Source organism: Pelobates fuscus, chromosome 7 (genome assembly GCF_036172605.1).
Source record: "Pelobates fuscus isolate aPelFus1 chromosome 7, aPelFus1.pri, whole genome shotgun sequence".
Taxonomy (NCBI): domain Eukaryota; kingdom Metazoa; phylum Chordata; class Amphibia; order Anura; family Pelobatidae; genus Pelobates; species Pelobates fuscus.
In genome coordinates, this window is record NC_086323.1 from 191919892 (window position 1) to 192208249 (window position 288358).

Genomic DNA, 288358 nt, shown 5'->3' on the forward strand with positions numbered 1-288358 from the left:
AAAATCTGATTTTAAAGAAGAACAAATCCAATACATTTTAGAAGGTATTTTACTTATTTTAACCCACAATTACTTTTGGTTTGAGAACACTTTTTATCTGCAAATCTGTGGAACGGCGATGGGCACCAAATTCGCCCCAAGCTATGCCAACCTCTTCATGTCATTCTGGGAAGAGGCATTTGTACTTCAAGGGCATCCATGGGGGGCGAGTTTGGTGTCCTACTGCCGTTTCATAGATGATATCTTTTTTATATGGACCGGCACTACAGAGACCTTAATAGAATTTATTGCATACCTCAATACTAACGACTATGGCATTAATTTAACTAGCACCTATAGTACCCACCACATTAATTTTTTAGATCTCGACATCAGAATTCAAGACGCCATGATAATCACCAATAATTATTTTAAACCAGTGGACGCTAATAGTTATATCGACACCAGTAGTTGCCACCATAACCCTTGGCTACAGAATGCCCCTAGGAGCCAATTTTTAAGAATTCGCCGCAATTGCAAACTAGATAGCGATTATTTAGAACAGGTCCTCTACATTAAACAGCAGTTCATGGAGAAGGGATATAACGAAACCACCTTGAATCAAGATTTAGAAGATGTAGGTAAATTAAAACGGAATCAACTTATACAATATAAACCAAAGAGAACGAGAACTGATACTAATGAAGTTCCCTTTATTTGCAATTATAATGGACACAACAAGCGTATACATAAGACTATAAATAAATATTGGCACCTACTAAAAGACGACCCTATTTTACACAAAATTTTACCATCAAAACCTAGGATTACATATAGAGGAGCCAGAAATTTTAAAAATATATTAGTCAAAAGTCACCTAAACCCTACAAAACCCAAACATTTTATTCAGGATCTTTAAGGATTTTATGGCTGCGGCACATGCCTCCCATGCAGAATAACGAAACAGACAAGGAGACACCTTGAAGATTTAGAAGGCATCATTCAGAAACCATATATTGTCAAAGACCACCTCACGTGTCACTCCAAAGGTATTATATATATTTTTAAATGCCCTTGTAATCTGCTGTATGTGGGGAGAACCATCAGACCTTTAAAAACTAGAATTGCCGAACACATCCGTAACATTAAAAATGGCCTGGAAACACACAGCGTATCGCAACATTTTAAGGATACTCATAACCAAAATCCGGAGAACCTGTTCTTCTGTGCAATTAAAGAAGTAAAAAGGGATTGGAGAGGGGGCAATTACATTAAAGCATTAGGGAAAGAAGAAATGAAATTAATATATACCTTTAAAACCCTCATCCCCCATGGTCAGATTAATTCAGATTTTGAGGTTTGCCATTTTTAAATATTGGGTAATTTTTACACGATCAACATTTTTTCTAAAAAAGTCTCCCATTTCTTAGCCAACCCATTTTTTAATATACAGAGTATCTTTTAAATATTCAGTGTCACTATTACGTTTGAACCATCTATTTTTTAATAGTTTTAAAATACTTTTTACCTATTTAGGGGCTGTTTTATTTTATTTTATTTCATTTTATCTTAAAAGATTTATATAGAAATCCTTTGATGTCTTGCATTTCTATAGGAATAATACCTTTCTCTATTTTGCATTTGATTGTATATCAATAGGCATCTGCTCTGTTCTTAATCATGCTTTCCTTTTTAACATTTACTTCATTGTCCATCAATAATTATCCTCCATGGACTGATATTGGAGAATGAGACCGAACAGGACACAGAACTATGCCTGTATACATGAAAACCGGAACCGGAATGCATGCGTTCCACTGTTGGAACGCATATGCCGAAACCGGAAATGACCGTATCTATGCGTTCCACTCGTGGAACGCGGAAGTAAAAACGCTACGATTGAATAATTGAGCCGGGAAAACGGCGCGAAATTTGAACTATAAAGGAGGAACACCCACAGCACGAATCTACAGCAACTGAGGAAGCCTCATCAAGAGGAGAAACGCGTTTTGCTACTAGAGACTATCTCTATAAGACTGCCTACAACTGTAAGGTCTTATTTTTTTTATATTTTTCTTGTGCACTTTATTAATAAAGCACTTTATATTATTTGTACCAACCAGTGAGAGGACATCATTCTATTTATTACTTCCTGCACTGATCTGCACTACCACCTCCTGTACTAATCTGTGAGAGGACACCATATTACCCATCACCTTCAGGCAGCACAAAGAAGGGAGTGGGAACCTTAATCCCACAACGCTGGAAAACTGAGCCTTATTCCATAGGCTCTCGCTTTGTGAGTTTATCTCCATAGATTTCACCGATATTTATAAAACATTCAGACAATATTGCACTATGATGTGTCCTTCTGTGTTTTATCTCTAGGGTATCTATTTTTAATAAGAAGAAATCCCATTTTAATTGTGACTTATTGTAAACAAGAAGAAACTCCACCTTACATTGTATGTATATTTCGTTTATTGTGAGGGCGAAGGGTACTCACTAAGGTGTAGGAGGATCTCTTGGTTTATTTCTATATTTGTGTATCCCACTGGTTTTACTGCATTTCTTTATATAAATGTAGGAAATTAGCTGATCCTGAGATGTTTGTCACATCAGAGGTCCTATAATTGAATTTGTGGGGATATGTTGTATTTTGGGGTACTTTTTGGGGTTTGTAAAAATGTATGTTTTTTTCTGCTCAGAGTTAATTGAGTTAGTCCATTGTCTTCGTTAATTATATCACAGGCAGAGGGGAGGGATTGTGTACACTGTATGGGAGTGACTGAATGTAAAACCTTTTGATGTAAACACAACCTTTGCTTGAAGTATGTATTAACATGGGGGTTGGGGAAAGTAGCCTTTTTATAAGAATTTCCAAGGTTATTGTGTTCTGGTATAAGAATAAAGGACCTCAGAGGATAATTAGCTAATTTACATTGCTCAGTCAGAGCTCTGGTCTCCTATCCCAGATCATATTCTTATTGGTATGAAAAATGTCAATACAGCAAGCCACGAAGCGGAGAAGTCGCATGAAGCTGCAGCTCCCGCGAAAAAAGCAAATCTTTAGCTAATACAGCCCTCTATTTCATCCCCAAAATACCACAAGTGGCAGAAAAAGACGGCGAAACTGATATGGGGCGTAAAACGAAAAAAGCAAAACCCGACCAGCCGAGACAGAGCCAAGACATTGGGGCCCTGTGGAGACAGGCTCGTGAGGCAGCAAGGCCCAAAATGGCCGACCACGCGGACACATACTCCGATTACTCGGACGACTTCTACCAGGAAGAAGACATGCCGACTACTACACACCTACCTAAACCAGGGACAAAGCCTCCAGACCCGGACAACGCTCCGGTGACTACCTCAGTGCTTAAAACCCTGCTAGCAGGCCTCCAGACCACCCTACAGGCGGACATGGCTACCCTACGCGCTGAACTACAGGGCATAACTGGAAGGCTGGGAACCCTGGAGGACGCCTCTGCGGCGCGAGATGCACACATCACCGCAATGCAAGCGGAGATCACCATCCTACAGCGCAAAAATGAGGACTATGACCGACGGTTCGCCGCTGCCGAAGAGGAGCGCAGAGCCACTAATATAAAGGTACGGGGGCTGCCGGAAGATATACCGGCAGAGGAACTGCCGCATTTTGCCCGCAGACTCCTGACAGAAATACTCACGCCGAAACAATCCAAGGCTATCCCCATCGAATCTGTATTCAGGGTCCCGAAACCGGCTAGAGCCCCGACCACTGCAACCCGGGACCTTATAGTCCGCTTCCACCACCGCAAAGATAAGGCCATACTCCAAGCAGCGCTTAAAAATAGAACCCAGGTCACTTTCGAGGGTCACTCTTTAACTTTCTTTGCCGACTTAACGGGTGGCACACTAGCATGGCGGGGATCGCTGAAACCCTTCACTGCCCTTCTCAGGCAAAGGGACATTAAATACAGATGGCGCCTTGATCGCTCGCTTATAGTCCTGAAGGGAGAAGACAAATTTGTGGTCCACTCGCTTCAAAACGCAAGAGACCTGCACCACGTCCTGGGAATACCCCAAGAGGCCAAGCCTGGACCGGCACCCCAGGAGAACCCAAGCCAGCCACACAGATGGGACCCAGAGCGCACCAAGACATTTGTACCACGACGACCTAGACAGGCCCTCGCTGAGGTTACAGGCACTTGAGAAGGCTCGGGTGACCCTCCAACCGTGGTCCACACCGACCTGGACAGTACGACACTCAGCTATGGCTGCGTGGCACCTTGATGTACTAAACGTCACTCCTGCCTCCCAGATGACTTTAATATTGGTTTACAGAGGACTTTATTATTGTTTTACTGTTGATTTCATTGCCGTTTTTACTGCTTTCTCTAATTGTCCGACCACTACAGCTCATTAATGTGAGCGCACATACCGGCACCTCTTACGCCTTACTACATGCTCATATACATCTTGAACCCCGCAGGGCTCCTTCCCCCCCTCCCCACCCCGGCCCTGGGTAGCCGCGGGGGAGTGAGCGAAGAAGCAGCGATCAGGTACAACATACCCTACCACTGCAGTAGGTTACGCATCCAAATACACCAGGATAAGCTCTGCAAATTATACGCTCAGGACATATATTGCCCTACCGCATAATCACATATATTCTCTTTTGCTGCACCCGCTAGCTATTACACAAAATATCTTGCCACATCTTGGCACATTTAGGTGACACATACGTTACGGTTACAGACAAGTTTGCACCGCAGCAAAGACTAGCCTACTACATAGGATGTTCACACGTTTAACCACGCTATTGCCTTAACGCTGCTTATGATCGCTTTATAACAACAAAAATGTGCATGTGTTCTTACCATGCCCTATTGTAATGATTGTATACTACTCTAGCGAATGGAATGCCTTTGGGGCACCGCTCGCATAACTGTTACGCATAAAGGCACGAAAAAATAAAGAATTTAAAAAAAAAAAAAAAATGTCAATACAGTTCATTTGTGTGTGTTGTGGTTTTTTAATAAAAGCTGGAGCTCAGAAATAGTGATCCTACAAGTTGCCAGCAAGAAGTATATAATAAGTCCCAAATAAGTCAATGGGACCTGATGGAATACACCCAAAGCTATTAAAAGAGCTTAGTGGTGTACTAGCAAAACCATTAACAGATTTATTTAACCAATCATTGATAACAGGAGTAGTCCCAGAAGATTGGAAGTTAGCGAATGTTGTGCCCATTCACAAGAAAGGTAATAGGGAGGAGTCGGGCAACTATAGGCCAGTAAGCCTTACTTCAGTAGTGGGGAAAGTGATGGAAACCATGTTAAAGGATAGGATTGTTGAACATCTAAAAACACATGGATTTCAAGATCAGAGGCAACATGGGTTTACTTCAGGGAGATCATGCCAAACTAATCTTATTCATTTTTTTGATTGGGTAACTAAAATTATAGATCAGGGTGGTGCAGTAGACATTGCTTACCTAGATTGCAGTAAGGCTTTTGACACTGTTGCACATAGAAGGCTTATCAATAAACTACAATCTTTGAGTTTGGATTCCAATATTGTTGAATGGGTAAGGCAGTGGCTGAGCGACAGGCAACAGAGGGTTGTAGTCAATGGAGTATATTCGAAGCTTGGGCTTGTCACCAGTGGGGTACCTCAGGGATCTGTACTTGGACCCATTCTCTTTAATATTTTTATTAGTGATATTGCAGAAGGTCTTGATGGTAAGGTGTGTCTTTTTGCGGATGATACTAAGATATGTAACAGGGTTAATGTTCCAGGAGGGATAAGCCAAATGGAAAATGATTTAGGTAAACTAGAAAAATGGTCAGAGTTGTGGCAACTGACATTTAATGTGGATAAGTGCAAGATAATGCATCTTGGACGTAAAAACCCAAGGGCAGAGTACAGAATATTTGATAGAGTCCTAACCTCAACATCTGAGGAAAGGGATTTAGGGGTGATTATTTCTGATGACTTAAAGGTAGGCAGACAATGTAATAGAGCAGCAGGAAATGCTAGCAGAATGCTTGTTGTATAGGTAGAGGTATTAGCAGTAGAAAGAGGGAAGTGCTCATTCCATTGTACAGAACACTGGTGAGACCTCACTTGGAGTACTGTACACAGTACTGGAGACCCTATCTTCAGAAGGATATTGATACCTTAGAGAGAGTTCAAAGAAGGGCTACTAAACTGGTTCATGGATTGCAGGATAAAACTTACCAGGAAAGGTTAAAGGATCTTAACATGTATAGCTTGGAGGAAAGACGAGACAGGGGGGATATGATAGAAACATTTAAATACATAAAGGGAATCAACACAGTAAAGGAGGAGACTATATTTAAAAGAAGAAAAACTACCACAACAAGAGGACATAGTCTTAAATTAGAGGGACAAAGGTTTAAAAATAATATCAGGAAGTATTACTTTACTGAGAGGGTAGTGGATGCATGGAATAGCCTTCCAGCTGAAGTGGTAGAGATTAACACAGTAAAGGATTTTAAGCATGCGTGGGATAGGCATAAGGCTATCCTAACTATAAGATAAGGCCAGGGACTAATGAAAGTATTTAGAAAACTGGGCAGACAAGATGGGCCGAATGGTTCTTATCTGCCGTCACATTCTATGTTTCTATGTTTCTAAGAAGTGAGTGTCTTGTCTCTTTTCCACATTCAGAACAAGAGAATGGTTTCTCTCCTGTGTGAGTTCTCTGATGACAGACAAGATTTGCTTTCTTAGAAAAACCTTTTCAACATTCAGAACAAGATAATGGTTTCTCTCCTGTGTGAGTTCTCTGATGACTGACAAGTTCTGCGTTTCTAAAAAATCTTTTTCCACATTCAGAACATGAGAATGGTTTCTCTCCTGTGTGAGTTCTCTGATGACTGACAAGTTTTGAATTTCGCCCAAAGCCTTTTCACATTCAGAATGTGGCGAAACCAACTTCGCCACTGTGAACTGGAGAAGCCTGGTTGCCCGCCTGCTGCCTTTGGACTATGGACCAGACTTTATGGGAATGTGATACCCCAGATAGCTATACCATGGAGCCTATTCATATAACGAAAGACTATGGGAAAGACTTTAGCTCCATGGCAATTGTACTGTGTGAATAGGATCTGCGCACTATTCGGCAGTTTTGTGCGCTCAGATCCCAGCTATCTGGGGATATGTGAAATGTCTGTGTGTTATGGATAAAAAGTAACTTTCTGTATTTTAAAGTGTTTTATGTCTTTCTGTAACCATGTGGTTAATGGAGTCTGTCTCTGTGCTGGAGATAATTGGATTACTTCTCCAGCACAGAGAAGGCTCTGTAAAAAACAGTCTGAGCTGGAAAGCTAGGGGTTTTAAAAGATACTTTACTAACTTTTGAACCCCTGGTCTGATCCATGCCATTTTTTAATATGTTGTTCCCCTGAATGGATTGATTGTGGATATGTATTTTTATGTGAATGTGATGTATGGTTTTAGAGTTAGGAAAATTGTGTAAAAGTATATTGTAAACTGTATGCATAATGGGATTATGTGTCACACTAAGGGGAGAGGATGTGTGGGAGGTAACATCTATGTCATTGGTTCTTTTATGCCTCCCCCTGGGTGTGGCCTGTATGTGTGAGTTGGAAATAAAAGCCAGGCTGGATGAGCCAGTCCTCAGTTCCTGTTTAACCCTCAAAATGAAGTGTTGTCTCGTTCTTGGGGGGAATTGGATTGTAAGCTGACTGCCAGGAGTGTAAGCGGATTGTATGCTTTTCTTGTTCAGCTGTTCCAGTTCGGAGTGTTATCTTGTATCCAGTTCGGGAGTTTGGTTTCTGCAGTAGCTGTGCCTGTCTCTCAAAAAGGGGATTACCGCCTAAACGGATTTTATTCCCTTTTATGCTGAAACGGTCCGTTACACAGAACAAGAGAATGGTTTCTCTCCTGTGTGAGTTCTCTGATGACAGACAAGATTTGCTTTCTTACAAAAACCTTTTCAACATTCAGAACAAGATAATGGTTTCTCTCCTGTGTGAGTTCCCTGATGACTGACAAGTTTTGAATTTCGCCCAAAACCTTTTCCACATTCAGAACAAGAGAATGGTTTCTCTCCTGTGTGAGTTCTATGATGACGGACAAGTTCTGCGTTGCTGAAAAATCTTTTTCAACATTCAGAACAAGATAATGGTTTCTCTCCTGTGTGAGTTCTCTGATGACTGACAAGATTTGCTTTATTGGCAAAACATTTTCCACATTCAGAACATGAGAATGGTTTCTCTCCTGTGTGAGTTCTCTGATGACTGACAAGATTTGCTTTCTTACAAAAACCTTTTCAACATTCAGAACAAGATAATGGTTTCTCTCCTGTGTGAGTTCCCTGATGACTGACAAGTTTTGAATTTCGCCCAAAACCTTTTCCACATTCAGAACAAGAGAATGGTTTCTCTCCTGTGTGAGTTCTATGATGACGGACAAGTTCTGCGTTGCTGAAAAATCTTTTTCAACATTCAGAACAAGAGAATGGTTTCTCTCCTGTGTGAATTCTCTGATGACTGACCATATCTCCTTTATTGACAAAACATTTTCCACATTCAGAACATGAGAATGGTTTCTCTCCTGTGTGAGTTCTCTGATGAATGACAAGAGTTGATTGCTGCCCAAAACATTTTCCACATTCAGAACATGAGAATGGTTTCTCTCCTGTGTGAGTTCTCTGATGACTGACAAGTTTTGAATTTTGCCCAAAACCTTTTCCACATTCAGAACAAGAGAATGGTTTCTCTCCTGTGTGAGTTCTCTGATGAATGACAAGATCTCCTTTATTGGCAAAACATTTTCCACATTCAGAACATGAGAATGGTTTCTCTCCTGTGTGAGTTCTCTGATGACTGACAAGTTTTGAATTTCTCCCAAAACCTTTTCCACATTCAGAACAAGAGAATGGTTTCTCTCCTGTGTGAATTCTCTGATGAATGACAAGAGTTGATTGCTGCGCAAAACCTTTTCCACATTCAGAACATGAGAATGGTTTCTCTCCTGTGTGAGTTCTCTGATGACTGACAAGATTTGCTTTATTGGCAAAACATTTTCAACATTCAGAACATGAGAATGGTTGCTCTCCTGTGTGAGTTCTCTGATGACGGACAAGTTCTGCGTTGCTAAAAAATCTTTTTCCACATTCAGAACAAGAGAATGGTTTCTCTCCTGTGTGAATTCTCTGATGACTGACCATATCTCCTTTATTGACAAAACATTTTCCACATTCAGAACATGAGAATGGTTTCTCTCCTGTGTGAGTTCTCTGATGACTGACAAGTTTTGAATTTCTCCCAAAACCTTTTCCACATTCAGAACAAGAGAATGGTTTCTCTCCTGTGTGAATTCTCTGATGAATGACAAGAGTTGATTGCTGCGCAAAACCTTTTCCACATTCAGAACATGAGAATGGTTTCTCTCCTGTGTGAGTTCTCTGATGACTGACCATATCTCCTTTATTGACAAAACATTTTCCACATTCAGAACATGAGAATGGTTTCTCTCCTGTGTGAGTTCTCTGATGACTGACAAGAGTTGATTGCTGCGCAAAACCTTTTCCACATTCAGAACATGAGAATGGTTTCTCTCCTGTGTGAGTTCTCTGATGACTGACCATATCTCCTTTATTGACAAAACATTTTCCACATTCAGAACATGAGAAAGGTTTGGGGTTCATGTTCACCGTCTCCTTTGAGAACATATAGAGAGATCTGAGAAAATTCTTGATTTTTCAGAGTTAGACTCCTTGGTTCTGTTATTAAAAGTTTTCTTCATAGCCTTGCTTCTAGTATTTCTGTTCTTATCACCTCTCCTGACAAATACACCTGAAAGAAACATACTGGGAGTTAAAGAAAATTGCAATGTTCTCTCAAAAAACAAAAACAAAAATAGAATAAACACAATAGTGCAACTCTATTAAACCAGATTTGTAAACTATGTGCAGATGTACAATTTCAAACTCGCATGTGTAGAGCCGTAAAGTTGGCTCCAAACACGACTTTATACTCTTATGGCAGTGTACAACCCTTCTACTAACCCTTCTCATTAATATTCACAATATAGTATTTTTTTAAATAAACCTCAAAAAAGCAAAAACACGTGGGGTATATTAAAACATAGAATTAAAAAAAAAAGCTAATTTCAATAAGATTAGGGCAGCTCTACAACATATCAACTGGCATAAACTCCTTAGTGAAAAAAACACTGAGGATAAATGGAAACTGTAACAGACCGTTTCAGCAGACAAGGGGTTAAAATCCGTTAAGGCGATAATCCCCTTTTCACAGACAGGCACAGCTACTCTAAAATCACCAAAACTCCCGAACTGCATACAAGGGAATAAGGTAGCACTCCAAACTCCCGAACTGGAACCTCACGAATAGCTGCTAGCAGACGAACAGGAAAAGCTCCCAAGCGGCTTACACTCCTGGCAGTCAGTCCCTATCAGCATACAGTGAATCCCCCCCCAAGAACGAGACAAGGCTCCGTGTTGAGGGTCAAGCAGTGGTCTGTTTATTGAGGGCTACCTGCCCCTGTATTTATGCAGGTCTCCCACCTGGTGGACACTCCCCTAGGGCACCAAATGGAAGACTGTAACACAGACAGACATGTATCACATTACAGACTCTCAGAAGCAAAACATCCCCACAATGCATCCTGGTTTCCTCCCTTCTGCCTTGGAGATAATTGGAGAAGTAATTCAATTATCTCCCAGGACAAAGGCAAAACTCCATTACACACGTGGGGACCCAAATACAGTATTATGCTTTAAAATATATAAAGTTACTTTTTATACATTAAACATAGACATGTTACACATCCCCAGATAGCTCAGGTCTGAGTGCACATTATATGGTGAATGGCACTCAGACCCCACGGATACAGTTTAATCTCCATGGAGCCAAAGTCTTTAATCACACGAATAGGCTCCATGGCAGAGCTATCTGGGTTACCACAAATTCACATGAAACAAAATACCGAATGAACGGCTGTTCGGCTACATCCCCACGAATAGGAACCAGGAGACGGACGGCTCAGCGGTGTTCGTGTAAATAAGTGTCCGTTTATAGTTCCATAGTTTAAGTGCCGAACACAGCTGGCCATACGGGACTTGTAAAATGGCCGCCGCCACGTGTTCGGTCGACGAACAAAGACCACCCTGCCTTCGTCAATTAAGCTGTGGTTAACCGCAGCTTCAGGGTGGTCAATTGGCGGCACACTCCAGCTCCCAGGTGGTCGTGCAATCGTTAGTTTGTTCGGTAGATAAAATCTACCGAACACCCCGGCAGAAAAGGCACGAATAAGCCTTTCTGCAGGGCAAATAAGTCTTTTAAAGTCTGGTCCATAGTCCAAAGGCAGCAGGTGGGCAACCAGGCTCCTCCAATGCAATGTGGCGAGATTGGTCTCGTCACCGAAACTATTCAAACTAATATTAGAAAGGTACATTTCTCAGTATGTACCATTGGGTAATAAATATAAAAGAAACAATTGTGGTTTAGTAGAAAAGTAAAACAAGAGATTAAAAATAAGAAAAGGGCATTTAAAATTGGACAAATCAGAGGCATCCTACATAAGATATAAGGAAGCCAATAATGCTTGCAAAAAGGCAATTAAAGTGGCTAAACTAGAAAATTAGAAATTGATAGCCAAAGAATGCAAAACCAACCCTAAAAAGTTTTTCAAGTACATCAACCAAAAAAAAATAAAAAAATTTAAGTGTAGGTACCCAGATGGGTCTGTTCGTTAATGAAGACCAGGATATAATTAGTCCTCTCTAGGCACAAGTGGCAAAGGGCACTTCGTCACAGCTGGCAATTAAGCTTCTCCATAACCAAGGGAACCAGGGCAATTTGTCACTTAAAGAAACAGTAACAAAAGGTATTTTGTAACAGTTACTAAGAAAGGTTCAAAAATTTAAATCTCTTTAGTTTGGAAAAAACGGCGCCTGAGAGGGGATATGATAAATTATACAAATATATCCGGGCCAGTACAAACCATTATCTGGAAATCTATTCATAAACAGGGCTAAATATAGGACACAAAGTCATGCATTTAGGCTGGAAGAAAGGAGATTTCATTTAAGGCAAAGAAAAGTTTTTTGTTTTTTTTTACAGTAAGAGTAATAAGGATGTGGAATTCTCTGCCTGAAGAGGTGGTTTTATCAGAGTCCACACAGATGTTTAACTGAAAATTGATAAATACTTGCAAAAACATAACATACAAAGATATAATTTCTAATTAGTGGGGTAATAGCTGCTTGATCCAAGGAGACATCTGACTGCTATTTGGGGGTCAAGAAGGATTTTTTTCCTAATTTGTTGCAAAATTGGAAGTGCTACAGACTAGGTTTTTGCTTTCTTTTGGGTCAACAGCAAAAACATATGTGAGGAAGGCTGAACTTGATGGACACAAGTCTCTTTTCAGCTATGTAACTATGTAACAGATGCTGTCAGGACATCCAAACAAGAGACAATGAATATAGTGCTTTACCTTAAGTTATAAGTACAAAACATGCAACAAAACTGTTCACCTTATCAGGAGCCTATGGGACCGGCTCCAGGTCTGCAGTGCACTGTGGTGGGAAGTACATTGCCCCTTATACATCTCCAGGTCAATGAAGGAAAAGATTGGCAAAGTCAAATGTACTCAAAGCAAGTCCACCTTTATTAAACACCATAAAATAATATTAACATCCATATTAAAAGCATCCAAGATGTGTTTCACCACAAATCTGGCTTCATCAGTTGGTATGTGGCACATTGCATTGAGGTTCCTTACTAACTGTTGCTATGGGCATTTTCAAATATTATAGGATTTTAGTATAAAAATTTAATAAACGGTGTACAAGTTATTAGGAATGGAAGATATTGTTTTTCATACAATGTTCCTTTTTTTATCAAATGGGCATCTTACCCAGATACATAAAAGAGATAGTTCGATTTAGACGCCATTTTGTCCTAGGTCAATGTGAAACCAAGTCAGGGCCTTGTATGCGTTATAACCTTAAGTTTTAGTCCAAACATAGGTCTCGCCTCCTTTCCAAGTTAGGTTTGTTTTTATGTTGGCGGAAATTCCCTAACATGACCTAATTGAAAATCTAGGATATAAATATGTGTACTTATCAATATTAGGGAGACTGAGTGGAGAATTCTGATTAAAGAGACGCTACTGCATTTCACAGCACTGGGAGGTTGTTCATGGGTATGTTATTCAATATTACTGATAATGTGATTTTTGAGGACTACTTGCCAGCCTTTTACCTTGTGACTATGGCCCCTGTGACTTATTTGGTTCTAAGGCACTATTTCTGCCTCTGGACCTCAAATCGGACATGCAACGGCACGAACTCCGCTAAATAGTTACCTTCCCGGGAACTTTGAAGGGAGTCAAACGGTGTTCGACAATTCAAACGGCACTTCAACAGGTTAAATAGACCGGCCGCACAGCCTAATTCTCTGGAACTGTTTTGGGCATGAAACCATGCATGTGGTTGTTCATAGAGACTCCCAGGAATTTCCTGAACCCCTGCTCTGATCTGGGTGATTTTTGGATATGTTGTTCACCCAGATCAGGGGTATCAGGGGATGTGACATGGGGATATGTTGTATTTTGGTGTACTTATTGAACTTTGTATAAATTTGTGTTTTTTCGGCCTTTGGATAATTAAGTTAACGCATTATCTGCCTTAATTATATCACAGACAGAGGGGAGGAATTGTTTACTGTATTTGGGAGTGTCAGACATTGTTACCCATCAGGTTCAGTGGGTTTGCCTCTGGCCTGGAAAGTTGTGTAAAAATCCAGCATGTACCAATAAACCTTCAGACATCTTACACTCAACTCGCAGCCTCGCCTCGCGTTGTAGGGAACAGCTATAATCACTACAGGGATTGCCATAGTCATTATACTCCCTTGGATTCTACTAGCTCTTGTAAAAGCCCTACAGGTGATCCTCCTATACTCTCTTGGAGGAGAGGGTTGCCCACTGGAACCTGAAGCCTTGTCGTAGGTTCAAGGTCAGCAGAAGACAGAGACCCCAACCAAGCTGTGGCAGTTGTGAGGTCTGCAGTGCTTATGGTGTCTGTTGCAGTGCTGATGGTCCTTGATGAGCACTAGGAGCATCTGTCGGCGGAGTTACCCAGTCAGGGTACAGGAAGCTCCGTCACATTTGGTGGCAGCGGTGTCATGGCTTCCTAGTGAAAGGAAGAGCATCCTGGAGACACCGGAATCATATACAGATTTATCAGTATCAGAAGCGCCATGTTGGACAAAACCCTGGAGGGTGTATAGCGTTGGCGAGGTGAAAGTCTTTCCATCAGGGAGCAACGACTACAGGAACAAGTGGCAATGAGGATGCCTCTTCTGGGAAGTGGGTGAAGGAACTAGTGAAGGAACTAGTGCTGCTACTGTGGAGTAAACTATGGCTCAACGACACCGCAAGAGAGCCAGATGGCTGGTCTGGACCTCAGCAAAGGGTACTGGGAAGCCCCCCAGTTGGTAGGTGGAGATGGGACCGTGGTCTCTCCACCGGCCCTACAGGGATGCTGGGCAACCAGTCCAGATCCCCAACTACAGCCAGAGTTACTGGGAGCAGGGACAGTCAGTCCTACTCCCCAGCGGCAGCCTATCTTACCGGGAGAGGAAACAGTCCGTCTCCCTCCCCAGCAGCCGAATATGTTATTGGGAGAAGGAAGGGACAACTGATCTTCCTCCCCAAGAACAACCGGAGGTACCTGAGGTAGGGGACCTCATGGACTGGTCCTGAAGGACCCCCAAATGGCAGGTGGCGATGGGACCAAGGACTCTCTACGAGTCTTACAGGGATGTTGGGCAGCTGGCTCAGATCCCCAGCTGCAGCTGGAGTTACAGAGAGAGGAGACAACCAGTTTCACTCCCCAGCGGCAGTGCATCCTACAGGGAGAGGAGACAACCGGTCTCTCTCCCCAGTGGCCGTGTACCTTGCAGAGAGAGGAGGCAACTGATCTCTCTCTCCAGCCGCAGCCGGTGATATCAAGAGAGGAGACAGCTGGTTCCTTTCCCCAAGAACCGGGGGCAGCAACCCTGACCCCAATAGTGCAGATGGGACCAATGTTTCTGTACTGGAGCTACAGGGATGCTGGACGGCCGGTCCAGATACCCAACTAAGCATGTCTGAGTACCAGGAGGAGGGGGTAAGCGATTTCTCCCCTTTACAGAAAACTCCCAACCAGGTACTGGGGTCCCTGATGACTGACAAGTTTTGAATTTCACCCAAAACCTTTTCCACATTCAGAACATGAGAATGGTTTCTCTCCTGTGTGAGTTCTCTGATGAATGACAAGAGTTGATTGCTGCCCAAAACATTTTCCACATTCAGAAAATGAGAATGGTTTCTCTCCTGTGTGAGTTCTCTGATGACGGACAAGATCTCCTTTATTGGCAAAACATTTTCCACATTCAGAACATGAGAATGGATTCTCTCCTGTGTGAGTTCTCTGATGACAGACAAGATTTGCTTTCTTAGAAAAACCTTTTCAACATTCAGAACAAGATAATGGTTTCTCTCCTGTGTGAGTTCTCTGATGACTGACAAGTTTTGAATTTTGCCCAAAACCTTTTCCACATTCAGAACAAGAGAATGGTTTCTCTCCTGTGTGAGTTCTCTGATGAATGACAAGAGTTGATTGCTGCGCAAAACCTTTTCCACATTCAGAACATGAGAATGGTTTCTCTCCTGTGTGAGTTCTCTGATGAATGACAAGAGTTGATTGCTGCCCAAAACATTTTCCACATTCAGAACATGAGAATGGTTTCTCTCCTGTGTGAGTTCTCTGATGACTGAAAAGTGCTGCGTTGCTAAAAAATCTTTTTCCACATTCAGAACATGAGAATGGTTTCTCGCCTGTGTGAGTTCTCTGATGACTGACAAGATCTACTTTATTGGCAAAACATTTTCCACATTCAGAACATGAGAATGGTTTCTCTCCTGTGTGAGTTCTCTGATGACTGAGAAGTTTTGAATTTCTCCGAAAACCTTTTCCACATTCAGAACAAGAGAATGGTTTCTCTCCTGTGTGAATTCTCTGATGAATGACAAGAGTTGATTGCTGCGCAAAACCTTTTCCACATTCAGAACATGAGAATGGTTTCTCTCCTGTGTGAGTTCTCTGATGACTGACAAGATTTGCTTTATTGGCAAAACATTTTCCACATTCAGAACATGAGAATGGTTTCTCTCCTGTGTGAGTTCTCTGATGACGGACAAGTTCTGCGTTGCTAAAAAATCTTTTTCCACATTCAGAACATGAGAATGGTTTCTCTCCTGTGTGAGTTCTCTGATGACTGACAAGATTTGCTTTATTGGCAAAACATTTTCCACATTCAGAACATGAGAATGGTTTCTCTCCTGTGTGAGTTCTCTGATGACGGACAAGTTCTGCGTTGCTAAAAAATCTTTTTCCACATTCAGAACATGAGAATGGTTTCTCTCCTGTGTGAGTTCTCTGATGACTGACAAGAGTTGATTGCTGCCAAAAACATTTTCCACATTCAGAACATGACAATGGTTTCTCTCCTGTGTGAGTTCTCTGATGACGGACAAGATCTCTTTTATTGGCAATACATTTTCCACATTCAGAACATGAGAATGGTTTCTCTCCTGTGTGAGTTCTCTGATGAATGACAAGAGTTGATTGCTGCCCAAAACATTTTCCACATTGAGAACATGACAATGGTTTCTCTCCTGTGTGAGTTCTCTGATGACGGACAAGATCTCTTTTATTGGAAATACATTTTCCACATTCAGAACATGAGAATGGTTTCTCTCCTGTGTGAGTTCTCTGATGACTGACAAGTTCTCCTTTATTGGCAAAACATTTTCCACATTCAGAACATGAGAATGGTTTCTCTCCTGTGTGAGTTCTCTGATGACGGACAAGATTTGCTTTATTGGCAAAACATTTTCCACATTCAGAACATGAGAATGGTTTCTCTCCTGTGTGAGTTCTCTGATGACTGACAAGATTTGCTTTATTGGCAAAACATTTTCCACATTCAGAACATGAGAATGGTTTATCTCCTGTGTGAGTTCTCTGATGAATGACAATATCTCCTTTATTGGCAAAACATTTTCCACATTCAGAACATGAGAATGGTTTCTCTCCTGTGTGAGTTCTCTGATGAATGACAAGAGTTGATTGCTGCCCAAAACATTTTCCACATTCAGAACATGACAATGGTTTCTCTCCTGTGTGAGTTCTCTGATGACTGACAAGATTTGCTTTATTGGCAAAACATTTTCCACATTCAGAACATGAGAATGGTTTCTCTCCTGTGTGAGTTCTCTGATGAATGACAAGAGTTGATTGCTGCCCAAAACATTTTCCACATTCAGAACATGACAATGGTTTCTCTCCTGTGTGAGTTCTCTGATGACGGACAAGATTTGCTTTATTGACAAAACATTTCCCACATTCAGAACATGAGAAAGGTTTGGGGTTCATGTTCACCGTCTCCTTTGAGAACATATAGAGAGATCTGAGAAAATTCTTGATTTTTCAGAGTTAGACTCCTTGGTTCTGTTATTAAAAGTTTTCTTCATAGCCTTGCTTCTAGTATTTCTGTTCTTATCACCTGACAAATACACCTGAAAGAAACATACTGGGAGTTAAAGAAAATTGCAATGTTCTCTCAAAAAACAAAAACAAAAATAGAATAAACACAATAGTGCAACTCTATTAAACCAGATTTGTAAACTATGTGCAGATGTACAATTTCAAACTCGCATGTGTAGAGCCCTAAAGTTGGCTCCAAACACGACTTTATACTCTTATGGCAGTGTACAACCCTTCTACTAACCCTTCTCATTAATATTCACAATATAGTATTTTTTTTAAATAAACCTCAAAAAAGCAAAAACACGTGGGGTATATTAAAACATAGAATTTAAAAAAAAAGCTAATTTCAATAAGATTAGGGCAGCTCTACAACATATCAACTGGCATAAACTCCTTAGTGAAAAAAACACTGAGGATAAATGGAAACTGTAACAGACCGTTTCAGCAGACAAGGGGTTAAAATCCGTTAAGGCGATAATCCCCTTTTCACAGACAGGCACAGCTACTCTAAAATCACCAAAACTCCTGAACTGCATACAAGAGAATAAGGTAGCACTCCAAACTCCCGAACTGGAACCTCACGAATAGCTGCTAGCAGACGAACAGGAAAAGCTCCCAAGCGGCTTACACTCCTGGCAGTCAGTCCCTATCAGCATACAGTGAATCCCCCCCCAAGAACGAGACAAGGCTCCGTGCTGAGGGTCAAGCAGTGGTCTGTTTATTGAGGGCTACCTGCCCCTGTATTTATGCAGGTCTCCCACCTGGTGGACACTCCCCTAGGGGACCAAATGGAAGACTGTAACACAGACAGACATGTATCACATTACAGACTCTCAGAAGCAAAACATCCCCACAATGCATCCTGGTTTCCTCCCTTCTGCCTTGGAGATAATTGGAGAAGTAATTCAATTATCTCCCAGGACAAAGGCAAAACTCCATTACACACGTGGGGACCCAAATACAGTATTATGCTTTAAAATATATAAAGTTACTTTTTATACATTAAACATAGACATGTTACACATCCCCAGATAGCTCAGGTCTGAGTGCACATTATTAGGTGAATGGCACTCAGACCCCACGGATACAGTTTAATCGCCATGGAGCCAAAGTCTTTAATCACACGAATAGGCTCCATGGCAGAGCTATCTGGGTTACCACAAATTCACATGAAACAAAATACCGAATGAACGGCTGTTCGGCTACATCCCCACGAATAGGAACCAGGAGACGGACGGCTCAGCGGTGTTCGTGTAAATAAGTGTCCGTTTATAGTTCCATAGTTTAAGTGCCGAACACAGCTGGCCATACAGGACTTGTAAAATGGCCGCCGCCACGTGTTCGGTCGACGAACAAAGACCACCCTGCCTTCGTCAATTAAGCTGTGGTTAACCGCAGCTTCAGGGTGGTCAATTGGCGGCACACTCCAGCTCCCAGGTGGTCGTGCAATCGTTAGTTTGTTCGGTAGATAAAATCTACCGAACACCCCGGCAGAAAAGGCACGAATAAGCCTTTCTGCAGGGCAAATAAGTCTTTTAAAGTCTGGTCCATAGTCCAAAGGCAGCAGGCGGGCAACCAGGCTCCTCCAATGCAATGTGGCGAGATTGGTCTCGTCACCGAAACTATTCAAACTAATATTAGAAAGGTACATTTCTCAGTATGTACCATTGGGTAATAAATATAAAAGAAACAAATTGAAACTAATGTGGTTTAGTAGAAAAGTAAAACAAGAGATTAAAAATAAGAAAAGGGCATTTAAAATTGGACAAATCAGAGGCATCCTACATAAGATATAAGGAAGCCAATAATGCTTGCAAAAAGGCAATTAAAGTGGCTAAACTAGAAAATTAGAAATTGATAGCCAAAGAATGCAAAACCAACCCTAAAAAGTTTTTCAAGTACTTCAACAAAAAAAAAAATAAAAAAATTGAAGTGTAGGTACCCAGATGGGTCTGTTCGTTAATGAAGACCAGGATATAATTAGTCCTCTCTAGGCACAAGTGGCAAAGGGCACTTCGTCACAGCTGGCAATTAAGCTTCTCCATAACCCAGGGAACCAGGGCAATTTGTCACTTAAAGAAACAGTAACAAAAGGTATTTTGTAACAGTTACTAAGAAAGGTTCAAAAATTTAAATCTCTTTAGTTTGGAAAAAACGGCGCCTGAGAGGGGATATAAATTATACAAATATATTCGGGCCAGTACAAACCATTATCTGGAAATCTATTCATAAACAGGGCTAAATATAGGACACAAAGTCATGCATTTAGGCTGGAAGAAAGGAGATTTCATTTAAGGTAAAGAAAAGTTTTTTGTTTTTTTTACAGTAAGAGTAATAAGGATGTGGAATTCTCTGCCTGAAGAGGTGGTTTTATCAGAGTCCACACAGATGTTTAACTGAAAATTTATAAATACTTGCAAAAACATAACATACAAAGATATAATTTCTAATTAGTGGGGTAATAGCTGCTTGATCCAAGGAGACATCTGACTGCTATTTGGGGGTCAAGAAGGATTTTTTTCCTAATTTGTTGCAAAATTGGAAGTGCTACAGACTAAGTTTTTGCTTTCTTTTGGGTCAACAGCAAAAACATATGTGAGGAAGGCTGAACTTGATGGACACAAGTCTCTTTTCAGCTATGTAACTATGTAACAGATGCTGTCAGGACATCCAAACAAGAGACAATGAATATAGTGCTTTACCTTAAGTTATAAGTACAAAACATGCAACAAAACTGTTCACCTTATCAGGAGCCTATGGGACCGGCTCCAGGTCTGCAGTGCACTGTGGTGGGAAGTACATTGCCCCTTATACATCTCCAGGTCAATGAAGGAAAAGATTGGCAAAGTCAAATGTACTCAAAGCAAGTCCACCTTTATTAAACACCATAAAATAATATAAACATCCATATTAAAAGCATCCAAAATGTGTTTCACCACAAATCTGGCTTCATCAGTTGGTATGTGGCACATTGCATTGAGGTTCCTTACTAACTGTTGCTATGGGCATTTTCAAATATTATAGGATTTTAGTATAAAAATTTAATAAACGGTGTACAAGTTATTAAGAATGGAAGATATTGTTTTTCATACAATGTTCCTTTTTTTATCAAATGGACGTCTTACCCAGATACATAAAAAAGATAGTTCGATTTAGATTCCATTTTGTCCTAGGTCAATGTGAAACCAAGTCAGGGCCTTGTATGCGTTATAACCTTAAGTTTTAGTCCAAACATACCGTATATACTCGTGTATAAGTCGATCTCATGTATAAGTCGAGGGCAGTTTTGTGACCAACAATTGTGAAATATGCTATGCCTCGTGGATAAGTCGAGGGTAAAACTTGGGGCTATGAAATTCTGTGATTTTTAGAATTATATACACACTCATACAAACACACTCTGCATTATACACACACACACTCATACAAACAATCTGCATTCTACACACACACTTATACAAACACACACACTCTGCATTATATACGCACACACTGTGTGTATATAATGCAGTGTGTGTGTGTGTTTGTATGAGTGTGTGTAGAATGCAGATTGTTTGTATGAGTGTGTGTGTATATAATGCAGAGTGTGTGTTTGTATGAGTGTGTGTGTATATAATGCAGTGTGTGTGTGTTTGTATGAGTGTGTGTAGAATGCAGATTGTTTGTATGAGTGTGTGTGTATATAATGCAGAGTGTGTGTTTGTATGAGTGTGTGTAGAATGCAGATTGTTTGTATGAGTGTGTGTGTATATAATGCAGAGTGTGTGTTTGTATGAGTGTGTGTAGAATGCAGATTGTTTGTATGAGTGTGTGTGTATATAATGCAGAGTGTGTGTTTGTATGAGTGTGTGTAGAATGCAGATATTGTGTGTGTGTGTGTGTGTGTGTGAGAACTGGGTGGGAGGAGGGCATTTTTATTATACATTTTTTATTTTAATATTTTAAGTTTTTTATTTTAATATATATTTATTTTTTTTATTGTATTTTTTTTAATGTTTGATTTAATTTTCGTCCCCCCTCCCTGCTTGTTAGCTTGCCAGGGAGGGGGGCTCTCACTCCCTGGTGGTCCAGTGTATGGGCTGTGTAGGAGGGGGGGCTGGCAGAGAGCATTAACTTACCTTCCTGCAGCTCCTGTCAGCTCCCTTCTCCTCCGTGCAGCTCCTCTGTCAGCTCCCACTGTAAGTCTTGCTTGTAATGAGCCCGGCGGTCCTTGTCTGTATTATGGCAATGTAAGTTGCCATAATACAGATATTAACTCGAGTATAAGTCGAGTGAGGGTTTTTCAGCACAAAAAATGTGCTGAAAAACTCGACTTATACTCGAGTATATACGGTAGGTCTCGCCTCCTTTCCAAATTAGGTTTGTTTTTCTGTTGGCGGAAATTCCCTAACATGACCTAATTGAAAATCTAGGATATAAATATGTGTACTTATCAATATTAGGGAGACTGAGTGGAGAATTCTGATTAAAGAGACGCTACTGCATTTCACAGCACTGGGAGGTTGTTCATGTGTATGTTATTCAATATTACTGATAATGTGATTTTTGAGGACTACTTGCCAGCCTTTTACCTTGTGACTATGGCCCCTGTGACTTATTTGGTTCTAAGGCACTATTTCTGCCTCTGGAACTCTAATCGGACATGCAACGGCACGAACTCCGCTAAATAGTTACCTTCCCGGGAACTTTGAAGGGAGTCAAACGGTGTTCGACAATTCAAACGGCACTTCAACAGGTTAAATAGACCGGCCGCACAGCCTAATTCTCTGGAACTGTTTTGGGCATGAAACCATGCATGTGGTTGTTCATAGAGACTTCCAGGAATTTCCTGAACCCCTGCTCTGATCTGGGTGATTTTTGGATATGTTGTTCACCCAGATCAGGGGTATCAGGGGATGTGACATGGGGATATGTTGTATTTTGGTGTACTTATTGAACTTTGTATAAATTTGTGTTTTTTCGGCCTTTGGATAATTAAGTTAACGCATTATCTGCTTTAATTATATCAGACAGAGGGGAGGAATTGTTTACTGTATTTGGGAGTGTCAGACATTGTTACCCATCAGGTTCAGTGGGTTTGCCTCTGGCCTGGAAAGTTGTGTAAAAATCCAGCATGTACCAATAAACCTTCAGACATCTTACACTCAACTCGCAGCCTCGCCTCGCGTTGTAGGGAACAGCTATAATCACTACAGGGATTGCCATAGTCATAATACTGCCTTGGATTCTACTAGCTCTTGTAAAAGCCCTACAGGTGATCCTCCTATACTCTCTTGGAGGAGAGGGTTGCCCACTGAAACCTGAAGCCTTGTCGTAGGTTCAAGGTCAGCAGAAGACAGAGACCCCAACCAAGCTGTGGCAGTTGTGAGGTCTGCAGTGCTTATGGTGTCTGTTGCAGTGCTGATGGTCCTTGATGAGCACTAGGAGCATCTGTCGGCGGAGGTACCCAGTCAGGGTACAGGAAGCTCCGTCACATTTGGTGGCAGCGGTGTCATGGCTTCCTAGTGAAAGGAAGAGCATCCTGGAGACACCGGAATCATATACGGATTTATCAGTATCAGAAGCGCCATGTTGGACAAAACCCTGGAGGGTGTATAGCGTTGGCGAGGTGAAAGTCTTTCCATCAGGGAGCAACGACTACAGGAACAAGTGGCAATGAGGATGCCTCTTCTGGGAAGTGGGTGAAGGAACTAGTGAAGGAACTAGTGCTGCTACTGTGGAGTAAACTATGGCTCAACGACACCGCAAGAGAGCCAGATGGCTGGTCTGGACCTCAGCAAAGGGTACTGGGAAGCCCCCCAGTTGGTAGGTGGAGATGGCGATTTCTCCCCTTTACAGAAAACTCCCAACCAGGTACTGGGGTCAGTAAATGAGAGTGTAAAACCCATTGCCCCCTCCCCCCGCAGCAGAAGAGCTGGCATCAGGGCAGAGCGCTGCTGGCCGCTGCCCTAACTTTCCCCTTCTTACATGGCAGGACTATGTAGCCGTTCCCCCAGCAGAAGCGCTGGCACCAGGACAGAGCGCCGTTCGCCTCTGTCCTCCCCTGGTCCTTGAACTAAGAACTAGCAACTCACTCCACTACCCAGCTGTACCACTGGCTACGCTGGTCTCTACCCACCGGGTGACTCCAACTTCAAGCCAGAGAGCAACCAAGGAACAGGGAATACCAGCAATTCACGTAACCCTTGGGGTCGTACAGAACCGAGACAGGCTACAGGAGTCACCAGATCCAGTACTTGCTTGTTGTGGGTGGGTTGCTCGACTAATTCAGGCACCGACTGACAGAAGGTCAGGTACCTGGTTAGTCTCCCCCTGGAATGCAAGGTGTGTGACGAAAGCCACTTCACCAATGGGTTTTCGAGAGGACTACTTGCCAGCCTTTTACCGTGTGTCTATGTCCCCTGTGACTTATTTGATTCTAAGGCACTATTTCTGCCTCTAGGACCTCTATTGGAACAGATTTACACTTTCGAAGGGGCACTTCGGCTACAGTTGAATTAGTCGAAGTGGCACTTCGGATAAAGTCGAATTGGCCGCCTTTCGACATTTGAACACCTGGCGGCAGCCATCTGGTTTAGTTGAACGGGTTCAGCTGTGTTTTGTCGTTGAGTGTTTTGTCGTTGGAACTCAAATAGGACACGCAACGGCGCGAACACTGCTGAAAAGTTACCTTCCAGGGAACTTCGACTCTTTGACGGAAGTTGAACTGCGTTCCACAAACCGAATGGCACTTCGACAGTTTAAAATAGATCAGCCACACAGCCTAATTCTCTGGAACAGTTTTGGGCATGAAACCATGCATGCGGTCGGTAAAAAAGAGACTTCCAGGATTTTCCAGAACCCCTGTTCGGATCTGGGTGATTTTTTTGGGGGGAGGGATTTTTATTTTGTATAAATTCTTTTATTCAGTTTTTTTTCCCCACATATATGTACACGAAGAACAAAGAAAAACACAAAATAACAATCCAAAGCACTTATATCAGTATATCACAATTATTACATTAATAAGGGTGTTTAGTTCTTCATCAATTATAGTTTCATTACATATATCCAATACAAACCAACAAAATTTCTGCGGAGCCGAGAGGGGGGTGGGGGATATAAAGATGCTCAAGGGTATGTTTTATATCTACTATACACTCAGCCTTGTATATTTATTAACCAATCTTGCCACAAAGCATGCCTTTTTGGAGCATTCAAAAACGGGATGCTTAATTCTCTTTCCATCCTTATCTGTATAAGCAATTGAGCTTTAATTAGCTCCCATGACAATGCTTGTGCTTTTTCCCAATTACGTGCGAGTATAATCTTATATGCAATAAAACATATTGGTGAGATACCTGGCCAGTGCATATGCAGCAAAGCGACTTCGGGCTTCCTGTCAAAGCGTATCTTTGTCTTATCCCAAATATATTTGAAGAGTAGATCTAATGCTTTCTGAATATGTGGACAACTGCACCATACATGTAGGTATGTACCTTCTTTAAGGCAGCAGCACCAGCACAAAGCTGGAGCATTTTGATACATCCGTACTATTCTATTTGAAACCAGGTACCATCTGTTTATAACTTTGTAGTGGGTTTCTACTAAATGCAAGCATTGTGCTTGTTTATGAGTGATATTGATAGCGTTACACCATTCTTGATGATCTAGGGAACAGTTCAATTCTTTTTCTCATACTTTCTTTTGGGGGAGACTGAGTGATTTATAGTTCTTATAAATTCTACCGCTTTTGCTAAAACCACAGTTATTACCTCATTTGTAAAGATGTATTTTAATAACTTTGAGGCATTTTTAGTAGCTAGAATTAGATTTTGTAAAAAATATTTGACTAAGATATGAAAAGATGTTAGAATTGGGTAATTGGAATTGTTGAACTAAAGACTCAAATGGTAACAGATTATCTTGATATAATATTTGGAACACCTTATGAATACCCCGCTCTCTCCATCTGGAAAGTGATATATCATTAATATTTTACAACTAGCTTTAGAGAGTCTAAAATTGCATTTTTGATCCCTATTTTTCTTTTAATCTCTTCCCATACCCAGAGCTCTTGATCCCATATTTTGTTATTTTTAATACCGACTCCCATTGTTTCCATTTTTTTAGTATTCCAAATAAGGGTTCTTCAATCCTAGATCCTCCATTTCAATTTTATACCAACCCCCTTTCTGCAACGCTTTGTAACTGGGTTCTATAAATATGTGATATTATATTTGCCCAATACATATATCTTATGTTTGGAAAATGTACGCCTCCATCTGTTGGTTTTAGAGATAAAATTGTTCTATTTATTAAATTTATTTTCCATTACTAATAAAGGTTTCAATATTATTTTGAATTATCGTTAACCAACTATCTGGTCTTTTCAGAGGTATCATTTGGAATAGATAGTTCCATTTGAGTATAATATAGGAGTTGAGAACATTAACACGTCCCCACCATGTAATATCTATAAATCTCCAAGCCTTAAGTAATTGATTTGTTATTTTCAAAAGAGTTAGAAAATGGTCTTCCATCAATCTATCTGTATTTTTGGTAATCCAAATTCCCAAATAACGGAACCTTCTTCCCGCCCATATGAAACCGTATTTACTACTAATCTCCTCTCTTGTATGTTTATCTAGCCCAATGGTCATCAAGGCTGTTTTATCGTTATTTAACTTATAGTTTGCTACTTGACTATCATCCTTAAACTCTCCCATCAAATAGTCTAAAGAATTTATTTATTTATTTATTTTTTTTTTTAATTCTTTATTTTAGTTGTGCAGATGATCACAAGATATAAACATATGCCACAATAGCGTGTTGCAAGCATTACGGATAATAGACAGTGGCATAGAAGTTCGCACATTTTTTTTAAGTTAAGTAAAATAGCAGGGTCACATGCTTATCCAACATATGCAAAATATGTGTAACGTGTCTGCATCGCTTAACAATGATGATTTCGCTTAACGAGGTGAAGTAACAGGCTTATAGAATAAAATTTAAATGTTAGGCTAGGTAGACTTATGTGCTTGTCAGTAATGCCTAAAGTTATGAGAGGTCATGCGATAGTACAGTTTCGAGAAGAGTATACAGTATACTCATTTAGCAGGTTGCATTTGTCACGTTCTCGTAGACCTAAAATAGAAGTGATTATGTCAACAGAACATTAACAGAAGTCAGGCTGTGGAATTCACATACAACAGGAATAGCGATTTTAACAGAATTAGGAGTGTTTGGGACTAGCATGTAAGTGTGAGAGCGGTTAGGTTTAGCCAAGTGTGGTATAAGTGCATGTAAGTAAGTAGCAGAGTTCACATGGTTTAATTGTGGGCTATGGCTGGAGGCCATATGATGAGACAGTCCCCATGGATCTAGCCAATGCCCGTTCTGGAGGTCGTGGATGCGGATCCGAAGCGGGGTGCTAGGGAGTTGCTGGTCCGTTGTGGCATCTTCGTTCCTTGCAGTGGTAAGAGGTGGTTGCTGGCTAGGTGCGTGGTTGGTGACTGAGCGCCTCTTCCCTGCGGGTCTGTTTCAGCGGTGATGGTTGTGCGGCCGGCGGGTGATGCCGGCGATACTTGTTGTGCCGCTCCTGTGTCAGGTAGCCGCATGGTGGTCAGCTGGACGGAGGTGCGCTCGGGGCTTTTGGGTGATACGGCTTGCACCTTACCGCTTACGTGTAAGTAGGTTGGGGTGCCCAAGTTGGTGTGAACTGTCTCTGTTTTAGTCGCTTGTCTGTGCTTGTGTGGGCGAACGCCCGCTTGGAGTGCTTGTAGTGGGGCACCATAATAGCGTCGGCGGGTCAGCGGTCGAATCCACATGGCCACTGCCCGTGCCGCTTGAAGACTGGGCATGCCCCTGTTGCATTGTAGCTTGTAGAAGGCCGAGCAGAGCCTGTCGAGGGCCTCTAGGGAGGAGGGCTGCGCACCTTCGCTTGTGGCTCCCCTCTGTGAATCATGGCGGGCGGCCATCTTGGACACGCTCCGCCTGACTCCTGCTTGCTTCTCCCGGTTGTGTGTGCTCGAGTCTGGGCAGCCTGTCTGGTCCGTCCAGCTAGTAGGACCGGGATATCCCCCACCAGTCCAAGGGGGGGGGGGGGGCAGGAACCCTGCTTCGCCGTTGAAGGGATCCGGTGTCGGAGAGACACCCCCCAGCTCCGGTCACCCCCCAGCTCCGGTCTCTGTAGGCCGCGTTTGCCGTCCCGGTTTTCCGGCTCCTACGAGCCCAGAAAGGGTCTCGGTGTGCCCAGAGGTGCACCCCCGACTTGGCTGTCGCACCCTGGTGGGTCCTTGGGCTATTCAGCCCTCGATTATGCCGGTTTTCCTGCCCGGGAAGCAGGAGCTCGAGTCCCCTGCGTCTGCTTAGGTCGACGGCCAGGCTCCGCCCCCCTAAAGAATTTTTTGGTTCGGTTATTGTAAGCAGAATATCATCTGCGTACATGCAGATTTTTAATTCGCTATCTCTCACCATAAAACCTTTTATTCTCTGGTTATTTCTAATAATTTCTGCTAATGGCTCTATAGATAATACATATAATAATGGCGACAGTGGGGTGCCTTATCTGATGCCATTTTTTATTGAAACCTAATCTGAGCAAATATTTGGCCCAACCATTCTAGCGGAGGGATTTTTATATAATCCGGGTACAGGTGACAAGAACTTCCACAACTTCGGCAGGAACAGAAAAAAAAATGAGAAACCAGCGCATTCCCTATCTACTAAACAGCTACTTTGGTGCCGATTTTGAAAGTTTTATTAAAAACACCTTCTAGGCAAAAAACAATGGGGATATAGTTACATTATATGATCATACATTGCATAAGCCTGCCACAACGTCAATGTACACCATATTCCGCAGGTCCTACTCTAACTGCCTAATGCCTGCTAAATGAGCTACTCACTTGGGAAAATCTTCTTGAGTTCTCTGCAGTACAAGGCCAAATAGGATCCTGGGATGAGGCACCTGTGACAGCAAGGGATGCAGAACCAGGGACACTACCAGATCGCAAGCTATACCCAGACACCCGGCCCTGACAAACCAACTAATGCATCCACCAGCCCTCACATATTATCCTGCTATTGTTGCCGGGTGTGCGGGTCCCAGCGACATAGCCTTCGCAGACGCCAGCTACAAGATTTCAGCCTGCTTAAATTCCCTTAGGGAACAGCAGCTCCACATGTGTCTAAACACTCAACACTTCAGTAACCTAACCACACTAGCCTGCAATAACCAACATACTGATTTGTTGACCGACCGCCCTGTCACAAACGCTACCTCAGTAATGCTTTAGTAATGCTAATGATGTACAGTAGTTATGGGCAAACCGTCACTCTTCCTAATATTAGTATATATATCTCTTGTGAAAAGCTTAAACTAACCATGCGTAACCCACTCTTATATAAAAGCTAGACCTAGTCTGTATTACTCAGTTTGAATGTTACTCTATGATGATCAAAAATGTCTAACTAACCTGCTAACATACCGTTGTCTACAATATTATAGAATACAAATAGACCAGGGATCCAGCTTGTATTACTAAAATATAAACATAAAATACAACATAGTGTAATTCTATAATATTGTTATAGCCTTAAAAACTCACTTAGCGCTTCAAGGCTGCACTCACAAATTGATGGTATGTGTAAAGTGTGTAAGGCCTTCAGGGTACCTCCCCTAAGGTCAGGGGGGTTTATCCTGTTGTTGGTAATCACGCCAATTCCGAAGTCAGGAAGTCCACACACTCCCAATGGTTGGATGTAAAAATGAATTTATTGGCATAACATTTAATTAATAATAAAAACGGTCCTACGCGTTTCGTTCCCCTTGGGAAACTTCCTGAGGGACCAAAAACTCAAATATGTGCAATAAAATATATGCAATCAAATACACTGCCAACAAATCTGAACAAGTGTACAAATAAGCTTAGGCTTTATACATACCATCAATTTGTGAGTGCAACTTTGAAGCGTTAAGCGAGATTTTAAGGCTATAACAATATTACACTATGTTGTATTTTATGTTTATATTTTAGTGATACAAGCTGGATCCCTGGTCTATTTGACTTCTATAATATCTTGTATATGGTTACCAACTTGGGAGGTAACTTAAGAGAAGCAAGTATCCAAAAGTGAAGTTAAATTTAATTTTATTTTCCACTGGTGACTAGGTGGAAGTTGTATATTGTTCTCTACTATATAACTGACCTAACATGATTATAATATAAAAATGTGCATGTTACTTTTATGTCCCGCATGTTAAGCGAGAAGAAACGCCTGTGGACTGCTTTTGAGGCACCTCAAGTCTGTTTGTACCATGTCTTTGCACTGCAAAAAAAAAAAAAATAGTTTACAAAAAAAATGATGTATATAAATGTCATTTTATTCTCACTGTATTTTGATATATATATATATATATATATTTAAATCAAAATACACTTAGAATTAAATTATATATATTTATCTATGTATAATTTCCCCTTAACGACCGAGGACAAACTAGGTACGTCCAACAAATAACGGTCATTAAGGACGTCCGCCACAGGCACCCTGGACCGACGATCTGCGTCGATCACGGTCGGAGAGGACTGCCAGAGACCCCAGCAGTCCTCCTACAGCAGCTCCAACCACCCAGGCCCTCCATGGTCATGTGATCACCAGGATCACATCACCGCAATAGGACTCTAGGAGCTGCCAACAGGGGGACTGTCTGAGCTCTCAGGCAGTCCCCCAGGCTGCTAACAAAATAAGAAAATAAATATATTCTACATATACAGGTGGTCCTCATTTAGCGACCTACCTGTTTTACCATGGCTCGCACTTACGACCAGGCATTAGTGCAAGTCGTCATGGGGATTCCCTGCTCTGGTGTCTATGTATATGTTCGGGAAAACTTCCCCGAACATAGACGAGTGCACCAGAGCAGGGAATCCCTCAAATCTAGGTTGGGGAAATTTCCCCGAACATAGACGAACGCACGAGAGCACAAACACCTGCCGTATTAGACATTTTCCCGAACATAGACCTGCTCTGGTGTGTACTCTATGTTTGTGGAAGTTTACCCGAACATAGACAAATGCACCAGAGCAGGGAATCCCTTAACTCCTCACTTACCGATCGATTTGTTCTACGACCAGGTCATAGGAAGGGAGTAGCCCTGTAATAAAAGAGGGCAAAAGAGGATTCGAAGAAAACACACTTTATGCAAGTTTATACTGTGTGGATACAGAAAGCTTGAATGGAGCTCTCTCTTTGGTTGAGGTATGTACGTAACTGAAATGAGGATTACCAGTGACCCTGTCACTTAGCGTTGTAGACTGGGGTGTAAGAGCTTGAAGCTGCTGATGCAGCGCTTATGTGAAAAAGAGTGACCAGAGAAGAAAGCCATGTTGTAGCTGAACCTAAATGGTAGGGTTTGTCATGAAAATAATGAATTAATACCAATAGTGAGTGGGTGCCCTTGGAGACGTAATAGTGGAGTGTCAAGGTAGGATGTTTAAGAAAGGTGCGTGTTTAGGGCAGGTTGTGAGGACCTGGTAAAGTACTCTGGTAAAGGTAAAGATTTCTGGAATCGTGAAACTTTAAGGTGTAGGTTAGAGGAAAAGGCAAAAATTATCATACTGCAAAGACTTGTTTCAAGCAAAACTCTGCTTGTGAAATAGTTACAATATACAATGCCCTGGCATGAGTGATAGAGTAGTTGGGTGAAACTGTGTGGAGCGCGAGTACCTGTGCGTGGTATAATTGTGTGCTTAGTCCAAGATTAGCTCTAGGAATGGTGGTATCCTGGATGGTAGGTAGTGGGCCGTAGGGAGTGCCTGGAAGAAGACCTTAACTTGAGAGCGTGAAAGAGCGTCAGCGGCTGTGTTGTGGAAAAAGGGAATGTAAATGCAGACTAGAAAGAACTGAGAGGTTGCTGCCAGCCAAGTCAGCCTGTGAATCAGCCTCATAATGGTTAGCGAGGATGACGCCCTTTGTTAATGATGTCGCAGGCTGCGGAGTCGTCAGAGCCGCATTTAACTGCCTTGCCGGTAAAGATCAAAGATGACCCTGTATGTGAGTGGCCGCCACGTTGTGGTAAATCTCAAACAAAGTAGAAGTCCCTCTGTTACAAATCGCTATTTGTAACTGGCACTTTAAATGGAAAATTGCCCTGCTTTCCTGGATTGTGGAGAAGCCTATTTGCCAGCCTCCTTCCTCATGACAATGGCCCCTGGAAGATTGTGCCCCTGAAAACTTATGAACTTTTATTGGGTGTGTATGGCCCTTTAAGAACCGTCTGGGGACATATTGTGACTTTGCTGAACAATACCCCTTTAAGACTATGTCCCCAGACCTGTAAAATAACTTGCCCCTGGCTTTCCCCCACTTGGTTCAGTAAATAGGGCTTACTGAACCAAGTACCACACAGGCGGACCACCCAGAAGTTAAAGTGTGCAGGCAATTTACCTCCCAGGCTGTGAGGTTACTGCAGGTTAATTGCACGTGGCGGCGGCCATCTTTGTTCAGTCGAACGCGGTCAGCGGTGTATGCTAAAGATTCTGTGGAACTGAAATCGGCTACACATTTTACCGAACACCGCTGACCCTTACCTTCTCCTACACTTCGTTTTTCAGCTCCAGAGACTAAGTCCCGTTCGAAATGGGACTTAGTCGTTTTTCGGCATGAAATTGACCGACCGCACAGCCCAAATCTATGGAACTGTTTTGGGCAGGAAATTGTGCTTGCGGTCGGTCATAAAGGGACCTCCAGCTAACTTTTGATCCACTGGAGGGATTTGGCTGATTCTTGGAAGTGTTTATGTTTGATGTATGCCGAGTTCAAATATACAAATATATATTTTCGTGGAGATTGAATGTATAGTTTTAAAGTTACAGTGTATGTGTGAAAACTGTATTTTTACTGTATGCTTTAATTATGTTATATGTTTATCTGAGGGGAGGAGACGTGGGGGTGGTACCATGTATGTGATTGGTTAATTTCAACCTCCCCCTGGGAGTGTCCTGTATGTACCTTTTTGTAATAAAAAGCAGGCTGGGTGTACCAGTCCTGAGTTCTTCTGGACCCTTCAAAACGTAGCCTTGTCTCGTTATTGGAGGGAATTGCTGTATCACACTGGGGATTGCTATGCTCTGCATATTCCCCTGAGCTTTAATCACTTAGCTCTTTTAAGAGCTTGTTCCGGATACGCTCTCCTGGAGGAGAGGTCTTCCCCACACGGTCCTGGAGGACAGAAGCCGATCCAGGGTGGAAGGAAGACGGCGCGGCTCCAGTTAAGCTACGGCGGTTGTGGAGTCTGCGGTGGTTGTGGTGTCGTCTGCAGTGCTTGGAGTCCTCTGTAAGCGCTAGGAGCATCCATCAACGGAGGGTACTCGGTCGGAGTACACGGAGCTCCGTTACCCTCTGTCTGAGTGGGCCAGACATGCCTAAACCAGTGGTTGCCGAAAATGGCTGTGAACCCTGTGTGTCTGTGTGAATTGAAGGAGAGTGCTCTGAAAGTGTGGGAATGAATGAAGAGATCCCATTCAGCCAAAAATCTACTCCACATGTGTAAATCTGCCCTGGCTGGATCGCCAGAATGAATGGGCAGGAGTCGGGCACCATGTGGAACAAATTAAGTAGCCTAGAGACAAAAGACCTACCCTGTTGAATGATACACATTGCAAAGTTGAGGGACCCAAAGAAGGACTGAAGTCCCCTCCTAGTGCACACAACTCTCCGCAGGAACAGGACAATTTCGTTTCTAATGTGGGACAGTTCGTCTGGTGGTAGGCTGGCTTGGAAGGTGGTGGTGTCCAAAACTATGCCCGAGAAAACAAACGAGCCTGGTAGAGGGACCAAGAGTTTGTCTGGTGACAGAGGGATCCCGAGTGTCGTGAAAAAGGGTTTGTGGTGGTGTGCACACTGTTAGGTGTTTGCGAACCTGGTTCAACCGATAAAGAATCATCCAGATAGTGGATGACTGATGGACACCTGATTATATTTAGGAGTAGCCAGAAGAGGGTATCTGCAAAGATGTCAAATAACTTATTGCTGCTTCTAGAGCCAAACGTTAGCCGGGTAGCGAAAAAATACTTATTCCTCTATTTAACACCGTGCAAATGCCATAGTGAAGGGTGAAAAGGTAGCAGTTTAAAGGCGTTGGATATGTTTGTCTTGCTCAACCAAGCCTTACTACCTGCTCAAATAATAGCTTGCATGGCAGTGCAGTGAAAACTCAGCGGGAATAAGGGAGTTGATGCTGGGAATGGAGGAAGAGTGTGGTGCGGAAGAGGTCTATGATCAAGCTTTTTTTTTTTTTTGGAGTATTTGTGAATGGCTACCCTGATGGGATTAGTACACCAAGACGAGAAAGGTGAAGACAGGAAAGGGCCGATCGTGAAACCAGCGTGTGATTGCTGTGGACAGAAGGTGGTCCACCATAAGTGGGTCAATGGATGCATCCTAACTATAAGATAAGGCCAGGGACTAATGAAAGTATTTAGAAAATTGGGAAGACTAGATGGGCCAAATGGTTCTTATCTGCCGTCACATTCTATGTTTCAGATAATAGGTTAGGGCGTACAAGTGTACCTGTGGGATAGCTATAAGGCCCGTGTAAAACCCCTGTGAGAAACCAGTCACCAGAAAATCTATCAGATTCCTAGCTGGGTGTGAATGCAGATAGTATTCCAGGATGTCAATGTTAACCTAGATCTTCTTCTCTTTCTCCACCTCTCACTAAAATTCTCTCTCCTCTGGTATATTTCAATCGCCCTTCAAACATGCAACTGTAACCCCAATTCTAAAGAACACAAGAATAAAAAGGTATAAACAATATACCAGCGAGTGGAGCGCTATAATGAATATTAATATAAATAATGAGGGGGTATACTCACCCCTCCAACATAGTGATACAATGTGTCCAAATGTACATACAAAGTAAAACAACAAAAAGAGAGAATATAGTGCAGATGGTTTACAAAAATAAAAAAATGAATAATAGTAGCAATTGGTTGAAACCACTCACGTGGGTTGGAGCCTATAAGCTATTGGTTCCGTAAGTGACTCCTTTTTGCTCTTGAGGCAGCAACACACTGCTTTATCCCAAACGATGTTCTCCCGAAGATATGGAACAAGCAGAGAGAGAGAACCTCATAGATGGTATTGTACAGATAGTGTATACAAAATAGTGAGATAGTAATGATTATGCTCACCTTAGACAGAGCCTTGAATTCCTGGCTCTGAGGTTTGCTGGCAATGTGCTAATTTATTGGGATAGCATTCCCCACATAGTGTTCCTGGAGGCTAGAAAGGACTATATGGACTAATATAAAAAAATAACGATTTATTGTAGAGATAAAAAATAATAATAAAAACAATATTTAGACTTCTCAAAAGCATATAAGCTAAATGATAGAAAGTCCAAGTATAAAAGTCCAAACTCCAGCTAAACGCATTTCACTCTTGTATGAGCTTCCTCAGTAGCTGTGAAGTAGCCTCAGGAATCTTCCACTTTATAAGTGTTCTAAAGTTAATTTGGATCCTCCCTTTGGGGTCACAGGATGTGTTATTATCCAATCATAAGGTCAGAGTCTCTTTCAAATTTCTTATTGTTTATGTTGAACTCTTCATTTTCTTTAGTACTTTTGAATTTCCCTATATGTCTTTTTTTGCTTCCAGTGTTCCTGCACGCCAAACATATTCCACAACCAAAGAAACCTTTCCTAGTAGCCACATGAACGCAGAAGTACACTAACAGAGAGGGTGCACGAACGGGTAAGTACAATAAAGAGAGCCTATCCTCGCGTTTTTAGGCCTGAACATGGGAAATAGCCGAACACTATTTCCCATGCTAAGCTTACGTGGACGTGCTGGTCTCGTGACTGGAAGCCGGGTAGCAGGTAGAGATGTCGGATAGGAGCCGGTGAGCAGGCATGGAGGTCGGAGGCAGGAGAGCTGCTGGCGACAGACTGCTTGCTGGAGACTAGATATATTGGCGGGAACAACGGAATGGAAGTGCTGGTTGCTATGGAGAAGCAAACAGCTTGCACCACAAAGGTACGTAGGGGGGTAAGGAGTTTAATAGGGTCATAACTCCTCCCACAAATTCCCGAAGGGAAAATTTGCTCTGACACTGTTACGGTTACCTCCAGGCTGGCTGGAAGTTGGACCGTAGAAAGGATGCTCCTAGCGCTCACCAAAGGACCATCAGCACTGTAGACACTATAAGCACTGCAGACACTACGGACTGCCGCTGCTGGGCTGGGATCTCGCCGTCTGCTATCCAACCTGGACAAGGCTCCAGGTTCCAGTAGGTGAACCTCTTCCTTCTGTAGAGCGAAGCAGGATCAGGAACAAGAGCTCTTACAAGAGCTCAGTAGTTAAGGGAGTATGAAGAGCATAGCAATTCCTGAAGTGATTATAGCTGTCCCCTACAAACACAAGTCAAGACTGCGAGTTAGAGGGTCAAGTAGTTCTCCTTTAATCAGCACCAAAGGGCTTTCTTTTATGCAGGTTTTACACATACAGTGCCGCCCACAGAGTTTTGTGGAACAGCCAATAAACAAGTAATATACAGTACATACACTCCCATTCACTCTCAAAAATCATACAAATCCCTCCAGTAATTAAAAAGTTAGTCAGAAGTCCTTTGTGACCGACCGCAAGCACATTTTCATGCCCAAAACAGTTCCATAAATTTGAGCAGAAAAATAATTACTGTATAATGTGTCCCCTGTTCTATAGTTTAAAACTACTGCGCAATGTCTTTGTGCACCAAATACCAGCGAGATGGCACCGTGTAGAAAAGTCACAACAGTGTCTGTGAGTTAAAATGGCCGCCATCCATTGTTCTCACCATGTGCCTCTGATACATGAAATGATGGCCACCCAGTAACTCCACAGTATGTCCCTAGATGGTTCTTAAAGGGCCAGTAGCAGCATAATACAATACAACATGCCCAAATCAGTTCCTAGAAGGGCAATACATACCAGGGCCATAGTCGCAGGGCAAGAGGCTGGCAAGCAGACCTCTCCAGGCACAAGTGGTGGGGCTGGTTCCGCCACAGATACCATCTAATTCCCCATAGAAGCCGAAAAACCAACCGATCCTGACCCACGGGGTACCCTGAAACTAAACATGCACCAATAATATAGCCAAACGTGTAACATTAATAGATTAATACTATCGACCCAAATTATATCACAGGACATCTCTTTTCTGATTAGATGTTTTTTGCAACCCAGGGTTGCAGGGCAGGGATTCCTCTTGCTTGGGTGGGAATTTTACAAGGGACATTCTTTATGTTCATAAATTATGTATATTTCAGGTTGTTTAAATTATATGGGCACGTTAGTTTAACAGAAAACAAAGACTTTGTGAACAAGAGTGACATGAACAAAACAGAGTACAGAGTATTGGTTTTGATGGGGCGGAGGGTTAATATCAGCAAGAAATGCAAGGAGTTATGGGAAAGTGTTGTACTGTTAATTACACTACTGTATGCTAATAAACCTCTTCTGGTATAAATACCTCTACACAGCTGCAATAAAGTCCGTTCTGCTTAACTGCTACATGTAGTCTAGACTCAACCTGGGAAGATTTCTGCGCTTTGCAACAGTTGCTGAATCAATTAAGGTACAAGTAAGGCCTAATAATAGGGGGTGGACTTTGCTAATTATTTTGTACCGAGATTAGGCCGTATTAGTCATTTTTGCCCTTATTTTTCAGGCCTACCTACTCGTCTGTTTCAGCACACCACTTCCGACTAGCTATTGCTGGTATAGATCAAGTCTTATTGAATAACTTTGGTCTTTTGTCACCGACCACTAATATGTATCTATACACCAAGACAATCATACACACATATGAAAGAGTGCTTTGCACAGACACAAATATAATAAAAGTTATTCAGCTTACCGAATAGAGTTTGACAGCTTCTTCTCAAAGTCTGCTTTAGGGAAACGATTTTCTAACACAATTTCTAAAAAATAAAAAATAAAATTGTAATGTTTTTTTTTTCAATATAATTGTATTAATATTTTAGCAGATCTTGTAGAGGGGTACAGAGAGGAAAAAGGGGCATACATTTTGAAGTAAAATATATCAAATGCATTACATATTGTGCACATAGAGTGGGTATAACAGTGTCAAAGTTGCATTGGAAGATATATACTTGGGTATTTGCATTGTTCAATGGTGATGGTGATAGGCGCAGGTAAGTGAGAAAAACACACTTGTAAACACATTCCAGCAAAAACTTTTTGCAAGGAGAAACTCCATAGGTATAGCAAGAAATGTCATAAGATAGACTTTGCAAGTTGTTTCGTGGCTGCTATTCTCAAAGAAAAGGTAAAAAGAAAAGAAAACCAAAAACACTAATTGCATAAATTCATATGCAATTAAAGGAGATGACGTCGGCTCTAATCAGGGAAATTCTTTAGCTCATGCAGTATGCTAGAGGCCAAGATCAGCCAACCCCAAGTAATGAAAATCTCAGGGCAAACATAGGAAAGTCCTTTGGAGAAGGTGTGTAGCAGGGCCAGTAGCAAATAGCTGATCCACACCATAACCAGTGGCGTCTCTAGGATTCATTTTTAGGGGGGGCACATGGTGGGCCAGGGACAAAAGTAGAGGGGCACATTTAATCCCGCCCTCGCCGCAGTTTGACCCCGCCCCTGCCGCATGTTAAGCCCCGCCCCCGACACAATGTTTTTTTTTTTTTTTTTTTTTAATAATCCCTGGTGGAGGATTCATTATTTTCCACCAGGGATTATTAAAAAAAACAAACATTTCCCTTGATATAGTGCCATTGTTGCCAACATTTGAGAAATTGGGACATTCAGCGCTCCCTGTACAGTGCTGCTTTCTGTATAATACATGGCTGTGTGTATAATATCCTGGGACAGTCAGTGCTCCCTGTATAGTGTTGCTCTCTGTATAATACATGGCTGTGTGTATAATATCCTGGGACAGTCAGTGCTCCCTGTATAGTGCTGCTCTCTGTAAATACAGATCTGTTTGTGTATAATATCCCAAGACAGAAAGCAGCACTATACAGGGAACACTGATTGTCCCAGGATATTATACAGACACAGACCTGTATTATACAGAGAACAGCACTATAGTATTATACAGATAGCTGAGCATATACCCCATGTCCCAATCTCTAGACTACAAGTACCTGTCAACAGCAGCTCCCAGATGCGTGTAACAGGGCTAAAGTGTGCGGCAGCTCACACAGATGATTCAGCGGTAAAGCCCAAAGCCAAACTGGAAAGCAGCCCTGGAAAAAAAATGTATGGTGAGCACACAAGCTCACTGACATGCACAAATAGGCTCACTGACAGACAAAAAACTCTCTGACTCGCACACAGGCTTAATACAGACAAACTCACTTGTATAAACACAAGGCTCACTACAAAGAAGTTCAGGGACACACACATGCTCAATAAATAGAAGCTCACTGACACACACAAGCAGCACCATCTTAACAGTGTTAAGGGCCCCCGGGCAAAGCAGTGCACTGGGGCTCTTCCTACACAACAACTCACAGGAATAAAAATGTTAATTATTGATAGACTGCTGAGTACATACACACAGTACACAAATACGAACACCGAGAAACTTCTGAATACACACACACGTTGCTGAATGCACACAGACGTTGCTGAATGCACACAGGCTGATTTTTACACTTACACACAGACTGCTGAATCCAACACACACACACACACACACACTGCTGAGTCCATACACACACAGACTGCTGAGTCCATATACACACAGACAGACACACAGACTGCTGAGTCCATACACACACACACACACACAGACTGCTGAGTCCATACACACACACACTGCTGAGTCCATACACACACACACAGACTGCTGAGTCCATACACACACACACAGACTGCTGAGTCCATACACACACACACACACACACACACACACACAGACTGCTGAGTCCATACACACACACACACACACACACACACACACAGACTGCTGAGTCCATACACACACACACACACACACACACACAGAGTGCTGAGTCCTAGATACGGAGGGGGGGTGAGGCGGAGGGGGGGTGAGGCGGAGGGGGGGTGAGGCGGAGGGGGGGTGAGGCGGAGGGGGGGTGAGGCGGAGGGGGGGTGAGGCGGAGGGGGGGTGAGGCGGAGGGGGGGTGAGGCGGAGGGGGGGTGAGGCGGAGGGGGGGTGAGGCGGAGGGGGGGTGAGGCGGAGGGGGGGTGAGGCGGAGGGGGGGTGAGGCGGAGGGGGGGTGAGGCGGAGGGGGGGTGAGGCGGAGGGGGGGTGAGGCGGAGGGGGGGTGAGGCGGAGGGGGGGTGAGGCGGAGGGGGGGTGAGGCGGAGGGGGGGTGAGGCGGAGGGGGGGTGAGGCGGAGGGGGGGTGAGGCGGAGGGGGGGTGAGGCGGAGGGGGGGTGAGGCGGAGGGGGGGTGAGGCGGAGGGGGGGTGAGGCGGAGGGGGGGTGAGGCGGAGGGGGGGTGAGGCGGAGGGGGGGTGAGGCGGAGGGGGGGTGAGGCGGAGGGGGGGTGATGCCAAGGATGGTGAGGGGGTGATGCGGGTGGTTGGGGTGGGTGATGCTGAGGATGGTGAGGCTGAGGGTGGTGAGGCTGAGGGTGGTGAGGCTGAGGGTGGTGAGGCTGAGGGTGGTGAGGCTGAGGGTGGTGAGGCTGAGGGTGGTGAGGCTGAGGGTGGTGGGGCTGAGGGTGGTGGGGCTGAGGGTGGTGGGGCTGAGGGTGGTGGGGCTGAGGGTGGTGGGGCTGAGGGTGGTGGGGCTGAGGGTGGTGGGGCTGAGGGTGGTGGGGCTGAGGGTGGTGGGGCTGAGGGTGGTGGGGCTGAGGGTGGTGGGGCTGAGGGTGGTGGGGCTGAGGGTGGTGGGGCTGAGGGTGGTGGGGCTGAGGGTGGTGGGGCTGAGGGTGGTGGGGCTGAGGGTGGTGGGGCTGAGGGTGGTGGGAAGGGTGGTGGGGCTGAGGGTATTGGGGAGGGTGGGGAGGCTGAGGGTGGTGGGGGTGCTGAGGCTGAGGGTGGTGGGGGTGCTGAGTCTGAGGGTGGTGGGGGGTGCTGAGGCTGGTGGGGAGGCTGAGGTTATTGGGGAGGTTGGGGAGGCTGAGGGTGGTGGGGGGTGGGGAGGCTGAGGATGGTGGGGAGGGTTGTGGGGCTGAGGGTATTGGGGAGGGTGGGGAGGCTGAGGTTATTGGGGAGGGTGGGGAGGCTGAGGGTGGTGGGGAGGGTGGTGGGGCTGAGGTTATTGGGGAGGATGGGGAGGCTGAGGGTGGTGGGGCTGAGGTTATTGGGGAGGGTGGGAGGCTGAGGTTATTGGGGAGGGTGGGGAGGCTGAGGGTGGTTGGGGTGCTGAGGCTGGTGGGGAGGGTGGTGAGGCTGAGGGTGGTGGGGAGGGTGGTAGGGAGGCTGAGTACAGACACTCACACTCACTAAGCCTACCTGTCACTGGAGGTCAGGCAGCCATCTTCTGAATACACACACACGTTGCTGAATGCACACAGACGTTGCTGAATGCACACAGGCTGATTTTTACACTTACACACAGACTGCTGAATCCAACACACACACACACACACACACACACAGACATACAGACTGCTGAGTCCATACACACACAGACTGCTGAGTCCATATACACACAGACAGACACACAGACTGCTGAGTCCATACACACACACACACACACACAGACTGCTGAGTCCATACACACACACACACACACACACACACACACAGACTGCTGAGTCCATACACACACACACACACACACACAGAGTGCTGAGTCCTAGATACAGACACACATGATGGTGAGAAGGAGGGGGGGTGATGGTGAGAAGGAGGGGGGGGTGATGGTGAGAAGGAGGGGGGGGTGATGGTGAGAAGGAGGGGGGGGTGATGGTGAGAAGGAGGGGGGGGTGATGGTGAGAAGGAGGGGGGGGGTGATGGTGAGAAGGAGGGGGGGGTGATGGTGAGAAGGAGGGGGGGGTGATGGTGAGAAGGAGGGGGGGTGATGGTGAGAAGGAGGGGGGGTGATGGTGAGAAGGACGGGGGGTGATGGTGAGAAGGAGGGGGGGTGATGGTGAGAAGGAGGGGGGGTGATGGTGAGAAGGAGGGGGGGTGATGGTGAGAAGGAGGGGGGGGTGATGGTGAGAAGGAGGGGGGGTGATGGTGAGAAGGAGGGGGGGTGATGGTGAGAAGGAGGGGGGTGATGGTGAGGAGGGGGGGGGTGATGGTGAGGAGGGGGGGTGATGGTGAGAAGGAGGGGGGGTGATGGTGAGAAGGAGGGGGGGTGATGGTGAGAAGGAGGGGGGGTGATGGTGAGAAGGAGGGGGGGTGATGGTGAGAAGGAGGGGGGGTGATGGTGAGAAGGAGGGGGGTGATGGTGAGGGGGGGTGATGGTGAGGGGGGTGAGGCTGAGGGGGGGTGAGGCGGAGGGGGGGTGAGGCGGAGGGGGGGTGAGGCGGAGGGGGGGTGAGGCGGAGGGGGGGTGAGGCGGAGGGGGGGTGAGGCGGAGGGGGGGTGAGGCGGAGGGGGGGTGAGGCGGAGGGGGGGTGAGGCGGAGGGGGGGTGAGGCGGAGGGGGGGTGAGGCGGAGGGGGGGTGAGGCGGAGGGGGGGTGAGGCGGAGGGGGGGTGAGGCGGAGGGGGGGTGAGGTGGAGGGGGTGAGAGGGTGGGGGGTGATGCCGAGGATGGTGAGGGGGTGATGCGGGTGGTTGGGGTGGGTGATGCTGAGGATGGTGAGGTGGTGATGCTGAGGGTGGTGAGGTGGTGAGGCTGAGGGTGCTGAGGCTTAGGGTGGTGGGGTGGTGAGGCTGAGGGTGGTGGGGCTGAGGGTATTGGGGAGGGTGGGGAGGCTGAGGGTGGTGGGGGTGCTGAGGCTGAGGGTGGTGTGGGGTGCTGAGGCTGAGGGTGGTGGGGAGGGTGGTGGGGCTGAGGGTGGTGGGGAGGGTGGTGGGGCTGAGGGTATTGGGGAGGGTGGGGAGGCTGAAGGTGGTGGAGGGTGGGGAGGCTGAGGGTGGTGGGGAGGGTGGTGGGGCTGAGGGTATTGGGAAGGGTGGGGAGGCTGAGGTTATTGGGGAGGGTGGGGAGTGTTGAGGCTGAGGGTGGTGGGGAGGGTGGTGGGGCTGAGAGTATTGGGGAGGGTGGGGAGGCTGCACAGCATAATGTGGGGGCGCCATGGCCCCCTCTGGCCCCCCCCTAGTGACGCCACTGACCATAAAAAGACTCTTTCACTCCCAGGCCTGTGTGTGTGCCCGCATCAGGAGTCCACCGACTCTGGCCCTCTTGTGGACTTCATTCCCTATCTGGTTGTGACGAAGTGCCCTTCGCCACTTGTTCTTGGAGAGGACTAATGGCTAGCCTTTTGCCCTGTGATTATGGCCCCTGTGACTTAGTGTTTTAAAGCACTTGGGAAAGACATTTATGGCCCTGGATTTCATATTTCTACTGATTGGCTTGGATTTTATACTTTCCCTGATGAATTTGTGGATTTGTTCGGCCAAATACACTTCTATTACCAAAAGGATAATTGTAGCGGAGGCCTTGTATTTCACAGGTTAACTCCACTAAAGATCCCAGTGAGGCTCAGGAACAAGTAGTAAAAACACCATTAAGCAATAATTCCAGCAAACAAGTAATCCACGCATATCCCCATACAGATCCCAATGACTGAACGACACAGAGCATCAGGAGCAGAACTGAACGTTTATTCCCACAGTCTCCTTATAAAACATTCTCCCATGCAAGGGAGGGATTCACAGTAATTAATACAGTATCCAATAGTACAACCGTTACCTCCCACACATCTCCTCCCCTCAGTATGACACTTAATCCCATTATCCATACTGTAGTTTTCCCCGAGTTCTGAATGTACCCCAAAATAAGCAGTTACTCTAATACTGGGGGTACCCCGTGGTAGTCCTGATCTGGGTGACTAACATATCCAAAATTCACCCAGATCGGACCAGGGGTTCGGGAGTTAGGTGGATGGTGTAATTTGACCGACCGCACACGAGGTGGTATCCGAAAAGAGTTCCATGGGTTTTGGCCCTGCGGTCGGTCTTCGTTCGGGAGGTAAGATACATATCAAATACTGCTATCCACGATTAACATTACATTCGTATGGATCCCCCTGTTCGGCATTCTGTATCTACCGAACAGGGGGCTGATTAACCTTCCCGAGAGTTACGGAGCCATGGAGGTCTCAGCGGTGTTCGGGTAATCGAGTGTCCGATTTGAGTTCCAGACACTCGACGACCAAACACCGCTGAGATTTTCATGCGTAAGATGGCCGCCGTCACGTGTTTGTATACCGAACGGCGGCCACCCAGATACATCACTACAGTACTGATTAACCTGCGGTTAGAGAAGTGTGAACACTTAACAAGGTGCACACTACTCTCTGGGGTGGTCTATTGATTCGTACTTTACATGCGTATACGGATGGAAACTACCGAACAAGCATACAAATTCTACATACATTTTACTCATAGAAACAGAAACAACACACGAATTGCCATATTATTACAGTCTTTTAGAACAGCCCTGGTACCATCTGCTACAATAATATTGTGCAAACAGACGAACAAACTGCCGAACGACCGACCACCCTGCATGTGGAGTGTGCGCTTGTTAACCACCCAGAAGCTGTGGTTAACCGCAGCTTAATTGGCACATGGCTGTGTGGTCGGCGTTCGTATGATTCAGTCTAACGCGTTCAGCAGTGTTTGGTTGTCGAGTTCATGGAACTTAAATCGGATACGCGACGGCACGAACACCGCTGAACTTTAACCTTCCCTGGAACTTTGACGCTTCGACAGTAGTTGAACAGTGTTCGACAATACGAACGCCACCTTAACATTGCCTATTTGCATGAACGGCCACCGTTCGTGCATTTGAACAGTATTTGAACTATGGTGTATAGACGGGCCGCAAATCCCAAATCTGTGGAACTGTTTTGGGCATGAAAATATGCGTGCGGTCGGTCAAAGAGACTTCCAGCTATCTCCCGAACCACTGGACCAATTCACATGATTTTGGATATATTTGTTCCTTAATTATGCTGGTTTGGAAAATGTAAGTCCACTTCCACACGATCATCCTGCCGCTTTTTATCTGGATCCTGACCCAGAAATATCAGAAATGCTCGTCCAGGCAGTGTAGGATGTTTGCGGTTGAGCTGTGGGGAGGCTCAGGTTTTGGGTTTAGGCCTCATTCAGCAGTTAGAGGGTGGATCGCCATCTTATGTGCTGATTCCTGCGGTATGCAGTAGAGTAAGTGCAGGGTAGCGGGATCTGCACAGCTCAGTGGGCACTGTGATATACCCTGTCGGTACAAAGGTGGGGTAGGAGTGCTGCTCCATTAGGGTGAATGACAGGAGCTCAAAGAGATCGGCCGCCTCTCCCCGGTTCCGTTTTTGGTAGGCCGCAGCAGGATGTCTCAAGACTCCGAAAGAGTGCAGATTCAAGTGAGGTATCAAAATGTGCAGGAGCGAAGCCCCAACCCGAGGGGGATTAGAGAAGAGGTGTTGCTGCTAGTTTACTTGGGTTAAAGCCCCAGAATCAGCAAATAATTTGGAAGCCCCTGCACCACACATCTGCTCTGCAGGTAGGCTCAGTCTTCCTTAAATTTCATTTTTAAATGTGGATGTATGTAGTATTGGTGTTTGAAAGAAGGGGTGTGTTTGTAAGTAGTGCTGGTGTTTGGTTGCAGGAATGTATGCACATACACATACATACATATTTACACTGTTATTCATACACACTAACACGGATACATATAAATACATTGACACATACAAACAAATTCATATAGACACCAACACACATAAATGCACACCCTGACACAGGCACCCTGACACAGGCACCCAATATGATTCACAGATACATACACTGACAAACACACACTTGCACACCCTGACACACATACTGGCACATGCACACACTGACACACAAATAAACACATGATATAAGTTTTCTTTTGGCAGCCACCCTTCTGTTAACATGCCTTAAGTGGTCAGTAAGGTAGCTTGCTTGGGGCCCTGCTGCTGGATGAAGTTTATGGGAGTATGGGGTCTGGAAAAGAGCTCTGGTTGCTCCTCTCCCCACTGCTACACATTGTGCTGCCACATCCTCCCTCTCTCCCTCCCACTCGGCGATCTCAGTAAGGAGATGGAAGTAAGTGATAGGTTGACAGTTCCTCCCAGCCAGTCGACACTACAGGGGCCAGGTCACAGTTTTAAAGTGCCGCTGCACCCACCTGTTAAACAATAAATAAATAATACCCATCTGGTATTATTGTTTACGCTTTGTTTTGATCACAACGTGTACATTTAGCTCAGTCCTTAACCCCTTCGCGACCGCACATGGTACGTCCGACAAAAAAGTCCCTTAACTGGTACGTCTGCGGCTATTTTGTGCGCTGGAAGCGATCGTGATCACTGCTTCCAGCCGCTCTGATGGTATTCCGAGATGCCTCGATACCGAGCCATCGTGGAATACCCCCCTACACTGCCGGGGACCCGAGTGATCGCCCCCCCTACATCTCCAGGAACGATCACTTCCGGGTTTGCCGCACTTGGTGCCCGGCAGTGTAGGAAGAGCATCTGAAGCCATATGCAGGCTTCAGACGCTCTCACCCTTACGGAGTGCCTCGAGGGGTCGAGGCACTCAGTAATAGTTGTAAAATTGTCAATATTGAAAAATAAATAAATAACCCTTCCCCACCCCCATGTACTTACCGATTGTCGCGTTCCCCCGCCGGCGATCCGTCTTCTTCTTTGGGGGTGTTATGGGCAACTGCAAATATTATAAGTTTTAGAATGAAATGTTGCATTTCTTAAACTGTGTACTTTGTCTTTAAGAGATATTGCAAACAAACAAGGTGTTAGAAATGGAACATAATGTTTTTCATAACTGTTTCTTTTAGCAATAACCTCAGTGCATAATATATTTGCACCATTTTGTCCCAGACGAATTACAATAACAATAATGCATAAACAAGCTTCAAGGCTATCCTATGACTCTTTCAGTACACAATATACTGTGGTAACCTTAGTAGATAAGGATGTTCAGACTTTAAGATGCCATCTCGTAGGAAAAAATTTCCATGACGTATACCCCCTTTAGTTATGGTCTTGTATTTTTGCCAAATTAAGGGAAGTCCTAAATTGAAAAAAGTAAAAAAGTTACTTTTTCATATATGAACTACGGTAACCCTAAAATCGAGACACCTAAGGTATAAATAGGTGTACTTTTAAATGTTGGAGAGACTTGGAGACAGACGCTGCTCCATCTTAAAATGACAGATTGGCTGACATGATGACATGTTCAGAAGGGTATGTTAACCTATTGATATTTGCAAGCATTTAGTTTAATCTTATAAACTCTGCTATAATGGATTTTATATGTCTATATTTATATTTTTATATAATAAATATCTAAAAGACAAAACTATTGCTTCCGAGACAATCCTTATTTTATATTGCATTCTCAATTATTTATATATGTTAAATAGAGGATCTCTTACACTATATAAAATTATGGCTAAGATATCTGTATGGTTACCCCTACTAAGTTCTATGCTTTAAGACATTATAGGGGTAAATAAGGGAACCAGCCGCGGTTACAGGGGACTCTCTGGACTGAGCCCAGAGAGTCCCCCCTTTCCAATTTAGGACCCCCAGGGGCCATGTGACCGATCTAAAAGAGCGGTTACATGGCCCCCATAGTCCTGTCCACAGTACTGCCAGCAGCCCCCCTGCTGGTGGAAAAGTAAAAATAAAGTAAAAAAAAAAATTAAAATATAGTTAATAAAAGTTAACATTTATATATATATATATATATATATATATATATATATATATATATATATATATATATATATATATATATATATATCTTATATATAACGTCATAACGTTCTATATAATATCTATACACTACTCAAAAATAAAAGGAACGGTGGTCTAACCTGCGGCGAGAACAGTTAAAAATTTTAACTAACATCAATAAATCCTTAGAAGACCTCAGGAAGGACATGCAAGATCTGGGCGACCGCACAGCCAGAATGGAGAACAGAATTTGGAGAATACGCGGAGGCCCACAACGACATGGCGGAGCATGTGCAGAGACTAGAGCACCAACAAGACCAGCTACAGCTAAAAATAATGGACTTAGAAGACAGGTCGAGACGCCAAAACATAAGATTTCGCGGCATTTCCCGAAGACGTGAAAAACCCAGACCTAAGAGTTTGACAGGCATGTTTAAAGCGCTGGCACCGACTTACCCGCAGACATGCTGCTCATATATAGAGCGCATAGAGTGGCCAAGCCGAAATTTTTACCAGCGGAAGCACCAAGAGACGTGTTAGCAAAACTACACTACTATCATATAAAAGACACCATTATGCAAGCATCGAGAACACGAGGAGACCTACCATAATGTTATGGACTCATACAACTATATTCGGATCTCTCGGCACTTACCCTCTAAAAACGCAGAGAATTCAAAGAAATCACGGAGGCTCTCAGGACCCAGGCTACCATACCGCTGGGGCCATCCAGTTCACCTAATTATCCATAGAAAGGGAAGTCTTACCACCATATTGACACCGGAGGATGGCAAACGGGCTCTGAAATCCTGGGGTATCGCCATGCAGCAACCCAAAGAGAAAATGCAGCCCTCACAAAGACTATCCTCGGACTGGAAAAAAGACCGAAGATAAAGGGGCCTCCAGGGACCAGAAATGGCGGCTAATGGTTTGAATACAATGTAGTAATTAATAGAGATGTCCCGAACAGTTCGCCGGGAACCGTTTGCCGGCGAACATGCAATGTTCGCGTTCGCTGCGAACATGCGCAATGTGTTGGTCCGCCCCCTATTACATCATCATTGAGTAAACTTTGACCCGGTACCTCACAGTCAGCAGACACATTCCAGCCAATCAGCAGCAGACCCTCCCTACCAGAATGTGTTCGGGACATCTCTAGTAATGAGGTTCTGTTGCATTGTATTTAGCTAGATAGCCTCAGCCCGGTATGCGGATGGAGCTGCACTATGCTGAATTGAGCCAGGGAATAGACAGAATGTTCAAAATAAAAGTAGCATGTTAAGTATGCACATGTTTAGCTGTTAAGAGATGTTATAGTTTACGTGTTTAGTTGTATCTAACATAATGTGATATGCCATGTTCAAGAATGTGTTCACTGAACGGTTAAATACTAAATACCACCTACCACGGACAGTAGGGAGGACAAAGGTCGCAAAAGCTAACCTACATACCCCACCAGGACCCTCTTACAATACTTAATGATACAGAGTAACACCACCCAGGGAGGGGGACAGACGCTACAGCAATTACACAGCTCCCTCAACCGCCACACAGAAAGGGCGACTATCACTAAAACAAAGTATAATGAGCACCGCCAGAGTTATTGAGAGCTCCAACAAACTCAATTAAGACGGGACCACAATCACTATATTGAAAGGGAAAACCCTGTAACACACCGAAAGGGGTCGGACACACCTACTGTACTGCAAGTTTAAACCCCCACCACGTTCCCACACAATGCAGGCAACCTGCAATCAAGCCCAACTTAGGGTATTAGTAGTAGGCATGACTACTTTGTTCTCCCCCGACCCTCCCCAGTTGCCCCAATATTCCACCTCTCCAAACCGCAAAATCAAGGCAGCACAACGAAAAGTAAGTAAAAGTGCTGCAAACCAGAATAGACTGTTCAAAAACGATATAACCGAATACAGTGAGTTATAAGACACCCACAGTAATCACACATAGAGCAACAAAAGCAACCGCACACTAAAACATAGAAAAGAAATAATCAGCGTATACGTAATACAACCACAATGTGAAAGTATACTCCCATAACGTGAAAGGGTTAAACACCCCCTACAAAAGACATTGTTTGTTCCGGGACCTGAAACAAGAACAGGCTATTGCATGCCTTCAGGAGACTCACTTTAAAACAAGCCCCCTGCTCAGACTAGATCTTTACCCTCACCAGTATCATTCAGTCACGGGGCACAAATCCAAAGGAGTGTCAATCCTCATCAAAAACACAGTAGCATTCGCACACCATGATTCACACAGATTCCATGGGAGGATATATTATTCTACTATGCACTATAAATAACATAGAATATACCATAGTTTCGATCTATGCCCCAAACATTGACCAACGAAATTTCCTTCACACGCTACTAACTAAAATAACACAAGTTCAAAGAGGCATGTTTATTCTCTGCGGAGACTTCAACCACATTGTAGATCCCTCATGGGATACAACCACACACTTGAACTCTAAACAAAGGGCAAAACTCAACTCCACATGCACCGCATATAAGAAACTACTGGACGACCACCAGCTATGTGACACATGGAGGGTATTACACCCACACCAAAGGGATTATACCTACTACTCGGCTCCCCACAAGACCTACACAAGAATCAAGATTCCACATCCACAGGCAACACCTAGACCAACTAGCAGACAGCAATATACATACAATCAGCTGGTCAGATCACGCAGCAGTGACATTGACAATCAAAGATCAATAGGAGTACAAAAACAAAAGCCCATGGAAACTAAATGAATCCCTACTAAACGATAAGTCATTCAGACTCCCTATCAGTAGAAATCACACAATATTTTGAAATCAACCACTCCCAACAAATGCCAATGAGCACGATCTGGCAGGCACACAAACCAGTTATTAGAGGACTACTACTAAAAAGAGCAGCGCAGCAAAAGCATAGCACACAAGCACAGTGGTCAAGCTGGAACAAACAATTGCAAGAGGCAACCACACAACATAAAACACAACCAACTGAAGCATTACAAACCATAATTAAAGACCTACAGGACAAACTTAGGGAGCACACACTACAAAGAGTGAACTTTAATTTACGAAAACTCAACATGCAACAGTACACACAAGGCAACAAAGCCAGTAAAATATTGGCATCTAGGCTCAAACGCAGAGAAGTAAAAAAACAGAATAGAGTACGTAATAGACCACAACAAAACAAAAGCCATATCACCAGTAGACATAAGTAAAGCCTTTGCCTCATACTACCAAGCGCTGTATAACTTGAAACAAGTGGAAGGCATAGACGAACAGAATAGCACGGACATCCGCACGTATCTGGAGGACATCCAATTGCCATCATTATCAGACACCCAAATAACTGACTTAATAGCACCTATTACTGCGGAAGAAATAGAAGATACAATCAAATCACTACCGAAAAATAAAGCTCCAGGCCCTAATGGCTTTTCCAACTTATACTATCAAACATTCCACAAAATCCTAGCACAACTATTTAACCAGGCCACACAATTAGGAACCTTACCCCAGGGCTGTGAAGTCGGGGTCGAGGAGTTGGAGGAAATTTTCAGTACCTGTAGTCAGAGCATTGTTTGCCGACTCCGACTCATACTCATACTAAATTTAGATTGGAATTAAAAAAAGCAAGTTTAAATGTCCCAATTCACAAAAAGTTATAATTAATGACTTCTCTACTGTAAGAATAAAGACCAATGCATGCAGTGTCTCACGTAACCGCAAAACGAACACGTTAAGTGACCGTGAAGAAGCATGCTTTTCATGTGCTTCACTATATGGCATGCAACGCACAATTAGGAGCGGCAATACTTATACTTTCCATAGTGTGGTGTTCTGCTGTTACAGGGAACGCAGCGCCCATGGGTAACCTAGCCTCTCGCTGATAAGGGATTAAGTAAATATGTTTTTTGCAGGACTAGAGACACTTGTATAAGTGAAGGGAATGGAGGATCAATAGTTCAAGACTGAAGCTGTAAACCATTTGAAAAACTGCTGTCATTCAGCTAAGGCTATAAAAACTTGTAAACTCTGATTGTTAGCTTAAACTTTAAACTTGACTATAGGATTCTACTAGGGAAATCATGTTTTATAATAAATGCCCCTTCCTGGATCCTCCCACTGCCCTATATTCAGCAGCAGATCAGCAATTCAGCACACAAAAAGGAGAAGGCAGCAGCTTCTGGCCCACTACCTCTCTCTGCTAGAAGAGCTTAGAAGAACTTGGTGGAACAGCTTCTACATTTGCATATTAATACAGAGGAGTCGGAAAGTCCGAGTCGGAGTCGGAAGTACAAAAAGCTGAGGAGTCGGAGTATATATCTACCGACTCCACAGCACTGCCTTACCCCAAGAACTACTAATGGCACATATCATCACACTCCCCAAACCGGGCAAAACACCAACACACTGACCCAATTTCCGTCCAATATCGCTTTTGAATACGGATGCCAAATTGTACGCCAAAGTGCACGCACAAAGATTAAGCAAGATACTGCCATCCTTGATCCATAATGACCAAGTGGGCTTTGTGGCGGGAAGACAAGGATCAGATAACACACGTAAGGTCTTAGACCTAGTGTATAGCATACGTAGGATGGGAAAAGAAAGCCTTTTAGTATCACTGGACGCAGAGAAGGCCTTTGACCGTCTCAGCTGGTCATTTCTCCAAGAAGTTAAATTTCCCTGAACAATTTCTCAGAACAATTCAAACCCTGTATAGCCACCCCACAGCCAAGGTCGTAACTGCAGGTTTCTGCTCGGACACCTTTGAAATAACAAATGGAACAAGACAAGGCTGCCCACTTTCACCTCTGTTGTATGTTCTAGCGCTGGAACCGTTGGCCAGCAAAATAAGAAACTAAATCTCAATTAAAGGTGTCAATTAAAGGTGTTCAAAGCCAACCACAGACAGACTCATCTATCAAATCAACACTACAAGAATGGGAGGGGAAATTCGTATCGTGGATAGGTCGTATAGCAGCCCTAAAGATGTCACTCTTGCTCAAGCTGCAGTACCTCTTCAGAACCTTACAGATCCCGCTACCTAAAAGCTTCCTCATTGAAGTCCAAAATCTGTTCCTGAAGTTTGCATGGCACAACAAAAAGAATCCGAGTAGCCACCAGAATCCTGAAGAAGAACACCACGGAAGGTGGACTGGGATTCCCAGATATTCAAGCCTACTATAAGGCAGCTATTCTCAACACTGTCTCACAAATAACGTCACCGAGTAACCAACCCCAATGGACGTCGATAGAAGCCCATTGGGCAGCCCCAATGGAGCTGCAAACCTGTTTATGGACTCCGATAATCACAAACGCTCCACTTACTGCCCACGACCCAATTCTTACTAGACATCTGGGATTTGCTCAAACACGAAATGACAAACTACCAACCAATCCCGTTATCTACTCCCCTAGAAGCACTAGCGAAAATAATCCCCGCATTAGAATCATTAAAATCGATGGCTAACACATGGCGTGAAATATATCGTACAAATGTACGAAGAGAGGGAACTGTTAACGTTCCCGAAGTTGCAAAATAAATACCAACTACCGAGCCGAATGCTATTCCCTTACCTACCGATCAAATAATGCATGGTTAGCTCGAAACCAACCACCCGCAACGACAACCCACCAAACATGTTATCCCATTTTGAGAAAATATGCATGGACAAAGCACCACCGCGGAAAGTGATCTCAATATGCTACCGAAGGCTGAAGCAAACAAACAGACAAAACCAATTATAAACAAGCATGGCACAGAGAACTAAACCGCACCATTGAAGAAAAACAATGGTTGGAAGCGTACAAATCTCACAAAGGCGTCATCTCATGCACGAACCATTTGGAACTACAAAGGAAATTACTATATCGTTGGTACCTAGTCCCAGATAAAATACACAGAATATGGCCAAATACCTGCACGAACACATGCTGGAGATGCAACACACAGGTGGGAACAATGCTTCACACCTAGTGGACATGCCCCATATTACAGCCCTTCTGGAAGAAAGTCCAGGACATCATAGCACAAGTTTTGAAAACTGAAACAAAGCTCAACGTAGACACGTGCATACTGTTCATACCCCCGGAACACATGAATAAAGTACAATGGGCAACAACATACCATGTACTCATATCAGCGGCAATGGTGATAGCTAGGCTTTGGAAGAAGACAACCCAACCACAAGTCAACAGCCTCATCAACCAAATTAACACCAACTGGCAATACGAAACTATGTACATGAACCAGTACGGAGAAAAGAAAATCATTACCAAAGAAAACCTGATGTGGAAGGAATACTGGACCAAAGTACAGAAGAATCAAACCAAATTACAAGAATGAAACAAACAACACTTCACAACAACACTTCAAACCAAAAAAATTACAAACACCACAGACACGGAATAAGAAACAATAAAATCAAAATATACATCCGTCAAACAGACACCACACAAAATTTCTACACTCACATACACACAGCGGCTAAAGACGAGGACACAAAAGACGAGGAAGTAACAACACACCAATAACTCCTAGTTACTAGGAGTAAAAGGAGCGGCACTAAAAAGTCGCATACTCTAGCAGTAGCAACTACCTAGTAACATAAATTAAGCAAGTTACCCCAAACTAAAAAAAAGAAACACACTAGCGGACCACGACGTAGGGTAAGTCCTCATAATCCTGGACAGAAGAACCACCTATTTTAACGACCCAAGGACAGAGCCTACACACCAGCCCCAAATCTATGCCACAATTAGTATCTATTCCGCAATTAATGCTTATGACAAATGTTATATATGTGCAACTTACTTGAACAATGTAATAAAACAAAACACTTGATTTTGCTCCCCCCCCACCCCTTTTCCTTTCTGTATCCCCCATACAATTATTACCGATAATAAAAATTGTCAAAAAAAATAAATAAAAGGAACACTTAAACAACACAATGTAACTCCAAGTCAATCACACTTCTGTGAAATCAAACTGTCCACTTAGGAAGCAACACTGAGTGACAATCAATTTCACATGCTGTTGTGCAAATGGGATAGACAACAGGTGGAAATTATAAGCAATTAGCAAGACACCCCAACCAAGGAGTGGTTGTGCAGGTGGTGACCACAGACCACTTATATGCTTTCTGGCTGATGTTTTGGTCACTTTTGAATCCTGGTGGTGCTTTCACTCTAGTGATAGCATGAGACGGAATCTACAACCCACACAAGTGGCTCAGGTAGTGCAGCTCATCCAGGATGGCACATCAATGCGAGCTGTGGCAAGAAGGTTTACGTGTCTGTCAGCGTAGTGTCCAGAGCATGGACACGCTACCAGGAGACAGGCCAGTACATCAGGAGACGTGTAGGAGGCCGTAGGAAGGAAACAACCCAGCAGCAGGACCGCTACCTCCGCCTTTGTGCAAGGAGGAACAGGAGGAGCCCTGCAAAATGACCTCCAGCAGGCCACAAATGTGCATGTGTCTGCTAAAACAGTCAGAAACAGACTCCATGAGGGTGGTGGTATGAGGGCACGATTTTAACGGAGCTCCGTGTACTCCGACCGAGTACCCTCCGTTGATGGACGCTTCCTAGCTTGCGCCGAGGACCACAAGCACCACACCAGACACCACAGCCACCGCAGACTCCACAACCGCCGTAGCTTAACTGGAGCCTCGCCGTCTTCCTTCCACCCTGGATCGGGCTTCTGTCCTCCAGGACCGTGTGGGGAAGACCTCTCCTCCAGGAGAGCGTATCCGGAACCAGCTCTTAAAAGAGCTAAGTGATTAAAGCTCCGGGGAATATGCAGAGCATAGCAATCCCCAGTGTGATATAGCAGTTCCCTCCAATAACGAGACAAGGCTACGTATTGAGGGTCAGAAGAGGTCTGAGGACTGGAATACCCAGCCTGCTTTTTATTACAGTCAGGTACAAATAGAACACACCCAGGGGGAGGTTGAAAATAACCAATTACATACAAGGTTCAACCCACACATCCCCTCCCCTCAGATAACTAGTTAACACAATTATAACGTACACATTTTTACCCAAGTTCTGGATGTACCCCAAAAACAGGGGGTACACCTTTAAATCACCGTTTGATAGCTCTTATTCAGGGGGACAACATATCCAAAAATCAGTTCATTCGGATAAACGGTTCGGGAGTTATAGGGTTCCAAAGATTTGACCGACCGCACAGACCAACTAGCCGAAAACAGTTCCATACGTTTTGGCCTTGCGGTCGGTCCCCGTTTGTACGGTGAAAGGTTATGAAATTCGTGCCATCCAGTCGAATCTCGGTGGTCGCTAGCATCCCCATAGTCTATTAAGTCTAATTACTGAACGGCCGGTTGTTCGGTAGTTCTAGCACGAAATTATGGGTGTATGGAGGTCACAGCGGTGTTCGCCTATTTGCGTATCCGTTTTTAGTTCCATGCGTTCACAGGCAAACACCGCTGTTCGTGCGCAAGATGGCCGCGAACACGTGTAAGTCCCGAAATGGCGGCCACCCAGACACTGAGACAAAGGGAATGTAAAAAAGACACGAACGGTTTTTAATACCGAATCCCAGCAAAGCAGTTACACATTTTCCAGATGTCCATAGTCTCTGTACAGCCCAGTTAAAGAGCCAGAGACAGCATAATGAAAATCCATTAAGCCCAGAAATAGTTTTTAACGTGCAATATGTCCCGGGGCCATAGTCGTAGGGCAGGAGGTTAGCCATAAGTTTTCTACAATGCCCAGTGGCAAATGGCAGTTTGTCACAACGATGTCCACAGGTGGGGGTTGTGCTTACAGCCCAACACCGTGCAGGATGTTTGGCATTTGCCAGAGAACACCAAGATGGGCAAACTCGCCCACTGGCACCCTGTGCACGTCACAGATGAAAGCAGGTTCACACTGAACACATGGGACAGATGTGACAGTCTGGAGACGCAGTGGAGAACGTTCTGCTGCCTGCAACATCCTCCAGCATGACCAGTTTGGCAGTGGGTCAGTAATGGTGTGGGGTGGCATTTCTTTGGGGGGCCGCAGGGCCTAACTGCCATTAGGTACCGAGATGAGATCCTCAGACCCCTTGTGAGACCATATGCTGGTGCGGTTGGCACTGGGTTCCTCCTAATGAAGATAATGCTAGACCTCATGTGGCTGGAGTGTGTCAGCTCAGCAGTTCCGCTGCTTGCAACATCCTCCAGCATGACCAGTTTGGCAGTGGGTCAGTAATGGTGTGGGGTGGCATTTCTTTGGGGGGCCGCACAGCCCTCCATTTGCTCGCCAGAGGTAGCCTAACTGCCATTAGGTACCGAGATGAGATCCTCAGACCCCTTGTGAGACCATATGCTGGTGCGGTTGGCACTGGGTTCCTCCTAATGAAGATAATGCTAGACCTCATGTGGCTGGAGTGTGTCAGCTCAGCAGTTCCTGCAAGACGAAAGCATTGATGCTATGGACTGGCCCGCCCATTCCCCAAACCTGAATCCAATTGAGCACATCTGGGACATCATGTCTCGCTCCATCCACCGTCACGTTGCACCACAGACTGTCCAGGAGATGGCAGATGCTTTAGTCCAGGTCTGGGAGGAGATCCCTCAAGAGACCATCCGCCACCTCATCAGGAGCATGCACAGGCGTTGTAGGGAGGTCATACAGGCACGTGGCCACACACACTACTAAGCCTCATTTTGACTTGTTTTAAGGACATTACATCAAAGTTGGATCTGCTGGTAGTGTGTTTTTCAACTTTAATTTTGAGTGTGACTCCAAATCAAGACCTCCATGGGTTGAAATATTAATTTCCATTTTTTAATTTGTGTGTGATTTTGTTGTCAGCACATTCAACTATGTAAAGAACAAAGTATTTCATAAGAATATTTAATTCGTTCAGATCTAGGATGTGTTTTTTTTAGTGTTCCCTTTATTTTTTTGAGCAGTGTACAATAACCTTATTGTCCACAGGCAGAAAAACACACTTTTTTTATAAAGTCCCATAAGTACCCCAAAACATAACATATCCCAATACATCCCCTTATAGCCCTGATCTGGGTGAACAACATATCCAAAAATTACCCAGATCAGATTAGGAGTTCAGAAATTTTATGGACGTCATATATTTGCCCAGGCGAACACAGGATTTCATACCCAAAACAGTTCCATATAATCACAGCTAAGTGCCGCTGGAGGACTGACCGGGAAGCGCAAGGTTTTCATGCCAAAAATAGTTCCAGGGCATTCGCGGCTAAGACCCCCGAAATCTATTCGCAGTTTTAGCCCATGCGAACAAGATGGCTGCCACCACAGGCGACCACTTCGAAGGGTCAATGTTTAAAGTGCCAATAGGCACAATTAGGGTCTCTCAGACAAAATAAATTGAAACGGCAATAGTCACAGGGTAAAAGGCTGGCAAGTAGTCCTCTCCAAAGACCAGTGGCGAAGTGGCTTTCATCACACCCAATAAGTACCACAATAGAATGGCAGAGGTTCAGTACCTAGAACAGAGTAGGGTGTGAACCGGCAAAACTTACGGCAGTAGCCAACTGGCCCCTTGCCTGCACCGAGACCCAGGTAATCACCTTTCTACGGATCATCTGTTACTACCGGAAATTTGTCCCAAATTATAGCACCCTAGTGAAGCCCCTCACTGACATAACCCGAATAAAATTGCACCACCAAGTAAACTGGAGCCTGGAGTGCGAGCAAGCTTTTCAAGGAACTTAAGAAAGTCCTGCCTGGTAAATGCACCCATCCTGGCCGCTTCGAATCCATATAAATGTTTTCTTATCCGCACAGACGCCTCCATGTTTGGATTAGCAGTACTGAGCCAGGTCAGGGATCAATTCTGAAGAACGGATCTGAGTGATATTTGGCCAAGTTAGACACTAAGACCAAAACTATCATGGGATGTAACATTTGTGGAGTTCCTGGTTATATTGGGGGTACTTTTGGGGAATTGCATATTTTGTGTATATATGTTCACCCTCATCTTCTCTCTCTCTCTCCCCCCCCCCACGTTCCTCCCTTTCTTCCCCCCTCTCCTCTCTCTCCATGTTCCCCCCCTCTCCTTCTCTCTCTCTCTCCATGTTCCCCCCTCTCCTTCTCTCTCTCTCTCCATGTCCCCCCCCTCTCCTTCTCTCTCTCTCTCCATGTCCCCCCCCTCTCCTTCTCTCTCTCCATGTCCCCCCCTCTCCTTCTCTCTCCATGTCCCCCCTCTCCTTCTCTCTCTCCATGTCCTCCCCTCTCCTTCTCTCTCTCTCTCCATGTCCCCCCCTCTCCTTCTCTCTCTCCATGTCCCCCCTCTAATTCTCTCTCTCTCTCCATGTCCCCCCCTCTCCTTCTCTCTCTCTCTCCATGTCCCCCCCTCTCCTTCTCTCTCTCCATGTCCCCCCCTCTCCTTCTCTCTCTCTCCATGTCCCCCCTCTCCTTCTCTCTCTCTCCATGTCCCCCCTCTCCTTCTCTCTCTCTCCATGTCCCCCCCTCTCCTTCTCTCTCTCTCCATGTCCCCCCCTCTCCTTCTCTCTCTCTCCATGTCCCCCCTCTCCTTCTCTCTCTCTCCATGTCCCCCCCTCTCCTTCTCTCTCTCTCCATGTCCCCCCCCTCTCCTTCTCTCTCTCTCCATGTCCCCCCCTCTCCTTCTCTCTCTCTCTCTCCATGTCCCCCCCTCTCCTTCTCTCTCTCTCTCTCCATGTCCCCCCTCTCCTTCTCTCTCTCTCTCCATGTCCCCCCTCTCCTTCTCTCTCTCCATGTTCCCCCCTCTCCTTCTCTCTCTCTCTCTCTCTCCATGTTCCCCCCTCTCCTTCTCTCTCCATGTTCCCCCCTCTCCTTCTCTCTCTCTCTCTCTCCATGTTCCCCCCTCTCCTTCTCTCTCTCTCTCTCTCCATGTTCCCCCCTCTCCTTCTCTCTCTCTCTCCATGTTCCCCCCTCTCCTTCTCTCTCTCTCTCCATGTTCCCCCCTCTCCTCTCTCTCTCTCCATGTTCCCCCCTCTCCTTCTCTTTCTCTCTCCATGTTCCCCCCTCTCTTCTCTCTCTCTCCATGTTCCCCCCTCTCCTTCTCTCTCTCTCTCTTCATGTTCCCCCTCTCCTTCTCTCTCTCTCTCCATGTTCCCCCCTCTCCCCATGTTAGTGTAATTGACTGATTAGTGATATTATTGCTCTGGATCCAGGAATAACCCAATAAACACAATGAACCCTGGACTCACTCTCCGCTCACTCAGCCAGCTCTGCACGGCCGCATGGAAAGACGTCACAGCGGAAATGCCGATTCCAGGAGGCGGAGTCTATGAGTTTACTGAGACGCTGAGAAAGGAAGTGACGTCACGGAGATCGATCCGCCCGGCGCCATGATGGATGAGGGCAAAGGTCTTATTACTCTGTAGGAGCAGTATGGGCAATAGGCAGAAAGTATAACATTAGTTAGACAGGATGGGGAAGGGCTACATGTAGAAGGCTAGAATCGGATGAATGAATGTGGGCGGGGCTATACATCAATATGGGAGGGGTTATATATCAATGTGGGAGGAGTTATATATCAATGTGGGGGGGTTATTTATCAATGTGGGCGGGGTTTAATATCAATGTGGGAGGGGCTATACATATCAATGTGGGAGGGGCTATATATCAATGTGGGAGGGGCTATATATCAATGTTGGAGGGGTTATATATAAAAGTAGGAGGGACTATATATCAATGTGGGAGGAGTTATATATCAATGTGGGAGGGGCTATATATATATATCAATGTGGGCGGCGTTATATATCAATGTGGGAGGGGCTATATATCAATGTGGGAGGAGTTATACATCAATGTGGGAGGGGCTATATATATATCAATGTGGCGGGGTTATATATCAATGTGGGAGGGGTTATATATAAATGTGGGCGGGGTTATACATCAATGCGGGAGGGGGTATATATCAATGTGGGAGGAGTTTTATGTCAATGTGGGAGGGGCTATATATATATATATATATATAGCAATGTGGGAGGGGCTATGTTCAATGTGGGAGGGACTATATATCAATGTGGGAGGGGTTATGTATGAATGTGGGAGGGGTTTGTATGAATGTGGGAGGGGTTATGTATGAATGTGGGAGGGGTTATATATCAATGTGGGAGGAGTTATATATTAATGTGGGAGGGGTTATGTATGAATGTGGGAGGAGGTATGTATCAATGTGGGAGAGGCTATAATCAATGTGGGAGGAGTTAGATTGCAATGTGGGAGGGGCTATATATCAATGTGGGAGGGTTTATATATCAATGTGGGCGTGGTTAGATGTCAATATGGGCGTGGTTAGAAAGCAATGTGGGAGGGGTTAGATAGCAATGTGGGAGGGGTTAGATATAAATGTGGGAGGGGTTAGATATCAATGTGGGCGGGGTTAGATATCAATGTGGGAGGGGCTATGTATCAATGTGGGAGGGGTTATATATCAATGTGGGAGGAGTTATATATCATTCAGCCAGCTCTGCACGGCTCGCCCTGTTAAAGCTGAAGTGACGTCAGGCAGTCCGGCGCCATGATGGATGAGGGCAAGGATCCTGTTTAATCCCGTGGAGTATTATGGGTAATGGACACTGACATTAAGGATTTAAATTCTAATACAGCACAATGTGCCTGAACTGTTCAAATTGGGGTTATGATTAGGGACTTGTTCATATTTAGTGATATTTCACAAAAGGGGAATATCTCTAAATAGGGATTTCTCACACTTTATTTTAACCCTTACCCCAAGGGTTATGGTAAGAATAGAGTGTGAGAGAGGTTAGAATCACTTACCTTTTTTTTATTATTATTTTTTTTATTTATTTCCCCCCCCCCCTCTCTCTTCCTAGGAAATAAAAGTTAAAAAAGAAAGAGAGAGAAAGGAAGAGAAAAATTTGTAAGATGACCTACAGATCTATAAGATGAACAGTACAAAGAGAAGTTAAACATGGATTTCTCTAAAATATGGAAGTGAAGGAGGGAGAGAGAGGGTGAAAGAGAAGGGAGATAAAGAGATTAAAGGTTTTTTTTTGTTTTTTCCTCACTATATCACGACAATAAAGATAGAGAGAGGGTGGGGGAAGAAAGGATAGAGGAAAAGAATGGGAAAGAAGTAAATAATAATTTGAATATATAGAATAGTAATGGGGAAGTAAGAATTCAATTGTAGTAATAATACGTATAATAATTTGATAGGTCATATATACACAGAGGGAAAATGTACAAAGTATTAAATAATTTATGATCATTTATTTTCTGATAAATGGTACTTCATGAACACTTATAAAGAAAATATACACTGGATTTAGGATGAAGTGCAATACTTTTAGATTATATAAGGTTTTGGGTTTTTTTTGGTTTTTTTTTTCTTCTCTTCCTCTTCCCCTTTTTGTTCTTTTTTTGGAAGAGAAGGGTGATTACATAAATAAGGATCATGATCTTCGGTCACTCTTGATGCTATATTGTCCCACCAAGTGTCATTTTTTTGACACAAATACCGAGATATGGTAATCAAAGATACCATATTACGAGGACATAGATGGTTCTTGGGGGGTGAGTTGAGAGACAACCTCCCAGGAGTCAGGCTGTGTTGGGCCAGACAGGGATTATTTCCCATAAGGCCGTTTTTGCTCTATGTGATATGGACTATTTGTGTTTTATGTAAATGCATTGCAACTCACTTGGGGACAGTGGTATTATTGTTTTTCGATTTGAAATGGTTAAGATGATCTCGGTTAATTACAAGGGTCTAAACTCTCCAAATAAAAAATCTCTAATATATAATTATATGGTAACAAATAAAGTGGAAGTAGGTTTCTTTCAAGAAACACATTGGATAGATATGGATAACCATGGTTGGGGTGGACCAAAATTCCCCACAGTGATTCACGCTTCATTAAGTAAAAATAAAAAGAGGAATAGCAATAGTTTTTTCCCACACATTAAAAGTGGATATAATACATCAAGTTACAGATAAGGAAGGTAGATATGTTATAGTTTGCTGTAAATTGAATGAGATACCCTATACGTTGATAAATATATATCTCCCTAATGATTTTCCTGCCCCAACTCTAAAAATTTTTTAGTCTGGAATCCATCAAAACAGGCATATGTCTGGTAGCTGGGGACTTTAACCTCCCTGGCAGTATTCCCGAGCGTGACTCGGGGTTAATTTTCGCTGCCAGAAGCGGTAACCCCGAGTCACGCTCGGGGTAGATAACAGAGCTGGCAGCTTCCAGCCCCCGGAGGTAAGATGTACTTACCTCCGCCGCGATCCGCTTCGGGAGGACTGCCTCACAGCCCAGGCAGCCCTCCCACGGCAAATCAGGCCCCCGGGGGCCATGTGATCGCTCTCAAAGAGCGATCACATGGCCCTCTATAGCTGGCTGTGGATCTGCCAGCAGGGGGACTGTTTGAAATATCAGACAGTCCCCCTGCTGGTGAGAAGTATAAAAATAAAATAAAAGACAAGTGTAAAAATAAATTAAATATATTTTTATATATATATAATATGTATATATATTATATATATAATATATACATATTATATATATGTAACGTCATACAGAGTGTATTTTAATATTAATATAAGTATATATATTAATATTAAAATACACTTAGAATGACGTTACATATATATAATATGTATATATATTATATATATAATAGATGTACATATATATTATATATAAATATGTATAATTAAAATAATAAATAAATAAAATAATAAAATAAATAAATAAAATATTGAAACAAAATTTAATATAAATTATATATGCATATGTAATTTCATTCTAACTGTATTTTGTTATTAATATATATATATCGGTAACAAAATACACTTAGAATGACATTCTATATATATCTATATATATATAAAATACAAATAACCGCAAATATATATATATATATAGATAAATACATATAATTACATAAAAGATTACATTAGTATACACGTAGAATTTAAATACCTATCAATGCATATATATTAAAATTCTACATGTATATTTAAATTATCTTTTAACGTAATTATGTGATTTGATTAATTAAAATTTGATTGACATGCCTGACAACACAGGGAGAAAGTGCAGAGAATTTAATTCGCAAGCACTATATTTGACCCTGTAACTCTCCAAGACACCATAAAACCTGTACATAGGGGGTACTGTTTTACTCGGGAGACTTCGCTGAACTCAAATATTCATGTTTCAAACTGGTAAATTGTATTACAACGATGATATTTTAAGTAAAAGTGACGTTTTTTGCATTTTTTACAAGCGAACTGCACTTTTATGGTCTATATTATTGTTGTAATATGTTTTACTGTTTTAAAACACTAATATTTGTGTTTAGTGAAGTCTCCCGAGAATAACAGTACCCCCCATGTACAGGTTTTATGGTGTTTTGGAAAGTTAGAGAGTCACATATAAGGCTTGCATTTCATTTTTTTCACATTGAAATTTGCCAGATTGGTTATGTTGCCTTTGAGAGCGTATGGTAGCCCAGGAATGAGAATTACCCCCATGATGGCATACCATTTGCAAAAGTAGACAACCCGAGGTATTGCAAGTGGGGTATGTCCAGTCTTTCTTAGTAGCCACTTAGTCACAAACACTGGCCAAATATTAGTTTTTTGCTTTTTTCACACAAAAACAAATATGAACGCTAAATTTGGCCAGTGTTTGTGACTAAGTGGCTACTAAAAAAGACTAAACATACCCCACTTTCAATACCTTGGCTTGTCTACTTTTTCAAATGGTATGCCATTATGGGGGTAATTCTCATTCCTGGGCTACCACACCGTCTCAAAGGTAACATTACCCATCTGGCAAATTTCAATTTGAAAATGGAATGTTCTATATTTGACCCTGTAACTTTTCAAAACAACATAAAACCTGTTAATGGGGGGTACTGTTGTACTCGTGAGACATCACTGATTACAAATATGTGCATTTTTTTGCAGTAAAACCTAACAGTATTATGACATTCACAGTTAAAATGTCAGACGGAAATGCAAATTTAAAAAAAATCTTATTTTCTCACATTTTTTTTTACTTTTATTCATAATAATTGATGTTCCATATATGAATAGTTAATGATAGATTAAAGCCCTGTTTCTCCTGAACAAAATGATATATAATAAGTGTGGGTGCATATAATTTGAAAGAGGGGAACTACGGGTGAACAGACATATAGCGCAAATTCCAGTTTTTGTTTACGTTTTGTTTTGATCAGAACGTGCACTATTGACTCCGTCCTGAAGGGGTTAACTTCTCCTTGCGATCCAGCGATGTCCCCGCGCTGTGATTGCCGGTGAGAGCCCCGGCGGATGCCTCCATCTGACTTCCTGGTTCCGTCTCTGTGAGCCGCAGAGGCTCATGGGGGCGGAACTGGGCGGGTAATTCAAATGCAAAAAAATGGTACCGCTTTTGGTACAAAATTCCTGACATAATCATACCGCCAGGGAGGTTAATAGCGTATTGGATCCGACACTAGACAAAAAGACAACCTCAATATTATTACATCATAAAAGAACAGATAAGCTAGCGAAATCTATTAAGAGAAATATGATTAATTTTGACTATTTTGATTTATGGAGAACGATCAATCCTGATTCACTGGAATATAAGTTTTTTTTGCGTGTACATCTGTCTTACTCCCGTATAGATATGGTTTGAGGTAATTCAATAGCATTAACAAATACCAAATATTTTAGGATCCTTGATAATACCTGGTCAGATCATAGTATTAATATGTGGGAGATGAAAAACCAATGGACCAGGATTAATCGTGATACTTGGCGTATAGATGATAATCTGTTAAAATCTAAGATTAATCTCGATACATTGGATAAACAAATTGAAACTTTTTTTTCGTGAGAACGATCCGAATGATACTGTCAGGGTACCTGGTGCCTCTACCTCAGAGGAGGTGAGAGAAGTAGACAGCCATCCTTCCAGAAGGGTTGAGGCACTTGTCCCTCGCGGCCCTCTCGGACGTTTGCACGCCGGCCGCGAGGGATCCGTTTCCTTTTATGACGCGGCGCTCAGCACCCGACGTCATGACGACAGACTTTCTCGACCTGTCAGTCAAGTCCCGAACACCAATCAGGACTCAGCGGGGGTGTGACCTATCTAGAACCAGGGTATAAAAGAGGGCTTCGTACTGTTGTTCATTGCCCTGTCGTGGTTCTAGCTTGTCTAGTCACTCAGCGCTTTGGTTATCGATTGTCTTTTGGTTCTGACCCGGCTTGTTTACTCTACTCTGCTTACCTCTGTTATCCTTTTGACTCGGCTTGTCTCTCGCTTACCTGCTCTCTCGTTCCCTCGACCTCGGCTTGTCTCTGACCATTCTCTACTCTGTACTTACGTTAGTCCGGCCATTCTAAGGTCCGGTATACGTACCTATCACCTGTTTGTACTCTGCGTGTTGGATCCCTGTCCCGATCCTGACATTACGACAGGGCCATGGATCCTGCAGGTACAAACACTCAGGTTGGTTCTTCCGACTCTAGATTTGAGGCCATGGATCATAGAATGGACCAGATAGCCCTAGCATTACAGGCCTTAATATCTCGCTCTAGCAATCAGCCAGAGGAGATGCGCCCTACTTCCATCTCTCCTGTAAGTTCAGGTTTAGAGGTAGCCACTGTAGGTGCCTCTTCCCGGATTACACCTCCTGTACGCTATGGTGGTTCTCCGGATATGTGTCGTGGTTTCTTAAACCAGATAGGTATACATTTCGAACTACAACCCCGCTCCTATCCTACAGATAGAGCGAAGGTTGGGTTTATTGTCACCCTACTCATTGACAAAGCTCTGAGATGGGCTAATCCTTTGTGGGAGAATGATAACCCGTTAGTCTATAATTACAATGCCTTTGTCGCTGCTTTCAGAAGAACTTTTGACCCACCTGGTAGGAAGGTCAATGCAGCCAGATTACTGTTGCGCCTTAGGCAGAATAACAGAACCCTCGTGGATTATGCACTAGAGTTCAGGTCCTTGGCGGCAGAAGTTAAATGGAATGAACAGGCTTATATAGACGTATTTTTAAACGGACTATCAGACGAAATTCTAGACGAGGTTGCCACAAGAGAGCTCCCTATAAATTTGGAGGATTTAATTTCCTTTATTTCTCGCATTGATGAACGTTTAAGAGAGAGGCAGAACACTCGAGATAGAACTCGTAGACCTTCCTTTAAAATAGCTCCCTCATTTCAAAGTCCTGAATCTACAATCTCAGCCTTCCCAGAACCTATGCAGATAGGCAATACTCGCCTCTCAGAGGAAGAGAGACATTACAGGAGAAGGGAGGGGTTGTGTATGTATTGTGGAGTAAGGGGACACCTACGCCTAAATTGTCCTAATCGCTCGGGAAACGCTCGCACCTAAGTTTCTCTAGAGGACAGGCCTTGGGTGTTTCTATTTTGTCCTCTGTACACAACTATAAAGATCACAGGCTTCTACTACCCGTTTCTTTAGCATGGGAGAAGGGAGTACTAAAAACTATGGCGTTGATAGACTCTGGAGCTGCTGAGAGTTTTATTGATCAGGTTTTTTCTACTAAACACTCTATCCCGTCCCAGCTAAAGGATACACCCTTGGCCGTTGAGGCCATAGATGGTAGACCGTTATCTGAACCTGTTATTTCTCGTGAGACCATACCCGTTAACTTAACTGTTGGTATCTTACACGAGGAGGGTATATCCCTTATGCTTATTTCGTCTCCGTCTGTTCCTATAGTCCTGGGGTACCCCTGGTTAAAGAAACATAACCCTATTATTGATTGGGAACTAGGGGAGATAGTCTCGTGGGGTCAGAGTTGCCAGAGCAGTTGTTTACAGAAAGTCTTGCCAGTTTGCGTAGTTGACACACCGGTTAATTCTACCCAATCTACAGACGTACAAATACCACCTCTGTACCTGGATTTAAAGGCAGTCTTTGACAAGAAAAATGCTGACACTTTACCCTCACACAGGTCTTTTGACTGCAAAATCAGACTCCTGCCTGGTACCATGCCTCCGAGAGGTACGGTATATCCGTTATCCACTAAGGAGAACTTAGTGTTAGAAGAGTACATTCGTGAGAACCTAGACAAGGGATTCATTAGGAGATCCTCCTCTCCTGCCGGGGCCGGTTTTTTTTTTGTAAATAAAAAAGATGGTACGCTAAGGCCTTGCATTGATTATCGAGGTTTGAATAAAATAACTATTAGAAATGCCTATCCGATTCCCTTGATTACTGAGCTCTTTGATCGTTTAAAGGGTTCTAAGATTTTCACCAAGTTAGATCTCAGAGGGGCGTATAACTTGGTGAGAATTCAGCAGGGAGACGAGTGGAAAACAGCTTTCAATACTCGATATGGGCATTATGAGTACACGGTAATGCCTTTTGGCCTCTGTAATGCACCGGCGGTATTTCAGGATTTGATAAATGAAGTTCTTAGGGAATTTCAACATGATTGTGTTATTGTATATTTGGATGATATACTGATACACTCTAGAGAAATTGAGACTCACCACAGACAAGTCAGAAGGGTATTGCGCAAACTTCTACAACATGGCTTATACTGCAAGTTAGAGAAATGTAGTTTTGACCAATCTCAGATTAACTTCCTTGGTTACGTTATTTCTGGAGACGGGTTTAGGATGGACCCAGATAAACTTCAATCTATTTTAGATTGGCCGTTGCCTAAGGGTCTCAAGGCCATTCAGAGGTTTATTGGATTTTCCAATTACTATAGACGCTTCATTAAAGGATACTCTTCTATTATTGCTCCTATCACCAATATGACTAGACAGGGGGCTGACACTAAAAATTGGCATACTGAAGCTCTCGTTGCCTTCAAGACACTCAAGGAACTCTTTGCTTCTGCACCAATTTTAGTTCACCCTGACACGACCTTGCCTTTTCTACTCGAGGTTGACGCCTCAGAGATGGGTGTAGGCGCTATCTTGTCTCAAAGGTTAGGTGTGGATAAACCATTACATCCTTGTGGTTTTTTTTCCAAGAAATTATCTGGGCCTGAGAGCAGATATGACATTGGTGACAGGGAACTACTAGCGGTTATCATGGCCTTAAAGGAGTGGAGACATTTATTGGAGGGCACCTTGCATCCTGTTACCATTCTGACGGATCACAAGAACTTGTCCTATATTGGGGAAGCCAAGCGCTTGTCCGCCAGGCAAGCGCGTTGGTCCTTGTTTCTCACTCATTTCACGTGCTTACTTACAGACCGGGATCTAAGAACTCGAAAGCCGATGCCTTGTCTCGCCAACATGAACCATCTAATGTATCTGAGGTGGCTTTGTCTTCTATAGTTCCTAAGTGCAATATTATCGCCAACACAAGTCTCAGGATTCAGTCTCCGTTGCTTGCCAAGATCAAGGAGTTACAGCATCTGGCGCCCAGGCAGGTCCCTGGGGCACGGTATTTTGTTCCTCCTGAACTACAACCGGAACTATTACAATACTTTCACAATAGTAAGGTGGCTGGGCATCCTGGTATTCGCAAGACATGTTTCTTGATTTCTAAGGATTTCTGGTGGCCTGCTTTACGTAAAGATATTAGGGATTTCGTCGGAGCATGTGAGGTCTGTATGAGGACTAAACAACCTCATACGCTTCCCTGTGGGTTGTTACATCCCTTGGAGATTCCCGAGAGACCATGGTCCTGCTTGGCTATGGACTTCATTGTTGATTTACCTGTTTCTAAAAGACAGACTGTTATTCTCACGGTGGTCGACAGGTTTACTAAGATGGCTCATTTCGTACCCTTACCTAAGCTCCCATCTTCTCCCGAATTGGCTGAGATATTCGCGAGAGAGATTTTCCGGTTACATGGGATACCCTCCGAAATTGTTTCTGATAGGGGTTCCCAATTTATTTCCCGGTTTTGGAGATCCTTCTGTTCTCAACTGGGCATCAAATTGAATTTCTCTTCTGCCTATCATCCTCAGTCTAACGGAGCTGCAGAACGTACCAATCAAAAGATTGAACAATATTTACGTTGCTTTGTTTCCGAACATCAGGACGATTGGGTCGGTCTAATTCCTTGGGCGGAGTTTGCACACAACAATCTGGTTTGTGATTCTACTCATTCTAGCCCCTTCTTCATGAATTATGGTTTTCATCCTGCTATTCTTCCCTCGGTCTCTCCTTCCCAGGGGGTTCCGTCGGTTGATATTCATGTTGCCAATTTGAGGAAGTTGTGGGATCAGACTCGACAAATTCTCCTTCATAATTCCACGTTGTTCAAACATCACGCTGACAAGCGTAGAAGGGCGGCTCCGGTTTTTGTCCCAGGTGATAGGGTATGGTTGAGTACCAGGAACATTCGCTTAAAGGTTCCTTCTATGAAATTCGCTCCTCGTTACATTGGTCCTTACAGGGTGGTGACTCGTATTAACCCAGTTGCGTACCGCTTGGCCCTTCCATCTGCCTTACCCATTCCTAATTCCTTTCATGTTTCCTTGTTGAAACCCCTTGTCTGTAACAAGTTTTCCTCTACTGTATCGGCTCCTCGCCCTGTTCAGGTTGAGGGTCAGGAGGAGTATGAGATCAACTCCATCCTCGATTCTCGAATCTCTCGGGGGAGGTTACAGTACCTCGTTAACTGGAAGGGATATGGTCCTGAGGAAAGGTCTTGGGTACCTCAGGAGGATGTGCACGCTCCGCGCATCCGCAGGGCTTTTCACTCTCGTTTTCCATCCCGCCCTGGTTCCTTCCGCCCGGTGGGCGTTTCTGAGAGGGGGGGTACTGTCAGGGTACCTGTTGCCTCTACCTCAGAGGAGGTGAGAGAAGTAGACAGCCATCCTTCCAGAAGGGTTGAGGCACTTGTCCCTCGCGGCCCTCTCGGACGTTTGCACGCCGGCCGCGAGGGATCCGTTTCCTTTTATGACGCGGCGCTCAGCACCCGACGTCATGATGACAGACCTTCTCGTCCTGTCAGTCAAGTCCCGAACACCAATCAGGACTCAGCGGGGGTGTGACCTCCTATCTAGAACCAGGGTATAAAAGAGGGCTTCGTACTGTTGTTCATTGCCCTGTCGTGGTTCTAGCTTGTCTAGTAACTCAGCGCTTTGGTTATCGATTGTCTTTTGGTTCTGACCCGGCTTGTTTACTCTATTCTGCTTACCTCTGTTATCCTTTTGACTCGGCTTGTCTCTCGCTTACCTGCTCTCTCGTTCCCTCGACCTCTGCTTGTCTCTGACCATTCTCTACTCTGTACTTACGTTAGTCCGGCCATTCTAAGGTCCGGTATACGTACCTATCACCTGTTTGTACTCTGCGTGTTGGATACCTGTCCCGATCCTGACAGATACCTCATATATAAATAATCGGTGTGCATTTAAATCTACCATGAGAGGTAACATAATAAGTATACAAACAAGATACAAAGTAGGAAATTCCTAAACTCCTTCTGACGCTCCAAGAAGAATTAAACAAGGCCTCAAATAAGAATAAGCACTCTCCCTCTAAGGAAAATGCAGATGCTCTGAAAATTATTCAGAATAAAATCAATTATTTTCTTATAGAAAAGAACGCAACGGTTCTGAATAAACTTAAAGCGAATTATTATTATAAGGGGAATCGAGCAGATAGAATTATGACAAAAAAGCTAAGAGATAAAATTGGATCCAGTAAAATAGTAAAGATATCGGATGTTGAAGGTGAATACTTGGACCCCCAAAAAATAGGAGAGAGATTTAATAAATATTATGAGGCCTTGTATAATTTAACTCCTTCGATAACAAACGAGGAGGACTAAAATGAATACACCTAATATCACGGTAGAACAAAGAAATAAGCTAAATGCTCTTATCACAGTTCAATAAGTGGAGGAAGCAATAAACAATTTAAAACCAGATAAGACTCCAGGTCCAGATGGTTTTGCAAATTTATTTTATAAATCCTTCAAAAATCATATAGCTATGCATTTAACTAATATGTTTAATTAAATAATGTCAGTAGGTAAATTTCCCACCGAAATGTTGAGAGCAAATATTCTCCCAATTCTTAAACTAAATAAAGATCCTTCAAAGGTGGAAAATTATAGACCTATTTCGTTAATCAATACAGACGTTAAGATCTTTTCATCAGTTCTGGCCCATAGATTAAAGGGATTCTTGGTTAACATCATAAAAAACGATCAAATTGGTTTTGTACAGGGGAGAGACCCAGTAGATAATTCTAGAAGACTCTTGGATTTAATAGATGCAGCTCGAAGAAATAAAAAATCTCTATTCCTATTGGCAGTAGACGCCGAGAAAGCTTTTAGACAGGGTCGGTTGGGTCTTTTTAAAGAAAACTTTGGAAAAATTTGTCATACAGGGATGGATGCTTAATGCAATCCTTGCGCTATATGAAGGTCCAACGGCAAGAACAGTGGCCCCAAACATATGTGCAGATTGGTTTACATTAAACAATGGAACGAGGCAGGGTTGTCCCTTATCGCCCATTTTATATATTATGACAATGGAGAACCGGGCGAACCGCCATAGACTTCAATGGGCAGGCGAATTTTAAAACCCACAGGGACTCTTTCTGGCCACAATAGTGATGGAAAAGTTGTTTCAAGGGAACTAACACCTGGACTGCGGCATGCCGGAGGGGGATCCATGGCAAAACTCCCATGGAAAATTACACAGTTAAAGGAACACTATAGTCACCTAAATTACTTTAGCTAAATAAAGCAGTTTTAGTGTATAGATCATTCCCCTGCAATTTCACTGCTCAATTCACTGTCATTTAGGAGTTAAATCACTTTGTTTCTGTTTATGCAGCCCTAGCCACACCTCCCCTGGCTATGATTGACAGAGCCTGCATGGAAAACAAAAACTGGTTTCACTTTCAAACAGATGTAATTTACCTTAAATAATTGTATCTCAATCTCTAAATTGAACTTTAATCACACACAGGAGGCTCGTGCAGAGTCTAGCAAGCTATTAACATAGCAGGGGCTAAGAAAATCTTAATAAAACAGAACTTGCAATAAAGAAAGCCTAAATAGGGCTCTCTTTACAGGAAGTGTTTACGGAAGGCTGTGCAAATCACATGCAGGGAGGTGTGACTAGGGTTCATAAACAAAGGGATTTAACTCCTAAATGGCAGAGGATTGAGCAGTGGGGCTGCAGGGGCATGCTCTATACACCAAAACTGCTTCATTAAGCTAAAGTTGTTCAGGTGACTATAGTGTCCCTTTAATGCAGAGTCTGGTTTTAAGGGCATAAATCACCTAACATTCCTAAATTGTTTGGAATAACGTGCTTTAAAACATCAGGTATGGGGGGGCGGAGCCTGACCGCTGAACAGATCAGACGTGTCCTGTCTGAGCTCTGGCACCTGGGCCAGAAATTCGGAGCTAACTCCGTGCCATTAGTAGCCACAGTCCCAAACTGACACTAAATCGACTCGCAAGATGAGTGTGCACGCAATGATACTGCTTCTGACCCGATACGGCACTGGAGTGACCCGACCGAGACCTGGGGCCTACCCGAGCTTGAGCCGGGGAGAGACGGCCGCTCCCCCGGTTCTCCGAACGGCGTCTCGCTGTCTTCCCCTTTGGACCGGCGGGGGTTATCCCGGTCCCCACGAGCGACCAACACCAACAACTGCCTGGCCCAAGTACAAATTAAGCCGCAGAAAAAAACCCAGATGGCATACTCCAAAATGGCGGATGTCCCGCTGCCACATGGGAAGGCAGAGAGCGAACCACCAAAGAGCGCAAGCACACCCAAACGGCAGAACCGACTTGCGAACCCCGCATGCCCCAGGGAAAAGCCAGTTACCCACCTCAAGCGCCTACAAGTTCCAGCGATGAAACGCAAGTGGAGTGACAAAGGGCGGGAAACGAGGGTGTGGCGAAATCAACCTCGCCACGTGTCCTTGGAGGGGGCTGCTTGCCCGCCTCTTGCCTTTGGACTATGGACCAGACTTTATGTGAATGTGTTAACCCAGATAGCTATGCCATGGAGCCCATTCGTGTAGTTAAAGACTTCGGCTCCGTGGTGAGTGAACTGTGTGAGTAGGATCTGCGCGCTATTCGGTAGTTTTGTGCGCGCAGATCCCAGCTATCTGGGGATAGGTGAAATGTCTGTGTGTTATGTGTAAAAGGTGAATTTATGTATTTTAAAGTGTTTTACTGTCTTTGTGTCCCCATGTGCTCAATGGAGTCTGTCTCTATGCTGGGAGATAATTGGATTACTTCTCCAGCACAGAGAAGGCTCTGTAAAACCGGGCTGAGCTGGAAAGCTAGGGGTTTTAAAAGATACTTTACTAACTTTTGAACCCCTGGTCTGATCCATGCCATTTTTTAATATGTTGTTCCCCTGAATGGATTGATTGTGGATATAATGGATAATTTTGTGTGAATGTGATGTATGGTTTTGAAGTTATAAATATTGTGTGAAAAGTATATTTTAAACTGTATGAATAATGGGATTATGTGTCACACTAAGGGGAGGGGATGTGTGGGAGGAAACATCTATGTCATTGGTTATTTTATGCCTCCCCCTGGGTGTGGACTGTATGTGTACTCTTGTAATAAAAGCCAGGCTGGATTTGCTAGTCCAGAGTTCCTGCTTAAGCCTCAAAAGTGAAGTGTCGTCTCAGTCTTGGGGGGAATTTGACTGTATGCCGACTGCCAGGCGTGTAAGCTGTTCGTATTGCTTTTCCTGTTCGGCTGCTTCCAGGGTTCGTGTGTCTGCTGTTCGAGAGTTGGTGAATCCGTGCAGTTTGGGAGTTCGGGAAATTGGTGCTTACAGTAGCTGCTGGTCTATCTAATGGGGATTATCGCCTAAACTGGGTTTTATCCTCTTGTAAGTGAAACGGTCCGTTACAGAGGGGATCCCCCATAGGCACTCCCAATGCACAGAACACAAAACCTTACCAGATGAGCCCACTCAGGCGGAAAACAACCAGGGGTTCACCCCCGGAACAGCAGCCACAGGCGTGGAGGACCCGATGCCACAGAAGGAGACTCCACACCAGGACCTTCAACAGCCCCTGCACAGGGAAGAACGCGGCCCTCTCCAGGAGTAACCAAACTCGCGGTCCACAAATGCAGGTCCCCGGGACAGTCCAGGACCCTGAGGAGGGCTTACCAGAACTAAGCCATCAGACCGCCTGCAGCCCCCTCCGATCACCACCTAGCATTGGCTAACTCTGGACTCTGTGCCAGGCACTTAGAAACATGTCCCATCCCTGCAAGCGCAGAAACCACACACTGTACCCGCAGCCCCACATACCCCTTGACTTACCTGACAACCATGCAGCACCACCAGTACCCAGAGCACACCTCACGCACGACACCGCATTTGACGGACACACAATGCCGCAGTTAATCCTATTATTTGCAGGCCCTGACAACAACCCCCACAACTACCCATGTAGGGGAGCATTGGGCAGGCCAGACGTACAAAATTCTATATATAATGCCACCAACATACACGTTGGTACCCGTGGCAGACCAAGCCAGAATACAACGACACAAACGACACAATAGCGACCAGACACTCACACGATTATAGCTTGTAAACACTTTACACTATGTTGTACAAACTACAGAAAAGCTACTTATAACTCCAACCATGCTTGTCATTTAATGCTCCTATTGCTAGATCTGACAACACACTCAGTGAATAATATTGGAGCTCCACATACTTAAACGTTATAATAATATAAAATTGTGCAGATCCTCTTTATGCTATGTTTGACCATGTATGATGTTCTTATGCTCGTGACTGCTATTGTGGCAACACGGCCAGCTTGTAAAACCTTGCACACAAAAATAAAGAATAAAAAAAAAAAACATCAGGTATGATGTTGTATCGATCAGGTAGTGTAAGGGTTACGCCCGCTTCACAGTGACAGACCAAACTCCCCGTTTAATGCACCGCAAACTCCCCATTTGCACAAGGTTGGATACCAAGCTAGCCATGTCCCGTTCCTTGTCCTCACTGATGTCATTGAAGGTCTCGTCCTCCACCCAGCCACGTACAACCCCAAGGGTCCCCGAAAGGTGACAACAAGCCCCCTGGGACGCCTGCTGTGTTTGGTCTTCCACCTCCTCAAAGCCACCTTCCTCCTCTGACTCCTCTTCTTCAGACTCCTCTCTCTGCATTGCCTCTCTCTGCGTTATTATAAGGTGTGTTAAGTAGTACTATTCCTATCAGTTTAATCCCTGTTTCGTCCCCTATCAGGGGACATGTATATGGCATCGATTTTAGGAACCGGGAGATGGAAAAAGATGCTTGGTCGGTCCTCCTACTTCAAATTTGGGGCACTGCGCGTGCAGTCTAATGTGCCACCAGATAGGAGTGTTTTTTTAAGTAGTACTATTCCTATCAGTTTAATCCCTGTTATGTGCCTTATTTTTTGGTTTGGTTTTTGAAGCCACAGTGCAGCACCAGAGGCCAGAAAAATTAGGCATGTACACATGCCTGAAAAATTAGGTATTGTTGCAGCCGCTGCTGTAGCAGTGGCCAGAAAAATTGATGTTTGTTTCCGAGGCAGAAAGTGCCCTAAAACATTGCGGCTTGAACCCTAGTTGGTGGCGGATAAGTCACGCAAGTCAACCGGCATTCAGAGCTAAAATACAGCAGCGTGTGGACCATTTTTAGCCCAAGGCAGCTCATCTCATCAGGCCTTTTTTAGTCGAATGTATCGCCCACTGTCAGTCCCTTCGGGATCCATCCCTCATTCATCTTAATAAAGGTGAGGTAATCTAGACTTTTTTGACCTAGGCGACTTCTCTGCTCAGTGACAATACCTCCTGCTGCACTGAAGGTCCTTTCTGACAGGACACTATTCCTCTATATAACAATGTTTGGCATTTAGTGAATATTCCCCTATATAACAATGTTTAGAATTTAGTGAATATTCCCCTATATAACAATGTTTGGTATTTAGTGAATATTCCCCTGTATAACAATGTTTGCCATTTAGTGAATTTTCCCCTATATAACAATGTTTGGTATTTAGTGAATATTCCCCTATATAACAATGTTTGGTATTTAGTGAATATTCCCCTATATAAGAATGTTTGGTATTTAGTGAATATTCCCCTATATAACAATGTTTTGCATTTAGAATAAAAAAAATATATATAATAAAAAAAATAAATTAAAACTAAAATAAAATGAATGCAGCTTCCGAATGAATCTAAAATGGATGCTGTCCAGGAGGTGGGAGGGTCTGGGAGGGAGGGTCTGCTGCTGATTGGCTGAAATGTGTCTGCTGACTGTGAGGTACAGGGTCAAAGTTTACTCAATGATGACGAATAGGGGGCGGACCGAACATCGCATAAGTTCACCCGCCGTGGCGAACGCGAACAAGCTATGTTCACGGAACTATTCGCCAGCGAACAGTTCGGGACATCTCTAATCCTGTGCACTAAAACCAATAAACAATATCCGGTCCGTGATTTTATAAACTGTAGCACCAACAGAATTGTCTACATTATTACATGTAGTTGTAATATACAGTACATAGGAACAACTTACCAACAATTCCAGAGACGTATTTTGCAACATGTTAACTCGGTTACCAACAGCAATATTACTACACCAGTATCCAACCATGTCCGCTCCCAACATCAAGAGGGCCCTTCCAATCTACATTTTCAAGCTATTGAACGACTATCTACAAATACAAGGAAGGGAGACTTTAATTTAAGACTACTTAAAAGGGAGTCCAAATGGATCCATGAATTTAGAACCCACACACCCTCAGGTCTTAACGAGGAGTTTAATTTTACCCCTTTCATACACTAAGAGAATCTGACTTACATTCATCCTAATCCCAAATAGGGGAAAGAGATTTAGCCACTACCCTACCCCCATATTAATAACATCAAAACATCGATACAGAATACAGCTTAAGTCAGTAATGCCTTTCCAACGACATTAAGCACACCATTACTCTGTAAAATAACACAATGTAAATAGTCTCTTTGAGAATTAAGTTTCACATATTTATGTATTTATTTATTTATTTTCTTCAGTCAAATGACCATAAAACTGTATATACTATACAATTGATTATTGTGTACAGCACTCTTACCAGTATATCATTTTCAGTTCATTTTTCACTTTTTGCATTTGTTTTATTTATCCATGTAAATACTATCTTGCTTTTTCATTCTCTTATATTTGGATAATGCTAGATATTTGTAAATACAGTGTCTTTGGTCCCCAAAGGCAAAGGTTGGATTTTAAGAATTGCTAAACGGCACAGAAAGGGTTAAGTATTCTCTACCTCTGAAATCTCATCTCCCATTGGCCCACAAATTTTTAAATGGACCAGTGAGATTCAACCTTACCTCCTACTTATACCGGACCTAAACAGAAGCACAGTTCCCCTCTGAAGAGCCAGAGTGGCAAAACGCTCGTCAGGGTCTCTTACCTGGCGGCGTTATCCTTTATTCACTGAACCATTATTCATGTCTCCGTACCCCGGTTGTAATAAGAATAGGGCTGCAATTACGGCAGAACTGGCTCATTGCTCTGATCGTGAGCCAGCATGACAATTTCTTTAGGTGATTCACAGTTTACCTTACTAACCGGGTGGGAGGCAATACCAGACTTCGGTACCAAGTATCAGGAGGGGATTAGGCTTTGTATTAAGGGGTGCCCTCGAAGGCACGAGAGGCTAGGGCTGTAAGTGACAGGCAAACAACTCCCCCTGCCTTACTTGATCTATACTCTGACTGTATCCCTCTCTCTCCCCCTGCCTTACTTGATCTATACTCTGACTGTATCCCTCTCTCTCCCCCTGCCTTACTTGATCTATACTCTGACTGTATCCCTCTCTCTCCCCCCTTTACTATAGATCGGACCGAGTGTCTGTTTAATCACTGGCCACTTAGGTATCATCACTGATAAAGTGATTACAGTTATAGGCAGGACTATATTCCTCTACTAAAGCTTGTCAGTGATAATTTATCCTTCCAGTTATTTACCCTCCCAATAAACTGACTCTGTCATTCAGCTGCAGTAACGCCATTCAGGTTTTAAGAATTTTCTCCTTACGTTCTTACAAACAGACAAATAGATCGCAGTCTGCAAGGTTGAACCAACTAACCTCTGGGGATTTGTATAAATCGCAAGAGCTCAATTAGACACTTTATTGCTACCATATATTTTACAAACAGTACAATACAGTACAAACACTACTATAGATAGTAACCGTAGTGGAATGTATACAGATACTTAACTTAAAAGTTACAATGCAGCCTCCCAAGATTGTTACCCAAAGAAGATGACCTTTTCATATATAGACAACCACAAACAACACAAAACTTCGGGATACGGCTGAGAATGAGTCTAAAAGGAACATGAAAATATATACAAAATAGTGAAGTACAATTAACACACTTTTATGCGCTGTACGTAGATGCACTCACAGAATTGTGTAGAATATATCGCTCATAGGGTGCCTCCCCGGATGGAAGTGGGGGGCTAGAAGTCCCTTGGCTCCTTGTGAGGTTCCTTAATAAGAAAAAAAGGAAGCACCGAAGTGCTGAAGTTCCCAACTAGTGGGAACAGGAGTGTGTCTGCAGAACTGATAGGGGATAACCCTTGTGTTTGTACATAGACTAGAAAATGGTGATAGCGTGATCCGTAGGCTTGGATGGCATTGGGAGCGCTAAGGGGTAGTTCTGCAGATGTTGTTCTGCCTTAAATACCAATCTTAAAAAATAATAATAACTTTATTGCGGGCATCATAAACTTAATGATCCCTGAAAATGAAAATAAAACTTAATGCACCATCACCACTAAGGATAAAATACTGGGGATGGAGAGGACGATATAATCTGTGGAAATATCCCAGATCGAAAGGTAGTAATGCTAATGGAGTCTGAAGGGAAATAAGCCTGCATAAAAAATAGCTGTATGAGTATCTCAAACTGTGGAGGCTCAATGTCACAGCCGCAGGGTAAACCCAAGGCTCCAAAAAAAGAAATGAGAATCTTTAAATAGCAACTAAATGTGATTCAGTAAACAGTATCCATGGGATAACAGCTGTATCCCTGCCACTTCATACAGTGAGCTAGTGCACAGTGTAATGGATCTATCTGTGGAGACCCTACTATATATGCAGAGCTCATATGATGGCTGTGGAACAAAGCAGATACTATTCTAAAGGCACACTGCTGGCTGGTTCTAAAACTTGATAAAGTTTGCAAGTGTATCATACACTGGATAAAGTTGTAGAGAACCTGCTGTGTATGCAGAGCTTTGTAAAGATATCACCTCTCAATGTTGCTGTAAAAGAAAAAAGATTCTACTCTGAAAGCATTCTCCTGACTAGTTCTAACTGAACAGTTAGATACCAAAAGTGCCCATACCCCCTAAACCTAAGGTTCACATCAAACGTGCATAAGCTAAAAAAACAAGTGGACCTAACGTACGTTTCGGCGCTGCCAAAGCGCCTTTGTCAAAGGTAAAAAGTTTTAGAACCAGCCAGTGCCTTTAGAATAGTATCTGCTTTGTTCCACAGCCATCATATGAGCTCTGCATATATAGTAGGGTCTCCACAGATAGATCCATTACACTGTGCACTAGCTCACTGTATGAAGTGGCAGGGATACAGCTGTTATCCCATGGATACTGTTTACTGAATCACATTTAGTTGCTATTTAAAGATTCTCATTTCTTTTTTTGGAGCCTTGGGTTTACCCTGCGGCTGTGACATTGAGCCTCCACAGTTTGAGATACTCATACAGCTATTTTTTACGCAGGCTTATTTCCCTTCAGACTCCATTAGCATTACTACCTTTCGATCTGGGATATTTCCACAGATTATATCGTCCTCTCCACCCCCAGTATTTTATCCTTAGTGGTGATGGTGCATTAAGTTTTATTTTCATTTTCAGGGATCATTAAGTTTGTGATGCCCGCAATAAAGTTATTATTATTTTTTAAGATTGGTATTTAAGGCAGAACAACATCTGCAGAACTACCCCTTAGCGCTCCCAAGGCCATCCAAGCCTACGGATCATGCTATCACCATTTTCTAGGTTCCTTAATAATGCTCAGGACTCCAAGTGGGCAATGGTAGGAAAAAAAATGTTTTTATTGATAAAAGGTGAATAATCACCATCAATATAAAATATAATTTAAAAGGAAAAATGGTATGGTCCTACGCGTTTCGTTCTGCGGAGAACTTCATCAGGGAACGTATATATGAAAATAAAATCAATATACGATTATGACATGTAAAAAAACACATCCTATTCCCCCATCCCCGAGTCCCCTTTAAATAGGGTTAATCCCTATGTCCATTGGTGGTTCCGTGGGTGGTACCCGGCATCCGCCACTTGATTGGTCCTGTAGGGGGGAATTTGAACTTGGAATCTGGGAATTTGATTGTATTTGGGTGTATAGATTTTCTATATTCTGTAAACGTATGGATCTTCTAGATATCCCAAATTAATGTTAACTCTATATGTATCTATTAATAAAAATAATAGGTCAAAATATGTTCATATTATTATATATATCAGGACATTAGATATATGTGTAACTCCATTTAATATTGGAGATTGTCTATAGCAGTGATGGCGAACCTATGGCACGCGTGCCACAGGTGGCACGCCGAGCCCTCTCTGTGGGCACGCGGCCACAGGTCCGCCATCACTGCAGAATAGGCGCCTGCCTGCCCGAAACGGCAGGCGCCTATTCTGCTTCCGGGTCGGATGGCAGGGGGAGGGATCTGTGTAGCAGCTCCCCTGTCCTCCCGCGCGATGCTGTGTGGAGCGTTGCCGAGTGTTACCATGGCAACGCTCCACACAGCATCGCGTGGGAGGACAGGGGGAGCTGTTACACAGATCCCTCCCCCTGCAGTACTTACCACCACCGGACCACCAGGGATGGCTGTGTCCCCCCCCCCCCAACACTTCATTGAAGGTAAGAAGGAGGGGGGTGGGATACTAACACACCACCCATACCCCCCCAGAAGTACCCTTACCCCCCCCAGCAGAACCCCACCCCCCCAGCACCACCCCTACCCACGACAGCACCCTACCCCCCACAGCACCACCCCTACCCCCACAGCACCACCCCTACCCCCACAGCACCACCCCACCCCCCCAGCAGCACCCTACCCCCCCAGCACCACCCCTACCCACCACAGCACCCTACCCACCACAGCACCACCCCACCCCCCAGCAGCACCCTACCCCCCCAGCACCACCCCTGCCCACCACAGCACCACCCCTACCCACCACAGCACCCTACCCCCCCAGCACCACCCCACCCACCCACCACAGCACCACCCCTACCCACCACAGCACCCTACCCCCCCAGCACCACCCCTACCCACCACAGCACCACCCCTACCCACCACCACCCCACCCACCCACCACAGCACCACCCCTACCCACCACCACCCCACCCCCCAGCAGCACCCTACCCCCCCAGCACCACCCCTACCCACCACAGCACCACCCCTACCCACCACAGCACCACCCCTACACAGCACCACCCCACCCCCCCAGCAGCACCCTACCCCCCCAGCAGCACCTCTACCCCCCAGAAGCACCCCTACCCCCCCAGCAGTACCCCTACCCCCCCACACACAGTACCCCTACCCCCCCACACACAGCACCCCTACCCCCCACACACAGCACCCCTACCCCCCACACACAATACCCCTACCCACACACAGCATCCCTACCCCCCACACACAGCACCCCTACCCCCACACACAGTACCCCTACCCCCCACAGCACCCCTACCCCCCAAAGCACCCCTACCCCCCAAAGCACCCCTACCCCCACACACAGTATCCCTACCCCCCACACAGTACCCCCCACAGCACAGCACCCCTCTCACACACAGCACAGCACCCGTCCCCCCCACACACACACACACACAGCACCCCTCTCTCACACACACAGCACCCCCCCAAACACACATACAGCACCCCCCCAAACACACATACAGCACCCCCCACACACCCAGCACCCCCCCCCCCCACACACACCCAGCACCCCCCACACACACACCCAGCACCCCCCCACACACACCCAGCACCCCCCACACACACCCAGCACCCCCCCCCCACACACACAGCACCCCCCACACACGCACAGCACCCCCCCACACACACACACACACACAGCACCCCCCACACACGCACAGCACCCCCCCCCCCACACACACACAGCACCCCCCCACACACACACTGCACCCCCCCACACACACACTGCACCCCCCCACACACACACACAGCTACCCCCCACACACACAGCACCCCCCCCACACACACAGCACCCCCCCCACACACAGCACCCCCCCCCACACACACAGCAGCCCCCCCCACACTCACATACAGCACCCCTCATACACACACACAGCACCCCTCATTTACACATACAACACGCACCCCCCCACACGCACACACCCCCACACACACGCACACCCCCCCCACACACAAGCACCCCCCCACACACACGCACCCCCCCACACACACGCACCCCCCCCCCACACACACACGCACGCACCCCACACACACACACACGCGCCCCCCCCACACACACGCAATTGCCGTGTTGGCACTTTAAGGAAAAAAAAGTTGGCATGTATTGCGGTTTGGGCACTCGGGCTCAAAAAGGTTCGCCATCACTGGTCTATAGGAACATCACAAGATTTATTTATTTATTATTTTATGTTAGCGTTTGGCACCAATCACATATTAATAACTGATGAGTAGTGATGTACCGAACTTTTCGCCAGCGAATAGTTCCCGGCGAACATAGCGCGGTTCGATCCGCCCCCTATTCGTCATCATTGAGCAAACTTTGACCCTGTGCCTCACGGTCAGCAGACACATTCCAGCAAATTAGCAGCAGACCCTCCCTTCCAGACCCTCCCACCTCCCTCCCAGCATCCATTTTAGATTCATTCTGAAGCTGCATTCTTAGAGAGAGGAGGGAAAGTGTAGCTGCTGCTCATTAGATAGGGAAATTGATAGCTAGGCTAGGGTATTCAGTGTCCACTACAGTTCTGAAGGACTCATCTGATCTCTGCTGTAAGGACAGCACCCCAAAACGCCCTTTCTAGGGCTAGAACATCAGTCCACTTTGCCACTCATATCTGGTGTGAAAATAGCGTGCCTTTAAAAAGAAAAAAGTTTTTCACTGTAAGCTAATAGCAGTCAGTGTCCTTCAAGCGGGTGTGTCAGGCCTTCAGCGTGTACTCTGCCAAACTCAGCCAGTCCACTTTGCCACTCATATCTGGTGTCTCTATAGCGTGCTTTTACAAAGAAAAAAAGTTTTTCACTGTAAGCTAATAGCAGTTAGTTGTCTGCAAGCGTCTGGGTGTCAGGCCTTCAGCGTGTACTCTGCCAAACTCAGCCAGTCCACTTTGCCACTCATATCTGGTGTCTCTATAGCGTGCTTTTACAAAGAAAAAAAGTTTTCACTGTAAGCTAAGAGCAGTCAGTGTCCTTCAAGCGGGCGACAGGCCTTCAGCGTGTACTCTGCCAAACTCAGCCAGTCCACTTTGCCACTCATATCTGGTGTCTCTATAGCGTGCTTTTACAAAGAAAAAAAGTTTTTCACTGTAAGCTAATAGCAGTTAGTTGTCTGCAAGCGTCTGGGTGTCAGGCCTTCAGCGTGTACTCTGCTAAACTCAGCCAGTCCACTTTGCCACTCATATCTGGTGTCTCTATAGCGTGCCTTTACAAAGAAAAAAAGTTTTCACTGTAAGCTAAGAGCAGTCAGTGTCCTTCAAGCGGGCGACAGGCCTTCAGCGTGTACTCTGCCAAACTCAGCCAGTCCACTTTGCCACTCTTATCTGGTGTGACAATAGCGTGCCTTAAGAAGAAAAAAACGTTTTTCACTGTAAGCTAATAGCAGTTAGTTGTCTGCAAGCGTCTGGGTGTCAGGCCTTCAGCGTGTACTCTGCTAAACTCAGCCAGTCCACTTTGCCACTCATATCTGGTGTGACAATAGCGTGCCTTTAAAAAGAAAAAAAGTTTTTCACTGTAAGCTAATAGCAGTCAGTGTCCTTCAAGCGGGTGTGTCAGGCCTTCAGCGTGTACTCTGCCAAACTCAGCCAGTCCACTTTGCCACTCTTATCTGGTGTCTCTATAGCGTGCCTTTACAAAGAAAAAAAGTTTTTCACTATAAGCTAATAGCAGTTAGTTGTCTGCAAGCGTTTGGGTGTCAGGCCTTCAGCGTGTACTCTGCCAAACTCAGCCAGTCCACTTTGCCACTCATATCTGGTGTCTCTATAGCGTGCCTTTACAAAGAAAAAAAGATGAGATGAGCTGCCTTGGGCTAAAAATGGTCCACACGCTGCTGTATTTTAGCTCTGAATGCTGGTTGACTTGCGTGACTTATCCGCCACCAACTAGGGTTCAAGCCGCAATGTTTTAGGGCACTTTCTGCCTGGGAAACAAACATACATTTTTATGGCCGCTGCTACAGCAGCGGCTGCAACAATACCTAATTTCTCAGGCATGTGTACATGCCTAATTTTTCAGCACTCTGGTGCTGCACTGTGGCTTCAAAAACCAAACCAAAAAAAAGGCACATAGTGACTCTATGTAGGGGCAACAGTCTCTATTCTGCTCTGTGTCAGTGTGTATCATGGTCTCTGAGGACAGGTGTCAATCCATATCTGCCAAGTGACCCTATGTAGGGGGAACAGTCTCTATTCTGCTCTGTGTCAGTGTGTATCAGGGATCATTAGGATAGGTGTCAATCCATATCTGCCAAGTGACCCATGTAGGGGGAACAGTCTCTATTCTGCTCTGTGTCAGTGTGTATCAGGGATCATTAGGATAGATGTCAATCCATATCTGCCAAGTGACCCTATGTAGGGGGAACAGTCTCTATTCTGCTCTGTGTCAGTGTGTATCAGGGATCATTAGGATAGATGTCAATCCATATCTGCCAAGTGACCCTATGTAGGGGGAACAGTCTCTATTCTGCTCTGTGTCAGTGTGTATCATGGTCTCTGAGGACAGGTGTCAATCCATATCTGCCAAGTGACCCTATGTAGGGGCAACAGTCTCTATTCTGCTCTGTGTCAGTGTGTATCAGGGATCATTAGGATAGATGTCAATCCATATCTGCCAAGTTACCCTATGTAGGGGGAACAGTCTCTATCCTGCTCTGTGTCAGTGTGTATCATGGTCTCTGAGGACAGGTGTCAATCCATATCTGCCAAGTGACCCTATGTAGGGGGAACAGTCCCTATTCTGCTCTGTGTCAGTGTGTATCAGAGGCTTTGAGGACAGGTGTCAATCCATATCTGCCAAGTGACCCTATGTAGGGGGAACAGTCTCTATTCTGCTCTGTGTCAGTGTGTATCAGGGATCATTAGGATAGGTGTCAATCCATATCTGCCAAGTGACCCTATGTAGGGGGAACAGTCTCTTTTCTGCTCTGTGTCAGTGTGTATCAGGGATCATTAGGATAGATGTCAATCCATATCTGCCAAGTGACCCTATGTAGGGGGAACAGTCTCTATTCTACTCTGTGTCAGTGTGTATCATGGTTTCTGAGGACAGGTGTCAATCCATATCTGCCAAGTGACCCTATGTAAGGGCAACAGTCTCTATTCTGCTCTGTGTCAGTGTGTATCAGGGATCATTAGGATATGGGTCAATACATATCTGCCAAGTTACCCTATGTAGGGGGAACAGTCTCTATTCTGCTCTGTGTCAGTGTGTATCATGGTCTCTGAGGACTGGTGTCAATCCATATCTGCCAAGTAACCCTATGTAGGGGGAACAGTCTCTATTCTGCTCTGTGTCAGTGTGTATCAGGGATCATTAGGATAGGTGTCAATCCATATCTGCCAAGTGACCCTATGTAGGGGGAACAGTCTCTATTCTGCTCTGTGTCAGTGTGTATCATGGTCTCTGAGGACAGGTGTCAATCCATATCTGCCAAGTGACCCTATGTAAGGGCAACAGTCTCTATTCTGCTCTGTGTCAGTGTGTATCAGGGATCATTAGGATAGATGTCAATCCATATCTGCCAAGTTACCCTATGTAGGGGGAACAGTCTCTATTCTGCTCTGTGTCAGTGTGTATCATGGTCTCTGAGGACAGGTGTCAATCCATATCTGCCAAGTGACCCTATGTAGGGGGAACAGTCTCTATTCTGCTCTGTGTCAGTGTGTTTCAGGGATCATTAGGATAGGTGTCAATCCATATCTGCCAAGTGACCCTATGTAGGGGCAACAGTCTCTATTCTGCTCTGCGTCAGTGTGTATCAGGGATCATTAGGATAGGTGTCAATCCATATCTGCCAAGTGACCCTATGTAGGGGCAACAGTCTCTATTCTGCTCTGCGTCAGTGTGTATCAGGGATCATTAGGATAGGTGTCAATCCATATCTGCCAAGTGACCCTATGTAGGGGCAACAGTCTCTATTCTGCTCTGCGTCAGTGTGTATCAGGGATCATTAGGATAGGTGTCAATCCATATCTGCCAAGTGACCCTATGTAGGGGCAACAGTCTCTATTCGGCTCTGTGTCAGTGTGTATCAGGGATCATTAGGATAGGTGTCAATCCATATCTGCCAAGTGACCCTATGTAGGGGGAACAGTCTCTATTCTGCTCTGTGTCAGTGTGTATCATGGTTTCTGAGGACAGGTGTCAATCCATATCTGCCAAGTGACCCTATGTAGGGGGGACAGTCTCTATTCTGCTCTGTGTCAGTGTGTATCAGGGATCATTAGGATAGGTGTCAATACATATCTGCCAAGTAACCCTATGTAGGGGGAACAGTCTCTTTTCTGCTCTGTGTCAGTGTGTATCATGGTCTCTGAGGACAGGTGTCAATCCATATCTGCCAAGTGACCCTATGTAGGGGGAACAGTCTCTATTCTGCTCTGTGTCAGTGTGTATCAGGGATCATTAGGATAGGTGTCAATCCGTATCTGCCAAGTGACCCTATGTAGGGGCAACAGTCTCTATTCTGCTCTGTGTCAGTGTGTGTCAGGGATCATTAGGATAGGTGTCAATCCATATCTGCCAAGTGACCCTATGTAGGGGGAACAGTCTCTATTCTGCTCTGTGTCAGTGTGTATCATGGTCTCTGAGGACAGGTGTCAATCCATATCTGCCAAGTGACCCTATGTAGGGGGGACAGTCTCTATTCTGCTCTGTTTCAGTGTGTATCAGGGATCATTAGGGTAGGTGTCAATCCATATCTGCCAAGTGACCCTATGTAGGGGGAACAGTCTCTATTCTGCTCTGTGTCAGTGTGTATCATGGTCTCTGAGGACGGGGAACAGTCTCTATTCTGCTCTGTGTCAGTGTGTATCATGGTCTCTGAGGACGGGGAACAGTCTCTATTCTGCTCTGTGTCAGTGTGCATCAGGGGCTCTGAGGACAGGTGTCAATCCATATGTCAAGGTGTCAATATGTTATATGTCAGGTGTCAATCCATATTCATTGCGATTTAGGAATGTTAGGTGATTTCTGCCCTTTATGGATTAAAACCATCAACTGTGTAATTTTCCATGGGAGTTTTGCCATGGATCCCCCTCCGGCATGCCACAGTCCAGGTGTTAGTCCCCTTGAAACAACTTTTCCATCACTTTTGTGGCCAGAAACAGTCCCTGTGGGTTTTAAAATTCGCCTGCCCATTGAAGTCAATGGCGGTTCGCCCGGTTCGCCGGTTCGCAAACGTTTGCCGAAGTTCCCGTTCGCTGTTCGCGAACCGAAAATTTTGTGTTCGCGACATCACTAGTCTTCATGTATTTTTCTGCCCAATACAGACGTTTCTGCTTGTGAGCATTGGTTAGTGGTGGCCGAATAGAAGGTTTATGCACAGTTGCAAAACTCTGCAGGACTCTATACCTTGATGTCCGTGGGACTCTAGAGGCACCAGCAGCTTCACATATCTGTTTGCTGCTACAGGGAGTGCAGAATTATTAGGCAAGTTGTATTTTTGAGGATTAATTTTATTATTGAACAACAACCATGTTCTCAATGAACCCAAAAAACTAATATCAAAGCTGTATATTTTTGGAAGTCGTTTTTAGTTTGTTTTAGTTATAGCTATTTTAGGGGGATATCTGTGTGTGCAGGTGACTATTACTGTGCATAATTATTAGGCAACTTAACAAAAAACAAATATATACCCATTTCAATTATTTATTTTTACTAGTGAAACCAATATAACATCTCAACATTCACAAATATACATTTCTAACATTCAAAAACATAACAAAAACAAACCAGTGACCAATATAGCCACCTTTCTTTGCAAGGACACTCAAAAGCCTGCCATCCATGGATTCTGTCAGTGTTTTGATCTGTTCACAATCAACATTGCGTGCAGCAGCAACCACAGCCTCCCAGACACTGTTCAGAGAGGTGTACTATTTTCCCTCCTTGTAAATCTCACATTAGATGATGGACCACAGGTTCTCAATGGGGTTCAGATCAGGTGAACAAGGAGGCCATGTCATTAGATTTTCTTCTTTTATACCCTTTCTTGCCAGCCACGCTGTGGAGTACTTGGACGCGTGTGATGGAGCATTGTCCTGCATGAAAATCATGTTTTTCTTGAAGGATGCAGACTTCTTCCTGTACCACTGCTTGAAGAAGGTGTCTTCCAGAAACTGGCAGTAGGACTGGCAGTTGAGCTTGACTCCATCCTCAACCCGAAAAGGCCCCACAAGCTCATCTTTGATGATACCAGCCCAAACCAGTACTCCACCTCCACCTTGCTGGCGTCTGAGTCGGACTGGAGCTCTCTGCCCTTTACCAATCCATCCATCTGGCCCATCAAGACTCACTCTCATTTCATCAGTCCATAAAACCTTAGAAAAATCAGTCTTGAGATATTTCTTGGCCCAGTCTTGACGTTTCAGCTTGTGTGTCTTGTTCAGTGGTGGTCGTCTTTCAGCCTTTCTTACCTTGGCCATGTCTCTGAGTATTGCACACCTTGTGCTTTTGGGCACTCCAGTGATGTTGCAGCTCTGAAATATGGCCAAACTGGTGGCAAGTGGCATCTTGGCAGCTGCACGCTTGACTTTTCTCAGTTAATGGGCAGTTATTTTGCGCCTTGGTTTTTCCACACGCTTCTTGCGACCCTGTTGACTATTTTGAATGAAACGCTTGATTATTCGATGATCACGCTTCAGAAGCTTTGCAATTTTAAGAGTGCTGCATCCCTCTGCAAGATATCTCACTATTTTTGACTTTTCTGAGCCTGTCAAGTCCTTCTTTTGACCCATTTTGCCAAAGGAAAGGAAGTTGCCTAATAATTATGCACACCTGATATAGGGTGTTGATGTCATTAGACCACACCCCTTCTCATTACAGAGATGCACATCACCTAATATGCTTAATTGGTAGTAGGCTTTCGAGCCTATACAGCTTGGAGTAAGACAAAATGCATAAAGAGGATGATGTGGTCAAAATACTAATTTGCCTAATAATTCTGCACTCCCTGTATATCTGTTTGCTGTTTGCTGCTGTAATTGTATTTTAGCAGCTGCTCTCTTGATCTGATGCATGGTTCTGGCAGAAATCTTCCTCAATGTGCCTTTATCTGCACGAACCCGTCTGTGTGTATAGGTGATGTAGTGTTTGTAGGGAGCAACCCGGAAGTGATCACTCCATGTGCTCGGCAGAAGTTAACAGTATTGCATGATGTGAATATAAATATGTGAATGGTGCAGAGTAAGGCAGAGTAAGGCCCTTCATGCATGGTATTGCAGCCACCCCTGGCTCTGGCACAGATTGACACACAATTTGCCCTCCCTCACATGGTACCACAGACACTCCTGTTTCTGGTGCAGACTGATATGCACACGCACTCTGCCCTCCCAGCGATCACAGTTTACAATGTCAAACATATTAAATTAGAGAAAATGATTAAGAGTATGAAAATAAATAAACTAGTTGCAGGTTGTATGGATTTGACTAATGGAGACCTATTTTACCTGTGATAAAAAGAATGGCAACAAAAAGAAAAAAATTATATTAGTTGAGAGGAATGGACTGAATCACTGAAAATGGTCATTAAAAATATGAATTGCTGGGGGGCGGAGCCTAGCAGCCATGCTGGACGGTCGCATATCAGACAAGCTCCGTAGTAATTTGCCCAAAACAAGTCAATATTGGGGCAAAAGCCTTAAACCTCGACAGTTCTGCAACCTAGAAAAGAGAGTTTGATACGGCGGCAACAAGCGACAAGTCTCTCGACCACAACCAGCGGCTTCTACCCGGGGACAGACCTGAGGCCTACTCGGATGGTGAAAGGGAGGCGGCCGCTTCCTGCACTGACTGCAGCCCACCCACCTGGAGGTTTCCCCGGTACACTCCCCCCCCCCCTGCCGGTGAGGGATATCCGGGCGACCACAGCCTGTGACCGAACAACAAAAGCAACAGTGCCTGACCTGCACTACCAGACCAGCCCTGAAAAACATGGCGGATGCCACGTGTAACCACCTAAACAGCCCCCCGCTACCCTCACTCGAGATACGGCTTGACCGCCTATTCGCTGCCTTCTGGGCAAAAATTTATCACCAACGGGGCACTCACGAGAAGGCTACACCAGCAATGCTCCCAGATGATGTTGCGCAACAACCCACAGCTCCAGAACGGAGTGATGGCGCGGCACGAATGGCGGGGAGGAGGTGGTGGGCGACCCGACAAAAGCCTCTGTGCCGCAGACCGAGACCAACGGTGAGCCGCCCTACCCCCGAGCAGGGACTACTCAATCGCAGCTTTGCCACACTCTGGAGGAGTAGCAATCCACACGTGGGGAAACTGCTGCACAGAAAGAGGCCGACGGGCCCCAAAGTGGAAACCCGCTGTAAACCCACAGCTTTCCTGGGAACCTCTACCCAAGGGACAGACCCACCTCACATGACCACGTTGCCTACCAGAGGCTCCAAACAGCACCGACTACAACCCACGAGGCTGCACCTTGCTTTACCTCAGCAGGACTCTCCAACACCCTTTAAAGCGCTGGGTATCAGCTGACAGAGAACTCACTGACCGGGACACATAAAGGTACACGCCCAAAGCCTCTAATACAATAGACACTGTCTTAACCACACTGAAACCTCTTGAACAGAGATTTTCCGACTACATAGAACTTTAACGAAATATCCACTGTTTATCCTTGTTAATTGTTTAGCAATCTCACAATATCCATCTCACACTTGCATAGTGCCTTACTGCACGCATCAGCCATGCTCCCAAATAGCTTGTCACCTTTTAACATAACGATGACATACCTGCCTGCCTGGCAATTCTCATGTTTAATTCTCATGTTTATTTCTTCTATTTATTTTGTTATAACCATCCACATGTCACAGTTTATCATATAGGATACCGCCTCATATACTCCTGACATGTTCCGATAAGTCTGTTCTATTATTACGTAAGACAGGTTGAATAAGCCTGTGACTACACAAGCTAACCTAAAAATTAATGCAGTAATTACCTAATGAGCCCTCTCTATAAGTTACAAGCGAACCATATATCGGCATGTTCTCTCTTGTTCAAAAAAAAATGTGTGTGACTATCTCATACCATGACGCTGTATATTTCTGTACGATAATGCACTGCTTGATAGCGCTGTCGTGGTGCTGCAAGCATATTGTTCTCCTCTTCACACAACAAAAATAAAGAATAAAAAAAAAAATATGAATTGCTTAAATCTGTCTGAAATCCACTATACACTTTTAAACAGATGGTACCTGGTCCAAAGTAGTCTGTCTAGGATTTATCCCAATGCCTCAGACAGATGTTGGAGATGCCTAGCTCACAGAGAAGATTTCCTGTATATATGGTGGGAATATCAACCTATCCAACTATTTTGGAAAATGATACACATAAAAATTTAAACCTTACTTTCAAAATCTATTGATTTCCACCACAGACTTCTATTATTGCAATTAAACATTCAAAACATTTTAGGTCCTGTGATGGACCAACTGGCACCCCGGCTGAGTACCTCAGCCAATCGATGCTTCCTAGCTGACGCTGATGACCATAAGCACTGCACTGGACAACATAAGTACTGTAGAACCCACGACCCGCCGCTGCTTGGTTGGGGTCTCGCCGTCCCTTCCCGTCCTGGACCAAACTCCTGGATCCAGGGACTCAGTGGGAATGCCTCTCCTCCAAGAGAGTATAGCTGTGAAGCTCTTATAAGAGCTAGTGATATAGCTGTATAGCAGGTTCCCTACAATCACAAGACCAGGCTACGTGTTGAGAGTTAACCCCTTAAGGACACATGACATGTGTGATATGTCATGATTCCCTTTTATTGCAGAAGTTTGGTCCTTAAGGGGTTAAGCAGGAACTCCATTTTAATGGTGCCACACTGGCCTTTTATGACAATCCCCATGCAAGGGGTACGCCCACATGGACCTTGTTGGGGACAGTGACACAAACTTTAAAATCGAAGGCACTCCCATACATGGCATACAATCCCTCCCCTCTGCTTGGGAGCTAATTGAGTTAATTACTGTATCAACTCAATTATCTCAAAGTGAAAAATAATATATATTTTAGAAAACCCCCAAACTACCCCAAAACACACAATATCCCCACAATTCTTACATCCCATAGTCCTGATCTGGGTCACCAACATATCCAAAAATCACTCAGATCAGATCAGGGGTTCAGAAATATTATGGAAGTCATAGTTTTTACCGACCACAGGAATAGTCCCATAGCCGAAAAAAGTTCCATAGAATCGCGGCTAAGTGCTGCTGGAGGACCGACTGGGAACCGCGAGGTTTTCATGCCGAAAATAGTTCCAGGACATTCGCGACTAAGTCCCCCTGAAGTCTATTCACGGTTTTGGTGATTGCACTTCAAATGGCTTCGGGAGTTTGAAGTGTTGCTTCGAAAGTTCAAATTGTGGCCGTACAAGTACAAAAGGGCAAACACAGTGGTTGTAACCAGGATTTAACACAGGGGCCATAGTCACAGGGCAAGAGGCTGGCAAGTATGCCTCTTGACGAGAACCCATGACGAGATCCAGTTCGTCACAGGTCCCGCTTCAACTATTGCGATATGTCAGAGATACTGTGTAGGAAAAACGTATATATTGTGTAATAAAATTAATACATGCATAATAGCAAAAACGCAATTTAGCTAATATGCCATGAGATGTTAAATTGAAGAAACTAAATGTTTTTCTCAAAAGTTGGTCCTGTCAGCCAGACAGTGAGTAAATACATCTGTGTCAATAAAGATAAGAACACAGATAAGATCAGAAAGTTTCCCACAATACCTTAGGTCAGGCTTCCCCAAACTTCAGCCCTCCAGATGTTGCTGAACTACAACTCTGTCAGGGTCTTACCCGAGTTGGGAGTCTGTAGCGCAGATATGTTGCTCACCCTTGCAAATAGCCACAGGCCAAGGTGGTCAGGTAAGAATTCACCTGGCTTGTGGATCTGTGCACGTGGACTGTGCAGGATGAAGTTCCAAAACGCAGCACAGGCAAGGACTCAAACAGCAGGATAGTCAAGGGATAGCCAAGGTCAAAGGATGCCAGAGGACAGGTAGAACGAGGAATAGCCGAAGTCAAGGGATGTCAGAGTAAACAATGCCAGGAGCCGGGGTCAATATGAAGCAGAGAATCAATAAATAGGAACTTTGGTATGGAACACACACAACAGGATACAAGACTTTATCCAGATCACAAGGCGAGGCTGAGTTTATATACCCTGCTGATATTTGATCAGGATCAGGTGAAGCATGGCTATCGACAAGGGCCATCCCCCAGTGCTGCAGACAAGCCAGGATCAATAGAACTGAAATAGCTGATAAGAAACAAAGCTACTGTGGCTCAGAGGTAGGAAGCAGGACCAGAACCACAAAGTACGCAGGTTTGAATCCTGAGATTCAGCAACATCTGGAGGGCTGGAGTTTGGGGACACACATGCAAGGGGCACAACAGGGCACCCCCCCCCCCTCAATTCCTCTGTATTCCCCACATTAGGGTGAATGATGCTCCAGAATCTCTCAGTACAGTGGTCACTTGGTCACCCACAGTAACACTCTGCAGGTTATCCTCTTGTTTCCCCAAAGACCCACCCAAAACTGATGATGCCCCTAGCAAGTCCTGCTCAGGTGACCAATCTGGTTGCATTGAAAACAACAGCGAGCATGTGACTCACTCTACATAGCCTCTGCTACGTTGAATTTCTCATTGCAGATCTTGCAGGTGATGATTGAACTGTAGCCCCTCTCCATGTCGAAGTAGCAGCCCACATAATTCCATGCCTGGATATGGATGTCAGTGTAGTCATCAGCAAGCTCTGCGGCATCCCTAGCACTTTTGGCTTTCTTTCCACTCTTGTACATTAGGGCTCCATGTCTGTTCCAGGACCATTAAATCATTAACAGATTCATAGGTAGTAGCTTGTACTCCGGTAACCCATTGCCGGTACATGGTTTTTAATTGTTCAACATATAGAATGCAGCTGGATGATGGGAATTGCTGCATACTCCTACACTTTTTTCTGTAAGACTCAGGAGTAAGGCACACTCTGAGGTGATTACTCACCTTGCGGCCGGCGGCCCCATCTCCTGTGCTGACAGCTGTCAGTGAGTGTGCCGGGCAGCCGCCTAAGCGATCCAGCATCACACTCACTGATACTGACAGGAGGACTGAGGGAGGGGGCGGAGCTAACTACCATGCTCCCTTGCGGTTCCCATAATTCCCAGCATCTACACATCATAGAGTAGGGATTACTCTATGATGTGTAGATGCTGGGAATTATGGGAACTGCAAGGGAGCATGGTAGTTAGCTCCACCCCCTCCCTCAGTCCTCCTGTGACAAGGTCAGAAGGGACACAGAAGGGGAAGGGGGGGAGACAAAGAGAAGGGAAGGGGGGAGACAAAAAGAGGGTAAGGGGGGAGACAAAAAGAGGGAAAGGGGGGACAAATAGAGGGAAAGCGGGAGACAAAAAGAGGGAAAGGGGGGACAAATAGAAGGGAAGGGGGGAGACAAAAAGAGGGGAAGGGGGAGACACAAAGAGGGAAAGGGGGACAAATAGAGGGGAAGGGGGGACAAATAGAGGGGAAGGGGTGAGACAAATAGAGGGGAATGGGGGGGGACAAATAGATGGGAAGGGGGGACAAATAGAGGGGTAATAGAAACACAGGGGAAGGGGGGACACAGAGATTGAGGGGTAATAGAAAGACACCAGGTTGGGGGGGGGGGGGGAACACAAAGAGACAGAGGGGTAATAGAGAGACATACAGTAGGGAAGGGGAACAAAGTGGCACAAGATTTGTGGGAGGCAAGGCTGAGCTGGGGAAAAATAGACAGAGAGTGACTGGGAGAAGAGAAAGAGGCACACAGAGTTTGGAGTTAGAAAGAGACACACAGATGAGATTTGGAAGGGGAGAAAGAGACAAAGTGGCTGGAGCTAAGAACAACACAAAAGGGGCTGGGGGAAAGAGAAATACAGAGGCTGGAGAAGGGTAAAAAGAAACACACATGGACTGGGATGAAGTAAAAGATGCACAAAGGTCGCTGTAAGAGAAAAAAAGGAGACAATTGGAGACAAGATACACTAAACAAGGTAAAGGTAATAGACGTAAATTGATGCGATCCTGACAGTAATATATATATATATATATGCATGTTTATTGATGTGTGTATAAGTAACATATAATTATGCCTATAATATTTACACATATAGTAATATACATTTATATATGCATAATACACACATAAATGTCATTAATATATATATATATATATATATATATATATATATATATATATATGCTAGTTGCATACTCATGCACAATAACATATTCAAAGTGAAGAGCGCACCCATAGAACTTCAAAATTAACCAGATCACTTCATTTTTTTAGTTGTGCAGACATTCAGCATTTCAGTACCATTACTAAAATGTCCTTAATAGGCCAAAGTAGTTGTACTGAAACATTGATTACATGCAAATGTACGTCTGCTTAACCCCTTAAGTCCGGAGGGCGTACTATTACGTCCTTTTAAAAGCGGCTCTAAACGCCGCCGGACGTAATAGTACGCCCTCCGGTTTTTAGTAACTTACCCGGTCGCCGGCTGTCCCACGCCGGCGATCGCGGTTGGGGGGACTCCCAGGGAGACCCCCGCGGCACATCTTCCTCCTCCGGAACCGACGTAGAGGGTAGGCCTGAAAAAGAGGGCCCCCCTGAATGAATTGTATAAGAGGGAGAGGTGGGTGGGGTGAACAGCGTGCATACGGCAAGGTAGGAAGGGGGGAGTAGCGTTATATAGGAACGCTAACTCCTCCCACAAATACAGGCCTTACGGCCTTAAACTTGTGGTCGGTTAATATCGTATAGTGAAGTACCTTGTTATTGGAATTAAGTCGGTGTGGTGTGCCGGAACCGACGTAGAGGGTAGGCCTGAAAAAGAGGGCAAAAGGAAATGCCAGAAAAACACACTTATAGCACTATATGAAATCCGTTGTCTTGCTACTCCTGCGTTGGGAATGTTCCTGTATAATATATAGACGATTCCTAGTGCCTCTAATTGTTTGTTCCGGCGTACTGCTACTGGATGTCGTTCTTATAGAATGGATGCGAAAATAGAAGCCAGTGGTCCTACTTACTCTAATGACAGGAGTGTGAATGTAGAATCGTATTTAGAAGTAGTTAGGGAATGATTAGTAGGTCAAGTGTCTCGATTGTCTGGTTCGAACGTTGACGTGACGCGGTGTAGTGTTTGTACCTTCTTAAACTTTCCTTGGTGAGACATGACTTACCTGTCTGATTAGTTATGATCGTGGAGTTGTAGGGTTCCCAAACCCTAGTATGGTTGCAGGCACATAGATTTAAGACCTGGTTGTGTGGCGTGAATGCTGTTTTTTGGGAGTCTGATACTGCCCGGTATTCCCATCTGTGTACGTACGTTACTGTGAAGCGATAAACCAATTATCTCTGATATCTTGTGTAAAAAATGGGGTATGGTTTGCAAGGCTTGTCAGAAACGTGTATGTCAGTTCGGAATAGTGCGATCATGTACATATGAAGGTTTGAATAAAAGGTGGCAAAAATGTAGAAAAGACTACAGGGTGATCAGTATGCCAGTGGAAGTCATGCCCCACTGATTCTTGGAAGAATGTCATGATTCTGTCATATGTATCTTAGAGCAAACGAATAATGTTCTAGATGAAAACTTGTGTCGAGCCCCAACAGCCGAGTGACCGGAAGGGGATGCCAAAATGCGGATTATGCCTGAGAGATGTGAGTTGGGTGAGGTACGAGACTGAGCGACTCATGGATAGTCGGCCCTAATAGACACGAAAATGCTGCAATCCCTCGTCTGACGTTGCGTTTGTAGGACATCCTGAAAAAAAAACATGACAACAACAATGAACTCAAACAACAACAATACGGTTAAGGTAAAATAGAACTGGCTGGCTAACTAGTGCCGAAGCGAAAAGCTCACTACCCCGTGACAAGTGAGGCCCTGCTAGTAGCCAAGCGGCTGGTGAGAGGCTCTACCTATGAATTGGGCGTGGGGCTCGAGCCACTAGCGTGGTGGCGGGGTGGTGGCCTCTCGGTGACAGTAAAGATCCAAAAACGTGTGGCCGTGTCAGGTGAGGCCCTAACTATAAACCCGATAGGTGGGTGAATGCGAGGCACTAACTATGATTTGGGCCGAGGGGCGAAAATCTCCGTGTTGAGATTGGGGAGTTGGCCTCGCGGGACCAGCAACGTTGTACAGCTAAGGCCAGCTCCTAACCCTAGATAGCCAGTTCTCTGACCCTAGACGGGGGCTTGATAAGGGGGTAACGTAATGTGCTTGGAAACCCAAGTTGTAGTAAAAGATAGGTACCCAGATATTCCCAGATAGAGACAGAGGAAAAGAAGGTTGAGAAAGGAGGAAGAAAGAAGAAGGAACCGAAGTCGAGGGAAGGAAAATAATGTGCAGTATAGTGAAGTACTATGGAGATATAGCTGATAGTGCAGTATCGATAGACCCTGAGGGTGCTGAAGATTCCCGTGATGGTTACTACAGAAGCCTGACAGGAGATGAAAGAAGGCGTTGTGCCAAGAAAACGTCGTAGCAGCTGACGGAGAGAGGAGGGTGAAATTAGCAAGGTAGTGAGTAACAAAACGATTGTTACGGGTAGTGAGTACGAATGAAGAGTTGTGGAGTGGAGCCGTGGCCTGACGAGGCAAGGCAGGAATCAAGCCCCCGTACCCCAAACATGTAACAACGTGGCCTAGTAGAGGCAGTTGTTTGGAAACACAATGAAACCAAACCTGATAGAAACAGGTGAAAATCGTTTAACAAAGGCCAATTGTGTAACAATTGTAGGAAATGTGAACGAAAACACATTTATACCAGATAGAAACAGGCGGCAATAGTGAACCAGTAATTGTCTACTGCTAGCAGATGACAAAATGAAACAAATAGTAATTGTGTTTTGATGGTTCGATACCCCATCGTGTAACAACGTGGCCCTGTCGAGGCAGTTGTTTGAAATGTGGATGAAACTTAATGGTACCTGATAGAAATAGGCGACAATAGCGATCTAGTAATTGTCTAATGATAACAAATGACAGTAAGCAACATTAATCGTATATATCGGGGTATGACCAATGGCGGTAACGCCTGAACCTGAGGTAATTCGATACATGTATAACAGGAGTAGCACAAATGCAGTGTAATCTGGTAGATAAAATAAACCAACACAGACAGCGTTTCATTAGTTAGATTAACTTGACCCAAATAAACAGTACATGCATGGATTACGTTGATTGCCAGACAGTTGTCTCAACCAGATGCTGCTATTAGTTAGAAGCTTGATTTTTTTTTTTTTTTTTTATTTTTTTTTAGCATAATAACAGCTCTGCATGAATGCTACATTTATGATGGAGTAACTACTGTGCGCAAACTTGCAACTCTGAAAGTAGCTTAGAAATGCAGGGATTTGTAAACAGCTGCTGCAAATATAGGCCAGCTCACCAGAACGTCCAGACAGCCATAATGCTGAGCCCCAGCATACCCATTTTGTCCATATTGTGCTTGCACTGTGCTCAGACTGCATGCACATCTTGGAACGAGCTTTCACATCACTGCTGTCTGAACCAGACTGTGTAAAATTCACAGCTGCTACTGAGAGCTGCTTAAGAGTAATTACACTCCTTCTGTGTGACAAGTATAACTGTTGCTAAGGGATAAATTACTAGCCCCATAAATACCTGAGGATAGAGGTTTGTGGGATCAAAAGCAGACCCTATGGACCACAATGAAAGACTTCTGACTCCTAATGAGGGAGATGTCTACTTGCTACTGACACTTGACACTTGTGGGTGTAATGAGAAGAACGTAAAATTGAAAGCGTTGAACGGCGGGAACAGCCTGAAAGTGGCTATTCTCGCCGATTACCTGGTGTTGATTTGTTAGACGGTACATGTGACAGTACGAACGGAAGGTGCTGACTGTGGGAAAGCAAAGAGGTTGACAGGAGCGGAGGAGCGCTGACTGGAACCGGGAGTCCGGCTGCCAAGGGAAGGTGAGGATATCCGGAGGTGAACGGAGTGCGGCGGAGGAGAGACCCGGATGTTCGGCAGGACGTTCACTGTTCAGTGTTCCGGCGCTGGCAGTGCTTCGGCTGAGTTTCCCCAAACGGAGGGGGAAGCTCTGAACTGGCGTGACGTGCGGCCGTAAACCGGAAGTGCGAGGTCATTGAGGAGGACCGGTGAACAGCGTGCGTACGGCAAGGTAGGAAGGGGGGAGTAGCGTTATATAGGAACGCCAACTCCTCCCACAAATACAGGCCTTACGGCCTTAAACATATATGATCTAAGTATATATATACACATATACATACACACACATACACCGTCTAGGTGTATTTTAATATTAATATATATATAATTATATATATATATTAATATCAAATTACACGTAGACTGATACTGATTAAATATATATATAATTATTGTTATATATATATTTATAAATAATATAAAAAAATAAATATGTAAATACGTAAAAAAATAAAATAAAATAAATAATTAAAAATAAAATATTAAAAAATATATAGATGTGTTTTATTTCGTTCTAACTGTATTGTGATATTAATATATATATATTTATATCAAAATACACATAGAACGAAATAATATATATATCTATATACATAAATATATACGTATATATCACTATATATATACCTATATATAAATAAAAATATTAAAAAAAATATATATATATACGTATATATACACATATGTATATATATACATATATTAATTCTACACATATATTTATGTAATAATTTTACATAATTAGGTATCCTAATTAATTACAATTAGCGGGACCTGCCTGACCACCCATGCCGAAAGTATAGGGAATTTAATTTGCTAGCACTATATTTAACCCTATAACTTTCAAAGACACCATAAAACCTGTACATGGGGGGTACTGTTTTACTCGGGAGACTTCGCTGAACACAAATATTAGTGTTTCAAAACAGTAAAATGTATTACAACCATGATATCGCCAGTAAATGTGACGTTTTCTGCATTTTTCACGCACAAACAGCACTTACACGGACGATATTATTGCTGCAATACTTTTTACTGTTTTGAAATACAAATATTTGTGTTGAGCGAAGTCTCCCGAGTACAACAGTACCCCACATGTACAGGTTTTATGGTGTTTTCAAAAGTTACAGCGTCAAATATAAGGCTTGTGTTTAATTTTTTTCACATTAAAATTCGCCAGATTGCTTACGTTGCCTTTGTGACCCTATGGTAGCCCAAGAATGAAAATTACCCCTATGATGGCATACCATTTGCAATAGTAGACAACCCAAGGTATTGCAAATGGGGTTTGTCCAGACTTTTTTAGTAGCCACTTAGTCACAAACACTGGCCAAAATTGGCGTTTTTTGCATTTTTCACACACAAACAAATACGAACGCTAACTTTGGCCAGTGTTTGTGACCAAATGGCTACTAAAAAAGACTGGACATCGCTTATTTGCAATACCTTGGGTCGTCTACTATTGCAAATGGTATGCCATTATGGGTGTAAATTTATTTCCTGGGCTACTATACAGTCTCAAAGGCAACGTAACCAATCTGGCGAATTTCAATTTCAAATGTAACACGCTATATTTGACCCTGTAACTTCCCAAAACACCATAAAACCTGTACATAGGGGGTACTGTTTTACACGTGAGACTTTGCTGAATACAAATATGTGTATTTTATTGCAGTAAAAGCAAACAGTATTATGACATTGACAGTTAAAATGTCATGTAGAATGAAAAAAATAAAAAAAAATCTTATTTTGTCCCATTTTTTTCATATTAAATTATGTTTCATAGCTAAATATTTGATATTAAATGAAAGCCCTGTTTCCCCTGAATAAAATGATATATAATAAGGGGGGGTGCATTTAATATGAAAGAGGTGAATTACGGTTGGACAGACATATAGCGCAAATGCCAGGTTTTGTTTACGTTTTGTTTCGTTCACAACTTGTACATTTGGCTGCGGTGTTAAGGGGTTAAAATAAAGGCGCTCTTTTGTTTATTTTGAAGCCCTATATGCAGGGGCGTTTTAGCCGCAAGGCAAACAAGGCATTTGCCTTGGGCGGCATTTTCCAGGGGGCGGCAAAAAAAGCCGCCCCCAAATGCCCAGGGCAAATGCCTTGTTAGCCTTGCGGCTAACAAGGCTGCCGGTCGGGCTGATGGGCTGGGCGGGCGGCTGGCGGGCGGCTGGCGAGGGAGCTCTTCCTCTAAGCTCTCTGCTCAGCTCCCTCGCGCGCAGCAGAGTGAGGCTGGAAGCCGGAATATGACGTCATCTTCCGGCTCCCAGCCTCACTCTGCGGCGCGCGAGGGAGCTGAGCAGAGAGCTCAGAGGAAGAGCTTCCTCGCCAGCCGCCTACCCGCCAGCGCACAGCAGCCTGCAGTCCCCTCTTCGAGGGAGGGAGAATCACCCTTGCGGAACCTATGTGTGCTGGAATCTGATGCTTTGCTGTTCAGTGAGGACTGAAGAGTAAACTGCAGTTTGGCAATTTCCAGCTCATGTCTCCTTTTTGCCTCCCTTTCTGCAGATTCTCTTTCTGCAGCCTGCTGTAGGATTATCATGTGCAGGGTCTCCTGAGGATGTGCAGGCTGAGCTCCCGGGTTCTCTCTCTGCCCCGGCTGCCATTAAAGGGCCTGCGGACCGGGGAGGGAGATCTCTGATCTCCCCTTTCGGTCCATGAAGGCACATTGCAGGGATGGATCCACCAGTGGTACAACCACTAGGCATTTCAGTAAGCAGTGCTCCTGCAGTAGTAGGGAGCTCAGTAACCCTTTCAGTGTCAGTCTCTGGCTGGGATACATGACTGTCAGCCTCCACAAGGTCAGCAATAAGTTTTGCCTTGTTTTGCCAAACGTTGGTAAATCCCTTTCTTGGCACAACAATTCCAAGGCCTCTTTGGATTGTTTGCGATAGGCCTTGATATTCACAAATGGGATATAGAAAGAAAAACAAGAAATGGGGAGGGAAGAACTGTTTTGCACTTTGTATGTCTTTTAAATCAGCACTGAGCTCTGTCTTTGGAAATTGAACATAAAACAAGTATGCAATTTCTTTAAAATCTAATACCTCCTTTATAGGTAAAATCCAGCAAGCACTAAAAATCTCTAAATATATCCCACCAGCTGCCGCCAGTTTGTTACAAACGTGGGCTATTGGCCGAGACAGTGGGGAGAGTAAAGTGTAGAAGTGAAAGGGTTAATGACACCAGATCCCTGGTTACCTGTTGCTAGTCCCAGCAACTACTAAATTAACCCCTGCAATCCCTTCTACACTAACACCCTAGTACACACTCTACTGCCACCACCAAGACTTTATATCCGGGCGTCATAGGTTACCCCATACACAGTAGAATTATAGGATCACAACCTTACTGTACTGACATTTATAATTAACCCTTTTGGTAGTGTGTTTACCTGAGCTTTCCTCAGAAGAGTGAGCTCATCGAGAACAAAGGCACAAGTTGCTTAAGTAAACATTTAAACCCTTAAGGACCAAACTTCTGGAATAAAAGGGAATCATGACATGGCATGTGTCCTTCAGGCAGTGGCGTACATACCAGGGTCGCAGGGGTCGCGGTATGTAGGTCACTGGGCCAGCCTCTTCTGCTGGGGGGCCCAGGAGCCGGCCACCTCCGGGCCCCCCGAGGCTGGCCCTGCTGTCACCCGGCTGGCTGGCTGGCGGGCGCGCGAGGGAGCACTGTCCCCTGGGTGCTCCCTCTTCAGCTCCCTCGCACGCCGCGCACTGAAACCGGAGCCGGAAGATGACGTCATCTTCCGGCTCCGGCATCAGTACGCGGCGCGTGAGGGAGCTGAAGAGGGAGCACTCAGGGGACAGTGCTTCCTCGCGCGCCCGCCAGCCAGCCAGGTGACAGCCTGGCCAGCAACACCACTGGACCCCAGGGAATCCCCCCAGCTCTCCCAGAGGTAAGGAGGCTGGGGGGATTAAAAAAAAAAACAAAAAACGTTTGAGTGTGTTAGTGTTAGTGAGTGTGTGTGTTAGTGAGTGTGTGTGTTAGTGAGTGTGTGTGTTAGTGAGTGTGTGTGTTAGTGACTGTGTGTGTTAGTGAGTGTGTGTGTTAGTGACTGTGTGTGTTAGTGAGTGTGTTAGTGTTAGTTAGTGAGTGTGTGTGTTAGTGTTAGTGAGTGTGTGTGTGTTAGTGAGTGTGTGTTAGTGTGTGTGTTAGTGAGTGTGTTAGTGTTAGTGAGTGTGTTAGTGTTAGTGAGTGTGTTAGTGTTAGTGAGTGTGTGTGTTAGTGTTAGTGAATGTGTGTGTTAGTGAGTGTGTTAGTGATGTAGAATTATTAAAAAATCTTTATTGTACTTGTATTGAATTATTGCACTAACTCCATTTTAACCTGATGCTGTGACAAATCCTCCATTTTGTCCTCATAACCTGACTTCTCCATATGAAAACTACATTACATGACAGAATTGCTCAGCACATCTAACACAATAGACAAAGACTGTATTTTTCCATAAAGATATGACTAACCCAGGAACTGCTGAATTTCCCCTAACTCGCAACATAGTATAAATTGAAGGCCATGAGAACACTGTAGTAATGAAATGTTCTATTCATAAGAGACCTTGCACCTGACCACGAGATCTGACATCACCGACCGTGTAAAATGACGCTCAAGACCCCCTTGTCCCCACCCGTGTCCAAAATAATACCACCTCTTGGTGGGTGGACACGAAGTTAGTCACATAATGTTTAATCCAATTAATGATGTTTATTTGTTATTATCTGATAACCAATGATGATGTCATTTTGCTTTTAAAAAGATCTGCACAACTGTTTTCCAACCAGATTGCATTAAATTTTCTGAAGTGCTTTTAACCTGAACTCCATGTGTCAGTGTGAGCTTACTTCTGCGTATACGCAATTTAATCATCTCAGATTTGGACAGGAACAGATAGACATTTAAACATATTTGTTTATTTCTAAATTAATCCACATCAATTTGGCGCCCAACGTGGGGCATCGGGCTATGACCTCTGGCCGGTGAGCCGTCCTAAGGAAGACAAGGTTGGACGGGGGAATCCTGGGGGTAGGAAAGGAGATTGATCACCTCCAGGTACACGGTAGAGACTTCTGCAGAGCCACCGGTATGTTCCGGCCCCTTTGATTGACCCGTCCACGTGTCTGTGACTGCTTCCCGGGAGGACATCAAAGACAGGTAATATCTTGCCCGGTGTCTCGTTACTCACTTGTTTACCTGCATTTTAGTCTATCTGTTGCCTGGGTGTGTTTGAATTGTTTGCCTGTTTCCCCATTTTGAGATAAAGGGGGGGTGGACCTGCAGGGGATTTGCCTGGGGTTCTGTCTTGCTTGTTTTTCCCTTTTTGGGATAAAGGGGGGTGGACCTGAGGGGACTTGCCTGGGTCTTCAGTTTGTCTGTTTATCTGTTTGTATTTTACCCCTTTTGGGATAAAGGGGGGTGGACCTGTGGATGCGTTCCTGGGGGTCTTCTGTTACCTGTTTTACTCCTTTTAGGAACCACGGTGCTGTGGTTGTAGGGAAAAAGGGGGGTTGACCTGTGGATGCGTTCCTGGGGGTCTTCTTTGCCTGTTTACCTCTTTTAGGAGCCTCGTGGCTGTGGCTGTAAGGAAAAAGAGGATTGTTGGAACTGTGGATTTTGTGTAGACTCATAATTTCCTGTGATCCTTCTTGTGACACTTTGAGAGCCCAGCTAGCCTCATTGTGCACGTGGTAACCCACAGTTTCGAGTACTGGGGCTAGTGGAATTCCAAGTTTGGTAACCACTGCCCCGAGTGTTGAGGCTGGGGGGATTCCAGTTTTGGTAAACCTCAGCTTCGGCTGGGGGGATTCCAGTTTTGGTAAACCTCAACTTCGGCTGGGGGGATTCCAGTTTTCTTTTGGTAACCACAACCCTGAGCGCTGGGGCTGGTGGAATTCCAGTTTTCTGTTTATTTGTGGTAGGGGACTTAGTCTTGTGGCAGGGGACTCTGTTTCCTGGGGGGATTCAAGTAGGCATTGCTTGTTTTCCGCATCACGTGGTAGTGAGACTTATAAGTGGGTTTTATAGGGGCACTACGGGAGTGAGGATAGAGGTGGCCACATTCTTGTGGACTGCTGTGCAGAGGGAGGCTGACGGAACTCGGACCGGTGTCAGTTGTTTTCCGTGGCCGCTGGTAGTGAGACTTACGAAAGTCGTTCTCCGAGCGGGGACACTACGAGGTTGAGGGAGGTGACTTTGGAGTAAGCACACGAGTAAAGGAAAGGAATTACTGTTGATTTCATTTGAACTGTGATGCATGCACTGTATTTCAATTGTACTGTTGTTTTGTTTGTGTAATTAGGAGTTATTTAAACTCCTGTGTCTGTCCCTAAGGATTTTTCCTTACTCTTTACCTTTTCTATACTTCCTATATTATTATTCTATCCTCTCCTATTTCTATTGTGAGAGAAGTGATTGGTCACACACTTCTCACCTCCAATTAGTGACTAGTCTACGTTTTGGGAAGACGCACTGGGGGGGACCCACCCCTCTCGAGTGTCAGTCCACCATTGTAGACACTGTTTAAAACCTTTTCCCCCTATATCTGGGACGCCTGTATAGGAGGGGAATGGAACAGGGTTAGAAAAGCCCAATAAGGGCTGGCTAGCGCGTGTGATCTAGTTGAAGATAGAGATTGCTAAAGTGTGTAAAATTGCTGTGCCTTCATGTGGTAGATTACTGACAGAGAAGAAAGCAAGCTTACTGGTACAGAGTAGCAATGCTATTCAGCAGGAAGGTAGGGTTGAGGAAGAACTAGATCACAAAGGGTTAAGAATGTATGTATATTATAATAATTGTTTTTGTATTTTGTGTTAGCCATTACCCTGGTAGAGGGTGGGGGTTTTGTATTGAGTTTCACTGAAGAGTATTATTAAATGTTGTGTTTTTGTGTCTCTTTGCCTTTGCAATAATTGTAACGTAACTGTCTTTCCAGCACTGACATGGTTAAAATGTCATGCTTGCAGCCCCCCCACCTCTTGTTTCTCTCCCTCTCTCCCCCCCCCTCCTCCCTCCCTCTCTTGCTTCTGGTCTCTGTGTGCGGAGGTTCGGGGGGGAGGAGGGAGGGGGGTGGCATGCTTGCGATTCAGGTCTGTCTCTTCAGTGTTACGTAGAGTTGTTCAGAAGCTACTGACTCTAGAAAAATACTCTAGAAAAATATTCTAATTGTGTATTTTGCTACTTACATAGGAGTGAGGTTTCTAGGGTTTGTGTGTTGTTGCTGCTGCCATTTGTGCGACGCCAGCAGGTTCCGTGGCGTTGTATATGTATTTGGACGTGTTGAGTGATTAATAGCTGGTGAATGATGGGGGAGGTTGGTTGCATCCCGTGAGTTTATTTATTTTTTTTTTTTTTTTGCACCATGTTATTTCAAAGCTTCACGGGCTGTTAAATGTATAATGCTTTCATTTGTCAGCTGAAATGCCCTAAAAGAAAATGGCCCCTAGAACAAAAGAAGGTTGTCCTTAGTACCCACGCCTCCTCCTGCCCTCACTCTGCCCTTACCATATCAGTGAGGTCATATCCGCCCGTGTATTGTGTCATGCTCATCCTATCTTAAAGACATGCTGTCTTCCTTAATTCCCATATATTATGAACAAAAAAGTTACAATTACTAAAATTATCCTACTATTAGTTTCCCTATATCAGGAAAGTGTCTGTGACAAGTAATGGTTAATATGTAGATAGAATATATATGTCTATCGTTTCACGTATAAGTAACAAGTGTGTTTTAGCTTTGTGTACAAAGATTGATAACATGCTGAAAGAAGGGTTATCTTAAAGAACATTTACTAAAAGAAAGTTCTAATAAACCAAGATTTCTTGAACAAATGAATAAGCCAAGTTTAAAGACTATTATATCATTACAGGTGCAATGATATGGGTGAACCCAGGAGCTAATTCCACTTAGAAAGGCTTGAGTCACCAGTATGGATATGTAGTGTGAATACCAGGCAACTACTATGTATATAGTGTGTGTACCTTTAAATCTGTCAAAAGACAGGATAGGGTTATGACACACCAATTGCTTATATTAAAACATATAACTAGTGTGTATCCCTTTAAATCTGTATAGGACGGAAACAGTATGCTCATCAAGATAAAACTTCAAAATATATGGATGACTGTATTCTATATGGAAAATTAATTACCGGAATCCAATCGGTTAAAATTAATATAAAATTTATTAGAGAAAAAATAATAACAATAGTTGTAACTATGTCAAACCATAAATGCAGTATAGAATGACAACGAGAAATTTAAAATATATATGGATATCGAAAAATATAAAAATATATAAAAATATCAGTTGGGGATAATTTGCAAGAATATTACCAGCAAGTCTGTGTTGGTATTTCGGAAAAAATTCTTAGGACCGATCAGGATGGCTGTGGATACACTGTTGTAAAAAATGTATCAATTGTTGCCGGCTGCTTGTGAGGTTGGCGTGCGTCCCAGACCTCACTCTGGGTGATGCACGCTGCAAGCCGGTCGGTCGGTCCTCAGATCTCGGAGTGCTCTGTGCTCGATGGAAGGGAGCACAGTAGCCAGCTGTGTGTATTCTGCGTCCCGCTCGATTTCTGCCAGAATACACACAGCTGGCTACTGTGCTCCCTTCCATCGAGCACAGAGCACTCCGAGATCTGAGGACCGACCGACCGGCTTGCAGCGTGCATCACCCAGAGTGAGGTCTGGGACGCACGCCAACCTCACAAGCAGCCGGCAACAATTGATACATTTTTTACAACAGTGTATCCACAGCCATCCTGATCGGTCCTAAGAATTTTTTCCGAAATACCAACACAGACTTGCTGGTAATATTCTTGCAAATTATCCCCAACTGATATTTTTATATATTTTTATATTTTTCGATATCCATATATATTTTAAATTTCTCGTTGTCATTCTATACTGCATTTATGGTTTGACATAGTTACAACTATTGTTATTATTTTTTCTCTAATAAATTTTATATTAATTTTAACCGATTGGATTCCGGTAATTAATTTTCCATATAGAATACAGTCATCCATATATTTTGAAGTTTTATCTTGATGAGCATACTGTTTCCGTCCTATACAGATTTAAAGGGATACACACTAGTTATATGTTTTAATATAAGCAATTGGTGTGTCATAACCCTATCCTGTCTTTTGACAGATTTAAAGGTACACACACTATATACATAGTAGTTGCCTGGTATTCACACTACATATCCATACTGGTGACTCAAGCCTTTCTAAGTGGAATTAGCTCCTGGGTTCACCCATATCATTGCACCTGTAATGATATAATTGTATTTCTACATTTTGGGGCAGTTTTTTGGTGAAATTTCTGCCTATACCCAGTTTTTGAGCACTCCATTCCAAGTCAGACTCCCTCATCCCTGAGTGTTGCTTTAGGCATACCAGACCAACCAAGTTTAAAGACTGACTAACATAATTTTTGTTGTAAGCCCAGATATTTTATTATTGCATATGCATAGGAATTGAGACTTCGGGCATTATAGTATATTAATTCTAGATCTGTTACTAGCAGCAAGTGCTTAGCCTTATGCCTATCCCACGCATGCCTAAACACTTCTACTGAGTTAACCTCTACCACTACAGTTGGAAGGCTATTCCATGTATCCACTACCCTCTCAGTAATGTAATGCTTCCTGATATCATTTTTAAACCTTTGTCCCTCTATTTTTGAGACTATGTCCTCTTGTTATGGTAGTTTTCCTTCTTTTAAATATAGTCTCCACTTTTACTGTGTTGTTTCCCTTTATGTATTTAAAATGCTTTTATCATCTTTTCACCAAGCTATACCTGTCAAGATCCTTTCACCTTTCCTGGTGAATTTTACCCTGCAATCCATGAACCAGTTTAATAGCCCTTCTTTGAACTCTCTCTAAGGTATCCATATCCTTCTGAAGATATGGTCTCCAGTACTGTATCCAGTACTCTGCACTTCCCTCTTCCTACTGCTAATACCTCTCCCTATGCAACCAAGCATTCTGCTAGCATTCCCTGCTGCTCTATTACATTGTACATTGTCATTAACAGCCAGAAACTGGAGAACAAGAAATGTGAATTAATGTATAGCCATTTATAAGCTTAACAAAATCTCCATTATCTTTTCCATTTATTTTCCAGAAGACAATGTTATTTGTCTATTTCGTATGTTTTAAAGATACATTATCAGTGAAAGTAGAATAAATTTTATCCCATTTGCGAGACATAAAAATTGTGATAATGTATATTTGTGATATAAGTAGGAATTACATTTTGAGATGTTAGATATAAATTATTAAATTAAGAACAAGAGTCAGGGATAGCGTCTGTCTCCGCGGGCACAAGACCCCGTGTGGAGAAGTGGTGGGCAAGCCATCATGGGCCACCCATGGGAGTGAAACGTTCGAGGCTTGTGGAGACGAGATGAGCATGTTAGCCTTTTATTATTTTTCTCTAGGGAAAGCTTAGGGCCAGTTAATAGTTGTTGTACATGGGCTATTTGCAGCCTCCATTGCATTTCTACCTAGTCTTGATTTCTGATGTCTCCTCCATTGCTACATCACCTGTCTGCTCCCTTACCTGCCCACCCCCGCTTATTCCTCCCACCGATCCCTCCCCTTCATCTGCAGTCCCCCACTTTCCCCTACTGCCCCCCCCTCTACTCCACCTTCTCCTCCTCCTACTCCTTCTTCCTGCTCTTACTCCTCCCTCCTCTTCCTACTCCTCCCTCTACTCCACTTTCTCCTCCTACTCCTTCCTCTACTCCACCTTCTCCTCTCTCCTCCTACTTCTCCTCTTCTCCTCCTCCTACTCCTCCCTCTACTCCACCTTCTCCTCTCTCCTCCTACTTCTCCTCTACTCCTCCTCCTACTCCTCCCTCTACTCCACCTTCTCCTCTCTCCTCCTACTTCTCCTCTACTCCTCCTCCTACTCCTCCCTCTACTCCTCCTACTCCTTCTTCCTGCTCTTACTCCTCCTTCTTCTTCCTACTCCTCCCTCTACTCCACTTTCTCCTCCTACTCCTCCCTCTACTCCACCTTCTCCTCTCTCCTCCTACTTCTCCTCTATTCCTCCTCCTCCTCCTCCTACTCCTTCCTCTACTCCACCTTCTCCTTCTCCTACTCCACCTTCTTCCCTCTCACTCTATCCACTACTCATTCTTCCATCTCCCCACCACCATATCTATATCCCTTATATGCTTCCTCCCTTCTTATTCCTTACCAATTTCCTCCACCCATAGACAACTCTGCCTCTACCTGACGACATTATATTTTTGAAGGAAAGTTGCTCTGGCCACTCTTCCGCCACTTCCCAGGGGGGAATCCCACACTAACGAAAAATTATTCAGACATGAAAGAACTGTTTTGGGCACTCTCAAGGAAATAGTGCGGTCCTGACCCAGATTCCCATGGAAGTAAGACACCTGTAAGGGAGGTGGCTGTCCCTCATGTTTTTTCTTCACTAAGCCCCCAGAAATCTCATGAAAGGAACACATGAAACACTAACAATCAATTTGCAACTCTCTACAGAGGGGGGTCAGCAAGAGAACTGTAAATAGAAAGACAAATACCCCCCAATCTCACACAGAAATAGGTGAGGAAACCTCTCCTACTGCTCCTCATGGTTGCTTTGAACAGATGAAAGAAGAAACAAGACACCTTTCAACAGAGCATGCAGTAGCTTTACCAGATCCTGACTCCACTCTGTTTGCGGATAATGAGGAAAGGTACCATACTGGATTTGCTGTTGCTACAGAAGATCAGGTACGTCAAGCATCTTCACTTTCCTCACTCACATCTGCTCAAGACGCTGAATTGACAGCCTTCTCAGTGGCATACAAAATGCCTGAAGGAAGACATGCCAATACCTACACTGACTCAAGATATGCCCTGGGTGCAGCACATTATTTTGGATCAATCTGGAAGATAAGAAGCACCACTCAGCTGACTAAAAGCTGCCAACCAAGCCACAAGTGCACCAAGGGAAGTGGACAGAATGGTGTCCGCTAAAGAAACTTCTATACTCACCATGTAGATCCTACCTACAGATCTCAAGCTTCTGAAAGAATGACAAGCAGCTACTGACCCTGAAGAAATACAAAGCTGGAAAAACAGAAAGGGGCAACCCTTGAAGACGGGCTGTACTCCAACGCTCTCAAGCTCTGTTTACCCAAAAACATGTACTGGGCAGTGAGCCCATGGAACTTTATACCTATCCAAGACCCTCATGAACTCTTTGATCTCTAAATACTCCTAAGCACCTAGCTAACTCTCAATATCCCTTTCAAGAATCCAGGTGACAAAGAGCTACTGGGTCAAATATGCACTAGTTATAATAGACATTTTGTCAGGATGGCCAGAAGCCTAGCCGGTCATCAATGTGACAACCAAGACCATATACCCAATAGTGCATTGTGAAAGTTGCAGAGATCACTCAATGGATTCATTGTTCCAGATTCAAGACTCTCTCTCTCTCTGCAACATGAGAAGTAACATTTGTTGATTTTGACACACTTTTGACTCTAAAGAAAAAAAGATACCAACAAGTAGGTGTTTGATGGCCATAATAATGCCTGACCACTTGCCATCGATGGAAAGCCGAGGACCCCAAAAGGAGACCTCGTGAAGCTAAAGAGATCCAAACGCCAAGCTCCCTCAGGATTATTTGCCCATCCTGAGTTTGTGGTGATATTAATATTGACTAAATGATCCGAGTCCACCTACGCTGGTGTAGCGTGAGACAGGTTTAATACTACAATGCATAAGCAAATGCGCCCTAGCCAAGGTTATTATGTCCATACACATAATACATGACAAGGTACTCTTGACACACCACATTCATGCTTCAGAACATAAAGAGGAGCACCCCTCTAAAGGGAAAGTTTGACACACATATATATATATATATATATATATGGATGCCATAGGTGTGCCAAGGGGGGTACCAGATGATTTTGCAGTAAAAGGAAAGTTTGAGTCCATTTTCCCAATCGTCACTGCTAATAATTATAATAATATTTTGATTTGCATTTATTATATCTATTGCAACCAACAACGTTTACCTGTCACCATGACTTGTTGTGCCTATATTCCAGATAACACAGGTCCATATGGTAATGTAAGCTCGTCTATTTATGATGTCCCTCTGAAGAACTAAGAAGACTTTAAGAACCGTTACTTCATAGGGTTTTGTGCCTTTGGGCTAACCTGTCTTCTGAAACTAACTAATAAAGTTTATCTCTTAGAATATTTACATTTCATAGGGGGGACTGATGTAGAATTATTAAAAAATCTTTATTGTACTTGTATTGAATTATTGCACTAACTCCATTTTAACCTGATGCTGTGACAAATCCTCCATTTTGTCCTCATAACCTGACTTCTCCATATGAAAACTACATTACATGACAGAATTGCTCAGCACATCTAACACAATAGACAAAGACTGTATTTTTCCATAAAGATATGACTAACCCAGGAACTGCTGAATTTCCCCTAACTCGCAACATAGTATAAATTGAAGGCCATGAGAACACTGTAGTAATGAAATGTTCTATTCATAAGAGACCTTGCACCTGACCACGAGATCTGACATCACCGACCGTGTAAAATGACGCTCAAGACCCCCTTGTCCCCACCCGTGTCCAAAATAATACCACCTCTTGGTGGGTGGACACGAAGTTAGTCACATAATGTTTAATCCAATTAATGATGTTTATTTGTTATTATCTGATAACCAATGATGATGTCATTTTGCTTTTAAAAAGATCTGCACAACTGTTTTCCAACCAGATTGCATTAAATTTTCTGAAGTGCTTTTAACCTGAACTCCATGTGTCAGTGTGAGCTTACTTCTGCGTATACGCAATTTAATCATCTCAGATTTGGACAGGAACAGATAGACATTTAAACATATTTGTTTATTTCTAAATTAATCCACATCATTAGTGTTAGTGAGTGAGTGTGTGTGTGTGTGTTAGTGAGTGTGTTAGTATTAGTTAGTGAGTGTGTGTTAGTGTTAGTGAGTGTGTGTGTTAGTGAGTGTGTGTGTTAGTGAGTGTGTGTGTTAGTGAGTATGTGTGTTAGTGTTAGTGAGTGTGTGTGTTAGTGAGTGTGTGTGTGTGTTAGTGAGTGTGTGTGTGTGTTAGTGAGTGTGTGTGTGTGTTAGTGAGTGTGTGTGTGTGTTAGTGAGTGTGTGTGTGTGTTAGTGAGTGTGTGTGTGTGTTAGTGAGTGTGTGTGTGTGTTAGTGAGTGTGTGTGTTAGTGAGTGTGTTAGTGTTAGTGAGTGTGTTAGTGTTAGTGAGTGTGTGTGTTAGTGAGTGTGTGTGTTAGTGAGTGTGTTAGTGTTAGTGAGTGTGTTAGTGTTAGTGAGTGTGTGTGTGTTAGTGAGTGTGTGTGTGTTAGTGAGTGTGTGTGTTAGTGAGTGTGTTAGTGTTAGTTAGTGAGTGTGTGTGTTAGTGTTAGTGAGTGTGTGTGTTAGTGTTAGTGAGTGTGTGTGTGTTCATGAGAGTGTGTGTGTGTGTGTCTTAAGCACTTACCTTTCTCCAGCGCCGGACTCCCTTAACGCTGGGGATCTCTCCGTCCCCATCCGCCTCTCAGCTCCGAATGCACATGCGTGGCAAGAGCCACGCGCGCATTCAAACCGCCCATAGGAAAGCATTACTCAATGCTTTCCTATGGACGTTCAGCATCTTCTCACTGTGATTTTCACAGTGAGAATCGCAGAAAATCCTCTAGCGGCTGTCAATGAGACAGCCACTAGAGGCTGGATTAACCCTCAGTGAAACATAGCAGTTTCTCTGAAACTGCTATGTTTTCAGCTGCAGGGTTAAAACTAGAGAGACCTGGCACCCAGACCACTTAATTGAGCTGATGTGATCTGGGTGTCTGTAGTGGTCCTTTAAGTGTATGTGTTTATGCATGCACTGGCATACATACCGCGGTCGCACGGGTCGCAGCCCTGCGACCAGGTGCCCTGCCGCCATGTGTTGCGGCCCCTGCCTGCGCAGAGTAAGCGCTCGCGCGGGGGTTAGGGGGCGGCCCGGATCAGTTTTCGCACCGGGGCCCCATGGGTTGTGTGTACGCCACTGCCTTCAGGGGTTAATCTGACAAAGGATTCACAGTGCTGGGTACAAAAATACAGAAATAAATGACATACAGAAACACAGATAACAAATTGCAAAACACTCCATAAAATAAAATAGGAGAAAACACAAGAAATCCTTACATATATTTACCCGTTATATATAATTCTTGTGGGAGATTCAGATGTTCCAGGTCTCCAAGTGGTTGTTGAGAAAAGAATTCTCCCTGGATAGCCCAACATCCTCATTATATATCTCAAAACTAGTTGTTGCTAAGTGGGCAGACCCCTGAGGGGTTTGACCTGGCAATTTATTGCCCACTCCATTTTTTCTTAAATGATATTGTCTGTTACAAATACCCTCTGTCTGCCACTTTGTTGCAACATATTTGTGTCTTATCTCGAACTAGCCCACAAAAACAATACCCTATGGCATTCGTATGAATGAATGACTGACCCCCCAGCATATGGAGTGTGCCGCATATTGACCGCCCAGAAGCTGCGGTTTGCCTTGTTGAACTTTTTCACCTCCCAATCGTCGATTAAACTGCTGAACGACCGACCACCCTGCAGGAGGAGTGTGCCCCTTATTAGCCACCCAGAAGCTGCGGTTTGTGGTTAACCGCAGCTTAGTTGACGAACGGCTGGGTGGTCATCGTTCGAATGAACGAACACGTGGCAGCGGCCATCTTTAACTGCCGAACGCCCAGCGGGGTTTTGTCGTCAATCTCATGGTACTGTTTTCGGTCACTATTCTTCACGAACCCCGCTGGGACCTCCAGACTTTCCTCCATTTGTGGATAATCATACGAACACAGTGCCGTTCGGTACTTTTATACTCCCAAAGCTAGACCGACCTTATGCCTTTGAACTATGGGACTAATCCTGGGTTGACTTCTGCCGGATGGCCGTTGAGACAAACTTTAACCCCATGGTGATCCCACTGTATTCGTGAGATCTGAGCGCTGTTTGGACATATTGAGAGCTCAGATCCAAGCTATCTGAGGATGTGTTGAACTTAGGGGTTGAATATTGTATAATACGAGTTATGTATTTTTATGTGGTTTTTGTTACAGTTTCAGCTTAAGAATATTTCCTGTACCTGGAGATAATTAAGTTACTATGGTCACTTAAGTCAATTATCTCCTAGATAGAGGGGAGGGTTCAGAAAGATGCACTTTATTCTGATTGGTTTATGTTCCTTGTATCACTGTGTTCCATCAGGTCCAGAGGGGTGTGCCCCTGGCCTGAAAATGTGTATATAAGCAATGCTTTTGTGCTCAATAAACCAGACTTCTTAACCTCAACTCGCAGCCTCGACTCGTGTTGTAGGGAAATGCCAATCACTAGCTCTGCTCAGATCTCCAGGAATACTCAACACTTCCAGGAATATCGATAGGTGCTGAAGTGGAACTTTTCACTGCTCTGCAAGCCCAGGCACAAAGACATCCCCGCGGTCCAACCCTCAGCTAGCCTGGGGCAACCGTAACATTGTCCTTTGAATAACCCTATGTCAGAGCATACGCACCAATACCTTTTTCAATGCCCTATGTCCAGCTCTAGTGATGGCTATTTAGTTGTTACATTTTATAACTTAGGCCTGGTGCTAGATCAAAGCCCACAATAAATGTTATCTCAACATTTACAAAAACAACTTGTAACACATCAAATGCCAACTCATGCTTTAGAATGACATTTGGGGACTCCAACATTCCAATAAAGCCACCTTTGATCTCAGAAACCTGAAAACTTATTTCACTAACTTCCTCCCTCCGTCTATCCCAGTGGGCCTCTTCACCCACACATGTAGATGTCAACACAAACTACCTCATTTTTTCCAGATGCATGCACAGTCTCTAATCTCTGTAATACTCAATTGTCTCTCAAAGATTACCACCTCTCATCTTTTGTTCTCGAGAGATACCTCACCTATCATCCTCAATCTCACCTTCCTCAATTCAGGAGAAACCTTAATTCTCTTGACCTTTAGCAACTGTCAGCTGATGTAATTTCTCAACTATCGTCCATCTCTAATTTCTCTTGTCCCTCAAGGAGGACAATAAACCTCAATGAAGATGTGATGCACTCATTATTACTCATCTATTGGGAGGAGGTCCCCCTATTTAGTTTTCAAAGTTTCTCAAAGTGCTTTTACCTGGTTCGGTATTCGCAACCTACCGAACACCGACCACCCTTCTGGCTCGTTAACTAGAAAGTAACCAAAGACCTAAGTGCTCTTTCTGGGTGGCCGCCATTCATATAACCAAAACCACGTGCTACAGAAAATAGTGGACATCTTGTCTGCCGAACACAGGCAGCAGTACTTTGACGTTGAGTGTATGGAACTCTGGTCTGGCTACCTGACCTCGTGATCCCCGGGAAAGATAGTACCACTGCCTACGCAGTTCCCAGACAAGCCAGAAGAGTGCTTTTCACTGAACAGACACTTCCGAACAAAGAGATAATTCGCTCCCTATGAGCCAGGGAAAACCTTCCTTTGTTTTCGTATGGGAACTCTCGAAAGTTGACCGGCAAAAGCACCAAACGCCCTGGAACTAATTTGGGCATGGGACCACGTGTGCGGTCAGTCAAAACTTTACTCCAGTGGCGATTCTTTTCTCAAGCCATATTGTTATGGAAGGCTCTCAGCCAATCAGTAGTGCCCCTTTGAAATATCTCAGAGAAGACAAGTGGCAGAGGCAGAGATAAACATTGCTGAACCATTTGTGAACAGTTTAATTCTTAAAGGTACATTTATTACAGTGAAGTGGTTATGGTGCCTGGAGGTTCCCTTTAATGGATTGAAATGTAAGTTATTGTTTTTATGGGTCTATTTTAAAACAATCTACATTTCTTTAACAAGAAAGGGAGACTGAAAAAAAACATTCCAGTCTGAAGTGTGCTTTCCAGTATCCTCCCAAACTCACCCTGTAAATAAACAATGTTTTTTTTGTTATTTTAACCCCTTAACACCGCAGCCAAATGTACAAGTTGTGAACGAAACAAAACGTAAACAAAACCTGGCATTTGCGCTATATGTCTGTCCAACCGTAATTCACCTCTTTCGTATTAAATGCACCCCCCCTTATTATATATCATTTTATTCAGGGGAAACAGGGCTTTCATTTAATATCAAATATTTAGCTATGAAACATAATTTAATATGAAAAAAATGGGAGAAAATAAGATTTTTTTGATTTTTTTCGTTCTACATGACATTTTAACTGTCAATGTCATAATACTGTTTGCTTTTACTGCAATAAAATACACATATTTGTATTCAGCAAAGTCTCACGTGTAAAACAGTACCCCCTATGTACAGGTTTTATGGTGTTTTGGGAAGTTACAGGGTCAAATATAGCGTGTTACATTTGAAATTGAAATTCGCCAGATTGGTTACGTTGCCTTTGAGACTGTATAGTAGCCCAGGAAATAAATTTACACCCATAATGGCATGCCATTTGCAATAGTAGACGACCCAAGGTATTGCAAATAAGCGATGTCCAGTCTTTTTTAGTAGCCATTTGGTCACAAACACTGGCCAAATTTAGCGTTCGTATTTGTTTGTGTGTGAAAAATGCAAAAAACGCCAATTTTGGCCAGTGTTTGTGACTAAGTGGCTACTAAAAAAGACTGGACATACCCCATTTGCAATACCTTTGGTTGTCTACTATTGCAAATGGTATGCCATCATAGGGGTAATTTTCATTCTTGGGCTACCATAGGGTCATAAAGGCAACGTAAGCAATCTGGTGAATTTTAATGTGAAAAAAATTAAACACAAGCCTTATATTTGACGCTGTAATTTTTGAAAACACCATAAAACCTGTACATGAGGGGTACTGTTGTACTCAGGAGACTTCGCTGAACACAAATATTTGTGTTTCAAAACAGTAAAAAGTATTGCAGCAATAATATTGTCCCTGTAAGTGCTGTTTGTGCGTGAAAAATGCAAAAAACTTCACTTTTACTGGCGATATCATGGTTGTAATACATTTTACTGTTTTGAAACACTAATATTTGTGTTCAGCGAAGTCTCCTGAGTAAAACAGTACCCCTCATGTACAGGTTTTATGGTGTTTTCAAAAATTACAGCGTCAAATATAAGGCTTGTGTTTCGGCATGGGTGGTCAGGCAGGTCCCGCTAATTGTAATTAATTAGGATACCTAATTATGTAAAATTATTACATAAATATATGTGTAGAATTAATATATGTATATATATATACATATGTGTATATATACGTATATATATATTTTTCTTTTACTATTTTTATTTATATATAGGTATATATATAGTGATATATACGTATATATTTATGTATATAGATATATATATATTATTTCGTTCTACGTGTATTTTGATATAAATATATATATATTAATATCACAATACAGTTAGAACGAAATAAAACACATCTATATATTTTTTAATATTTAATTTTTAATTTATTTTTTTTACGTATTTACATTTTTTTTTAATATTATTTATAAATATATATATAACAATAATTATATATATATTTAATCAGTATCAGTCTACGTGTAATTTGATATTAATATATATATAATTATATATATATATTAATATTAAAATACACCTAGACGGTGTGTGTGTGTATGTATATGTGTATATATATACTTAGATCATATATATATAATATATATATATATGATCTAAGTATAATTTTTTTTTTTTACACTTATTTAACATTTATTTTATTTGATTTCAGCCAGCAGGGGGACCAACTGTACCGGCCATGTGATTGTGAGGTCCTCGCAAGGACCTCACTCTCACATGACCGGGAGGGACCGGAGGAGGAAGATGTGCCGCGGGGGGGGCTCCCTGGGAGTCCCCCCAACCGCGATCGCCGGCGTGGGACCGCCGGCGACCGGGTAAGTTACTAAAAACCGGAGGGCGTACTATTACGCCCTGCGGCATTTAGAGACGCTTTTAAAAGGACGTAATAGTACGCCCTCCGGTCTTAAGGGGTTAAAATAATATCCATTCCTGAACACATTTTTCTGAAAGAGGCCACTACCATCAGGGAACACCATTTCCATGAAGGGGTGTACATGGTCTGCAACAGAGGCATAACTAGAAACCACAGGGCCCCGGTGTGAAAATTGCCCTGCCCCCCCCCTCCATAGATCTTCCCTCCGCCCCATTGCTCCATTTGTGTAATATAACACATACAGATACATACACAGACACATATGCTAATAGACAGACACATAATGACACTACTACAGATACAAACATTGACACGCAGATACACAGACTGACACACATATAATGGAATTATAATGATAGGTACCTTGATCCCAGGCTCAAGCTACTAAGATGATCAGATGTCCAGTCTGTTTTTACTTTCATGTTATGCTTTGTAACTTTTAGTCTTGTTTCGACTGTCTGACAAATAAGCACAAGTAAGTATAAAATCATGACCTGTGACATTCTGTGGTTTCTGAGGAGACGATTGCAGCTTTACCCTCAACCCCCTCCCCCCTCCCCCTGATGTCCTAATGTTTTTATATATATATATAACCATTAAAATATGCTTAGTTCTATAATTTCCCTTCTATGGTACAGTGTGACTACACCCATCTGGTTTTTGGAGCGCAAGTCACAAAGCTGTCTTTACAAAGTAGTATATAATTTGTAAGCTTACACAATAAAAGAGGGAAGTAATCTTTGAATCAAAAACTGCCTGGTCTGATTACTTTCTCTGAGCAGATCGTAATTAACGTGTCAATTTGGTTTCCACCTGAACATATCTCCGGGTAAATTAATATCTGTAACACACACATGCTGATACACACACACATATAGACATGCATGCAGACACACTTAAAGGATCACTATAGTTTCAGGAAAACAAACCCGTTTTCCTGACACTGTCATCCTTGGGGACCCTCACCCTCAGGGTCCCCCTCCCATGGCGCTGAAGGGGTTAAAACGCCTTTAGCAGCTTGCCTTAATTCAGCGCTGGGCTCCCTCCCCCTGCCGATGTCAGCTCCCGAATGGAGCAGAATGCGCATGCACGGCAAGAGCTATCCTATGGACGTTCAGGAAGACAGCCACTAGAGGTTGGATTAACCCTACTATGTAAACATGTTTACATCTGAAGGGTTAAAACCTGAGAAACCTGGCACCCAGACCACTTCATTGAGCTGAAGTGGTCTGGGTGACTATAGTGTCCCTTTAATGAAAAACATTTAGATACACATAATGATGCGCATACAGATATAAACAGTGACACACACACAGACAAACAGATACACATACAGACACAAATATACTTACAGACAAATATGCAGAAATCATATACACATAAAGAGCACACAGACACACATGTGGATACACAGACACACATACAGACAGATACACATATAGATATGCATTCAGATCAACAGGCACACTTAATGACAAACATTCAGATACACAGAATGATACACATACAGATACATAGGGGCACACACTGACACACGTGCAAACAGATAAACATACAGACACACAGATACCCATACAGACAAACAGATACACATACAGACTCAAATGCAGACTGTAGCAAACTCACCCCTTTAATCCCTTAAGGACCAAACTTCTGGAATAAAAGGGAATCATGACATGTCACACATGTCATGTGTCCTTAAGGGGTTAAGCGAGTTTGCCATGAGTTTTTTGAGGGGGCTGCTTGCCCGCCTCCTGCCTTGTGACTATGGTCCCTGGGAGACTTTGCCAGTTAAAAACACTATCTGGACTTATTGGTGTTTTAAAATACTGTTCTGGCCCTTAAAATGGTACTGGCACAATTCTGCAACCTTAAATTGGCATTTCGGATGCAGCCGAAGTAGTCGAAGTGGCCACCATTCGCCAACCGAACACGTGGTGGCGGCCATTTTTATTTAGTCAAACGCGGTCAGCGGTGTGTGCCTCAAATTCTTGGGAATAAAATCGGCTACAAAACAGCATGAGCACAGCTGAAGTTATTGAATACCTCCAGGGGTGTGAGGCCATCCAATTCTCTTTAGTAGTGATGTACCGAACGGTTCGCTGGCGAATAGTTCCCGGCGAACATAGCGTGTTCGCGTTCGCCGCGGCAGGCGAACACATGCGCGGTTCGATTCGCCCCCTATTCGTCATCATTGATTAAACTTTGACCCTGTGCCTCACGGTCAGCAGACACATTCCAGCCAATCAGCAGCACACCCTCCCTAGCAGACCCTCCCACCTCGTGGACAGCATCCATTTTAGATTCATTTGGAAGCTGCATACATTTTTTTTTATTTTATTTTTATTTATTTATTTTTATTTATTTTTTTTATTCTTTATTTTTGTAGTGCATGGAGGTATAACAAATGAGCATGTGGTACCCCAACAGCATTCCTCATGCTTTTCAAGTAACAATTGTAACAATAGGGTATATGTTAATACCCTAGTCTGCGCGGAGCCCTCCATGGGTGAAGATGGATTAATTTTTTTTTTGCGCTCAGGTTTTTTATTTTATTTTTAAGTTCGACGGGTATGATGGCTTTTTATTTGGCCTTTTTTGGGGCTGAAAAATGAAGATTTTAGAAAAAAGAAGACGTTGAATAGTAAGTTGAATTTTACTTTACAGGGTAGTAATTTTATTCCCCCTCACTATTTTTTAGGGTGAGGGGGGTAGGTAGGGGCTTTTTTATTTGGGTGTGTGACTAGGGGCTTGGGGACCCCTAGTCACCTTTGATGGGGGAGGGGGGGGATTTTCATTTAGGGCCCCCACACACTGCACATACTATACACACACTGCACACACACTGAATACACTATGTACACTCTACACACACTGCACACACACTGCACACACTGCATACACTATACACACACTGCACTAACTATACACACACTGCACACACTATACACACACCCTATACACACACTGCATACACACTATATACACACTATACACACTGCACACACACTATACACACACTATACACACAATACACACACACACTGTACACACTATACACACTATGCACACACTGCATACACTATGCACACACTACACACACTGCACACAATATACACACACTACACACACTATACACACACTGCACACACTACATGCACTACACACACTGCATACACACTATACACACACTATACACACACTGCATACACTATACACACACTGCATACACACTATATACACACTATACACACTGCACACACTATACACACTGCATACACACTATACACACTATACACACACTACACACTATGCACACACTGCATACACTATGCACACACTACACACACTGCACACAATATACACACACTACACACACTGCATACACACTGCACACACTATACACACTGCACACACTATACACGCACTACACACACTGCATACACACTATACACACACTATACACACACTGCATACTCTATGCACACACTATACACACACTGCATACTCTATGCACACACTGCACACTCTATACACACACTGCACACACTATACACACACTGCATACACTATACACACACTGCATACACCCTATACACACACTATACACACTCTGCATACACACTATACACACTATACACACACTACACACACTATACACACTGTGACGAGAGCAATCTCGCCACATTGCATTGGAGAAGCCTGGTTGCCCGCCTGCTGCCTTTGGACTATGGCCCTGGGAGATTGGGCCCTTTAAAAACCGTATTCGGCCCTAACAGAGTGCATGTCACTCATTCTGGCCCTTTAAATACAGTTGGGTCATTCGGTACTTGCCCTGTGTGAGCGGTGATACCCCAGATAGCTATGCCATGGAGCCCATTCATATAATGAAAGACTATGGGAAAGACTTTAGCTCCATGGCAATTGAACTGTATGTGTGTGGTCTGAGCGCCATTCAATAATATGCGCTCAGACCTAAGCTATTTGGGGATATGTTGCATGTCTTTATTTTATGTAGTAAATGTAACCTTGTGTATTTTATTGTATTTTATGTCTTTTTGCAACCATGTGCTCAATGGAGTCTGCCTCTATCCCTGGATATAACTGGATTATTTTCCCCATTGTCTCCAGGAAAGAGGGCTCTGTAAAACCGGTCGGAGCCAGATAGCCATGTGCTAGCCAGGGCCCACAAGATATTTTACATACTTTTGAACCCCTGGTCTCATTCATGCCATTTTTTAATATGTTGTTCCCCTGAATGGATTGATTGTGAATATGTCATTTTTATGTGAATGTGATGTATGGTTTTAGAGTTATGAAAGTTGGGTAGAAAGTATGTTTAACTGTATGTATAATTGAGTTTCCTCTCAGGATAAGGGGAGGGAATATGTGGGATGTAACTGTGATGTGATTGGTTGTTTTATCCCTCCCTGTGGGCAGTCCTGTATTTGCAACAACTGTAATAAAAACCAGGCTGGGTGTGCCAGCACCTCAGACCACTGCTTGACCCTCAACATGGAGCCTTGTCTCGTTCTTGGGGAGATCCACTGTATGCTGATAGGGACTGACTGCCAGGAGTGTAAGACGCTTGGGAACTTTTCCTGTTCGTCTGCTAGCAGCTATTTGTGAGGTTCCAGTTTGGAGTGCTATTTTGTATCCAGTTCAGGAGTTTGGTGTTCTGCAGTAGCTGTGCCTGTCTCTCAGAAAGGGGCATATCGCCTAAACGGATTTTAACCCCTTGTCTGCTGAAACGGTCCGTTACAATTGGTGGCAAGCGGCGGGATCGTTCCTACAGCCAGAAGGACAGCTACAGGAGACACCATTTCTGTGGATTTTACAATTTAAGGGCAACGCATGTCCCAGTACAGCGACCCCAAAAGCAACAGGATGGAACCAGCAGTGTTATACGAGGAGGAGGACCTGGATGGCCAGGATGCATTAAGGAAAGGCATCTGGATAATGTACAATACCAGCGGGGTGAGAGTCTCCCCAGTGAAGAGCAGCAGTTGCAGAAGCAAGTGGCCCTGCGGATGCCCTTCCTGGGAAAGCAGCCCCTGGAGGAATGGGTGAAGGAACTAGAGCACCGGGTATGGCAGGAGCTATGGCTGGAGGATGCCTACCAGGCGCTCTGGTGGTATATGGCACAGTATATACCCTGGACAGCCGAACATGACAAGCCAGAGGGAGAGGAGTTTGATGGTGCTGGCTTGTTATGGGAGTCCTTTGAAGAGCCTGGCTTCGAGAGCCCTGCGCAAACCAGACTTCAGGACATTTTCTATGAGAGGGAGGCTAGGCATGAGTGGGATGACCCCCATGAGATAGAGCAAGACCTGGCTCACCTAGCAACCCTAGAGTGGGAACTGGAGCAGGACTACCGAGATCTCTTCCACTCCATTGGGAAGGCTCAGCAGGACAGTAAGGGGACAGATCCAGATCCAGACCCATTCAGCTGGGCAGATATTGTAGAGTGTTACTGGGAAGGACCCCAGGTGGCCGGTAGAGATGGGACCGAGGTCTCTCCACCGGTCCTGCAGGGAATTGGGAGCCCAGTCTCCATTCCCCAGCGGCAGGCTGAGTTACAGGGGCAGAGGTAGTTGTTCCTGCCCCCCCAGCAGCAGAGTGATACGCCGGGAAGGCAATGTGACGTGCAGGGAGAGGAGAGCAGCGTCCTCCCTCCCCAGCGGCAGGCTGAGTTACAGGGGGCAGAGGTAGTTGTTCCTGCCCCTGTGGCGAAACTGACCTCGCCACGTGTCCTTGCCCGCCTCTTGCCTTTGGACTATGGCCCTGGGAGATTGGGCCCTTTTACAAAATGTATTCGGCCCTAACAGAGTGCATGCCACTCATTCTGGCCCTTTAAACACAGTGGGGCCATTCGGTACTTGCCCTGTGTGAGCAGTGATACCCCCAGATAGCTATGCCATGGAGCCTATTCATATAATGAAAGACTATGGGACAGACTTTGGCTCCATGGCAATTAAACTGTATTTGTGTGGTCTGCGTGCCATTCACCTAATAATGTGCACGCAGACCTGAGCTATCTGGGGATATGTAACATGTCTGTGTTTGGTGTAATAAAAGTGACTTTATATATTTTAAAACATAATCCTGTATTTAGGTCCCCACATGTGTAATGGAGTTTTGTCTTTGACCTGGGAGATAATTGGATTACTTCTCCAATTATCTCCAGGGCAGAAGGGAGGAAGCCAGTATGCATTGTGGGGATGTTTTACTTTTACTGTTTGAGCCAGATTAAAATACTGCCAGCCAGGGGGAACAAAAGATAATTTTACTAACTTTTGAACCCCTGGTCTGATTCATGCCATTTTTTTATATGTTGTTCCCCTGAAAGGATTGATTGTGGATATGTATTTTTATGTGAATGTGATGTATGGTTTTAAAGTTACAGAGTATGTGTGGAAACTGTATTTTACTGTATGTAATAATTATGTTAATTGCTTATCTGAGGGGAGGGGATGTGTGGGTTGTATTGTTACTTGATTGGTTGTTTTATGCCTCCCCCTGGGTGTGTCCTGTATGTGCACAACTGTAATAAAAAGCAGTCTGGGTGTTCCAGACCTCTGATTCTGCTTGACCCTCAAACCGATGTGTCGTCTCGTTTTTAGGGGGAATTGGATTGTATGCTGACTGCCAGGAGTGTAAGCGTATTGTATGCTTTTCCTGTTCGGCTGATTCCAGGGTTCGTGTGTTTCCAGTTCGGGAGCTTCCAGAATTCGTACAAGTTGCAGTTCAGGAGATTGGTGATTGCTGTAGCTGCTGGTCTATGGAAAAGGGAGATATCGCCTAAACTGGGTTTTATCCTCTTGTAAGTGAAACGGTCCGTTACAATTGGTGGCAGCGGTGGGATCGTTCCTACAGCCAGAAGGACAGCTACAGACAACACCAATTCCTTGGAGTTACAAATTGAGGGCAATGTTAGCACTCGTGCAGCGCCCCTGGCAGCAGAGGTATCCAGCGACTTGGAGCAGACAAGTATGGAAGGCTCTGACGCTGAAGATTATGGGCTGGCCGAGGTGAGGCAGTGAGTGGCCCAGTATGGGGGTTATGTATCCATGGAGATATTCCAGGGGATCTGGAACCAGGTCATGGCTAAGCGAAAATCAAGGATGGATGGAGAGTATACTCAGCGGAAAGAGTGTTACAGCAGCAGAGTAGAGGCTGCATCCGAGGAGGTTAGCCGTCTTCCTTTGAGGCGGCAGTGTGTAACCCAGGGACCTAAAGGTGCCGTCCTTCCTCCCCAGCGGCAGAGTAAGTCCCAGGGAGCTAAAGGTGGCGTCCTTCCTCCCCAGCGGCAGATTGTATCACAGGGAGCTAAAGGTTCAGTCCTTCCTCCCCAGCGGCAGATTGTATCACAGGGAGCTGAAGGTGCCGTCCTTCCTCCCCAGCGGCAGTGTGTGTCCCAGGGAGCTGAAGGTGCAATCCTTCCTCCCCAGCGGCAGTGTGTATCCCAGGGAGCTGAAGGTGTCGTCCTTCCTCCCCAGCGGCAGTGTGTACCCCAGGGAGCTGAAGGTGTCGTCCTCCCTCCCCAGCGGCAGTGTGTACCCCAGGGAGCTGAAGGTGTCGACCTTCCTCCCCAGCGGCAGTGTGTATCCCAGGGAGCTGAAGGTGCCGTCCTTCCTCCCCAGCGGCAGTGTGTACCCCAGGGAGCTGAAGGTGTCGTCCTTCCTCCCCAGCGGCAGTGTGTGTCCCAGGGACCCCAGGTGGCCGGTAGAGATGGGACCGAGGTCTCTCCACCAGTCCTGCAGGGAATTGGGAGCCCAGTCTCCATTCCCCAGGGGCAGTGTGAATTGCAGGGAATTGGGAGCCCAGTCTCCATTCCCCAGCGGCAGGCTGAGTTACAGGGGCAGAGGTAGTTGTTCCTGCCCCCCCAGCAGCAGAGTGATACGCCGGGAAGGCAATGTGACGTGCAGGGAGAGGAGAGCAGCATCCTCCCTCCCCAGCGGCAGGCTGAGTTACAGGGGGCAGAGGTAGTTGTTCCTGCCCCTGTGGCGAAACCGACCTCGCCACGTGTCCTTGCCCGCCTCTTGCCTTTGGACTATGGCCCTGGGAGATTGGGCCCTTTTACAAAATGTATTCGGCCCTAACAGAGTGCATGCCACTCATTCTGGCCCTTTAAACACAGTGGGGCCATTCGGTACTTGCCCTGTGTGAGCAGTGATACCCCCAGATAGCTATGCCATGGAGCCTATTCATATAATGAAAGACTATGGGACAGACTTTGGCTCCATGGCAATTAAACTGTATTTGTGTGGTCTGCGTGCCATTCACCCAATAATGTGCACGCAGACCTGAGCTATCTGGGGATATGTAACATGTCTGTGTTTGGTGTAATAAAAGTGACTTTATATATTTTAAAACATAATCCTGTATTTAGGTCCCCACATGTGTAATGGAGTTTTGTCTTTGACCTGGGAGATAATTGGATTACTTCTCCAATTATCTACAGGGCAGAAGGGAGGAAGCCAGTATGCATTGTGGGGATGTTTTACTTTTACTGTTTGAGCCAGATTAAAATACTGCCAGCCAGGAGGAACAAAAGATACTTTTACTAACTTTTGAACCCCTGGTCTGATTCATGCCATTTTTTATATGTTGTTCCCCTGAAAGGATTGATTGTGGATATGTATTTTTATGTGAATGTGATGTATGGTTTTAAAGTTACAGAGTATGTGTGGAAACTGTATTTTACTGTATGTAATAATTATGTTAATTGCTTATCTGAGGGGAGGGGATGTGTGGGTTGTATTGTTACTTGATTGGTTGTTTTATGCCTCCCCCTGGGTGTGTCCTGTATGTGCACAACTGTAATAAAAAGCAGTCTGGGTGTTCCAGACCTCTGATTCTGCTTGACCCTCAAACCGATGTGTCGTCTCGTTTTTAGGGGGAATTGGATTGTATGCTGACTGCCAGGAGTGTAAGCGGATTGTATGCTTTTCCTGTTCGGCTGATTCCAGGGTTCGTGTGTTTCCAGTTCGGGAGCTTCCAGAATTCGTACAAGTTGCAGTTCAGGAGATTGGTGATTGCTGTAGCTGCTGGTCTATGGAAAAGGGGGATATCGCCTAAACTGGGTTTTATCCTCTTGTAAGTGAAACGGTCCGTTACAATTGGTGGCAGAGGTGGGATCGTTCCTACAGCCAGAAGGACAGCTACAGACAACACCAATTCCTTGGAGTTACAAATTGAGGGCAATGTTAGCACTCGTGCAGCGCCCCTGGCAGCAGAGGTATCCAGCGACTTGGAGCAGACAAGTATGGAAGGCTCTGACGCTGAAGATTATGGGCTGGCCGAGGTGAGGCAGTGAGTGGCCCAGTATGGGGGTTATGTATACATGGAGATATTCCAGGGGATCTGGAACCAGGTCATGGATAAGCGAAAATCAAGGATGGATGGAGAGTATACTCAGCGGAAAGAGTGTTACAGCAGCAGAGTAGAGGCTGCATCCGAGGAGGTTAGCCGTCTTCCTTTGAGGCGGCAGTGTGTAACCCAGGGAGCTAAAGGTGCCGTCCTTCCTCCCCAGCGGCAGAGTAAGTCCCAGGGAGCTAAAGGTGGCGTCCTTCCTCCCCAGCGGCAGATTGTATCACAGGGAGCTAAAGGTTCAGTCCTTCCTCCCCAGCGGCAGATTGTATCACAGGGAGCTGAAGGTGTCGTCCTTCCTCCCCAGCGGCAGTGTGTATCCCAGGGAGCTGAAGGTGCCGTCCTTCCTCCCCAGCGGCAGTGTGTACCCCAGGGAGCTGAAGGTGTCGTCCTTCCTCCCCAGCGGCAGTGTGTGTCCCAGGGACCCCAGGTGGCCGGTAGAGATGGGACCGAGGTCTCTCCACCAGTCCTGCAGGGAATTGGGAGCCCAGTCTCCATTCCCCAGGGGCAGTGTGAATTGCAGGGAATTGGGAGCCCAGTCTCCATTCCCCAGCGGCAGGCTGAGTTACAGGGGCAGAGGTAGTTGTTCCTGCCCCCCCAGCAGCAGAGTGATACGCCGGGAAGGCAATGTGACGTGCAGGGAGAGGAGAGCAGCATCCTCCCTCCCCAGCGGCAGGCTGAGTTACAGGGGGCAGAGGTAGTTGTTCCTGCCCCTGTGGCGAAACCGACCTCGCCACGTGTCCTTGCCCGCCTCTTGCCTTTGGACTATGGCCCTGGGAGATTGGGCCCTTTTACAAAATGTATTCGGCCCTAACAGAGTGCATGCCACTCATTCTGGCCCTTTAAACACAGTGGGGCCATTCGGTACTTGCCCTGTGTGAGCAGTGATACCCCCAGATAGCTATGCCATGGAGCCTATTCATATAATGAAAGACTATGGGACAGACTTTGGCTCCATGGCAATTAAACTGTATTTGTGTGGTCTGCGTGCCATTCACCCAATAATGTGCACGCAGACCTGAGCTATCTGGGGATATGTAACATGTCTGTGTTTGGTGTAATAAAAGTGACTTTATATATTTTAAAACATAATCCTGTATTTAGGTCCCCACATGTGTAATGGAGTTTTGTCTTTGACCTGGGAGATAATTGGATTACTTCTCCAATTATCTACAGGGCAGAAGGGAGGAAGCCAGTATGCATTGTGGGGATGTTTTACTTTTACTGTTTGAGCCAGATTAAAATACTGCCAGCCAGGAGGAACAAAAGATACTTTTACTAACTTTTGAACCCCTGGTCTGATTCATGCCATTTTTTATATGTTGTTCCCCTGAAAGGATTGATTGTGGATATGTATTTTTATGTGAATGTGATGTATGGTTTTAAAGTTACAGAGTATGTGTGGAAACTGTATTTTACTGTATGTAATAATTATGTTAATTGCTTATCTGAGGGGAGGGGATGTGTGGGTTGTATTGTTACTTGATTGGTTGTTTTATGCCTCCCCCTGGGTGTGTCCTGTATGTGCACAACTGTAATAAAAAGCAGTCTGGGTGTTCCAGACCTCTGATTCTGCTTGACCCTCAAACCGATGTGTCGTCTCGTTTTTAGGGGGAATTGGATTGTATGCTGACTGCCAGGAGTGTAAGCGGATTGTATGCTTTTCCTGTTCGGCTGATTCCAGGGTTCGTGTGTTTCCAGTTCGGGAGCTTCCAGAATTCGTACAAGTTGCAGTTCAGGAGATTGGTGATTGCTGTAGCTGCTGGTCTATGGAAAAGGGGGATATCGCCTAAACTGGGTTTTATCCTCTTGTAAGTGAAACGGTCCGTTACAATTGGTGGCAGCGGTGGGATCGTTCCTACAGCCAGAAGGACAGCTACAGACAACACCAATTCCTTGGAGTTACAAATTGAGGGCAATGTTAGCACTCGTGCAGCGCCCCTGGCAGCAGAGGTATCCAGCGACTTGGAGCAGACAAGTATGGAAGGCTCTGACGCTGAAGATTATGGGCTGGCCGAGGTGAGGCAGTGAGTGGCCCAGTATGGGGGTTATGTATACATGGAGATATTCCAGGGGATCTGGAACCAGGTCATGGATAAGCGAAAATCAAGGATGGATGGAGAGTATACTCAGCGGAAAGAGTGTTACAGCAGCAGAGTAGAGGCTGCATCCGAGGAGGTTAGCCGTCTTCCTTTGAGGCGGCAGTGTGTAACCCAGGGAGCTAAAAGTGCCGTCCTTCCTCCCCAGCGGCAGAGTAAGTCCCAGGGAGCTAAAGGTGGCGTCCTTCCTCCCCAGCGGCAGATTGTATCACAGGGAGCTAAAGGTTCAGTCCTTCCTCCCCAGCGGCAGATTGTATCACAGGGAGCTGAAGGTGTCGTCCTTCCTACCCAGCGGCAGATTGTATCTCAGGGAGCTGAAGGTGCCGTCCTTCCTCCCCAGCGGCAGTGTGTGTCCCAGGGAGCTGAAGGTGCAATCCTTCCTCCCCAGCGGCAGTGTGTATCCCAGGGAGCTGAAGGTGTCGTCCTTCCTCCCCAGCGGCAGTGTGTACCCCAGGGAGCTGAAGGTGTCGTCCTCCCTCCCCAGCGGCAGTGTGTACCCCAGGGAGCTGAAGGTGTCGACCTTCCTCCCCAGCGGCAGTGTGTATCCCAGGGAGCTGAAGGTGCCGTCCTTCCTCCCCAGAGGCAGTGTGTGTCCCAGGGAGCTGAAGGTGCAGTCCTTCCTCCCCAGCGGCAGTGTGTACCCCAGGGAGCTGAAGGTGTCGTCCTTCCTCCCCAGCGGCAGTGTGTGTCCCAGGGAGCAGAAGGTGCCGTCCTTCCTCCCCAGCGGCAGTGTGTACCCCAGGGAGCTGAAGGTGCCGTCCTTCCTCCCCAGCGGCAGTGTGTATCCCAGGGAGCTGAAGGTGTCGTCCTTCCTCCCCAGCGGCAGTGTGTACCCCAGGGAGCTGAAGGTGCAATCCTTCCTCCCCAGCGGCAGTGTGTATCCCAGGGAGCTGAAGGTGCCGTCCTTCCTCCCCAGCGGCAGTGTGTACCCCAAGGAGCTGAAGGTGCCGTTCTTCCTCCCCAGCGGCAGTGTGTACCCCAGGGAGCTGAAGGTGCAATCCTTCCTCCCCAGCGGCAGTGTGTATCCCAGGGAGCTGAAGGTGCCGTCCTTCCTCCCCAGCGGCAGTGTGTACCCCAGGGAGCTGATGGTGTCATCCGTCCTCCCCAGCGGCAGTGTGTAACCCAGGGAGCCGAAAGTGTCGTCCTTCCTCCCCAGCGGCAGTGTGTACCCCAGGGAGTTGAGGGTGCAATCCTTCCTCCCCGGCAGCAGTATGTACCCCAGGGAGCTGAGGGTGCAATCCTTCCTCCCCAGCGACAGTGTGTACCCGAGGGAGCTGAAGGTGTTGTCCTTCCTCCCCAGCGGCAGTGTGTCCTGTAGGGACCAGAGACCGTCAGTCTCACACCCCAGCAGCAGGACAAAATAATGAAAGGGGAGACAGCTGGTCCCCCTCTCCACCAGCAGAGAGAGTGTCAGGGAGAGGAGCCTGTTAACCCCTCTCCCCAGTGGCAGTTGACAGTCCAGAGAGAGGAGCTTGTTACACCCTCTCTCCAGCGGCAGCCTAACCCACCAAGGGGAGATGTTGAGCCCCGCAACTGTGCAGATGGGACCGTAGTCTCTGCACTTACAGCCCAAGGGGTAGGGACGGTCGGTCCTGTCCCCCAGCCCCAGAGCTGTGTACCCAGAGGGGAGACGGTCGGTCTCCCCCTCCCACAACCAGGCTCCAATCAGGCTACTTCAGTGGTAGCGCTGGCACCAGGGCAGAGTACCGCTGGTCTCTGCCCACTCAGCAACCCACCAAGGCAGTCTACCAGCTCCCCGCACAGCCGTGGTGAGGAACCTGAACCTGGACAAGCTGCTACTTTATCCAGGTGGAGTAAACATTTATTGTGGGTGGGAGGTACTGCTGTTTGTGCTTCGTGGGTGGGTTGCTGGACTAACCAGGGCACTGACCGGCAGGAGGTCAGATACCCTGTTAGTCTAGGGGGTAAAGGGGAGAAGTGTGGCGAAACCGACCTCGCCACGTGTCCTTGGAGGGGGCTGCTTGCCCGCCTCTTGCCTTTGGACTATGGCCCTGGGAGATTGGGCCCTTTTACAAAACGTATTCGGTCCTAACAGAGTGCATGCCACTCATTCTGGCCCTTTAAACACAGTGGGGCCATTCGGTACTTGCCCTGTGTGAGCAGTGATACCCCCAGATAGCTATGCCATGGAGCCTATTCATATAATGAAAGACTATGGGACAGACTTTGGCTCCATGGCAATTAAACTGTATTTGTGTGGTCTGCGTGCCATTCACCTAATAATGTGCACGCAGACCTGAGCTATCTGGGGATATGTAACATGTCTGTGTTTGGTGTAATAAAAGTGACTTTATATATTTTAAAACATAATCCTGTATTTAGGTCCCCACATGTGTAATGGAGTTTTGTCTTTGACCTGGGAGATAATTGGATTACTTCTCCAATTATCTCCAGGGCAGAAGGGAGGAAGCCAGTATGCATTGTGGGGATGTTTTACTTTTACTGTTTGAGCCAGATTAAAATACTGCCAGCCAGGGGGAACAAAAGATACTTTTACTAACTTTTGAACCCCTGGTCTGATTCATGCCATTTTTTAATATGTTGTTCCCCTGAATGGATTGATTGTGGATATGTATTTTTATGTGAATGTGATGTATGGTTTTAAAGTTACAGAGTATGTGTGGAAACTGTATTTTACTGTATGTAATAATTATGTTAATTGCTTATCTGAGGGGAGGGGATGTGTGGGTTGTATTGTTACTTGATTGGTTGTTTTATGCCTCCCCCTGGGTGTGTCCTGTATGTGCACAACTGTAATAAAAAGCAGGCTGGGTGTTCCAGACCTCTGATTCTGCTTGACCCTCAAACCGATGCGTCGTCTCGTTTTTGGGGGGAATTGGACTGTATGCTGACTGCCAGGAGTGTAAGCGGATTGTATGCTTTTCCTGTTCGGCTGATTCCAGGGTTCGTGTGTTTCCAGAATTCGTACAAGTTGCAGTTCGGGAGATTGGTGATTGCTGTAGCTGCTGGTCTATGGAAAAGGGGGATATCGCCTAAACTGGGTTTTATCCTCTTGTAAGTGAAACGGTCCGTTACACCCCCCAGCAGCAGAGTGATATGCCGGGAAGGCAGTGAAAAGTGCAGGGAGAGGAGAGCAGCATCCTCCCTCCCCAGCGGCAGGATGAGCTACAGGGGGCAGAGGTAGTTGTTCCTGCCCCCCAGCAGCAGCGTGATTTTTGGGGAATTGGGAGCCCAGTCTCCATTCCCCAGCGGCCGAGTGATGTGCCGGGAATTGGGAGCCCAGTCTCCATTTCCCAGCGGCCGAGTGATGTGCCGGGAATTGGGAGCCTAGTCTCCATCCCCCAGCGGCAGTGTTATTTATTGGGAATTGGGAGCCCAGTCTCCATTCCCCAGCGGGAGATACAGCAGGGAATTGAGAGCCCAGTCTCCATTCCCCAGCGGCAGAGTGTCCAGCAGGGAATAGAGAGCCCAGTCTCCTTTCCCCAGCAGCAGGACACTGTATTGGGAGCGGAGACAGTCGGTCTCCCTCCACAGAGGATGAAAGTATGTATGGGAGAGGAGCTTGCTACCACCTCTCCCCAGCGGTGGACCATTAATGGGCAGGGAATAGAGAGCTCAGTCTCCTTTCCCCAGCGGCAGAGTGTTCTATCGGCAGAGGAGCCTGTTACCCCCTCTCCCCAGCGACAGCTTAGAGTATCCAAAGGGGAGACAGTCGGTCTCCCCCTCCGGAAGCAGAGCTGTGCAACAAAAGGGGAGACAGTCGGTCTCCAGCAACCAGGCTTCAACCAGACTACTCCCGCAGTAGTACTGGCATCAGGGCTTAGTACCGCTGGTCTCTGCCCACTCAGCAACACACCAAGGCAGCCTACCAGTCCCCCACACAGCCGTGGTGAGGCACCTGGACATGGACAAGATTCTCCCTTACTCAGGTGTAGTAACCAGTTATTGTGGGTGGGCTGTACTGCTGTTTCTGTTTTGTGGGAGGGCTGCTGGACTAACAAGGGCACTGACCGGCAGGAGGTCAGATACCCTGTTAGTCTGTTTGGAAAAGGGGAGAGATGTGACGAGAGCAATCTCGCCACATTGCATTGGAGAAGCCTGGTTGCCCGCCTGCTGCCTTTGGACTATGGCCCTGGGAGATTGGGCCCTTTAAAAACCGTATTCGGCCCTAACAGAGTGCATGTCACACATTCTGGCCCTTTAAATACAGTGGGGTCATTCGGTACTTGCCCTGTGTGAGCGGTGATACCCCAGATAGCTATGCAACGGAGCCCATTCATATAATGAAAGACTATGGGAAATACTTTAGCTCCATGGCAATTGAACTGTATGTGTGTGGTCTGAGCGCCATTCAATAATATGCGCTCAGACCTAAGCTATCTGGGGATATGTTGCATGTCTTTATTTTATGTAGTAAATGTAACCTTGTGTATTTTATTGTATTTTATGTCTTTTTGCAACCATGTGCTCAATGGAGTCTGCCTCTATCCCTGGATATAATTGGATTATTTTCCCCATTGTCTCCAGGAAAGAGGGCTCTGTAAAACCGGTCTGAGCCAGATAGCCATGTGCCAGCCAGGGCCCAAAAGATATTTTACTAACTTTTGAACCCCTGGTCTGATTCATGCCATTTTTTTATATGTTGTTCCCCTGAATGGATTGATTGTGAATATGTATTTTTTTATGTGAATGTGATGTATGGTTTTAGAGTTATGAAAGTTGGGTAGAAAGTATGTTTAAAGGGAAACTCCAGTGCCAGAAAAACGATCCGTTTTTCTGGCACTGGAGGGTCCCTCTCCCTCCCACCCACCAATCCCCGGTTACTGAAGGGGTGAAAACCCCTTCAGTCACTTACCTGGGACAGCGGCGATGTCCCTCGCCGCTGTCTCCGCCTCCGCGACGCTCCTCCTAGTGATTACGTCGGCCGGTGGGCGAGACTAATCTCGCTCACCGGCCGAGGAGACCTAATGCGCATGCACGGAAATACCGTGCATGCGCATTACGTCTCCCCATAGGAAAGCATTGAAAAATCATTTCAATGCTTTCCTATGGGGAATAGAGCGACGCTGGAGGTCCTCACACAGCGTGAGGACGTCCAGCGACGCTCTAGCACAGGAAACCTGTGCTAGAAACAAGGAAGTGACCTCTAGTGGCTGTCTAATAGACAGCCACTAGAGGTGGAGTTAACCCTGCAATGTAAATATTGCAGTTTATGAAAAACTGCAATAATTACAGTTGCAGGGTTAAGGGTAGTGGGAGTTGGCACCCAGACCACTCCAATGAGCAGAAGTGGTCTGGGTGCCTGGAGTGTCCCTTTAACTGTATGTATAATTGAGTTTCCTCTCAAGATAAGGGGAGGGAATATGTGGGATGTAACTGTGATGTGATTGGTTGTTTTATCCCTCCCTGTGGGCAGTCCTGTATTTGCAACAACTGTAATAAAAACCAGGCTGGGTGTGCCAGCACCTCAGACCACTGCTTGACCCTCAACATGGAGCCTTGTCTCGTTCTTGGGGAGATCCACTGTATGCTGATAGGGACTGACTGCCAGGAGTGTAAGCCGCTTGGGAACTTTTCCTGTTCGTCTGCTAGCAGCTATTCGTGAGGTTCCAGTTTGGAGTGCTATTTTGTATCCAGTTCGGGAGTTTGGTGTTCTGCAGTAGCTGTGCCTGTCTCTCAGAAAGGGGCATATCGCCTAAACGGATTTTAACCCCTTGTCTTCTGAAACGGTCCGTTACACACACACTATACACACAATATACACACACACTGTACACACTATACACACACACTACATACACACTGCATACACACTGCACACACACTGCATACACACACTATACACACACTATACACACACTATACACACACTATACACACACTATACACACACTATACACACACTATACACACACTATACACACACTATACACACACTATACACACACTATACACACACTATACACACACTATACACACACTATACACACACTATACACACACTATACACACACTATACACACACTATACACACACTATACACACACTATACACACACTATACACACACTATACACACACTATACACACACTATACACACACTGCATACACTATGCACACACTGCACACTCTATACACACACTGCATACACCCTATACACACACTGCATACACCCTATACACACACTGCATACACACTATATGCACTGCACACACTATACACACACTGCATACACACTATACACACACTGCACATACTATACACACACTATACACATAATATACACACACACTGTACACACTATACACACACTGTACACACTATGCACACACTATATACACACACTACACACACTGCATACACTATGCACACACTCTACACACACTGCATACACTATACACACTCTACACACACTGCATACACACTGCACACACTGCATACACTATACACACTGCACTAACTATACACACACTGCACACACCCTATACACACACTGCATACACACTATATACAAACTATACACACTGCACACACTATACACACACACTACGCACACTATACACACACTGCATACCCTATGCACACAATATACACACACACTATACACACTGCACACACTACATGCACTACACACACTGCATACACACTATACACACACACACTATACACACACTGCATACACTATGCACACACTGCACACTCTATACACACACTGCATACACTCTACCCACACTGCATACACTATACACACTCTACACACACTGCACACACTACACTAACTATACACACACTGCACACACTATACACCCTATACACACACTGCATACACTATACACACACACTACACACACTGCACACAATATACACACACTACACACTGCATACACACTGCACACACTATACACACTGCGCACACTATACACACACACTGCACACACTACACACACACTGCACACACTGTATACACTATGCACACACTGCACACTCTATACACACACTGCATACACTTCATACACTATACACACACACTGCATACACATATACACACACTGCATACACTTCATACACTATACACACACACTGCATACACATATATTTAAAAACAATGCAGTTGTTTTTTACATTTCAAAGTTGGGGAGGGGGGTGCCAAATAAAGGATCCGCCCCGGGTGCCAAATGCTCCAGGTACGCCCCTGTATAGAGGGGAGCCATGTTACTCTGTATATAGAGAGGAGCCATGTTTACACTGTATATAGAGGGGAGCCATGTTATTCTGTATATAGAGGGAGCCATGTTATTCTGTATATAGAGGGAGCCAAGTTTACACTGTATATAGAGGGAGCCATGTTATTCTGTATATAGAGGGAGCCATGTTTACACGGTATATAGAGGGAAGCCATGTTACTCTGTATATAGAGGGAAGCCATGTTACTCTGTATATAGAGGGAGCCATGTTATTCTGTATATAGAGGGAGCCATGTTTACACGGTATATAGAGGGAAGCCATGTTACTCTGTATATAGAGGGATACATGTTACTCTGTATATAGAGGGGAGCCATGTTACTCTGTATATAGAGAGGAGCCATGTTTACACTGTATATAGAGGGAGCCATGTTACTCTCTATATAGAGGGAGCCATGTTATTCTGTATATAGAGGGAGCCATGTTTACACGGTATATAGAGGGAAGCCATGTTACTCTGTATATAGAGAGGAGCCATGTTTACACTGTATATAGAGGGAGCCATGTTACTCTGTATATAGAGGGAGCCATGTTACTCTGTATATAGAGGGAGCCATGTTACACTGTATATAGAGGGAGCCATGTTACACTGTATATAGAGGGAGCCATGTTACTCTGTATATAGAGAGGAGCCATGTTTACACGGTATATAGAGGGAGCCTGTGAAGAAAAAGGGACTTTATCCGACCTTTTCTTCTGGTTTCTTGTGTTTTGTTTCAGTTTTCCTGCCTACACTGGATTATTAGTTTGGCAGTTTGCAACTACCGAACCCAGACCTCCCTCCTGGCTTGTTATGATCAAAAGCACCGTCAATCTAATGTTCCCTGGGTGGCCGCTGTTCGTATAGCCGAACGCCACGTGGAAAAGACAACGGCGGCCATCTTGTTCGCACGAGGCGAGTCAGCGGGACTTGGTCGTCGAGTGTCTGGAACTAAAATCGGACACTCGACCGCACGAAGTACCGCTGAGAACTACCGAACGCCCGCTTCTCCCACTTACCGAACAGCCAGAGGAGCGGTATTCGGTAGTTATGTTCGTACAGACCAGGGGAACAATCGCTGCTATGAGCCAGGAGGGTATATTCGGTATTTTGACCGTTTTTCGTCTTTTTCCCAATTGACCGACCGCACACGCTGAATTCGTGGAACTGTTTTGGGCAGGAGCCTCGTGTGTGGTCGGTGAAACAGGACTTCCACACTTTTTGAGAACCCCTGAACCGATCTGGGTGAAATTTGGATATGTTTACCACCCAGATCGGGGCTATCAGGGGATATGTATTTTGTGGGGATACCTTGTGGGGAAAGGGGTGTTCCAACTTTTGGGGAACATGTGTGCCCTTTGCCTGGAGATAATTGATTTACTCCTTAACTTATCTCAATATCTCCCAGGCAGAGGGAGGGCGTGTATTAAGAAAATACTGTACAGTGATTGGTAATATGTTTGTTTGTTTGTTTTGGGAGGTCCTCTTGCATGAGGATCCCCCATAAAAGCCAGCCTGTTTCAATAAAGCTTTAGTTCTGTTACACCCTTCATGAAGTCTCATGTTTGGGGAATGAATATTCTATCTACTGGGAAGGATTGTCTGGGAAGCTGTATTCATCTTTACCCCCTGCTGGAGCTATAATCACTTGTACTCAGCAGCTGGAAAGGAAACAAGAGACCGCAGCACCATCACCCCTGCAGGTCTTAACAGAGCCATGTTACTCTGTATATAGAGGGGAGCCATGTTACACTGTATATAGAGGGAGCCATGTTACTCTGTATATAGAGGGAGCCATGTTACACTGTATATAGAGGGAGCCATGTTACTGTGTATATAGAGGGAGCCATGTTTACACGGTATATAGAGGGAAGCCATGTTACTCTGTATATAGAGGAAGCCATGTTACTCTGTATATAGAGAGGAGCCATGTTTACACTGTATATAGAGGGGAGCCATGTTACTCTGTATATAGAGGGAGCTATGTTATTCTGTATATAGAGGGAGCCATGTTTACATGGTATATAGAGGGAAGCCATGTTACTCTGTATATAGAGGGAGACATGTTACTCTGTATATAGAGGGGAGCCATGTTACTCTGTATATAGAGAGGAGCCATGTTTACACTGTATATAGAGGGAGCCATGTTACTCTCTATATAGAGGGAGCCATGTTATTCTGTATATAGAGGGAGCCATGTTTACACGGTATATAGAGGGAAGCCATGTTACTCTGTATATAGAGAGGAGCCATGTTTACACTGTATATAGAGGGGGCCATGTTACTCTGTATATAGAGGGAGCCATGTTACTGTGTATATAGAGGGAAGCAATGTTTACACTGTATATAGAGGGAGCCATGTTACTCTGTATATAGAGGGAGCCATGTTACACTGTATATAGAGGGAGCCATGTTACTGTGTATATAGAGGGAGCCATGTTATTCTGTATATAGAGGGAGCCATGTTTACACAGTATATAGAGGGAAGCCATGTTACTCTGTATATAGAGGGAGCCATGTTACTCTGTATATAGAGAGGAGCCATGTTTACACTGTATATAGAGGGAGCCTTGTTACTCTGTATATAGAGAGGAGCCATGTTTACACTGTATATAGAGGGGAGCCATGTTACTCTGTATATAGAGGGAGCCATGTTATTCTGTATATAGAGGGAGCCATGTTTACACGGTATATAGAGGGAAGCCATGTTACTCTGTATATAGAGGGAGACATGTTACTCTGTATATAGAGGGGAGCCATGTTACTCTGTATATAGAGGGGAGCCATGTTACTCTGTATATAGAGAGGAGCCATGTTTACACTGTATATAGAGGGAGACATGTTACTCTCTATATAGAGGGAGCCATGTTTACACGGTATATAGAGGGAAGCCATGTTACTCTGTATATAGAGAGGAGCCATGTTTACACTGTATATAGAGGGGGCCATGTTACTCTGTATATAGAGGGAGCCATGTTACTCTGTATATAGAGGGAGCCATGTTATTCTGTATATATAGGGAGCCATGTTTACACGGTATATAGAGGGAAGCCATGTTACTCTGTATATAGAGAGGAGCCATGTTTACACGGTATATAGAGGGAGCCATGTTACTCTGTATATAGAGGGGAGCCATGTTACACTGTATATAGAGGGGAGCCATGTTACACTGTATATAGAGGGAGCCATGTTACTCTGTATATAGAGGGAACTCTGTACAGGGAGTGCAGAATTATTAGGCAAATGAGTATTTTGACCACATCATCCTCTTCATGCATGTTGTCTTACTCCAAGCTGTATAGGCTCGAAAGCCTACTACCAATTAAAGGGACACTCCAGGCACCCAGACCACTTCGGCTCATTGGAGTGGTCTGGGTGCCAACTCCCACTACCCTTAACCCTGCAAGTGTAATTATTGCAGTTTTTTATAAACTGCAATAATTACCTTGCAGGGTTAAGTCCTCCCCTAGTGGCTGTCTATTAGAAAGCCACTAGAGGGACTTCCTGCTTCATAGCACAGGTTTTCTGTGCTAGAGCGTCGCTGGACGTCCTCACGCTGTGTGAGGACCTCCAGCGTCGCTCTATTCCCCATAGGGAAGCATTGAAATTAATTTTCAATGCTTTCCTATGGGGTGCGCTAATGCGTATGCGCGGCATTGGTGCGCATGCGCATTAGGTCTCCTCGGCCGGCGGGCGAGATCAGTTTCGCCCACCGGCCGACGTAAGTAGAAGGAGGAGCGGCGGGGGAGGAGGAAGCAGCGACGTGGGACCTGTCGCTGCCCCTGGTAAGTCACTGAAGGGGTTTTCACCCCTTCAGCAACTGGGGATTGGGGGGTGGGAGGGAGAGGGACCCTCCAGTGCCAGGAAAACGGATCGTTTTCCTGGCACTGGAGTTTCCCTTTAAGCATATTAGGTGATGTGCATCTCTGTAATGAGAAGGGGTGTGGTCTAATGACATCAACACCCTATATCAGGTGTGCATAATTATTAGGCAACTTCCTTTCCTTTGGCAAAATGGGTCAAAAGAAGGACGTGACAGGCTCAGAAAAGTCAAAAATAGTGAGATATCTTGCAGAGGGATGCAGCACTCTTAAAATTGCAAAGCTTCTGAAGCGTGATCATCGAATAATCAAGCGTTTCATTCAAAATAGTCAACAGGGTCGCAAGAAGCGTGTGGAAAAACCAAGGCGCAAAATAACTGCCCATGAACTGAGAAAAGTCAAGCGTGCAGCTGCCAAGATGCCACTTGCCACCAGTTTGGCCATATTTCAGAGCTGCAACATCACTGGAGTGCCCAAAAGCACAAGGTGTGCAATACTCAGAGACATGGCCAAGGTAAGAAAGGCTGAAAGATGACCACCACTGAACAAGACACACAAGCTGAAACGTCAAGACTGGGCCAAGAAATATCTCAAGACTGATTTTTCTAAGGTTTTATGGACTGATGAAATGAGAGTGAGTCTTGATGGGCCAGATGGATGGGCCCGTGGCTGGATTGGTAAAGGGCAGAGAGCTCCAGTCCGACTCAGACGCCAGCAAGGTGGAGGTGGAGTACTGGTTTGGGCTGGTATCATCAAAGTTGAGCTTGTGGGGCCTTTTCGGGTTGAGGATGGAGTCAAGCTCAACTCCCAGTCCTACTGCCAGTTTCTGGAAGACACCTTCTTCAAGCAGTGGTACAGGAAGAAGTCTGCATCCTTCAAGAAAAACGTGATTTTCATGCAGGACAATGCTCCATCACACGCGTCCAAGTACTCCACAGCGTGGCTGGCAAGAAAGGGTATAAAAGAAGAAAATCTAATGACATGGCCTCCTTGTTCACCTGATCTGAACCCCATTGAGAACCTGTGGTCCATCATCAAATGTGAGATTTACAAGGAGGGAAAACAGTACACCTCTCTGAACAGTGTCTGGGAGGCTGTGGTTGCTGCTGCACGCAATGTTGATGGTGAACAAATCAAAACACTGACAGAATCCATGGATGGCAGGCTTTTGAGTGTCCTTGCAAAGAAAGGTGGCTATATTGGTCACTGATTTGTTTTTGTTATGTTTTTGAATGTCAGAAATGTATATTTGTGAATGTTGAGATGTTATATTGGTTTCACTGGTAAAAATAAATAATTGAAATGGGTATATATTTGTTTTTTGTTAAGTTGCCTAATAATTATGCACAGTAATAGTCACCTGCACACACAGATATCCCCCTAAAATAGCTAAAACTAAAAACAAACTAAAAACTACTTCCAAAAATATTCAGCTTTGATATTAATGAGTTTTTTGGGTTCATTGAGAACATGGTTGTTGTTCAATAATAAAATTAATCCTCAAAAATACAACTTGCCTAATAATTCTGCACTCCCTGTACTATGTCAAAGACTCACCTAGTGATTTTCCGCTGAGTTTGGTACATTGGCAAATAGATTGGCTATATTGTCTGGACCACAGGGATTTTCAGAGGAACACCCTCACCCCGGTTTGTCCAGAACACTTTCACTGGAACTGACGAATCCAATTAATGATTAGACTTGTCTAGTTTATTCACTATAATTGACCAATTTAGTGATTTACTATACCATTTTGGTAATAGAATTTTGGTGGATCAAACCAATTGTGGTAATACAATTTTGGTTACACCTCTTGTCTCTTTGCCCCCCTCCTCTTTTTCCCCTCCTTACCCCCTATGTACACGCCTCTAAGTCCTTGTATCAGCTACTCTGGCTGCTAGCCAACAGTTAGCCAGGACATACTGGATTCAAGTACTGGGGACAGTTTACTTTAGGAAAGTTTTTTGTTACTCATTAAAGCATTGATTTTTAAACATTTTATTTTCTAGAGCATACTATACTTTGACACTTTATGTTAGGAACGTCTTTTGTTATACCAATATTTAGTATTGTGTTTCATCATTCAGGACAGTTTTCTCTCCTTTTTCACTTTAAACCTTTGAGGGTTACCCCCTCCCTGTCCAGTCATATTAAGACAATTGTATGGGCCAATCCATTCCCTTATCACAATAAATTATTAACATTTAAACTTAAAGGGACACTATAGTCACCTGAACAAGTTCAGATTAATGCGGTTGTTCAGGTGAGAACTATGGCTCCCTACAGCCTCTCTCAAGTAAACACTATTTTCTGAGAAAATACAGTGTTTAACTTGGAAGCTAGGAACACCTCCAGTTGCAGTCACTATGACTGCCACTAGAGGGACATCCGAGTGCCTAATTTGCATTCATTACATTTGACGTCGGTCAAACTTGGGTGAATACACACCTCCTATGTCCTGTAGTAACCCTGAGCCTGTCAGAAATCCATGCCGACAGTGTGGGAGATAATGATCTCATGCACACAGAATCGGCTTGAGCTCACAGGCTGAAGACCGGAAACTGAGCCGGAGGATGCAAACCGTAAGTAAACTTATTTTGTGAGTGAGAGTGAGTGAGTGTGGGTGAGGATATAGGATATATTTTGGGATTCATTTGGACTTTTAAGGGACGTCTGTGGAACTTTCTTGACTATTCAAGAAGTTTGACTATTATTATTATTTTATGATTTATATAGCGCCAACAAATTCCGTAGCGCTGTACAATGGGTGGACTAACAGACACATAATAATTATTATTATTATTGCCATTTATATAGCGCCAACAGATTCCGTAGCGCTTTACAATATTTTGAGAGGGGGGATGTAACAATAAATAAGACAATTACAAGAAAACTTACAGGAACAATAGGTTGAAGAGGACCCTGCTCAAATGAGCTTACAGTCTATAGGAGGTGGGGTGTTAGAAACATTAGGATAGGAAATATCAAGTAGGAGTGAAGCAGAGCTGGAGGAGAGAGCAAAGCACTATCCCATAGGAGAGCAAGAGACAGGTATGTAAGGGAGAGATTACTCTGGGAGGCCATACGCTTTCCTGAAGAGATGGGTTTTAAGGCCCTTCTTAAATGATTGAAGACTAGGGGAGAGTCTGATGGCAGTAGGCAAGTTATTCCATAGGAGAGGAGCCGCCCGTGAGAGGTCCTGCAAGCGTGAGTTGGCCGTACGGGTGCGAGCAGCGGTCAGGAGGTGGTTGCGGGCAGAGCGGAGGGTACGAGGAGGGGCATATCTCTGGATTGAGATCAGACCACTGAACGTACAGGAACAGAGGGGGTTAAGGGCCCTGCTCGATGAGCACATGCTAGAGGGAGTATAGGTATAGTGACACAAAGGGTTTGTGGCGAAACCGACCTCGCCACGTGTCCTTGGAGGGGGCTGCTTGCCCGCCTCTTGCCTTTGGACTATGGCCCTGGGAGATTGGGCCCTTTTACAAAACGTATTCGGCCCTAACAGAGTGCATGTCACTCATTCTGGCCCTTTAAACACAGTGGGGCCATTCGGTACTTGCCCTGTGTGAGCAGTGATACCCCCAGATAGCTATGCCATGGAGCCTATTCATATAATGAAAGACTATGGGAAAGACTTTGGCTCCATGGCAATTAAACTGTATTTGTGTGGTCTGCGTGCCATTCACCTAATAATGTGCACGCAGACCTGAGATATCTGGGGATATATTACATGTCCGTGTTTAATGTATACAAAGTAACTTTATATATTTTAAAACATAATCCTGTATTTAGGTCCCCACATGTGTAATGGAGTTTTGTCTTTGACCTGGGAGATAATTGGATTACTTCTCCAATTATCTCCAGGGCAGAAGGGGGGAAGCCAGGATGCATTGTGGGGATGTTTTACTTTTACTGTTTGAGCCAGATTAAAATACTACCAGCCAGGGGGAACAAAAGATACTTTTACTAACTTTTAAACCCCTGGTCTAATTCATGCCATTTTTTAGTATGTTGTTCCCCTGAATGGATTGATTGTGGATATGTATTTTTATGTGAATGTGATGTATGGTTTTAAAGTTACAGAGTATGTGTGGAAACTGTATTTTTACTGTATGTAATAATTATGTTAATTGCTTATCTGAGGGGAGGGGATGTGTGGGTTGGACTGTTACTTGATTGGTTGTTTTATGCCTCCCCTCTGGGTGTGTCCTGTACGTGCACAACTGTAATAAAAAGCAGGCTGGGTGTTCCAGACCTGAGATTCTGCTTGACCCTCAAACCGATGTGTCGTCTCGTTTTTGGGGGAATTGGACTGTATGCTGACTGCCAGGAGTGTAAGCGAATTGTATGCTTTTCCTGTTCGGCTGATTCCAGGGTTCGTGTGTTTCCAGTTCGGGAGTTTCCAGAATTCGTACAGTTTGCAGTTCAGGAGATTGGTGATTGCTGTAGCTGCTGGTCTATGGAAAAGGGGGATATCGCCTAAACTGTGTTTTATCCTCTTGTAAGTGAAACGGTCCGTTACAGGGTTAAAGTAGGGGAATTAAATATTTTGTTAGAGAAGGGCTTATTGAGTACTTGGTAGGTCATTTTTGACAGTTGCAGGAAAGGAGTCATGGGGTGGGGGTTGAGAAACCTGCTGACAGTTTAATTGATACGCTTTAATGAAGAAGTGAGTTTTCAAAGATCTTTTGAAGGAGTGCAGGCTGGGTGAAAGTCTGATTGAGGAGGGAAGAGAGTTCCACAGAATAGGTTCAGCCCTGGAGAAGTCTTGAAGGCGAGCATCAGAGGTGGGGATCCGGGCAGAGGTTAGGCGTAAGTCTTGGGCTGAGCGCAGGGGTCTCGACGGGACATACTTGTGTATGAGGGAGGATAGGTATGTTGGAGCAGCATTATGTAGGGAATTGTAAGCAAGCGCCAGAATTTTGAGTTGGGCCCTATATCTAACTGGAAGCCAATGCAGGGACTGACAGAGCGTGGAGGCGTGGGAGGTGCGACCGGACAGGAAAATAAGCCTCGCAGCCGCATTCATTATAGATTGCAGCGATGCAAGCTGGGAACATGTAAGACCGGTGAGAAGGGGATTGCAGTAGTCGAGGCGAGAGAGAACAACAGCATGAACCAGTATCTTAGCCGCATCCGGCGTTAGATATGGGCGGATGCACGCTATGTTCTTGAGTTGGAAGCGACAGGATTTGACTATTGATTGGACATGGGGAGTAAAAGAGAGGTCAGAATCAAAAAGAACCCCTAGGCAGCGAGCCTGCAAGGTAGAGATTATAGTAGCGCCGTTGACTTGGATGGTGACAGACACAGGAGTAGCAGCACTTGAGGGAGGAAAAACTAGAAGTTCTGTTTTGGACAGGTTAAGTTTAAGGAAGTGAGCTGTCACAGTCCAAGGGAAAATTACCTGTGGGGAGGGGGCAAGTTGAACAATCCAGAGGGAGGCAAGTGACTCCCCTGTTGATGCCCATAGCTTCAGTCAACATATGTTTCTCCTGCATCAAGCAAGGTACTACTACTTGTTGCAGGGAACAGTTTGACTTTTTCTAGTTATCTTCTTGCAGCAAAATATTTTTAGATATTCAGCCAGTAATAATTCAGACTTAAATCTTGCCCATGCCTTTGCCACAATTAAATGTAGGAAATTAGCTGATCCTGAGATGTTTGTCACATCAGAGGTCCTATAATTGAATTTGTGGGGATATGTTGTATTTTGGGGTACTTTTTGGGGTTTGTAAAAATGTATGTTTTTTTCTGCTCAGAGTTAATTGAGTTAGTCCATTGTCTTCGTTAATTATATCACAGGCAGAGGGGAGGGATTGTGTACACTGTATGGGAGTGACTGAATGTAAACACAACCTTTGCTTGAAGTCTGTATTAACATGGGGGTTGGGGAAAGTAGCCTTTTTATAAGAATTTCCAAGGTTATTGTGTTCTGGTATAAGAATAAAGGACCTCAGAGGATAATTAGCTAATTTACATTGCTCAGTCAGAGCTCTGGTCTCCTATCCCAGATCATATTCTTATTGGTATGAAAAATTTGTCAATACAGTTCATTTGTGTGTGTTGTGGTTTTTTAATAAAAGCTGGAGCTCAGAAATAGTGATCCTACAAGTTGCCAGCAAGAAGTATATAATAAGTCCCAAATAAGTCAATGGGACCTGATGGAATACACCCAAAGCTATTAAAAGAGCTTAGTGGTGTACTAGCAAAACCATTAACAGATTTATTTAACCAATCATTGATAACAGGAGTAGTCCCAGAAGATTGGAAGTTAGCGAATGTTGTGCCCATTCACAAGAAAGGTAATAGGGAGGAGTCGGGCAACTATAGACCAGTAAGCCTTACTTCAGTAGTGGGGAAAGTGATGGAAACCATGTTAAAGGATAGGATTGTTGAACATCTAAAAACACATGGATTTCAAGATCAGAGGCAACATGGGTTTACTTCAGGGAGATCATGCCAAACTAATCTTATTCATTTTTTTGATTGGGTAACTAAAATTATAGATCAGGGTGGTGCAGTAGACATTGCTTACCTAGATTTCAGTAAGGCTTTTGACACTGTTGCACATAGAAGGCTTATCAATAAACTACAATCTTTGAGTTTGGATTCCAATATTGTTGAATGGGTAAGGCAGTGGCTGAGCGACAGGCAACAGAGGGTTGTAGTCAATGGAGTATATTCGAAGCTTGGGCATGTCACCAGTGGGGTACCTCAGGGATCTGTACTTGGACCCATTCTCTTTAATATTTTTATTAGTGATATTGCAGAAGGTCTTGATGGTAAGGTGTGTCTTTTTGCGGATGATACTAAGATATGTAACAGGGTTAATGTTCCAGGAGGGATAAGCCAAATGGGAAATGATTTAGGTAAACTAGAAAAATGGTCAGAGTTGTGGCAACTGACATTTAATGTGGATTAGTGTTGTCGCGAACCCGGAATTTGACTTCAATGGGCAGGCGAATTTTAAAAACAACAGGGACTCTTTCTGGCCACAAAAGTGATGGAAAAGTTGTTTCAAGGGGACTAACACCTGGACTGTGGCATGCCGGAGGGGGATCCATGGCAAAACTCCCATGGAAAATTGCACAGTTGATGCAGAGTCTGCTTTTAATCCATAAAGGGCAGAAATCCCCTAACATTGACACCTGTCCTCAAAGCCCAGCCCTGATACACACTGACACAGAGCAGAATAGAGACTGTTCCCCCTACATAGGGTCACTTGGCAGATATGGATTGACACCTATCCTAATGATCCCTGATACACACTGACACAGAGCAGAATAGAGACTGTTCCCCCTACATAGGGTCACTTGGCAGATATGGATTGACACCTATCCTAATGATCCCTGCTAACACACTGACACAGAGCAGAATAGAGACTGTTCCCCCTACATAGGGTCACTTGGCAGATATGGATTGACACCTATCCTAATGATCCCTGATACACACTGACACAGAGCAGAATAGGGACTGTTCCTCCTACATAGGGTCACTTGGCAGATATGGATTGACACCTATCCTAATGATCCCTGATACACACTGACACAGAGCAGAATAGAGACTGTTCCTCCTACATAGGGTCACTTGGCAGATATGGATTGACACCTGTCCTAATGATCCCTGATACACACTAACACAGAGCAGAATAGAGACTGTTCCCCCTACATAGGGTCACTTGGCAGATATGGATTGACACCCATCCTAATGATCCCTGATACACACTGACACAGAGCAGAATAGAGACTGTTCCCCCTACATAGGGTCACTTGGCAGATATGGATTGACACCTATCCTAATGATCCCTGATACACACTGACACAGAGCAGAATAGAGACTGTTCCCCCTACATAGGGTCACTTGGCAGATATGGATTGACAAATCCCTGACAAACAGCTACCACATGCAAGGAAGGCAGCAGGGGCGCAAATAACCCACTCCCGACGCGGGAAGGTAGTGACGACAAATAACAATACAGGACTCTTTAGAGGCCCTGTAATTGTAATCAGTCCACTTGAAATCCTTTAACTTTGATCAATTGGAGGGAAGTCTGGTGCAGAGCCACTGACCCATGCGCAGGGCCAGCCTTAGGCCTTTGGGCGCCCTGTGCAAGAAATCTTCCCGACGCGGGAAGGTAGTGACGACAAATAACAATACAGGACTCTTTAGAGGCTCTGTGATTGTAATCAGTCCACTTGAAATCCTTTAACTTTGATCAATTGGAGGGAAGTCTGGTGCAGAGCCACTGACCCATGCGCAGGGCCAGCCTTAGGCCTTTGGGCGCCCTGTGCAAGAAATCTTCCCGACGCGGGAAGGTAGTGACGACAAATAACAATACAGGACTCTTTAGATTTTCCAGACCCTGGGGTTGACATTAGTCCAGATTTACATCTTGTGACCCATGAGGATGTTCCAGGCACTACTTGTGAAATAAAGACAGATAATAAAGTGAATGATCCTTCTCCTTGGGACTTGCACCCTGTCGTTGAAGGTGGAGTAGGCAATGGCAAGAGCATGCTGTGGGTAGTCAGTGCAAACACTCTCTTCCCGGTGAATAATGAGGAGACTAACTATGATGACGTTATTTGCGTTGAAAGTAATGATGCCAGAGATCTTTTGAAACCATATGGAAGGAACGAATTGGTTAAAAGAAAGGCAAGAGACCACCTGCATATAGACAAGAATACGCATAAGAGAAAGAAGAGAACAGGTGAAAAAGAGAAGCTGCAGACTGCCTATCTGCAAATAGTTGAGTTATGTCCTGAAGATGTCCGTGTTACCACAGTGCAGACTCTGTTTGATACACTACTTAGGAGAGTCAGAGAAACCCCAGATCTTCACGTATTGGATGAGTCGGTGCGTGGAGTTGCAGAGAACGTAGAACAAGAAATATTTAAACTTTTCCTGTGTTTAAATATAACCCTAAGCGGGTCCTAACACTGACCCTTCAGCCTGCTTCCTTGAGCTTCTGGCAAAGATATCTCTAATGAGACAGAAAGGGGTATTTTTTATATACACCCCTTTACTTATTAACCCTTAATAGGGAACACATGGGATGGGTAGCAGCATTGTAACCAGGCTGTGTGATACAAAGTAAATACAAATACAAAAAGAGAAGTCCTGCGCTTAAGCAGCAAGGACTACAACACACATCAGCCCCATTATATAGTAAAAACCAAAGAAAAGAAAATGTTACTTGCGCTTTCTCCTTAATCCCTATGTATATTTAGACAAATGGAGGTCATTTAGTTGCTCCAATGGCCATTGGAGGGATGCCCGCCTGCCAACGTCAAGGCAGACCCCCCCTAAGCGGGTCCTAACACTGACCCTTCAGCCTGCTTCCTTGAGCTTCTGGCAAAGATATCTCTAATGAGACAGAAAGGGGTATTTTTTATATACACCCCTTTACTTATTAACCCTTAATAGGGAACACATGGGATGGGTAGCAGCATTGTAACCAGGCTGTGTGATACAAAGTAAATACAAATACAAAAAGAGAAGTCCTGCGCTTAAGTGACGACAAATAACAATACAGGACTCTTTAGAGGCCCTGTAATTGTAATCAGTCCACTTGCACCAGTGGGCCTAAAAATTAGGCATGTACACATGCCTGAAAAATTTGGTATTGTTGCAGCCAGAAAAATTGATGTTTGTTTCACAGGCAGAAAGTGCCCTAAAACATGGCGGCTTGAACCCTAGTTGGTGGCGGATAAGTCACGCAAGTCAAACGTCATTCAGAGCTAAAATACAGCAGCGTGTGGACCATTTTTAGCCCAAGGCAGCTCATCTCATCAGGCCTTTTTTAATCAAATGTATCGCCCAGTGTCAGTCCCTTCGGGATCCATCCCTCATTCATCTTAATAAAGGTGAGGTAATCTAGACTTTTTTAACCTAGGCGACTTCTCTTCTCAGTGACAATACCTCCTGCTGCACTGAAGGTCCTTTCTGACAGGACACTTGAAGCGGGGCAGGCCAGAAGTTCTATCGCAAATTGGGATAGCTCAGGCCACAGGTCAAGCCTGCACACCCAGTAGTCAAGGGGTTCATCGCTCCTCAGAGTGTCGATATCTGCAGTTAAGGCGAGGTAGTCTGCTACCTGTCGGTCGAGTCGCTCTCTGAGGGTGGATCCCGAAGGGCAAGTAACTGCTATTCAATCTATAACAGTGAAAAACAAATTTTGGTTGTAAAAGCACGCTATAGAGACACAAGATATGAGTGGCAACTGTCAAAGCACGCTGGCACAGGTCTGCAGAGCACACGCTGAAGTAGGCCTGAAACACAGACGCTTGCAGACAACTAACTGCTCTTCTATTACAGTGAAAAAAAAACATTTATTTTAAATCGAAAGCTTAACCAATTGTTAAAACAGATATGAGTGGTGGCACTGACTGTGCAAATGGGCAAGGCATCCAACCTCACACAGAAGCTGGCAGGCAGGCAACTGCTCTTCTATTACAGTGAAAAAAAATTATTTATTTTAAATCTAAAGCTTAACCGATTGTTAAAACAGATATGAGTGGTGGCACTGACTGTGCAAATGGGCAAGGCATCCAACCTCACACAGAAGCTGGCAGGCAGGCAACTGCTCTTCTATTACAGTGAAAAAAAAATATTTATTTTAAATCTAAAGCTTAACCGATTGTTAAAACATATGAGTGGTGGCACTGACTGTGCAAATGGGCAAGGCATCCAACCTCACACAGAAGCTGGCAGGCAGGCAACTGCTCTTCTATTACAGTGAAAAAAAATTATTTATTTTAAATCTAAAGCTTAACCAATTGTTAAAACAGATATGAGTGGTGGCACTGGGCTAATAGGCACAGTATCCAATGTGAACCTCACACAGAAGCTGGCAGGCAGGCAACTGCTCTTCTATTACAGTGGAAACAAAATTTTGGTTGTAAAAGCACGCTAAAGAGACACCAGATATGATTGGCAACTGTCAAAGCACGCTGGCACAGGTCTGCAGAGCACACGCTGAAGTAGGCCTGAAACACAGATGCTTGCCTAACTGCTCTTCTATTACAGTGAAAAAAAAATATTTTAAATCGAAAGCTTAACCAATTGTTAAAACAGATATGAGTGGTGGCACTGACTGTGCAAATGGACAAGGCATCCAACCTCACACAGAAGCTGGCAGGCAGGCAACTGCTCTTCTATTACAGTGAAAAAGAAAAATTTATTTTAAATGTAAAGCTTAACTGATTGTTAAAACAGATATGAGTGGTGGCACTGGGCAAGTGGGCACAGTATATGCTGTGAGCCTGACACACAGGCTGGCAGGCAGGCACCTGCAATTACATTACACAGGGAAACAACAAAAAAAAAAGAGCAGCCTGATGTTATAGCCCTAAAAAGGGCTTTTTGGGGTGCTGTCCTTACAGCAGAGATCAGATGAGTCCTTCAGGATTGTAGTGGACACTGAATACCCTAGCCTAGCTATCAATTTCCCTATCTAATCAGCAGCAGCTAAACTTTCCCTCCTCTCACTAAGCATGCATCTTCCGAATGAATCGAAAATGGATGCTGGGAGGGAGGTTGGAGGGTGTGGAAGGGAGGGAGTGCTGCTGATTGGCTGTAATGTGTCTGCTGACCGAGAGGCACAGGGTCAAAGTTTGCCCAATGATGACGAATAGGGGGCGGATCGAACTGCGCATGTGTCCGCCCGCCGCGGCGAACGCGAACAAGCTAATTTCGCCGGCGGACAGTTCGGTACATCACTAATGTGGATAAGTGCAAGATAATGCATCTTGGACGTAAAAACCCAAGGGCAGAGTACAGAATATTTGATAGAGTCCTAACCTCAACATCTGAGGAAAGGGATTTAGGGGTGATTATTTCTGAGGACTTAAAGGTAGGCAGACAATGTAATAGAGCAGCAGGAAATGCTAGCAGAATGCTTGGTTGTATTGGTAGAGGTATTAGCAGTAGAAAGAGGGAAGTGCTCATGCCATTGTACAGAACACTGGTGAGACCTCACTTGGAGTACTGTACACAGTACTGGAGACCCTATCTTCAGAAGGATATTGATACCTTAGAGAGTTCAAAGAAGGGCTACTAAACTGGTTCATGGATTGCAGGATAAAACTTACCAGGAAAGGTTAAAGGATCTTAACATGTATAGCTTGGAGGAAAGACAAGACAGGGGGGATATGATAGAAACATTTAAATACATAAAGGGAATTGTTACGGACCGTTTCAGCATAAAAGGGGAAAAAATCGGTTTAGGCGATAATCCCCTTTTCCCAAAAAGGCACAGCTACTGTAAAAGCACCAAAACTCACGAACTGGATGTAGATGAATAAGGTAGCACTCCAGCTGGAACCTCACAAATAGCTGCTAGCAGATGAATAGGAAAAGCAGACATCAGCTTACACTCCTTAGCAATCAATCTCCAACAGCATACAGTGAATCCCCCCCAAGAACGAGACAAGGCTCCGTGTTGAGGGTCAAGCAGTGGTCTGTTTATTCAGGGCTACCTGCCCCTGTATTTATGCAGGTCTCCCACCTGGTGGACACTCCCCTAGGGGACCAGATGGAAGACTGAAACAGCAGACAGACATGTATCACTTTCGTACACACAGCCACAATACTTTCCCACCATGCATCTTGGTTTCCTCCTCCCTGCCCTGGAGATAATTAATGAAGTAATTCAATTATCTCCTAAGACAAAGGCCAGACTCCATTATGCACATGGTGACACAGAAACAGACTATCACTTTAAAATACATACAGACACATTTTATACATAAAACACAGACATGTAACATATCCCCAGATAGCTCAGGTCTGGGTGCACATTATTAGGTGAATGGCACCCAGACCACCCGAATACATTTTAATTGCCATGGAGCTAAAGTCTTTAAATATACGAACAGGCTCCATGGCAGGCTATCTGGGTTACTACAGTTCACATAAAACAAACTACCGAATTTCCCTGCATTCACCAAATTCATACGAATGAGAACCAGGGGCTGGAGGTTCAGCGGTGCCTGCACGTAAAAGTGTCCGATTTTGGTGCATGAAAGCCGGGCAGAAAAGTGTTGGCTGCCTGGGGAGCTCCAGAACAGCGCCACCTAGCGGCCGCTAAGTGTAACAGCGGCCACACAGTTAACAGGCAATTAACCGCAGCTTCAGGGAGGTAAATTGGCAGCACACTCCAGCTTCTGGGTGGCCAATTAACAACGCCGGCCGGCTTCCCACGGCTCTGGGGAGGTTGGTGAACGGCAGTTTGTTCGGTAGATGAAATCTACCGAACTACTGTGCAGAAAGGGAGAAATAAATCCTTCTGCACAGTAAAATTAACCCTTTAGCTGCCGGTCCATAGTCCAGAGGCAGTAGGCGGGCAACCAGGCTCCTCCAATACAATGTGGCGAGATTGGTTTCGTCACAGGAATCAACACAGTAAAGGAGGAGACTATATTTAAAAGAAGGAAAACTACCACAACAAGAGGACATAGTCTTAAATTAGAGGGACAAAGGTTTAAAAATAATAACAGGAAGTATTACTTTACTGAGAGGGTAGTGGATGCATGGAATAGCCTTCCAGCTGAAGTGGTAGAGATTAACACAGTAAAGGAGTTTAAGCATGCGTGGGATAGGCATAAGGCTATCCTAACTATAAGATAAGGCCAGGGACTAATGAAAGTATTTAGAAAACTGGGCAGACTAGATGGGCCGAATGGTTCTTATCTGCCGTCACATTCTATGTTTCTATGTTTCTAAGAAGTGAGTGTCTTGTCTCTCTTCCACATTCAGAACAAGAGAATGGTTTCTCTCCTGTGTGAGTTCTCTGATGACAGACAAGATTTGCTTTCTTAGAAAAACCTTTTCAACATTCAGAACAAGATAATGGTTTCTCTCCTGTGTGAGTTCTCTGATGACTGACAAGTTTTGAATTTCGCCCAAAGCCTTTTCACATTCAGAATGTGGCGAAACCAACTTCGCCACTGTGAACTGGAGAAGCCTGGTTGCCCGCCTGCTGCCTTTGGACTATGGACCAGACTTTATGGGAATGTGATACCCCAGATAGCTATACCATGGAGCCTATTCATATAACGAAAGACTATGGGAAAGACTTTAGCTCCATGGCAATTGTACTGTGTGAATAGGATCTGCGCGCTATTCGGCAGTTTTGTGCGCTCAGATCCCAGCTATCTGGGGATATGTGACATGTCTGTGTGTTATGGATAAAAAGTAACTTTCTGTATTTTAAAGTGTTTTATGTCTTTCTGTAACCATGTGGTTAATGGAGTCTGTCTCTGTGCTGGAGATAATTGGATTACTTCTCCAGCACAGAGAAGGCTCTGTAAAAAACAGTCTGAGCTGGAAAGCTAGGGGAGGTTCTGGCTCTGGAGATGATTGGCTGGCCGAGGTGAGGCAGCGAGTGGCCGAGTATGGGGATGATATACCCATGGAGACACGCCGGGTGATCTGGAACCAGGTCATGGCTGAGCGAAACACAAGGCTGGACCGAGAATTCCGGTTGGCAAAAGAGAGGAAGTATGCTCAGCAGCAGGAGCGTTACAGCAGCCGAGTAGAGGCTGCATCCGAGGAGGTTAGCCGTCTTTCCCTGAGGCGGCGGGAGGAACCCGAAGTGGGGGTCCTCATAGACTGGTCCTGTGAGGAACCACAACAGGCAGGAAGAGAAGGGACCAAGGTCTCTCCACCGGGCCCACCGGGATGCTGGGCAGCCGGCCCAGATCCCCAGCAGCAGCCAGAGTTGCCAGGTGGGGAAGCAGGTGGCCCTTACTCACAAATGTTGAGGGGCCTCACGGATTGGTCCTGGGAAGACCCACAGATGGCAGGTGGAGATGGGACTGCGGTCTCTCTACCGGCCCTACAGGGATGCTGGGCAGTCGGCCCAGATCCCCAGCGGCAGTGTGCGTTACAGGGAGCTGAAGGTGCCGTTCTTGCTCCCCAGCGGCAGTCTACGGTTCAGGGAGAGGAGCCTGTTATCCCCTCTCCCCAGCGGCAGCTTAGCATACCAAGGGGAGACAGTAAGCCCCACACCAGCGCAGATGGGACCGTGGTCTCTGTGCCCAAGTTACAGGGAGCTGAAGGGGCCATCCTTGCTCCCCAGCGGCAGGTTACAGTTCAGAGAGAGGAGCTTGTTACACCCTCTCTCCAGCGGCAGCCTAACCCACCAAGGGGAGACCGTAAGCCCCACACCAGCGCAGATGGGACCGTGGTCTCTGCGCCCAAGTTACAGGGAGCTGAAGGGGCCGTCCTCCCTCCCCAGCGGCAGTGTGATTTGTTGGGAATTGGGAGCCCAGTCTCCATTCCCCAGCGGCAGTGTGAATTGCAGGGAATTGGGAGCCCAGTCTCCATTCCCCAGCGGCAGGCTGAGTTACAGGGGGCAGAGGTAGTTGGTCCTACCCCCCAGCAGCAGAGTGATATGCCGGGAAGGCAGTGTGAAGTGCAGGGAGAGGAGAGCAGCGTCCTCCCTCCCCAGCGGAAGGCTGAGTTACAGGGGGCAGAGGTAGTTGGTCCTACCCCCCAGCAGCAGCGTGATTTTTTGGGAATAGAGAGCCCAGTCTCTATTCCCCAGCAGCAGGACACTGAATTGGGAGGAGAGACAGTCGGTCTCCCTCCACAAAGACTGAAAGTAGGCATGGGAGAGGGGATTGTTACCACCTCTCCCCAGCGGCGGATCATCAATGGGCAGAGTGTTCTAATGGGAGAGGAGCTGGTTACCACCTCTCCCCAGTGGCAGCTTAATGTACCAGGGGGAGACTAAGCCCCACACCTGTGCAGATGGGACCGGGGTCTCTGCACTTCCAGCACAGGGGGTAGGGACGGTCGGTCCTGCCCCCCCACAACAGGGCTGTTTAGCCAAAGGGGAGACAGTCGGTCTCCAGCAGCAGAGCGGTGTAACTCAAGGGGAGACAGTCGGTCTCCAGCAGCAGAGCTGCGCAGCTAAAGGGGAGACAGTCGGTCTCCAGCAACCAGGCTCCAACCAGACTACTCCTGTAGTAGTGCTGGCACCAGGGCAGAGTACCGCTGGTCTCTGCCCACTCAGCAACCCACCAAAACAGCCTACCAGTCCCCCACACAGCCGGGGTGAGGCACCTGGACCTGGACAAGTTTTTCCATTACTCAGGTGTAGTAACCATTTATTGTGGGTGGGCTGTACTGCTGTTTCTGTTTTGTGGGTGGGCTGCTGGACTAACAAGGGCACTGACCGGCAAGAGGTCAGGTACCCTGTTAGTCTGTTTGGAAAAGGGGAGAAATGTGGCGAAACCAACCTCGCCACTGGGCCCTGGAGAAGCCTGTTTGCTAGCCTCCTACCTACTGACTATGGCCCCTGGGTTATTTGGGGCATATTGTACTGTATATTGCTGCTACTGGCCCTTTTAACAGCATCTATGGACATATTGGGACTACTGTCCCTTTAAGACTGAGAAGCATATTCGAGTGTACTGCCTGTAATATTATATATGCATTTATAGATGTGTTAAGTGTATCCTGGGTGATTTATATGCAACATTCATCTGATTGTTCGGTAGAATCACTCCATTCAGTATATTGAGTGAAACTACCGAACAACCAGACCACCCAGGAATGAGTGTGCCTCCAATTACCGTTTGCAACAATGTTGCAAACGGGTAATTGGCAATCAGTGTAATGTATTCTTTGTCCTCTGGGTGGCCACCATTCGGGAAACAAACACGTGGCGGCGGCCATCTTAAACTACCGAACAGCGGTGTTTTGCCGTCGAGTGTCTGGAACTAAAATCGGACACTTGACTAGGCAAACACCGCTGAGACCTCCATACTTCCAGAAATTCGTATGGAAACTACCGAATGACCCGCCGTTCGGTAGAAAGAGCCCCATAAACAAGGGAATTCATTCAAACCCTCTCCAGGCTCTATAACACAGGCAATTCGCCTGTTTTCATTCCCTTGTTTGTGACCGACCGCAGGGCCAAAATGCATGGAACGGTTTTCGGATACTTTACCCATGCGGTCGGTCAAATCTTTGGAACCCCATATCTCACGAACCATTCATCCGAATTACTTGAATTTTGGATATGTTGTCCCCCTGAATAAGGGCTATCCAGCGATGCTGGATTTAAAGGTTTTGGGTTGTACCCCGGGTTTTGGGGTACATCCAGAACTTGGCTGAAAAAGGGTACCGGATAATTGAGTTTAATGTTATCTGAGGGGAGGGGATGTGTGGGCTGAACCATGTATGTGATTGGTTATTTTATGCCTCCCCCTGGGTGTGGCCTGTATGTGGATTAGTGTAATAAAAGCCAGGCTGGATGAGCCAGTCCAGAGTTCCTGTTTTACCCTCAAAGTGATGTGTCGTCTCATTATTGGGGGAAGGATTCATTGTATGCTGTTCCAGTTGACTGCTAGGAGTACAAGCCTATTCGTATGGTTCCTATTCAATGGTCTACAGCATTCATACGCTTGGGAGAATTTAAAGGTTTCTCGGATTCGGTGATTATGGTGTCTGCCAGAGTGCTTGGAGTCCTCAGGAAGCACTAGGAGCATCCAATAACGGAGGTGCCCGGTCGGGGTGCCAGGTGATCCGTTACAACTAACTTTTGAACCCTTGGTCTGATCCATGCCATTTTTTTAATATGTTGTTCCCTTGAATGGATTGATTGTGGATATGTATTTTTATGTGAATGTGATGTATGGTTTTAGAGTTAGGAAAGTTGTGTAAAAGTATATTGTAAACTGTATGCATAATGGGATTATGTGTCACACTAAGGGGAGAGGATGTGTGGGAGGTAACATCTATGTCATTGGTTCTTTTATGCCTCCCCCTGGGTGTGGCCTGTATGTGTGAGTTGGAAATAAAAGCCAGGCTGGATGAGCCAGTCCTCAGTTCCTGTTTAACCCTCAAAATGAAGTGTTGTCTCATTCTTGGGGGGAATTGGATTGTAAGCTGACTGCCAGGAGTGTAAGCGGATTGTATGCTTTTCTTGTTCAGCTGTTCCAGTTCGGAGTGTTATCTTGTATCCAGTTCGGGAGTTTGGTGTTCTGCAGTAGCTGTGCCTGTCTCTCAAAAAGGGGATTATCGCCTAAACGTATTTTATTCCCTTTTATGCTGAAACGGTCCGTTACACAGAACAAGAGAATGGTTTCTCTCCTGTGTGAGTTCTCTGATGACAGACAAGATTTGCTTTCTTACAAAAACCTTTTCAACATTCAGAACAAGATAATGGTTTCTCTCCTGTGTGAGTTCCCTGATGACTGACAAGTTTTGAATTTCGCCCAAAACCTTTTCCACATTCAGAACAAGAGAATAGTTTCTCTCCTGTGTGAGTTCTATGATGACGGACAAGTTCTGCGTTGCTGAAAAATCTTTTTCCACATTCAGAACATGAGAATGGTTTCTCTCCTGTGTGAGTTCTCTGACAGACAAGATTTGCTTTCTTACAAAAACCTTTTCAACATTCAGAACAAGATAATGGTTTTTCTCCTGTGTGAGTTCTCTGATGACTGACAAGTTTTGAATTTCGCCCAAAACCTTTTCCACATTCAGAACAAGAGAATGGTTTCTCTCCTGTGTGAGTTCTCTGATGAATGACAAGAGTTGATTGCTGCGCAAAACCTTTTCCACATTCAGAACATGGGAATGGTTTCTCTCCTGTGTGAGTTCTCTGATGAATGACAAGAGTTGATTGCTGCCCAAAACATTTTCCACATTCAGAACATGAGAATGGTTTCTCTCCTGTGTGAGTTCTCTGATGACTGACAAGTGCTGCGTTGCAAAAAAATCTTTTTCCACATTCAGAACATGAGAATGGTTTCTCTCCTGTGTGAGTTCTCTGATGACTGACAAGATCTCCTTTATTGGCAAAACATTTTCCACATTCAGAACATGAGAATGGTTTCTCTCCTGTGTGAGTTCTCTGATGACTGACAAGTTTTGAATTTCTCCCAAAACCTTTTCCACATTCAGAACAAGAGAATGGTTTCTCTCCTGTGTGAATTCTCTGATGAATGACAAGAGTTGATTGCTGCGCAAAACCTTTTCCACATTCAGAACATGAGAATGGTTTCTCTCCTGTGTGAGTTCTCTGATGACTGACAAGATTTGCTTTATTGGCAAAACATTTTCCACATTCAGAACATGAGAATGGTTTCTCTCCTGTGTGAGTTCTCTGATGACGGACAATATCTCCTTTATTGGCAAAACATTTTCCACATTCAGAACATGAGAATGGTTTCTCTCCTGTGTGAGTTCTCTGATGAATGACAAGAGTTGATTGCTGCCCAAAACATTTTCCACATTCAGAACATGACAATGGTTTCTCTCCTGTGTGAGTTCTCTGATGACTGACAAGATTTGCTTTATTGACAAAACATTTTCCACATTCAGAACATGAGAAAGGTTTGGGGTTCATGTTCACCGTCTCCTTTGAGAACATATAGAGAGATCTGAGAAAATTCTTGATTTTTCAGAGTTAGACTCCTTGGTTCTGTTATTAAAAGTTTTCTTCATAGCCTTGCTTCTAGTATTTATGTTCTTATCACCTCTCCTGACAAATACACCTGAAAGAAACATACTGGGAGTTAAAGAAAATTGCAATGTTCTCTCAAAAAACAAAAACAAAAATAGAATAAACACAATAGTGCAACTCTATTAAACCAGATTTGTAAACTATGTGCAGATGTACAATTTCAAACTCGCATGTGTAGAGCCCTAAAGTTGGCTCCAAACACGACTTTATACTCTTATGGCAGTGTACAACCCTTCTACTAACCCTTCTCATTAATATTCACAATATAGTATTTTTTTAAATAAACCTCAAAAAAGCAAAAACACGTGGGGTATATTAAAACGTAGAATAAAAAAAAAAGCTAATTTCAATAAGATTAGGGCAGCTCTACAACATATCAACTGGCATAAACTCCTTAGTGAAAAAAACACTGAGGATAAATGGAAACTGTAACAGACCGTTTCAGCAGACAAGGGGTTAAAATCCGTTAAGGCGATAATCCCCTTTTCACAGACAGGCACAGCTACTGTAAAATCACCAAAACTCACGAATTGGATATAAGTGAATGCACCAAACTCCCGAACTGCATACAAGGGAATAAGGTAGCACTCCAAACTCCCAAACTGGAACCTCACGAATAGCTGCTAGCAGACGAACAGGAAAAGATCCCAAGCGGCTTACACTCCTGGCAGTCAGTCCCTATCAGCATACAGTGAATCCCCCCTCAAGAACGAGACAAGGCTCCGTGTTGAGGGTCAAGCAGTGGTCTGTTTATTGAGGGCTACCTGCTCCTGTATTTATGCAGGTCTCCCACCTGGTGGACACTCCCCTAGGGGACCAAATGGAAGACTGTAACACAGACAGACATGTATCACATTACAGACTCTCAGAAGCAAAACATCCCCACAATGCATCCTGGTTTCCTCCCTTCTGCCTTGGAGATAATTGGAGAAGTAATTCAATTATCTCCCAGGACAAAGGCAAAACTCCATTACACACGTGGGGACCCAAATACAGTATTATGCTTTAAAATATATAAAGTTACTTTTTATACATTAAACATAGACATGTTACACATCCCCAGATAGCTCAGGTCTGAGTGCACATTATTAGGTGAATGGCACTCAGACCCCACGGATACAGTTTAATCGCCATGGAGCCAAAGTCTTTAATCACACGAATAGGCTCCATGGCAGAGCTATCTGGGTTACCACAAATTCACATGAAACAAAATACCGAATGAACGGCTGTTCGGCTACATCCCCACGAATAGGAACCAGGAGACGGACGGCTCAGCGGTGTTCGTGTAAATAAGTGTCCGTTTATAGTTCCATAGTTTAAGTGCCGAACACAGCTGGCCGTACGGGACTTGTAAAATGGCCGCCGCCACGTGTTCGGTCGACGAACAAAGACCACCCTGCCTTCGTCAATTAAGCTGTGGTTAACCGCAGCTTGAGGGTGGTCAATTGGCGGCACACTCCAGCTCCCAGGTGGTCGTGCAATCGTTAGTTTGTTCGGTAGATAAAATCTACCGAACACCCCGGCAGAAAAGGCACGAATAAGCCTTTCTGCAGGGCAAATAAGTCTTTTAAAGTCTGGTCCATAGTCCAAAGGCAGCAGGCGGGCAACCAGGCTCCTCCAATGCAATGTGGCGAGATTGGTCTCGTCACCGAAACTATTCAAACTAATATTAGAAAGGTACATTTCTCAGTATGTACCATTGGGTAATACATATAAAAGAAACAAATTGAAACTAATGTGGTTTAGTAGAAAAGTAAAACAAGAGATTAAAAATAAGAAAAGGGCATTTAAAATTGGACAAATCAGAGGCATCCTACATAAGATATAAGGAAGCCAATAATGCTTGCAAAAAGGCAATTAAAGTGGCTAAACTAGAAAATTAGAAATTGATAGCCAAAGAATGCAAAACCAACCCTAAAAAGTTTTTCAAGTACATCAACCAAAAAAAAAAAAAAAAAAAATTGAAGTGTAGGTACCCAGATGGGTCTGTTAGTTAATGAAGACCAGGATATAATTAGTCCTCTCTAGGCACAAGTGGCAAAGGGCACTTTGTCACAGCTGGCAATTAAGCTTCTCCATAACCAAGGGAACCAGGGCAATTTGTCACTTAAAGAAACAGTAACAAAAATGTATTTTGTAACAGTTACTAAGAAAGGTTCAAAAATTTTAATCTCTTTAGTTTGGAAAAAACGGCGCCTGAGAGGGGATATGATAAATTATACAAATATATTCGGGCCAGTACAAACCATTATCTGGAAATCTATTCATAAACAGGGCTAAATATAGGACACAAAGTCATGCATTTAGGCTGGAAGAAAGGAGATTTCATTTAAGGCAAAGAAAAGTTTTTTGTTTTTTTTTACAGTAAGAGTAATAAGGATGTGGAATTCTCTGCCTGAAGAGGTGGTTTTATCAGAGTCCACACAGATGTTTAACTGAAAATTGATAAATACTTGCAAAAACATAACATACAAAGATATAATTTCTAATTAGTGGGGTAATAGCTGCTTGATCCAAGGAGACATCTGACTGCTATTTTGGGGTCAAGAAGGATTTTTTTCCTAATTTGTTGCAAAATTGGAAGTGCTACAGACTAGGTTTTTGCTTTCTTTTGGGTCAACAGCAAAAACATATGTGAGGAAGGCTGAACTTGATGGACACAAGTCTCTTTTCAGCTATGTAACTATGTAACAGATGCTGTCAGGACATCCAAACAAGAGACAATGAATATAGTGCTTTACCTTAAGTTATAAGTACAAAACATGCAACAAAACTGTTCACCTTATCAGGAGCCTATGGGACCGGCTCCAGGTCTGCAGTGCACTGTGGTGGGAAGTACATTGCCCCTTATACATCTCCAGGTCAATGAAGGAAAAGATTGGCAAAGTCAAATGTACTCAAAGCAAGTCCACCTTTATTAAACACCATAAAATAATATTAACATCCATATTAAAAGCATCCAAGATGTGTTTCACCACAAATCTGGCTTCATCAGTTGGTATGTGGCACATTGCATTGAGGTTCCTTACTAACTGTTGCTATGGGCATTTTCAAATATTATAGGATTTTAGTATAAAAATTTAATAAACGGTGTACAAGTTATTAGGAATGGAAGATATTGTTTTTCATACAATGTTCCTTTTTTATCAAATGGACGTCTTACCCAGATACATAAAAAAGATAGTTTGATTTAGAACAGTTCAATTCTTTTTCCCATACTTTCTTTTGGGGGAGACTGTCTGAGTGATTTATAGTTCTTATAAATTCTACCGCTTTTGCTAAAACCACAGTTATTACCTCATTTGTAAAGATGTATTTTAATAACTTTGAGGCATTTTTAGTAGCTAGAATTAGATTTTGTAAAAAATATTTGACTAAGATATGAAAAGATGTTAGAATTGGGTAATTGGAATTGTTGAACTAAAGACTCAAATGGTAACAGATTATCTTGATATAATATTTGGAACACCTTATGAATACCCCGCTCTCTCCATCTGGAAAGTGATATATCATTAATATTAGCTTATTTTACAACTAGCTTTAGAGAGTCTAAAATTGCATTTTTGATCCCTATTTTTCTTTTCATCTCTTCCCATACCCAGAGCTCTTGATCCCATATTTTGTTATTTTTAATACCGACTCCCATTGTTTCCATTTTTTTAGTATTCCAAATAAGGGTTCTTCAATTCTAGATCCTCCATTTCAATTTTATGCCAACCCCCTTTCTGCAACGCTTTGTAACTGGGTTCTATAAATATGTGATATTATATTTGCCCAATACATATATCTTATGTTTGGAAAATGTACGCCTCCATCTGTTGGTTTTAGAGATAAAATTGTTCTATTTATTAAATTTTTTTTCCATTACTAATAAAGGTTTCAATATTATTTTGAATTATCGTTAACCAACTATCTGGTCTTATCAGAGGTATCATTTGGAATAGATAGTTCCATTTGAGTATAATATAGGAGTTGAGAACATTAACACGTCCCCACTGTCAGGGTCTTACCTGAGTTGGGAGTCTGTAGCGCAGATATTTTGCTCACCCTTGCAGATAGCCACAGGCCAAGGTGGTCAGGTAAGAATTCACCCGGCCTGTGGGTCTGTGCACGGGGGCTGTGCAGGATGCAGTACCAAATACGCAGGACAGGCAAGGACAGAACCAGCAGGATAGTCGAGGGATAGCCGAGGTCAAAGGATGCCAGAGGTCAGGAACAACGAGGAGTAGCCGAAGTCAAGGGATGCCAGAGGTCAGAATAAATGTAGTCAGAAGCCGAGGTCAAAAATACGAAGCAGATAAACTGGAACACTGGTACGACACAGGAACACTAGATCAAAGACTTGACGCTGAGCACAGGGCGAGGCTGGGTTTAAATACCCTGCTGATGATCGATCAGAGTCAGGTGAGACACAGACAAGTCAAGGTGCAGCCCCCGGTGTAGTAGCCATGCCAGGATGAACAAGACCGGAATCAGTAGTCTCTGGTAAAGCTGCTGTGGCTCAGAGGCAGAAAGAAGGACTAGGATAGATAAGTTCCCCGGTTCAAGTCCCCTGTTGGGAATTCCAGGAGCGACCACGTCTGGCCGTCTGTCTCACAGGTGAGAACCCTGACAGTACCCCCCCCTTTAAAAACGACCTCTGGGCGTAAGTAGGTTCTCCATTGAAATAATCCGCATCTCCAGAGTCACTATCAGAATCCATTGAGTCCCCATAGTGAAAGTCCTCAGAATGGAATCCCTTATTAGCTCGGGATTTCCCAGTACCAGCTTCTGGTACGGCTGACGATCTGTCCAGGTTTTTTAGGTTCCGGGTACAGGTGGCAAGAACTTCCACAACTTCGGCAGGAACAGTGCTCGTAGCTAGCAGTGCCTTTTCGAACACTTCTAGGTCTTTTTTACAGACCGTAGTGCCATTAGAAGCAATGACACAATCCATAGGTAAGTCCTTTTCAAGTGGACAGGAAGTAGTGGTGGTACTACAGGAAGTAGCTTTGGTAGTAGATGCAGACGACTCTGGAGCAGGAGGTGTAGTATTTTCCATGGAAGCCATGCCTGGGCAGGAATAACGGCTCCCTTGTAGCTCTTTAGGCTGATATGCGGTGTACACTGGACGAAGGATATTATTACCCAGCCGGAGAGCTGGAGGTCTAGGAGGGCGAACAGGACAAAGCGTGATGAAGTGCCCACTTTCTCCACAGTAGAAACACAGACCATGGCTTCTCCTTCGGTCCCTCTCCCTAGGTGTGACTTTGCAGTGGGCAAGTCCAATTTGCATAGGTTCCTCAGGGTCAAGTGGAACACAGGATACCTCTGGAGTTTTCCTTGGAACTGGATCATAAGAGGACATCACTGGGGTGTGGTGATAGTACTCGGTTCCTTGGTTACGTAGACTCCGCGATTTTTTAGTAGGTGGAGCTGGCTTGGGCTTAGTGGTCCTGCACTGTGAGTCCATAGCAATAATAAAGGATTCCCAGCTGACAAGGACAGGACTCTTCCTCTGCAACATTTGGTAAGACCAAACTTTGATGCGTCCAGACAACAGGTTGATAGCCGCTCTGACCCTGATGAAATCCGTGGCGTAAGTTCGAGGCTTTAAGGAAAACAATACCTCGCAATCCATCCTGAATGACTGAAAGGACGTGTAGTTACCATCAAATCTGTCGGGCATGATGACAAAGGGTTCCGGAGCTGGATGTACTGCGCCTTTAAGAGAAAAAATTTCTTGCTGCAACTCCGAAACAGTTTGGGCCAGGCTGGACACTTGCTGGAGTGAGGGTGAGCACATTTCTGCGGACTCCATATTGGTCAAGTCTTTTGTCAGGGTCTTACCTGAGTTGGGAGTCTGTAGCGCAGATATTTTGCTCACCCTTGCAGATAGCCACAGGCCAAGGTGGTCAGGTAAGAATTCACCCGGCCTGTGGGTCTGTGCACGGGGGCTGTGCAGGATGCAGTACCAAATACGCAGGACAGGCAAGGACAGAACCAGCAGGATAGTCGAGGGATAGCCGAGGTCAAAGGATGCCAGAGGTCAGGAACAACGAGGAGTAGCCGAAGTCAAGGGATGCCAGAGGTCAGAATAAACGTAGTCAGAAGCCGAGGTCAAAAATACGAAGCAGATAAACTGGAACACTGGTACGACACAGGAACACTAGATCAAAGACTTGACGCTGAGCACAGGGCGAGGCTGGGTTTAAATACCCTGCTGATGATCGATCAGAGTCAGGTGAGACACAGACAAGTCAAGGTGCAGCCCCCGGTGTAGTAGCCATGCCAGGATGAACAAGACCGGAATCAGTAGTCTCTGGTAAAGCTGCTGTGGCTCAGAGGCAGAAAGCAGGACTAGGATAGATAAGTTCCCCGGTTCAAGTCCCCTGTTGGGAATTCCAGGAGCGACCACGTCTGGCCGTCTGTCTCACAGGTGAGAACCCTGACACCCACCATGTAATCTCTATAAATCTCCAAGCCTTAAGTAATTGATTTGTTATTTTCAAAAGAGTTAGAAAATTGTCTTCCATCAATCTATCTGTATTTTTGGTAATCCAAATTCCCAAATAACGGAACCTTCTTCCCGCCCATACGAAACCGTATTTACTACTAATCTCCTCTCTTGTATGTTTATCTAGCCCAATGGTCATCAAGGCTGTTTTATCGTTATTTAACTTATAGTTTGCTACTTGACTATAGTCCTTAAACTCTCCCATCAAATAGTCTAAAGATTTTTTTGGTTCGGTTATTGTAAGCAGAATATCATCTGCGTACATGCAGATTTTTAATTTGCTATCTCTCACCATAAAACCTTTTATTCTCTGGTTATTTCTAATAATTTCTGCTAATGGCTCTATAGATAATACATATAATAATGGCGACAGTGGGGTGCCTTATCTGATGCCATTTTTTATTGAAACCTAATCTGAGCAAATATTTGGCCCAACCATTCTAGCGGAGGGATTTTTATATAATCCGGGTACAGGTGGCAAGAACTTCCACAACTTCGGCAGGAACAGAAAAAAAATGAGAAACCAGCGCATTTCCTATCTACTAAACAGCTACTTTGGTGCCGATTTTGAAAGTTTTATTAAAAACACCTCTTCTAGGCAAAAAACAATGGGGATATAGTTACATTATATGATCATACATTGCATAAGCCTGCCACAACGTCAATGTACACCATATTCCGCAGGTCCTACTCTAACTGCCTAATGTCTGCTAAATGAGCTACTCACTTGGGAAAATCTTCTTGAGTTCTCTGCAGTACAAGGCCAAATAGGATCCTGGGATGAGGCACCTGTGACAGCAAGGGATGCAGAACCAGGGACACTACCAGATCGCTAGCTATACCCAGACACCCGGCCCTGACAAACCAACTAATGCATCCACCAGCCCTCATATTATCCTGCTATTGTTGCCGGGTGTGCGGGTCCCAGCGACATAGCCTTCGCAGACGCCAGCTACAAGATTTCAGCCTGCTTAAATTCCCTTAGGGAACAGCAGTTCCACATGTGTCTAAACACTCAACACTTCAGTAACCTAACCACACTAGCCTGCAATAACCAACATACTGATTTGTTGACCGACCGACCGCCCTGTCACAAACGCTACCTCAGTAATGCTTTAGTAATGCTAATGATGTACAGTAGCTATGGGCAAACCGTCACTCTTCCTAATATTAGTATATATATCTCTTGTGAAAAGCTTAAACTAACCATGCGTAATCCACTCTTATATAAAAGCTAGACCTAGTCTGTATTACTCAGTTTGAATGTTACTCTATGATGATCAAAAATGTCTAACTAACCTGCTAACTGTCACGTTCCGTTCCTGGCTGCGGATCATTCTGGTAATGGCTTCTGGTATCCAGTACTCCTTTTGCTATTCTTGTTTAATATTTCTTGGTTTTTGGTTTTCTATTCTGTGTCTGGTTTTCTTTATGCTGGGATTTCTGGGTTCATTCCTATAGTTCGTCCCTGGATTTCCCAGTCTCCAGGTTTCCTTTAAATGTTTGTTTTATTTGCCACACCCTTATGTTTCCAGCTTTCATTATGTGTTAGAGTTCCTGCAGGCAGCGGCTCAAAGCTTCTGTCCTTTCTTGCAGGTAAGTGCTATATATGTGTTCTTAATCTGTGGTTGTTTTAGCATACATTAGGCAGTGTAGGACCTGCCAGATATGGGGTACATTGGCGTTGTTGGCAGGCTTATGCAATGTATGATCATATAGTGTGACTAAACCCCCATGATTTCCATATGTAGTACTTAGTTATTTCTCCTCTTGTTTTGCCTATGTTATCTTGTCGTGTCTTAGTTTGTATATACCTGTCCATGTTCAGTCCTGTCCAGTCCATGCTCATGTTTAGTTAATGTTCCCTTATGTATTGTGTCATGTTCTGGGTTTAGCTTCCTATCCTTCTCTGGTTCTGGGTTCTACTAGTTATGTCTTGTTTTCATGTTTGGTGCCTGTTCTAGCTTTGTCTTGTTTCTAGTACTGGATACACCCTTGCTGCAGAGCCTCCCTATTCAGCTCCTGGGAGGTCTGCTTATTTCCTAGTTCCTTGGATCCGCAGAAGCTGAATCAGGGTTCTGGTTGTGGCTGCACAAACGCTGGTGCTCAACACCAGGGGGCGTGCGGTTACCCTGCACCAGACCCTGCTAATCCACCTCCACGCTGAAGACTCCCACTTAACATCAGGCATATTGGGTCCCGGTCCATGCGCCGCCACCTGGACACTGTGTCTGGGTCCCGGGCACCGGACTACCACCCTGACACTAACATACCGTTGTCTACAATATTATAGAATACAAATAGACCAGGGATCCAGCTTGTATTACTAAAATATAAACATAAAATACAACATAGTGTAATTCTATAATATTGTTATAGCCTTAAAAACTCACTTAGCGCTTCAAGGCTGCACTCACAAATTGATGGTATGTGTAAAGTGTGTAAGGCCTTCAGGGTACCTCCCCTAAGGTCAGGGGGGTTTATCCTGTTGTTGGTAATCACGCCAATTCCGAAGTCAGGAAGTCCACACACTCCCAATGGTTGGATGTAAAAATGAATTTATTGGCATAACATTTAATTAATAATAAAAACGGTCCTACGCGTTTCGTTCCCCTTGGGAAACTTCCTGAGGGACCAAAAACTCAAATATGTGCAATAAAATATATGCAATCAAATACACTGCCAACAAATCTGAACAAGTGTACAAATAAGCTTAGGCTTTATACATACCATCAATTTGTGAGTGCAACTTTGAAGCGTTAAGCGAGTTTTTAAGGCTATAACAATATTACACTATGTTGTATTTTATGTTTATATTTTAGTGATACAAGCTGGATCCCTGGTCTATTTGACTTCTATAATATCTTGTATATGGTTACCAACTTGGGAGGTAACTTAAGAGAAGCAAGTATCCAAAAGTGAAGTTAAATTTAATTTTATTTTCCACTGGTGACTAGGTGGAAGTTGTATATTGTTCTCTACTATATAACTGACCTAACATGATTATAATATAAAAATGTGCATGTTACTTTTATGTCCCGCATGTTAAGCGAGAAGAAACGCCTGTGGACTGCTTTTGAGGCACCTCAAGTCTCTTTGTACCATGTCTTTGCACTGCAAAAAAATAAAAAAATAGTTTACAAAAAAAATGATGTATATAAATGTCATTTTATTCTCACTGTATTTTGATATATATATATTTAAATCAAAATACACTTAGAATTAAATTATATATATTTATCTATGTATAATTTCCCCTTAACGACCGAGGACAAACTAGGTACGTCCAACAAAAAACGGTCATTAAGGACGTCCGCCACAGGCACCCTGGACCGACGATCTGCATCGATCACGGTCGGAGAGGACTGCCAGAGACCCCAGCAGTCCCCCTACAGCAGCTCCAACCACCCAGGCCCTCCATGGCCATGTGATCACCAGGATCACATCACCGCAATAGGACTCTAGGAGCTGCCAACAGGGGGACTGTCTGAGCTCTCAGGCAGTCCCCCAGGCTGCTAACAAAATAAGAAAATAAATATATTCTACATATACAGGTGGTCCTCATTTAGCGACCTACCTGTTTTACCATGGCTCGCACTTACGACCAGGCATTAGTGCAAGTCGTCATGGGGATTCCCTGCTCTGGTGTCTATGTATATGTTCGGGAAAACTTCCCCGAACATAGACGAGTGCACCAGAGCAGGGAATCCCTCAAATCTAGGTTGGGGAAATTTCCCCGAACATAGACGAACGCACTAGAGCACAAACACCTGCCGTATTAGACATTTTCCCGAACATAGACCTGCTCTGGTGTGTACTCTATGTTTGTGGAAGTTTACCCGAACATAGACAAATGCACCAGAGCAGGGAATCCCTTAACTCCTCACTTACCGACCGATTTGTTCTACGACCAGGTCATAGGAAGGGAGTAGCCCTGTAATAAAAGCGGGCAAAAGAGGATTCGAAGAAAACACACTTTATGCAAGTTTATACTGTGTGGATACAGAAAGCTTGAATGGAGCTTTCTCTTTGGTTGAGGTATGTACGTAACTGAAATGAGGATTACCAGTGACCCTGTCACTTAGCGTTGTAGACTGGGGTGTAAGAGCTTGAAGCTGCTGATGCAGCGCTTATGTGAAAAAGAGTGACCAGAGAAGAAAGCCATGTTGTAGCTGAACCTAAATGGTAGGGTTTGTCATGAAAATAATGAATTAATACCGATAGTGAGTGGGTGCCCTTGGAGACGTAATAGTGGAGTGTCAAGGTAGGACGTTTAAGAAAGGTGCGTGTTTAGGGCAGGTTGTGAGGACCTGGTAAAGTACTCTGGTAAAGGTAAAGATTTCTGGAATCGTGAAACTTTAAGGTGTAGGTTAGAGGAAAAGGCAAAAATTATCATACTGTAAAGACTTGTTTCAAGCAAAACTCTGCTTGTGAAATAGTTACAATATACAATGCCCTGGCATGAGTGATAGAGTAGTTGGGTGAAACTGTGTGGAGCGCGAGTACCTGTGCGTGGTATAATTGTGTGCTTAGTCCAAGATTAGCTCTAGGAATGGTGGTATCCTGGATGGTAGGTAGTGGGCCGTAGGGAGTGCCTGGAAGAAGACCTTGAGAGCGTGAAAGAGCGTCAGCGGCTGTGTTGTGGAAAAAGGGAATGTAAATGCAGACTAGAAAGAACTGAGAGGTTGCTGCCAGCCAAGTCAGCCTGTGAATCAGCCTCATAATGGTTAGCGAGGATGACGCCCTTTGTTAATGATGTCGCAGGCTGCGGAGTCGTCAGAGCTGCATTTAACTGCCTTGCCGGTAAAGATCAAAGATGACCCTGTATGTGAGTGGCCGCCACGTTGTGGTAAATCTCAAACAAAGTAGAAGTCCCTCTGTTACAAATCGCTATTTGTAACTGGCCCTTTAAATGGAAAATTGCCCTGCTTCCCTGGATTGTGGAGAAGCCTATTTGCCAGCCTCCTTCCTCATGACTATGGCCCCTGGAAGATTGTGCCCCTGAAAACTTATGAACTTTTATTGGGTGTGTATGGCCCTTTAAGAACCGTCTGGGGACATATTGTGACTTTGCTGAACAATACCCCTTTAAGACTATGTCCCCAGACCTGTAAAATAACTTGCCCCTGGCTTTCCCCCACTTGGTTCAGTAAATAGGGCTTACTGAACCAAGTACCACACAGGCGGACCACCCAGAAGTTAAAGTGTGCAGGCAATTTACCTCCCAGGCTGTGAGGTTACTGCAGGTTAATTGCACGTGGCGGCGGCCATCTTTGTTCAGTCGAACGCGGTCAGCGGTGTATGCTAAAGATTCTGTGGAACTGAAATCGGCTACACATTTTACCGAACACCGCTGACCCTTACCTTCTCCTACACTTCGTTTTTCAGCTCCAGAGACTAAGTCCCGTTCGAAATGGGACTTAGTCGTTTTTTCGGCATGAAATTGACCGGCCGCACAGCCCAAATCTATGGAACTGTTTTGGGCAGGAAATTGTGCTTGCGGTCGGTCATAAAGGGACCTCCAGCTAACTTTTGATCCGCTGGAGGGATTTGCCTGATTTTTGGAAGTGTTTATGTTTGATGTATGCTGAGTCTGAATATGTAATTTATGGAGATTGAATGTATAGTTTTAAAGTTACAGTGTATGTGTGAAAACTGTATTTTTACTGTATGCTTTAATTATGTTATATGTTTATCTGAGGGGAGGAGACGTGGGGGTGGTACCATGTATGTGATTGGTTAATTTCAACCTCCCCCTGGGAGTGTCCTGTGTGTACCTTTTTGTAATAAAAAGCCGGCTCGGTGTTCCAGACCTCAGTTCTTCTTGACCCTTCAAAACGTAGCCTCGTCTCGTTATTGGAGGGAATTGCTGTATCACACTGGGGATTGCTATGCTCTGCATATTCCCCTGAGCTTTAATCACTTAGCTCTTTTAAGAGCTTGTTCCGGATACGCTCTCCTGGAGGAGAGGTCTTCCCCACACGGTCCTGGAGGACAGAAGCCGATCCAGGATGGAAGGAAGACGGCGCGGCTCCAGTTAAGCTACGGCGGTTGTGGAGTCTGCGGTGGTTGTGGTGTCGTCTGCAGTGCTTGGAGTCCTCTGTAAGCGCTAGGAGCATCCATCAACGGAGGGTACTCGGTCGGAGTACACGGAGCTCCATTACACCCTCTAAGGCCGGCAAGGCATCTGTCTGAGTGGGCCAGACATGCCTAAACCAGTGGTTGCCGAAAATGGCTGTGAACCCTGTGTGAATTGAAGGAGAGTGCTCTGAAAGTGTGGGAATGAATGAAGAGATCCCATTCCATTCAGCCAAAAATCTACTCCACATGTGTAAATCTGCCCTGGCTTCGCCAGAATGAATGGGCAGGAGTCGGGCACCATGTGGAACAAATTAAGTAGCCTAGAGACAAAAGACCTACCCTGTTGAATGATACACATTGCAAAGTTGAGGGACCCAAATAAGGACTGAAGTCCCCTCCTAGTGCACACAACACTCCGCAGGAACAGGACAATTTCGTTTCTAATGTGGGACAGTTCGTCTGGTGGTAGGCTGGCTTGGAAGGTGGTGGTGTCCAAAACTATGCCCGAGAAAACAAACGAGCCTGGTAGAGGGACCAAGAGTTTGTCTGGTGACAGAGGGATCCCGAGTGTCGTGTAAAAGGGGTTGTGGTGGTGTGCACACTGTTAGGTGTTTGCGAACCTGGTTCAACCGATAAAGAATCATCCAGATAGTGGATGACTGATGGACACCTGATTATATTTAGGAGTAGCCATCAGAGGGTTTCTGCAAAGATGTCAAATAACTTATTGCTGCTTCTAGAGCCAAACGTTAGCCGGGTAGCGAAAAAATACTTATTCCTCTATTTAACACCGTGCAAATGCCATAGTGAAGGGTGAAAAGGTAGCAGTTTAAAGGCGTTGGATATGTTTGTCTTGCTCAACCAAGCCTTACTACCTGCTCAAATAATAGCTTGCATGGCAGTGCAGTGAAAACTCAGCGGGAATAAGGGAGTTGATGCTGGGAATGGAGGAAGAGTGTGGTGCGGAAGAGGTCTATGATCAAGCTTTTTTTTTGGGGGAGTATTTGTGAATGGCTACCCTGATGGGATTAGTACACCAAGACGAGAAAGGTGAAGACAGGAAAGGGCCGATCGTGAAACCAGTGTGTGATTGCTGTGGACAGAAGGTGGTCCACCATAAGTGGGTCAATGGATGCATCCTAACTATAAGATAAGGCCAGGGACTAATGAAAGTATTTAGAAAATTGGGAAGACTAGATGGGCCAAATGGTTCTTATCTGCCGTCACATTCTATGTTTCAGATAATAGGTTAGGGCGTACAAGTGTACCTGTGGGATAGCTATAAGGCCCGTGTAAAACCCCTGTGAGAAACCAGTCACCAGAAAATCTATCAGATTCCTAGCTGGGTGTGAATGCAGATAGTATTCCAGGATGTCAATGTTAACCTAGATCATCTTCTCTTTCTCCACCTCTCACTAAAATTCTCAATCTCTCTCTCTCCTCTGGTATATTTCAATCGCCCTTCAAACATGCAACTGTAACCCCAATTCTAAAGAACACAAGAATAAAAAGGTATAAACAATATACCAGCGAGTGGAGCGCTATAATGAATATTAATATAAATAATGAGGGGGTATACTCACCCCTCCAACATAGTGATACAATGTGTCCAAATGTACATACAAAGTAAAACAACAAAAAGAGAGAATATAGTGCAGATGGTTTACAAAAATAAAAAAATGAATAATAGTAGCAATTGGTTGAAACCACTCACGTGGGTTGGAGCCTATAAGCTATTGATTCCGTAAGTGACTCCTTTTTGCTCTTGAGGCAGCAACACACTGCTTTATCCCAAACGATGTTCTCCCGAAGATATGGAACAAGCAGAGAGAGAGAACCTCATAGATGGTATTGTACAGATAGTGTATACAAAATAGTGAGATAGTAATGATTATGCTCACCTTAGACAGAGCCTTGAATTCCTGGCTCTGAGGTTTGCTGGCAATGTGCTAATTTATTGGGATAGCATTCCCCACATAGTGTTCCTGGAGGCTAGAAAGGACTATATGGACTAATATAAAAAAATAACGATTTATTGTAGAGATAAAAAATAATAATAAAAACAATATTTAGACTTCTCAAAAGCATATAAGCTAAATGATAGAAAGTCCAAGTATAAAAGTCCAAACTCCAGCTAAACGCGTTTCACTCTTGTATGAGCTTCCTCAGTAGCTGTGAAGTAGCCTCAGGAATCTTCCACTTTATAAGTGTTCTAAAGTTAATTTGGATCCTCCCTTTGGGGTCACAGGATGTGTTATTATCCAATCATAAGGTCAGAGTCTCTTTCAAATTTCTTATTGTTTATGTTGAACTCTTCATTTTCTTTAGTACTTTTGAATTTCCCTATATGTCTTTTTTTGCTTCCAGTGTTCCTGCACACCAAACATATTCCACAACCAAAGAAACCTTTACTAGTAGCCACATGAACGCAGAAGTACATTAACAGAGAGGGTGCACGAACGGGTAAGTACAATAAAGAGAGCCTATCCTCGCTTTTTTAGGCCTGAACATGGGAAATAGCTGAACACTATTTCCCATGCTAAGCTTACGTGGACGTGCTGGTCTCGTGACTGGAAGCCGGGTAGCAGGTAGAGATGTCGGATAGGAGCCGGTGAGCAGGCATGGAGGTCGGAGGCAGGAGAGCTGCTGGCGACAGACTGCTTGCTGGAGACTAGATATTTTGGCGGGAACAACGGAATGGAAGTGCTGGTTGCTATGGAGAAGCAAACAGCTTGCACCACAAAGGTACGTAGGGGGGTAAGGAGTTTAATAGGGTCATAACTCCTCCCACAAATTCCCGAAGGGAAAATTTGCTCTGACACTGTTACGGTTACCTCCAGGCTGGCTGGAAGTTGGACCGTAGAAAGGATGCTCCTAGCGCTCACCAAAGGACCATCAGCACTGTAGACACTATAAGCACTGCAGACTATAAGCACTGCAGACACTACGGACTGCCGCTGCTGGGCTGGGATCTCGCCGTCTGTTATCCAACCTGGACAAGGCTCCAGGTTCCAGTAGGTGAACCTCTTCCTTCTGTAGAGCGAAGCAGGATCAGGAACAAGAGCTCTTACAAGAGCTCAGTAGTTAAGGGAGTATGAAGAGCATAGCAATTCCTGAAGTGATTATAGCTGTCCCCTACAAACACAAGTCAAGACTGCGAGTTAGAGGGTCAAGTAGTTCTCCTTTAATCAGCACCAAAGGGCTTTCTTTTATGCAGGTTTTACACATACAGTGCCGCCCACAGAGTTTTGTGGAACAGCCAATAAACAAGTAATATACAGTACATACACTCCCATTCACTCTCAAAAATCATACAAATCCCTCCAGTAATTAAAAAGTTAGTCAGAAGTCCTTTGTGACCGACCGCAAGCACATTTTCATGCCCAAAACAGTTCCATAAATTTGAGCAGAAAAATAATTACTGTATAATGTGTCCCCTGTTCTATAGTTTAAAACTACTGCGCAATGTCTTTGTGCACCAAATACCAGCGAGATGGCACCGTGTAGAAAAGTCACAACAGTGTCTGTGAGTTAAAATGGCCGCCATCCATTGTTCTCACCATGTGCCTCTGATACATGAAATGATGGCCACCCAGTAACTCCACAGTATGTCCCTAGATGGTTCTTAAAGGGCCAGTAGCAGCATAATACAATACAACATGCCCAAATCAGTTCCTAGAAGGGCAATACATACCAGGGCCATAGTCGCAGGGCAAGAGGCTGGCAAGCAGACCTCTCCAGGCACAAGTGGTGGGGCTGGTTCCGCCACAGATACCATCTAATTCCCCATAGAAGCCGAAAAACCAACCGATCCTGACCCACGGGGTACCCTGAAACTAAACATGCGCCAATAATATAGCCAAACGTGTAACATTAATAGATTAATACTATCGACCCAAATTATATCACAGGACATCTCTTTTCTGATTAGATGTTTTTTGCAACCCAGGGTTGCAGGGCAGGGATTCCTCTTGCTTGGGTGGGAATTTTACAAGGGACATTCTTTATGTTCATAAATTATGTATATTTCAGGTTGTTTAAATTATATGGGCACGTTAGTTTAACAGAAAACAAAGACTTTGTGAATAAGAGTGACATGAACAAAACAGAGTACAGAGTATTGGTTTTGATGGGGCGGAGGGTTAATATCAGCAAGAAATGCAAGGAGTTATGGGAAAGTGTTGTACTGTTAATTACACTACTGTATGCTAATAAACCTCTTCTGGTATAAATACCTCTACACAGCTGCAATAAAGTCCGTTCTGCTTAACTGCTACATGTAGTCTAGACTCAACCTGGGAAGATTTCTGCGCTTTGCAACAGTTGCTGAATCAATTAAGGTACAAGTAAGGCCTAATAATAGGGGGTGGACTTTGCTAATTATTTTGTTCTGAGATTAGGCCGTATTAGTCATTTTTGCCCTTATTTTTCAGGCCTACCTACTCGTCTGTTTCAGCACACCACTTCCGACTAGCTATTGCTGGTATAGATCAAGTCTTATTGAATAACTTTGGTCTTTTGTCACCGACCAGTAATATGTATCTATACACCAAGACAATCATACACACATATGAAAGAGTGCTTTGCACAGACACAAATATAATAAAAGTTATTCAGCTTACCGAATAGAGTTTGACAGCTTCTTCTCAAAGTCTGCTTTAGGTAAACGATTTTCGAATAAACACAATTTCTAAAAAATAATAAATAAAATTGTAATGTTTTTTTTTTCAATATAATTGTATTAATATTTTAGCAGATCTTGTAGAGGGGTACAGAGAGGAAAAAGGGGCATACATTTTGAAGTAAAATATATCAAATGCATTACATATTGTGCACATAGAGTGGGTATAACAGTGTCAAAGTTGCATTGGAAGATATATACTTGGGTATTTGCATTGTTCAATGGTGATGGTGATAGGCGCAGGTAAGTGAGAAAAACACACTTGTAAACACATTCCAGCAAAAACTTTTTGCAAGGAGAAACTCCATAGGTATAGCAAGAAATGTCATAAGATAGACTTTGCAAGTTGTTTCGTGGCTGCTATTCTCAAAGAAAAGGTAAAAAGAAAAGAAAACCAAAAACACTAATTGCATAAATTCATATGCAATTAAAGGAGATGACGTCGGCTCTAATCAGGGAAATTCTTTAGCTCATGCAGTATGCTAGAGGCCAAGATCAGCCAACCCCAAGTAATGAAAATCTCAGGGCAAACATAGGAAAGTCCTTTGGAGAAGGTGTGTAGCAGGGCCAGTAGCAAATAGCTGATCCACACCATAACCAGTGGCGTCTCTAGGATTCATTTTTAGGGGGGGCACATGGTGGGCCAGGGACAAAAGTAGAGGGGCACATTTAATCCCGCCCTCGCCGCAGTTTGACCCCGCCCCTGCCGCATGTTAAGCCCCGCCCCCGACACAATGTTTTTTTTTTTTTTTTTTTTTAATAATCCCTGGTGGAGGATTCATTATTTTCCACCAGGGATTATTAAAAAAAACAAACATTTCCCTTGATATAGTGCCATTGTTGCCAACATTTGAGAAATTGGGACATTCAGCGCTCCCTGTACAGTGCTGCTTTCTGTATAATACATGGCTGTGTGTATAATATCCTGGGACAGTCAGTGCTCCCTGTATAGTGTTGCTCTCTGTATAATACATGGCTGTGTGTATAATATCCTGGGACAGTCAGTGCTCCCTGTATAGTGCTGCTCTCTGTAAATACAGATCTGTTTGTGTATAATATCCCAAGACAGAAAGCAGCACTATACAGGGAACACTGATTGTCCCAGGATATTATACAGACACAGACCTGTATTATACAGAGAACAGCACTATAGTATTATACAGATAGCTGAGCATATACCCCATGTCCCAATCTCTAGACTACAAGTACCTGTCAACAGCAGCTCCCAGATGCGTGTAACAGGGCTAAAGTGTGCGGCAGCTCACACAGATGATTCAGCGGTAAAGCCCAAAGCCAAACTGGAAAGCAGCCCTGGAAAAAAAATGTATGGTGAGCACACAAGCTCACTGACATGCACAAATAGGCTCACTGACAGACAAAAAACTCTCTGACTCGCACACAGGCTTAATACAGACAAACTCACTTGTATAAACACAAGGCTCACTACAAAGAAGTTCAGGGACACACACATGCTCAATAAATAGAAGCTCACTGACACACACAAGCAGCACCATCTTAACAGTGTTAAGGGCCCCCGGGCAAAGCAGTGCACTGGGGCTCTTCCTACACAACAACTCACAGGAATAAAAATGTTAATTATTGATAGACTGCTGAGTACATACACACAGTACACAAATACGAACACCGAGAAACTTCTGAATACACACACACGTTGCTGAATGCACACAGGCTGATTTTTACACTTACACACAGACTGCTGAATCCAACACACACACACACACACACAGACATACAGACTGCTGAGTCCATACACACACAGACTGCTGAGTCCATATACACACAGACAGACTGCTGAGTCCATATACACACAGACAGACTGCTGAGTCCATACACACACACACAGAGTGCTGAGTCCATACACACACACACACACACACACACAGACTGCTGAGTCCATACACACACACACACACAGACTGCTGAGTCCATACACACACACACAGACTGCTGAGTCCATACACACACACACACACACACACAGACTGCTGAGTCCATACACACACACACACACACACACACAGAGTGCTGAGTCCATACACACACACACACACACACACACACACACAGAGTGCTGAGTCCTAGATACAGACACACATGATGGTGAGAAGGAGGGGGGGTGATGGTGAGAAGGAGGGGGGGGTGATGGTGAGAAGGAGGGGGGGTGATGGTGAGAAGGAGGGGGGGTGATGGTGAGAAGGAGGGGGGGTGATGGTGAGAAGGAGGGGGGGTGATGGTGAGAAGGAGGGGGGTGATGGTGAGAAGGAGGGGGGGTGATGGTGAGAAGGAGGGGGGGTGATGGTGAGAAGGAGGGGGGTGATGGTGAGAAGGAGGGGGGGTGATGGTGAGAAGGAGGGGGGGTGATGGTGAGAAGGAGGGGGGGTGATGGTGAGAAGGAGGGGGGGTGATGGTGAGAAGGAGGGGGGGTGATGGTGAGAAGGAGGGGGGGTGATGGTGAGAAGGAGGGGGGGGTGATGGTGAGAAGGAGGGGGGGTGATGGTGAGAAGGAGGGGGGGTGATGGTGAGAAGGAGGGGGGTGATGGTGAGAAGGAGGGGGGTGATGGTGAGAAGGAGGGGGGGTGATGGTGAGAAGGAGGGGGGGGTGATGGTGAGAAGGAGGGGGGGTGATGGTGAGAAGGAGGGGGGGTGATGGTGAGAAGGAGGGGGGGGTGATGGTGAGAAGGAGGGGGGGGTGATGGTGAGAAGGAGGGGGGGGTGATGGTGAGAAGGAGGGGGGTGATGGTGAGAAGGAGGGGGGGTGATGGTGAGAAGGAGGGGGGGTGATGGTGAGAAGGAGGGGGGGTGATGGTGAGAAGGAGGGGGGGTGATGGTGAGAAGGAGGGGGGGTGATGGTGAGAAGGAGGGGGGGGTGATGGTGAGAAGGAGGGGGGGGTGATGGTGAGAAGGAGGGGGGGGTGATGGTGAGAAGGAGGGGGGGTGATGGTGAGAAGGAGGGGGGGTGATGGTGAGAAGGAGGGGGGGTGATGGTGAGAAGGAGGGGGGTGATGGTGAGAAGGAGGGGGGGTGATGGTGAGAAGGAGGGGGGGTGATGGTGAGAAGGAGGGGGGTGATGGTGAGAAGGAGGGGGGGTGATGGTGAGAAGGAGGGGGGGTGATGGTGAGAAGGAGGGGGGGTGATGGTGAGAAGGAGGGGGGGTGATGGTGAGAAGGAGGGGGGGTGATGGTGAGAAGGAGGGGGGGGTGATGGTGAGGCTGAGGGGGGGTGATGGTGAGGCTGAGGGGGGGTGATGGTGAGGCTGAGGGGGGGTGATGGTGAGGCGGAGGGGGGTGAGGCGGAGGGGGGGTGAGGCGGAGGGGGGGTGAGGCGGAGGGGGGGTGAGGCGGAGGGGGGGTGAGGCGGAGGGGGGGTGAGGCGGAGGGTGGGTGAGGCGGAGGGGGGGTGAGGCGGAGGGGGGGTGAGGCGGAGGGTGGGTGAGGCGGAGGGTGGGTGAGGCGGAGGGGGGGTGAGGCGGAGGGTGGTGGGGCTGAGGGTGGTGGGGCTGAGGGTGGTGGGGCTGAGGGTGGTGGGGCTGAGGGTGGTGGGGCTGAGGGTGGTGGGGCTGAGGGTGGTGGGGCTGAGGGTGGTGGGGCTGAGGGTGGTGGGGCTGAGGGTGGTGGGGCTGAGGGTGGTGGGGCTGAGGGTGGTGGGGCTGAGGGTGGTGGGGCTGAGGGTGGTGGGGCTGAGGGTGGTGGGGCTGAGGGTGGTGGGGCTGAGGGTGGTGGGGCTGAGGGTGGTGGGGCTGAGGGTGGTGGGGCTGAGGGTGGTGGGGGTGCTGAGTCTGAGGGTGGTGTGGGGTGCTGAGGCTGAGGCTGGTGGGGAGGCTGAGGTTATTGGGGAGGTTGGGGAGGCTGAGGGTGGTGGGGGGTGGGGAGGCTGAGGATGGTGGGGAAAGTTGTGGGGCTGAGGGTATTGGGGAGGCTGAGGTTATTGGGGAGGGTGGGGAGGCGGAGGGTGGTGGGGCTGAGGTTATTGGGGAGGGTGGGGAGGCTGAGGGTGGTGGGGGGTGCTGAGGCTGAGGGTGGTGGGGCTGAGGTTATTGGGGAGGGTGGGGAGGCTGAGGTTATTGGGGAGGGTGGGGAGGCTGAGGGTGGTTGGGGTGCTGAGGCTGGTGGGGAGGGTGGTGAGGCTGAGGGTGGTGGGGAGGGTGGTAGGGAGGCTGAGTACAGACACTCACACTCACTAAGCCTACCTGTCACTGGAGGTCAGGCAGCCATCTTCTGAATACACACACACGTTGCTGAATGCACACAGACGTTGCTGAATGCACACAGGCTGATTTTTACACTTACACACAGACTGCTGAATCCAACACACACACACACAGACATACAGACTGCTGAGTCCATACACACACAGACTGCTGAGTCCATATACACACAGACTGCTGAGTCCATATACACACAGACAGACACACAGACTGCTGAGTCCATACACACACACACACACACACACAGAGTGCTGAGTCCATACACACACAGACTGCTGAGTCCATATACACACAGACAGACACACAGACTGCTGAGTCCATACACACACACACACACACACACACACACACACAGAGTGCTGAGTCCATACACACACAGACTGCTGAGTCCATACACACACACACACACACACACAGACTGCTGAGTCCATACACACACACACACACACACAGACTGCTGAGTCCATACACACACACACACACACACAGACTGCTGAGTCCATACACACACACACACACACACACACACACACACACACACACACACAGAGTGCTGAGTCCTAGATACAGACACACATGATGGTGAGAAGGAGGGGGGGTGATGGTGAGAAGGAGGGGGGGTGATGGTGAGAAGGAGGGGGGGTGATGGTGAGAAGGAGGGGGGGTGATGGTGAGAAGGGGGGGGGGTGATGGTGAGAAGGAGGGGGGGTGATGGTGAGAAGGAGGGGGGGTGATGGTGAGAAGGAGGGGGGGTGATGGTGAGAAGGAGGGGGGGTGATGGTGAGAAGGAGGGGGGGGTGAGGCGGAGGGGGGGTGAGGCGGAGGGGGGGTGAGGCGGAGCGGGGGTGAGGCGGAGGGGGGGTGAGGCGGAGGGGGGGTGAGGCGGAGGGGGGGTGAGGCGGAGGGGGGGTGAGGCGGAGGGGGGGTGAGGCGGAGGGGGGGTGAGGCGGAGGGGGGGTGAGGCGGAGGGGGGGTGAGGCGGAGGGGGGGTGAGGCGGAGGGGGGGTGAGGCGGAGGGGGGGTGAGGCGGAGGGGGGGTGAGGCGGAGGGGGGGGTGAGGCGGAGGGGGGGGTGAGGCGGAGGGGGGGGTGAGGCGGAGGGGGGGGTGAGGCGGAGGGGGGGGTGAGGCGGAGGGGGTGTGAGGCGGAGGGGGGGTGAGGCGGAGGGGGTGTGAGGCGGAGGGGGTGAGAGGGTGGGGGGTGATGCTGAGGATGGTGAGGTGGTGATGCTGAGGGTGGTGAGGTGGTGAGGCTGAGGGTGCTGAGGCTTAGGGTGGTGGGGTGGTGAGGCTGAGGGTGGTGGGGCTGAGGGTGGTGGGGCTGAGGGTGGTGGGGCTGAGGGTGGTGGGGCTGAGGGTGGTGGGGCTGAGGGTGGTGGGGCTGAGGGTGGTGGGGCTGAGGGTGGTGGGGCTGAGGGTGGTGGGGCTGAGGGTGGTGGGGCTGAGGGTGGTGGGGCTGAGGGTGGTGGGGCTGAGGGTGGTGGGGCTGAGGGTGGTGGGGCTGAGGGTGGTGGGGCTGAGGGTGGTGGGGCTGAGGGTGGTGGGGCTGAGGGTGGTGGGGCTGAGGGTGGTGGGGCTGAGGGTGGTGGGGCTGAGGGTGGTGGGGCTGAGGGTGGTGGGGCTGAGGGTATTGGGGAGGGTGGGGAGGCTGAGGGTGGTGGGGGTGCTGAGGCTGAGGGTGGTGTGGGGTGCTGAGGCTGAGGGTATTGGGGAGGGTGGGGAGGCTGAAGGTGGTGGGGGGTGCTGAGGCTGAGGGTGGTGGGGAGGGTGGTGGGGCTGAGTGTATTGGGAAGGGTGGGGAGGCTGAGGTTATTGGGGAGGGTGGGGAGTGTTGAGGCTGAGGGTGGTGGGGAGGGTGGTGGGGCTGAGAGTATTGGGGAGGGTGGGGAGGCTGAGGGTGGTGGGGGGTGTTGAGGCTGAGGGTATTGGGGAGGGTGAGGAGGCTGAGGGTGGTGGGGGGTGCTGAGGCTGAGGGTGGTGGGGAGGGTGGTGGGGCCGAGGGTATTGGGGAGGCTGAGGTTATTGGGGAGGGTGGGGAGTGCTGAGGGTATTGGGGAGGCTGAGGGTGGTGGGGGGTGCTGAGGCTGAGGGTGGTGGGGAGGGTGGTGGGGCTGAGGGTATTGGGGAGGCTGAGGTTATTGGGGAGGGTGGGGAGTCTGAGGGTGGTGGGGGTGCTGAGTCTGAGGGTGGTGTGGGGTGCTGAGGCTGAGGGTGGTGGGGAGGCTGAGGTTATTGGGGAGGTTGGGGAGGCTGAGGGTGGTGGGGGGTGCTGAGGCTGAGGATGGTGGGGAGGGTTGTGGGGCTGAGGGTATTGGGGAGGGTGGGGAGGCTGAGGTTATTGGGGAGGGTGGGGAGGCTGAGGGTGGTGGGGAGGGTGGTGGGGCTGAGGTTATTGGGGAGGGTGGGGAGGCTGAGGGTGGTGGGGGGTGCTGAGGCTATTGGGGAGGGTGGGGAGGCTGAGGTTATTGGGGAGGGTGGGGAGGCTGAGGGTGGTTGGGGTGCTGAGGCTGGTGGGGAGGGTGGTGAGGCTGAGGGTGGTGGGGAGGGTGGTAGGGAGGCTGAGTACAGACACTCACACTCACTAAGCCTACCTGTCACTGGAGGTCAGGCAGCCATCTTGCATCCTCTCCAGCAGCAGCATGGGCTGCTGCTTAACGGCGGGGGCGGGGCTTGTGTGCGGGAGGCGGGGCTTCGTTTGGGGGCGGGGCCTGTGCCGGGGAGCCTGTCAGTGCTCCCTCCAGCCCCAGACAGCACCTGACCCAGCGTTACAGCTGCTCTGCCCTGCATTCCCTCGGGCTGTAACAGGCTGTTACAGCCCGAGGGAATATAATTTAAACACATAGCAAGCAGGTTGCTGGCATTTGGGGGGGCACAAGGGGGGGCACAGCATAATGTGGGGGCGCCATGGCCCCCTCTGGCCCCCCCCTAGTGACGCCACTGACCATAAAAAGACTCTTTCACTCCCAGGCCTGTGTGTGTGCCCGCATCAGGAGTCCACCGACTCTGGCCCTCTTGTGGACTTCATTCCCTATCTGGTTGTGACGAAGTGCCCTTCGCCACTTGTTCTTGGAGAGGACTAATGGCTAGCCTTTTGCCCTGTGATTATGGCCCCTGTGACTTAGTGTTTTAAAGCACTTGGGAAAGACATTTATGGCCCTGGATTTCATATTTCTACTGATTGGCTTGGATTTTATACTTTCCCTGATGAATTTGTGGATTTGTTCGGCCAAATACACTTCTATTACCAAAAGGATAATTGTAGCGGAGGCCTTGTATTTCACAGGTTAACTCCACTAAAGATCCCAGTGAGGCTCAGGAACAAGTAGTAAAAACACCATTAAGCAATAATTCCAGCAAACAAGTAATCCACGCATATCCCCATACAGATCCCAATGACTGAACGACACAGAGCATCAGGAGCAGAACTGAACGTTTATTCCCACAGTCTCCTTATAAAACATTCTCCCATGCAAGGGAGGGATTCACAGTAATTAATACAGTATCCAATAGTACAACCGTTACCTCCCACACATCTCCTCCCCTCAGTATGACACTTAATCCCATTATCCATACTGTAGTTTTCCCCGAGTTCTGAATGTACCCCAAAATAAGCAGTTACTCTAATACTGGGGGTACCCCGTGGTAGTCCTGATCTGGGTGACTAACATATCCAAAATTCACCCAGATCGGACCAGGGGTTCGGGAGTTAGGTGGATGGTGTAATTTGACCGACCGCACACGAGGTGGTATCCGAAAAGAGTTCCATGGGTTTTGGCCCTGCGGTCGGTCTTCGTTCGGGAGGTAAGATACATATCAAATACTGCTATCCACGATTAACATTACATTCGTATGGATCCCCCTGTTCGGCATTCTGTATCTACCGAACAGGGGGCTGATTAACCTTCCCGAGAGTTACGGAGCCATGGAGGTCTCAGCGGTGTTCGGGTAATCGAGTGTCCGATTTGAGTTCCAGACACTCGACGACCAAACACCGCTGAGATTTTCATGCGTAAGATGGCCGCCGTCACGTGTTTGTATACCGAACGGCGGCCACCCAGATACATCACTACAGTACTGATTAACCTGCGGTTAGAGAAGTGTGAACACTTAACAAGGTGCACACTACTCTCTGGGGTGGTCTATTGATTCGTACTTTACATGCGTATACGGATGGAAACTACCGAACAAGCATACAAATTCTACATACATTTTACTCATAGAAACAGAAACAACACACGAATTGCCATATTATTACAGTCTTTTAGAACAGCCCTGGTACCATCTGCTACAATAATATTGTGCAAACAGACGAACAAACTGCCGAACGACCGACCACCCTGCATGTGGAGTGTGCGCTTGTTAACCACCCAGAAGCTGTGGTTAACCGCAGCTTAATTGGCACATGGCTGTGTGGTCGGCGTTCGTATGATTCAGTCTAACGCGTTCAGCAGTGTTTGGTTGTCGAGTTCATGGAACTTAAATCGGATACGCGACGGCACGAACACCGCTGAACTTTAACCTTCCCTGGAACTTTGACGCTTCGACAGTAGTTGAACAGTGTTCGACAATACGAACGCCACCTTAACATTGCCTATTTGCATGAACGGCCACCGTTCGTGCATTTGAACAGTATTTGAACTATGGTGTATAGACGGGCCGCAAATCCCAAATCTGTGGAACTGTTTTGGGCATGAAAATATGCGTGCGGTCGGTCAAAGAGACTTCCAGCTATCTCCCGAACCACTGGACCAATTCACATGATTTTGGATATATTTGTTCCTTAATTATGCTGGTTTGGAAAATGTAAGTCCACTTCCACACGATCATCCTGACGCTTTTTATCTGGATCCTGACCCAGAAATATCAGAAATGCTCGTCCAGGCAGTGTAGGATGTTTGCGGTTGAGCTGTGGGGAGGCTCAGGTTTTGGGTTTAGGCCTCATTCAGCAGTTAGAGGGTGGATCGCCATCTTATGTGCTGATTCCTGCGGTATGCAGTAGAGTAAGTGCAGGGTAGCGGGATCTGCACAGCTCAGTGGGCACTGTGATATACCCTGTCGGTACAAAGGTGGGGTAGGAGTGCTGCTCCATTAGGGTGAATGACAGGAGCTCAAAGAGATCGGCCGCCTCTCCCCGGTTCCGTTTTTGGTAGGCCGCAGCAGGATGTCTCAAGACTCCGAAAGAGTGCAGATTCAAGTGAGGTATCAAAATGTGCAGGAGCGAAGCCCCAACCCGAGGGGGATTAGAGAAGAGGTGTTGCTGCTAGTTTACTTGGGTTAAAGCCCCAGAATCAGCAAATAATTTGGAAGCCCCTGCACCACACATCTGCTCTGCAGGTAGGCTCAGTCTTCCTTAAATTTCATTTTTAAATGTGGATGTATGTAGTATTGGTGTTTGAAAGAAGGGGTGTGTTTGTAAGTAGTGCTGGTGTTTGGTTGCAGGAATGTATGCACATACACATACATACATATTTACACTGTTATTCATACACACTAACACGGATACATATAAATACATTGACACATACAAACAAATTCATATAGACACCAACACACATAAATGCACACCCTGACACAGGCACCCTGACACAGGCACCCAATATGATTCACAGATACATACACTGACAAACACACACTTGCACACCCTGACACACATACTGGCACATGCACACACTGACACACAAATAAACACATGATATAAGTTTTCTTTTGGCAGCCACCCTTCTGTTAACATGCCTTAAGTGGTCAGTAAGGTAGCTTGCTTGGGGCCCTGCTGCTGGATGAAGTTTATGGGAGTATGGGGTCTGGAAAAGAGCTCTGGTTGCTCCTCTCCCCACTGCTACACATTGTGCTGCCACATCCTCCCTCTCTCCCTCCCACTCGGCGATCTCAGTAAGGAGATGGAAGTAAGTGATAGGTTGACAGTTCCTCCCAGCCAGTCGACACTACAGGGGCCAGGTCACAGTTTTAAAGTGCCGCTGCACCCACCTGTTAAACAATAAATAAATAATACCCATCTGGTATTATTGTTTACGCTTTGTTTTGATCACAACGTGTACATTTAGCTCAGTCCTTAACCCCTTCGCGACCGCACATGGTACGTCCGACAAAAAAGTCCCTTAACTGGTACGTCTGCGGCTATTTTGTGCGCTGGAAGCGATCGTGATCACTGCTTCCAGCCGCTCTGATGGTATTCCGAGATGCCTCGATACCGAGCCATCGTGGAATACCCCCCTACACTGCCGGGGACCCGAGTGATCGCCCCCCCTACATCTCCAGGAACGATCACTTCCGGGTTTGCCGCACTTGGTGCCCGGCAGTGTAGGAAGAGCATCTGAAGCCATATGCAGGCTTCAGACGCTCTCACCCTTACGGAGTGCCTCGAGGGGTCGAGGCACTCAGTAATAGTTGTAAAATTGTCAATATTGAAAAATAAATAAATAACCCTTCCCCACCCCCATGTACTTACCGATTGTCGCGTTCCCCCGCCGGCGATCCGTCTTCTTCTTTGGGGGTGTTATGGGCAACTGCAAATATTATAAGTTTTAGAATGAAATGTTGCATTTCTTAAACTGTGTACTTTGTCTTTAAGAGATATTGCAAACAAACAAGGTGTTAGAAATGGAACATAATGTTTTTCATAACTGTTTCTTTTAGCAATAACCTCAGTGCATAATATATTTGCACCATTTTGTCCCAGACGAATTACAATAACAATAATGCATAAACAAGCTTCAAGGCTATCCTATGACTCTTTCAGTACACAATATACTGTGGTAACCTTAGTAGATAAGGATGTTCAGACTTTAAGATGCCATCTCGTAGGAAAAAATTTCCATGACGTATACACCCTTTAGTTATGGTCTTGTATTTTTGCCAAATTAAGGGAGGTCCTAAATTGAAAAAAGTAAAAAAGTTACTTTTTCATATATGAACTACGGTAACCCTAAAATCGAGACACCTAAGGTATAAATAGGTGTACTTTTAAATGTTGGAGAGACTTGGAGACAGACGCTGCTCCATCTTAAAATGACAGATTGGCTGACATGATGACATGTTCAGAAGGGTATGTTAACCTATTGATATTTGCAAGCATTTAGTTTAATCTTATAAACTCTGCTATAATGGATTTTATATGTCTATATTTATATTTTTATATAATAAATATCTAAAAGACAAAACTATTGCTTCCGAGACAATCCTTATTTTATATTGCATTCTCAATTATTTATATATGTTAAATAGAGGATCTCTTACACTATATAAAATTATGGCTAAGATATCTGTATGGTTACCCCTACTAAGTTCTATGCTTTAACCCCTTAACGACGCTAGACGGTTCAGGACCGTCATCGGCATTTTTGCGTTGCCGACCGACGACGGTCCTGAACCGTCCTAAATTTAAGAGGTACTTACCCGATCGCCGTCGTTCCCCCGGCGGCGATCGGCGTTGCTCCCGTTGTGGGGAGACTGCCTGCAGCCCAGACAGTCTCCCCATGGCGGATTAGGACCCCTGTGGCCATGTGATCGCCCAACAGGGCGACCACATGGTCACAATAGGTGTCCAAGTATCTGCCTGCAGGGGGACTGTCTGTGCTGACAGGCAGTCTCCCTGCCAGTGTAAAATCAAAAAAAAATTAAAGTTATAGTGAATAAAAAAAAAAAATTATATATGTGTATATATATATATGATATATAGACATATATTATACCTATATAATATATGTCTATATATCATATATATAATGTCATGCTAAGTTTATTTTTATATTAATATGTACATATATTAATATAAAAATACACGTATTATTAAATTACACACATATATATAATATATATATAATAACTATATATATTGTATATATATATATTATTATAAAATACAAATAATAAGTAAATTAAATTAAATTAAAAAAATAAAAATAATAATAAAAATTAAAAAAAAAATTATATATCTATACGAAATTTTATTCTAACTGTATTTTGATATTAATATATATATATTTATATCAAAATACACTTGGAATGAAATTGTATATATATCTATGTATATATAAATAAATAAAAAGAATACGAACTATTCATATGTCCATATACAAAATTACATAAATAATTATATAAATATACATGTAGACTTCAAATATATAAATATGCATATATATTTAAATTCTACGTGCGTATTTATGTAATATTTTTACATAATTAAGTAATTTTATTAATTGCAATTTGAGGGACCTGCCTGCCAACCCACGCCGAAGTTGCAGAGAATTTAATTTGCTAGCACTGTATTTTACCCTGTAACGTTCTACGACACCCTAAAACCTGTACATGGGGGGTACTGTTTTACTCGGGAGACTTTGCTGAACACAAATATTAGTGATTCAAAACAGTAAAACATATCACAGCGATGATATTGTCAGTGAAAGTGACTTTTTTTGCATTTTTCACACACAAACAGCACTTTTACTGATGATATAATTGTTGTGATACATTTTCCAGTTTTGAAACACTAATGTTTGTGTTCAGCAAAGTCTCCTGAGTATAAAAGTACCCCCCATGTACAGGTTTTATAGCGTTTTTGAAAGTTACAGGGTCAAATATATGGGTCAAATATTTTTACATTGAAAATGGCCAGGTTGGTTACGTTGCCTTTGAGAGCGTATGGTAGCCCAGGAATGAGAATTACCCCCATGATGGCATACCATTTGCAAAAGAAGACAACCCAAGGTATTGCAAATGGGGTATGTCCAGTCTTTTTTAGTAACCACTTAGTCACAAACACTGGCCAAAATTAGCGTTCAATTTAGTTTTTTACTTTTTTCACACACAAACAAATATGAACGCTAACTTTGGCCAGTGTTTGCGACTAAGTGGCTACTAAAAAAGTCTGGACATACCCCATATTGAATACCCTGGGTTGTCTGCTTTAAAAAAAATATGTACATGTGGGGTGTTATTCAGCGATTTATGACAGATAATAGTGTTACAATGTCACTATTGATACATTTTAAAAATGTATGTTTTGAAACCGCAATATCCTACATGTACTTATAGCCCTATAACATGCAAAAAAATAGCAAAAAGCATGTAAACACTGGGTATTTTTAAACTCAGGACAAAATTTTGAATCTATTTAGCAGTTTTTTTCATTCGCTTTTGTAGATGAGTAAAAGATTTTTCACATAAAAGTCAAAAAACATGTATTTTTTTCAATTTTTCATCATATTTTTTCATTTTTTTAAAATTAAATTACATGAGATTATATAAATAATGGTATGTAAAGAAAGCCCCTTTTGTCCTGAAAAAAACAATATATAATTTGTATAGGAACAGTAAATGAGAGAGCGGAAAATTACAGCTAAACACAAACACCACAAAAGTGTAAAAAGATGCCTGGTCGCAAATGTACAACATCGCAAAAAAAGTCCAGTCCTTAAGGGGTTAAGACATTATAGGGGTAAATAAGGGAACCAGCCGCGGTTACAGGGGACTCTCTGGACTGAGCCCAGAGAGTCCCCCCTTTCCAATTTAGGACCCCCAGGGGCCATGTGACCGATCTAAAAGAGCGGTTACATGGCCCCATAGTCCTGTCCACAGTACTGCCAGCAGCCCCCCTGCTGGTGGAAAAGTAAAAATAAAGTAAAAAAAAAAATTAAAATATAGTTAATAAAAGTTAACATTTTTATATATATATATATATATATATATATATATATATATATATATATATATATATATATATCTATATCTATATCTATATCTATATCTATCTCTTATATATAACGTCATAACGTTCTATATAATATCTATACACTACTCAAAAATAAAAGGAACGGTGGTCTAACCTGCGGCGAGAACAGTTAAAAATTTTAACTAACATCAATAAATCCTTAGAAGACCTCAGGAAGGACATGCAAGATCTGGGCGACCGCACAGCCAGAATGGAGAACAGAATTTGGAGAATACGCGGAGGCCCACAACGACATGGCGGAGCATGTGCAGAGACTAGAGCACCAACAAGACCAGCTACAGCTAAAAATAATGGACTTAGAAGACAGGTCGAGACGCCAAAACATAAGATTTCGCGGCATTTCCCGAAGACGTGAAAAACCCAGACCTAAGAGTTTGACAGGCATGTTTAAAGCGCTGGCACCGACTTACCCGCAGACATGCTGCTCATATATAGAGCGCATAGAGTGGCCAAGCCGAAATTTTTACCAGCGGAAGCACCAAGAGACGTGTTAGCAAAACTACACTACTATCATATAAAAGACACCATTATGCAAGCATAGAGAACACGAGGAGACCTACCATAATGTTATGGACTCATACAACTATATTCGGATCTCTCGGCACTTACCCTCTAAAAACGCAGAGAATTCAAAGAAATCACGGAGGCTCTCAGGACCCAGGCTACCATACCGCTGGGGCCATCCAGTTCACCTAATTATCCATAGAAAGGGAAGTCTTACCACCATATTGACACCGGAGGATGGCAAACGGGCTCTGAAATCCTGGGGTATCGCCATGCAGCAACCCAAAGAGAAAATGCAGCCCTCACAAAGACTATCCTCGGACTGGAAAAAAGACCGAAGATAAAGGGGCCTCCAGGGACCAGAAATGGCGGCTAATGGTTTGAATACAATGTAGTAATTAATAGAGATGTCCCGAACAGTTCGCCGGGAACCGTTTGCCGGCGAACATGCAATGTTCGCGTTCGCTGCGAACATGCGCAATGTGTTGGTCCGCCCCCTATTACATCATCATTGAGTAAACTTTGACCCGGTACCTCACAGTCAGCAGACACATTCCAGCCAATCAGCAGCAGACCCTCCCTACCAGAATGTGTTCGGGACGTCTCTAGTAATGAGGTTCTGTTGCATTGTATTTAGCTAGATAGCCTCAGCCCGGTATGCGGATGGAGCTGCACTATGCTGAATTGAGCCAGGGAATAGACAGAATGTTCAAAATAAAAGTAGCATGTTAAGTATGCACATGTTTAGCTGTTAAGAGATGTTATAGTTTACGTGTTTAGTTGTATCTAACATAATGTGATATGCCATGTTCAAGAATGTGTTCACTGAACGGTTAAATACTAAATACCACCTACCACGGACAGTAGGGAGGACAAAGGTCGCAAAAGCTAACCTACATACCCCACCAGGACCCTCTTACAATACTTAATGATACAGAGTAACACCACCCAGGGAGGGGGACAGACGCTACAGCAATTACACAGCTCCCTCAACCGCCACACAGAAAGGGCGACTATCACTAAAACAAAGTATAATGAGCACCGCCAGAGTTATTGAGAGCTCCAACAAACTCAATTAAGACGGGACCACAATCACTATATTGAAAGGGAAAACCCTGTAACACACCGAAAGGGGTCGGACACACCTACTGTACTGCAAGTTTAAACCCCCACCACGTTCCCACACAGTGCAGGCAACCTGCAATCAAGCCCAACTTAGGGTATTAGTAGTAGGCATGACTACTTTGTTCTCCCCCGACCCTCCCCAGTTGCCCCAATATTCCACCTCCCCAAACCGCGAAATCAAGGCAGCACAACGAAAAGTAAGTAAAAGTGCTGCAAACCAGAATAGACTGTTCAAAAACGATATAACCGAATACAGTGAGTTATAAGACACCCACAGTAATCACACATAGAGCAACAAAAGCAACCGCACACTAAAACATAGAAAAGAAATAATCAGCGTATACGTAATACAACCACAATGTGAAAGTATACTCCCATAACGTGAAAGGGTTAAACACCCCCTACAAAAGACATTGTTTGTTCCGGGACCTGAAACAAGAACAGGCTATTGCATGCCTTCAGGAGACTCACTTTAAAACAAGCCCCCTGCTCAGACTAGATCTTTACCCTCACCAGTATCACTCAGTCACGGGGCACAAATCCAAAGGAGTGTCAATCCTCATCAAAAACACAGTAGCATTCGCACACCATGATTCACACAGATTCCATGGGAGGATATATTATTCTACTATGCACTATAAATAACATAGAATATACCATAGTTTCGATCTATGCCCCAAACATTGACCAACGAAATTTCCTTCACAAGCTACTAACTAAAATAACACAAGTTCAAAGAGGCATGTTTATTCTCTGCGGAGACTTCAACCACATTGTAGATCCCTCATGGGATACAACCACACACTTGAACTCTAAACAAAGGGCAAAACTCAACTCCACATGCACCGCATATAAGAAACTACTGGACGACCACCAGCTATGTGACACATGGAGGGTATTACACCCACACCAAAGGGATTATACCTACTACTCGGCTCCCCACAAGACCTACACAAGAATCAAGATTCCACATCCACAGGCAACACCTAGACCAACTAGCAGACAGCAATATACATACAATCAGCTGGTCAGATCACGCAGCAGTGACATTGACAATCAAAGATCAATAGGAGTACAAAAACAAAAGCCCATGGAAACTAAATGAATCCCTACTAAACGATAAGTCATTCAGACTCCCTATCAGTAGAAATCACACAATATTTTGAAATCAACCACTCCCAACAAATGCCAATGAGCACGATCTGGCAGGCACACAAACCAGTTATTAGAGGACTACTACTAAAAAGAGCAGCGCAGCAAAAGCATAGCACACAAGCACAGTGGTCAAGCTGGAACAAACAATTGCAAGAGGCAACCACACAACATAAAACACAACCAACTGAAGCATTACAAACCATAATTAAAGACCTACAGGACAAACTTAGGGAGCACACACTACAAAGAGTGAACTTTAATTTACGAAAACTCAACATGCAACAGTACACACAAGGCAACAAAGCCAGTAAAATATTGGCATCTAGGCTCAAACGCAGAGAAGTAAAAAAACAGAATAGAGTACGTAATAGACCACAACAAAACAAAAGCCATATCACCAGTAGACATAAGTAAAGCCTTTGCCTCATACTACCAAGCGCTGTATAACTTGAAACAAGTGGAAGGCATAGACGAACAGAATAGCACGGACATCCGCACGTATCTGGAGGACATCCAATTGCCATCATTATCAGACACCCAAATAACTGACTTAATAGCACCTATTACTGCGGAAGAAATAGAAGATACAATCAAATCACTACCGAAAAATAAAGCTCCAGGCCCTAATGGCTTTTCCAACTTATACTATCAAACATTCCACAAAATCCTAGCACAACTATTTAACCAGGCCACACAATTAGGAACCTTACCCCAGGGCTGTGGAGTCGGGGTCGAGGAGTCGGAGGAAATTTTCAGTACCTGTAGTCAGAGCATTGTTTGCCGACTCCGACTCATACTAAATTTAGATTGGAATTTAAAAAAGCAAGTTTAAATGTCCCAATTCACAAAAAGTTATAATTAATGACTTCTCTACTGTAAGAATAAAGACCAATGCATGCAGTGCCTCACGTAACCGCAAAACGAACACGTTAAGTGACCGTGAAGAAGCATGCTTTTCATGTGCTTCACTATATGGCATGCAACGCACAATTAGGAGCGGCAATACTTATACTTTCCATAGTGTGGTGTTCTGCTGTTACAGGGAACGCAGCGCCCATGGGTAACCTAGCCTCTCGCTGATAAGGGATTAAGTAAATATGTTTTTTGCAGGACTAGAGACACTTGTATAAGTGAAGGGAATGGAGGATCAATAGTTCAAGACTGAAGCTGTAAACCATTTGAAAAACTGCTGTCATTCAGCTAAGGCTATAAAAACTTGTAAACTCTGATTGTTAGCTTAAACTTTAAACTTGACTATAGGATTCTACTAGGGAAATCATGTTTTATAATAAATGCCCCTTCCTGGATCCTCCCACTGCCCTATATTCAGCAGCAGATCAGCAATTCAGCACACAAAAAGGAGAAGGCAGCAGCTTCTGGCCCACTACCTCTCTCTGTTAGAAGAGCTTAGAAGAACTTGGTGGAACAGCTTCTACATTTGCATATTAATACAGAGGAGTCGGAAAGTCCGAGTCGGAGTCGGAAGTACAAAAAGCTGAGGAGTCGGAGTATATATCTACCGACTCCACAGCACTGCCTTACCCCAAGAACTACTAATGGCACATATCATCACACTCCCCAAACCGGGCAAAACACCAACACACTGACCCAATTTCCGTCCAATATCGCTTTTGAATACGGATGCCAAATTGTACGCCAAAGTGCACGCACAAAGATTAAGCAAGATACTGCCATCCTTGATCCATAATGACCAAGTGGGCTTTGTGGCGGGAAGACAAGGATCAGATAACACACGTAAGGTCTTAGACCTAGTGTATAGCATACGTAGGATGGGAAAAGAAAGCCTTTTAGTATCACTGGACGCAGAGAAGGCCTTTGACCGTCTCAGCTGGTCATTTCTCCAAGAAGTTAAATTTCCCTGAACAATTTCTCAGAACAATTCAAACCCTGTATAGCCACCCCACAGCCAAGGTCGTAACTGCAGGTTTCTGCTCGGACACCTTTGAAATAACAAATGGAACAAGACAAGGCTGCCCACTTTCACCTCTGTTGTATGTTCTAGCGCTGGAACCGTTGGCCAGCAAAATAAGAAACTAAATCTCAATTAAAGGTGTCAATTAAAGGTGTTCAAAGCCAACCACAGACAGACTCATCTATCAAATCAACGCTACAAGAATGGGAGGGGAAATTCGTATCGTGGATAGGTCGTATAGCAGCCCTAAAGATGTCACTCTTGCTCAAGCTGCAGTACCTCTTCAGAACCTTACAGATCCCGCTACCTAAAAGCTTCCTCATTGAAGTCCAAAATCTGTTCCTGAAGTTTGCATGGCACAACAAAAAGAATCCGAGTAGCCACCAGAATCCTGAAGAAGAACACCACGGAAGGTGGACTGGGATTCCCAGATATTCAAGCCTACTATAAGGCAGCTATTCTCAACACTGTCTCACAAATAACGTCACCGAGTAACCAACCCCAATGGACGTCGATAGAAGCCCATTGGGCAGCCCCAATGGAGCTGCAAACCTGTTTATGGACTCCGATAAAATGGAGATCACAAACGCTCCACTTACTGCCCACGACCCAATTCTTACTAGACATCTGGGATTTGCTCAAACACGAAATGACAAACTACCAACCAATCCCGTTATCTACTCCCCTAGAAGCACTAGCGAAAATAATCCCCGCATTAGAATCATTAAAATCGATGGCTAACACATGGCGTGAAATATATCGTACAAATGTACGAAGAGAGGGAACTGTTAACGTTCCCGAAGTTGCAAAATAAATACCAACTACCGAGCCGAATGCTATTCCCTTACCTACCGATCAAATAATGCATGGTTAGCTCGAAACCAACCACCCGCAACGACAACCCACCAAACATGTTATCCCATTTTGAGAAAATATGCATGGACAAAGCACCACCGCGGAAAGTGATCTCAATATGCTACCGAAGGCTGAAGCAAACAAACAGACAAAACCAATTATAAACAAGCATGGCACAGAGAACTAAACCGCACCATTGAAGAAAAACAATGGTTGGAAGCGTACAAATCTCACAAAGGCGTCATCTCATGCACGAACCATTTGGAACTACAAAGGAAATTACTATATCGTTGGTACCTAGTCCCAGATAAAATACACAGAATATGGCCAAATACCTGCACGAACACATGCTGGAGATGCAACACACAGGTGGGAACAATGCTTCACACCTAGTGGACATGCCCCATATTACAGCCCTTCTGGAAGAAAGTCCAGGACATCATAGCACAAGTTTTGAAAACTGAAACAAAGCTCAACGTAGACACGTGCATACTGTTCATACCCCCGGAACACATGAATAAAGTACAATGGGCAACAACATACCATGTACTCATATCAGCGGCAATGGTGATAGCTAGGCTTTGGAAGAAGACAACCCAACCACAAGTCAACAGCCTCATCAACCAAATTAACACCAACTGGCAATACGAAACTATGTACATGAACCAGTACGGAGAAAAGAAAATCATTACCAAAGAAAACCTGATGTGGAAGGAATACTGGACCAAAGTACAGAAGAATCAAACCAAATTACAAGAATGAAACAAACAACACTTCACAACAACACTTCAAACCAAAAAAATTACAAACACCACAGACACGGAATAAGAAACAATAAAATCAAAATATACATCCGTCAAACAGACACCACACAAAATTTCTACACTCACATACACACAGCGGCTAAAGACGAGGACACAAAAGACGAGGAAGTAACAACACACCAATAACTCCTAGTTACTAGGAGTAAAAGGAGCGGCACTAAAAAGTCGCATACTCTAGCAGTAGCAACTACCTAGTAACATAAATTAAGCAAGTTACCCCAAACTAAAAAAAAGAAACACACTAGCGGACCACGACGTAGGGTAAGTCCTCATAATCCTGGACAGAAGAACCACCTATTTTAACGACCCAAGGACAGAGCCTACACACCAGCCCCAAATCTATGCCACAATTAGTATCTATTCCGCAATTAATGCTTATGACAAATGTTATATATGTGCAACTTACTTGAACAATGTAATAAAACAAAACACTTGATTTTGCTCCCCCCCACCCCTTTTCCTTTCTGTATCCCCCATACAATTATTACCGATAATAAAAATTGTCAAAAAAAATAAATAAAAGGAACACTTAAACAACACAATGTAACTCCAAGTCAATCACACTTCTGTGAAATCAAACTGTCCACTTAGGAAGCAACACTGAGTGACAATCAATTTCACATGCTGTTGTGCAAATGGGATAGACAACAGGTGGAAATTATAAGCAATTAGCAAGACACCCCAACCAAGGAGTGGTTGTGCAGGTGGTGACCACAGACCACTTATATGCTTTCTGGCTGATGTTTTGGTCACTTTTGAATCCTGGTGGTGCTTTCACTCTAGTGATAGCATGAGACGGAATCTACAACCCACACAAGTGGCTCAGGTAGTGCAGCTCATCCAGGATGGCACATCAATGCGAGCTGTGGCAAGAAGGTTTGCGGTGTCTGTCAGCGTAGTGTCCAGAGCATGGACACGCTACCAGGAGACAGGCCAGTACATCAGGAGACGTGTAGGAGGCCGTAGGAAGGAAACAACCCAGCAGCAGGACCGCTACCTCCGCCTTTGTGCAAGGAGGAACAGGAGGAGCCCTGCAAAATTACCTCCAGCAGGCCACAAATGTGCATGTGTCTGCTAAAACAGTCAGAAACAGACTCCATGAGGGTGGTGGTATGAGGGCACGATTTTAACGGAGCTCCGTGTACTCCGACCGAGTACCCTCCGTTGATGGACGCTTCCTAGCTTGCGCCGAGGACCACAAGCACCACACCGGACACCACAGCCACCGCAGACTCCACAACCGCCGTAGCTTAACTGGAGCCTCGCCGTCTTCCTTCCACCCTGGATCGGGCTTCTGTCCTCCAGGACCGTGTGGGGAAGACCTCTCCTCCAGGAGAGCGTATCCGGAACCAGCTCTTAAAAGAGCTAAGTGATTAAAGCTCCGGGGAATATGCAGAGCATAGCAATCCCCAGTGTGATATAGCAGTTCCCTCCAATAACGAGACAAGGCTACGTATTGAGGGTCAGAAGAGGTCTGAGGACTGGAATACCCAGCCTGCTTTTTATTACAGTCAGGTACAAATAGAACACACCCAGGGGGAGGTTGAAAATAACCAATTACATACAAGGTTCAACCCACACATCCCCTCCCCTCAGATAACTAGTTAACACAATTATAACGTACACATTTTTACCCAAGTTCTGGATGTACCCCAAAAACAGGGGGTACACCTTTAAATCACCGTTTGATAGCTCTTATTCAGGGGGACAACATATCCAAAAATCTGTTCATTCGGATAAACGGTTCGGGAGTTATAGGGTTCCAAAGATTTGACCGACCGCACAGACCAACTAGCCGAAAACAGTTCCATACGTTTTGGCCTTGCGGTCGGTCCCCGTTTGTACGGTGAAAGGTTATGAAATTCGTGCCATCCAGTCGAATCTCGGTGGTCGCTAGCATCCCCATAGTCTATTAAGTCTAATTACTGAACGGCCGGTTGTTCGGTAGTTCTAGCACGAAATTATGGGTGTATGGAGGTCACAGCGGTGTTCGCCTATTTGCGTATCCGTTTTTAGTTCCATGCGTTCACAGGCAAACACCGCTGTTCGTGCGCAAGATGGCCGCGAACACGTGTAAGTCCCGAAATGGCGGCCACCCAGACACTGAGACAAAGGGAATGTAAAAAAGACACGAACGGTTTTTAATACCGAATCCCAGCAAAGCAGTTACACATTTTCCAGATGTCCATAGTCTCTGTACAGCCCAGTTAAAGAGCCAGAGACAGCATAATGAAAATCCATTAAGCCCAGATATAGTTTTTAACGTGCAATATGTCCCGGGGCCATAGTTGTAGGGCAGGAGGTTAGCCATAAGTTTTCTACAATGCCCAGTGGCAAATGGCAGTTTGTCACAACGATGTCCACAGGTGGGGGTTGTGCTTACAGCCCAACACCGTGCAGGATGTTTGGCATTTGCCAGAGAACACCAAGATGGGCAAACTCGCCCACTGGCACCCTGTGCACGTCACAGATGAAAGCAGGTTCACACTGAACACATGGGACAGATGTGACAGTCTGGAGACGCAGTGGAGAACGTTCTGCTGCCTGCAACATCCTCCAGCATGACCAGTTTGGCAGTGGGTCAGTAATGGTGTGGGGTGGCATTTCTTTGGGGGGCCGCAGGACCTAACTGCCATTAGGTACCGAGATGAGATCCTCAGACCCCTTGTGAGACCATATGCTGGTGCGGTTGGCACTGGGTTCCTCCTAATGAAGATAATGCTAGACCTCATGTGGCTGGAGTGTGTCAGCTCAGCAGTTCCGCTGCTTGCAACATCCTCCAGCATGACCAGTTTGGCAGTGGGTCAGTAATGGTGTGGGGTGGCATTTCTTTGGGGGGCCGCACAGCCCTCCATTTGCTCGCCAGAGGTAGCCTAACTGCCATTAGGTACCGAGATGAGATCCTCAGACCCCTTGTGAGACCATATGCTGGTGCGGTTGGCACTGGGTTCCTCCTAATGAAGATAATGCTAGACCTCATGTGGCTGGAGTGTGTCAGCTCAGCAGTTCCTGCAAGACGAAAGCATTGATGCTATGGACTGGCCCGCCCATTCCCCAAACCTGAATCCAATTGAGCACATCTGGGACATCATGTCTCGCTCCATCCACCGTCACGTTGCACCACAGACTGTCCAGGAGATGGCAGATGCTTTAGTCCAGGTCTGGGAGGAGATCCCTCAAGAGACCATCCGCCACCTCATCAGGAGCATGCACAGGCGTTGTAGGGAGGTCATACAGGCACGTGGCCACACACACTACTAAGCCTCATTTTGACTTGTTTTAAGGACATTAATTCAAAGTTGGATCTGCTGGTAGTGTGTTTTTCAACTTTAATTTTGAGTGTGACTCCAAATCAAGACCTCCATGGGTTGAAATATTAATTTCCATTTTTTAATTTGTGTGTGATTTTGTTGTCAGCACATTCAACTATGTTAAGAACAAAGTATTTCATAAGAATATTTAATTCGTTCAGATCTAGGATGTGTTATTTTAGTGTTCCCTTTATTTTTTTGAGCAGTGTACAATAACCTTATTGTCCACAGGCAGAAAAACACACTTTTTTTTTATAAAGTCCCATAAGTACCCCAAAACATATCCCAATACATCCCCTAATAGCCCTGATCTGGGTGAACAACATATCCAAAAATTACCCAGATCAGATTAGGAGTTCAGAAATTTTATGGACGTCATATATTTGCCCAGGCGAACACAGGATTTCATACCCAAAACAGTTCCATATAATCACAGCTAAGTGCCGCTGGAGGACTGACCGGGAAGCGCAAGGTTTTCATGCCAAAAATAGTTCCAGGGCATTCGCGGCTAAGACCCCCGAAATCTATTCGCAGTTTTAGCCCATGCGAACAAGATGGCTGCCACCACAGGCGACCACTTCGAAGGGTCAATGTTTAAAGTGCCAATAGGCACAATTAGGGTCTCTCAGACAAAATAAATTGAAACGGCAATAGTCACAGGGTAAAAGGCTGGCAAGTAGTCCTCTCCAAAGACCAGTGGCGAAGTGGCTTTCATCACACCCAATAAGTACCACAATAGAATGGCAGAGGTTCAGTACCTAGAACAGAGTAGGGTGTGAACCGGCAAAACTTACGGCAGTAGCCAACTGGCCCCTTGCCTGCACCGAGACCCAGGTAATCACCTTTCTACGGATCATCTGTTACTACCGGAAATTTGTCCCAAATTATAGCACCCTAGTGAAGCCCCTCACTGACATAACCCGAATAAAATTGCACCACCAAGTAAACTGGAGCCTGGAGTGCGAGCAAGCTTTTCAAGGAACTTAAGAAAGTCCTGCCTGGTAAATGCACCCATCCTGGCCGCTTCGAATCCATATAAAATGTTTTCTTATCCACACAGACGCCTCCATGTTTGGATTAGCAGTACTGAGCCAGGTCAGGGATCAATTCTGAAGAACGGATCTGAGTGATATTTGGCCAAGTTAGACACTAAGACCAAAACTATCATGGGATGTAACATTTGTGGAGTTCCTGGTTATATTGGGGGTACTTTTGGGGAATTGCATATTTTGTGTATATATGTTCACCCTCATCTTCTCTCTCTCTCTCCCCCCCACGTTCCTCCCTTTCTTCCCCCCTCTCCTCTCTCTCCATGTTCCCCCCCTCTCCTTCTCTCTCTCTCTCCATGTTCCCCCCCCCTCCTTCTCTCTCTCTCTCCATGTTCCCCCCCCCTCCTTCTCTCTCTCTCTCCATGTTCCCCCCTCTCTCTCTCTCTCTCCATGTTCCCCCCTCTCTCTCTCTCTCTCTCCATGTTCCCCCCTCTCTCTCTCTCTCTCTCTCCATGTTCCCCCCTCTCTCTCTCTCTCCATGTTCCCCCCTCTCTCTCTCTCTCCATGTTCCCCCCTCTCTCTCTCTCTCCATGTTCCCCCCTCTCTCTCTCTCTCCATGTTCCCCCCTCTCTCTCTCTCTCCATGTTCCCCCCTCTCTCTCTCTCTCTCCCTCCATGTTCCCCCCTCTCTCTCTCTCTCCATGTTCCCTGTAACGGGACGCTGTATATTAGTCCACGATATCCGTTGGTATCCTCAGGAAATCCACAGTCAAGACAGAAAGCACGGCAATATTCCCCATCCTCCCAATAACCGGACGAAACACAGTTTGGGAGTCAACTAACTCGCTTTATTCACAGACTTCCATATTTATGCAGTTCCCCTTGCAAGGGGTTTCCTTACAGCTGTTACAGGGGATTTCTCCCATCAGGCATTGTAATTATCCCAACAGGCATTGCTACACGAGAGGGATACTCCCACTAAAATGGACGATTAAGTAGATTATCCCCTCGTGGAGCAAAACCGACAATTTATATAGAAATCCATATTTTATACTTTTTTGCTCGCTTTTAGACGAATGACCGTTCGGTAGATAGCTGGGGTCGGCGGGCACATTTAGTGAGAATACCGCTCTGATCCCAGCTAAACTAACCGAACGCCGCACAAAATACATTAAAACATTGAGTTCGGTTTAAAAGTACCGAACATCTATGGGGGACAGAATGTGCCGAACGCGGAACTCCCGAACGCTCTAGAAGTCCAGCGGTGTTCGGATCATTGAGTAGCCGTTTTCAGTTCCAGGCTCTCGACGACCGAACACCGCTGCAGAGACAAAGGATCCAAGATGGCCGACCGCCGCATGGTCGGTAGCAGGACGGCGGCCACCTAGGAGAGCCCTTAATTACCGATTGCAACATTGTTGCAATCGGTTAATTGGTGCCACACGACTTGTGAATGTGTGGTCTACCTGGGGAGCCCGCATTCGTACGGCGAACGGCTGGAATAGCCGTGTTTCATCGAACGAATGCTTTGTATGCTGGCAGCGTACGGCTGCCAGCATGCGAACGGCCATAACACAGCACTTATACAGGTAAGGACATACAGTATACATTCAGCCTATGGACAACCTGCAATACATATAGTCCAGAAGTGGCGAGGTTTGCCACAATGCTCCCCCAGAACCAAGCCGGCATACACAGTCTGATCCCAACGGATCGGCTTGGGGATGTCCGGGGGAGTACTCACAGATCACTTCTCTAGTTCAGTCTGTCTGGATAACCCGTCAGCGTTACCGTTTTGTTTTCCTGGCCGGTAGTGGATGGTAAAGTCAAAGGGCTGCAGCGCCAAACTCCAGCGCAGCAGCCTGGCGTTGTCCCCAGATACACGGTTTAGCCACACCAACGGGTTGTGATCTGTGAGTAAGGAAAAAGGTTGTCCATACAAATACGGCTGTAACTTTTTAAGGGCCCACACCACGGCCAGGCATTCTTTCTCGATGGCGGCGTAGCTTACTTCGCGGGGTAACAACTTGCGGCTTAAGTAGGCTACGGGATGTTCTCCGCCATCGGCTCCCACTTGGCTCAGCACTGCCCCCAATCCAAACATTGAAGCGTCTGTGTGGACAAGAAATCTTTTAGTTGGATCAGGAGCCATTAACACAGGAGCATTAGTTAGTGCGGTCTTGAGCTGTTGGAATGCCTGCTCACACTCTGGGGCCCAGACAACCAGTCGGGGAAGGTTCTTTTTGGTCAGGTCCGTCAGGGGTTTGGCCAGGGTACTGTAGTCGGGTACAAATTTCCTATAATACCCTGCAGTCCCTAAAAACGCTAGCACCTGGGTTTTGGTCCTGGGGGTAGGCCACTTGGCCACGGCCTCAATTTTGGCTGGCTCGGGTCTCTGCTGCCCACACCCTACTCGGTGTCCTAGATACTGCACCTCGGCCATCCCTATGTGGCACTTACTCGGTTTCAGCGTTAACCCCGCTCCCCCAATACGATCTAGGATCGCCCCTATATGTTGGAGGTGGTCCTCCCAAGTCTGGCTGAAGATGGCTATGTCGTCCAGGTAGGCACAGGCATAGTCTTGGAAGCCGTCCAGTAGTCGATCTACCATCCGCTGAAAAGTAGCCGGAGCGTTTTTCATCCCGAAGGGCATGACCTTGAACTGGTACAGGCCAAACGGGGTGACAAACGCCGACTTGGGGATGGCATCGTCGGCTAAAGGAATCTGCCAGTATCCCTTACATAAGTCAATTGTAGTGAGATACTGGCCCCGTGCCATTTTATCTAGCAGTTCGTCTATACGGGGCATCGGGTAGGCGTCAGACACGGTCTTGTCATTCAGCCTCCGGTAGTCAACGCAGAATCGGGTGGTGCCGTCCTTTTTAGGCACCAGGACTACCGGTGATGCCCAGGGGCTGAGGGTTCGATAACCCCTAACTGCAGCATTTCATCCAGCTCGGCCTTCATATGAGTCCGGACGGATTCCGGGACCCTATATGGGGCCTGCCGCATAGGTAGCTGTCCCGGGGTTTCAACTCGGTGGGTGGCCAGCAGAGTGTACCCAGGTAAATTAGAGAACGTAGCCCCTTTAGCTACGATCAGCTCCTGTATCTGGGCACGCTCGCGAGGGCTTAGCCGCTCCCCCAGTTGAACCCCCCGGGAGGGCTCTACCGGCTCTTCCTGTTCTAGCAGATCAGGTAGTGGTAAGTTCTCCTGATCTTCCATGGCTGAGGCACAGATTGCCGTCACATCCTCTATCCGCTCGTGGTAGGGTTTGAGCAGGTTGACGTGAAGCATGCGTCTCTTCCCTACCCCGGAGCAGGGGCCAATCACATAGGTAGTGTCGCATCGCTGCTCCACTACCTGGTATGGGCCTTGCCAGACGGCCTGCAGCTTATCTGTGCGGACAGGTTTTAAAATTAAAACCTTCTGCCCCACTTGAAAGCTGCGGTCCCTGGCTCCCCTATCGTACCATCGCCGCTGACGTTGTTGGGCCGCCTGGAGGTTGGTGTGTACGGCCTGGGTTAGCGCCTCCAGTCGGTCTCGGAACTCCAGCACGTACGATACTATAGGGGTTTCGCTAGCGATACTCTCCCCCTCCCAGTGCTCCCTAATTAAGTTTAAAGGTCCCCGTACTCTCCTCCCGAACAGTAGTTCGAATGTGGAGAACCCAGTCGATTCTTGGGGAACCTCTCTATACGCAAAGAGCAGGTGAGGTAGAAATCTCTCCCAGTCTTTGTGGGTTTCCCCGAACGTCCGAAGCATCTGCTTCAGCGTCCCATTAAAGCGTTCACATAGTCCATTGGACTGGGGGTGGTAGGCTGAATTGACTATGGGCTTAATGCCACACACTTTCCACATTTGTTGGGTAACTTCAGCAGTAAATTGGGTGCCCCGGTCAGATATTATCTCCTGGGGGAACCCTACTCGGGAAAATACTTTTATCAGAGCTTCCGCCACGGTTTCCGCGTGAATGTTAGAGAGGGCTACTGCTTCGGGATATCGGGTGGCGTAGTCCACCACAGTTAAAATGTATTTCTTCCCAGAAGGACTGGGTTTTGGCAGGGGCCCTACTATATCTACGGCGACCCTGCTGAAGGGTTCGGCGATAATGGGAAGGGGGCATAACTTGGCCTTGTGGCGATCCCCTCGTTTTCCTACCCTCTGGCAGACGTCGCAGGACGTGCAATATTGTCGCACATCCTGTGAGATCCCGGGCCAGAAGAACGCGTGTGTTAGGCGGTACCGGGTACGGGTCATCCCTAGGTGTCCTGATAAGGGAATATCGTGAGCAATTCTGAACAGCTCCTGCCTATACTTCTGGGGTACCACTAGTTGTTTGTTCGTCAAAGTGACGGACCCCCCCACATCCTTGGCCGTGATACGGTACAGTAACTCTTTTTCCCACGTGTAATGCTCCCCCTCTAGCCCGGTCTGGGCAGCTTGTGCCCGGTCCCTATAGACTTGTAATGTGGGATCGGTCTGTACTTCGGTGATAAAGGTAGTCGGGGTATCCCAGGATATGGAAGTCGGGGAAGGGTCGTGGTCTCTTACCTGAGCCTCAGAGTGTATCGGTGTAGCCGTGGTGCGTGCCTGTTGCCGTGTGGTTACTGGATGGGCTTCCTGGTAGGGTGCCTGTGGAATAAAGGCAGAGGTCATCTGACCCAAATCATTCCCTAACACCACATCTGCTGGTAAGTTCTGCATGAGTCCCACTTCTACTGTCCCCTCTCCCGCACCCCAGTTTAAATGTACTTTCGCCGTGGGTAGTCGGTATACGGCTCCCCCGGCTACCCGAACGGCCACAGATCCGCCGGTATGCGTGCCCTCCGAAACCAAATGGGGGGCTACCAGGGTTAAGGTAGCTCCCGAATCTCGCAGACCCTGCACTTCGGTTCCCTCAAGAGTTACCAGCTGTCGATGATGTTGCCGGTTATCCGTGGCTCGGACCGACATGACTTCGTGCAATATGCCCAGAGGTTCCTCCGCCTGCACACTCCATAAATCCTGAGTGGCGGGGTCCCTCTGGTAATGGTGCGCAGCCGCCCTGGGTGCGGGGTTTGGACGGCCCTGATTCCAGGTGGGCCTGCTGCGATTCTGGGTGCATTCCCGGGCCATATGCCCCCATTGTTTGCAGGAATGGCATTGGATGTTGGCCCGCCCGTTGTATCTGGACGGTGGCGGTATCTGTCCTTGTGAGGGACGGAACGGGGCAGCGGTGGGCGCTGGGGGTGTTGTAGCGCTAGGTAGTCCTGGGGGTCGGGAGTAGCTTTTGGCCACGGGTCCCTGGGGTCTCCGGGCATCAAAATGTTGATCGGCCAATCTAGCCGCTTCCGTTAGGGTAAGGGGTTTCCTATCCCGTACCCATTCTTGTGTCTCCGGGGATAATCCATTAAAAAATTGTTCCAGCAACATCAGCTGGCGCAATTCCTCCATGGTGGTGGCGTTGCTGGCCTGGATCCACCCTTGGGAGGCTTGATCCAATTTGTGGGCCCATTCTGCGTGCGAATCTCGCTCTGGTTTGCGTAAGTGTCGGAACTTGCGCCGGTATGCCTCTGGGGTAATGGCATACCTCTCCAAGATTGCCCGCTTTACTTTGGCATAATCTTTGCTGTCCCCACTGGGTACAGCACGGTACGCTTCGGCTGCCCGACCTGCTAGTTTGCTTGCTAGCAGTTGCACCCATACGGACGGTTCTAGCTCATGCAGATCACACAGTCTTTCAAAGTCCTGCAAGTACCCGTCTATCTCGTCCTTTTCCTCGCAAAAAGCCCTGAAGGCCTGGTACGGGATCTTGGGCTTTACTGGGTTGTAGAGGGACCCTGGGTTTGACTCGGTTCGAGTCAGGGTGTGTTGCGGGCTGTGTGCCATAACATATTCCTGCACATTTGCCATTACCATATGTAACGTGGCATCTGATATCGGTTGCGGCAAAAACGCTAGCCTGGTCCTCATCTCTCTTTCATAGAGCGTTTCCTCCATAACTACCGGGGGGGTAGCGCTGCGGGCTTGGTCTCCCTCCATCAGCTCGGCAATGATTGTCGCCTTGTTTTTGCTGCTGGCTACTTTCCCTCTGGCTTCCAGTAGTTCCTTTAACGTCTGTCGCTTCAGTATGGTATAGTCAATCTCCATACGAATTGCCTTTGCTTTCCTCGTTCGGTAGTTCCAGTTACACGAACTCCGTTTTTCGGCTGTAAGGTTCGGATCCCGTCGCTTGCCACCAATTGTAACGGGACGCTGTATATTAGTCCACGATATCCGTTGGTATCCTCAGGAAATCCACAGTCAAGACAGAAAGCTCGGCAATATTCCCCATCCTCCCAATAACCGGACGAAACACAGTTTGGGAGTCAACTAACTCGCTTTATTCACAGACTTCCATATTTATGCAGTTCCCCTTGCAAGGGGTTTCCTTACAGCTGTTACAGGGGATTTCTCCCATCAGGCATTGTAATTATCCCAACAGGCATTGCTACACGAGAGGGATACTCCCACTAAAATGGACGATTAAGTAGATTATCCACTCGTGGAGCAAAACCGACAATTTATATAGAAATCCATATTTTATACTTTTTTGCTCGCTTTTAGACGAATGACCGTTCGGTAGATAGCTGGGGTCGGCGGGCACATTTAGTGAGAATACCGCTCTGATCCCAGCTAAACTAACCGAACGCCGCACAAAATACATTAAAACATTGAGTTCGGTTTAAAAGTACCGAACATCTATGGGGGACAGAATGTGCCGAACGCGGAACTCCCGAACGCTCTAGAAGTCCAGCGGTGTTCGGATCATTGAGTAGCCGTTTTCAGTTCCAGGCTCTCGACGACCGAACACCGCTGCAGAGACAAAGGATCCAAGATGGCCGACCGCCGCATGGTCGGTAGCAGGACGGCGGCCACCTAGGAGAGCCCTTAATTACCGATTGCAACATTGTTGCAATCGGTTAATTGGTGCCACACGACTTGTGAATGTGTGGTCTACCTGGGGAGCCCGCATTCGTACGGCGAACGGCTGGAATAGCCGTGTTTCATCGAACGAATGCTTTGTATGCTGGCAGCGTACGGCTGCCAGCATGCGAACGGCCATAACACAGCACTTATACAGGTAAGGACATACAGTATACATTCAGCCTATGGACAACCTGCAATACATATAGTCCAGAAGTGGCGAGGTTTGCCACATTCCCCCCTCTCTCTCTCTCCATGTTCCCCCCCCTCTCTCTCTCTCCATGTTCCCCCCTCTCCTTCTCTCTCTCTCTCCATGTTCCCCCCTCTCCTTCTCTCTCTCTCTCTCCATGTTCCCCCCTCTCCTCTCTCTCTCTCTCCATGTTCCCCCCTCTCCTTCTCTCTCTCTCTCTCCATGTTCCCCCCTCTCCTTCTCTCTCTCTCCATGTTCCCCCCTCTCCTTCTCTCTCTCTCCATGTTCCCCCCTCTCCTTCTCTCTCTCTCCATGTTCCCCCCTCTCCTTCTCTCTCTCTCCATGTTCCCCCCTCTCCTTCTCTCTCTCTCCATGCCCCCCCCTCTCCTTCTCTCTCCATGTCCCCCCCTCTCCTTCTCTCTCCATGTCCCCCCTCTCCTTCTCTCTCCATGTCCCCCCTCTCCTTCTCTCTCCATGTCCCCCCTCTCCTTCTCTCTCCATGTCCCCCCTCTCCTTCTCTCTCTCTCTCTCTCCATGTTCCCCCCTCCCCCCTCTCCTTCTCTCTCTCTCTCCATGTCCCCCCCTCCCCCCTCTCCTTCTCTCTCTCTATGTTCCCCCCTCTCTCTCTCTCCATGTTCCCCCCTCTCCTTCTCTCTCTCTCTCTCTATGTTCCCCCCTCTCCTTCTCTCTCTCTCTCTCCATGTTCCCCCCTCTCCTTCTCTCTCTCTCTCCATGTTCCCCCCTCTCCTTCTCTCTCTCTCTCTATGTTCCCCCCTCTCCTTCTCTCTCTCTCTCTCTCTCTCTCTCTCTCTCTCCATGTTCCCCCCTCTCCTTCTCTCTCTCTCTCTCTCCATGTCCCCCCCTCTCCTTCTCTCTCTCTCCATGTTCCCCCCTCTCCTTCTCTCTCTCCATGTTCTCCCCTCTCCCCATGTTAGTGTAATTGACTGATTAGTGATATTATTGCTCTGGATCCAGGAATAACCCAATAAACACAATGAACCCCGGACTCACCCTCCGCTCACTCAGCCAGCTCTGCACGGCCGCATGGAATGACGTCACAGCGGAAATGCCGATTCCAGGAGGCGGAGTCTATGAGTTAACTGAGACGCTGAGAAAGGAAGTGACGTCACGGAGATCGATCCGCCCGGCGCCATGATGGATGAGGGCAAAGGTCTTATTACTCTGTAGGAGCAGTATGGGCAATAGGCAGAAAGTATAACATTAGTTAGACAGGATGGGGAAGGGCTACATGTAGAAGGCTAGAATGGGATGTATGAATGTGGGAGGAGCTATACATCAATATGGGAGGGGTTATATATCAATGTGGGAGGAGTTATATATCAATGTGGGAGGGGTTATTTATCAATGTGGGCGGGGTTTAATATCAATGTGGGAGGGGCTATATATAAATCAATGTGGGAGGGGCTATATATCAATGTGGGAGGGGCTATATATCAATGTTGGAGGGGTTATATATAAAAGTAGGAGGGACTATATATCAATGTGGGAGGAGTTATATATCAATGTGGGAGGGGCTATATATATATCAATGTGGGCGGCGTTATATATCAATGTGGGAGGGGCTATATATCAATGTGGGAGGAGTTATACATCAATGTGGGAGGGGCTATATATATATATATATCAATGTGGGCGGGGTAATATATCAATGTGGGAGGGGCTATATATCAATGTGGGAGGAGTTATACATCAATGTGGGAGGGGATATATATATCAATGTGGCGGGGTTATATATCAATGTGGGAGGGGTTATATATAAATGTGGGCGGGGTTATACATCAATGCGGGAGGGGGTATATATCAATGTGGGAGGAGTTTTATGTCAATGTGGGAGGGGCTATATATATATAGCAATGTGGGAGGGGCTATGTTCAATGTGGGAGGGACTATATATCAATGTGGGAGGGGTTATGTATGAATGTGGGAGGGGTTTGTATGAATGTGGGAGGGGTTATGTATGAATGTGGGAGGGGTTATATATCAATGTGGGAGGAGTTATATATTAATGTGGGAGGGGTTATGTATGAATGTGGGAGGAGTTATGTATCAATGTGGGAGAGGCTATAATCAATGTGGGAGGAGTTAGATTGCAATGTGGGAGGGGCTATATATCAATGTGGGAGGGTTTATATATCAATGTGGGCGTGGTTAGATGTCAATTTGGGCGTGGTTAGAAAGCAATGTGGGAGGGGTTAGATAGCAATGTGGGAGGGGTTAGATATAAATGTGGGAGGGGTTAGATATCAATGTCGGCGGGGTTAGATATCAATGTGGGAGGGGTGATATATTAATGTGGGAGGGGTTGTGTATCAATGTGGGAGGGGTTAGATATCAATGTGGGAGGGGCTATGTATCAATGTGGGAGGGGTTATATATCAATGTGGGAGGAGTTATATATCATTCAGCCAGCTCTGCACGGCTCGCCCTGTTAAAGCGGAAGTGACGTCAGGCAGTCCGGCGCCATGATGGATGAGGGCAAGGATCCTGTTTAATCCCGTGGAGTATTATGGGTAATGGACACTGACATTAAGGATTGAAATTCTAATACAGCACAATGTGCCTGAACTGTTCAAATTGGGGTTATGATTAGGGACTTGTTCATATTTAGTGATATTTCACAAAAGGGGAATATCTCTAAATAGGGATTTCTCACACTTTATTTTAACCCTTACCCCAAGGGTTATGGTAAGAATAGAGTGTGAGAGAGGTTAGAATCACTTACCTTTTTTTTATTATTATTTTTTTTATTTATTTCCCCCCCCCTCTCTCTTCCTAGGAAATAAAAGTTAAAAAAGAAAGAGAGAGAAAGGAAGAGAAAAATTTGTAAGATGACCTACAGATCTATAAGATGAACAGTACAAAGAGAAGTTAAACATGGATTTCTCTAAAATATGGAAGTGAAGGAGGGAGAGAGAGGGTGAAAGAGAAGGGAGATAAAGAGATTAAAGGTTTTTTTTTGTTTTTTCCTCACTATATCACGACAATAAAGATAGAGAGAGGGTGCGGGAAGAAAGGATAGAGGAAAAGAATGGGAAAGAAGTAAATAATAATTTAAATATATAGAATAGTAATGGGGAAGTAAGAATTCAATTGTAGTAATAATACGTATAAGAAGTATATAATGAATAAACACAATAATTTGATAGGTCATATATACACAGAGGGAAAATGTACAAAGTATTAAATAATTTATGATCATTTATTTTCTGATAAATGGTACTTCATGAACACTTATAAAGAAAATATACACTGGATTTAGGATGAAGTGCAATACTTTTAGATTATATAAGGTTTTGGGTTTTTTTTGTTTTGTTTTTTTCTTCTCTTCCTCTTCCCCTTTTTGTTCTTATTTTGGAAGAGAAGGGTGATTACATAAATAAGGATCATGATCTTCGGTCACTCTTGATGCTATATTGTCCCACCAAGTGTCATTTTTTTTACACAAATACCGAGATATGGTAATCAAAGATACCATATTACGAGGACATAGATGGTTCTTGGGGGGTGAGTTGAGAGACAACCTCCCAGGAGTCAGGCTGTGTTGGGCCAGACAGGTATTATTTCCCATAAGGCCGTTTTTGCTCTATGTGATATGGACTATTTGTGTTTTATGTAAATGCATTGCAACTCACTTGGGGACAGTGGTATTATTGTTTTTCGATTTGAAATGGTTAAGATGATCTCGGTTAATTACCAGGGTCTAAACTCTCCAAATAAAAAATCTCTAATATATAATTATATGGTAACAAATAAAGTGGAAGTAGGTTTCTTTCAAGAAACACATTGGATAGATATGGATAACCATGGTTGGGGTGGACCAAAATTCCCCACAGTGATTCACGCTTCATTAAGTAAAAATAAAAAGAGGAGTAGCAATAGTTTTTTCCCACACATTAAAAGTGGATATAATACATCAAGTTACAGATAAGGAAGGTAGATAGATATGTTATAGTTTGCTGTAAATTGAATGAGATACCCTATACGTTGATAAATATATATCTCCCTAATGATTTTCCTGCCCCAACTCTAAAAAATTTTTAGTCTGGAATCCATCAAAACAGGCATATGTCTGGTAGCTGGGGACTTTAACCTCCCTGGCGGTATTCCCGAGCGTGACTCGGGGTTAATTTTCGCTGCCAGAAGCGGTAACCCCGAGTCACGCTCGGGGTAGATAACAGAGCTGGCAGCTTCCAGCCCCCGGAGGTAAGATGTACTTACCTCCGCCGCGATCCACTTCGGGAGGACTGCCTCACAGCCCAGGCAGCCCTCCCACGGCAAATCAGGCCCCCGGGGGCCATGTGATCGCTCTCAAAGAGCGATCACATGGCCCTCTATAGCTGGCTGTGGATCTGCCAGCAGGGGGACTGTTTGAAATATCAGACAGTCCCCCTGCTGGTGAGAAGTATAAAAATAAAATAAAAGACAAGTGTAAAAATAAATTAAATATATTTTTATATATATATAATATGTATATATATTATATATATATAATATATACATATTATATATATGTAACGTCATACAGAGTGTATTTTAATATTAATATAAGTATATATATTAATATTAAAATACACTTAGAATGACGTTACATATATATATAATATGTATATATATTATATATATAATAGATGTACATATATATTATATATAAATATGTATAATTAAAATAATAAATAAATAAAATAATAAAATAAATAAATAAAATATTGAAACAAAATTTAATATAAATTATATATGCATATGTAATTTCATTCTAACTGTATTTTGTTATTAATATATATATATCGGTAACAAAATACACTTAGAATGACATTCTATATATATCTATATATATATAAAATACAAATAACCGCATATATATATATATATAGATAAATACATATAATTACATAAAAGATTACATTAGTATACACGTAGAATTTAAATACCTATCAATGCATATATATTAAAATTCTACATGTATATTTAAATAATCTTTTAACGTAATTATGTGATTTGATTAATTAAAATTTGATTGACATGCCTGACAACACAGGGAGAAAGTGCAGAGAATTTAATTCGCAAGCACTATATTTGACCCTGTAACTCTCCAAGACACCATAAAACCTGTACATAGGGGGTACTGTTTTACTCGGGAGACTTCGCTGAACTCAAATATTCATGTTTCAAACTGGTAAATTGTATTACAACGATGATATTTTAAGTAAAAGTGACGTTTTTTGCATTTTTTACAAGCGAACTGCACTTTTATGGTCTATATTATTGTTGTAATATGTTTTACTGTTTTAAAACACTAATATTTGTGTTTAGTGAAGTCTCCCGAGAATAACAGTACCCCCCATGTACAGGTTTTATGGTGTTTTGGAAAGTTAGAGAGTCACATATAAGGCTTGCATTTCATTTTTTTCACATTGAAATTTGCCAGATTGGTTATGTTGCCTTTGAGAGCGTATGGTAGCCCAGGAATGAGAATTACCCCCATGATGGCATACCATTTGCAAAAGTAGACAACCCGAGGTATTGCAAGTGGGGTATGTCCAGTCTTTCTTAGTAGCCACTTAGTCACAAACACTGGCCAAATATTAGTTTTTTGCTTTTTTCACACAAAAACAAATATGAACGCCAACTTTGGCCAGTGTTTGTGACTAAGTGGCTACTAAAAAAGAATAAACATACCCCACTTTCAATACCTTGGCTTGTCTACTTTTTCAAATGGTATGCCATTATGGGGGTAATTCTCATTCCTGGGCTACCACACCGTCTCAAAGGTAACATTACCCATCTGGCAAATTTCAATTTGAAAATGGAATGTTCTATATTTGACCCTGTAACTTTCCAAAACAACATAAAACCTGTTAATGGGGGGTACTGTTGTACTCGTGAGACATCACTGATTACAAATATGTGCATTTTTTTGCAGTAAAACCTAACAGTATTATGACATTCACAGTTAAAATGTCAGACGGAAATGCAAATTTAAAAAAAATCTTATTTTCTCACATTTTTTTTACTTTTATTCATAATAATTGATGTTCCATATATGAATAGTTAATGATAGATTAAAGCCCTGTTTCTCCTGAACAAAATGATATATAATAAGTGTGGGTGCATATAATTTGAAAGAGGGGAACTACGGGTGAACAGACATATAGCGCAAATTCCAGTTTTTGTTTACGTTTTGTTTTGATCAGAACGTGCACTATTGACTCCGTCCTGAAGGGGTTAACTTCTCCTTGCGATCCAGCGATGTCCCCGCGCTGTGATTGCCGGTGAGAGCCCCGGCGGATGCCTCCATCTGACTTCCTGGTTCCGTCTCTGTGAGCCGCAGAGGCTCATGGGGGCGGAACTGGGCGGGTAATTCAAATGCAAAAAAATGGTACCGCTTTTGGTACAAAATTCCTGACATAATCATACCGCCAGGGAGGTTAATAGCGTATTGGATCCGACACTAGACAAAAAGACAACCTCAATATTATTACATCATAAAAGAACAGATAAGCTAGCGAAATCTATTAAGAGAAATATGATTAATTTTGACTATTTTGATTTATGGAGAACGATCAATCCTGATTCACTGGAATATAAGTTTTTTTTGCGTGTACATCTGTCTTACTCCCGTATAGATATGGTTTGAGGTAATTCAATAGCATTAACAAATACCAAATATTTTAGGATCCTTGATAATACCTGGTCAGATCATAGTATTAATATGTGGGAGATGAAAAACCAATGGACCAGGATTAATCGTGATACTTGGCGTATAGATGATAATCTGTTAAAATCTAAGATTAATCTCGATACATTGGATAAACAAATTGGAAATTTTTTTTCGTGAGAACGATCCGAATGATACTGTCAGGGTACCTGGTGCCTCTACCTCAGAGGAGGTGAGAGAAGTAGACAGCCATCCTTCCAGAAGGGTTGAGGCACTTGTCCCTCGCGGCCCTCTCGGACGTTTGCACGCCGGCCGCGAGGGATCCGTTTCCTTTTATGACGCGGCGCTCAGCACCCGACGTCATGACGACAGACTTTCTCGACCTGTCAGTCAAGTCCCGAACACCAATCAGGACTCAGCGGGGGTGTGACCTCCTATCTAGAACCAGGGTATAAAAGAGGGCTTCGTACTGTTGTTCATTGCCCTGTCGTGGTTCTAGCTTGTCTAGTCACTCAGCGCTTTGGTTATCGATTGTCTTTTGGTTCTGACCCGGCTTGTTTACTCTACTCTGCTTACCTCTGTTATCCTTTTGACTCGGCTTGTCTCTCGCTTACCTGCTCTCTCGTTCCCTCGACCTCGGCTTGTCTCTGACCATTCTCTACTCTGTACTTACGTTAGTCCGGCCATTCTAAGGTCCGGTATACGTACCTATCACCTGTTTGTACTCTGCGTGTTGGATCCCTGTCCCGATCCTGACATTACGACAGGGCCATGGATCCTGCAGGTACAAACACTCAGGTTGGTTCTTCCGACTCTAGATTTGAGGCCATGGATCATATAATGGACCAGATAGCCCTAGCATTACAGGCCTTAATATCTCGCTCTAGCAATCAGCCAGAGGAGATGCGCCCTACTTCCATCTCTCCTGTAAGTTCAGGTTTAGAGATAGCCACTGTAGGTGCCTCTTCCCGGATTACACCTCCTGTACGCTATGGTGGTTCTCCGGATATGTGTCGTGGTTTCTTAAACCAGATAGGTATACATTTCGAACTACAACCCCGCTCCTATCCTACAGATAGAGCGAAGGTTGGGTTTATTGTCACCCTACTCATTGACAAAGCTCTGAGATGGGCTAATCCTTTGTGGGAGAATGATAACCCGTTAGTCTATAATTACAATGCCTTTGTCGCTGCTTTCAGAAGAACTTTTGACCCACCTGGTAGGAAGGTCAATGCAGCCAGATTACTGTTGCGCCTTAGGCAGAATAACAGAACCCTCGTGGATTATGCACTAGAGTTCAGGTCCTTGGCGGCAGAAGTTAAATGGAATGAACAGGCTTATATAGACGTATTTTTAAACGGACTATCAGACGAAATTCTAGACGAGGTTGCCACAAGAGAGCTCCCTATAAATTTGGAGGATTTAATTTCCTTTATTTCTCGCATTGATGAACGTTTAAGAGAGAGGCAGAACACTCGAGATAGAACTCGTAGACCTTCCTTTAAAATAGCTCCCTCATTTCAAAGTCCTGAATCTACAATCTCAGCCTTCCCAGAACCTATGCAGATAGGCAATACTCGCCTCTCAGAGGAAGAGAGACATTACAGGAGAAGGGAGGGGTTGTGTATGTATTGTGGAGTAAGGGGACACCTACGCCTAAATTGTCCTAATCGCTCGGGAAACGCTCGCACCTAAGTTTCTCTAGAGGACAGGCCTTGGGTGTTTCTATTTTGTCCTCTGTACACAACTATAAAGATCACAGGCTTCTACTACCCGTTTCTTTAGCATGGGAGAAGGGAGTACTAAAAACTATGGCGTTGATAGACTCTGGAGCTGCTGAGAGTTTTATTGATCAGGTTTTTTCTACTAAACACTCTATCCCGTCCCAGCTAAAGGATACACCCTTGGCCGTTGAGGCCATAGATGGTAGACCGTTATCTGAACCTGTTATTTCTCGTGAGACCATACCCGTTAACTTAACTGTTGGTATCTTACACGAGGAGGGTATATCCCTTATGCTTATTTCGTCTCCGTCTGTTCCTATAGTCCTGGGGTACCCCTGGTTAAAGAAACATAACCCTATTATTGATTGGGAACTAGGGGAGATAGTCTCGTGGGGTCAGAGTTGCCAGAGCAGTTGTTTACAGAAAGTCTTGCCAGTTTGCGTAGTTGACACACCGGTTAATTCTACCCAATCTACAGACGTACAAATACCACCTCTGTACCTGGATTTAAAGGCAGTCTTTGACAAGAAAAATGCTGACACTTTACCCTCACACAGGTCTTTTGACTGCAAAATCAGACTCCTGCCTGGTACCATGCCTCCGAGAGGTACGGTATATCCGTTATCCACTAAGGAGAACTTAGTGTTAGAAGAGTACATTCGTGAGAACCTAGACAAGGGATTCATTAGGAGATCCTCCTCTCCTGCCGGGGCCGGTTTTTTTTTTGTAAATAAAAAAGATGGTACGCTAAGGCCTTGCATTGATTATCGAGGTTTGAATAAAATAACTATTAGAAATGCCTATCCGATTCCCTTGATTACTGAGCTCTTTGATCGTTTAAAGGGTTCTAAGATTTTCACCAAGTTAGATCTCAGAGGGGCGTATAACTTGGTGAGAATTCAGCAGGGAGACGAGTGGAAAACAGCTTTCAATACTCGATATGGGCATTATGAGTACACGGTAATGCCTTTTGGCCTCTGTAATGCACCGGCGGTATTTCAGGATTTGGTAAATGAAGTTCTTAGGGAATTTCAACATGATTGTGTTATTGTATATTTGGATGATATACTGATACACTCTAGAGAAATTGAGACTCACCACAGACAAGTCAGAAGGGTATTGCGCAAACTTCTACAACATGGCTTATACTGCAAGTTAGAGAAATGTAGTTTTGACCAATCTCAGATTAACTTCCTTGGTTACGTTATTTCTGGAGACGGGTTTAGGATGGACCCAGATAAACTTCAATCTATTTTAGATTGGCCGTTGCCTAAGGGTCTCAAGGCCATTCAGAGGTTTATTGGATTTTCCAATTACTATAGACGCTTCATTAAAGGATACTCTTCTATTATTGCTCCTATCACCAATATGACTAGACAGGGGGCTGACACTAAAAATTGGCATACTGAAGCTCTCGTTGCCTTCAAGACACTCAAGGAACTCTTTGCTTCTGCACCAATTTTAGTTCACCCTGACACGACCTTGCCTTTTCTACTCGAGGTTGACGCCTCAGAGATGGGTGTAGGCGCTATCTTGTCTCAAAGGTTAGGTGTGGATAAACCATTACATCCTTGTGGTTTTTTTTCCAAGAAATTATCTGGGCCTGAGAGCAGATATGACATTGGTGACAGGGAACTACTAGCGGTTATCATGGCCTTAAAGGAGTGGAGACATTTATTGGAGGGCACCTTGCATCCTGTTACCATTCTGACGGATCACAAGAACTTGTCCTATATTGGGGAAGCCAAGCGCTTGTCCGCCAGGCAAGCGCGTTGGTCCTTGTTTCTCACTCATTTCACGTGCTTACTTACAGACCGGGATCTAAGAACTCGAAAGCCGATGCCTTGTCTCGCCAACATGAACCATCTAATGTATCTGAGGTGGCTTTGTCTTCTATAGTTCCTAAGTGCAATATTATCGCCAACACAAGTCTCAGGATTCAGTCTCCGTTGCTTGCCAAGATCAAGGAGTTACAGCATCTGGCGCCCAGGCAGGTCCCTGGGGCACGGTATTTTGTTCCTCCTGAACTACAACCGGAACTATTACAATACTTTCACAATAGTAAGGTGGCTGGGCATCCTGGTATTCGCAAGACATGTTTCTTGATTTCTAAGGATTTCTGGTGGCCTGCTTTACGTAAAGATATTAGGGATTTCGTCGGAGCATGTGAGGTCTGTATGAGGACTAAACAACCTCATACGCTTCCCTGTGGGTTGTTACATCCCTTGGAGATTCCCGAGAGACCATGGTCCTGCTTGGCTATGGACTTCATTGTTGATTTACCTGTTTCTAAAAGACAGACTGTTATTCTCACGGTGGTCGACAGGTTTACTAAGATGGCTCATTTCGTACCCTTACCTAAGCTCCCATCTTCTCCCGAATTGGCTGAGATATTCGCGAGAGAGATTTTCCGGTTACATGGGATACCCTCCGAAATTGTTTCTGATAGGGGTTCCCAATTTATTTCCCGGTTTTGGAGATCCTTCTGTTCTCAACTGGGCATCAAATTGAATTTCTCTTCTGCCTATCATCCTCAGTCTAACGGAGCTGCAGAACGTACCAATCAAAAGATTGAACAATATTTACGTTGCTTTGTTTCCGAACATCAGGACGATTGGGTCGGTCTAATTCCTTGGGCGGAGTTTGCACACAACAATCTGGTTTGTGATTCTACTCATTCTAGCCCCTTCTTCATGAATTATGGTTTTCATCCTGCTATTCTTCCCTCGGTCTCTCCTTCCCAGGGGGTTCCGTCGGTTGATATTCATGTTGCCAATTTGAGGAAGTTGTGGGATCAGACTCGACAAATTCTCCTTCATAATTCCACGTTGTTCAAACATCACGCTGACAAGCGTAGAAGGGCGGCTCCGGTTTTTGTCCCAGGTGATAGGGTATGGTTGAGTACCAGGAACATTCGCTTAAAGGTTCCTTCTATGAAATTCGCTCCTCGTTACATTAGTCCTTACAGGGTGGTGACTCGTATTAACCCAGTTGCGTACCGCTTGGCCCTTCCATCTGCCTTACCCATTCCTAATTCCTTTCATGTTTCCTTGTTGAAACCCCTTGTCTGTAACAAGTTTTCCTCTACTGTATCGGCTCCTCGCCCTGTTCAGGTTGAGGGTCAGGAGGAGTATGAGATCAACTCCATCCTCGATTCTCGAATCTCTCGGGGGAGGTTACAGTACCTCGTTAACTGGAAGGGATATGGTCCTGAGGAAAGGTCTTGGGTACCTCAGGAGGATGTGCACGCTCCGCGCATCCGCAGGGCTTTTCATTCTCGTTTTCCATCCCGCCCTGGTTCCTTCCGCCCGGTGGGCGTTTCTGAGAGGGGGGGTACTGTCAGGGTACCTGTTGCCTCTACCTCAGAGGAGGTGAGAGAAGTAGACAGCCATCCTTCCAGAAGGGTTGAGGCACTTGTCCCTCGCGGCCCTCTCGGACGTTTGCACGCCGGCCGCGAGGGATCCGTTTCCTTTTATGACGCGGCGCTCAGCACCCGACGTCATGACGACAGACCTTCTCGTCCTGTCAGTCAAGTCCCGAACACCAATCAGGACTCAGCGGGGGTGTGACCTCCTATCTAGAACCAGGGTATAAAAGAGGGCTTCGTACTGTTGTTCATTGCCCTGTCGTGGTTCTAGCTTGTCTAGTCACTCAGCGCTTTGGTTATCGATTGTCTTTTGGTTCTGACCCGGCTTGTTTACTCTACTCTGCTTACCTCTGTTATCCTTTTGACTCGGCTTGTCTCTCGCTTACCTGCTCTCTCGTTCCCTCGACCTCTGCTTGTCTCTGACCATTCTCTACTCTGTACTTACGTTAGTCCGGCCATTCTAAGGTCCGGTATACGTACCTATCACCTGTTTGTACTCTGCGTGTTGGATACCTGTCCCGATCCTGACAGATACCTCATATATAAATAATCGGTGTGCATTTAAATCTACCATGAGAGGTAACATAATAAGTATACAAACAAGATACAAAGTAGGAAATTCCTAAACTCCTTCTGACGCTCCAAGAAGAATTAAACAAGGCCTCAAATAAGAATAAGCACTCTCCCTCTAAGGAAAATGCAGATGCTCTGAAAATTATTCAGAATAAAATCAATTATTTTCTTATAGAAAAGAACGCAACGGTTCTGAATAAACTTAAAGCGAATTATTATTATAAGGGGAATCGAGCAGATAGAATTATGACAAAAAAGCTAAGAGATAAAATTGGATCCAGTAAAATAGTAAAGATATCGGATGTTGAAGGTGAATACTTGGACCCCCAAAAAATAGGAGAGAGATTTAATAAATATTATGAGGCCTTGTATAATTTAACTCCTTCGATAACAAACGAGGAGGACTAAAATGAATACACCTAATATCACGGTAGAACAAAGAAATAAGCTAAATGCTCTTATCACAGTTCAATAAGTGGAGGAAGCAATAAACAATTTAAAACCAGATAAGACTCCAGGTCCAGATGGTTTTGCAAATTTATTTTATAAATCCTTCAAAAATCATATAGCTATGCATTTAACTAATATGTTTAATGAAATAATGTCAGTAGGTAAATTTCCCACCGAAATGTTGAGAGCAAATATTCTCCCAATTCTTAAACTAAATAAAGATCCTTCAAAGGTGGAAAATTATAGACCTATTTCGTTAATCAATACAGACGTTAAGATCTTTTCATCAGTTCTGGCCCATAGATTAAAGGGATTCTTGGTTAACATCATAAAAAACGATCAAATTGGTTTTGTACAGGGGAGAGACCCAGTAGATAATTCTAGAAGACTCTTGGATTTAATAGATGCAGCTCGAAGAAATAAAAAAATCTCTATTCCTATTGGCAGTAGACGCCGAGAAAGCTTTTAGACAGGGTCGGTTGGGTCTTTTTAAAGAAAACTTTGGAAAAATTTGTCATACAGGGATGTATGCTTAATGCAATCCTTGCGCTATATGAAGGTCCAACGGCAAGAACAGTGGCCCCAAACATATGTGCAGATTGGTTTACATTAAACAATGGAACGAGGCAGGGTTGTCCCTTATCGCCCATTTTATATATTATGACAATGGAGAACCGGGCGAACCGCCATAGACTTCAATGGGCAGGCGAATTTTAAAACCCACAGGGACTCTTTCTGGCCACAATAGTGATGGAAAAGTTGTTTCAAGGGAACTAACACCTGGACTGCGGCATGCCGGAGGGGGATCCATGGCAAAACTCCCATGGAAAATTACACAGTTAATGCAGAGTCTGGTTTTAAGGGCATAAATCACCTAACATTCCTAAATTGTTTGGAATAACGTGCTTTAAAACATCAGGTATGGGGGGGCGGAGCCTGACCGCTGAACAGATCAGACGTGTCCTGTCTGAGCTCTGGCACCTGGGCCAGAAATTCGGAGCTAACTCCGTGCCATTAGTAGCCACAGTCCCAAACTGACACTAAATCGACTCGCAAGATGAGTGTGCACGCAATGATACTGCTTCTGACCCGATACGGCACTGGAGTGACCCGACCGAGACCTGGGGCCTACCCGAGCTTGAGCCGGGGAGAGACGGCCGCTCCCCCGGTTCTCCGAACGGCGTCTCGCTGTCCCCCCCTTTGGACCGGCGGGGGTTATCCCGGTCCCCACGAGCGACCAACACCAACAACTGCCTGGCCCAAGTACAAATTAAGCCGCAGAAAAAAACCCAGATGGCATACTCCAAAATGGCGGATGTCCCGCTGCCACATGGGAAGGCAGAGAGCGAACCACCAAAGAGCGCAAGCACACCCAAACGGCAGAACCGACTTGCGAACCCCGCATGCCCCAGGGAAAAGCCAGTTACCCACCTCAAGCGCCTACAAGTTCCAGCGATGAAACGCAAGTGGAGTGACAAAGGGCGGGAAACGAGGGTGTGGCGAAACCAACCTCGCCACGTGTCCTTGGAGGGGGCTGCTTGCCCGCCTCTTGCCTTTGGACTATGGACCAGACTTTATGTGAATGTGTTAACCCAGATAGCTATGCCATGGAGCCCATTCGTGTAGTTAAAGACTTCGGCTCCGTGGTGAGTGAACTGTGTGAGTAGGATCTGCGCGCTATTCGGTAGTTTTGTGCGCGCAGATCCCAGCTATCTGGGGATAGGTGAAATGTCTGTGTGTTATGTGTAAAAGGTGAATTTATGTATTTTAAAGTGTTTTACTGTCTTTGTGTCCCCATGTGCTCAATGGAGTCTGTCTCTATGCTGGGAGATAATTGGATTACTTCTCCAGCACAGAGAAGGCTCTGTAAAACCGGGCTGAGCTGGAAAGCTAGGGGTTTTAAAAGATACTTTACTAACTTTTGAACCCCTGGTCTGATCCATGCCATTTTTTAATATGTTGTTCCCCTGAATGGATTGATTGTGGATATAATGGATAATTTTGTGTGAATGTGATGTATGGTTTTGAAGTTATAAATATTGTGTGAAAAGTATATTTTAAACTGTATGAATAATGGGATTATGTGTCACACTAAGGGGAGGGGATGTGTGGGAGGAAACATCTATGTCATTGGTTATTTTATGCCTCCCCCTGGGTGTGGACTGTATGTGTACTCTTGTAATAAAAGCCAGGCTGGATTTGCTAGTCCAGAGTTCCTGCTTAAGCCTCAAAAGTGAAGTGTCGTCTCAGTCTTGGGGGGAATTTGACTGTATGCCGACTGCCAGGCGTGTAAGCTGTTCGTATTGCTTTTCCTGTTCGGCTGCTTCCAGGGTTCGTGTGTCTGCTGTTCGAGAGTTGGTGAATCCGTGCAGTTTGGGAGTTCGGGAAATTGGTGCTTACAGTAGCTGCTGGTCTATCTAATGGGGATTATCGCCTAAACTGGGTTTTATCCTCTTGTAAGTGAAACGGTCCGTTACAGAGGGGATCCCCCATGGGCACTCCCAATGCACAGAACACAAAACCTTACCAGATGAGCCCACTCAGGCGGAAAACAACCAGGGGTTCACCCCCGGAACAGCAGCCACAGGCGTGGAGGACCCGATGCCACAGAAGGAGACTCCACACCAGGACCTTCAACAGCCCCTGCACAGGGAAGAACGCGGCCCTCTCCAGGAGTAACCAAACTCGCGGTCCACAAATGCAGGTCCCCGGGACAGTCCAGGACCCTGAGGAGGGCTTACCAGAACTAAGCCATCAGACCGCCTGCAGCCCCCTCCGATCACCACCTAGCATTGGCTAACTCTGGACTCTGTGCCAGGCACTTAGAAACATGTCCCATCCCTGCAAGCGCAGAAACCACACACTGTACCCGCAGCCCCACATACCCCTTGACTTACCTGACAACCATGCAGCACCACCAGTACCCAGAGCACACCTCACGCACGACACTGCATTTGACGGACACACAATGCCGCAGTTAATCCTATTATTTGCAGGCCCTGACAACAACCCCCACAACTACCCATGTAGGGGAGCATTGGGCAGGCCAGACGTACAAAATTCTATATATAATGCCACCAACATACACGTTGGTACCCGTGGCAGACCAAGCCAGAATACAACGACACAAACGACACAATAGCGACCAGATACTCACGCGATTATAGCTTGTAAACACTTTACACTATGTTGTACAAACTACAGAAAAGCTACTTATAACTCCAACCATGCTTGTCATTTAATGCTCCTATTGCTAGATCTGACAACACACTCAGTGAATAATATTGGAGCTCCACATACTTAAACGTTATAATAATATAAAATTGTGCAGATCCTCTATATGCCATGTTTGACCATGTATGATGTTCTTATGCTTGTGACTGCTATTGTGGCAACACGGCCAGCTTGTAAAACCTTGCACACAAAAATAAAGAATAAAAAAACAAAAAAACATCAGGTATGATGTTGTATCGATCAGGTAGTGTAAGGGTTACGCCCGCTTCACAGTGACAGACCAAACTCCCCGTTTAATGCACCGCAAACTCCCCATTTGCACAAGGTTGGATACCAAGCTAGCCATGTCCCGTTCCTTGTCCTCACTGATGTCATTGAAGGTCTCGTCCTCCACCCAGCCACGTACAACCCCAAGGGTCCCCGAAAGGTGACAACAAGCCCCCTGGGACGCCTGCTGTGTTTGGTCTTCCACCTCCTCAAAGCCACCTTCCTCCTCTGACTCCTCTTCTTCAGACTCCTCTCTCTGCATTGCCTCTCTCTGCGTTATTATAAGGTGTGTTAAGTAGTACTATTCCTATCAGTTTAATCCCTGTTTCGTCCCCTATCAGGGGACATGTATATGGCATCGATTTTAGGAACCGGGAGATGGAAAAAGATGCTTGGTCGGTCCTCCTACTTCAAATTTGGGGCACTGCGCGTGCAGTCTAATGTGCCACCAAATAGGAGTGTTTTTTTTAAGTAGTACTATTCCTATCAGTTTAATCCCTGTTATGTGCCTTATTTTTTGGTTTGGTTTTTGAAGCCACAGTGCAGCACCAGAGGCCAGAAAAATTAGGCATGTACACATGCCTGAAAAATTAGGTATTGTTGCAGCCGCTGCTGTAGCAGTGGCCAGAAAAATTGATGTTTGTTTCCGAGGCAGAAAGTGCCCTAAAACATTGCGTCTTGAACCCTAGTTGGTGGCGGATAAGTCACGCAAGTCATCCGGCATTCAGAGCTAAAATACAGCAGCGTGTGGACCATTTTTAGCCCAAGGCAGCTCATCTCATCAGGCCTTTTTTAGTCGAATGTATCGCCCACTGTTAATCCCTTCGGGATCCATCTCTCATTCATCTTAATAAAGGTGAGGTAATCTAGACTTTTTTGACCTAGGCGACTTCTCTGCTCAGTGACAATACCTCCTGCTGCACTGAAGGTCCTTTCTGACAGGACACTATTCCTCTATATAACAATGTTTGGCATTTAGTGAATATTCCCCTGTATAACAATGTTTGCCATTTAGTGAATATTCCCCTATATAACAATGTTTGGTATTTAGTGAATATTCCCCTATATAACAATGTTTGGCATTTAGTGAATATTCCCCTATATAACAATGTTTGGCATTTAGTGAATATTCCCCTGTATAACAATGTTTGCCATTTAGTGAATTTTCCCCTATATAACAATGTTTGGTATTTAGTGAATATTCCCCTATATAAGAATGTTTGGTATTTAGTGAATATTCCCCTATATAACAATGTTTGGTATTTAGTGAATATTCCCCTATATAACAATGTTTGGTATTTAGTGAATATTCCCCTATATAACAATGTTTGGTACTTAGTGAATATTCCCCTGTATAACAATGTTTGGTATTTAGTGAATATTCCCCTATATAACAATGTTTGGGTTGACTGCTAGGAGTGTAAACCTATTCGTATGTTTTTTCCTATTCGGCTGTTTACAGCATTCATATGCTTGAGAGCATTCATATGCTTCTCCGATTCGGTGGTTGTGGTGTCTGCTGCAGTGCTTGCAATCCTCAGGAAGCGCTAGGAGCATCCTTCAACGGAGGTACCCAGTCAGGGTGCCCTTCGATCCGTTACAACAATGTTTGGTACATAGTAAATATTCGCCTATATAACAATGTTTGGTATTTAGTGAATATTCCCCTATATAACAATGTTTGGTATTTAGTGAATATTCCCCTATATAACAATGTTTGGTATTTAGTGAATATTACCCTATATAACAATGTTTTGCATTTAGAATAAAAAAAATATATATAATAAAAAAATAAATTAAAACTAAAATAAAATGAATGCAGCTTCCGAATGAATCTAAAATGGATGCTGTCCAGGAGGTGGGAGGGTCTGGGAACAGTTCGGGACATCTCTAATCCTGTGCACTAAAACCAATAAACAATATCCGGTCCGTGATTTTATAAACTGTAGCACCAACAGAATTGTCTACATTATTACATGTAGTTGTAATATACAGTACATCGGAACAACTTACCAACAATTCCAGAGACGTATTTTGCAACATGTTAACTCGGTTACCAACAGCAATATTACTACACCAGTATCCAACCATGTCCGCTCCCGGCATCAAGAGGACCCTTCCAATCTACATTTTCAAGCTATTGAACGACTATCTACAAATACAAGAAAGGGAGACTTTAATTTAAGACTACTTAAAAGGGAGTCCAAATGGATCCATGAATTTAGAACCCACACACCCTCAGGTCTTAACGAGGAGTTTAATTTTACCCCTTTCATACACTAAGAGAATCTGACTTACATTCATCCTAATCCCAAATAGGGGAAAGAGATTTAGCCACTACCCTACCCCCATATTAATAACATCAAAACATCGATACAGAATACAGCTTAAGTCAGTAATGCCTTTCCAACGACATTAAGCACACCATTACTCTGTAAAATAACACAATGTAAATAGTCTCTTTGAGAATTAAGTTTCACATATTTATGTATTTATTTATTTTCTTCAGTCAAATGACCATAAAACTGTATATACTATACAATTGATTATTGTGTACAGCACTCTTACCAGTATATCATTTTCATTTCATTTTTCACTTTTTGCATTTGTTTTATTTATCCATGTAAATACTATCTTGCTTTTTCATTCTCTTATATTTGGATAATGCTAGATATTTGTAAATACAGTGTCTTTGGTCCCCAAAGGCAAAGGTTGGATTTTAAGAATTGCTAAACGGCACAGAAAGGGTTAAGTATCTACCTCTGAAATCTCATCTCCCATTGGCCCACAAATTTTTAAATGGACCAGTGAGATTCAACCTTACCTCCTACTTATACCGGACCTAAACAGAAGCACAGTTCCCCTCTGAAGAGCCAGAGTGGCAAAACGCTCGTCAGGGTCTCTTACCTGGCGGCGTTATCCTTTATTCACTGAACCATCATTCATGTCTCCGTACCCCGGTTGTAATAAGAATAGGGCTGCAATTACGGCAGAACTGGCTCATTGCTCTGATCGTGAGTCAGCACAACAATTTCTTTAGGTGATTCACAGTTTACCTTACTAACCGGGTGGGAGGCAATACCAGACTTCGGTACCAAGTATCAGGAGGGGATTAGGCTTTGTATTAAGGGGTGCCCTCGAAGGCACGAGAGGCTAGGGCTGTAAGTGACAGGCAAACAACTCCCCCTGCCTTACTTGATCTATACTCTGACTGTATCCCTCTCTCTCCCCCTGCCTTACTTGATCTATACTCTGACTGTATCCCTCTCTCTCCCCCTGCCTTACTTGATCTATACTCTGACTGTATCCCTCTCTCTCCCCCTGCCTTACTTGATCTATACTCTGACTGTATCCCTCTCTCTCCCACCTTTACTATACTTTCTCCCACCTTTACTATAGATCGGACCGAGTGTCTGTTAAATCACTGGCCACTTAGGTATCATCACTGATAAAGTGATTACAGTTATAGGCAGGACTATATTCCTCTACTAAAGCTTGTCAGTGATAATTTATCCTTCCAGTTATTTACCCTCCCAATAAACTGACTCTGTCATTCAGCTGCAGTAACGCCATTCAGGTTTTAAGAATTTTCTCCTTACGTTCTTACAAACAGACAAATAGATCGCAGTCTGCAAGGTTGAACCAACTAACCTCTGGGGATTTGTATAAATCGCAAGAGCTCAATTAGACACTTTATTGCTACCATATATTTTACAAACAGTGCAATACAGTACAAACACTACTATAGATAGTAACCGTAGTGGAATGTATACAGATACTTAACTTAAAAGTTACAATGCAGCCTCCCAAGATTGTTACCCAAAGAAGATGACCTTTTCATATATAGACAACCACAAACAACACAAAACTTCGGGATACGGCTGAGAATGAGTCTAAAAGGAACATGAAAATATATACAAAATAGTGAAGTACAATTAACACACTTTTATGCGCTGTACATAGATGCACTCACAGAATTGTGTAGAATATATCGCTCATAGGGTGCCTCCCCGGATGGAAGTGGGGGGCTAGAAGTCCCTTGGCTCCTTGTGAGGTTCCTTAATAAGAAAAAAAGGAAGCACCGAAGTGCGAAGTTCCCAACTAGTGGGAACAGGAGTGTGTCTGCAGAACTGATAGGGGATAACCCTTGTGTTTGTACATAGACTAGAAAATGGTGATAGCGTGATCCGTAGGCTTGGATGGCCTTGGGAGCGCTAAGGGGTAGTTCTGCAGATGTTGTTCTGCCTTAAATACCAATCTTAAAAAATAATAATAACTTTATTGCGGGCATCACAAACTTAATGACCCCTGAAAATGAAAAACAGTAATTTTACTTACCGTAAATTCCTTTTTTCTTAGTATAGTGGCAGTACTCACAAGTGGGATGTTCCTTTCGTTGTTGGACAAAAAGCTCCCCCTTCTTTGAATATTATAGCTGTGCTCCGCCTGCTGCCTCTATAAAACCTGCAAGATCGAATCACCCGCCAGTAATAAAAAAGAACCAAACGGAGACTGAATAATGCAAAAACATTTAATTCAAATGCAAGAGGAGGGAAACCCAGTACTGCCACTATACTAAGAAAAAAGGAATTTACGGTAAGTAAAATTACTGTTTTTCCCTTCGTATAGTGGCAGTACTCACAAGTGGGATATAGCAAGATCCCTGTAACCAAACAAAAGGGTGGGGACTCAGCAGGCCACAGCTTGCAGCACCTTACGCCCAAAATCAGCCTCAGATGATGAAAATATGTCCAGCCTATAATGCTTGATGAAGGTATGCAAGGAAGACCAAGTAGCCGCTTTACAGATGTCTTCAGGTGATGCTGCTGCTCTTTCAGCCCAGGAGGTCGCCATAGCCCTAGTGGAATGAGCTTTCAACGGGAATCTGAGAGGAGTCCCTTTGGAGTGATAAGCCAACTTGATGGTATTTGTAAGCCATCTAGCCAGAGAAGGTCCGGAAACAGCACGACCCTTGTACTTGCCTTGAAAGTAGACAAAGAGATGATCTGAGGATCTAAACCCCTGAGTCTTCCGAAGGTAGATCTTCAGGGACCTTCTAACATCCAGGAGATGCCACTTTCTTTCCAGATCCGATGTAGGAGATTGACAAAAGGACGGCAGAATAATAGGTTGGTTAATCGCAGCACTAGAGATAACCTATGGCAAAAAAGAAGGCCTGGGGTGCAGGACCACTTTTTCTTGATGGAATATGGTGAACTCCGGAGAAGCTGTCCTAATGTGTTTTACACCCCACCTCCTATAGAATGTAAGCTCGATTGAGCAGGGTCCTCTTCAACCTATTGTTCCTGTAAGTTTATTTGTAATTGTCCTATTTATAGTTAAATCCCCCTCTCATAATATTGTAAAGCGCTACGGAATCTGTTGGCGCTATATAAATGGCAATAATAAATAAATAAATAAATAAGATGATAGAGCTCGGATCTCACCAATTCTCCTAGCGGAGGTGATAGCCACCAGGAAAGCCGTCTTGAAGGTTAGTAGCTTGATGGGGACCTGAATCAATGGTTCAAATGGAGGTTCACAAAGGGCTTGAAACACCAGAGACAAATCCCAGGTAGGAAAAGACACTAATCTGGGAGGCCTCTTCAACCGTATGGACTTAATAAACCTTTGTACAAGCATGTTTGAGGCAATGTCACGAACCAGGAAGTGACTTAGAGCCGAAATCTGGCCCTTAAGGGTAGAGACCCCTAGGCCGGCTTCAAAACCATCCTGCAAAAAAGAAAGGATTTCTGGGATAGATGTTCTGGCAGGATCCGAACCCCGAAGAGAACACCAGGTTCTGAATTTCATCCAGACCCTGAAATAGATTTTCGAAGTGGACAAGCGGACAGAGGATAACAAAACGTCACATAAATGTTCTGAAAGACCATGTCCCTGAAGGATCATCCTTGCAGCAACCATGCCGTCAGGCGAAACATTTCCAGGGTTTCTACGGGAAGAGTCACATTCTCCAATATGGTGGAAGAGATCGGGAGGGACCAACGTGAGATGCTCATATTTTCCACTGCTGAGAACCAACTTCTGTTTGGGCAGAAGGGCAGAACTGCTAGAATTCTTGCCTTCTCCCATCTTATCTTCTGAACAATCCGGGGAATAAGAGCGACAGGCGGAAAAATATAAGCCATGTTGAAGTTCCAAGGGATCGACAGACCGTCCAGGACATCTGGGTAATCTCCTGCTTGGAGAGAAGCAAATCTCTGTACTTTTCGGTTTCTCCTTGTTGCCAACAAGTCTCTCTGGCCTGCTGAAGCGGAAAACTAGCTCCAAGAAAACTTGGTTTGAAAGCGCCCAGTCTGCCTGAGACCAATGACTTCTGCTGAGGTCGTCTGCAATAACGTTGAGAGACCCTTTGATATGGGTAGCTGAGATTGCGAGAAGATTGTGTCAGGCTTACCTTGCTGGGAGTCCAACATGCAGAGATAAATGCTCACCCTTGCAATTAGACACAGGCCAAGGTGGTCAAGGTAGAACTCACCTGGCCTGTGAATCTGTGCACGGGGGCTGTGCAGGTGAATGCTTGAAGTCGCAGTACAGAAAAGGAAATCTAGGAGAATAGTCGTAGGTAAGCCAATGGTCAGAGGGTGCCAGAAATCAGGAGATACGAGTAACAAGCCGAGGTCAAGGGATGCCAGAGGTCAGGGTACAAAACGAGTAGCAATCCAAGGTCAGGACAATACTGGAACGTGGAATAGCAATTCTCTAACAAGAGTCATTGAACTGACACTGCCCTTAGGGAGGGGCAGTGTCTTATACCTTGTTGATTAGGAAACAGATTCAGCTGGAGAGTAACTGACAGGTCTGAGCCAGGTGAAGTCCAGCCCCCTAGTGCTGCAGGCAATTCAGATATAACCGGGAGTTATCCAAAGTCCTGAAATGGCTTAGAGGTAAGAGAGCAGGTTCAGGACTACAGAGTATAAAGGTTCAAATCCCTCTTCGGGCAATAAAGGGGCGACCCCGTCTGGCAGTCTGGAGGTCACGGTGTGAATCCTGACAGATTGGCTTGGGCCCAAGACATTATACGGTAGCAGAGATCTTGGAGAGCTTTTACCTTCGTGCCTCCTTGGCGATTTAAATAAGCCACTGTGGTGGCGTTGTCCGACTGAATCCTCACCGTCTGACTAGCGATGACTGAACCGAAGGACACCAGTGCCTTCCAAACCGCTTGTAATTTCCTGAAATTTGAGGAAGCGCCTGCCTCTTCCTTGTTCCAAAGACCTTGATGGAATTGAGAACTGAGATGGGCGCCCCAACCAGTCTGGGAAGCATCTGTGGTTATCGTAATCCACTGTTTTTGTGCAAATGATAGCCTTTTGAAATGTTGCTCCTGTCTCTCCACCAGTTTAGCTGATTTTTCACCATTTCGGATAGGTGGAAGGGAGAGTCTAGATCTTCCTGTTTTCGAGTCCATTGAGAAAGAATGTCCCATTGCAATGGTTTTGATTCTGCCTTTGCCCAAGCCACTGCTGGGATTGCAGAAGTGAGGAGGCCTAGCAACCTCATAGCATCCCTGATTGAGCTTGGGTTTTTCTGCAGCTTTGATACGGCTTTTAAGATCCTCCTTTGTTTCTCTATTGGTAGAAACAGAGACAGGGACTGTGATTCTACCCGAAGACCCAAGAATTCCAGACTCCGTGACGGATTCAACTTTTTTTTCAGGTTCAGGATCCAACGGTGGTCTTTTAAAACTTTCATCGTAATCTTGAGATGATTTTTTTAGCCGTTGTTTCGAATTGGCTTTCAAGAACCAATCGTCCAGGTATGGAACAATCGAGATACCTTTCAGACGTAAGACTGCTGCTATGGGTGCCAGGATCTTCGTAAAAACTTGAGGAGCTGAAGACAGGCCAAAGGGTAGAGCCTTGAATTGCAAATGGAGAATCCTTCGCTTTCTTGTTAGAACCGCAAACCTTAGAAACTTCCGGGAAGATTCTGAAATCGGTACATGTAGATAAGCATCTTTTAAATCTAACTTTGCCATGTGATCTCCTTTTTGTAAAATGTGCGTTACAGACAGAATACTTTCCATGCGGAACTTCTGGTACGGTATGCAGGTGTTGACTTGTTTTAGGTCTAGTATCGGCCGAAAGGATCCATCTGGTTTCTGAACCAGGAACAGGCGGGAGTAAACACCCTGAAACTTTGGGTACCTTCTCTACCACATCTTTTCTTAAAAGAAGAAGAGCTTCTGTCAGGAGTGCTTCTCTTTTCTTCCTTGAAGGATAGTCTGATAGTAGGAAGGAAGGTTGTGGTCTTGTTGAAAACTTTATTCTGTAACCTTCTGAAATTGTTCTTATAATCCACCCATTTGATGTACTTTTTTCCATTCGTGGGCGAAAAACCGAAGGCATCCTCCCACTCTTTTGGCGTCAAAACTTCCTCTTTTTGTCTCTACTGTTGGATTCTTGTCTAGACCACTGGCTGCTGTTTCCACCCTGTTTTTGAAACCTTCGAAACCGCCCTTGGTAACGAAAGGACCGCTGACCCTTATACTGAAAACGTTTATATCTGATCTTGATTCCAGAGGTAGGGCTTTCTTTGTGTCCGACATCTGTTTAATAATGTCTTCCAAAGGCGTTCCAAAGAGTTTGTTCCTCTCAAAGGGTAATTCACACAAGGCAGCTTTGGATGCTGAATCAGCTGTCCATGTACGTAGCCAAAGAGCTCTTCTGGCCACTGACGACAACCCCATAATTCTTGCTGCTAAACGCATAGACTCATCAGAGGCATCCAAAGAAATTCATTAGATAATTTCAGTAGGAACATAAGATGGGAAGGATCTGAATCTGATTTTCCCATAAGAGACTTCCAGGGCTTGTAGCCAAACGCTCTGAGCCCTGAGAACCGCTGAACCTGCAATACCGGCTCTGCATTGGTACCCTGCGGCCTGAAATATTCTTCTACATGAAGTTTCGGCTCGTTTGTCCATTGGGTCTTTAAGTCCTGAGACTTCGCCAATGGGTATAGTGGTTTTCTTAGACAGCTGGGCAATCTGAATATCTACTTTAGGAAGATCTTCCCACTTTTCTTCCGACTGTAGCTTGAACAGCAGTTTAAATTGTTTAGAAATAAATGCACGTCTTTCAGGATTCTTCCATTCTTTTTGAAGGAGATCCAAGATTTTAGGTGACATCGGGAAACCTTTAACCTTACCCTTGGTAGGTTCCGTTTCTTGTACAGCTGATGTTACTTCCTTAATAAATTTTTTCAGCTCTTCTGGTGGGAAGCCCTCCTCCACACTGGAAGCTAGGCTGGAAATATCCGAAGGTGAAGAAATAGAGCATTCTCCTGAAGAAACGTCAGACACCGAAGGAGGTCTATTCCTCCTACGTTTCTTAGGCCTCTCTTGTATAGCCGGTTCTTTCTTCACAGAATCTTTAAAAGACTCAAACGTCTGGGACAAATTTTCCTGAAACCAGCCCAGGAAGGATGCCATATCAGTCTGCTTAGCTTTCTCTAGCAATTCCGCAGAGCACTGATTACACGTCTTTTTGCGACATCCGTCAGGTAGAGGTACAGCACATTCCAGACAACATAAGTGCTTAGATTTGCTTGTGGCTTTTTTAGGGACAGATGCTGACATCTTGTCTTTATCCGCTTTGTCCGGAGGAATAGGACTGGACATATCTGTGGATCAAAAAAATATATATATATAAATAGAAATAGACGCATGCATAAAAATAGATGAATAAAAGGAGAGATTCAGTAATAAATCTCACCTTAAATCACCTAATGTCCGTGTAGGAGGGCTGGTGACACGGAGAACCAGAGCTGTACACCCACCCTTGGGGTCAGAAAGGTTCAGCACAGTTTATATACCAAAATTTGTAAACATTTTCAAATTTGGCGCCAAAACCCCGGTTTCGCGCATGCGCAGTAGCGCGATTTCGTGTTTGGTGGAACGCAACGCCTCCCGGCGTGCGTTCCACCACTGTGCGCATGCGAAAAGAAATCGAGGAGGACCGCCCAGGAACTCCTCTTAGCAGCCACAAAAGGGAAGTACCCGGTCGCGTTCCGTAACGCTAGACCGGAAGCACTGTGCCACTCGGTTCCCACCCGGGGAGCCATCGGGCAATTACCTCCCCGATCAGCAGCCTGTGCTGATCACACCTTCTCCACCGGAACTGGGGAACCTGTCCGTCCCGTTGCCGGGACAAGAAGAACTGGTGGGTGATTCGATCTTGCAGGTTTTATAGAGGCAGCAGGCGGAGCACAGCTATAATATTCAAAGAAGGGGGAGCTTCTTGTCCAACAACGGAAGGAACATCCCACTTGTGAGTACTGCCACTATACGAAGGGAAAATAAACTTAATGCACCATCACCACTAAGGATAAAATACTGGGGATGGAGAGGACGATATAATCTGTGGAAATATCCCAGATCGAAAGGTAGTAATGCTAATGGAGTCTGAAGGGAAATAAGCCTGCGTAAAAATAGCTGTATGAGTATCTCAAACTGTGGAGGCTCAATGTCACAGCCACAGGGTAAACCCAAGGCTCCAAAAAAAAAATGAGAATCTTTAAATAGCAACTAAATGTGATTCAGTAAACAGTATCCATGGGATAACAGCTGTATCCCTGCCACTTCATACAGTGAGCTAGTGCACAGTGTAATGGATCTATCTGTGGAGACCCTACTATATATGCAGAGCTCATATGATGGCTGTGGAACAAAGCAGATACTATTCTAAAGGCACACTGCTGGCTGGTTCTAACACTTGATAAAGTTTGCAAGTGTATCATACACTGGATAAAGTTGTAGAGAACCTGCTGTGTATGCAGAGCTTTGTAAAGATATCACCTCTCAATGTTGCTGTAAAAGAAAAAAGATTCTACTCTGAAAGCATTCTCCTGACTAGTTCTAACTGAACAGTTAGATACCAAAAGTGCCCATACCCCCTAAACCTAAGGTTCACATCAAACGTGCATAAGCTAAAAAAACAAGTGGACCTAACATACGTTTCGGCGCTGCCAAAGCGCCTTTGTCAAAGGTAAAAAGTTTTAGAACCAGCCAGTGCCTTTAGAATAGTATCTGCTTTGTTCCACAGCCATCATATGAGCTCTGCATATATAGTAGGGTCTCCACAGATAGATCCATTACACTGTGCACTAGCTCACTGTATGAAGTGGCAGGGATACAGCTGTTATCCCATGGATACTGTTTACTGAATCACATTTAGTTGCTATTTAAAGATTCTCATTTCTTTTTTTGGAGCCTTGGGTTTACCCTGCGGCTGTGACATTGAGCCTCCACAGTTTGAGATACTCATACAGCTATTTTTTACGCAGGCTTATTTCCCTTCAGACTCCATTAGCATTACTACCTTTCGATCTGGGATATTTCCACAGATTATATCGTCCTCTCCACCCCCAGTATTTTATCCTTAGTGGTGATGGTGCATTAAGTTTTATTTTCATTTTCAGGGATCATTAAGTTTGTGATGCCCGCAATAAAGTTATTATTATTTTTTAAGATTGGTATTTAAGGCAGAACAACATCTGCAGAACTACCCCTTAGCGCTCCCAAGGCCATCCAAGCCTACGGATCATGCTATCACCATTTTCTAGGTTCCTTAATAATGCTCAGGACTCCAAGTGGGCAATGGTAGGAAAAAAAATGTTTTTATTGATAAAAGGTGAATAATCACCATCAATATAAAATATAATTTAAAAGGAAAAATGGTATGGTCCTACGCGTTTCGTTCTGCGGAGAACTTCATCAGGGAACGTATATATGAAAATAAAATCAATATACGATTATGACATGTAAAAAAACACATCCTATTCCCCCATCCCCGAGTCCCCTTTAAATAGGGTTAATCCCTATGTCCATTGGTGGTTCCGTGGGTGGTACCCGGCATCCGCCACTTGATTGGTCCTGTAGGGGGGAATTTGAACTTGGAATCTGGGAATTTGATTGTATTTGGGTGTATAGATTTTCTATATTCTGTAAACGTATGGATCTTCTAGATATCCCAAATTAATGTTAACTCTATATGTATCTATTAATAAAAATAATAGGTCAAAATATGTTCATATTATTATATATATCAGGACATTAGATATATGTGTAACTCCATTTAATATTGGAGATTGTCTATAGGAACATCACAAGATTTATTTATTTATTATTTTATGTTAGCGTTTGGCACCAATCACATATTAATAACTGATGAGTAGTGATGTACCGAACTTTTCGCCAGCGAATAGTTCCCGGCGAACATAGCGCGGTTCGATCCGCCCCCTATTCATCATCATTGAGCAAACTTTGACCCTGTGCCTCACGGCCAGCAGACACATTCCAGCAAATTAGCAGCAGACCCTCCCTTCCAGACCCTCCCACCTCCCTCCCAGCATCCATTTTAGATTCATTCTGAAGCTGCATTCTTAGAGAGAGGAGGGAAAGTGTAGCTGCTGCTCATTAGATAGGGAAATTGATAGCTAGGCTAGGGTATTCAGTGTCCACTACAGTTCTGAAGGACTCATCTGATCTCTGCTGTAAGGACAGCACCCCAAAACGCCCTTTCTAGGGCTAGAACATCAGTCCACTTTGCCACTCATATCTGGTGTGAAAATAGCGTGCCTTTAAAAAGAAAAAAGTTTTTCACTGTAAGCTAATAGCAGTCAGTGTCCTTCAAGCGGGCGACAGGCCTTCAGCGTGTACTCTGCCAAACTCAGCCAGTCCACTTTGCCACTCATATCTGGTGTCTCTATAGCGTGCCTTTACAAAGAAAAAAAGTTTTCACTGTAAGCTAAGAGCAGTCAGTGTCCTTCAAGCGGGTGTGTCAGGCCTTCAGCGTGTACTCTGCCAAACTCAGCCAGTCCACTTTGCCACTCATATCTGGTGTCTCTATAGCGTGCGTTTACAAAGAAAAAAAGTTTTTCACTGTAAGCTAATAGCAGTTAGTTGTCTGCAAGCGTCTGGGTGTCAGGCCTTCAGCGTGTACTCTGCTAAACTCAGCCAGTCCACTTTGCCACTCATATCTGGTGTCTCTATAGCGTGCCTTTACAAAGAAAAAAAGTTTTCACTGTAAGCTAAGAGCAGTCAGTGTCCTTCATGCGGGCGACAGGCCTTCAGCGTGTACTCTGCCAAACTCAGCCAGTCCACTTTGCCACTCATATCTGGTGTGACAATAGCGTGCCTTAAAAAGAAAAAAACGTTTTTCACTGTAAGCTAATAGCAGTTAGTTGTCTGCAAGCGTCTGGGTGTCAGGCCTTCAGCGTGTACTCTGCTAAACTCAGCCAGTCCACTTTGCCACTCATATCTGGTGTGACAATAGCGTGCCTTTAAAAAGAAAAAAAGTTTTTCACTGTAAGCTAATAGCAGTCAGTGTCCTTCAAGCGGGTGTGTCAGGCCTTCAGCGTGTACTCTGCCAAACTCAGCCAGTCCACTTTGCCACTCATATCTGGTGTCTCTACAGCGTGCCTTTACAAAGAAAAAAAGTTTTTCACTGTAAGCTAATAGCAGTCAGTGTCCTTCAAGCGGGTGTGTCAGGCCTTCAGCGTGTACTCTGCCAAACTCAGCCAGTCCACTTTGCCACTCATATCTGGTGTCTCTAAAGCGTGCCTTTACAAAGAAAAAAAGTTTTTCACTGTAAGCTAATAGCAGTTAGTTGTCTGCAAGCGTCTGGGTGTCAGGCCTTCAGCGTGTACTCTGCTAAACTCAGCCAGTCCACTTTGCCACTCATATCTGGTGTGACAATAGCGTGCCTTTAAAAAGAAAAAAAGTTTTTCACTGTAAGCTAATAGCAGTCAGTGTCCTTCAAGCGGGTGTGTCAGGCCTTCAGCGTGTACTCTGCCAAACTCAGCCAGTCCACTTTGCCACTCTTATCTGGTGTCTCTATAGCGTGCCTTTACAAAGAAAAAAAGTTTTTCACTATAAGCTAATAGCAGTTAGTTGTCTGCAAGCGTTTAGGTGTCAGGCCTTCAGTGTGTACTCTGCCAAACTCAGCCAGTCCACTTTGCCACTCATATCTGGTGTCTCTATAGCGTGCCTTTACAAAGAAAAAAAGATGAGATGACCTGCCTTGGGCTAAAAATGGTCCACACGCTGCTGTATTTTAGCTCTGAATGCTGGTTGACTTGCGTGACTTATCCGCCACCAACTAGGGTTCAAGCCGCAATGTTATAGGACACTTTCTGCCTGGGAAACAAACATCAATTTTTATGGCCGCTGCTACAGCAGCGGCTGCAACAATACCTAATTTCTCAGGCATGTGTACATGCCTAATTTTTCAGCACTCTGGTGCTGCACTGTGGCTTTGAAAAACAAACCAAAAAAAAGGCACATAGTGACTCTATGTAGGGGCAACAGTCTCTATTGTCTCTGACTGCTCTGTGTCAGTGTGTATCATGGTCTCTGAGGACAGGTGTCAATCCATATCTGCCAAGTGACCCTATGTAGGGGGAACAGTCTCTATTCTGCTCTGTGTCAGTGTGTATCAGGGATCATTAGGATAGGTGTCAATCCATATCTGCCAAGTGACCCATGTAGGGGGAACAGTCTCTATTCTGCTCTGTGTCAGTGTGTATCATGGTCTCTGAGGACAGGTGTCAATCCATATCTGCCAAGTGACCCTATGTAGGGGCAACAGGCTCTATTCTGCTCTGTGTCAGTGTGTATCAGGGATCATTAGGATAGGTGTCAATCCATATCTGCCAAGTGACCCTATGTAGGGGCAACAGTCTCTATTCTGCTCTGTGTCAGTGTGTATCAGGGATCATTAGGATAGATGTCAATCCATATCTGCCAAGTGACCCTATGTAGGGGGAACAGTCTCTATTCTGCTCTGTGTCAGTGTGTATCATGGTTTCTGAGGACAGGTGTCAATCCATATCTGCCAAGTGACCCTATGTAGGGGGGACAGTCTCTATTCTGCTCTGTGTCAGTGTGTATCAGGGATCATTAGGATAGGTGTCAATACATATCTGCCAAGTGACCCTATGTAGGGGGAACAGTCTCTATTCTGCTCTGTGTCAGTGTGTATCATGGTCTCTGAGGACAGGTGTCAATCCATATCTGCCAAGTGACCCTATGTAGGGACAACAGTCTCTATTCTGCTCTGTGTCAGTGTGTATCAGGGATCATTAGGATAGATGTCAATCCATATCTGCCAAGTGACCCTATGTAGGGGGAACAGTCTCTATTCTACTCTGTGTCAGTGTGTATCATGGTTTCTGAGGACAGGTGTCAATCCATATCTGCCAAGTGACCCTATTTAGGGGGATCAGTCTCTATTCTGCTCTGTGTCAGTGTTTATCAGGGATCATTAGGCTAGGGGTCAATACATATCTGCCAAGTGACCCTATGTAGGGGCAACAGTCTCTATTCTGCTCTGTGTCAGTGTGTATCATGGTCTCTGAGGACAGGTGTCAATCCATATCTGCCAAGTGACCCTATGTAGGGGGAACAGTCTCTATTCTGCTCTGTGTCAGTGTGTATCAGGGATCATTAGGATAGATGTCAATCCATATCTGCCAAGTTACCCTATGTAGGGGGAACAGTCTCTATTCTGCTCTGTGTCAGTGTGTATCATGGTCTCTGAGGACAGGTGTCAATCCATATCTGCCAAGTGACCCTATGTAGGGGCAACAGGCTCTATTCTGCTCTGTGTCAGTGTGTATCAGGGATCATTAGGATAGGTGTCAATCCATATCTGCCAAGTGACCCTATGTAGGGGGAACAGTCTCTATTCTGCTCTGTGTCAGTGTGTATCAGGGATCATTAGAATAGGTGTCAATCCATATCTGCCAAGTGACCCTATGTAAGGGCAACAGTCTCTATTCTGCTCTGCGTCAGTGTGTATCAGGGATCATTAGGATAGGTGTCAATCCATATCTGCCAAGTGACCCTATGTAGGGGGAACAGTCTCTATTCTGCTCTGTGTCAGTGTGTATCATGGACTCTGTGGACAGGGAACAGTCTTTATTCTGCTCTGTGTCAGTGTGTATCATGGTCTCTGAGGACAGGTGTCAATCCATATCTGCCAAGTGACCCTATGTAGGGGCAACAGTCTCTATTCGGCTCTGTGTCAGTGTGTATCAGGGATCATTAGGATAGATGTCAATCCATATCTGCCAAGTGACCCTATGTAGGGGGAACAGTCTCTATTCTGCTCTGTGTCAGTGTGTATCATGTTTTCTGATGACAGGTGTCAATCCATATCTGCCAAGTGACCCTATGTAGGGGGGACAGTCTCTATTCTGCTCTGTGTCAGTGTGTATCAGGGATCATTAGGATAGGTGTCAATACATATCTGCCAAGTGACCCTATGTAGGGGGAACAGTCTCTTTTCTGCTCTGTGTCAGTGTGTATCATGGTCTCTGAGGACAGGTGTCAATCCATATCTGCCAAGTGGCCCTATGTAGGGGGAACAGTCTCTATTCTGCTCTGTGTCAGTGTGTATCAGGGATCATTAGAATAGGTGTCAATCCATATCTGCCAAGTGACCCTATGTAGGGGCAACAGTCTCTATTCTGCTCTGTGTCAGTGTGTGTCAGGGATCATTAGGATAGGTGTCAATCCATATCTGCCAAGTGACCCTATGTAGGGGGAACAGTCTCTATTCTGCTCTGTGTCAGTGTGTATCATGGTCTCTGAGGACAGGTGTCAATCCATATCTGCCAAGTGACCCTATGTAGGGGCAACAGTCTCTATTCGGCTCTGTGTCAGTGTGTATCAGGGATCATTAGGATAGATGTCAATCCATATCTGCCAAGTGACCCTATGTAGGGGCAACAGTCTCTATTCTGCTCTGTGTCAGTGTGTATCATGGTTTTTGAGGACAGGTGTCAATCCATATCTGCCAAGTGACCCTATGTAGGGGGGGCAGTCTATATTCTGCTCTGTGTCAGTGTGTATCAGGGATCATTAGGATAGGTGTCAATACATATCTGCCAAGTGACCCTATGTAGGGGGAACAGTCTCTTTTCTGCTCTGTGTCAGTGTGTATCATGGTCTCTGAGGACAGGTGTCAATCCATATCTGCCAAGTGGCCCTATGTAGGGGGAACAGTCTCTATTCTGCTCTGTGTCAGTGTGTATCAGGGATCATTAGGATAGGTGTCAATCCATATCTGCCAAGTGACCCTATGTAGGGGCAACAGTCTCTATTCTGCTCTGTGTCAGTGTGTGTCAGGGATCATTAGGATAGGTGTCAATCCATATCTGCCAAGTGACCCTATGTAGGGGGAACAGTCTCTATTCTGCTCTGTGTCAGTGTGTATCATGGTCTCTGAGGACAGGTGTCAATCCATATCTGCCAAGTGACCCTATGTAGGGGGGACAGTCTCTATTCTGCTCTGTGTCAGTGTGTATCAGGGATCATTAGGGTAGGTGTCAATCCATATCTGCCAAGTGACCCTATGTAGGGGGAACAGTCTCTATTCTGCTCTGTGTCAGTGTGTATCATGGTCTCTGAGGACGGGGAACAGTCTCTATTCTGCTCTGTGTCAGTGTGCATCAGGGGCTCTGAGGACAGGTGTCAATCCATATGTCAAGGTGTCAATATGTTATATGTCAGGTGTCAATCCATATTCATTGCGATTTAGGAATGTTAGGTGATTTCTGCCCTTTATGGATTAAAACCATCAACTGTGTAATTTTCCATGGGAGTTTTGCCATGGATCCCCCTCCGGCATGCCACAGTCCAGGTGTTAGTCTTGAAACAACTTTTCCATCACTTTTGTGGCCAGAAACAGTCCCTGTGGGTTTTAAAATTCGCCTGCCCATTGAAGTCAATGGCGGTTCGCCCGGTTCGCCGGTTCGCAAACGTTTGCCGAAGTTCCCGTTCGCTGTTCGCGAACCGAAAATTTTGTGTTCGCGACATCACTAGTCTTCATGTATTTTTCTGCCCAATACAGACGTTTCTGCTTGTGAGCATTGGTTAGTGGTGGCCGAATAGAAGGTTTATGCACAGTTGCAAAACTCTGCAGGACTCTATACCTTGATGTCCGTGGGACTCTAGAGGCACCAGCAGCTTCACATATCTGTTTGCTGCTACAGGGAGTGCAGAATTATTAGGCAAGTTGTATTTTTGAGGATTAATTTTATTATTGAACAACAACCATGTTCTCAATGAACCCAAAAAACTCATTAATATCAAAGCTGTATATTTTTGGAAGTAGTTTTTAGTTTGTTTTTAGTCATAGCTATTTTAGGGGGATATCTGTGTGTGCAGGTGACTATTACTGTGCATAATTATTAGGCAACTTAACAAAAAACAAATATATACCCATTTCAATTATTTATTTTTACCAGTGAAACCAATATAACATCTCAACATTCACAAATATAAATTTCTAACATTCAAAAACATAACAAAAACAAACCAGTGACCAATATAGCCACCTTTCTTTGCAAGGACACTCAAAAGCCTGCCATCCATGGATTCTGTCAGTGTTTTGATCTGTTCACCATCAACATTGCGTGCAGCAGCAACCACAGCCTCCCAGACACTGTTCAGAGAGGTGTACTATTTTCCCTCCTTGTAAATCTCACATTAGATGATGGACCACAGGTTCTCAATGGGGTTCAGATCAGGTGAACATGTCATTAGATTTTCTTCTTTTATACCCTTTCTTGCCAGCCACGCTGTGGAGTACTTGGACGCGTGTGATGGAGCATTGTCCTGCATGAAAATCATGTTTTTCTTGAAGGATGCAGACTTCTTCCTGTACCACTGCTTGAAGAAGGTGTCTTCCAGAAACTGGCAGTAGGACTGGGAGTTGACTGGGAGTTGAGCTTGACTCCATCCTCAACCTGAAAAGGCCCCACAAGCTCATCTTTGATGATACCAGCCCAAACCAGTACTCCACCTCCACCTTGCTGGCGTCTGAGTCGGACTGGAGCTCTCTGCCCTTTACCAATCCATCCATCTGGCCCATCAAGACTCACTCTCATTTCATCAGTCCATAAAACCTTAGAAAAATCAGTCTTGAGATATTTCTTGGCCCAGTCTTGACGTTTCAGCTTGTGTGTCTTGTTCAGTGGTGGTCGTCTTTCAGCCTTTCTTACCTTGGCCATGTCTCTGAGTATTGCACACCTTGTGCTTTTGGGCACTCCAGTGATGTTGCAGCTCTGAAATATGGCCAAACTGGTGGCAAGTGGCATCTTGGCAGCTGCACGCTTGACTTTTCTCAGTTAATGGGCAGTTATTTTGCACCTTGGTTTTTCCCCACGCTTCTTGCGACCCTGTTGACTATTTTGAATGAAACGCTTGATTGTTCGATGATCACGCTTCAGAAGCTTTGCAATTTTAAGAGTGCTGCATCCCTCTGCAAGATATCTCACTATTTTTGACTTTTCTGAGCCTGTCAAGTCCTTCTTTTGACCCATTTTGCCAAAGGAAAGGAAGTTGCCTAATAATTATGCACACCTGATATAGGGTGTTGATGTCATTAGACCACACCCCTTCTCATTACAGAGATGCTGTAATTGGTAGTAGGCTTTCGAGCCTATACAGCTTGGAGTAAGACAAAATGCATAAAGAGGATGATGTGGTCAAAATACTAATTTGCCTAATAATTCTGCACTCCCTGTATATCTGTTTGCTGTTTGCTGCTGTAATTGTATTTTAGCAGCTGCTCTCTTGATCTGATGCATGGTTCTGGCAGAAATCTTCCTCAATGTGCCTTTATCTGCACGAACCCGTCTGTGTGTATAGGTGATGTAGTGTTTGTAGGGAGCAACCCGGAAGTGATCACTCCATGTGCTCGGCAGAAGTTAACAGTATTGCATGATGCCTCAACATTGAGGCATCGCTGCAATACTATCAGAGTGGCTGGAAACGATCATGATCGCTTCCAGCGCTCAAAATAGCCGCGGACGTATCAGGTACGTCCGAGGTCCTTAAGGACTGTTTTTTGTCGGACGTACTTGATACGTACTTGGTCGGGAAAGTTTAGCACACACTGAATATATAAATGTCTGAACTGTGCCTTCAAGGGCACCTGGACTCATTAAGTGAGACAAAATTAGCTGTCTCACTTAATGAGACACTCTACAGAGACTGCCCTTATCAAAGTTACTAACGACCTAATCGCAGCTAAATCCAAAGGCCACTACTCCATACTAATTCTTCTTGACCTCTCAGCGGCCTTTGACACCGTTGATCATGCTCTCCTTCTTCAAACTCTTCAATCACTTGGTCTCTGTGACTCTGTCCTCTCATGGTTTTCCTCTTATCTCTCCCAACGCTCATTCAGTGTCTCCTTTTCTAATGATACCTCCTCCCCTTGCCCTGTCTCAGTTGGCGTTCCCCAAGGCTCCGTCCTTGGTCCCCTTCTATTTTCTCTTTATACTGCCTCTCTTGGCAAACTTATTACCTCTTTTGGATTTCACTACCACCTGTACGCTGATGACACCCAGCTATATCTCTCCTCCCCGGACCTCTCCCCTGCCGTCCTGCAACGTGTCACTGCTTGCCTTTCTTCCATCTCTGACTGGATGTCCTCCCGCTTTCTGAAACTCAATATCTCCAAAACTGAGCTCCTTGTCTTTCCTCCTCCTAATACTGATCCTCATCTTTCGCTCTCCCTCCAAGTTTGTGGTACCAACATTAGTCCATCCTTGCAAGCGCGCTGTCTTGGCGTCATACTTGACTCTGGTCTCACCTTTGAGCCTCACATCCAGCATGTTGCCAAATCCTGTAGATTCCATCTTAAAAACATAGCCCGCATCCGCCCCTTTCTTGCACCAGATACTACCAAGGAGCTTGTCCATGCTCTAGTAATTTCCCGCATGGATTATTGTAACCCTCTCCTGATTGGTCTTCCCAATAGCCGTACTGCACCCTTACAGTCCGTAATGAATGCTGCTGCTAGATTGATTTTCCTCTCTAGTCGTTTCTCTCACACCTCACCCCTCTGCCAGTCCTTACATTGGCTTCCTATATGCTATAGGAGTCAATTCAAGGTACTAACTCACACCTATAAAGCACTGAACAACTCTAGCCCCTCTTATATCTCCTCACAGATCCATAGGTATGTCCCTTCTCGGTCTCTCCGTTCTGCCCATGACCACCTGCTGTCCGTTGTCCGCACTCGTACGGCCAACTCGCGCTTGCAGGACTTCTCACGGGCGGCTCCCTTCCTGTGGAATAGCCTGCCTACCTCCATCAGACTCTCCCCTAGTCTTGCATCTTTTAAGAAGTGCCTTAAAACCCATCTCTTTAGGAAAGCTTATGGCCTCCAAGACTAACCCTTACCTCACATACCTGTCTCTTGCCCTCTCCTAAAGGGCAGCCCACCTTATTTGATTGTAAATTCCTGTCCTAATGTGTTTTACACCCCACCTCCTATAGAATGTAAGCTCGTTTGAGCAGGGTCCTCTTCAACCTATTGTTCCTGTAAGTTTATTTGTAATTGTCCTATTTATAGTTAAATCCCCCTCTCATAATATTGTAAAGCGCTACGGAATTTGTTGGCGCTATATAAATGGCAATAATAAATAATAATAATAAATAAGTGGTACAAAAATTGATCCTGCCCAGATGGTAGGAGACTGATAAGCCCTTTCCTTATAGGCCAGAGAGAGAAAAGCTTCACTGATCTGTGCCGTAAGGTGTCTAAATATTTAACCATGTAGTGTCTAAGAGTGATTGTTGAAAAATGTGTGAATGTTTGTAAAGCATGGGTAAGGTGTAGATGAAGGGATTTCTACGTACTATAAAAAGCTGTACCAGTTTTCTGGTATAACTCTACAGTATTCCTGTATGAATTATCACTTGTTAAATGATCAGGAATAGCAAAAATAAAGTAAGGTAGGATTAAGGAGGCCAACCTTCCTATAAATAAGATGAAGTAAAAAAAAAATCTAATGAATCAAAGAAGATGCAAATCATAATAATAACTGGAAATACAAATTGAATTGAATATTAATAAAAATAATAGTAATAATTATTTTAATAATTAGTATAATTTGTAGAAGTAAAATAAGGTATAGTTTATGAAGAGAGTACTGCTAATCGATAAGCACTGGGGGTATGTTGTTTGAAGATCAAATTAGTGGACTCATTTTAAAATAGAGGGTAATAAAGTTAGCAGGTATCCCTGAATGATTCATGAAGTCAATGTGAATATAAATATGTGAATGGTGCAGAGTAAGGCAGAGTAAGGCCCTTCATGCATGGTATTGCAGCCACCCCTGGCTCTGGCACAGACTGACACACAATTTGCCCTCCCTCACATGGTACCACAGACACTCCTGGTTCTGGTGCAGACTGATATGCACACGCACTCTGCCCTCCCAGCGATCACAGTTTACAATGTCAAACATATTAAATTAGAGAATATGATTAAAAATATGAAAATAAATAAACTTGTTGCAGGTTGTATGGATTTGACTAATGGAGACCTATTTTACCTGTGATAAAACAAATGGCAGCAAAAAGAAAAAAAAATTCTATTAGTTGAGAGGAATGGACTGAATCACTGAAAATGGTCATTAAAAATATGAATTGCTGGGGGGCGGAGCCTAGCAGCCATGCTGGACGGTCGCATATCAGACAAGCTCCGTAGTAATTCGCCCAAAACAAGTAAATATTGGGGCAAAAGCCTTAAGACAGTTCTGCAACCTAGAAAAGAGAGTTTGATACGGCGGCAACAAGCGACAAGTCTCTCGACCACAACCAGCGGCTTCTACCCGGGGACAGACCTGAGGCCTACTCGGATGGTAAAAGGGAGGCGGCCGCTTCCTGCACTGACTGCAGCCCACCCACCTGGAGGTCTCCCCGGTACACTCCCCCCCCCCCTGCCGGTGAGGGATATCCGGGCGACCACAGCCTGTGACCGAACAGCAAAAGCAACAGTGCCTGACCTGCACTACCAGACCAGCACTGAAAAACATGGCGGATGCCACGTGTAACCACCTAAACAGCCCCCCGCTACCCTCACTCGAGATACGGCTTGACCGCCTATTCGCTGCCTTCTGGGCAAAAATGTATCACCAACGGGGCACTCACGAGGAGGCTACACCAGCAATGCTCCCAGATGATGTTGCACAACCACCCACAGCTCCAGAACGGAGTGATGGCGCGGCACGAATGGCGGGGAGGAGGTGGTGGGCGACCCGACAAAAGCCTCTGTGCCGCAGACTGAGTCCAACGGTGAGCCGCCCTACCCCCGAGCAGGGACTACTCAATCGCAGCTTTGCCACCCTCTGGAGGAGTAGCAATCCACATGTGGGGAAACTGCTGCGCAGAAAGAGGCCGACAGCTTTCCTGGGAACCTCTACCCAAGAGACAGACCCACCTCACATGACCACGTTGCCTACCAGAGACTCCAAACAGCACCGACTACAACCCACGAGGCTGCACCTTGCTTTACCTCAGCAGGACTCTCCAACACTTCCAACACCCTTTAAAGCGCTGGGTATCGGCTGACAGAGAACTCACTGACCGGGACACATAGAGGTATAAGCCCAAAGCCTCTAATACACTGTCTTAACCACACTGAAACCTCTTGAACAGAGACTTTCCGACTACATAGAACTTTAACGAAATATCCACTGTTTAACCTTGTTAATTGTTTAGCAATCTCACAATATACATCTCACACTTGCATAGTGCCTTACTGCACGCATCAGCCATGCTCCCAAATAGCTTGTCACCTTTTAACATAACGATGACATACCTGCCTGGCAATTCTCATGTTTATTTCATAGAAACATAGAATGTGACGGCAGATAAGAACCATTCGGCCCAAAGAAAAACACCAAATGCTTGGGCTCGTCTGGGATTTGAACCTGGGACCTCTCGCACCCTAAGCGAGAATCATACCCCTAGACCAACGAGCCATTACGCGTCCTTCTTTCTTAGATTTCTTCTATTTATTGTCACAGTTTATCGTATATTATACCGCCTCATATACTCCTGACATGTTCCGATAAGCCTGTTGTATTATTACGTAAGACACGTTGAATAAGCCTGTGACTACACAAGCTAACCTAAAAATGAATGCAGTAATTACCTAATGAGCCCTCTCTATAAGTTACAAGCGAACCATATATCGGCATGTTCTCTCTTGTTCAAAAAAAATGTGTGTGACTATCTCATACCATGACGCTGTATATTTCTGTACGATAATGCACTGCTTGATAGCGCTGTCGTGGTGCTGCAAGCATATTGTTCTCTTCACACAACAAAAATAAAGAATTAAAAAAATATATATATGAATTGCTTAAATCTGTCTGAAATCCACTATACACTTCTAAACAGATGGTACTTGGTCCAAAGTAGTCTGTCTAGGATTTATCCCAATGCCTCAGACAGATGTTGGAGATGCCTAGCTCACAGAGAAGATTTCCTGTATATATGGTGGGAATATCAACCTATCCAACTATTTTGGAAAATGATACACATAAAAATGTAAACCTTACTTTCAAAATCTATTGATTTCCACCCCAGACTTCTATTATTGCAATTAAACATTCAAAACATTTTAGGTCCTGTGACGGACCAACTGGCACCCCGACTGAATACCTCAGCCAATCGATGCTTCCTAGCTGATGCTGATGACCATAAGCACCGCACTGGACAACATAAGTACTGTAGAACCCACGACCCACCGCTGCTTGGTTGGGGTCTCGCCGTCCCTTCCCGTCCTGGACCAAACTCCTGGATCCAGGGACTCAGTGGGAATGCCTCTCCTCCAAGAGAGTATAGCTGTGAAGCTCTTATAAGAGCTAGTGATATAGCTGTATAGCAGATTCCCTACAATCACAAGACCAGGCTATGTGTTGAGGGTTAAGCAGGAACTCAATTGTAATGGTGCCACACTGGCCTTTTATGACAATCCCCATGCAAGGGGTACGCCCACATGGACCTTGTTGGGGACAGTGACACAAACTTTAAAATTGAAGGCACTCCCACACATGGCATACAATCCCTCCCCTCTGCTTGGGAGCTAATTGAGTTAAATACTGTATCAACTCAATTATCTCAAAGTGAAAAATAATATATATTTTAGAAAACCCCAAAAGTACCCCAAAACACACAATATCCCCACAATTCTTACATCCCATAGTCCTGATCTGGGTCACCAACATATCCAAAAATCACTCAGATCAGATCAGGGGTTCAGAAATATTATGGAAGTCATAGTTTTTACCGACCGCAGGAATAGTCCCATAGCCGAAAAAAGTTCCATAGAATCGCGGCTAAGTGCTGCTGGAGGACCGACTGGGAACCGCGAGGTTTTCATGCCGAAAATAGTTCCAGGACATTCGCGACTAAGTCCCCCTGAAGTCTATTCACGGTTTTGGTGATTGCACGTCAAATGGCTTCGGGAGTTTGAAGTGTTGCTTCGAAAGTTCAAATTGTGGCCGTACAAGTACAAAAGGGCAAACACAGTGGTTGTAACCAGGATTTAACACAGGGGCCATAGTCACAGGGCAAGAGGCTGGCAAGTATGCCTCTTGACGAGAACCCATGACGAGATCCAGTTCGTCACAGGTCCCGCTTCAACTATTGCGATATGTCAGAGATATTGTGTAGGAAAAACGTATATATTGTATGATAAAATTAATACATGCATAATAGCAAAAATGCAATTTAGCTAATATGCCATGAGATGTTAAATTGAAGAAACAAAATGTTTTTCTCAAAAGTTGGTCCTGTCAGCTAAAGAGCCAGACAGTGAGTAAATACATCTGTGTCAATAAAGATAAGAACACAGATAAGATAAGAAAGTTTACCATAATACTTTAGGTCAGGCTTCCCCAAACTTCAGCCCTCCAGATGTTGCTGAACTACAACTCTGTCAGGGTCTTACCAGAGTTGGGAGTCTGTAGCGCAGATATGTTGCTCACCCTTGCAAATAGCCACAGGCCAAGGTGGTCAGGTAAGAATTCACCTGGCTTGTGGATCTGTGCACGTGGACTGTGCAGGATGAAGTTCCAAAACGCAGCACAGGCAAGGACTCAAAGAGCAGGATAGTCAAGGGATAGCCAAGGTCAAAGGATGCCAGAGGACAGGTAGAACGAGGAATAGCCGAAGTCAAGGGATGCCAGAGTAAACGATGCCAGGAGCCGGGGTCAATATGAAGCAGAGAATCAATAGATAGGAACACTGGTATGGAACACACACAACAGGATAAAAGACTTGATCCAGATCACAAGGCGAGGCTGAGTTTATATACCCTGCTGTTATTTGATCAGGATCAGGTGAAGCATGGCTATCGACAAGGGCCATCCCCCAGTGCTGCAGACAAGCCAGGATCAATAGAACTGAAATAGCTGATAAGAAACAAAGCTACTGTGGCTCAGAGGTAGGAAGCAGGACCAGAACCACCAAGTACCCAGGTTTGAATCCTGAGATTCAACAACATCTGGAGGGCCGGAGTTTGGGGACACACATGCAAGGGGCACAACAGGGCACCCCCCCACTCCTCTGTATTCCCCACTAGTGATGTTGCGAACCCGAAATTTTCGGTTCGCAAACGAGAACTTCCACAAACGTTGGCGAACCGCCATTGGCTTCAATGGGCAGGCGAATTTTAAAACCAACAGGGACTGTTTCTGGCCACAAAAGTGATGGAAAAGTTGTTTCAAGGGGACTAACACCTGGACTGTGGCATGCCGGAGGGGGATCCATGGCAAAACTCCCATGGAAAATTACACAGTTGATGCAGAGTCTGGTTTTAATCCATAAAGGGCAGAAATCACCTAACATTCCTAAATCGCTATGGATTGACACATGACATATTGACACCTTGACATATGGATTGACACCTGTCCTCTAGAGCCCCTGATGCACACGGACACAGAGCAGAATAGGGACTGTTCCCCCTACATAGGGTCACTTGGCAGATATGGATTGACACCTATCCTAAGGATCCCTGATACACACTGACACAGAGCAGAATGGGTAATATTCACTAAATGCCAAACATTGTTATACAGGGGAATATTCAGTAAATAAGGATAAGGTGGGGGACCTACTGTCCTCTCCCCTGGCCCCCACCCCTGCGCGGTGTGTGGGGGGCATAAATCACAATGGGGGGACCTACTGATAGGAGTGGTGTACTATTCTTATCAGTTTAATACCTGTTGCGTCTCCTATCAGTGGACGTGTATATGGCAGCGATTTTAGGAATCGCACACCTGGGACCCGAGCAAGGTCACCTCGTTCAACAGGCTACAACATTTGTCCCTGGAAAACTATCCTGGACATCATGTACAACTTATATGGATATGGCAGCGATTTTTGTAACAGGGAGATGGAAGAAGATGCTTGGTCGGTCCTCCTACTTCACATTTGGGTCACTGCGCGTGCAATCTAATGTGCCACCAGATAGGAGTGGTGTGTTTATTATTATTCTTATCAGTTTAATAATACCTGTTGCATCTCCTATCAGTGGACGTGTATATGGCAGCGATTTTAGGAACAGCACACCTGGGAGGCATGGCATAAGGATTTGAGTACAGTCTTCTCAGAAGAACAATGGAACCAAGCCTTCATAGCCCATAAAGGTAGATCCAGATGCGCATCCCACCTTGAGCTAATGCGCAAGATACAATATAGGTGGTACTTGGTACCGACTAGACTAGCGACCATATATCCCAACACCTAGAGACTTTGCTGGAGATGTTTAATAGAGTAGGGCACAATGCTCCACATCTGGTGGGCCTGCTCGGCCATCAGATGATACTGGAAGGCAGTTGAGGGGGTGATACAAGGGGCACTGGTCACGAGAACCAACCTGAGACCAGAAAATGCCCTACCCTTCATCTCGATTGACCCATTCCCAAAAGCACATGCCGACCTAACATATCATATTTTGATTGCTGCCAACTTATTAATAGCAAGAGGGTGGAAACAACAACAGCCACCGGAGAGATCTAGCCTTCTCCAACAGATCTCCCTAAACCTAGCATATGAAACAAAAACCTGCCAGCGGCTACACCCCCTACACCACATAGTGGAAGCCAGGAACATATGGGAGGCGTATCTGAGGAAGGAGGAGGAGGGGGTCGTGTTAGAAAAATAACATATCATATATATATATATATATACACGAAGGATGAATAGTACCACTCCTAAGACCTAACTGCTCTGACGCAGAGAGACAACGACTCCAAACACCATGGTACAACAGCCAACATTGAGGTATACCAAGCTGAGCTTAAACAATCTACAGGGCATAACGGAACAAACACCCACATTGTACATAGTTAAGTAGTTAGATAAGGGAATAGACCCGGTGGCCGCACACAGCATGCTAACTAAGAAGGAGACAAAGGGAGATGAGGGGCTTCCGACGTCTATTTCCCCCGTTCTTCTTCCCCTACCGTAGCCTGTCCCCAGGTTTCCCCCTTCCCATACCCCGGACCAAACCCAGGTTTAGGAGAGAAAGACAACCATGACATGGTACTAGACCAAAGGCACAAGGGCAGCGGAAAAACTCCCACGAGAATGAATAACCAGTTTGCTCTTGAATGTATAAGATGTGAATAAGATCGATGTACCTTAACCGCTTACCCTCCCTTTTTTCCTATCTGTATCCCGAACAAGTTCTCTGATAAAATAAAAATTGTCAGATTCAAATTATTGTGCCCCACAGTTCCAATTAACATTCAAATGACAATTCATGACAGATCAGTGAATAGCCCTGCCAACGTCGTCTCAGAATTTTTTTGTTATCTAAGAAGAAATAGAAATGCAAGAGCAGAATAGAGACTGTTCCCCGTCCTCAGAGACCATGATACAGACTGACACAGAGCAGAATAGGGACTGTTCCCCCTACATAGGGTCACTATGTGCCTTTTTATTGGTTTGGTTTTTGAAGCCACAGTGCAGCACCAGAGGGCCTACAAATTAGGCATGTACACATGCCTGAAAAATGTGGTATTGTTGCAGAAAAATTGATGTTTGTTTCACAGGCAGAAAGTGCCCTAAAACATGGCGGCTTGAACCCTAGTTGGTGGCGGATAAGTCACGCAAGTCAACCGGCATTCAGAGCTAAAATACAGCAGCGTGTGGACCATTTTTAGCCCAAGGCAGCTCATCTCATCAGGCCTTTTTTAATCGAATGTATCGCCCAGTGTAAGTCCCTTCGGGATCCATCCCTCATTCATCTTAATAAAGGTGAGGTAATCTAGACTTTTTTGACCTAGGCGACTTCTCTTCTCAGTGACAATACCTCCTGCTGCACTGAAGGTCCTTTCTGACAGGACACTTGAAGCGGGGCAGGCCAGAAGTTCTATCGCAAATTGGGGTAGCTCAGGCCACAGGTCAAGCCTGCACACCCAGTAGTCAAGGGGTTAATCGCTCCTCAGAGTGTCGATATCTGCAGTTAAGGCGAGGTAGTCTGCTACCTGTCGGTCGAGTCGCTCTCTGAGGGTGGATACCAAAGGGCTGTGGCGATGCGTAGGACTTAAAAAGGTCCGCATGTCCTCCATCAACACGTCTTTAAAGTGTCCTGTCCTTGCCGGCAGTGGTCGTGGGAGGAGGAGGATGACTTCCACCTCTCCCCCTGTTAGATTCCCGTTGTGCTGTGACATCACCCTTATACGCTGTGTAAAGCATACTTTTTAATTTATTTTGCAAATGCTGCATCCTTTCCGACTTGTTGTAATTCGGTAACATTTCCGCCACTTTCTGCTTATACAGGGGGTCTAGTAGCGTGGACACCCAGTACAGGTCGTTCTCCTTCAGCCTTTTTATATGAGGGTCCCTCAACAGGCAGGACAGCATGAAAGACCCCATTTGCACAAGGTTGGATGCAGAGCTACTCATTTCCCGTTCCTCCTCCTCACTGATGTCATTGAAGGTATGTTCTTCCCCCCAGCCACGTACAACACCACGGGTACCAGATAGGTGACAACGAGCACCCTGGGATGCCTGTTGTGTTTGGTCTTGCTCCTCCTCCTCCTCAAAGCCACTTTCCTCCTCTGACTCCTCTTCCTCACAATCCTCTTCCAGCGTTGCCGCAGGTCCAGCAAGCGATGCTGATAAGGCTGTTTCTGGTAGTGATGGTGACCACAACTCTTCTTCTTCCTCTTCACGCTCATCTACGGCCTGATCCAGCACTCTTCGCAGGGCACGCTCCAGGAAGAAAACAAATGGTATGATGTCGCTGATGGTGCCTTCGGTGCAACTGACTAGGTTTGTCACCTCCTCAAAAGGACGCATGAGTCTACAGGCATTGCGCATGAGCGTCCAGTAACGTGGCAAAAAAATTCCCAGCTCCCCAGAGGCTGTCCTAGCACCCCGGTCATACAAATATTCATTAACAGCTTTTTCTTGTTGGAGCAGGCGGTCGAACATTAGTGTGGCGGAACCAACCTCGCCACTGAGAACTGGAGAAGCCTGGTTGCTAGCCTCCTGCCCAGTGATTATGGTCCCTGGGAGGTATTGCCCTTTAAGGGACTGAATTGGGGCTTATGGACTGCTACCATAATGTACTAACCCTTTAAGAACTACTTTTGGGCATGTGGATTGTATAATACTGTCCCTAGCCCTTTAAATACTTTGGGGACAGATTGGTACTATTGTATATGGCACTTCGAACACAGTTGAAGCTGTCGAAGCTGTCGAAGCGGTCGAAGCGGTCGAAGCGGTCGAAGTTGTCGAAGTGGCCGGTATCGGACAAAGGACCACGTGGCGGCGGCCATTTTAACTTCGAACACCGCCGACCCTTAACATGAACTCCACTTCGACACTTCGACCAAAGTCGAAGTACAGGCACACTTCGAATGGGACTTAGCCGTTTTTATGCCAGGAATTGACCGACCGCACAGCCCAAATCTATGGAACTGTTTTGGGCAAGAAAATGTGCTTGCGGTCGGTCATAAAAGGACTTCCGTGTAACTTTTGATCCACTGGAGGGATTTGCCTGCATTTTGGAAGTGTTTATGTTTAAAGTATGCTGAGTCTGAATATGTGATTTGTATGTGAATGTGATGTATGGTTTTGAAGTTACAGATATTGTGTAAAAGTTATGTTTTAAACTGTATAGTAAGTGGATTATCTCTCAGGCTAAGGGGAGGGGATGTGTGGGTTGTACCATATCTCGGATTGGTTATTTTATGCCTCCCCCTGGGTGTGGCCTGTATGTGTGAGATGGAAATAAAAGCCAGGCTGGATGAGCCAGTCCAGAGTTCCTGTTTAACCCTAAAGTGAAGTGTTGTCTCATTATTGGGGGAGGATTTATTGTATGCTGTTCCAGTTTGACTGCTAGGAGTGCAAGCCTATTCGTATGGTTCCTATTCAACTGTCTACAGCATTCAGAGGCTTGAGAGCATTCATATGCTTCTCAGATTCGGTGATTGTGGTGTCTGCCAGAGTGCTTGGAGTCCTCAGGAAGCGCTAGGAGCATCCATTAACGGAGGTACCCAGTCGGGGTGCCAGGTGATCCGTTACATCGGTGGCAGCGGTGGGATGGCGTCCTAGTGCGAGGTAAAGCAGCTCAGAGACACTGTTTGGATTTACAAATTGAGGGCAACGCTAGCAGTCGTGCAGCGCCCCTGGGAGCAGACAAGTATGGAAGGTTCTGGCTCTGGAGATGATTGCCCATGGAGACACGCCGGGTGATCTGGAACCAGGTCATGGCAGAGCGAAACACAAGGCTGGACCGAGAATTCCGGCTGGCGAAAGAGAGGAAGTATGCTCAGCAGCAGGAGCGTTACAGCAGCCGAGTAGAGGCTGCATCCGAGGAGGTTAGCCGTCTTTCCCTGAGGCGGCGGGAGGAACCCGAAGTGGGGGTCCTCATAGACTGGTCCTGTGAGGAACCACAACAGGCAGGTAGAGATGGGACCAAGGTCTCTCCACCGGGCCCACCGGGATGCTGGGCAGCCGGCCCAGATCCCCAGCAGCAGCCAGAGTTGCCAGGTGGGGAAGCAGGTGGCCCTTACTCACAAATGTTGAGGGGCCTCACGGATTGGTCCTGGGAAGACCCACAGATGGCAGGTGGAGATGGGACTGCGGTCTCTCTACCGGCCCTACAGGGATGCTGGGCAGTCGGCCCAGATCCCCAGCGGCAGTGTGCGTTACAGGGAGCTGAAGGTGCCGTTCTTGCTCCCCAGCGGCAGTCTACGGTGCAGGGAGAGGAGCCTGTTATCCCCTCTCCCCAGCGGCTGAAGGTGTGTAAGGGAGAGGAGTTTGTTATTCCCTCTCCCCAGCGGCAGCACAGCTCACCAAGGGGAGACAGTAAGCCCCTCACCAGCGCAGATGGGACCGTGGTCTCTGCGCCCTGCCTACAGGGAGTACAGAGGGTCAGCCCTGCTCCCCAGCGGCTGAAAGTGTGTAAGGGAGAGGAGTTTGTTACCCCCTCTCCCCAGCGGCAGCTTAGCACACCAAGGGGAGACAGTAAGCCCCACACCAGCGCAGATGGGACCGTGGTCTCTGCGCCCAACTTACAGGGAGCTGAAGGGGCCGTCCCTCCTCCCCAGCGGCAGTGTGATTTGTTGGGAATTTGGAGCCCAGTCTCCATTCCCCAGCGGCAGAGTATCCAGCAGGGAATGGAGAGCCCAGCCTCCTTTCCCCAATAGCAGGACTCTGTGCTGGGAGGAGAGACAGTCGGTCTCCCTCCGCAGAGACTGGAAGTGTGTATGGGAGAGGAGATTGTTACCACCTCTCCCCAGCGGCAGATTATTAATGTGCAGGGAGTAGAGAGCCCAGTCTCCATTCCCCAGCGGCAGAGTGTTCTAATGGGAGAGGAGCTGGTTACCACCTCTCCCCAGCGGCAGCTTAATGTACCAGGGGGAGACTGTAAGCCCCACACCTGTGCAGATGGGACAGTGGTCTCTGCACTTCCAGCACAGGGGGTAGGGACGGTTGGTCCTGCCCCCCACGACAGGGCTGTTTAGCCAAAGGGGAGACAGTCTGTCTACAGCAGCAGAGCGGTGTATTTAAAGGGGAGACAGTCGGTCTCCAACAACCAGGCTTCAACCCGACTACTCCCGTGGTAGTGCTGGCATCCGGGCAGAGTACCGCTGGTCTCTGCCCACTCAGCAACCAACCAAGGCAGTCTACCAGCCCCCAGCACAGCCGTGGTGAGGCACCTGGGCATGGACAAAGTTCTCCTCTACTCAGGTGTAGTAACCAGTTATTGTGGGTGAGCTGTACTGCTGTTCCTGTTTTGTGGGTGGGATGCTGGACTAACCAGGGCACTGACCGGCAGGAGGTCAGATACCCTGTTAGTCTAGTTGGTAAAGGGGAGAAATGTGGCGGAACCAACCTCGCTACTGAGAACTGGAGAAGCCTGGTTGCTAGCCTCCTGCCCAGTGATTATGGTCCCTGGGAGGTATTGCCCTTTAAAGGACTGAATTGGGGCTTATGGACTGCTACCATAATGTACTGACCCTTTAAGAACTACTTTTGGGCATGTGGATTGTATAATACTGTCCCTAGCCCTTTAAATACTTTGGGGACAGATTGGTACTTTTGTATATGGCACTTCGGACACAGTCGAAGCTGTCGAAGCTGTCGAAGCTGTCGAAGCTGTCGAAGCGGTCGAAGCTGTCGAAGCTGTCGAAGTTGTCGAAGTGGCCGGTATCGGACAAAGGACCACGTGGCGGCGGCCATTTTAACTTCGAACACCACCGACCCTTAACATCAACTCCACTTCGACACTTCGACCAAAGTCGAAGTACAGGCACACTTCGAATGGGACTTAGCCGTTTTTATGCCAGGAATTGACCGACCGCACAGCCCAAATCTATGGAACTGTTTTGGGCAAGAAAATGTGCTTGCGGTCGGTCATAAAAGGACTTCCGTGTAACTTTTGATCCACTGGAGGGATTTGCCTGAATTTAGGAAGTGTTTATGTTTAAAGTATGCTGAGTCTGAATATGTGATTTGTATGTGAATGTGATGTATGGTTTTGAAGTTACAGATATTGTGTAAAAGTTATGTTTTAAACTGTATAGTAAGTGGATTATCTCTCAGGCTAAGGGGAGGGGATGTGTGGGTTGTACCATATCTTGGATTGGTTATTTTATGCCTCCCCCTGGGTGTGGCCTGTATGTGTGAGATGGAAATAAAAGCCAGGCTGGATGAGCCAGTCCAGAGTTCCTGTTTAACCCTCAAAGTGAAGTGTCGTCTCATTATTGGGGGAGGATTTATTGTATGCTGTTCCAGTTTGACTGCTAGGAGTGCAAGCCTATTCGTATGGTTCCTATTCAACTGTCTACAGCATTCAGAGGCTTGAGAGCATTCATATGCTTCTCATATTCGGTGATTGTGGTGTCTGCCAGAGTGCTTGGAGTCCTCAGGAAGCGCTAGGAGCATCCATCAACGGAGGTACCCAGTCGGGGTGCCAGGTGATCCGTTACAATTAGGAGTGTTGAATTCCAACGTGTAGGGCTGTCGCAAATCAAGCGCCTCACTGGCATGTTGTTTCGCCGCTGGATATCGGCAAAGTGAGCCATGGCCGTGTAGGAACGCCTGAAATGGCCACACACCTTCCTGGCCTGCTTCAGGACGTCCTGTAAGCCTGTGTACTTATGCACAAAGTGTTGTACAGTCAGATTACACACATGTGCCATGCACGGCACATGTGTCAACTAGCCCAACTTCAATGCCGCTAACAAATTTGTTCCGTTGTCACAAACCACTTTGCCGATATCCAGTTGCTGCGGAGTCAGCCACTTTTCCACCTGTGCATTCAGGGCGGACAGGAGTGCTTGTCCGGTGTGACTCTCTGCTTTCAAGCAAGTCAAACCGAAGACGGCGTGACACTGCCGTATCCAGGATGTGGAATAGTACCTGGGGAGCTGGGGGGTGCCGTTGATGTGGAGCAAGACGCAGCAGCAGAAGAGGACTCAGCCGAGGAGGTTATGGAAGAGGATGGAGTAGGAGGAGTAGAGGAGGTGGCAGCAGGACTGCCTGCAAGTCGTGGCGGTGTCACCAACTCCTCTGCAATGCCACGCATTCCATGCTTGTCAGCCGTTAGCAGGTTTACCCAATGCGCAGTGTAGGTGATATACCTGCCCTGACCATGCTTTGCAGACCAGGTATCAGTGGTCAGATGGACCCTTGCCCCAACACTGTGTGCCAGACATGCCATTACTTCCTTTTGCACAATCGAGTACAGGTTGGGGATTGCCTTTTGTAAAAAGAAATTTCGTCCGGGTACCTTCCACTGCGGTGTCCCAATAGCTAACATTTTTTTGAACGCCTCAGACTCCACCAGCTTGTATGGTAAAAGCTGGCGGGCTAATAGTTCTGACAAGCCAGCTGTCAGACGCTGGGCAAGGGGGTGACTTTGTGACATTGGCTTCTTACGCTCAAACATGTCCTTGACAGACACATGACTGTGGGCAGATGAGCGGGAACTGCTCAAGGTGGGAGACGGAGTGGCGGATGGTTGAGAGGGGGCAAGGAGGACAGCAGTCGTTGACATGGCTGAAGATGCTGGATCAGGAGGAGGATGGCGGCTTAGAGTAGGCGTGCTGCTTGTACTCATGTGTTGATCCCATAGGCGTTTGTGATGTGAGATCATGTGCCTACACAAAGCAGTTGTACCTAGGTGGGTGTTGGACCTCCCACGACTCAGTTTCCTTTGGCACAGGTTGCAAATGGCATCGCTGTTGTCAGAGGCAGACACACAAAAAAAATTCCACACTGCTGAGCTCTGCAATGACGGCATTCTGGTGGTGGACACAGCATGCATTGATTGGCGTGCTGTCGGGCTGACCCCGGGTGCCGATGCATGCTGTCTGACTGTGCCACTAGCTCCTTGCGACGACCTCCCCCTGCTTCCAACTCGTCTCCTCCTCCTCTCTGTCTCCCCATCTGAACTTTCGCCCTGTTCTTCTTCTTGCCGAGCGGGCACCCACGTGACATCCATGGACTCATCGTCATCATCAACCGCTTCACTTGTATCTGACAACTCAGAAAAGGAAGCAGCAGTGGGTAAAACATCATCATCATCACACCGTACCTCCATGTGTTTAATGCTGCCTGCCTGAGACATATCCCTGTTATCTACATCCTCTGGCAATAATGGTTGCGCATCACTCATTTCTTCAAACGGATGTGTGAATAACTCCTCTGACATACCAAGTAAAGCGTCTGTGGTGCTAGTTTTGGTGGTGGCGGCAGGCGGGTGAGTGGAATCTTGAGAGGTGCCTGAAGCTAAGCTGGAGGAGGATGGTGCGTCAAGGTTCCGAGCGGAGGCTGTAGAAGATTGGGTGTCCTGTGTTAGCCAGTCAACTATGTCCTCAGAACTTTTCAAGTTCAGGGTATGTGGCCTCTGAAAACTGGGCATTATTCTAGGGCAAAAGGGAATCACAGCACCACGACCACGACGGCCCCTGCGGGGTGGCCTGCCTCTGCCTGTCATTTTTTTTGGAATTAGTGGTACTATGCGTGCAAGCTACTGTGAGACCAGATATGAGTGGCAAACTGGCAATGTGCACTGGCACAGGTCTGCAGAGCACAGGCTGTAGGCCTGACACACCCGCTTGAAGACAAATAACTGCTATTCAATCTATAACAGTGAAACAAATGTTTTGGTTTTAAATGCACGCTATAGAGACACCAGATATGAGTGGCAATGTGCACTGGCACAGTTCTGCAGAGCACACGCTGAAGGAAGGCCTGACAGAGCCGCTTGAATGACACTGACTGGCTGCTATTAGCTTACACTGGAAACCTTTTTTCTTTGTAAAAGCACACTACAGAGACAACAGATATGAGTGGCAATGTGCACTGGCACCGGTCTGCAGACCACACACTGTAGGCCTGACCGAGCCACTTCAAGGACACTGACTGGCTGCTATTAGCTTACACTGGAAACCTTTTTTCTTTGTAAAAGCACGCTACAGAGACAACAGATATGAGTGGCAATGTGCACTGGCACCGGTCTGCAGAGCACAAACTGTAGGCCTGACACAGACGCTTGAAGGACACTGACTGGCTGCTATTAGCTTACACTGGAAACCTTTTTTCTTTGTAAAAGCACGCTACAGAGACACCAGATATGAGTGTCAATCTGCACTGGAACAGTTCTGCAGAGCACACACTGTAGGCCTGACAGAGCCGCTTGAAGGACACTGACTGGCTGCTATTAGCTTACACTGGAAACCTTTTTTCTTTGTAAAAGCACGCTACAGAGACAACAGATATGAGTGGCAATGTGCACTGGCACCGGTCTGCAGAGCACACACTGTAGGCCTGACACAGCCGCTTGAAGGACACTGACTGGCTGCTATTAGCTTACACTGGAAACCTTTTTTCTTTGTAAAATCACGCTACAGAGACACCAGATATGAGTGGCAATGTGCACTGGCACCGGTCTGCAGAGCACACGCTGAAGGAAGGCCTGACAGAGCCGCTTGAAGGACACTGACTGGCTGCTATTAGCTTACACTGGAAACCTTTTTTCTTTGTAAAAGCACGCTACAGAGACAACAGATATGAGTGGCAATGTGCACTGGCACCGGTCTGCAGAGCACACACTGTAGGCCTGACACAGCCGCTTGAAGGACACTGACTGGCTGCTATTAGCTTACACTGGAAACCTTTTTTCTTTGTAAAAGCACGCTACAGAGACACCAGATATGAGTGGCAATGTGCACTGGAACAGTTCTGCAGAGCACACACTGTAGGCCTGACACACCCGCTTGAAGGACACTGACTGGCTGGTATTAGCTTACACTGGAAACCTTTTTTCTTTGTAAATGCACGCTATAGAGACACCAGATATGAGTGGCAATGTGCACTGGAACAGTTCTGCAGAGCACACACTGTAGGCCTGACAGAGCCGCTTGAAGGACACTGACTGGCTGCTATTAGCTTACACTGGAAACCTTTTTTCTTTGTAAATGCACGCTACAGAGACACCAGATATGAGTGGCAATGTGCACTGGAACAGTTCTGCAGAGCACACACTGTAGGCCTGACAGAGCCGCTTGAAGGACACTGACTGGCTGCTATTAGCTTACACTGGAAACCTTTTTTCTTTGTAAATGCACGCTATAGAGACACCAGATATGAGTGGTAATGTGCACTGGCACAGTTCTGCAGAGCACACGCTGAAGGAAGGCCTGACAGAGCCGCTTGAAGGACACTGACTGGCTGCTATTAGCTTACACTGGAAACCTTTTTTCTTTGTAAAAGCATGCTACAGAGACACCAGATATGAGTGGCAACTGTCAAAGTACGCTGGCACAGGTCTGCAGAGCACACGCTGAAGGAGGCCTGACACCCAGACGCTTGCAGACAACTAACTGCTCTTCTATTACAGTGAAATTTTTTTTTTTTTTTTTTTAATGTAAAGCTTAAGCTATTGTGACAACAGATATGAGTGGTGGCACTGACTGTGTAAATGGGCACAGCATCCAGCCTGACACAGAAGATGGCAGGCAGCCAACTGCAATTACATTACACAGAAAAAAAAAGCAGACTGATGTTCTAGCCCTAAAAATGGCTTTTTGGGGTGCTGTCCTTACTGCAGAGATCAGATGAGTCCTTCAGGATTGTAGTGGACACTGAATACCCTAGCCTAGCTATCAATTTCCCTATATAATCAGCAGCAGCTACCCTTTCCCTCCTCTCACTAAGCATGCAGCTTCCAAATGAATCTAAAATGGATGCTGGGAGGAAGGTGGGAGGGTCTGCTAGGGAGGGTGTGCTGCTGATTGGCTGGAATGTGTCTGCTGACCGAGAGGCACAGTGTCAAAGTTTGCTCAATGATGACGAATAGGGGGCGGATCAAACCGCCCATGTGTTCGCCCGCGGCGGCGAACGCGAACACGCTATATTCGCCAGGAACTATTCGCCGGCGAACAGTTCGGTACATCACTAGTGGCTGGCAAACACCGCTGTTTGTGCACAAGATGGCCGCGAACACGTGCAAAGTCCCGAAATGGCGGCCACCTATACTTTACACAGTGGATTCGTGCGGACCCATACGAACGGTGGAAATGGAACGAACAGAGGATATACAATACAATTTCCTTTAATTATTATACAGATGTCAGGAGACTGGTAAGGATCTGTTACACTGCTCCCCTTTTGTGGAACACTCCGGCAGACCCGGATTGATCCTTTTCGGGTCAACTTGGGGCTGTCCGGTCTGCTGCTAGGGTAAAAGTTCCGTTTGCCTGGACAGTCCGTCTGCGTTTCCATTGAACCGTCCAGGGCGATACTGAATGGAAAAATTATAAGGTTGTAGTGCGAGACTCCATCGCAGCAAGCGTCCATTGTCTCCCGCTACTCGGTTCAGCCACACCAGGGGATTATGATCTGTAATCAAAGTAAATTCTTGCCCATACAAATAGAGTGTCAGTTTCTTTAGGGCCCAGACTAGGGCTAAACATTCTTTTTCCACTGCCGCGTAACTCACTTCTCTGGGCAACAGTTTTCTGCTGAGATACGCGACAGGGTGTTCTCCTCCATCCTCTCCGATCTGGCTCAGAACTGCCCCCAGTCCATACATGGATGCATCTGTATGGACGACAAATCTTTTCTTAGGGACGGGGGCAGATAGAACTGGTGCATGGATCAGAACATTTTTCAAGGCTTGAAAGGCTGTTTCACAGGCGGGAGATCACAGGACTACCCTAGGTAAGTTCTTTTTAGTTAAGTCTGTCAGGGGTTTGACGATGGCGCTATAGTCAGGGACAAATTTCCTGTAATATCCTGCCGTCCCTAAGAATGCCAGTACCTGAGTCTTGGTGTGGGGTGTGGGCCAGTTGGCTACAGCCTCAACCTTAGCGGGTTCTGGGCGCTGTTTCCCACACCCTACCCTGTGACCCAAATACTGGACTTGGGCCATGCCGAAGTTACATTTTTCTGGCTTCAGAGTCAGGCCTGCTGCCCGAATCTGATCCAGTACAGCCTCTACATGTCTCAAGTGTTCCCCCCATGTTTCGCTATAGATCGCAATGTCATCCAGGTACGCGCAGGCGAAGTCCTGGAAGCCATCAAGGAGCCTATCTACCAAGCGCTGAAAGGTAGCTGGGGCGTTCTTCATCCCAAATGGCATGACCCTAAATTGGTACAAGCCAAATGGGGTGACGAACGCCGACTTGGGGATAGCCTCCTTGGCCAGGGGAATCTGCTAATATCCCTTGCATAAATCAATGGTGGTCAGATATCGCCCCCTGGCAATGCGGTCTAATAGCTAATCTACTCTGGGCATGGGGTAAGCAATTGTCACTGTACGGTCATTGAGTCGCCTATAGTCCACACAAAATCTGGTAGCTCCGTCCTTTTTGGGTACTAGGACTACTGGTGAGGCCCAGGGGCTGTCAGATGGCTCTATGACTCCTAACCTCAACATCTCCTGTACTTCCTTTTTCATTACCTACTTGACGGCCTCAGGGATTCTGTAAGGGGTCTGCCTCAGAGGGGTTTGTCCGGGAGTTTCTACATGGTGGGTTGCTAGCATGGTGTATCCTGGTTCCTGGGAGAATGTGAGTCTCTTTTCTCTTATTAACTGTCTAAGCTGGCCCTTTTCTGCGGCGGTTAGTCACTCCCCTAGTTGGATGGTGTCCAGTAAGCTAAGGGATTCTCTGGGTGCTAAAAGGTCTGGGATGGGTAGGTTATCGGGGTCCTCTGTAGCGGGAATGCATATAGCTGCAATATCCTCTGGCCTCTCTTGGTACTCCTTTAGGAGGTTAACATGAAAAGTTTTCTGAATTATTTCGTCCTTGTTGCTGGCAATCACATAAGTAGTGTCGCAGACCTGCGCTACTACTTTGTAAGGGCCCTGCCAAGAGGTGTGGCATTTATTGCCTTTTACTGGTCTAGGTACCAGAACCTTCTGTCCCACCTGAAATGTTCTCTGTCGGGCGCCCCGATGGTACCAATGTTTCTGTCGACCCTGGGCCGCATGGAGATGGTCCCGTGCCATCCGGGCCAACTGTTCCATGCGGTCCCGCATTTCCAGAACATATGGCACAATGGGGACCCCCTCGTGTTCCATCTCACCTTCCCAGTGCTCCCGGATGAGGTCGAGGGGACCTCGAACCCTTCTTCCGTAGAGCAGCTCGAACAGAGAGAACCCAGTGGATTCCTGCGGTACCTCTCGGTATGCAAACAAGAGGTGCGGCAAGAATCGCTCCCAGTTTCTGTATTCCGCTGTAAAGGTCCTTAGCAACTGCTTCAGGGTACCATTAAAGCGTTCACAGAGACCGTTAGTCTGGGGATGGTATGGCGAGCTGAGGAGGTTTTGAATACCGCAGACCTTCCATAACTGTTGGGTTAGATCTGCTGTAAATTGAGTCCCTCTGTCAGACAATATTTCTCGCGGGAATCCCACTCTGGTGAATATCCCCACTAGAGCACTGGAGACAGTGTCAGCCTGGATATTCGTCAGAGCGACGGCTTCCGGGTATCGGGTAGCGTAGTCCACCACAGTAAGTATATATTTCTTACCTGATGGACTAGGGTTAGGCAGGGGTCCTACCAGGTCGACTGCCACTCTGCTAAACGGTTCCTCGATCACGGGCATAGGTGACAGTCGAGCTTTAGGGTGATCCCCACTTTTCCCTACCCACTGGCATATGTCGCATGTACTGCAGTAGCGCCGTACATCCTTTGAGATCCCCGGCCAGAAGAAAGTCTGGGTGATCCGATAGGCGGTGCGGTTACCTCCCAAATGTCCTGCTAGAGGAATATCATGGCCAATTCAGAGGAGCTCCAACCGGTACTTTCTGGGTACCACTAGTTGGCGCTTCTGTGAAGGGGCACAGCCTCTTTTTCTACTTACAGTCAATCGGTATACTTGTCATTTTCCCACACAAAACTTTCCTGTTCATCTCCCCCACTGGCAGCTATCTCACGGTATTTCTGGAGGGTTGGGTCCTCTCTAGTTTCCCTCCCAAACTGGAGGTGTCCCAAGCTACAGGTTTCTCCCTTATGTGTGCCCTACGTGTCTGCGTTTGGCTTACCTGGGTCTCCCGTCCTGTTGTGGGGTCATTCGCCAGCTTGCTCTGAGCTCGGGTGGTCACGGGGCAAACTGTATCTGTGGTGGGTAAGTAGGCCGAAGTCAGGGGGCCAATATCGTTGCCCAATACAACTTCAGCGGGCAGATTGTCCATGATGCCCACAGTGGTCTTTCCTGACCCGACACCCCAGTCCAAGTGTACCCGGGCAGTGGGTAAACGGAATACAGCTCCTCCTGCGACACGGAAAGCAACTGTGTGTTTGGACAGATGCTCCGGTCTTACCAAATGTTGTTGCATCAAGGTAATGGTAGCTCCAGTATCTCTCAGGCCTTGCGCTATTTGTCCATTCACTCGTACCTCCTGCTGATGGTGCTGACGATTATCTGGGGATGCGGCTTGTATTGGATCTGCCTCATACAGGATGCCCAAGCATTCCTCTGGGCCCACCTCGGTTTCTAAACAGTGTGCAGCAGAGGTACGGGGATTGTTGTTCTCTGCGGTGGCCTCCAGTTATTAGCGGCCGACCCCAGCGGGCAGTACTTTGCGATATGCCCAGGGTTGTTGCATTGGTGACAAGTTATCCTAGATGAGTCCCGGGGGTAGTTGTTGGACCCTTGAGGGCGAGCTGGCCCTGGGGGTATGGGAGCATGGAACTCCGGGCGAGGGGTGGCATGTGTGGTACGTGGTTCCATTTTGTTAGCTGGCCTGGGGGTGCTCTGGCTCACTTTCCTGGACTCAGCATACTCGTCCGCCAGCCGAGCTGCCTCACTTAAATCCTTGGGTCGCCGGTCCCTCACCCAATCCTGTACGTCTGCAGATAAACCTTGGAAAAAATGTTCTAATAAGAATAGCTGCAGTACTTCTTCCCCTGTGTTGGCGTTGCACCCTCGTAACCAGTGTGATGCCACCCGCTGTAACTTACTAGCCCATTCCATGTGGGAGTCTACAACCTTTTTCTTGGACTCCCGGAAGCGGCGGCGGTAGGTTTCTGGGGTTACGGCATATCGGGTTAGCAGCGCCTCTTTAACTTGCTGATACTGTAAAATATCCTCCGGAGCAAGAGCCCGAAAGGCTTCGTTGGCTTTGCCCGACAATTTTCCAGACAAAATAGTGACCCATTGGTCTGGCGGTACCTGGTGTAGTGAGCACTGCCTCTCAAAATCAGCCAAGTATCCATCTATTTCTTCCTCACTTTCTACAAACGATTTAAATGCAGTAAACTGTATTTTTCTCCCTGTAGCAGCGGGTGGAGGAGTAGGCACTGCATGTGTAATGGCTTGTCTAGCTAGTACCAGTTCTGTTTCTTGTCTCCTCTTAGTTTCAATCTCCTCCTTTGTGTCCCGGAACAGCTGGTTTATTAGTTCCGTGGATGTTTCTGAATACAAGGCTGATCTCCGCTGTACAATGGCAGTAAGTACATCGTCCTCGCTGACCTGTGCAATAGGTTCAGTTACCTCCATGGACCTATCCAATTCGTCCAGCTCCAGTAGTTCAGCTATCAGCTCTCTCCGTGGTCTGTTACTGGCACTCCTACCATGACTCTCCAATAGATCTTTCAGTGTGGGTCTTTTCAGCTTGGCATACTGAGACTCCATTCAGCACTTGCTCCTTGGATAAAAGGACCATCCCACCGCTGCCAACCAATGTAATGGCTACCCAGGTAGAGAGAGGGTATCTGCCGTTGGAGACGTCCTTTTCCCTACAAGCTGCTGTGGAGAAGTAAAGCTGGTATAATCCCATCCACGATATCCAGAGAGAGAGTCAGGTTCAGCTGAAACAGAGCAGAGTAATATTCCCAAATAATCCCCTTCCAAGAACGAGACAAGGCTACGTTTTGAAGGGTCAAGAAGAACTGAGGTCTGGAATATCCAGCCTGCTTTTTATTACAGTTACAGACAAAAAGTACACACCCAGGGGCAGGCATTAAATCACCAATCATGTACAGGTTACAGCCCACACATCCCCTCCCCTCAGATAAACAGTTAACATAATTAACGTGTACAGTAATTTCCCCCAGTTCTGGATGTACCCCAAAAACAGGGGGTACAGCTTTAAGTCTCCCCAGATAGCCCTTGTCCAGGGGAACAATATATCCAAAATTCAGTCTATTCGAACAAATGGTTCGGGAGTTATACGGTTCCAAAGTTTTGACTGACCGCACAGACCAACTAGCCAAAAATAGTTCCATAAGTTTTGGCCTTGCGGTCGGTCCCCGTTCGTACGGTGAAAAGGGATGAAATTCGTGCCATCCAGTCGAATCTCGGTGGTCGCTATAATCCCCATAGTCTGTTAAGTCTGTCTACCGAACAGCAGGGCATTCGGTAGCTCTGGCACGAATCCCTGGTGTTATGGAGGTCTCAGCGGTGTTCGCCTGTTTGCGTAGCCATTTTTAGTTCCAGATGGTGGCTGGCAAACACCGCTGTTCGTGCACAAGATGGCTGCGAACACGTGCAAAGTCCCGAAATGGCGGCCACCTATACTTTACACAGTGGATTCGTGCGGACCCATACGAACGGCGGAAATGGAACGAACAGAGGATATACAATACAATTTCCTTTAATTATTATACAGATGTCAGGAGACTGGTAAGGATCTGTTACAAGGGGGAACATGGGGAGAGAGACAGAGGGGCAACATGGTGAGAGAGAGAGAGAGGGGGGGAACATGGGGAGAGAGAGAGAGAGAGAGAGAGAGAGGGGGGACATGGAGAGAGAGAGGGGGGACATGGAGAGAGAGAGGGGGGAAATGGAGAGAGAGGGGGGAACATAGAGAGAGAGAGAGGGGAACATGGAGAGAGAGAGGGGAACATGGAAAGAGAGAGGGGGAACATGGAGAGAGAGGGGAACATGGAGAGAGAGGGGGGGACATGGAGAGAGGGGGGGACATGGAGAGAGGGGGGAACATGGAGAGAGAGAGGGGAACATGGAGAAAGAGAGAGGGGGGGCATGGAGAGAGAGAGGGGAACATGGAGAGCGAGAGGCGGGGGAACATGGAGAGAGAGAGAGGGGGATCATGGGGAGAGAGAGAGGGGAACATGGAGAGAGAGAGAGGGGAACATGGAGAAAGAGAGAGGGGAACATGGAGAGAGAGGGGGGAACATGGAGAGAGAGGGGAACATGGAGAGAGAGAGGGGGAACATGGAGAGAGAGAGGGGAACATGGAGAGCAAGAGAGAGGGGAACATGGAGAGAGAGAGGGGAACATGGAGAGAGAGAGGGGAACATGGAGAGAGAGAGAGAGAGAGAGAGAGAGGGGGGACATGGAGAGAGAGAGAGAGGGGAACATGGAGAGAGAGAGAGAGGGGAACATGGAGAGAGAGAGGGGAACATGGAGAGAGAGGGTAACATGGAGAGAGAGGGGAACATGGAGAGAGAGAGGGGGAACATGGAGAGAGAGAGGGGGACATGGAGAGAGAGAGGGGAACATGGAGAGAGAGAGGGGAACATGGAGGGAGAGAGAGAGGGGGAACATGGAGAGAGAGAGGGGAACATGGAGAGAGAGGGGAACATGAAGAGAGAGGGGAACATTGAGAGAGAGAGGGGGAACATGGAGAGAGAGGGGAACATGGAGAGAGAGAGGGGGGAACATGGAGAGAGAGAGGGGGAACATGGAGAGAGAGAGGGGGACATGGAGAGAGAGGAACATGGAGAGAGAGAGGGGAACATGGAGAGAGAGGGGGGAACATTGAGAGAGAGAGAGGGAGTGAACATGGAGAGAGAGAGGGGGAACATGGAGAGAGAGAGGGGGAACATGGAGAGAGAGCGGGGGAACATGGAGAGAGAGCGGAGGAACATTGAGACAGATGGGGGAACATGGAGAGAGAGAGGGGGAACATGGAGAGAGAGAGGGGGAACATGGAGAGAGAGAGGGGGGAACATGGAGAGAGGGACATGGAGAGAGAGAGAGAGAGAGAGAGAGAGAGGGACATGGAGAGAGAGAGAGGGGGAACATGGAGAGAGAGGGGGGAACATGGAGACAGAGATAGGGGGAACATGGAGAGAGAGAGGGGGAACATGGAGAGAGAGAGGGGGGAACATGGAGAGAGAGAGGGGGAACATGGAGAGAGAGGGGGAACATGGAGAGAGAGAGGGGGAACATGGAGAGAGAGAGGGGGGAACATGGAGAGAGGGGGGAACATAGAACGAGAGAGGGAGGAACATGGAGAGAGAGGGGCGGAACATGGAGAGAGAGATAGAGAGGGGGGACATGGAGGGAGGGGGACAGAGAGGGGGAACATGGAGACAGAGGGTAACATGGAGAGAGAGGGGAACATGGAGAGAGGGGAACATGGAGAGAGAGAGGGGGAACATAGAGAGAGAGAGGGGGACATGGAGAGAGAGAGAGGGGAACATGGAGGGAGAGAGAGAGAGAGGGGGAACATGGAGAGAGAGAGGGGAACATGGAGAGAGAGGGGAACATGAAGAGAGAGGGGAACATTGAGAGAGAGAGGGGGAACATGGAGAGAGAGGGGAACATGGAGAGAGAGAGGGGGGAACATGGAGAGAGAGGGGGAACATGGAGAGAGAGAGGGGGACATGGAGAGAGAGGAACATGGAGAGAGAGAGAGGGGAACATGGAGAGAGAGGGGGGAACATTGAGAGAGAGAGAGGGGGTGAACATGGAGAGAGAGAGGGGAACATGGAGAGAGAGAGGGGGAACATGGAGAGAGAGCGGGGGAACATGGAGAGAGAGCGGAGGAACATTGAGACAGATGGGGGAACATGGAGAGAGAGAGGGGGAACATGGAGAGAGAGAGGGGGAACATGGAGAGAGAGAGGGGGGAACATGGAGAGAGGGACATGGAGAGAGAGAGAGAGAGGGACATGGAGAGAGAGAGAGGGGGAACATGGAGAGAGAGGGGGAACATGGAGAGAGAGATAGGGGGGAACATGGAGAGAGAGAGGGGTAACATGGAGAGAGAGAGGGGGGAACATGGAGAGAGAGAGGGGGAACATGGAGAGAGAGGGGGAACATGGAGAGAGAGAGGGGGAACATGGAGAGAGAGAGGGGGGAACATGGAGAGAGGGGGGGAACATGGAACGAGAGAGGGAGGAACATGGAGAGAGAGGGGCGGAACATGGAGAGAGAGATAGAGAGGGGGGACATGGAGGGAGGGGGACAGAGAGGGGGAACATGGAGACAGAGGGTAACATGGAGAGAGAGGGGAACATGGAGAGAGAGAGGGGGAACATGGAGAGAGAGAGGGGGACATGGAGAGAGAGAGAGGGGAACATGGAGAGAGATAGGGGAACATGGAGGGAGAGAGAGAGAGGGGGGGGAACATGGAGAGAGAGAGGGGAACATGGAGAGAGAGGGGAACATGAAGAGAGAGGGGAACATTGAGAGAGAGAGGGGGAACATGGAGAGAGAGGGGAACATGGAGAGAGAGGGGGGAACATGGAGAGAGAGAGGGGGAACATGGAGAGAGAGAGGGGGACATGGAGAGAGAGAGAGGGGAACATGGAGAGAGATAGGGGAACATGGAGGGAGAGAGAGAGAGAGAGAGAGGGGGGAACATGGAGAGAGAGAGGGGAACATGGAGAGAGAGGGGAACATGAAGAGAGAGGGGAACATTGAGAGAGAGAGGGGGAACATGGAGAGAGAGGGGAACATGGAGAGAGAGGGGGGAACATGGAGAGAGAGAGGGGGAACATGGAGAGAGAGAGGGGGACATGGAGAGAGAGGAACATGGAGAGAGAGAGAGGGGAACATGGAGAGAGAGGGGGGAACATTGAGAGAGAGAGAGGGGGTGAACATGGAGAGAGAGAGGGGGAACATGGAGAGAGAGAGGGGGAACATGGAGAGAGAGCGGGGGAACATGGAGAGAGAGCGGAGGAACATTGAGACAGAGGGGGGAACATGGAGAGAGAGAGGGGGAACATGGAGAGAGAGAGGGGGGAACATGGAGAGAGGGACATGGAGAGAGAGAGAGAGAGAGAGAGAGGGACATGGAGAGAGAGGGGGAACATGGAGAGAGAGGGGGGAACATGGAGAGAGAGATAGGGGGGAACATGGAGAGAGAGAGGGGGAACATGGAGAGAGAGAGAGGGGGAACATGGAGAGAGAGAGGGGGAACATGGAGAGAGAGAGGGGGAACATGGAGAGAGAGGGGGAACATGGAGAGAGAGAAGGGGAACATGGAGAGAGAGAGGGGGGAACATGGAGAGAGAGAGGGGGAACATGGAACGAGAGAGGGAGGAACATGGAGAGAGAGGGGCGGAACATGGAGAGAGAGATAGAGAGGGGGGACATGGAGGGAGGGGGACAGAGAGGGGGAACATGGAGACAGAGAGGGGGGAACATGGAGACAGAGAGGGGGGAACATGGAGACAGAGGGGGGAACATGGAGAGAGAGGGGGGAACATGGAGAGAGAGAGAGGGGAACATGGAGAGAGAGGGGGGAACATGGAGAGAGAGAGGGAACATAGAGAGAGAGGGGGAACATGGAGGGAGAGAGAGAGGGGGACATGGAAGGAGAGAGAGAGAGAGAGGGGGGGACATGGAGGGAGGGAGAGAGAGAGGGGGGGACATGGAGGGAGGGAGAGAGAGGGGGGAACATGGAGGGAGGGAGAGAGAGAGGGGAAACATGGAGGGAGAGAGAGAGAGAGAGGGGAATATGGAGGGAGAGCGAGAGGGGGCATGGAGGGAGAGAGAGAGGGGGGAACATGGAGAGAGAGGGGAACATGGAGAGAGAGGGGGGTGATCATGGAGAGAGAGAGAGGGGGGGGATACGTCAGAACCAGTCCTACAAATTATGTCTCAGAACTGGCAGATTCTCAATTATGACAAAGATCTCAAGGAGAACATTAGCAAGTTTCCCAATATTACTGCACGCAGGCCTAAGAATCTACGTGACCACCTTGTACATAGTCACATAGAACCCAATTTTAATCCAACTTGGTTAACCCCTGTTTCAGGCGTGTATCACTGCAAACATATCAAACCCTCAAAAACTGTTCTAAGTACAAATTCAATGAAAGAATACAAAATCAAACAATTTATTAATTGTAATTCCACCAAAGTGATTTATCTTATAACCAGCAGCTGCAAAATACAATATATTGACAAAACTTACCAACAATTTAAAAGAAGGATTCTTCAACACATGCACACATGCTCAATTTCGAACTTGAACGTATCTACTCCATTGTCCAATCATGTTAGGCTACATCATGGGGTTGACTCAAGCCACCTTACGTTCCAGGCTATTGAAAAGTAACCATGAACTCTCGAAAGGGCAAGTTTAACAAAATGCCGTTAATGAAAGAATCCAGATGAATCTATCACTTCAAAACTTTGGCTCCAAACGACCTCAATGAGGAGTTTACTTTCACTCCGTTTATTCATAAATAACTATTTCAATCTAGATATTGGTTCATTATCTGATATTCAACTCTTTCATTTAGTCCTTTTAATTGCTATATTCAACTCAGGTAATGTGGCATGTGGTACTTAAATATATAACGTGTCTGTATGACACTTACAATTGCAGCTAGTAATGCCTGGGGCCTTCCCACTATAATCATCATCATCATAAGTGCTGGCCATTCAGTTTGGCACTTTTATAATATGACTGTTACCTTCTAACTTCATTGCCGTGTACCACACATGTACATCCCTTGGGACTTTATCATTTTTTAAAGCGATATACAGACCAATATTTTTTCCTGAATATTAACATCACTCCTTGTCCATGCCAGTTTCACCTACATGACTGTCTTTATGAGGTTTACTTGCAGGACCACATCAATTTGCGTTTTAACATTCCACCTAGATTTTTGTTCACACTATTTTATATTTAGTGTGATATCCACTGTCCTTTAGGAATTTTATCTACAGCCTGTTAATGTGAAAAACATATTTCTTTTTTATTTCCATTTCATTATAATTATTGAAATTTGTTCTGGACTAATTCTTTATTTGTATCATCTGCGCCATACATAATTATCATCCACTTACTTAGTTTCATTTTGCTTCTTCTACAATATCAATACAACAACATATCTATATCTCGATTTTTGATTCACATGCCTCTTTCTCCTGCATATTAACAATTATGTTTCCCTGTCCCCATATATTCACTCATATGATCGATTTAATATTAGCTTACAATCAATCATCATTTGTTTTATTTTCTGTTGTTAATATACATTGTGTCAACTTTAGAATTCTTTTTTCCCAAGGGCTTTATACATGCCGTTTTCCTTATCATATTAGGTGATTTTCTCCGATGGTCTTTTTGTTATTTTCTCCTTCAGCTGGGTTAGACATAGGTGCCCTCGAAGGCACGGGGGAGGATTGTTAGCCGGTGGGTTAGCTCATTCCAGCTGATTATCCAATACCCATCGATTAGTTAGCACTATTGCCGAGTATATATTTATTTTCTTAGTTATTTTAGTTAATTGCAATTAGTTTTCTCTGTTGAAGCATTTGATCTAACGATACTTTTAGGGTTATACGTTTAGCCATTATTACCCTGGATATTCAGTACGCTGTTTAAAATTTCGATCTTCTATGATATCGATTTACTGATATTCTTATCTATATCCAATTACATTATTACCACCTTTTGTTACTCTGATTACCAACACTGCTGATAGGCCATGCAGGCTCTATTACGACAAATGTTTCAGTACATATTACATTTTATCATTCTTTAACCAATACACTATTAGCATCTATATGTTTTTCCCAAATAGCGCAGACGTGTGCTGTAGCTGATTATGTATATATTGCTCAAGACATCAGAATTGATTCTAACTAATCAGTTTGTATCTTTTTTGGTTTTTTTCATTGTATCAATTGTTGCTATTTATCCTTTTGATATCATTGATACCTGTTTTTGGACCTTGTGGTCTTTTTATATGTGCCTTATATGTTCAGTTTTTTTTATTTAAGAAGTGTAGGCTCATATTGTCCTCTCCCAATTTATAGGTACACTTTCTTTTCGTTTATTATTTACTTCCACTAGGGGTTACCCCCCTGTATTTAGTGTACCTTGGCTGTATTAGAATAAGTTTTAATATTGCTGTTGCTACCAACAGAGGGCACTAGACAAGCTCCATAGCCAAACCCACCTAGTTGGTAGCAAACCTCAGCAGTACAGGAGAGCAGGCAATACATTTCACAGTACACACACACACTATAAACAATTACATTACACACACCCTGCACCTATAATGGGTACAGGGTGACTAAAACATAAGAGAAATAAAGCAATGTACATAAATAGTCTGTCTGAAGGTAGAATAGGGGCTTTAAAGCCAAATACATCAAAGAGTCATAGTCACAGGGGAGGAGACTGGCAAGCAGGCATCTCCAGGACCAAGTGGCGAAGGGCACTTCGTCACAACGGTGTTCCATGAAATGTGTAGACGATTTCAGTTCTATGAATTTGGCTACACGCACCGCTGACCTCATTCGAATGAGCAAAGATGGCCGCGGCCACATGTTGGTTTGCACGAACGGCAGCCACCCAGAGGTCGGCAATTTACCTACAGCAGGCTCCCAGGCTCCCAGCCTGGGAGGTAAATTAGCCGCACACTTCCACTTCTGGGTGGTCCGCCTGTGTGGTACTTGGTTCAGTAAGCCCCATTTACTGAAGCAAGTGGAAATAGCAATGAACAAAATATTTTAACTAAGTCTGGGGACACTGGGGACACCGTCTTAAAGGGGCATTGTCACACAAAGTCTCAATATGGCACGAGACGGTTCTTAAAGGGCCAGCATGGTCCAATACAAGTCCATAAGCCACAATGCAGTTCTTAAAGGGCCAGCAGCAGCACAATATAAATCCATTAGCCCAAATAATGTTTGTAAACGGCCATACAACCCAGGGTCATAGTCATGAGGCAGGAGGCTGGCAATCAGGCTTCTCCAACAGCCAGGGGCAAAGGGCAGCTTGTCACCTAAAAATCCAGTGACCAAAGGCATTTTGTGACAGAGATTTATAGAGATTACATGGTGTGGATGTATTAATGTTATCAACTCCTATACAATTCCCAAATGAAACTATCTATTCCAAATGATACATCTGAAAAGACCAGATAGTTGGATAATGAAAAAAAAAATGGAATAAATAGAACAATTTTATCTCTAAAACCAACAGATGGAGGCGTACATTTTCCAAACATAAGATATATGTATTGGGCAAATATAATATCACATATTTATAGAACCCAGTTACAAAGCGTTGCAGAAAGGGGGTTGGTATAAAATTGAAATGGAGGATCTAGGATTGAAGAACCCTTATTTGGAATACTAAAAAAATGGAAACAATGGGAGTCGGTATTAAAAATAACAAAATATGGGATCAAGCGCTCCAAGTATGGGAAGAGATTAAAAGAAAAATAGGGATCAAAAATGCAATTTTAGACTCTCTAAAGCTAGTTGTAAAATAAGCTAATATTAATGATATATCACTTTCCAGATGGAGAGAGCGGGGTATTCATAAGGTGTTCCAAATATTATATCAAGATAATCTGATACCATTTGAGTCTTTAGTTCAACAATTCCAATTACCCAATTCTAACATCTTTTCATATCTTAGTCAAATATTTTTTACAAAATCTAATTCTCGCTACTAAAAATGCCTCAAAGTTATTAAAATACATCTTTACAAATGAGGTAATAACTGTGGTTTTAGCAAAAGCGGTAGAAGTTATATGAACTATAATTCACTTACAGTCTCCCCCAAAAGAAAGTATGGGAAAAAGAATTGAACTGTTCCCTAGACCATCGAGAATGGTGTAAAGCTATCAATATCACTTGTAAACAAGCACAATGCTTGCATTTAGTAGAAACCCACTACAAAGTTATAAACAGATGGTACCTGGTTTCAAATAGAATAGTACGGATGTATCAAAATGCTCCAGCTTTGTGCTGGCGCTGCTGCCTTAAAGAAGGTACGTACCTACATGTATGGTGGAGTTGTCCACATATTCAGAAAGCATTAGATCTACTCTGCAAATATATTTGGGATAAGACAAAGATACGCTTTGACAGGAAGCCCGAAGTCGCTTTGCTGCATATGCACTGGCCAGGTATCTCACCAATATGTTTTATTGCATATAAGATTATACTCGCACGCAATTGGGAAAAAAAACACAAGAATCGTCATGGGAGCTAATTAAAGCTCAATTGCTTATACAGATAAGGATGGAAAGAGAATTAAGCATCCCGTTTTTGAATGCTCCAAAAAGGCATGCTTTGTGGCAAGATTGGTTAATAAATATATACAAGGCTGAGTGTATAGTACCGGTAGATATAAAACATTTTGTTGGTTTGTATTGGATATATGTGAATACAAAAAAGTTTAACCTCTTGTGTATTCGAGGTACTTTATCTAAATACAGCAGACCCCGTTTTGCAGGAGGAGCTCAGAGGATACTAATACCCCACCCTCCCATCTTGAATTCAATGACATTGTTTATAGAAAGTGGCTTAACTTTTTACTATTAAAGTATCTCTTTGTATTTACACCTCTCTTGCTAGCAATCGTCAGGATTACCTATAGTCTCTATATTTCTACTGGCCATTATATCTAACCTAGCTTGCAACTGCCTCTTTTCTATTAACCATTGCAACCAACTGTTGTGCTGTTTAACCCCTTGTGCACTAGAGGCATTTCATCTATATTCAACCTACCCTGTTCTGCAGGAAGAGTTTTGAAGATACTAGTATCCCACTTTTCTATTTAGAATTCAGTTACATTGTTCATAGCTAGTAGTTTTACTTTACACCAATAAGTATTTCTTTGAAGCAACACTTCTCTTGCTATTGGTTCTATTGGAGGTTTAATACCCTAACTAGTTTATAGGACATATTATTTTGTAGCCTTGTGCGTTTTGTTTTGCTTTTATCTTTTCTATTTTACATTTTAATATATCCATTAACCCCTTAAGGATACAGCTTCAGAAGCTTGACTTACGCTTAATGACACAAGCAATTTTTGCATTTTCTTGCTGTTTGCGTTCAACTGCAATTTGCATCTCTCTCGTTTATTGCACCGACACATATTATATACTGTTTTTTAAAGGACAGAAAGGGCTTTAATTTGATATAACATATATATATATATATATATATATATATATATATATATATAAATGCTTACTTATTATAAAAAAAATACAGAAAAATGCAAAAAAAAAGAAAAATATAGTTTTTTTTACAGTTTTTGCAATAATAATGTGTGCATAATTAGTGCAGGTTAAGGAAAGTAATTAAAAATAAATTCATTTATGCTGACCACCGAGGCAAGCAGTCGCAAGGCCTAACAGCTCCGCGTGTAAAACGGGAAAAAACGGTGGAAAACCCAGACTGGGGACCCCCAAGTCACCACAAAGACGCAATATACCCCCTACAAGCGACATGGGGCGAAAAAACAAAAAAATGCCGACTGAAAAGCACTCCCCGAGACTCACGATTGGCGATATGTGGGGACAGGCCTGCGGGGCAAGCGGGACCAACATGGCGGCGCTTCATGGCGGATGCTCCGATTTTTCGGATGACCTCTCTGGAGAGGAATATCTGCCGGCACCCAAGACGGGGAAGCCAACACAGCCGATTACCCCGGACCCAGACACCGCCCCGGTGACAATAGCGGCCCTCACGCGGCTACTGGCGGGCCACCACAAGGATCTGCATAATGACATTGCTGCATTGAGGGGAGACCTAAAGGGAATAACGGCCCGCCTCAATACGTTGGAACATACAGCCCGAACCACTAACCAAGACTTCGGGGAACTTAGACAAACTGTCCAGGAACTCCAGCGGCAACAGAGACTCCTCGAACACCGCATGGCGGAGCAGGAAGATACTAGGCGGCGTGATAACGTGAAGATAAGAGGGATCCCGGACGGGATCTCCGAGGCAGACTTAGCCCAAGCGGTCGAACGCCTCCTGGCGAAAATCTTACCACCAGCGCTGGCCAGCAAGATTGCCCCTGCCAACGTATTCCGGATCCCCAAACCGCCAAGGGCACCGACCGGGGCCACACGGGACGTCATACTTACCTTCCACACTCAACTAGACAAGACAGCAGTCCAAAATGCCCTGAGAGGAAAGACGCCGTTCCATTTCGAAGGGATGACTCTAACCTTCTTCCCCGATCTATCGCGAGGCACCCTGGCCTGGAGACGCTCCCTCCAGCCGCTGACCACGCTACTCCGGCAAAGGGACCTCAAGTACAGATGGCAAATGACCCACATACTCACCGTACACCAGGGGACGGATACTCATCAGATCCGGGAGCTGAGCGACGCAACACCGCTTTTGCAGGCACTGGGCCTACCACCAGACACCCTCACACAGGCAGGACAAGGGAACGCCACGTCTCCTTCACACTCGTGGGACCCGGCAAGATCCATCCCGTTTGTGCCGACAGGCCACACACCCGAACCCTATGTGGCGCTCACTACCTGAACGGCTCATGAGACGACTCGGCAATAGGATTAACCCATGGTCCCGTAGCCGCAACGCCACCGCGGAAACAGAGAGGGACATAACCTGGGGCCGGAGGGAAACCATGCATAACCCGTGGCCCGGAGCCACAGTACGGGACTCTATAGCCTGTTTAACTTAACGGATCACCAAAGGTCCCTGCAAAGAAGGTGATCCCGCAAGAACTGCCTGTAACTGTGCAATTTTGTTTGTCAGTTTGAACATGACAGTTTATTGTTTTTCTTTCAAACCATTATATCGTCCCGTCTATCACCCCTACCTACACCCGGCACAGGCACTGCTGATCATAGATCACACACACACGGCGCCCAGCCACCCCCACCGAATAGGCAACATACACTTTAAAATAACCGGCTGCTTAACCAGTGGTTCATAGGACAGCGTGCTTTTAAAAATATTCTGGCATACAGCCTAAAACTAGACCGCCAACATGTAGGACACCATACATGTCGTATGTCTTTCATTGCTTCCATACTGCGCATACAATGTTCTATTACATCAATTATAAAAGCATAGTCGTGCCATGTGCTCTAACCAACTAGCTTTACACTTAAAAGGTTACATCACTTTTCTTTCTGGTCCACGGTAGGACTACATAAGGTTAACTTGTCACTCTCTCCGCAATTGTAAGCATAATTGCATTTTGTTTAACCATGCCTTGTTTTATTTTTATTCTTTTTTATTTTCCTATTTTCTGCCTAAATAACAAATTGTTGTGCACAGTTTTTCCGACGCCATAATGCCCTACAAGTGTTATACTGAAGCATATATGAATGTCTCGCACCAGATGATGGGGCAGCGCAAACCTGTCTAATGAAAGATGCACGTATTTCCAGATAACCAAACTGTTGTGGTATAAGTAGTAAAAGACATTGGGAAGGCTAGAAGGGCACCCAATACCTGCTTATACTCTTTTACCGTCAGGGTTCAACCCAATCTAGCCTGAGCATTTCTATAAATACTGTGAACTAACGTGTGTTAAATCCAAACCATAGAGTGTAAAATGTCTGCCTGATTTACCATCCCCTACTATGCTTAACGCGAGACCTATCAAATTCATTGGACATACCTATATCATTAATATAACCCTCAAACAATGTGCAAGTTCTCAGAGCCACTGCTCCACATGTCCTGTTTTCCATGTTATTATATACTGCTGTGGCGTGAGAGTATGTTTTAGTTAAATCATGCTATATATATAAAAAAAAAAAAGAGGTAATAGTTGTAAGGAAATGCTAGATACCATCATTGTTGACCCCGTTACTGTATTCTCAATGCATCTCCCTCTCTTTATTCTGTACCCCATATTACATGCCTCAATAAAACACAGATTGACAAAAAAAAAAAAAAAAATTCATTTATTTGTTCTGATTTACAGAATATATAATGTGTCTGGGATTTTAAGTTTTTTTTTGGTAGTTACAGGTCACAAAGCACAAGGAGTAAAATAACATTTTAATGTGGAGCGATTTTAGAATTTGGTATGTTTGTCTTGTAAGCCTAATAGCCATAAAAGAAAACAAAATTGCCACACAAAAGTATATATTTATATAAAGTAGACACCACAGGCTATTTACCTAAGGTTGTTTTGACACTTTCTACGTAGCCATTTTACCGCCAACCTCTGCTAAATATTGAAGTAAAATTGTGTTTTTGGGGGTTTTCGCACACAAACGTATAACAAAGAACTTCTCATGTGTATTTTGTAAAGTTGGTGTGTGCTATTCCTGTACAAAGTTTTATTATGTGTTCAGTTACTTCTGCTGAGTACAACGGTACCACCATTGTATGTCTTTGGCACTATTTTGTGAAGCTACAGTGCCATATAGGAGACCTGTCCTTTTCAGTATTCACAGTAGAATTTTGAGAGACGGATTTAATGAGCCTATGCTTCCATTTGGGGTATTATAACAGTTTGACTGTTCTAAAACCCCCACAAAGCCCTACCATTTGTAAAAGTAGACACTCCAGGGTATCTCATAAGGTGCATATTGTGCCTTAACATGCCCCCATTTTTTTACCATTACATGCCAAAGTATGTGGTAAAAAATAATTTTGTGCATTTTTTACATACGGATTGCATTTTTGCTGGGCATTTTGTATATTTCATATGTGCCACTAAGTTCAAACCCCCCAAATTATGCTCAGCTAAGTCTTCTGAGTAAAAAGACACCCCCATTGTATGTCTATGGCACTATTTAGTGAAGCTACAGTGCCATACAGGAGACCTGTCCTTTTCAGTATTCACAGTAGAATTTTGAGAGACGGATTTAATGAGCCTATGCTTCCATTTGGGGTATTATAACAGTTTGACTGTTCAAAAAAAAACCAAAAAGGCCTACCATTTGTAAAAGTAGACACTCCAGGGTATATCATAAGGTGCATATTGTGTCTTAGCATGCCCCCATTTTTTCACCAATATATGCCAAAGTATGTGGTAAAAAATAATTTTGTGCATTTTTTGACATACGGATTGCATTTTTGCTGGGCATTTTGTATATTTCATATGTGCCACTAAGTTCAAAACCTCCAAATTATGCTCAGCTAAGTCTTCTGAGTAAAAAGACACCCCCAATGAATGTCTTTGGCACTATTTTGTGAAGCTACAGTGGCATATTGGAGACCAAGCCATATCAGTTTTTACAGAACTTTGAATTTTGACGCTGGGCCTACCATTGGCCTACCATTGTTGCTCAGCTATGTCGGCTGAGTACAAAAATACCCCCGTATGTACCTTTGCCAGGTATATGTGGACATCGGAGGGGCACATTTGGGACACAGCCATTCCATTTGTTTTCAAACTTTAAATTTTTACGCTGTGCCCATGTCCCATTTTAGAGTATTTTACCAGGCTATATAATCCAAATACCCCATAAAGCCATACCATTTCTTAAAGAAGACATCCCAGAGTATTTCAAAAGGCATATTTTGAACCTTAGCGTGGGATCATTTTTCCGCTAGCTTGTACCAGGTGTAGTGGTAATGAGCGTTATTAAATTAATTTCTTAACTTTTTAAAACTTTTTTTACTTTTTAAAACTATTTTTTAAACTTTTGTTTTGCTTATTAATTTTTTTAAAGTTTCCTAAACTTTCGTAAAACTTTTTTTTACAGATTTAACATTTTTCTAAGCTTTTTCTTTTACCGTTAACCCCTAACTAGCAGTAAGCAGCACTAACAGTAAATTCCCCATTTTCCCATAACTCCCACCCACCCCAGCTAGCAAAATATTTAATTATACAATATTTAAATGAGTTAATTAAATAAATTTAACCCCTGAGGGTTAACAAATAAATAAAAGTTAATCGTCAGGGGTTAAAAAAAAAAAATTTGATCACAGTATAATACTGTGATCTGTATTTTGATCACTGTAGGCAGTGATAGACTGGCAGGGAAGGGGTTAATTTTTATTTGGAATGGGTAAAGGGTTTATTTTTTTAATTTTTTACTTAAACGTTATTAAAACTTTTTTAAACTTAATTTTTTTAACTTTTTAAAGCTTATTTTAAAACTTTTTTAACGTTAACCCCTAGTTAGTCTAACACTAATTCCCCCAATTCCCCACTAACTTCCACCCTCCCCAGCTAGCTAAATTTATAATTTTAAAATATTTAAATTAATTAATAAAATAAATTTAACCCCTGAGGGTTAAAAAAAAAAAAAAAGAATTAACCCTCAGGGGTTAAAAAAAAAAATCAGATCATATTAAAATGTAATCCCTGCCAATTGATCACTGTAGTCAGTGATCAATTGGCAGGGAAGGGGTTAATTTTTTATTAATATGGGTAAAGGGGGGTGGGATTTTAATTTAACTTTTTTTTTTACACACCAGGGGGCAGGATCACTGAAGATCCGTCTCCCTGCACTTCACACTGAACCCGGAAGTGCAGGGAGGCGGAAGGTGAGTATACACAGCACATGTGCTCGCTCTGACATGCTGTCAGAGCGGGCACATGTACTGGGGCAGCCCGATCCGGTGCTCCCGGTCTGCCTCTAATACAGAGGCAGACCGGAGCACCATTAACCCCACGATCGCCGCGATTGCGGCGATCTGGGGTTAATTTTACCGCGTGACGGACGAGGTCCGTCATCCGTCGTTAAGGGTATCCCCTGGATGACGGACCTCGTCCGTCACCCGTCCTGAAGGGGTTAAAAGTTTCTTTTTTGTATTCATATAAATTCACCCTTTAGGGGTTACCCCCCATTTTGTTTCTACCCATATTCGTGCCTCATCTTTATATCTAGGCTCTCCTTTTTTAGTTTTTGTATCGGATATATGTAATGAAACTATAACTGATGAAGAACTGAACACTCTTATTAATCTAATAATTGTGATGTACTGATACCGTGTTTCTCCGAAAATAAGACCGGGTCTTATATTAATTTTAGTCACGAAAAACACACTAGGGCTTATTTTCAGGGTAGGGCTTATTTATTTACGGTACCGGTATGTACATTGAACCCCCCCTTTAATTAATCCACCCCCCCCTTTAATTAATCCACCCCCCCTTTAATAAATCCACCCCCCCTTTAATAAATCCACCCCCCCTTTAATAAATCCACCCCCCCTTTAATAAATCCACCCCCCTTTAATAAATCCCCCCCCTCTAATGAATCCACACCCCCTCTAATTAATCCACACCCCTCTCTAATTAATCCACACCCCTCTCTAATTAATCCACACCCCTCTCTAATTAATCCACACCCCCTCTAATTAATCCACACCCCTCTAATTAATCCACACCCCTCTTATTAATCCACACCCCTCTCTAATTAATCCACACCCCTCTCTAATTAATCCACACCCCTCTCTAATTAATCCACACCCCCTCTAATTAATCCACACCCCCTCTAATTAATCCACCCCCCCTTTAATAAATCCACCCCCCCTTTAATAAATCCACCCCCCCTTTAATAAATCCACCCCCCCTTTAATAAATCCACCCCCCCTTTAATAAATCCACCCCCCTTTAATAAATCCCCCCCTCTAATTAATCCACACCCCCTCTAATTAATCCACACCCCTCTAATTAATCCACACCCCTCTTATTAATCCACACCCCTCTCTAATTAATCCACACCCCTCTCTAATTAATCCACACCCCTCTAATTAATCCACACCCCCTCTAATTAATCCACACCCTCTTTAATTAATCCACCCCCTCTTTAATAAATCCACCCCTCTAATAAATCCACCCCCTCTAATTAATCCACCCCCTTTAATTAAACCACACCCCCTCTAATTAATCCACACACCCCCTCTAATTAATCCACACCCCCCTCTAATCCACACCCCCTCTAATTAATCCACACCCCCTCTAATTAATCCACACCCCCTCTAATTAATCCACCCCCTTTAATTAATCCACCCCCTTTAATTATTCCACCCCCTTTAATTATTCCACCCCCTTTAATTATTCCACCCCCTTTAATTATTCCACCCCCTTTAATTATTCCACCCCCTTTAATTATTCCACCCCCTTTAATAAATCCACCCCTTTAATAAATCCACACACCCCTCTAATTAATCCACACACCCCTCAAATTAATCCACACACCCCTCAAATTAATCCACCACCCCTCAAATTAATCCACCCCCCCTTTAATTAATCCACCCTCCCTTTAATTAATTCACCCTCCCTTTAATTAATTCACCCTCCCTTTCATTAATTCACCCTCCCTTTCATTAATTCACCCTCCCTTTCATT

The 288358-nt window shown here is 45.2% G+C and overlaps 1 pseudogene; it reads right to left on the reverse strand.

The window, feature by feature from the left end:
• Positions 1 to 8113: 8113 nt before the first annotated feature.
• Positions 8114 to 161859, reverse strand: LOC134568416 (zinc finger protein 850-like; annotated as a pseudogene).
• Between the last annotated feature and the right edge of the window lie 126499 nt (positions 161860 to 288358).